The following is a 288358-nucleotide window of genomic DNA, read 5'->3' on the forward strand; positions in this document are numbered from 1 at the left end:
CACCTGGCAGTATGTGACTCCAATGACTGTTCGAGTTGACCTTACAGGACTGATTTCTGTGGAGCCTTTCTGTGGACCATGGCTAGACATATCCCCTAACCATGACATGCCCAAGTAGATGATTGACCATGACTGTAACTGCACCGTGTGCAGGCTGTGCCCATGACTAACAATATGGACCCCCTAAGTGACAGCAGTCGCCTTTGACGGAACCGAGGACAAGTTCCCACCTACTTTCCGACGCAGTTGAATAAATGCAGAGAAAGGATGTTACCCCCAACGACTGATGTGTTCAAGCTGGGCTGCTGGAATCTCCTTCCTCTCTGATGTAGGGCTGGCTCTCTTCCACAAAGATAGGTGTCACAGGTCAGACTGAATCATCCCCTAGGTCTTCTTGGCTTTCCACCTGATCTTCTGCCACGAATCATGCTGCAAGTTTTCACGGAGGTGCTAGCCGCCAGATGAGTGTGATTTTATTCCACCTCCCACTCCACTTTGGAACTTTCAGAATATTCAGTGACCTTTGGCCAATGGGGTCATGAACTTGATTCAAAGCATCCGATAGGATGACGCCGACACCTTTCACTGTTGCCATGCCTAGGAGGTGTAAAGTGGATGCCCTCTAGCACTGTTGGTAGTCAAGGGACCAGACGGTCTAATTGATACATCTTCAATACTAAAACCTCAGGCTTCTTGTAACTAGTTCTCCGAGAACCCTTGTGATCTCTTTGACCTTGGCTTCCACTGCTCTCTGTAGCCAACAGCTGCTGTCTGTTGTTTAATTTAGTTTGGCTAATTTTCTGTCAGGCCAGGTTTCTCTGGTTGTGCATCACTTTAGAATGTCCAGTTGTGGGTCTGTGGTCAATTGACCACAGCACATAGACTTGAACACGTAAAACATAGACTAATTCTTACTTACTGTAACTATGGGCTGAATTTTCCCAGAAATCAGCTTAGTGCTGCCTACTCACTCATTCGGGACACCCTTATTATCTTTCCCACACTAGACCAGTACTAATCGCTGTGCCAACCACTTTCAAACAACTTAATCACTCTCTTTGTTTCCTCGTTTCATTCTAAGAGAAAACAGAAAGTGTGGTGGGCCATTTGGCTGCACTCCTTGAATGAGGAGAAAATTTAGTGATGGCCAATGTGATGATGCCAAAACCTCCATGTCTTGGAAACCAAGGCAAAATCATTGTCCAATGCATTACCGCTCTCCCATTTTTGCTACTGAGCATTTCCTTTCAAATCCTTTAATGCTTCAGATTTCTGAAACTTTTTTTCCAATTATAAAATAGCCTATTTCTTTGTTCATCCTAACAAAGTGCCTGGCTTCACACTTTCCCACGTTGTATTCTATCTGCAACTTTTTTTCTCACTCTCCAAGCCTGTCCATGTCCTTCTGCAGCCTCCCTACTTCCTCAACACTACTTGTCTCTTCACCTATCTTTGTGTCATGTACAAAATTCACAACAATATCCTCTGTTCTTTGGTTTTGTCTGGATCATTAATATATAATGTGGATAGTTGTGGTCCCAACATTGGCTAGATGCCATCCTGAAAAATACCCTTCTTCCAGTCACGCGATCTTCTATCCAAGCAATTACCTGAGCCTGTTTGCTTCTCATTACCAGATTTACTGCATCCTTTTCTCACTTTTTTCATTTATTAACGTTTAACATCAAAATTCATCTTAGCTTCTTTTCATGGCTTCGGTGGACAAAGGATGTTTTGGGAGGCTACTGCAGCAGTGAAGGTGGTGTGGTCATATCTTATCCATTGCAGCCACGTCCTGGTGTGTCCTGTGCAGTGGTGGTCTGCTTCACCGGCTTTGACATCTTTGGCCGTGTGGTGAGCCTGGCTGGGGATACCAACCATTCAGCAGAGTGGTCTGCATCAACGATGGCATCGGCGATGAGGTGAGTCTTTGAGGCAGCTGCTGCGGTATCTTCAGTGGCACAGTGATCCGGCCCAGGATTCCAAAGGCGTGAGATTTTGCGGCTTCGACGTCAGCTTTCTGCAGCAGTGCAGAGCGCAGTTCCTGTGTTTTCCTCAATCTCGGGAACCCAGGTTCAGTGAATTGAATAAAAATGAACTTTGTCTTCACTGTTTTCTAATATATGATTTCTATTATTAACATAGGTGCCGGAGTATGGCAACAAACATTTTTCACTACATTTTTTGTAAAAATACAAGTGGCAATAAATTACTATTCTGTTCTATTCAGTACCTTGCCACTAATATCATGGGCTCTTATTTCACAGTGATTCCTGAAAGATGCTTCCACAACCTCCTCAGCTATCTCCTTCAGAACACTGTGGTGTAATCCATCTGCTCCGAGTGATTTACCGACCTTCAAGCCTTTCAGATTGCAGAGCACCTTTGCCTTAGTCATGACCACTACACTCACCTCTGCCCCGACTCTCTTGAAGTTCTGGTACTTTGCTGGTGTCTTCCACTGTGAAAGCCGATGCAAAATACCGACTCAAATTCTTTTACATTTCTTTGTTCCCCATTACTACATCTCCAACATCATTTTCCTGTGGCCCAATGTCTACTCTTGCTTCTTTTCTATCTTTTAGCTGTCTAAAAAAAATTTTGCAATCTTCTTTGATAACATTAGCTGGTTTACACTCACACTTCACCTCCTTCCCCCTTATTGCTTTCTTTGTCCTCCTCTGCTTTTTAAAGGATCTCAATTTCTCTGGCTTCCCACAGGCAGCACGGTGGCTCAGTGGTTAGCACTGCTACCTTACAGCACCAAGGACCTGGGTGATTGTCAGTGTAGAGTTTGCACCTTCTCCCTGTGTCTGTGTAGGTTTCCTCCGGGTGCTCCGGTTTCCCCCCACAGACCATAGATGTGCAGGCTAGGTGGATTGGCCATGCTAAGTTGCCCGTAGTGTTCAGGGATGTGCACATTTGGTGGGGTATAGGGGGCTGGATCTGGGTGGGATGCTCTGAGGGTTGGTAAGGACTTGTTGGGCCAAAGGGCCTGTTTTCAGACTGTCGGAATTCTATGATATGAATCTTCACCTCATTATAAGCTTTATCTTTTGGTTTTAGGCTGTTCCTGACTTCCGTTGTCAGCCATGGTTGCCTCATCCTCCCCTTAGAATGTTTCTTCTTCCATGGAATGAATTTCTGCTGAATTACATTGAGAAACATCTGCCATTGCTGCTCCACCATTATCCCTGCTAGGCTTCACCTCCAATCACCTCTGGTCAGCTCCTCCATCATGTCATTTTAGTTCCCTTTACTCAATTGTAATAACACTACATCTGAGTCCAGCTTCTCCCTCTCAAACTGCAGGCTGAATTCTGTCATGTTATCGTCACTGCTCCCTAGGCGTTCCTTCACCTTAAGCTCAGTCTCATTACACATCACCAAATCTGGAATTGCCTGTTCCCTCGTGGGCTCTAACGCAAGCTGTTTTCAAAAAAGTCTTGTAGACAAATTCCTTTTGATGAAATCTGCTCCCAAAATGATCTTCCCAATCCACCTGCATATTGAAATCCCCCATGATTATTTTAATAGTCCTTTCACACATTCTTTCTCTATCTCCTGACTGCTGCCTCTCCACATCCTGACTACAGCTAGGACGCCTGTATATAACTCCTATCAGGGTCTATTTTTCCCTTTGTCATTCCTCAACACTGCCCTCACAGATTCTACATCTTCTAAATTTAATTCATTTCTTGCTATCGACTTAGATTCCTTTCTTATTAACAAGGCAGCTGCATCCCCTCTGCCTATATGTCTCCTTTCAATAGGATATTTCGTTCCTAGCTCTGATCCTTTTTCAGCCACATCTCTGAGATATTCACTACTTCATACCTGCCAATTTCAATCAGTAATCTAGGCTCATTTACCTTGTTTTGTATCCTGTGTGCAGGTAAGTGCAACACCCTCGTTCCTGCATTGACTGCCCCCACCCCTCCTCATAGCCTCCTCCTTACCTGCTGAGCCTGATTGCTGATTGCTGATTTCTGACCCTTTCCACAGTCTCTGTCCTGTTACTTGTTCCGAAAACATTAGGAACACTCACTAAATCATCCCCCACTAATAATCCAGAGATTATCACCTTTCTGGCTCTACTTCTTTATTTAGCCCGTAGTTGCTTATATTTATTCAGCAGAACCTGTTTCCTCTTTCTACCTGTATGGTTGGCACCTACTTGAACCACAACAACTGGATCTGTCCCCTCCTGCCCCAAGTTCCTCTGTAGCCCAGATAAGTGTGTTATAGGAACTTGGAATGTGCTTGCAATATGGATGAATCTTTCCACACTGCAATACACTGGCAGCGCATCACAGCCAATGGTGGCAATGATTCCTGATGATGCACCATGTGGTCAAGGGTGCTTGGACTTTGTATTTTGAGTCCACACAGTAGGCTAACACTTTAAGGTTCAAACACAGCATGTAGTGCTCACGGATGTCTGTCACCTGTACTCTCTTGGTGTTCATATAATGTAGCCGCCCTTCGAAAGGCCTTATGTCATGCAAAAGTGAAGCCCCCTACCTCACACAATGAAAAGGTTAACACACCAAAGCTGGGTGTGGTGGCAGCCATTTTGGTACCGATGTGCACTCGTTATTTGCAGCACAATGGAAGGAAACAGCAGTCAGTCATGCTTCATATACGGAATCTCAGGCTCAGCCTGTTACTCCTTAGTGAATCCCCAAATACGCACATTCCCCCCTCGGTGACCAGGTGGTGAGAAGGTTGTTATGTTTGTAGTTGGGGTGTTGTCCCTTTAAGAGAGCTGGTCAGGTGATTCACAGGCTGGGGTTTAGTCTCGTACCAGTTGCGGAGGTGTGAGCATTTAAAGTAAAGGTGGTGGTGATGGGCTCCTTCCTGAATGATTTGAATCAGTGCATTTGGAAAGGTCCAACATTTTGTCCCAATAATGGTGAACAGTCAGGGTGGTGTGTAGCCATGAATCGGCTGTCCTTGTGTTTCTGGGAGCTGGTAGCTACCGGTTTGGAAGATGCTGTCAAAAGGGCCCAGGCAATAACGAATTGACACATGGTGTGCTTAAAACTATAACATTGCACAAGTAACTAAAAGTAACCTATTAAAAACATCTACCTGGAATAAATATTACTTGCAGGAACGGTTTTGAATCATTTCGGCTTTTTCTTTAAATTGCTTCGATCTCTTTGTACAATTAACAAATATTCTGGAAAAATGAGGTACATATCTTAAGGAGTTTGTTAAAACAGCTAGAAAATTAAACCTTGACATTTTTTTCCCCCATTTAGATAAAGGAAACTTGCAGGGCTTATTTTAAAGTGAAATGCAACCATTTGATACTGCTGTTCAGAAAAAAAGTAACTAATTTACCAGCGTGAAAGTTAAAATGGAAAAAAGATGGAGAATGATAGGAAGCTTTATAAAGTTAACGAAAACTCTTAACAAGGGACTAAGGAAAAGAAACATAAGCCAATAATAACATGATGTAGTTAACAAACTTGCACCTAATTTACAAACACAAGCAGCAAATCGACTGGGAAAAGGTAACAATCTATTATTTCTTGAAGAAGTTCTTAAGATTTTGGATCATTAAGTGTTTTTTTTGCTTCCTCAGTCTTGGCCACAAGACTTGGTTAAGAATGCAATGATGATTCCTGTTAACTATCAGCCAGTTAAAGTGAAACTTAATCATTTCATTGTATAACGTGGCATTTTGGCATGTTTCACTATGCAAATTAAGCATAGCTTTCTCCAGCAATCTGCCATGCTCTTTCTGTTCATAAGTAGAAAATTAACAATTTCTAGCCCTAATCATTTGATCTCTTTAGCTCAAATTTTAAAAAAAAATTTTAAATTAAGAATTATCTGTGAAACTCTTTGCAAGGACATAACCAGGACCAAAACTAATTAAATCAAAAGGTGGAGTAAATTAAGGAATAGTGTTTAATTAAGCTTTTAAATAGCCTTTAAATTGTTGGAAAAATGGAAAGATAGGAGTGAGAGAGGTTTCATAGCTTTGAGGTCATGGAAATGGAAGATTTGAAGCAGAAAATGGACACTAGCCCAGCTTGCTAACAGAAAGTGACTTTTCCTCCATGCAACATTGGGTATTATCTACTTGAAGCTGTCACCTTGCAGGCAAATGCTGAGCACCCACAACCTCACCAACAAAAACAATTTCAATTTCAAATTGCAATTATTTTTCTGACACCCCTTTAGGAGGTTTGGAGAGAGAGAGAGGATATGGTAACTTTTGGGAGGTAGAGGGATGATCAGGAAAGGGGGCAATAGGTTGGGAAGAGAGATAAACAATGAGGGAGTGGGGAACAGGCCGAGCAAGGTCCAGCAGAGGCCTTCATTCTGACAGTCATTCTTCTGAAGATTTTATTTTAGGCCTCCCCGTTGAAACTAGCCCCCAATGTTACTCTCAAGGGCAGCTCATGAGACTTAATGTTTGAAACGTACTCAACCCCCAGTGGTTCCTTGTGTCTGAGATAATGGGAACTGCCGATGCTGGAGAATTCCAAGATAATAAAATGTGAGGCTGGATGAACACAGCAGGCCAAGCAGCATCTCAGGAGCACAAAAGCTGACGTTTCGGGCCTGGACCCTTCATCGGAGAGGGGGATGGGGGGAGGGAACTGGAATAAATAGGGGGAGGCGGACCGAAGATGGAGAGTAAAGAAGATAGGTGGAGAGAGTGTAGGTGGGGAGGTAGGGAGGGGATAGGTCAGTCCAGGGAAGACGGACAGGTCAAGGAGGTGGGATGAGGTTAGTAGGTAGCTGGGGGTGCGGCTTGGGGTGGGAGGAAGGGATGGGTGAGAGGAAGAACCGGTTAGGGAGGCAGAGACAGGTTGGACTGGTTTTGGGATGCAGTGGGTGGGGGGGAAGAGCTGGGCTGGTTGTGTGGTGCAGTGGGGGGAGGGGACGAACTGGGCTGGTTTAGGGATGCAGTTGGGGAAGGGGAGATTTTGAAGCTGGTGAAGTCCACATTGATACCATATGGCTGCAGGGTTCCCAGGCGGAATATGAGTTGCTGTTCCTGCAACCTTCGGGTGGCATCATTGTGGCACTGCAGGAGGCCCATGATGGACATGTCATCTAGAGAATGGGAGGGGGAGTGGAAATGGTTTGCGACTGGGAGGTGCAGTTGTTTGTTGCGAACTGAGCGGAGGTGTTCTGCAAAGCGGTCCCCAAGCCTCCGCTTGGTTTCCCCAATGTAGAGGAAGCTGCACCGGGTACAGTGGATGCAGTATACCACATTGGCAGATGTGCAGGTGAACCTCTGCTTAATGTGGAATGTCATCTTGGGGCCTGGGATGGGGGTGAGGGAGGAGGTGTGGGGACAAGTGTAGCATTTCCTGCGGTTGCAGGGGAAGGTGCCGGGTGTGGTGGGGTTGGAGGGCAGTGTGGAGCGAACAAGGGAGTCACGGAGAGTGGTCTCATGTCTGTTGGCTTATGAAAGTACCTACATGGTTTGGTCTCACTGATACTGTCAGCAATAGTTAGTGTCAAGTACATCATATGCTCATATGTGTGAAACAGCAAAATATTCGACATCAAAGTCTTTTTGATGAAGCTGATTGAATCATTATGCATTGAATTTGAAGACCTGATCCCGTAATAGCTAATGATGTACTTAGTGATCAGTGCAGAGACTGAACTTTCTATCATTGAGATACATGTGTCAATGTCCGTGTATTGATGGAGGCTAGTGCTTTCTCCTCTCAACTAGAGTATTTAAGTTCAGGTTACGACAATGGGTGTGAAGTTAACTGGTTGATCGTTTTTGTTGTACTGTGAGAGTACAGCTGCAGTTATATTTCCTGATGTACCTGTTGTGAAATGTTCAAGAACAGGAGTAGATGATATTTTTGCCTTGGAGTGTTTTCTGTTGATTGTGTATCTTTGAGTAAGTAGCTTCAAAGAGGCTCCGTGATCTCTGATACTTTGAAAAGAATATGTGATAAGACTTGGTACTAAGGAATGATGGCAATAATTTCATATTCGACCGAGTCAGAATTGTATGAATGACTTTGATGTTATTCTATGTAGACATTACTCCAGCTGGTCTGATTCTGTACTCTGTAAAGGCGATCTTGGGTGTCACAAATGAACATTTGTCCTTGGTGAGCATCAAATTGTGTTGTTTGAGTTTAGTAAACATCAGAAACAACTGCTGATCACATTCTGCTTTTACTGTTCAATGGATATCATCACAGAGATTGAGCAACATTTTAACATTTGACAAGTCTAAAGAAATATTCTTATGTAATGTTCCAGGTACTGAACTTCGTCCAATGGACAATCTGCTCAACTGAAACATACCTTAGTGAATAATAGAAGCTGTCGGTATCAGCTTTGCTCAGCTTGAATACTTACAATCCTTACAGTATAGAAACAAACCACACCAACCCTCTGAAGGTCATCCCACCCATTAAGAAGTTAAGGATGGAATATCTTTTCTGCAGTTTAGCATATTAGTCACCCACTAAACAGTGTTTAGTCATGTTGAGTTTTGTTTGTTTGTTACAGTAAAACACTTAAAACTTGAAATCTTTTGTGTGATCCTTTGTCCCAGTTTCTGAGGGTCCAAAGTTTCTGTGGGAATCAAATTAAATATAGTTGATTTTTTTTGCTGATTTAATATCAGCCAGTAGTCTTTTAAATATTGAAAACAATAGTGCTGTTTCCTGGGTCATAAACACCTCCATTGATACATTTGCCTGTATGTGTAATGGTTAAAGGATATGGTGCTTGTAATGGAATTCATATCTCATTCAGAAGGCATGTAAATAGAAAAAGGAACCATTATGTACAGTGTCACGGAGCACATGACTACATCACATCAGTGTCAAAAATGGAAAGAATTTAAAATACAAATAAAAGCCACAAAAATGCATGAGAAGCAGCAGAGGGCAGATGGTCCTGAAGAGTGCCCATCGACTCCAGGCTGCTGGAAACTCTTGTGCCTGGCTGCCATCTAGGGGGGACTGGCCAAGCTTTTCTTACTGGAGATCTCAGACTGTACCTCTGTTAGTGTGGGAGGGAACCAATTTATTCTGTCTTTTTTAATTTCAAAGATATGGTTTGTTTCTACAGATAGAACTCCCTTCTCTACTTCTGGAAGCAAAGATACACCATTACATTTGGTTTGCTAATCTTCAGAGTTACATTGTGTTGCTAACTAGGGTGTGGGAACTGGCTATTTTGGTTTCTGGTCTTGGGAATTAGATTTATTTTTAGATTTTCTGAGGCTTATAGTGGATTCCCAATGGCATATTTCAATAGAAACAGGCACACAATTTATTTCAGTAAGCTGTTGGTGATTTTTATCAATACCAACATATTCAAAAGAGCAGTATTGTCAATGGGGATAAAAATAGCCAAAAAGGATATTTATAATTGATTCATCAAGTTGACATCAATGTAAGCAATGAGGTTACAAAGTACATTCCTGACCCTGCTGACATTGTTCCATTACATATGTACAAAAACATCACCCTGAGATTCCACATTACTCACTTTAGTGAATGCCCATGATTTTGAGCTGGTATTGCTCCATTAACTGGGCAAACTACTGGAGGAGTTGAGAACCATTGCAGAAATTTCTGGTGCAAACAAAAGTCAAGCACATAACTTTGCAAACAGACAGAATGTTCACCTAAATCTCAAAATACAAACGGTATTTAACTGAAGTTTGATAGACCTCTCATTCCTACTAGTCATTGTCACAACTGAAACAACTGTGTGAAAATGGCACATCATGAAGTTCATCCAGAAAAGGTTTACTCTGGGCTAAAACAATCAATTTAATTTGTGATATCTCTAAACAAGTGTAAGATTTTGATGTATTAAGATGAAATTCTAAGATGTAAAACTGACATTTCTGGGTGTTGTTGCAATCACCGTTTGTCAACCAATCCAGGCCTGAAATGAAGATGGCCATGGCATCACTAGGGTTATGTAAAAATAGTGCTATTTTTCAAGTTGCTAATAGTATGTCACAATGTTTCTTCTTCTGGTCCTTCCGTGTAGTGATTGGAACTAGGTGGTGATCGTGAGATCCTTGTTTGGCGTTGTTAGGCCATTCAGCCCTTTGAGACTGCACCACCATTCTATATGATCATGGCTGCTCATGCAATCTCAGTATCTCACTCCCACTTTCTCTCCATACCCCTTTGACCCCTTCAGCTGCAAGGGCCATGTCCACCTCCGTCTTGAATATATGGGGGTGGCACGGTGGCTTAGTGGTTAGCACTGCAGCCTCATAGCACCAGGGACCCGGGTTCAATTCCAGCCTCGGGTGACTGTCTGTACAGAGTTTGCACATTGTCTCTGTGTCTGTGTGGGTTTCCACCGGGTGCTCCGGTTTCCTCCCACAGTCTAAAGATGTGCAGGTTAGGTGGATTGGCCATGCTAAATTGCCCATAGTGTTCAGGGGTGTGTGGGTTATATGGGGATAAGTTTGGGTGGGATGCTTCAAAGAGCGGTGCAGACTTGTTGGGCTGAAGGGCCTGTTTCCACACTGTAGGGAATCTAAAAAACCTGGAAAAATCAGGGGCCCCTGGCTTACAGGCTTAAGAGGGATTCAGAATATCCTCACTTCAGGAAATGTCTCTGAGGTAGCTAGCCATAGCCAGTGTACTGTGCACATATAAAGGATGGGTGATTTGGTGATGGGATACCAGCTTCTGTGTAGCTATTTAATTCCCTCAAATGGGAGATCAGAGGAACTTGCAGTGAATTTCTTGCCATGAATCATTTTCCACTAATGACACAACATTTAATTTGTGTACTTTTTAAGTTGGGCTATATATGGCAGCTGTTAATCCATTGGCCCCAAGTAGAGATGTACCTTGCTGTGAATGACAAGAAGATGATAGAATGATAGAAGATGTGAGAGTTGATATGACATTTCCTGAAACAGCAATTTATGAAGATACTCTGTGAAATCTACAATAAGAGAAACGATGGTGGATGCACTGTAAGTTGATAAAAGTCATTATTAGACAATACAGAATATTTCAAAGTAGGAAACAAAATGGGTAAAGACCAGTAGCTGGACTATCTAACTGGAAACATATATAACTAAAATGTTATGATTCTGTTAGGAGTAGAATTCTGTTCCAATAAAACACATCATAAACAATAAACTCCCAATCCACGGTCTTCTTTCAAATTTAGGCATTAGTATGGGAGATGGGCAGTGCAATCAAATCCTGTAAGACAGAAGAAAAAGTATACGCTGTCAGCAGTCACACATGGGAGAGTTCCTTTCGCACATTGACTCTTCAAATATAGGGGGTGAAACAAAAAGCTTTGTTACAAAGAATTTATCAGAAAGCCGATATTAACTTGCCAAGAAATGTCCTATAACTAATCCTGTTGAGATGATAAACCTTGAAAAGAAACATACAGGTGAGCCCGGTCAAATATAATGGCGCTCTTTGATGTTGTATTTGATTACCTATTCAACCTTTTCTAATGCAGTTCAAGTACATTAGATTTGAGATTGCAAGTGGGTTACAACACCTTCAGAATGGTGATTCAGTGAGAACACAGATTTAGAAATAAGCTCTTAACCAAGGTTACAGAGACAATTGCATTCCTGCTGACATTATTTATTCCATCTTGTCCTTCAATGTAAAATACAACAAAAGAATCATAATTTGATGGATGGAAATTTTTAACAACTGGTTGTCTCTTTAAGGATTAATACATTGTTAGTAATGCTGATGGTTCAGAGATTGAAGAGAAAATACTGTGTACATGTATTCGTACAAAGAACTCAGACTGGCAAGGTGTTCTATGAAGTTCTGAACAAACAAATTAAAAATTCCATCAGCCATGCTCCTGGTTTTGCGAAAAAATATGATTCATAGGAACTCCAAACCCAACATAGAGACGCGGTAAGATGCTCTATTCAGAGCCCCTCTGCTTGCCAGTTCCTTTTCCTTTCTTTTTCTTTCTCTATCCCTCTCCCCCTTGTAGTATTCCCCACTTACCAGTCACCACTAGCCTCCCCACACACAATCTTTAACCATATATCCCTGAAAGTTGTCCCCCAAGTTGATAGGGTTGTTAAGAAGGCGTATGGTGTGTTTGGTTTTATTGGTAGTGAGATTGAGTTTCGGAGCCATAAGGTCATATTGCAGCTGTACTGAACTCTGGCGCAGCCACACTTGGAGTATTGCATACAGTTCTGGTCACTGCATTATAGGAAGGATGTGGAAACATTGGAAAGGGTGCAGAGGGGATTTACCAGGATGTTGCCTGGTATGGAGGGAAAGTCTTATGAGGAAAGGCTGAGGGACTTGAGGCTGTTTTTGTTAGAGAGAAGAAGGTTAAGAGGTGACTTAATAGAGACGTACCAGATGATCAGAGGATTAAATAGGGTGGACAGTAAGATCCTTTTTCCTCGGATGGTGATGGCTAGCACGAGGGGATATAGCTTTAAACTGAAGCGTGATAGATATAGGACAGATGTCAGAGGTAGGTTCTTTACTCACAGAGCAGTAAGGGTGTGGAATGCTCTGCCTGCAGCAGTAGTAGACTCGCCAACTTTAAGGGCATTTAAATGGCCATTGGATAAACATATGGATGATAATGGAATAGTGTAGGCTGGGTGAGCTTCAGTTTGGTTTCACAGGTCGACACAACATCAATGGCCGAAGGGCCTGTACTGCGCTGTAATGTTCAATGTTCTATGTCCCGGAGCAGCAGAGGAGCCACACCCTGAAACATCATGGGGCTGTGCCCTGGAGTGATGGGTGACCAAGAGAGCTCTTCAACAGGGGGCAGCTTCAATGGACTCCAGAGCAGTGGCAGCATTTTCAGAGTTAGTGGCTGAGTCATTTTGTCAACCTGTGAGGCAAGGAGCGGGGATCTCATTTTCCACATGGAATAGGTCCCCAGCAGCATCATGGTGTGAACTGGTGTAACCCAGAACAACAGATTCTCAGTGGCACAGCGTGGTCTGGAAATTCCGAGGCAGGATTCTGGCTGTGGTATAGCAGTGAAGTAGGAAAGTTGGACTCCCTTGAAATTATCCTTCTTTACTTTGTTCTGTGAACGCTGCTTATGTATGAGCGATGGTGCACACTTTTCACTGCATTTTATTTCAAACATACATGACAACAAAGTATATTCAAATTCATTTCATTTCATCTGTAGGTGGCATACGGAGCACACAGGGTTATGCCACTGCCAAGCAATAGACACAGATACCCTCTAAACAGTGACAGTCCTGAGGGATTGAGTGAAGTCAGGTAAACCCACCCATTCCCCTTCCCCAGAGCTGTCAGCATTTCCCCAGTTAAACCTAGAGCCACACCCTCTCTCTCTCTCTTGCCCATCATGAGAAACTTCTCAGCTGAATGGCCAGCGCCCCTTTATAAGTTTTGCCCACTTCCATCCTTTGCCTCTGTTTCTGGCTTTTGCCCCTGCTCCTGATCCTTGCCCCTGCTTCTGTTTTTTTTCCTCTTTCCCCAGCCTTTGCCACCACACCCAACCTCTGCCATTACTTACCTTGACCCTGCTCCCTGCCTTTCCTTCACTCCCAGCCTCTTTTCTGACCTTTGCACCCTCTTCTGTTGTTTTTGCCCCCAACTCCAAGGCTTTGTAACTGGTCTTAGTGTTTGCCACCACTCCAGCCTTTGCTGGTACTCCCAGAACTTTAGCCTCAGTGTTGTTGTCTGTGTGTCTGAATACGTGAAACAGGAGAAGAGGCAGGCCATTCGACTCTTACGTCTACTCCCCCCATTCATGGCTGACTTCACAGAATCACAGAAATCATAGAATTCCCACTGTATGGAAACAGGCCATTCAGCCCAATAAATCCCCTCTGAAGAGCATCCCACCTGACTCATTCCCTTACCCCTGTATTTCCCCGTGTCTAATCAACCTAACCTAAACATCTCTGGACACAAGGGACAATTTAGCATAGACTTTTTAATGTTTCATCTACTGCTGATAATCCTTGATTCCCTGCCTAACAAGAACCTATATGTCTCATGTATCATACAGTTATAGAGATACACAGCATTGAAACAGACCCTACAGTCCAACTGGTCCATTTCGGCCAGATATCCTGAATAAACCTTGTCCCATTTGCCAGCATTTGGCCCATATCCCTCTAAACCTTTCTTGTTCATATACCCATCTAGATGCCTTTGAAATGTTCTAATCGAGCTTAAACTCCAATAGACTGCACTCATCACATTCTGCCAATTAGAAAGGATACATTTATGTATACTCAATGTTTTCCCTGAGCTAGCCAATCTTCTATCCATGCTGATATATGACCTTTCACATCATGAACTCTTATTTTGCTCAAAAAAACTTTGATATCGTTGCTTATTAAATGCCTCTGGAAATCCAACTACAATACGTCAACCAGCTCCATATTATTTACAGTGCATGTTCCTCCTCCAAATATGTTTAAAAAGTGGCTAAATGAGATGTCCCCTGTGAACAAAACATGTTGACTCTTCCCAAACACCTTGAGACCTTTTAAATGTGCAGATATAATCTTTTTGGTAATCCTTCTCCATGACAGGTACCACACTAAATGAATAAAAGATTTCTGTTTCCTGCCTTCTTCCCTTCTTGAATAGAGGATTTACTTTTCCTACCTATCAGTCTCGATGGAATCATAGAAATTTTGGTAAGTTAAACGCAACAGCTCGTGAGCAATCTGTTTTAAGATCACAGGGCTTTTTGATTCAGTGACTTGACAACCCACAACTTCAACAGTTTGGTCATTACTGTTTTCCTACCTTTATAAATTCCACTAAGTTCCTCTATCCTTTGTGCTTCCTGATTTTCGGCTATTACTGGATTTTGCTTTGCAACCTATAATGAAAACAAAAGTAGAATATCTGTTCTAGCTCTGTTTCTGTCTCTAAAACTCAATGAGTATCCCAGCACTTTCTGTTTCTCTTGCAACCTGAGAGTATTGGGAATGTTCTTCCCTGTTGTGCTGTGAATCAGTTTTCTTCTTCCTCAGATAATGTTGCATGAACTCTGCGCATACTGCTCCAAGTAGAAGGCTTTTTCTTTCAGATGTCCAGAACTATTCATCTCACACAAACATATGTCCCCTGCTAACATTTACAGCAGTTAAGAATGTATTTAGCATTGGCTACATGCAACAATCATGCAAATGGCAGGCAATTATTTCACAATGTTCGCAATTATTTTCGAGATAATGAAAGCTAGTTCCTTCAGTTGTTATGACTCAAATAGTAGTTTTCCTGGAATAGGCCAGAAGCACATTAAAGGATTCAGATCAGTTTGGATTACTAACAATGTTGTAAACAGCTTTAGGGAGATCAAAGAAAGCTTAAAAACTATGCAATGTCTTCAGAAAAGAAAAGGACAATGAAATCTCTGCAGAGAATGAGGGATGCAAAGATACTAATAAAAGCCATAAAACCGGACCATGAGAAAACATAGCCAGAAAGTAGGCCAGAACACTGAAGCTTTCTTCATCTGGAATAAACAAAATACGAAAAGAAGGATGCTTCTCATTTAAATATGACTTTGGGAAGTATCCAAATATAAAGAATTGCTCAAGTTACATTTCTGAGTCATTTACAGCACAGACGTTACATCATTTGGCCCATCAAGTCCATGCCAGCTCCATCCAGAGCAATTCAGTCAGTTCATTCAGTCCTTGAACCTTTGCAAGCTTAGTTCATAGAACATAGAACCAGTACAGCACAGAACAGGCCCTTCAGCCCACGATGTTGCGCAGACCATTGATCTTCATATATGCACCCTCAAATTTCTGTGACCATATGCATGTCCAGCAGTCTCTTAAATGTCCCCAATGACCTTGCTTCCACAACTGCTGCTGGCAACGCATTTCATGCTCTCACAACTCTCTGTGTAAAGAACCCGCCTCTGACATCCCCTCTATACTTTCCTCCAACCAGCTTAAAACTATGACCCCTCGTGTTAGCCTTTTCTGCCCTAGGAAATAGTCTCTGGCTATCAACTCTATCTATGCGTCTCATTATCTTATATACCTCAATTAGGTCCCCTCTCCTCCTCCTTTTCGCCAATGAAGTTCAAGTTCAAGAGGGTCAGATGTTATTGAGGATAGCTGGGAATGTTAAGTTGAGGCCATGAGGCCACATTATATCAGACATGATCTTATTGAATGGAGCAGAAAGTTTAAGCCCTATTTCTTCACCTAATCAATTTGTTTTCTATATTTTCATACCCATCTAATTTCCTTTCAAAATCAACTTCCATTGTTTCAACTTCCATTGACATTGTGGGCAGCAAATTCTAGATTATTCTCACTTGCTACATAAAAAAAAATCTTCTTCATGTTTCCACACCTCTTGTCCAAAACCTTTTTTACTTACATCCTTAATCCTTACAGCATCAACAAATAGGAATAACCTTTCCTTGTCTAATTTACACAAACCTGCCACATTATTACATATCATATATTTCATTGTATCTCTCCTCAATTACCTTTGCCCCAAGAGAGCATCTTCAGCTTCTCCATCTAGCCTAGTAGCTAAAATTCCCCAAATGCAGAGCCATTCTGACATTTCTCCTCTCCATGCTCTCAAGGACCCAACATCCTTCATAAAGTGTGGGCGACCTGAACTGGAGTTGATTGTGTCTAATCAGAGCTTCATGCAGGTTCAGCATAACCTGCCTGCTTTTGTATTCACTGCCTCTATTCATGAAGCCAAAAATCCCAAATTCCCAAATTGCCAATTTCTCACTCAATACATCCTGTCACCCTCAAGGATCTATGCACATGAACAACCAGATCCCTCTGTTCTGAACGCTCTACAGCCATTTTATTAACAGTCTTAATAAAAGAATTCGACGAGGATGGAGGTGGGAAGGGGGCAGATATAGCACTGAATAGAAAAGAAAAGAATAGTCTTTATTGTCAAGTTTACTGAATGACTGCAGTGAAAAGTGTACATGTCGCCAACTTCATTTGTAACAAGATTTATGACAGAATTGCAGAAAAGAGTTTGGTACAGGAGACCACACTGGCACTGAGCTTCCAGGTGGTACTGGGCCCTGGTGGTGGACCACACCAGGCCACATGCCACGTTGGGAGGCCACTGCAGGAAGCCGGCAGGTCACCAGACAACACCAGGAAGTCCCCGTGCCGTGCCAGGCTAGAGGATGCTACGGGAGGCCACAAGGTAGCCACACCACACCACAAGGCCATTGCCAGATTCTGGGAGGATGTGACACCATGGCCAGGAGGTCACCACGCCAACACCAGGGCGCCACTGAACCAGGCCGGGAGTTGTCGCCGAAGCCCAGGGTTTATTGCTCCTGGCCAGAAGTCGCAGGAGGGTGCCAGAGGCTGGGGATCATCACACCTCACCAGATACCAGGAGTCATCGTCAAAGGCTGGGAGTCAAAGGGAAGAAAAGAAAAAGCAGAAGATGAAGAACAAAGAAACACCAGGAGGAAGAAAATAGAAGAGAAAGAAAAAAGGAAGAAGAGACTTCTACTCCACCACCATCTTGCAACTCTGTTGCCAGAATGCCAGAATTGGGGTCACAAGTTTAAAAGTGCATGGAGACTGATGAAACTAGGATCACAATATTTTGGAAAGGATAATGAGCCCTGACACTTCCATCTCTTAACCGTCTTCTGCCTATGGTTCCGAGGGAATTGACTCAATGTATGCCATTTTTGGGCATTTTTTTGTAAAATCAAGGAAAATCCTACAATACTAGAAATTCAGAAAGTAAAGAGGCTTGGGATTCAGGGAAATTTGGCTGTCTGGGTACAAAACTGGCTATTCAATAGAGGACAGAGGGTGATAATAGATGGAAAGTATTCAGCCTGGAGCTCGGTGTCCAATAGGGTTCCGCAGGGATCTGTTCTGGGACCTTTGCTCTTTGTGATCTTTATAAGTGACTTGGATGAGGAAGTGGAAGGGTGGATTAGTAAGTTTTCTGATGACAAAAAGGCTGGTGGAGTTGTGGGCAGCGTGGAGGGCTGTTGTAGGCTGCAACAGGACATTGACAGGATGCAGAGCTGGGCAAAGGAGCAACAGGTAGAATTCAACCCAGAAAAGTGTGAAGTGATTCATTTTGGAAGGTCAAATTTGAATGCAGAATATAGGGTTAATGGCAGGATTTTCGGCAGTGTGGACTAACAGAGGGATCTTGGGGTGCACATCCATAGTCTTCCTCTCTGATGAAGGGTCTAGGCCCGAAACGTCAGCTTTTGTGCTCCTGAGATGCTGCTTGGCCTGCTGTGTTCATCCAGCCTCACATTTTGTTATCTTGGAATTCTCCAGCATCTGCAGTTCCCATTATCTCTGAAGGCATGTAATGTGTTGGTTTTCATTGGCAGGGGAATTGAGTTTAATAGCCATGATGTTATGCTGCAGCTCCATAAAACCCTGGTTAGACCATATTTGGAATATTGTATTCAATTCTGGTCACCTCATTAGAGGAAGAATGTGGAAGCTTTAGAGATGGTGCAGAGGAGATTTACCAGGATGCTGCCTGGACTGGAGGGCAGGTCTTATGAGGAAAGGTTGAGGGAGCTAGGGCTTTTTTCATTGGAGTGTAGAAGGAATGAGAGGTGACTTGATAGAGGTATACAAGATGATGCGATTCGTGGATACTCAGATTTTTTTTCCCCGGGTAGAAACTAATACTACAAGGGGACATAATTTTAAGGTGATTAGAGGAAAGTATTGGCTAGATGTCAGAGGTAGGTTCTTGACACAGAGAGTGGTGGGCGTGTGGAATGTCCTGCCAGCAGTGGTAGTGGAGTCAGATACTTTAGAGACTTTTAAGTGACTCTTGAATAGGCACGTGGAGGATAGTAAAATGTAGGGTATGCAGGGTAGTTTGATTTTAGTAGGATAATAGGTTGTCACAACATTGTGGGCCAAAGGGCCTGTACTGTGCTGTACTGTTCTATTTTCTAATGGGCTTAACAACACGAGACAGAGAGTGGTGGTAGACGGTTGCTTTTCAGACTGGAGGCCTGTTACTAGTGGTGCTCCACAGGGATCAGTTCTGTGTCCTCTTTCATTTATCATTTATGTTAATGATTTGGATGAGAACATTGAAGGCACGATTAGTAAGTTTGCAGATAGCATCAAAACTGGTGGCATAGTAGACAATAAAGAAGGTTTTTTAAGATTACAAAGAGACCTTGATCAAATGGGTCAAAGGGCTGAAAAATGACAGATGGAGTTCAGTCTAGATAATGTGAGGTATTGCATTCTGGTACAACAAACAAGGGTAGGGCTTGTACAATAATAGTAGGGCTTTGGGTAGTGTTGTAGAACACAAGGTCCTGGGGGTGGAGGTATATAATTCTTCGAAGTTTGTGTCATATGTCGTTAAAAGTATGATTAAAAGGCATTTAGTATGCTTGCCTTCATTGCCCAGCCCTTTAAGTATAGGAGTTGGGAAGTCATGTCGAGGTTGTATAGGACATTGGTGAGGCCTCCTCTGGAATACTGCGTCCTGTTAAAGGAAGGATATTGTTCAGCTGGAGAGGTTTTAGAAGAGATTTACCAGGATGTTGCCAGGCATAGAAAGTTTGAGTTATGAAGAGAAGCTGGATAGACTTGGACTTTTTTCACTAGACTAGGAGGTTGAGAGGCGACCTGATAGAAGTTTATAAAATAATGAGAGATATAGGTAGAGTAAATGTTAGTTCTCTTTTCCCAAGGATGAGAAATTTCAAAGCTGGGGCATTGTTTTAAGGTGAGAGGAGAGAGATTTAAAAAAGACATGGGGCAAATATTTTACACACAGGGTGGAAGTGGTGGATATGGGTACAGTTACAAAGTTTAAAAGACATTTGGATCAGTACATGAATAGGAAAGGTTTGGAGCAAAATGGGCCAGGAGCAGGCAGGTGGGACTAGTTTAGTTTGGAATAATGTTTGGCATGGACTAGTTGGATGAAAGGATCTGTTTTGGGCTATGACTCTATGACTTATTTTCACATTTGCAAAGTTCTTGAAGATATCATGACAGTTTATTTAGGGAAGCTCCTAAAAGTCATGAGCTATTCAAATGGTTGGCTTGGTTTTAGCAGTTGGTGATCATATTTGCCTAATTTATTGTATTTTTCAAAGGGGTCAGAGGCGGCTGTATTAACATGGCTGAGGATTGGTTAATGGAAGGAAGCAAAGAGTTTGGATGTTCTTGCAGCAAGTATCTCTGACATTGCAAAAATAGCATGGTGGCCAAAAATCTCAAGTTGTTTCCCCAAACATGTCAGCTACCATTTTCCTTGAGGCTGGTATGGTGAAGAGTCACATTTCATACGTGTACATTTCACAGAGGGAGTTGTGTGAGATTGGTGTTGTGAGTATCTGAAACATAAGGTGTACAAACTAGATCTGATAGACGCAGGCTTGAATCTTGTGAATTGATTGGATAAGCAGAGTTTCCTTTTGGAAAGCTAAGGGGCCCTGCTGTACACAGGTGTCTCGACACCTGTGAGGCAGGCTTCCCACTCAGTCCAACTCTATACCCAGCATCCTCTGCTTTCAGTCCAGAGTTACCCAAACTGATTTTCATCACTGAGGATAAAAACTTGCAACCTTCAAAGAATTTGCTTCCAGTCAGGTTTGCAATGTCCTCCCTTTGCAGTTCTGATCCTAGAATAAATGGAACATTCCTGGCTTGGTAGATTGCAAATAGCAGGATACTCAATAGATCAAGGATCAATACTTGAGCCTCAGCTATGTACAACCAGTTTAAGTGACTCAAATGTGGAACTTGGTGTCATGTCTCCAGGTTTACCAATAGTACAAATTAGATGGGAAAATAAATAGAGGAAGATATGAAAATGCAACAGCAGGATGGAGACAGGTTAGATGAGTGGACAGGAAAATGGCAGTTTGGATATAATGTGGCAAGGTGTGAAGGTGCCTACTTTTGGAAGAAAACCCTTTTAAGGAATCAAACAGTGAGAGACTGGGAAACATATGTATTTGGAGGGACTTGGGTGTTTTAACAAATGGATCACAAAAATGTTATCATGAAAGTAGAGTAAAACAATGAGGCAAGTGAATGGAATGTTAGTTTTTGTCACAAAGGGATTGGAAATGAGACGAATGGAGTCCTACTAAAATTCTTCAGAATTTTAGTGAGGCCATGTCTGGTATACTGTGTACAGTTTTGGTCTCTTTAACTAAGGAAGGAAGCATTTACTCCAGAGCAAGTATGACAAAGATTCATTGAACTGGTGCCTGGGCTGAGAGTCTTGCTCTGTGAAGAAAGATTGAGTAGACTGGAACTACATTTCCTGGATTTTAGAAAAGTGAGAAAAGGGTGACCTAATTGAAACATAAGATTCTTAAGGGACTTAAAATTGTAGATTTTGAGAAAATCATACCCAATTGTCATTTGGTAGTATGGAACTAGAATATTGCTAAAAAAAGGTATGTTTTATCAAAGCCTTTCTTCTTGCACTCGTCAGAGCAACATGCATGAAATACTAAAGTACAGCAGAAACACTTACGCTGCATGAGAGGAGAATGCTACTTATTTTGCAAGTTTAAGCTGATTGATAAAGGCATTGCTTTGGTGAAACACTAGCTAATAATGACTGACAGTTAACTGATAAGGTTTATTTGAATTTTAACCCAGATAGTTTTTTTGCAGATTCGACAAGGTATTGTCCTGATAAATGAACGAGAAAACGGTTGTTGCCAATTTGGATTTATTGAAACAGTGCAGTGTGTGAACATGTTCTCATGGTCGATAAAGAACAGCTGATCTGTCTGTGAATTTATACAGAGATAATGGCAACTGCAGCTGCTGGAGAATCCAAGAAAACAAAGTGTGAAGCTGGCTGAACACAGCAGGCCAAGCAGCATCTCAGGAGCACAAAAGCTGACATTTCGGGCCGAGACCCCTCATCAGAGAGGGGGCTGGGGAGTAGGTTCTGAAATAAATAGGGAGAGAGGGGAAGGCGGACCGAAGATGGATAGAGGAGAAGATAGGTGGAGAGGAGAGTATAGGTGGGGAGGGCATAGGTCAGCCCAGGGAGGACAGACAGGTCAAGGAGGCGGGATGAACCTCATCCCGCTTCCTGACCTGTCCGTCCTCCCCGGACTGACCTATCCCCTCCCTACCTCCCCACCTATACTCTCCTCTCCACCTATCTTCTCCTCTATCCATCTTCGGTCCGCCTCCCCCTCTATTTCAGAAACCTCTTCCCATCCCCCTCTCTGATGAGGGGTCTAGGCCTGAAATGTCAGCTTTTGTGCTCCTGAGATGCTGCTTGGCCTGCTGTGTTCATCCAGCTTCACACTTTGTTATTGTGAATTTATATTAGTGGTTTTACACACAAACATCTTTAGATATCCATAGTGGTATCTGGGATGTCTGTGCACTTGTGGAATGTCACCTGCTGGGTACTACATTTGTGCAAGCATCAAGAATGCTGAGTATGTATGGCAGAATCATTCAGGTTATCACAACGGTTAAGGTGTTACTTGGAACACAATCAAACACATGTTCAGCAGCAGAAAGGAAATTGTTCCTTTCCCCACCTCAACACCCATATTATTCAAATGGATCCCCAACTATATGCAAATTTGTAGGTTGGTTGCTGATTGACTTATAGCAGTTAAAACCATAAAATCAAGGAATGGTTCCTGCACAGAAAAGGACTAATCTGCCTATCGTGTGCATTCCAGCTCTTTGCAAGAGCAATTTAGCTAATCCCAAAGCCATGCTCTTCCCCATAGTTCAGTCACTTATTCAGTTCCCTATTAAAAGCAATGAGCACAGCTGCCTACACCACACTCTCAAGCTATACACTTCAGGTGCTAACCACATACTGTATGGAAAAGTTTGTCTTTATTGCATCTCTGGCACTTTTGTCATTCACCTTCGAACAGTGTCGCCTGATTCTTGATCCTTCTAATCTACTTTCTCCATATCTGTTTTGTCTTTATCCCTCACAATTTTGATCACCTCTATCAAACCTTCCTTCAATCTCCCTATTGTAAGGAGTTCAACCCCGCTTTCTTCAAATTGACACAGCTGAAATCCTTATTTCTGCAGTAAGTTGGGTAAATCTGCATCCTCTCACAAATATTCACAACCTTCTAAAGTGTGAAGCGCAGGATCTGACAAAATAGCCCAGATCAGAATAAATATATATTTTATGAAGATTCATTATAAATTCCTTGCTTTTGTACTCCAAGCTTCTGTGGCCTATTTAACTATTTTCTCAACCTCTCCATCACATAGAATCTACATTTCCACACCTCTCTCTTTAGAATATGAACCTTTTACTTAATATTGCCTCTTATTTTCCTTACAAAATATAGCAAACATTCTAGGAAAGTTGTGGATGCAGAGGAGATTTATCAGGATGCTGCCTGGACTGGAGGGCAGGTCTTATGAGGAAAGGTTGAGGGAGATAAGACTTTTTTCATTGGAGCAAAGAACATGAGACGTGACTTGATAAAGGTGTACAAAATGATGAGAGCCATAGATAGAGTGGATAGCCAGAGACTTTTTCCCAGGGTAGAAATGACGATTGAGAGGAGGTATAATTTTAAGGTGATTGGAGGAAGGTATAGGGGAGATGTCAGAGGTAGGTTCTTTACACAGAGCGTGGTGGGTGTGTGGAATGTGCTGCCGGCAGTGGTAGTGGAGTCAGCTACATTAGGGACATTTAAGTGACTCTTGGGTAGGCACATGGAGGATAGTAAAATGTAGGGTATGCAGGGTAGTTTGATCTTAGAGTAGGACAGTAGGTTGGCACAACATTGTGGGCCGAAGGGCCTGTACTGTGCTGTACTGTTCTATGTCCACTCACTCCACCAGCGTATTCATAGGAGCAGGATGAGGCCATTCAGCCCCATGAGCCTGTTCCACTATTCAGTAAGTTATGGCTGAGCTGTGGCCTAATTCCATGTACTGCCTTGGATCCATATCCCTTGGTACCCTTGCTTAGTAAAAAAAAAATTTCAGGTATCAATTTAACATTGAAATAGCATCAACCACTGTTTGAGAAATCGAGTTCCAAAGCTCCACAACTCTTTATGTGTAGAAGTGCTTTCTAACATCTCTAAACTGGCCCTAATTCTGACACTGTGCTCCCTGCTTCTACAATCTTTCTTTCACTGTTAGTACCCTGAAGACCTTATTTAGGTCACCCTTAACCTTCAGAATTCTAGAGTATAAGGAGGGCTCAATTTGTTTAACCTATCCTCATAACTGAACCCCTGAAGTCCAGGTATCATCCTTGTAAACCTGGGTTGAACACCCAACAAGGCCAAAACATCCTTCCTAAAGTCTTTTCCCAGATCTGCTCACAGTATTCTAAGTGAGGTCAAACTACGGTTTTTTACAACTGCAGCATAACGTCGACAACGCTATACTCCAGCCCTTCAGGTAAGAAGACCAGCACTCCATTAAATTCTTGGCTATTTTCTGCTCCTGTACATGGCATTTTAAAGAACTATGCATCTGAACCCCAAATCCTGTTGGCTATCCACTGTATTTAACTTTGTGCCTTCTTCAACATATCCTGATCAATCCTTTTTTTTCTGAAATGGATGACTTCACACTTGCTTATTTAAAAAAAAAAGTTGTTTCATCTGGGTCAGCAGTGAAATGTATTTGAGTGTGCCAGAAGCAGCGCACATAAATACTGCAGACAAAAGAATTTCTGCACACATTGCACCTTTTTCAATGATACGGTCATAGACCCAAAAAACTATGCTGCAAGCCCATGGCAGTGCCCTGACCAATCAGAATCTATTTCCTGTCCTGAGAATTAAGATTGACAACCAACTGTTCTTGCTACATTGCCATGCTAATTATGGCCACAGGAATTAGTATCCTCTTCTCATTCTGTATAAATTGGTGTTCCCTTTTTAAAGTGCAATTCTTGCATCCCAACTTGTATTAATACAAGCCAAAAAGCTTCAACGTCTATCCTCCTCCTAGCAATGTATAAGTTCTTTCATCCCTAGTACTTACTCACAGAGACACTAGATCATCCTCATTAAGAGTGCAATGTACCATGCTGGTTTTCATATTCCAAAAATGATTAAGATGGGAGGAGGAACATGAGGGGAATAAGCACTCACATGCACTTAAGGACCTGTTTCAGTGATGTAAAAATAACCATCACATCTCTTGACTCTTCTACTTTCCATGTTTTGTCCAATAATTGTGCAACATCTAGTATCAGATAAGCAGAAATATTTTTCAATTAATTGTTCAATACTATAAACTTTGTTAGCGCTGTTATAGTTTGACTTCCCCTACATACTGGATTCCTTGACATCTCATTGATCTACATCCCAAAGGCAATTGATTTGATATTTAATATAAAGTATGACCAAGTGTGGAGGATTTTAGCCACGAGTTGCACGCTTTGCGTCCTGAATGGAGGCTTGTGTGGCAGACCATGCTAAAAGGGGCGGCACGGTGGTTCAGTGGTTAGCACAGCTGCCTCACAGCACCAGGGACTCGCGTTCAATTTCACCCTCGGGTGACTGTGTGGAGGTTGCACATTCTCCCCATGTCTGCGTGGGTTTCCTCCGGGTGCTCCGGTTTCCTCCCACAGTCCAAAGGTGTGCAGGCTAGGTGGATTGGCCATGCTAAATTGCCCGTAGTTTTCAGTGACTTGTACGTTAAGGGGATAGGTTTGAGTGGGATGCTCTGAGGGTCACTGTGGATTTGTTTGGCCGAAGGACCTGTTTCCACACTGTATGGATTCTGTGATTTGTTTGACAGACATCCACGGTTTCTAAAGCTATTACACTGAGTCGTTTCGGTACTGACTGTTTGAATTTCAACTGTCTCATTCAGTGGTACTTGTTCCAGAGATATGTTCTAATTTTAAAGATTTTTGGTTGACGGTTGATGTGGTGAAGACCTAATTCATCATTCTTAATTCTCCTTTAAAAGGATTAAACAAGAAGTGGAAATATGTTTATGCAGCAGTACATATTATTATCGTTTTGTGTTGGTTTGTGGGAGGCTTAAGTTGACCATTGCATTTTTTCAGTAAAAGGAGCCTTTCTTCATTGTTAGAAATGGCTTTGTTGCTGTCAGCAGTGGCTAGGGTGGAGGGAATCAGCTGTCCCTATTGTGGTCTTACAGAGAGTCAGATGGACTGCAGTCAATTCACCGAATTAGGGAAATGCCATTTCTGCATGTGAGTATTTGTTTCTATATGTGGAAATGATTGCATTTCTCCAGTCATTTATTTTGCAACATTCCATAATCTCACCAAAGAGGCCTTGACAAGCTTTGCCAAAGTCCCTAGTTGTTAGGACAGTTAAACTACAGCCAAACAACAAATGTATGGAAACCGATTGTTGTTAAGTATAAAGAAACAATTTTTAAAACAAAAGGCTTTGTAGTAAGAGGTACAGCAACCTTCTCCCGTACAGGAATAGTTCGTTGTGGTACCTGTGAGTTGGAAAATTAACTTTTAACCCTGATACCCCAGGTTCTTGGTTCCTTGAAAGAGGATTCGCAGGTAGACAGAATAACGAAGAAGGCATTTGGTTTGTTTGCCTTTATTGGGCCGTGCATTGAGCAGGAGAGTTGGGAGGTCATGTTGCAGCTGTATAGGACATTGATTAGGCCACTTTTGGAATACTGCATTCAAATCTGGTCTCCCTGCAATAGGAAAGAGGTTGTAAAATCTGAAAGCGTTCAGAAAAGATCTACAAGGATGTTGCCAGGATTGAAGGGATCGAGCTATAGGGAGAAGCTGAATAGGCTGGGGCTATTTTCCCTGGAGACTCAGAGACTGAGGGGTGGCCTTACACAAGTTTGTAAAATCATGAGGGAGATGGATAGGGTGAATAATCAAGGTCTTTTCCCCAGGGTAGGGAAGTCCAAAATTAGAGAACATAGGTTTAAGATGAGAGGGGAAATAGATAAAAGGGACTTAAAGGGCAATCTTTTCACTCAGAGGATGGTGGGTAAATGAAACAAGCTGTTAGAAGAAGTGGTGGAGATCGGTACAACTACATCAGTTAAAATGTGTATTGGATGTATCTATGAATTGGAAGGGTTCAGAGGGATATGGGCCAAATGCTGCCAAATGGAACTGTATTAATTTAGGATATCTGGTCAGCATGGACAAGTTGGACCAAAGGCTCTGCTTCTGTGCTGTACATCTCTATGATTCTATGACCAGCAGTTCTATCGAATGAGACATTTTACTTGGAAGAGACTTGTAGCGGTCAAAAGGTTAGAATTAAAAGCAGGCCATTTGGCTCAATGGATTTATGCCAGTGCTTATACACCGCACAGATCTGCCACCACCTTACATCTTCACATCATATAAGGATATCATTTTATTCCTTTCATAAGTTTACAAGTTCATAAGAAATTGGGGCAGAATTAGGCCATTTGGCTCATCGAGCCTGCTCGACCATCCAATCATGGCTGATATGTTCTGCACTCCCGTTTTCCTGTCCTCTCTCAATAAATATTCAACTTATTACCAATTAAAAATCTGTCTAACTCTTCCTTAAATTTACTCATTGTCCAAGCATCCACCGCACTTTGGGGTAGCAAAATCCACATATCTTCACTCTCTACGAATTTCACTCTCATCTACTTATCTAGCTTTCCCTTCAACACATTTTTAATTACTCATTACATCAGGATAAATTAAGGTTCAAAGTAATCATCATTTAACCGAATAGACATAACGTGCGGACAACTTCCTTGCCTGAAGAAAAAATAAGTTGTCATTGTGACTTCCTCATTGAAAGCTTAAATTCCCAGATTTAGGTACTTAAATATTAGTTGGCGTGAAATCATTTGTATGATTGCTAACACTGAAGTAGATGTTAGTTATAGAGGCCATTTTCATGTCAACATCAACTTGACTAGGTGAGTGGAGACCGGATGAATCTTTTAACATTTATATTCACTGCTTTAGCACCTTTGGCACAAATTCCATCAATAACAGTTGCCAATCATCCTCTCTTTCCATGACACCTTGCCCTTTGCAGTTCCTTCTGTTCAATCTAAAAGTCTTATTTCCTATTGCCTTGATAGATGTCAGATGAATTGTGAGCATTGCTTAATCTAAATTTTGATTACTTACAGCTTAAACTATGTTTTATATAACTTATTGGGTTTTTAGAAAATTAACATGATAGATTATGGGCCATTGGGCACTATCACAGTATAGTTAGTAATGAGCTAATAGCAGCTTTAAATTCCGTAGTTCATTGGTTCCAGTGGTAAAAAAACAAGCAATATGTTAAGAGATAACAAAGTGTGGAGCTGGATGAACACAGCAGGAAAAGGTCTGCTGTTTTCATCCAGCTCCATTCTTTGTTATCTCAGATTCTCCAGCATCTGCAGTTCCCAACATCTCTGAAGCAAAATGTTAATCTGGTTACCGATTCGTGGAATGCAAAGCTGGTCACCAACTCACAGAATGTAAAGCTCTATTGATAGAACATAGAACATATAACATAGAACATAGAACATAGAACATTACAGCACAGCACAGGCCCTTCGGCCCTCGATGTTGTGCCGACCTGTCATACCGATCTCAAGCCCATCTAACCTACACTATTCCATCTACGTCCATATGCTTGTCCAATGGCGACTTAAATGTACCTAAAGTTGGCGAATCTACTACCGTTGCAGGCAAAGCATTCCATTCCCTTACTACTCTCTGAGTAAAGAAACTACCTCTGACATCTGTCCTATATCTTTCACCCCTCAATTTAAAGCTACGCCCCCTCGTGCTTGCCGTCACCATCCTAGGAAAAAGGCTCTCCCTATCCACCCTATCTGACCCTCTGATTATTTTATATGTTTCAATTAAGTCACCTCTCAACCTTCTTCTCTCTAATGAAAACAGCCTCAAGTCCCTCAGCCTTTCCTCGTAAGACCTTCCCTCCTTACCAGGCAACATCCTAGTAAATCTCCTCTGCACCCTTTCCAAAGCTTCCACATACTTCTTGTAATGCGGTGACCAGAACTGTACACAATACTCCAAGTGCGGCCGCACCAGAGTTTTGTACAGCTTCACCATAACCTCTTGGTTCCGGAACTCGATCCCTCTATTAATAAAAGCTAAAACACTGTATGCCTTCTTAATAGCCCTGTCAACCTGGGTGGCAACTTTCAAGGATCTGTGTACATGGACACCGAAAATGATATGCAGAATTTCATTATTTTTTGTTTTCTCACAGATTGACAGCATTACTGAAATGAATGAAAGAAATGCGAATTCTGGACATATGAAACAAACATAAACGGAAATTGCTAGCAAAGCCCAACAGGTCTGTTCTGAAGCAGAGTCGCTGGCTTCGAAACATTACCTCTGTTTTTTTCTCCACAGATGCTGCCAGGCTTGTTGCAGTTCTCGTGCAATTTCTGTTTTTGTTTTCTAACGTCACTGGCTAGATCAGCATTTGGTGCCCATCCCTGCTTTCCCTTGAAAAGGAGGTGGTGAGCGACCTTCTTGAACTGAGGCACTTCTTGAGTTGTAGGGACACCCACAAGGCTAATGAGAGAGAAGTTTGAGAATTTTGGCCAAGTGACACTGGAGGAACAACAACATGTTTCCAGTTTGGTTGGTGACTTACTTGGAATGCAGTTTGCAAGTGGTGGTGTTCCCATATATTTACTTCCCTTGTCCTTTGAAATGTTAGGCGTTACAGATTTGGAAGAGAATGGCAAAGGTACTTCTGGGTTCCTACAGTGCATCTTATAGATGGTACATGCTGCTGCTACTGGGCATTATTGACAGAGGATGAAAATGCTTAACGTAGTGGATGTGGTGCCAATTATCTAGACTGACTTGTTCTGGCTGGTGTAAAGCTTCTTGAGCTGCGCATATTCAGGCAGTTGGAGAGTATTCTATCACACTCCCAACTTGGGCGTTATATGTAGTGAACACACTTTGAAAAATCAGGAGGCAAGTTATCTGCTGCACACCTCTCTTGGAACCACAGAATTTATGTGGTTGGTCATTTTAGTTTCTGATCAATGATAACAATGGCAATGATGGATGATGGGATCGAAGGTTAGGATCTCCGTAATTGTTATGCTGGTCTGATAACTCATCTGGTTAAAGGAAAATGCATTACCGAGGATAGGAGATTCTCCCAAATTCTATCACTGGCCTGCATTAAGTTAGTTTATACCAACCACAGTCACAGGACGAACAGTGGACATCCATCCCCTTCAGTCCATTCCACCATTCAGTTCGATCATGGCTCTTCTAGATTTGACATTCTTTTACCTGCTTTGGTTCCTTAGCTATTAATGCATTTGTTGAACAAATATATATTAGTTTTAAATTTCCATTTGATGCCTCATCCCCATTCCCAAATTCAATAGCTTTATCGGGGAAGAGAGTTCCAGATTTCAACTCCACATTGTGTGAAGATGAGCTTCCTAACATCACTCTTGAATGCTTTGGTTGAATTTTAAGCAACTAAAGTATTTGCATAATAGGAAGTGAAGTAATGATTCACATCAACAAAGATAGTATGAGTTGAATTGGAGTGTTTGTGAGTATTTTTGCATGTGAAAGGTGACAGAAAGTTATGTTTAACCAATGTATTAGAGTTCTTTGAGGAAGTATTATGTGCAATGGATAAAATGGAGCCAATAGATGTGCTGCACTTATCTGGAAGGCATTTGATTAAATACCACATCAAATTTATAGCAGAATATAAAAATGCATGATGTAAGGGCTAACATATACACATCAATAGAAGTTTGGCTGGCTAACATGAATGACAGAGTAGGCACAAATGGGTCACTTTCAAATGGACAGGACATAATGATTGACACAGGGATTTGTTCTGGGCTTCATTTGTTTACAATTTCAATGAATAACTTGGATGGAACCCAAGGCATGGTTGTTAAATTTTCTGATGACACGAGAGTAAGTTGTGAAGAGGACATAAAGAGTCTGCAAAAGAATATTGTTAAGTTAAGAGGGTGGGCAAAAATCTGGGCAAAGGAGTATAATATGGCAAAGTGTGAAATTGCCCACTTGGCTGAAAGAATAAAAGGGAAGCATATGACCTAAATGGTGAGAAATCACATAGCTCTGAGGTGCTCAGGCATCTGGATATCTTTGTATTTGAATCACAAAGGATTAATATGTAGATAAAGCAATTAATTAAGAAAATGAGTAGAATGTTATCATTTATTGCAAGGGGAACACATGCACAAGCAGGTTCAGGAATAGCTTCTCTCTGGCCATTATCAGTCTGCTGAATGGACTCTACCCTCAAATAATGTAACCTGCAATGGAACCTTTACTCCTCTATGTCTTTTTGATCGGTGCATCCTTGCTTATTGTGATCTACCTGTACCAATTGTAAACGAATCTTCTCACTGTATTTCAGGACACATGACAATAAAATCAATCAAATCAAATCAGGTGTTTCCTCTTATGGATGAATCTAGAACTACTGGTCACTGTAATAAGAGGTTGCCCAATTAAGCCAGAGATGAGGAGACATTCCTTCTGTCAGAGCTTTGTGAGTCTTTGGAACTCTTCCTCAAAACGTGGTCGAAAATATGCCTTTGAATATCATTCAGACGGAGGTTGCTAGCTTTTTGATAAAAGGAGTAGAAAGTTCTTGAGATAAGTAAGAATGTGGATTTGAGGTTAAAGTCAGACCAGACATGATTTTGTTGAATGGCAGGACAGACTCAAGGAGCTGAGTGAGCTACTTCTACATCTAATTTGTATGTTCATATGAGTGTCAAGAGGAGAAGGTTAGACACTCTCATTGGAGACGGTGATTGTCTGGCTTTTGCATGGCACAAACGTTACAGTTAATGGTGAAAGATTTAGGGAATGTAAAGCTGCTTAATGATTCTTGGGACATCAATCTGGTTACCAATTCATGGAATGTAAATATTCTTACCAATTGATAGAATATAAAGCTGATTAACAATCTTCAGAATGTTACTTTGGTTAACATCTTATGGAATATAAGCTGGTTTCACTTTCACTCACTTAGCTGCTGCACAAACCAAATTTTGTCTTCAAGATGTTTCCGATACCTTGTGACAGTGAGCTTTGTTTTACAGTATAGAATTACTAATTGAGTTGGCAAGAGTAATTTACTCGATGATGCAACCTCCTTTTGCTTTGAATGTAAATGATCCTCGGTAATGTATCTGATGACGTGGAATGAGAGCCTTTGCTTTATTACCTCTGAACATGATTAAATTCCTTCTCCAGGCCAGGATATCCATCTGCTCAGCTCACAGTAAAAACATCAGCAACACTGGATCAAGTAGGATCCCAAGCTCAACATATTTCAGACTCTTTTCAGAGGTGATAGTCTTTGTGGTATACTATCAGGCAGTTGACCATATCTGGGTCATAGAATAGTCAATGCAATTGCAAACTAAGAGGGAACCAAATGGTAAATAATGAAGGCATTGAAATGATCTTGAGCCACTGTCAGATTGTTGTAAATCGATCCTGAATTACAATGCTTTCTGTTGTTTCCATAAGACATAGGAGCAGAGATTAGGCCGTTTAGCCCACTGAATCTGCTCTGCCATTAAATTATGGCTGACAGGTTTCTCAACCCATTCTCCCATTTTCGCCCTATACTCCTTGATCCCCTTGATAATCAAGGAAAGACCATAAGACATAGGTTTCTTGCTGTAAAACACTTTGCAACAGTCCATCAGCCCATATTTTTAATAAATACTCATTCTTTATCTTCAGCTCAGTTTGGCAAACCGTTCAGATGTAGCAATCATTTTAGTGTGAGAACTGAGAATGAAAATGAAAGAAATGTGAAATACAAAATTATGCATGAAAAGATTTAGTACTTCATGAGTGCTATGAAATATCTGTAATATTTTGAATGGCACCTGATCACAAAACAAGAAAAATAACAACATTTTTCTTATTGTCATAAAAAAGGATCAGAACCACATCTAGTGGAAAGGCCTGTTTAACCAATGTAGAGGAAGCTACACCGGGTGCAATGGATACAATATAGCACATTGGCAGATGTGCAGGTGAACATCTGCTTGATATGGAAGGTCATCTTGAGGCCTGGGATGGGGGTGAGGGAGGAGGTGTGGGGGCAAGTGTAGCACTTCCTGCGGTTGCAGGGGAAGGTGCCGGGTGTGGTGGGGTTGGAGGGGAGTGTGAAGCGGACAAGGGAGTCGCGGAGAGAGTGGTCTCTCCGGAAGGCAGACAAGGGTGGGGATGGAAAAATAGCTTGGGTGGTGGGGTCGGATTGTAGATGGCAGAAGTGTCGGATGATGATACGTTGTATCTGGAGGTTGGTGGGAAGGTATGTGAGAACGAGGGGCATCCTCTGGGGGCGGTTGTGGTGGGGGCGGGGTGTGAGGGATGTGTTGCAGGAAATACGGTCAAGGGCGTTCTCGACCACTGCGGGCGGAAAGTTGCGGTCCTTGAAGAACTTGGACATCTGGGATGTGCGGGAGTGGAATGCCTCATCCTGGGAGCAGATGCGGCAGAGGCGGAGAAATTGGGAATTGGGGATGGAATTTTTGCAGGAGGGTGGGTGGGAGGAGGTGTATTCTAGGTAGCTGTGGGAGTCAGTGGGCTTGAAATGGACATCAGTTTCTAGCTGGTTACCTGAGATGGAGACTGAGAGGTCCAGTAAGGTGAGGGATGTGTTGGAGATGGCCCAGGTGAACTTGAGGCTGGGGTGGAAGGTGTTGGTAAAGTGGATGAACTGTTCGAGCTCCTCTGTGGAGCAAGAGGCGGGGCCAATACAGTCATCAATGTAACGGAGGAAGAGGTGGGGTTTGAGGCCTGTGTAGGTGCGGAAGAGGGACTGCCCCACATAACCTACAAAGAGGCAGGCATAGCTGGGGCCCATGCGGATACCTATGGCCACCCCCTTTGTCTATAGGAAGTGGGAGGAATCGAAAGAGAAGTCGCTGAGGGTAAGGACGAGTTCAGCTAGGCGGATGAGGGTGTCGGTGGAGGGGCTTTGGTCGGGCCTGCGGGACAGGAAGAAGTGAAAGGCCTTGAGGCCATCTGCATGAGGAATACAGGTGTATAGGGACTGGATGTCCATGGTGAAAATGAGGTGTTGGGGGCCAGGGAATTGGAAGTCCTGGAGGAGGTGGAGGGCGTGGGTGTTGTCACGGACGTAGGTAGGGAGTTCCTGGACCAAAGGGGAGAAAATGGAGTCCAGATAGGTGGAGGTTAAAATGGGTTGCTGAGTTCGGTGGGGCAGGAACAGGCTGAGACAATGGGTCAACCAGGGCAGGCAGGTTTGTGGATTTTGGAAAGGAGATGGAAACGGGCTGTGCGGGGTTAGGGAACAATGAGGTTGGAGGCTGTGGGTGGGAGGTCCCCTGAAGTGATAAGGTCATGGATGGTTTTGGAGTTGATGGTTTGGTGTTTGGGGGTGTGGTCATGATCAAGGGGGCGGTAGGAGGAGGTGTCGGAGAGTTGGCGTTTGGCCACGGCGATGTAGAGGCCAGTGCGCCATACTACCACTGTGCCACCCTTGTCTGCGGGTTTGATGGTGAGGTTGGGGTTGGAGTGGAGGGAGCGGAGGGCTGCCCGTTCTGCAGGGGAGAGGTTGGAGTGGGTGAGAGGGGTGGAGAGGTTGAGGCGATTGATGTCTCGACGGCAGTTGGAGATGAAGAGGTCAAGGGAGGGTAGGAGGCCTGGGGGTGGTGTCCAGGAAGAGGACTTGTATTGGAGGCGGGCGAAGGGGTCAGTGGAGGGAGGGTTAGGCTCCCGGTTAAAGCAGTAAGCGTGGAGGCGAAGGCGGCGGAAAAACTGCTCGATGTCCAAACGTGACTGGTACATTGTTATTGGAGTCTCCAGTGTATGTCAAGAAGCATTTGAGGGTTGGTATTGTTAGCGTCACCTTTATTGTCATCGCACAGCCTTATGGGTAGAGGAGGTTTAGATTCTCATGGAGCATGTCATATAGAAAAGCAAACAATTTCTTGAGGAACCTTTGTTTGTACACAAAAGGCTCCTATGGAAATGCACTAAATGTCTTCCTTTCACTGCAGTTGAGGCAAGAGTAGTATGGAAATCAATTCAGCTTCTTGCCAAGGTGTATCATGCGATGCAACTGCTGTTTCTACTCTTCCTTTGGGCAATGCAAAATAATCAGAAGGAGGAGAATGCCCACCGAAGACAATTGTTATTGACTATTCGAGATTGAGGACTGATAGAGGGGATCAAATACAACCTTGTATCAGATTCTTGAAAGGCAAGGGATAGAAAGTTTATCGGAGTGGTTGGGAGTGTAGAATAATCAGATCAGGCATGATCTTACTGAATGGTTAAAAGGAAGTAAAATCATGATAATAATACGTACATTTAATGCATGGGTTCAAATCCTACCATGGCAATTTGGTGAAACTTGAATGTAGTTAAAAAATCCTGCATTTGAAGTCTAGTTTCACTGCTGGTTTTCATGAAGTTATCATCGATGGTCATAAAACCCATCTGGTTCATTGATGTCCTTCAGCAAAGGAAAGTCAATCATCCTTATTAAGTCTCGCCACAAAGTGACTCCAGACTCACAGCAATGTGATTAACTCCAAACCGGCTCCTGCAATGCCCTAGCAGCTATTCAGTTCAGTGGTAATGAGGGATGGGCAACAAATGTTATCCTTACCAGGAAGGCCTGCGTTCCATTAAAAAAAATAAAAATGGTGACACCAACACAAGGTGAAACATATCAAGGTGTCAGAGCATTTTTGTTTAAATGTCTCTAAGCCACATAAGGAAATATTAAGACAGAAAAAAAAGGGATTGGGCAAAGAAGTAGGTTTGGCTGATGTCTTCAAGGAGGATAGAGAGGTAAAACTATACAGAAAATGTTCCACAGCCTACAACCTCAGCAACAGAATACACAGTCAAGTGTACAGAATGTTTCCCAGTATTGTAGCTGGTCTGGAGGGTCTTAGTTATGAGGAAAGGTTAGATAAACTTGGATTTGGTTTTCACTGGAAAGATAGAGGCTGACGGGGTTGCCTGATAGAGATCTACAAAATTATGAAAGGCACAGATAGGGTGGGTAGTCAGAAATAACACAGTGTGAAGCTGGAGGAACACAACAGGCCAGGCAGCAATGGAGGAGCATGAAAGTTGATGTTTCAGGTCCAGCCTGCTGTGTTCCTCCAGCTCCACACTGTGTGTGACTCACTGACTCCAGCATCTGCAGTTCTTATGATCTCTGAGTGGATAGTCAGAGGGTTTTTTTTTAAATTTCCCCAGTGTGGAAAGGTCAATCATAAGAGGGCACAGGTTCAAGGTGAGCGTGAGAAATTGTGGGGCCAGTTTTTCAGAGGGTGGTGGGAGCCTGGAATGCACTGCCAGTGGAGGTGGTGGAAGCAGACATGTTAGCATATTTAAGGCATACCTTGATAGACACATGAACAGGAGGCAAACAGAGGGATACATACCATACATGGGCAATATGTAACAAATCTAAAAAGGTGCAGGCTTGATGGGTTGAAGGTCCTGTTCCTGTGCTGTATTATATTGCATTGTATTGTAGAAGTGAATTGAATAACTAGTAATGTGGCAGGTGGATTTTGAAGCTGAGAAATGTTGAATCTAAATGGTGGAGCAATTTCTTTTGGGAATGTCCATCAGGCCAGAATTAGCAGATATTTTGAAGGGCAGGAGGAGGCTGCAGAGATGGAAAGGTGGCCAGCCCATGGAGGGATTTGGAAACAAGATAAGAACATTAAAATCAAAACTGAACCATTGTTGCTTCACTGGGAGCCAATGACTGAGGAAATGTCAGTTAAGAAATATGTCAGCACCAGAGGTTTGAATTAGGATGGGCAATGAATCCTGGCCTAGCGAATAAAGCCCACATCCTGTAAAAGGATATAAAAATCACAAATCAAAAAATAAGCCAGACGCAAGGAATTGTCAAACACATGTATAACCTAGACTATAGGGGAAAGAAAAAGAATTAAAAACATCTGATACAAATTCGAAAATCAGGAGTTTTCTCACTTCATAATTAATGAAATTGTACCAAAATATATCTGTTATATTTTCATAGAAACGTCAGCCTTCCTGCTCCTCTGATGCTGCTTGGCCTGCTGTGTTCATCCAGCTCTCCACCTTGTTATCTATGTTATATTTTCAATACCTTTTCCCACCAAACCCAGATTAGAATCCAGTAGAGGAATGTTCTAACAATGGGTAGTTTGAGGATATTTAGTTTCCATTACAGTAATTAAAAGCTTCAATTTCCACCGAAATATTTAAGGAGTTGAATTGAGAAAATTGCTTCCTCTCAGTATTGTATTTCCCTGATCAAAGTTTAGCCATTTGGTCAGACTCTAATCTGTCATGTAATCGCAAATCGTGTAACTTTGCACTGGGATCATTGTAGTCTCACGTAGCTAGGTAAACCCACCTAATTTAAATAAAAGCAACATCTGATCTGAAAGGGTATCAGTGATAATGGGAACTGCAGATGTTGGAGAATCCAAGATAACAAAGTGTGTAGCTGGATGAACACAGCAGGCCAAGCAGCATCTCAGGAGCACAAAAGCTGACATTTCGGGTCAAGACCCTTCATCAGAGAGGGGGATGGGGAGAGGGAACTGGAATAAATAGGGAGAGAGGGGGAGGCGGACCGAAGATGGAGAGAAAACAAGATAGGTAGAGAGGAGAGTATAGGTGGGGAGGTAGGGAGGTGACAGGTCAGTCCAGGGAAGACGGACAGGTCAAGGAGGCGGGATGAAGTGGTAGGTAAGAAATGGAGGTGTGGCTTGAGGTGGGAGGAAAGGATGGGTGAGAGGAAGAACAGGTTAGGGAAGCAGAGACAGGCTGGGTTGGTTTTGGGATGCAGTGGGGGGAGGGGTCGAGCTGGGCTGGTTTTGTGATGCAGTGGGGGGAGGGGACGAGCTGGGCTGGTTTTGGAATGCAGTGGGGGAAGGGGAAATTTTGAAGCTTGTGAAATCCACATTTATACCATTGGGCTGCCGGGTTCCCAAGTTGCCAAGGCACCTCACAGTCACCCACAACACATCCCTCACACCCTGCCCCCACCACAACCACCCCAAGAGGATCCCCCTCGTTCTCACATACCACCCCACCAACCTCCGGATACAACGTATCATCATCCGACACTTCCGCCATCTACAATCCGACCCCACCACCCAAGCCATTTTTCCAACCCCACCCTTGTCTGCCTTCCGGAGAGACCACTCTCTCCGCGACTCACTTGTCTGCTCCACACTCCCCTCCAACCCCACCACACCCGGCACCTTCACCTGCAAATGCAGGAAGTGCTACACTTGCCCCCACACCTCCTCCTTTACCCCCATCCCAGGCCCCAAGATGACCTTCCACATTAAGCAGATGTTCACCTGCACATCTGCCAATGTGGTATACTGTGTCCACTGTACCCAGTGTGGCTTCCTCTACATTGGGGAAACCAAGTGGACGCTTGGGGACCGCTTTGCAGAACAACTTCTCTCGGTTCGCAATAAACAACTGCACCTCCCAGTCGCAAACCATTTTAACTCATCCTCCCATTCCTCAGATGACATGTCCATCATGGGCCTCCTGCAGTGGCATAATGATGCCACCCGAAGGTTGCAGGAACAGCAACTCATATTCTGCTTGGGAACCCTGCAGCCCAATGGTATCAATGTGGATAACAAAGTGTGGAGCTGGATGAACACAGCAGGCCAAGCAGCATCTCAGGAGCACAAAAGCTGACGTTTTGGGCCTAGACCCTTCATCAGAGAGGGGGATGGGGTGACGGAACTGGAATAAATAGGGAGAGAGGGCGAGGCGGACCGAAGATGGAGAGAAAAGAAGATAGGTATAGAGGAACGTATAGGTGGGGAGGTAGGGAGTGGATAGGTCAGTTCAGGGAAGACAGACAGGTCAAGGAGGTAGGATGAGGTTAGTAGGTTGGAAATGGAGGTGCGGCTTGGGGTGGGAGGAAGGGATGGGTGAGAGGAAGAACAGGTTAGGGAAGCAGAGACAGGCTGGGCTCGCTTTGGGATGCGGTGGGGAAAGGGGAGATTTTGAAGCTGGTGAAGTCCACATTGATACCATTGGGCTGCAGGGTTCCCAAGCGGAATATGAGTTGCTGTTCCTGCAACCTTCAGGTGGCATCATTGTGGCACTGCAGGAGGCCCAAAATGGACATGTCCTCTGAGGAATGGGAGCGGGAGTTGAAATGGTACGCGACTGGGAGGTGCAGTTGTTTATTGCGAACCGAGCAGATGTGTTCTGCAAAGCGGTCCCCAAGCCTCCGCATGGTATCCCCAATGTAGAGGAAGCTACACTAGGTACAATGGATACAATATACCACATTGGCAGATGTGCTTGATGTTGGAGTGGAAGGTGTTGGTAAAGTGGATGAACTGTTCGAGCTCCTCTGGGGAGCAAGAGGCAGCGCCGATACAGTCATCAATGTAATGGAGGAAGAGGTGGGGTTTGGGGCCTGTTTAGGTGCGGAAGAGGGACTGTTCCACGTAACCCACAAAGAGGCATGCATAGCTTGGGCCCATGCAGGTACCCATGGCCACCCCCTTTGTCTGTAGGAAGTGCGAGGAATCGAAAGAGAAGTTGTTGAGGGTGAGGACAAGTTCGGCGAAGTGGATGAGGGTGTCGGTGGAGGGGGATTTGGCGGGCCTGCGGGACAGGAAGAAGCCGAGGGCCTTGAGGCCATCTGCATGAGGAATACAGGTGTATAGGGACTGGATGACCATGGTGAAAATGAGGTGTTGGGGGCCAGGGAATTGGAAGCCCTGGAGGAGGTGGAGGGCGTGGGTGTTGTCACGGATGTAGATAGGGAGTTCCTGGACCAAAGGGTAGAAAATGGAGTCCAGATAGGTGGAGATGGGTTCGGTGGGGCAGGAACAGGCTGAGACAATGGGTCGGCCAGGGCAGGCAGGTTTGTGGATTTTGGGAAGGAGATAAAAACGGGCCGTGCGGTTTTGTGCGGTTTTGTGGAACAGTGAGGTTGGAGGCTGTGGGTGGAAGGTCCCCTGAGGTGATGAGGTCATGGATAATGCTGGAGATGATGGTTTGGTGCTCGAGGGGTGTGGTCATGATCAAGGGGGCGGTAGGAGGAGGTGTCGGAGAGTTGGCGTCCGGCCTCGGCGATCTAGCCCCAAATGCCCCTGGGATCACCCCGAAGTCTCTATGACCAATTGTTTTGACTGTGGAGAAAGCTCCCTCTACCCCATTTGTGGAACAAGGATGTTCATTGTGGGTGCCACTGGTGCGTACAATGTTGTCCATTTATCCATCATGGCCAACACTGAACATTGGAGATGTGTTTCCATTGGCTGGTTGTTCTTTGGAAAATCATTGGCTTCCAAAACAGTTCTTTTCTGAGATGGAACTGGCCTGCTAGGGGCTTTCTGCACAGATGAAGGTGTAACCTCCTTGCTCTGAATTGCTGGAGCTGATTGGATTCCTGGCAGAGTGGTGGTGGCAGACAGGGCACCTGCGCATTGTCCTAAGGTGAGAATCCCTGGCTGCTTGGTATCGCTGCTCCTCCCTATCAGTGTGCAATGGCACCTCATCAACCTATGAGAGAATAGAGAGCGGGAGAGGGTGCAGAACAAATGCCCCAAATCCCTCTTAACCAGTGAATGAATGTATCGACAGTCTGAATGATGAAGTGAGGGCCCCAGCATACACTGATTGTCCTACAGGATTGACTTCCCACAGCAGCTACCAGGCATCCATGTGCTCACTGGCTCACTAGGCCCAAAATGTCAGCTTTTGTGCTCCTAAGATGCTGCTTGGCCTGCTGTGTTCAACCAGCTCTACACTTTGTTATCTCGGATTCTCCAGCATCTGCAGTTCCCATTATCAATGCTGTTCTGAGCGTCAGGGGGCCTCAGTTGTAACTTCCCACAGGAGCCATGTGCTTGGGTCAACACTCGGCAGAAAGAGAGGGGTTCTCAAGCGGTGCTACAGACAGATCTGGGGATGTGGCAGCTCCTTTTTCCCTTCCAGATTGGGAGTGGGAGTGGGATCCAGAAGCTGCATTGAGGAACATAAAAAATTGTCAGTCAGAAGCCATTATCGTTGCCCAAAGTGTTATGTTATTTCACATGCAATTTGGAAAATTTCTTTCTCAATGTGCCTAATATCCAATACCTAAATTAGACTGGTGGAGGGGTAGGATGCTCAACCGCAGGGAGGCAAGTGCAAGGCTGGAATGAGATACAGTAACCAGAAATAGCAAGTTGAAGAGACAGGTCAGGCTCAAACATGACAGGGAGTGAGGAATGCCTGTTGGATTAAATTGCATCAATTTCAATGCAAGACAGCTGGCAGGTAAGGCCAGTGAACTCCGGGTGTGGATAGGTAAGTGGGACTGGGATATTATAGCAACTACAGAAACATGACTAAGGGATGGATAGAACTGGCAGCTTAATGTGCTGATGGACATTGGTGAGATAGAGGTGGGGGAAAGAGGGAAGGGGGAATTGCATTTTTGATTAAGGGGCGTATCACAGCAGTAGTCAGAGATGAAATAACTGAGGGATCATCCAGTGAGGCTTTGAGGGTGGAACTAAGAAACAAGAAGGGGATTGTGATGTTCTTGGGGATGTACTATAGGCCTCCAAATAATCAACAGGAATTTTAGGAACAGATAAGAAGAGGGATTGGAAAGACTTGCAGGAGAAATAGGGTTGTCATAGTGGAGAGTTTTAATTTCCTTACATAGACTGCGACTGCCAGAGTGTTAAGGGCTCAGATGAGGTGGAATTTGTTAAATGTGTTCAGGGAAGTTTCCTCAAGCAGTATGTAGAGGGATCTACTCAGGAAGGGACAAACATGACCTAGGCTTGGGAAATAGGGCAGTGAAGGTGACTGAAGTGACAGTAGTGAGCACTTTGGGACCAGTGACCATAGTTCTATTAATTTTAAAATAGTTATGAAGAGGGACAAAACTGATCCACAGGTTCAAGTTCTAAATTGGGGCAAGGTGAATTTTGATGGAATCAGACAGGAGCTTATAGAGTTTGATTAGAATAGCTTGCTGACAAAGAAACCTTTGGCAAGTGGGTGGCCTTTTAATGTGTGATAGTGACAGTTCAAGGTTTGTATGTTCCTGTGAGGGTGAAGGGCAAAGTTGGCCGGGAGCGATGGATGACAAAAGATATTAAGGCTTTGACCAGGAAAATGGAGGCATGCTCAGTGATGGCAGCTGGACCAAGGCAATCTATGGAGGTATATAGGCGATACAGGAGTTTACTGAAGGAGGAAATCATGAGGGTGAAAAGGGGGCACGAAACAGCTTTGGCTGAGAAAATTAGGGTGAATCCAAAGAGACTAATAAGTATATTAAAGGAAAAAGAATAACTAGAGCGAGAATAGGATCCATCCAGGACCAAAGTGGACATGTATGTGTGGAAATGCAAGAGATGGGCGAAGACCTCAATGAATATGTCTCCTCTGTGTTTACTATGGAGAAAGGCATGAGGATTTGGGAACTTGGGTAAGTTAGTGGCAATATCTCAGGGACAGCCCATATCACAGTCAAGGAAGTGTTGGAAGTATTAGAATGTATGAAGGTGGATAAATCTCCTGGACCTGACCAGATAAATCCAAGAACATTGCAAGCAGCGAGAGAAGAAATTGCAGGGGCCCTGGCTGATATTTGCATCATCGTTAGCCATGGGTGAGGTCCCAAAAGACTGGAGGATAGTGAATGTTGTGCCCTTATTCAAGAAGGGCTGCAAAGAAAATCCTGGGAATTATACATCAGTAAGATTAAAATCTGAAGTAGCTAAGTTACTTGAGAAGATTCTGAGGGATAACATATATATGTATTTAGAAAGACAGGGTTTGATTAGGAGTAGTCAGCATGGTTTTGTGCATGGGAGATCAAGCCTCACAAATTTGTTACAGTTCTTTGATGAAGTGACCAGGAAAGTTGATGAGGGCAAGGTGGTAGATGTAGTCTATATGGATTTCAGTAAGGTTCCTCATGGTAGGCTGCTCTGGAAGTTTAGATCACATAGAATCCAGGGAGAGCTGGCAAATTGGATACACAATTGGTTTGATGGTAGGAAGCACAGGATGATAGTAGAAGGGTGCTTGTCAGACTGGAGGCCTGCGACAAGTGGTGTGCCTCAGCGGTCAGCGTTGGGCCCATTGCTGTTTGTTATCTATATCAATGATTTGTATGGAAATCTACAAGGCATGATTAGTAAGTTTGCAAAAAGCACTGAAATAGATGGTATCATGGTCGCTGCGGAAGGTTATCAGACATTTGCCGCAGGATCTTGATCAGCTGGGTGAAGTGTGCCTAGAAATGGCAAATGGAGTTTAATATAGTTAAGTGTGAGGTGTTGCATTTTGGAAAGTCAAATTATGGTAGGAGTTTCATAGTGAATGGTTGGGCTTAAGGAGTGTAGTGGAACACAGGGACCTTGGAATGCAGGGGCACAGTTCTCTAAAAGTGGAGTCACAGTTAGACAGAGCAGTGAAGAAGACGTTTGGCACACCGACCTTCATCAGTCAGGGTGTAGAGTTTTGAACTTGAGAAGTTATGATGCAGTTGTACATGATGTTGCTGAGGCCGCACTTGGAGTATTGTGTTCCGTTTTGGTCACCTTGATATAGGAAGCATGTTATTAAACTGGAAAGAGTGCAGCAGAAATTTACAAGGATGTTGCCAGGTCTCATGGGACTGAGTGAAAGGGAGAGGTTGGACAAGTTAGGACCTTTTTCTTTAGAGCATAGGAGACTGAGGAAGGGGGATCTTATAGAAGCGTATAAGATCTTGAGAGGCATGGATAGGGCGAGGCATCAGTTTAAGGTAACAGGGGAAAGAATAAAAGGGAACCTGAAGGGCAACCTCTTTTACACAGAGGGTGGTATGCATATGGACTGAGCTGCCAGTGGAAGTGGTTGAGGGGGGTATATTAACAACATTTAAAAGGTATTTGGACGAATACATGGATAGATAAGGTTTAGAAGGAAATGAACTAAGTGCAGGGAAACAGAGTTAATGTGGATGGACGTTTTGGTCATCATGGAGTTGCCTGGGATGAAGGGCCTGTGTCCATGCTGTAGGGCTCTATGACTCTCACCCCTGTTACCCGGGCGCAATCTGCTTGTTCTTCTGCCAGCTTAGTGACCCTCTCCTCAAAGTGCACCTTAAATCATGGATGTAACCCTGTTGTGGGCACATTAGCACTTACAGAACAAGGAACAGGAATTCGCTTCATCACTATTTTGACAGAAAGTCATACCCCAAGAACTGGAATTGTTATGTCAGATGGCGCAAATCCTTTAAATCATTCTGTGCAAAAAAAAACCCTGAGGTTTTCAAAGCTCTAGGCTGAATAATAAGAATTTGCTTACTCAGGAATAAAGGAATTGACTTTACACCATCTGGCAGTGTAATAATTTATTTAAAGATTTGTTTCATTCTTTTTAGCCTACCTGTAAAATAACATCACACAGCAGTTCAAAGGACTATATTTTGCCCTAAAGCAATTGCATTTAGCTCTCATCTTAGAACCTCTACTGTTCACTTGACTCACAATGCATTGGGTGCAGAAGTCTAGTGAAAAAGCAAATATATGGTTCAAATAGCAGGAGAGAATAAAAGACAGAAGCTAAACTTCAGAAACACCAGCAGTGTGTCTCATCTCATACAAAGCTGACAAGTTGACATTTCTTATGCTTCATTTAAGAGGGCGGGCTGGGAAGTCTTGGAGGAGGAGCACAAACTCCCCCCCACCACAAACTCCACCACACAACCCCCGCCCTGTGAAATACTAGAGTCAATTTAAAAACTTCAAACAGTTACACACTAGCTGTTGTGTTAACACCAATCCTTTTGTTGCAATTTGTGCGCTGAAACAAGCTCTTGAGTTACGGTGAGTTTATTTAACTGTAGCAAGCTGGTGAGGTGCAGTTTATTGAGGTTGTTAACTGCAGACACCAACCTGCTGCCAAGTAGTATCTGCTATGACATTAATGGAATCCAGATTGAGAAGCTAGGCTGCTGTGTTCTCCCTCAACTACTGCACTGCAGGGTGAGTATGTTTCTACTTTTCTCCTGTTAAAAGGGGGAAAACAAAAGTATTTTAAAATGGCTAGGAATTCCTCTACAGATTCAAGATTATTAAATCGTGTGGTCGATTTGTAAAATAACCTTGGACAGACTCCAGATTTTTTGTACAGCCTTATAATTGAATGAAGTTAAAAGATATAATGAATGAAAAACTATGATAACATTGAATGCTACTGACGAAGAAGTACAGCATTCAATTCCGATTAGTTAATCGCATGACAGATCTGTGATTTTGCCTTGCTTAACAGTGTCTTCAAAGAAGGTGAGCAGAACATGTTAAGCAGGAGGCTGTCATTCCTCTCAAAGATAAATTTAAAGGAGACATGTGCTAAAGAATGCTGTGAAATTACTTTGAACCATTTGCTCTATATACACATTGCTACTTCCTGAATGACTCTCTACTTTCCTTCTGAAGATATGACTCGAAGAAATTGTTGAGGATTTTTTTCCCACTAAGTGCTGTAGATTAATGGCCTATAAGGTTCATTTGCACACCTGACAGTAATGACATTAAAGGAATTCTCATTTCAAATTGCTTCAATCATAATCCTCAATTGTATTTATTCTTTAGAGCACTCCATGGGCATACAAACCGCATGAGACATAGCAAAGCCCTTTGGAATTTCATTCATTATTGTCACAAGGCATAGCTTTCATCTGATTTAATGTGCCATCCAAAAAATTGTGCAAACAGGTGAGGATTTTCAATAGAAGAAAAATCTAATGGCTTTACAACTTTTTTCTGTTTGACAGTAAAATAAATCCAATTTGGAACATCACAATTAATGTTCATGTGTAAGTTGTCATTGAAACGGTAGCTGGCCTGTTAATTGTCTTTTAAGAAGGGAAGCAGTTTTGGCAAACGGAGAGAGTTATAATTGGAAAGCAATCACATTAAAAACATATTTTTCTTATTGCATTTGATAATCTTATTCATCCTCCTATTTTTTATGTAAATGGATTCGATTAAGATTTGCAATACAGTCAGCATATCCCTGGTCATTCACCTTTAGTCACCACATGATCAGCACATGAATATTGCTGAATATACTCAAGATATTTAGCACAATGTTTTATGCTTCAATGTTATAGAAAGAGTGCTGCATGAATTAAACGTAATTGCCATCAACATTAATTTATATTGTGTAGCTAACTACGATGGAAATCTACAATTTGTTTTAGATCTATGAAGCATAGTAACCTTACTACGTATATTTTAAAACAGTTACTCAAAATGAAACAATGTATTAGTTCATGGATAGCTTTTTTCAAAAGATTTGGACTCATATCACTTATCAAATAATGTGTTCAAGTGACTTATCATTAATAATTGAAAGTCCTTCTTTGGTATATGAACATTGATGTGAATTTGTTTAAAGTTGTGCCAATTTGAAGCTTGAATTAGTTCAGGATAATGCACTTCAAACCACATCTGGTTACATTGATGCTTGTAATTTAGCACCTCTGTGACTATTATACAAAAGAAACAGTTAAGGTAAAAGTTTTCTTCTTCATGTGCTTGTGCATGCCGTCCCTTCTTTATGATGGCAGCAGTTTATTTAATTTCACAGTTTTTAGACTGAACAATTTCAGAGGTCCCACTAAGAGCATTTAGTTTTTAAGAGTTCCTTCAGCTGTTAAATGGTCACTTGGTACAACCCACATGAAAGGTAGTCATGCACTAAATGCCTTCACATCAGCCAGCATTAGGCCATGCTTGATCTATTCTTTGTGAAATTGACTTAATTGATGAATTTATTTACACCCTGATCATTTCTTCCACGATTCTTAAAGCATGAGTCACTGATTTAGATGAAATAACAGATTTTAGAAGTGGCGTTTGAATGTGTATAATTTTTAATTAGGTTTGTACTGCTCAGGGAATTAGGATTTTTAAGCACCTTTGCCTTTTTCATACTTCATTGCATCACTAAGTAATATTGTGCTGTATATTAAAACGTTCTGATTTTAGTTCTGCCTCCTGATACCCAATCCTTACAGAATGCATTTTCACAAAGGAGGTAAATGATCGGTTAAAATAGATTTGGTAGTTTGGAGGAGGTGTATCATTTAGTAATCTAGTAATCTTATCCAGCTCAAATTAAAGTTCATGTATTTAATGGATTATATATTACCCAACACCCATAACACAGAACAACACACTGGACCAGATCTTCCACAAAGCAACAATTTTGTGGATGGATTGCTGCTCTGACTACATTTCTGCTGTTGGACGCAGCTCTGTATCCTGGCTGAGATGCTTGAGTCAGGTTTTTCCAGAAATGTGAACAGTACAGTCTCACAAAATCCCCCTCAGGGGTCTTGGCAGGGTAGATACAGAAAAGTTGTTTCCCGTTGTGCGAGTTTAGAACCAGCAGGTTCTCTGAGTGAGGAGTCATCTATTTACAACAGTGATGAGGAGGATTTCTTTTCCCTCTCAGACAGGAGTCAATCTGCTGCATTAAGCACTGCTTAAGGCTGTCAGGACCGTATCATTCAGTACATTCAAGGGTGAGAAAGATTTTTAATCAGTCATGAAATCAAAGGTTATAGTAAAAAGGCAGGAAAGTGGAGCCGAGCCTTACCAGATCAGCCATGATTTCATTGAATGGAAAAATAGAGTTGATGGACCAAAGTTTATGTTTCTGCACCTACAGCTTATAGCCTTATGATCCATCAAATCGCTGTAGAGTCAGGGGAAGAGTGGGCAGGTCCCAATTTTATGCCATGAACCGACATTCTGTAAGGTTTTAAATGTCATTGTGGATCTTAGAGCATAGATGAATCAGTGAGTGAATAAACATGTAGTTTGGCAGGATTGGTAGGTGGGTGATAATACCACTAGGTTGTTGCCTGCTAATTGCGTGGGTATTCGGTTGTAATGGGAAAGAGAGAAAAGTAAAGGCATTTTGTACATTATATCGCTTGTAAGCATAATTACGTTTTAAGCTCACTTGTGTGTTTCCTTTCATTATGATTCTAGGTGATATTTACAAAGATGTCCATGTAAGTACATTGCATTTCACTCCCTCTCAGACCCCTGGATGCCGGCCTATGAATAAACCATTCATCTTGTCACATCCTCAGTAGCGGCGTCATGAGTATTATGCCACATGCAGGAGTGAAAGTTTGGACTTACGTTTTGAATTTGAGGCCAGGGAATACATCTGCCAACCTTTCAGGCAGTGTGCATCCTATTATCATTGTTTTGAGGTTGCTGTTATGTGAGTTTTATAATTTCTCACCAGAGATTGGTTCAATCCATAGATTGGTTTATTTTGAAACAGTAAACCGCATTACAAGTTATGAAGCAGATATTATAGCAAATCAACTGATTTCTGTCTGTGTAGATCAAACACCTCAAACACACTACCGCCAGGCAGAGTTATTACAACATTGTATACACATAACACATGATGGGTCCTCAAAGGTGACATTCTTACAAGTAGGATGGACAAATGACATACAACAGCTGCTGCCTCTGCTGATCTGGCCATGGCTGTGACTGTCCTGGGGCCACCCTCTGTCAGCTTTTGCCCATTGTACATAGTGCATAGTGTGGCGGGGTAGATAGAAATGGAAACAGAAGTCCACTTGTCTTTCTTAAATGAGAATTGTTTTGCTACCAACAAATGAGTGAATCAGTGAGTTCTCATGCTGCTCATTTCATTAAAAACACGCATTCCAATGGTTGCATTTCAGCTTCAGCATGTTCACCAAAAATGAAACCCAAAAGAAAGTGTAATATTTTTATGTGGTTTCTGTCCTAGCACTGTTTCATTCACACTGCAATTATTAGTGCTGTGTAGAGGATAGTACAGACGCATGTATTGCATATTTACAGACATACCTTTATTACATTATTTGTGCCTCAGGTAATTTATACTGATTAAAGACCTAATATATGTGTTGCAATTCAGACTTTGGGGCTGGTGCTGATAAGTAGACTTTGAAGGTAGATTAAGAGCTGGGTGGATAACACTCAAAGTTAATGCTGGATTGTAGAGTGAAGTAAACGGAACATAGACAGTGGAAGATGACTGTTGAAGAAGAGCAATACACTATTATTTAAAATGATTCAATTTTCGTTGATTGAATAATTAGAGATGTCCTTAAAATTAACACAGGTTGAGAATAGAAGGTAAGGATTAGAAAGAAATGAAAACAAGTACTGAAATAAAAGCATTGGTAAATGCCTGTGAGAATAATGAAAAGGCAGTTGGGTTACTTGTTGTGGAAGAGGTAATTGAGGTTTATGAAAGACAGAGTTTGATTAACAGTTTTTTTATGGAGTTGAATGAGACTGAAGTGGTCTGGAATATAGATTGTACTTGCCTCTGTTTATCAGTTTATGATATCCCCACTGAATCCAATTTTAAGCTCCAGACAAGGGCAGCAAATCTGTTATACCAAAGAATTTAATGGCTGCAACAAATTGCAGTCCAGAAGGGAAGTGTGACAGCAGGCGCAATGCTTTGGTTGCTTCAAAAACAAAATGCCATGGGCTTAGAATGATGAATATTACCAAGATTTGTGATATGATTTTCATGTTAGAATGCATAATAGCAAAATGTAGAGAGGGAGCTTTTTTTAGTTCATAAACAAGCAATTGTCTTGGTGGAATAATATTAGGGTCTTATTTGATGCTGCTTGCATTTCTCCACGGTTCACTCTCAAATCTGATTAATGAAATAATCTGAGAAACCAGTTACCTGCAATGTTCATAGGTCTTGAGGAGAGCATGAAAAGTAGAATTCTGCATCTATTTGCAGCTAGGGTGCAGTATTCGCTGAATTTGTGCTTTGCCTCATCAACTGATGAAGACATCAATTTTACATTAAGATGGCACTTAATCTGTCTTAGTCTCAGCTACAGTCTGCACACATGAATTTAAACAAGAGCATTTGGCCAGCCCGATAATAATTGTCTCAACAAACTCAACACAGAACAGGGACTGAATTTAAAATTGTTGTAGGCCATGACTCAATATTACATTTTGATAGGGTTACAGGAATAGGAGCAGTCCATTCAGCCTGTTGAGCCTGTTTCATTACTTAATTTCATTACGGCTAACGATCAACCTCAATACCATTTTTCTCCATAACCCTTGATCTCATTAGTCTCCTGAAAATGATCAATTTCTGTCTTGAACTTGTTTCAGTGATTGAGATTGCACAGCCCTCTGGGGTAGACACTTGAAAAGATTCACCATCTTTGAGTCAAAACCCACTCCTTTTCTCAGTTTTAAATAACCTACTCTTGTCCAGTGACTATGTTCCCTAATTTTAGACTCACTACCAGGGGAAAACATCTTATCTGCATCCATCATGTGATACCCTAGAAAGATTCTGCAAGTTTCAGTGATATCACTCCTTATTTGTCAATTTCAAAGGAATGAAGATTCAGTTTCCTCAACATATCTTCATAAAATAATTTGGCCATCCAAGGATTAATCTGGTGAACATCAATAGTATTCCCTCTCTGGTAATCATATCATTCCTTAAATAAAGGGACAAAAACCCTATTTCATACTTCAGATGCTGCCTCATCAAGGCAACATGACATTTATATTCAACATGACATTTATACTCCTGTACTCAGATTCCCTTTGTGGTGAAGACTACTGTAAAATTGCCTCCTAAGTACTTGTTGTACCTGCATGTTAATTTAGTGACTCATGAACCAGGCCAGACAGGTCCCTTTCAACACATTCACTTCTTAAGCTCAGCTTTACCAGATGAACCATAGAGAAAACTCATCAATTTTATTTTCTGGTTCAGCAAAAAGTTTTATTCATAAGTCCATCTATTAAAAAAAGACATCTCAAATATATTCTCAATACATTGTACGCCTTGGTTAGAAAGTCTTTGTTAAAGTGAGGTTGATCTGGCCCAAAATCTACATCAGGAGTACATGGAAGAATAAACTCTTTTTTTAAAATAAAACCATTCATGGGACATGGATGTCACTGGCCAGGCCAGCATTTATTACCCATCCCTAGTTGCCCAGAAGGCTGTTGAAGGTCAACCATATTGGATCTGGAGTCACATGTAGGCCAGACCAGGTAAGGATGGCAGACTTCCTTCTCTGAAGGAAATTAGTGTTTCTTCAGCAATTGGCAACAATTTCATTGTAATCATTAGACTCTTTTAAACACAGAATTTTTTTGATCTCCAAGGGAATTACTGAGTTAGCTTGAACTTCTGATGGGCAACTCCAATTCTCTCTGCGACCATCCCAATAGTATTCAACTCTGCGTTGGGGCCACAGGCCTTGATTAACTCCGACATACTTACCTGGGTAGTTACCAAGGAAATGTTAGACAGAATATTACTAGTCTAATTCCTGGGTACCAGAAATAACTCCCCCCAGTCACTTACTGAATTACTCCCTGAATTGTTTCTTGACTCTCAATTGCCCTCCTGATCAATGTTCCTACTCTAAGCCTGCTCCAAATGGTTGGCCTGTTCATGCATTGACTTCTGATTCCAGAAGCCACTCCCACATGATCTCGGAAATCCATGTAGTGGGAAGAAAATTGCAGGCAACATAGGCCATGACCTGACTATGTCCCAACCACCTGACTACCTCCTAAAATCCAAATATGGCCCAGTAATCATAACAACAGCATTTTCATGAAGAGCAGGAGAGGAAGAATAACAGCTTTATGGAGAGTGTGTGACAGAGCAGGGACAGCAGCTTTATGGAGAGTGTGTGAGAGAGCAGGGCCGGCAGTTTTATGGAGAGTGTGTGAGTGAGCTGGGAAAACAGCCTTATGCAGAGTGTGTGAGAGAGCAGGGACAGCAGTTGTATGTAGAGTGTGTGAGAGAGCTGGGATAGCAGTTTTAAGGAGAGTGTGTGAGAAGCTGGGATAGCAGCCTTATGTAGAGTGTGTGAGAGAGCAGGGACAGCAGTTGTATGAAGGGACCAAAGAAAGCACAAAAAAAAGCCCCTTATAGAGTACAAGATCTTTGACATTTGGAGGGAATGGCAGGCACAGGAGGGCCTGGAAAAGATACATGGCAGGGAAAAGCCAGAATAAAATAATGACCAACGCCATCATAGGAATGTCAAAAGTTAATTGGTTGGCAGAGCAGAGAAAAAGGGCATGTAAATTTCTTTAAATCAGCAAAAAATATAAGCTTGTACATTTTTACTTTGCATGGTAAAAGTCTGTTTTACTTGTAAGAAATACACATTAAGGATGGCCAGGCAGCTGATGTGTTGTGATCACAGAATGTGGTAGTTTTCTGAATGCCAGTGTCATTCAGGAAAATCACCCTGTGCCTTCAACTCAAGAAGCTTGGGCTCAGGATCACACTGAACTTGAAGCAAAGCTACATACAGTGTAACATGTCAGGAAGGACTGAAGTTACTTTGTCTAGGGGGTAGTCACATCACTAAGGATAGGGTTATCTGATTTTTTTTCGATTAGATTCCCTCCAGTGTGGAAACAGGCCCTTTGGCCCAACAAGTCCACACCACCCCTTGCAGCATCCAAACCAGACCCATCCCCCTATAACCCACACACCCCTGAACACTATGGGCAATTTAGCATGGCTGGTCCACCTAGCCTGCACATCTTTGAACTGTGGGAGGAAACCAGAGCACCTGGAGGAAACCCACGCAGACACCGGGAGAATGTGCAAACTCCGCACAGACAGTCGCCTGAGGCTGGAATTGAACCCGGGTCCCTGGTGCTGTGGGGCTGCAGTGCTAACCATTGAGCCACCGTGCCACCCAATGATTTGCTCAATGATTGGGGAATTCTCGAATGCTAGCAAGGCATGGGTAGGGATCAAGGAGACAGGAAGGTAGGAGCCTCAGCCCTAGCAATTGTTCAATAGGTTTGATGTTGTTTTGTACTGTTTAAATGGGAGCAGAGCAGGACTGGATGGTGTTCAATGATGATGATCTAACTGATAAATAGGTGGATAGGATAATGAAGAAAGCCTTTGGTATGTTCGCCTTTATTGGTCAGTGCATTGCATATAGGAGTTGGCAGGACTTACTGCAGCTGTACAGGACATTAGTTAGGCCACTTTTGGAGTACTGCATCCAATGTTGGTCTCCCTGCTGTAGGAAGAGTGTTGTGAAACTTGAAAGGATTCAGAACAGATTTATAAGGATGCTGCCAGGGTTGGAGGATTTGGGCTATAGGGAGCAGCTGAATAGGCTGGGCCTATTTCCCCTGGAGTTTTGGAGACTGAGGGGTAGAAAGGTTTATAGAATCATGAGGGGTATGCATAGGGTAAATAGATAAAGTCTTCCCCTGTGTAGGGGAGTTTAAAACTGCAGGGCAAAGGTTTAGAGTGAGAGTGGAAAGATTTAAAGGGGACCAAGGCAGCAGAGCTAAACACTGAGCTACCATGCCACCCAAGCATGTTGGACTATAACCCGGTGTCCTGTGATTTCTGACTTTACCCACCCCCGTCCAACACTGTCACCTCCACATCTTGGCCAAGCCACACAGTGAATTCCTCTACCCAGAATACCTTGTGCGCTTGCCATCCTCAGACTTCCACCAAATGTTGTTCAACATGGAGGAGTATGGATTCATCAGTTGAGAAAGTGTGGAATGGAAAGTTTTATCTGTAAGAAATTTCCTTGCCCATGTTTGACCTGATGATATGAGATCTCATGTGCTCCAGAGGTAATGTTGAAGACCACCATGATAACTCCCTTCCAAATGTATAACACTGCACTGCCGCCTTCGATGGGTCATTCCTGCCAAAGGCACAAGATATATCCAAGGGATACTAATGGTGACCTCCGTGACATTGTCTGTAAGGGATGATTCTGTGATCACAACTATAAGGCTGTTGTTTGATTCATCTATGAGACAGCTCTCCCAATTCAGTTGCTGTTTCTAGCGATTTAGCTAATGCCAAATGGTCCATTCAGATTCATTCTTTTTATCAGACATTGTAGCAGTTTGATACAACAGAATGGTTTGCTCCACCATTGCTATGCACCACTGCAGAATGCCCGCATAGCTGTGGATCTGAAACAACGATGAGGCCTGTAAATTTCCTACCCTCAAATACATTAGTGCACCAGGTGGGTTTTTGCAACAAGCCACAATGTTTACATGGCCCCTATTTATAATTCCAGATGTATTAATTGGATAAGTTTCACCATTTGCCATGAAAGTTTTAAAATCCCCACAACATTAGCCTGTGTCTCTTGATTTCTAGCCCAGTGACAAGACAGATTTGCCACAGCCTTTCATTACCACAACTAAAATAGCTATGATCTTATTGAATTTTGGAGGAGGTTTGAAGGGCTAAATGACATATTCCTGCTCATAAATCTTAGAATCTTATGTACTCCACTAACCTGATCTAACTATTGCGCCCAAACAGGCTAACTCCCCGACACCCAACTAACTCCTCCAACCAAGCCTGGTTACTACCTGCCCTCAAATATCCATCCTGCCCAGGCCTGACTGAATCCCAACCTCACTATATATTTCCACACAACCCAATTACCCTAGACCCACTGACCCACCTCACCCCTGAAACCTACCTATACCTACCCACCTTTCAACCTGTCCCCCACTCACATACCACTTTAACCACTTATCACTTGGCTGATAATCCAGAGATTCAAGTAATGTTCTGGCGACCGAGGCCTGAGTGTCCTGCTGGGCCTAGCAGACACTACCCTTTCCATGGAAGCAGTCAGGTGCTTCTGTGCCAGAGCAACAAGAGGAGACAGAACTTTGAAGAACACCTGCAACCTGCATTCTGGTCTATTCATGGCATCTAGCTTCACTGCTTGATGTTCCCCTGTTTGCCTTTGCTTCTCCATTAGGTCCCTTATGGCTGAATTCTGAGCCTTAGCATCTACATTGAGGTTGGGCAGGGACCTGAATCTAACTGTGACCCTGAACCTAATGGAGAACATTCACTCATTCAGGTAAATGTCTCTGTGCTGGTGCACAAATGAATACCACTACATGAATGCTCTGACCCTAGAATCTCATCTTCAATCACTGTGAGACTGTAAAACATAGGAGCAGAAGTATGCCATTCAGCCCATAGAGCCTGGTCTACCATTCAAGGGAATTTAAAAAGCCTTTTCCACAAGTGTCTTTTTGAAGCAGAATCAAGCCACAAAGATTGATCTGTTAGGTCATACCGATTGTAAAACAATTGTAAGGATTTAAAGCTCTAGCTGCTTCAGAAATATATCTTGGATCATAGATCACGATGGCTGAAATAGACTGCGCCTCTTACACTGCAGAGTGCAACCATTATCCTTGAATGAAAGCAAAATACTGCATGTGCTGGAAACAGACATAGAGAAACTCAGCAAGCCTGGCAGTATCTGTGGAGAGAGAAACAGAATTAATGTTTCAAGTGCAATATGACTCTTCTTCAGAGTTACGAAAAGCCATAATATAATGTTGCAGGTACCCTAACGGAGAGCCAGAGTGCTCTTCTGTGTTGCATCAGCTGCACACTTGTACTGGTGCCTTTTAAGTAACAACTTCATGACATTAATGCAAAGGCAATGATTTTGTCTTTCACACCGAGAAGTTGACAGCTAAACAGGCTGAACACTGACCCCCTCAGCAGCCAGCCCCCACCTCCCCTCTCCACCGAACCCCCTACCCCATCCAAAGAGCAAGGGTCACTCACTTGCCCTCTCACTGCCCAATTCCTTCTAGAAGATTCTGCCTTGCCCAAACCTTTTTTTAATTCCTTTGTGGTAAAGATTTTTGGCAGCATGAATGTGCAAAATTTAGGAAGACACTCCCCTTCCCCAAGCTTTCTCACTCATTCTCTCTGAGTGACTGAAGCCATGGATCCTGCTATGATATCACTATGGGGCAAGGTAAGGAGGCAAGCCCCGAGAATTCAGGAACTACTTCACCCGCACAGAGACTGAACGAGGTGCAGGTATTAACAGTGATTTACATTTACACAAGGCCATTTGCTACATCACACAAAAAACAATTGTTTGAAGTAACCTAAAATTTTGTATTGTGGTGATTTGCAGAAATAGCATCAAAGGCCTTAGACCAATAGGGTACGAATGTCTACACCTATTTCCATAAAATCATCTGACCCTGTCTTGTCTCAGTTCACCCACTACTAAAAACTCGCTAATAACTTCCTCATCTCTACGTTTGAGTACTTTAATGTATTCCCAGTCAACGTCCCACATTCTAACTTTAATCATCCAAGCCTCTGCTAAATGTGTCTTTACCCCCACAAAGTTCCATTCACCCTTCACCCTGTGCTCACTGATTTGCATTAACTCACAATTAACCAAAAGATCAATTTTCAAATTTTCATCTCTGTTTTCATGGATCTGGTCCTCTCTAGGAGCAAATTACTGCAGATGTTGGAATCTATATTGAAAGCAACAAATGCTGGTGATCACAGTGGGTCAGACAGCATCCATGGATAGGGAGCATCCTTACATTTCGAGTCCAGATGACTCTTCAGCTACAATCTCCGCCACTCCACAACCACTGAAATACAAGCACTCTTCTAATTCTGGTCTCTTGAACATCCAGATCTTAGTCTTTCCAGCATTGGTATTGTCCAATTGCCAAGTCCATCTGACATCACTGACTAAGGCAGAATTTATTACCTGGGGCTGCAATTAAGGAATCAGCTGCATTGCTGTGGGTTTGGAGTCACCTGTGGGCTAGACCAGGTAAGGATAGAGGAATTGCTTCACTGAAGTGTGTAAGGGGAATTTCCTCTGCTTGTATTTTGTTCCTTAAGATTTCCCTTAAAACTTCAATCAAGGCTTTGCTCATCTGCTCTAACATGGATTAGTGTTAAATTCTTCTTTATAATACTCTTTGAAACACAATGGGATGATTTAGTATACTGAAAGTACAGTATAAATGCACATTTTTTTTACTAGAAATGAGTAAGGCATCACAAGGCGATGAAGTATCATTTTCATTCATGCATTGCCAATTTTCCAGAGGTTTCTGCCTGGTCATTTTAATCTTTAAACTTGCAACATTTCCCAACACTGACGAAAAACAACTTTCCCAACTTGTGAATCATTTCCGGCTGCATGAGATTGTGGCTGTGGTCATTAAGCAAATGTCAAACCATTGTCAAGTGTCCTGCTTTTTGTATGGAGCATAAGGGTGATCCCTTTGTAGAAAATTTGAAAGCTAGCCCCATGGCTCATATCAAATGAAGAGAAGTTTATGACATTAAATTCTGAAGGTGCTTTTGCTTCATTCTAGTTATGAGAGAGAGTTGGAAATAGAAATACAACTCTAGTTCTGAGGAAGGGTCACTTAACCCAAAACATTAACTGTGATTTCTCTTCACAGACGCCACCAGACCTGCTGAGCTTTTCCAGCAATTTCTGTTTTTGTTTCTGATTTACAGCATCCATACTTCTTTCGATTTTTATTGAGACAGACTTGGATACCAGTTTCTTTAAACAATTGTAACTGTCATTCGTCCATCTTTAAATCTTTATTTGCTTAGTAGCTTTAAAGTGGAATGGGAAGTTTAGCCTGGCGTTACAGATTTTGGATTGTCTTCCTAACATGAGATCTAGTTCACTGATGGTGCCTGTGTACCAGAACAAAGAAAGGCCTGCCAGTTAAGTTGCAGTTGCCAATCTAGTCAACCAGTTTTAAACTGATGAATTGTGTGTCAAAATTTCACCTGTGGATGCTCCCACTAGCAAGTTATTATCAAGAAGATTTCTTTTGCCTCCAATCAGTTTGTACATTGTTAATATTGTGGAGAGATTTCCTACAGTCAATTGTGCGAGTGAAATCTTAATCTGCTTTTAAAGTGTGCATCTAAATTTGATTAGCTTCAGAGAAATCTTATCACCACCTTATGTGTTACTAACTGTAGTAATCAGAGGAAGTCTTCCACAATAGACCTCCACAAGACATCAGAGGCAACAGTTCCTATCTTTTGTGGTTTCAGCAAACCAATAAGGATGAAGCCAATAACAGAAGATCAGATAACAATCAATATCAATTGTAACAAGTTATACACTGTTTTTAAATGACTATTTTATGATTTTTTTTGAATAGCAAGAATCACATAATCTATAAGCATGAGATCCTTTCCATTGGGCTGGTTATTATTATTGAATGTCATGCACTACTGTGGAATGAAAACCAGCCCTCCTAGTCTGTGGCCTCACAATTCTGTTGTATAATGGAAACCTCCCATGTTACCACAATAAATAAGAATGCAGGACAGTGAATAAGATGATGATTTTTCATGAAGTTCAATTATTTCGTCTTCTACGGTGTTACAGTCACAAAACTGGAATAAACTTTAGTGTGATCCTACAAAGTTTTTTTCTTAACCTATAATTGTTTACATACATTCACCTCCTTACACATTATCCTGACATCTGTTGGCATTGCTAATCATCTTTTATTTGCATCTAATCTAATAATGTCCAAACGCCCAGTAACGATGGGGAAATAATGGTATCTGCCTTCTCATTAGTATGTTCATCTCTCATAGCAATGTTGAGGCTTTACCTTCTATAAGGCTTGAGAAAATTATCGGCTCCTCGTGTACTCATTCTGACAAATGCCATATTTAATTTGAGTTCAGAATCAAAAAGTGTGAAGCACGGTCAGACTTCCGTTGTTGGGTATGAGACATTAGAAAGAACTAATATCCTACTAAAGGCGATGTCATGGTTTTCATTATCACTTAAAGTTAATCCAAAACAGTTCTACCTCCGGCTGCCTGTCAGACACCATGAGACACCTTGTACGCTAAACCACATGAATACAATGACTTAGAAAGGTCAACATCCTCAGTTCAGGCATTGAAGTGCCTGCTTTACAACCGGATGCTTGTAGGGTTTGAATACAAGAATAATTTGTCTATTCCTTTTCTCTGCTACTGCAAGCAGCTCTGCACGTTACTTTTATTGGCCTGTAGTTGGTCTGCTAAATTATCCTCCTGCTGATAGTAAGTTACTCTCCCTTACGTTCAGCCTTAACATGCTTATATCTACTTCTCACGAAAGTTCTCCTGATCTGGTTCATGGTAGTTTTACCAGAAGTAACTGTTCACAGAAAATAAATGTTATGAAAAAGTAAGATCGGCAACTTCTCATCACACCAGATTCATTCCCAATTAGCTGATTGTGTAGCAGTGTTGATAGAAGGTAGATAGAGGTCCACTTGTTTTGACTTTGTTTTTACACTAACTGTAATGGTGAAAGTGTCAGCATTAGTATCGTTACTGTGAAAATGGCTGTAACTCTTAGGGTAAAATGAAAACACTGAAGCTGCTGTCCGTGATTAAATTCATTCCGTTGATTTCATGGTTGAAATTCCCTCACCCAACAAACAATTAAAAGTAACCAAATTGACAAGAAATGTTATAATCCTTACAATAACAACCCTTGAACATTTTACATTTTTTGACTAAGGCACTAGTGAGATTTTAACCAAACACTAATTTTACAATTACTAATGTAAAATCTTTCTAAGTCTGAAAACTAACTTTAATTTTGTGAAATGTCAAATTTCTCCATAATAAATGAAAAATATTTTTAATACTTTTTAAGCGTTTATTCATATTTCAATTTCTAGCTTAATCCCTTGTGAATGCTGCAATCAATTATTTCACTCCCTGTAAAATTTATTTCAGGATGAAGAAAATTAGTGAATTCTACTTCCTGTTTTGCTCTCAATGGGTGTACTTCAATGTGATTGGTTCATTAACACATTTAGTAGAATCACTATTACTGGCACTTTGACTTGGCATCAGATTTAAATTAATGTCAGGGCAAGTGAAACCCACACTCGAGATTGCATAGGACCTGCTTTGAGTCTGGAAGTGGGGAATATTGCTCTGCCGTTGACCACAAAATACAGCTCTTTGACTCTGTGTTCAAAATATTGTAAGGAACTGTTAGAGGGGTAATTCAGAAATACAAGGACAATCAGATGGTAGTCATCCATATTTTTTTCTTCCTTATACACTCCCATACAGCCAGTTACAGAATTCTGTCAGGCGATTCTATGAAATGCCTGACTTTTCAACTGCAACACCGTTTATATTTTAGAGAAGCCTAAGGAGCACAGGACAAACGCCAAAAGACAAGATAAATTGTTTGACCAAATCATTTATAAATTGTTTTAATCTGTTACTCTGCAACCATCGCATGTTCAAGCGTGCAGAATAAGATGGAAGAAAGAAATTCTTGCTGATTTTTAAATTAGAGTTGAAGTTTACAAATGGCCTTTAAACTGCATCCTCCTATCATATGCAATAACAAAGTTTTACTTGCTCATGACTTGTGCAGTAGTTAGATTTTCTGCCCAGCAAAAGCCAACACACTCACATCTGTTCAGCAATACAGTATACATTAAATGGCATTAAAACCATGGCTCTTGTCAACACAGCCTATTATCTGACATCATGAACAATGCACTGTGGAAATGTTAACTCACCTATGTTAGTTGATATCTCATGATATCACTCATAATTACTTCAGACAAAGTGTGAACTTCCCTTTACAGATTGTGGGAGTGTATCTTACTCTGTCCTTTCTCCCTTCTGCTTCAGAGGTGGTAAGTATGACGTGGACTAGTGAAGAAAAGAGATAAAAGCAGTTATAGATTTCTGAAGAAGGTCCAGACCTGAAAAGTCAGCTTTCCTGCACCTCTGATACTGCATGGCCTGTTGTGTTCATCCAGCTCTGCGCCTTGTTGTTACAGATTGCATTTGATGTTGGGATTGCAGAGTTATCATGCCTCTCAGTGATTCCTTTTCAATCCCTTCCTCAATCAAATATGTTTTTCACTTGTTTCCATTGTGCATTTGAGAATGCTTTATTTCTCCATTGCATCTTCCCTCTAGTCATCCACCAATTCAATTCAGTTATAAGCCCTGCTCCTCTTTTGAGCACCACTCAACTTTTCTGTCACCCATCCACACCTTCCCATTGTTACTCAGCTTATCCATAAATTTTGTTCAAAGCCCTCTACCCTCTCTTATCCCCACCCAAGAATGGCTGAAAAGAGGCAAGAAGCTGCCAGAACGTCCTATTTTTCTTGCCTTGTGTCATTTCTTATACATTTTCTTGAAACAGGCATACTTTGAAAGTACTAACTTGCTTATATTGAAATAAAAACAAGTAGAATGCAGAAAGACACACACACGCAAACACTTAAGTGCGCACACACAAACACACACATACATGTGCACACACACGTGCACACACACACAAACACACACACACGTGCACAAACACACACGTGCACAAACACACATGCCCATATACATGCGCGCGTGTGCGCGCACACACACACACACACACACACACACACACACACACACACACACACACACACACGTTTCGTGTAAAGCCAGGCCAATCACTGAGTGGTATCATTTTCAAATTGTTAGAATAACATGAATTCTCTCTTTCCCATCAGCTTTTCTTCCTCCACTTTGTTGATTCATGTTCTAAAATTTAAAGGATACAAATCAGTAGTTTCAAGACATGAGTGATCAGAACTCATGATCAATCTTCTCTCAAACATAATCTCTTCACCTAAGAAAAAATTGATTTTACCTCAAGGTTCTTCAAATGGAGTCATAATCATAGAGTCACTCAGCCCTGCAGCAGGGAGACAGGCCCTTTGGCCCAAAGTTTCCTTGTTCACCAAAATGTCCATCCACACTAACCCCACTTCCCTGCATTTGGCCTATATCCTTCTAAAGCTTACCTATCCATGTGTTTGTCCAAATGCCTTTTAAATGTTGTTAAACCTGCCTCAACCACTTCCGCTGGCAGCTCATTCCATATGTGTATCATCCTCTGTGTAAAAAAAAATTGCCATTTAGATTTCCATGTATTCTTTCCCCTCTTACCTTAAACTGGTGCCCTGTAGTCCTTGATTCCACAACCATGGGAAAAAGACTGAGTGTATTCACCCTAACTATGCCTCTCATGATCTTATACACTTTTACAAGATCCCCCCTCAGTCTCCTATGCTCTAAAGAAAAAATGCCCTAGCTTGTCCAACCACTCCCTATAACTCAGTCTCTTCAGTCCTGGCAACATCCTTGTAAATTTCTTCTGCACTCTTTCCAGTTTAATAACATCCTTCCTTTGGCAAGGTGACCAAAACGGAACACAATACTCCAAGTGCAGCCTCGCCAATGTCCTGTACAACTGCATCATAATTTCCCAACTTCAATACTCAATACCCTGACTGATGAAGGCCAGAGCACTAGGTCTGGGCACATGTATTTAAATCCTTATAATGTCAAATTAAGTCCACATGCTGACATCATCTCTCAAACCTTAATGTTTCACTGGGTTTGAAGGCAAATTTACATAACTTTGGGAACAAAAACAGAAGTTAATGGAAAATCTCAACAGGTCGGGAAGCATCGGTGAAGAAAAATCACAGTTAACATTTCAGGTCAGGTGACCCTTCCTCAGAACTGACGGTACCTAGGAAAATGTCAGTTTATATGCAGGAGATAGGGTGGGGGAGCGGTAAGGAGTATACAATAAGTGGGGGATACTGCTCAAAGAGAGAGAAAACAGTTGGACAGACAAAGGAGTTGATCAACATCTGGCCTGGAGGGTGAATAGCTGTCAATGGAGAATGTTAAGTAGTGTGTATTGGCAGGCTATGTGGTAACAAGGCCTGGTGTATGGGGTATGGGGTGAGGTCATGGGAGAGGTTAGGCCCTAAAATTATTGGACTCAATATTGAGTGCAGAGGGCTGTAGGGTCCCCAAGCGGAAAATGAGGAGTTATTTATCCAGCTTGCGTTGAGCTTCGCTGGAACACTGTAGCAAACCAGAGACAAAGATGTTGGCCAGGGAGCAGGGCGGTGCGTAAAAGTGGCAGGTAACTGGAGGCTCAGCGGTTTTTTTTTGCAGTGTGAAGGAAGAGTAGACCAGGGTGTCTGGGAGGGAACGATCCCTGCAGAAAGCTGGGAGGACAAGGGAGGAGTCTTCCTTCACTCACAACATACCCCACAGCCCCATGGCACCTTCCCCTGCAACCATCTGCTCATAATCTGTAATATCTGCTCATTTACCTTCACCATCCCCAGTATCCAAAGCCCCAATCATACCTTTACCTGTATTTCTCACAATCTAGACTTCTACATATGCTGCTCACAATGTGGTCTCCTCTATATTGGAGAAACAAAATGTAGACTGGGTGTCCTCTTTGCAGAATATCTACATTCTGCTCGCAAAAAAAGACCCTGAGCTCCCTGTTGCCTGCCACTTCAACACAACACCCTTCTCCCTGGCCAACATCTCTGTGCCAGGCTTGCTGCACTGTTCCAGGAAAGCTCAACATAAACTGGAAGAACAACATATTGCTTTCTGCTTGGGGACCCTGCAGCCCTCCAGGCTCAATATCAAGCTCAATAAGTTTAGGGCCTGAACTCCCATGTCCTACTCCCCTATCTCACACACCAGGCCTTGTACTCACAGAGCCTGCCATTACATACCATCTATTGTTAGTCATTAACAGTCTCCATTAACACCTATTTCCCCTCCCAGCCAGATTGTTATCAACTCCTTGTCTATCCAACTGTTCTTCTCTCTCTTTGGGCTATATCCCCACCTATCCTTTACTCCTTTCCCCATCCCTATTTTCTGCATATAAACTGACGTTTTGCTAGCTACCATCAGTTCTGAGGACCTGAAACGTTAACTCTGATTTTTCTTCACAGATGCTGCCAGACCTACTGAGCCTTTCCAGCAACTTATGTTTTCGTTCCTGAAATTACAGCATCCGCAGTTCTTTCAATTTTTATAAAACATTGGTTAGACTACAGATGGAGTACTTAAGCATTTCTGGTCACCACACTACAGGAAGGGTATGATCGTGCTGGAGACAGTGTGAAGGAGATTCACCTGGGTGAATAATATCTATTACAAACCCACGACTCCCACAGCTACCTGGACTATACGTCCTCACACCCCAATTCCTGTGAAGACTCCATCCCATTCTCTCAGTTCCTCCCCCTCTGTCGCATATGTTCAGATGAGGCCAACTTCGATAAGAGAGCCTCCGAAATGTCCACATTCATCCTCAACCAAGGATTCCGCAGCTCCATTGTCAACAGGATCCTCAATTGGGTCCAACCCATCTACTGCACTTCTGATGTCACCCCTCCTCTTCCCTCCCACAACAGCGATAGTGTTCCCCATATCCTCACCTACCATCCCAACAGCATCTACATCCAGAAGATCATCAGATGCCATTTCTGCGCAAGATGCCACCACCAGACACATATTCCTCCCCCACTCCCTTGTCCATCTTCTGCAGGGACTGTTCCCTCTGGGACACCCTGGTTCACACTTCCTTCACCCCACCACCTTCCTACAGCTCTACGGTACCTTCCTCTATAACTGGCGAAGGTGCAACACCTGCCCATTTACCTCCTCCCTCCCCAGTATCCAAGGGCACAAACATACCTTCCAGGTGAAGCAATACTTCACCTGCACTTCCCAGAATCTAGTCTACTGCATTCGCTGCTCACAATGTGGTCTCCTCTACACTGGGGAAACAAAGCGTAGACTTGGCAACTGCTTTGCAGAACATCTACATTCTGCGCGCAAAAAAGACCCTGAACTACCTGTTGCCTTGCCATTTCAATGCACTACCTTGCTCCCTGGCCAACAGCTGTGTCTCTGGCTTACTGCAGTGTTCCAGTAAAGCCCAACACAAGCTTGAGGAATAACAGTATCAGAAATAATGGGAACTGCAGATGCTGGAGAATCCGGGATAACAAAGTGTAGAGCTAGATGAACACAGCAGGCCAAGCAGCATCTTAGGAGCACAAAAGTTAATGTTTCTAGGCCCGAAATGTCAGCTTTTGTGCTCCTAAGATGCTGTTTGGCTTGCTGTGTTCATCCAGTTCCACACTTTGTTATTACGCTGGAGGAATAGCACCTCATTTTCCGCTTGGGGACCCTGCAGCCTTCTGGACTCAATATCGAGTTCAATAATTTTAGGACCTAAACTCTCCCATGTCCCAGCCCCTACACCACACACGAGGCTTTGACACCACGTAGCCTGCCATTACACAACCCCTGTTGTTAGCCACTAACAGTCCCCATTAACAACTATTCACCCTCCCAGCCTGATCGTTCACAGCTGTCTTTCTCTGTCTTTGGCCTCTATCCTATTGTTTACTCCCTATCCCACCCACATCCCTATATTTTGCATATACACTGATGTTTTCCCAGCCACCATCGGTTCTGAGGAAGGGTCACGGGGCCAGAAACGTTAACTCTATTTTCTCCTCCACAGATGCTGCCAGACCTGCTGAGCTTTTCCAGCAAATGTGTTTTTGTTTCACCTGGGTGATGCCTGGGTTGAAAAGACATTTATCATGAGGAGAGACTGGATAATAACTTTAGAAATACACCATGTCAGTGCAGGCTTGATGGGCTGAAGGGCCCGTTCCTGTGCTATACTCTTCTTTGTTCTACAAGTATCTAAGGTGTCTTGAATGATGCTGAACATTGTCCATGGACAAAGAAATCATGAGATTACCCAAAGGCAGACATGTCTAAGACCAGAGGACATAAGTTTAGGGTGAGGAGTAAGTGCTCTGAGGAAACATTTTTTCAACCAGGGTGTGGTAAAAATATGGAATGTGTTGCCTGAAAGGATAGTGGAGGCAAGTACCCAAGCAATTTTTAAGAAGTATCTGGATAAGTACTTAAAATGCAAAGCGATAAAAGAGTATGAATCAAGTGTATGTAAATGGGATTAGTATGGTTTGTCGGTCAGTATAGACATAGTGGACGGAGAAACTGTTTCTATACTGTATGACTTAATGACTCCATGACCCATATAGGCATCAAGTAAGGTAAGGATATAAAATAAAAGCAAAGTATTATGGATGTTGGCGACCTTACCTTTAATTTGTGCGTATCTGTGTTGCATCATTATTTCTTCTCATATTTAATAGCAAACAACTCACTCTTTGTGAACTCAAAAAAGCTGATTAAATTGACTCCTATTTAAACATAAATTCATTTGGCCTGGGACAAGGTTTTTGACAATGGATGGGATGCTCAAGCTGGTTTCAAGGAGCAGGTGAATCAAGAAGGGGCGTGAGTTCCCTGCTCATCATCTGAAATGTTGACAGTGTTGGGTCTTCCAACTGGAACTGTAACAACTTGAGGAAATTCACCTGAGGTGTGGAAAAAACAATTGCCCGACACCAGTTTTCCAAGAAAAAACTTTCCAGCTTACCCAAATGGCTTGTGGTTGCCATGTCACTGGTAAAATAGCACATGGACAAGATGAGGCACTTCACTTGCCACTTCAGGGTCATGAGCCCTAAGATTCTATGGGCTGCCTCTGACCATTAAGTTGGATAAAGTTTGGTGGTGGACAGGAAGTCACCTGGCAGGCTCCACACCGTGTTTCATAGCTCCCCATCTACAACCCATCACCATCAGACTGATAGGGAGAGGGTCATAAAATCTATCCCAAGGCCATTCCTAATGATGCAATTTCATCAGGTTTTCACTGAAATTTAATGCAATAACAACATAACTAAAATTTCTATTGGTGCTCATCTTGATTTAAATGGAGAAAACATTGTCACTCTTGTGGTAGTAACCATAATTTGTGCCTTGTATATCCTTCTGTTTTGTCATTCTGTTGTCATTTTTACAGACGATTTCTCTTCTAATTGTTACCTTAAAATTGTTACCTTAAAATGTTGTAGATCCTTTGTTTCATCACCCCTTCCTTCCCACAACCTTTGCACTTTTAATCATTTGTTCACGTAATTCTCTTTAGAGTAGGTACTTGTAAGCAGACAGATTCAGAGACAACAAAACTGTTGCTTGGGCAGTGAAACTAAGTTAGTTTTTTGTATCTCATTTGGTCATCTGCTAAGTCAGCTGTTTTGATCACTGAAGCAGATGAAAGCACCTAGCTAGAATTTTTAAACCAAGAAATGAGTCATTCTTCACAGGGTGAAATCCAAATCCAGTTTTATTATGTTGTCAATACACTGCAGAGATTCACTTCAGCTTGTTAACATGATAGCAGACAGATGAGGTGAAATATAAAGTACTGGTCTATGAAAGCCAAGTGAAGAGAAATTGAACAGAGCTCTCAAGTTACTCTGTTGAGTTTCAAGCCACAACCGGAGACCCAGCCAATGGCCAAAGTGATGCAAGTTCCATTTGGCTAAACTGAACACTTTGACATGGTATCCAACTACCAGTACAAAAGAGTAGATTTGCTGCTTCTTTTGTGGACTCTCAGCACAATGAACAAAGGCTTCTTAAAAAAAACGCAAAAAAGGTGCATAATAGTGAAGGAAGAGAATGTGCAGTCAGTAAGAGCACAAAGCCTTTTGAAAGCATGAATCACAGTACACATCATGCATTGTAGAGAGATTCCTTTGGTGAAATATTATAAAACAGACATTCTTAGACAGTCTCTGAGTTACTGAGACTGCAGCTATTTCCTTTTCTTGAAATTATTCTCAAGTACTTGTGCCTTCAATTCAGCTCGTCAATTTGGTAAGTTCCCTGGGGGGATAGCATGTAAACGAAAGTTTCGTACTGTTATGAACTACAGCAATGCATTAGGAAATTTGATTTGCTTGTGTTACTTCTGAAAACTGCAACGATTTTCTTTTTTACAAAGCTGTAGGCCAAGCGTGTTTTGTATGTGGGCTAACCATCAGAGTTTTGTAAAGCTTTCGAAATATACTGCCTTTTCGCAATTTTAAATAGTGCTAATTCTGCATTAAAATCTAAAGTAAATAAAATTTCATTGTTCATTTCAAGAACACCGTGAATTAAGAAATGTTTTGGAGTATTGTCTATTTTACTAATAATACTTTATAATAAGCATAAGAAATATGTTGTAGATTAATGTTACTAAGGTTCAGTAAAACCAATATATAGGAATAGTAAAAGGGTTCCCACAAGTTAACAGCCCCAAAAACATTTTTAATACAATAGAAGGCTCAAAGTGGTTCAGAGGCAAAAATAGCCAGACAGCAAGATGTGTTAAGGGTAGTAATTGAAGATGATAACAAAGAAGTGAATTTGAGACTTTTGAATAAAGGAATAGAATTTCCAAGGGAAATGGGTTTAAAGACTATTGCAGAATGTAAGCATAAGAGAGCTAAAGGTTTTCAGGACAAAAGTGAAGGCCAGAGATCAAAGAATAGACAGGTACACATTGCAACCTAAGGATGAGGGGATTTGCAAAGGTGGAGGCGCATCACACTCTGCAGGAACTCACAGACAAGAAATAAGATATTAATATGCTTGAGGGATGGGGACCCAACAATGAATTGGTAAAGGCAATGATTCTATAGGAGCTACATTTTGTGTGGAATAGGATATGCCCAATGGAAGCAAGTTGACCATAGCAAGCCAACAGGGAAAACCTTGTTAGAAGGCAATTTTCTATGTTCAAAGACAATTTTGGACTCTAACTCAATGCCCCAAGGCACAATGATCTGAAATTGTGCAGGGTACAAGAAATACCTTAATACAACAATTATATTATCTTTGAATAATATCATAAGCATTTTATTTGCTATGATTTAAATATGAAAGAGCTAGCTTTAACAGCAGAAACCAACTGAGATAGTTCACAAAAAAACATTTTAATTGATATTGTTCATGAAGAAATAACATGTGATGTAAACTAATAAAAGGGAGCTGTGTTTTATTTGAAAGACTGATATAGCACTCAGCCTCACCAGCTCATTGTAGCTCCAAGTGAGGGGCAGCTAATGGAGCAATTTCTTTTCAATGTAAGTTATAGAAAGCAGTTCTAAGCTTCAGCATTTTATGTACAGCAGGAACTAAGGCCTGTTGTGTGCCATAGATTTCCCCATAGTATATGGATTGAATCTTAAATAATAAGGCAGAAATCCCACATCTGAAAAGAGATGTTAGGTCTGTTCAGCCAATGAAAGTAGAGCAGCACACATCTGCTCAGCTAGGCCTATAAATGCCTGAAGAACAAACTCGGGTCATTCTAGTAAAGCTGCAAAGGGGACTTTAAAAATGCTATTAAAACCCTCAGGAAGTCGTCTATGAGCATTTTTGAAACCTTTATGAGAACCTCAAAGGAACTCACACCAGCTTTCAGCTGATGACAGTTTCTTTAAAGCTAACAAATTTATGATGGGTGCATTTCCTGGGATTGCTAGATGTCACATTTGGCTCCACCTTGTATTCTAGCCTCCTCCTTCTCTCCACCTCCCATTACAATCCCCAGTAAATGATCCAACTCATCTCTATTCTCCCGATAAATAGGGAATTTAAGGCCCAAAATATTCTATTGCTGCCGTCATTGGTTTATGATCACAACTGAGTAAATTTCTTTTTAACTTTATGTAGAGGGACTGTATGGAACTTGCCCTTTATGCAAATATACAATATGCGTACTTTTATAATTGCATTAAAGTATGAATAGGGGGAACATTCCCTTTTTGCTTATGTTATTACGAATAAAACTCAAATGTCCAGCAACAGATACAACTATTCATGCGGAGGTCCTCTCCCCCCTATTCAGAAGTTCTCTCATGCCTTTTTCCCTTTTTCAACAATTTCTACTTTACCCATTCAATTGATAACCATCCTGTGCTGTGAGGTGAATCTTTGGGCCCCACGCTTCACAATCCTTCCAGCTCTCATTTTTTTTTTACTCACACATCGTATGTGGGCCTCGCTGGCAGACCAGCATTTATTGTTAATTACCAAATAACTTTGAGAAGGTGGTGGTGAGCTGTCTTCTTGAAATGCTGCAGACCACGTGCAGTCGGAAGACCCACAATGTCCTTAGGGAGAGAATTCCAGGATTTTGACCCAACGACAGTTAAGTGACAATGATATATTTCCAAAGTTAGGATGGGTCAGAGACTTGGAGGGGCATTTGGAGGTGGTGGTTTTCGTATTTGCCTGCTGCCCGTGTCTTTCAAGATGGCAGTGGCTGTATCTGGAAGGTGTTGTCTGAGGATTTATGGTGAATTTCTGCAGTGCATTCTATAGTTAGCACACACTGCTGCTACTGAAAGTCAGTGGTGGAGGGAGTGGATGTTTGTGGATGTAATGCCAATCAAGCGGGCTCTTTGTCCTGGATGGTGTCAAGCTTCTTGAGTATTGTTGTGTCTGCACTTCACCCAGGCAAGTCGGGAGTATTCCATCACACTCCTGACTTGTGCCTTGCAGATGGTGGACAGGATTAGGGAAGTCAGGAACAGAGTTACTCATCACAGTATTCCAAGCTTCTGACTTGCTGTTGTAGACACTGTGTTTATGTGGCAAGTCCGGTTAAGTCAATACTATCCCCAATTATGTTGATCATGGTGATTCAGTGATGATGACACATTTAATGTCAAGGGGTAATGGTTAGATTGGCTCTTACTGGAGGTGGTCATTCCCTAGTATTTGTGTGGCACAAATGTTACTTGTCAGCCCAAGCCTGGATATTATCTGGAACTTGTTGCATTTGAACATGGATTGCTTCAGTATCTGAGGAGTGGTGACTGTCGCTAACTATTATGCAACCATCAGCAAACATTCCCAATTAAGGTCATAGAGGTGTACAGCTTGGAAACAGATCCTTGGGTTAAATTCGTCCATGTCAACCAGATATCCTAAATTAGTCTAGACCCATTTTCCTGCATTTGACCAATCACCTTCTAAACCCTTCCTATTCATATACCCATCCAGATGCCTTTTAAATGTTGTAATTGTACCAGCCTCCACCACTTCCTCTGGCTGCCCATTCCATACACTCACTATCCTCTCCTTGAAAATCTTACCCCTTAAGTCTCTTTTAAATCTTTCCCCTCTCACCTTAAACCTAGTCCCTCAAGTTTTGGACTTCCCTACCCTGGGGAAAAGATCTTGGCTATTCATCCTATCCATGCCCCTCATGATTTTATAAACTTCTCTCAGGTCACCCCTCAGCCTCCGACACTCCTAGAACAATAGCCCAGCCTTTTCAGATTCTCCATATAGCTCAAATCTTCCAACATCAGCAACATTCTGGTTGTCCTAGAGTTGAGATGATTTACCTCCAGCCATCCACAACTATCTTCCTATGTGCCAGATATGATTCCAACCAGTGAAGAATTTTCCCCAATACCCAATGCATCCAGTTTTGCCAGAGCTGTTTGATGCCACTCTCAGTTGAATGTAACCTTGAAGTTAACAGCAGTCACACTCACCTCATCTCTGGAATGCAGCTCTTTTGTCTATGTTTGAGCCCAGGCTGTAATGAGGTCAGGAGCTAAGTAGCCCAGGCAGAACCCAAACTGGATGTAACTGCATAGGTTATAGCTGAGCAGGTGCTGATTGATAGCACCATAGGTGGAACCTTCCATCACTGTACTGATGATTGAGAGTAGACTGATGGGGAAGTAATTGGTAGGGTTGGATTTGTACAGGACATATCTGCGCAATATTGCACATTGTCAGGTCGATGTCAGTGTAGTAACTGACCTAGAAAGGGAGTGACACGTTCTGGGGCGCAAGTCTTCAGTACTGTTGCAGGAATGTTGTCAGGCCCCGTAGCCTTTGCAGTAGGCAGTGTCTCCAACCATTTTTTGATATCATGTGGAATGAATCGAATTGGCTGAAGTCTAGTATTCTAGTATCTTCAATGCTGAGGACCACTAGAGGAGACCGAGTTGGATCATCCACTCGGTGCTTCTGGCTGAAGATTGCTGCAAATGCTTCAGCCTTACCTTGTGCACTGATGTGCTGGGCTTTTCCATCATTGAGGATGTAGATATTTGTGAAGCCTCGTCCTCCAGTTCGTTGTTTAATTGTCCACCACCATTCACGACTGGATGTGGCAGAGCTTAGATCTGATCCATTGGTTGTGGGGTCGCTTAACTCTGTCTGCCACTTGCTGTGAATGCTGTTTGGTATGTATGTAAGTTGCCTTGTTTGATAACTTCAGCTGGTTAACCACTCTTTCTTAGGTATGCCTGATGCTGTTCCTGGAATGCACTCCTGCATTCTCCATTGAACCAGGGTTGATCCCCTGGATTAATGGGAATGATTAAGTGATGTATGTGCTTTATCCTTTATCCATGTCCTTTAGAGCCCAACCAGCTTGATCAGTAGGACTGCAGCAGAGCCACTCTTGGTGGTGTACATCAAAATCGCCCACCCAGAGTATATTTTGTATCCTTGCCACCCTCAGTGTTTCCTCAAAGAGAAAGTTCAACATGGAAAAGTGCTGATTTATCAGCTGAGCAAGGGCAGTACTTGGTAATCGGCATAAGGTTTCCTTATTCATGTTTAACGTGATGCCATGAGACTTCACAGGGTCCGGAGTCAATGTTGAGATCATGCAGGGCAACTCCCTCCTGACTGTAAACCACTGTGCTACCACCTCTGCTGGTTGTGTGCAGCTGTTGGGATAGGATGAGTCCAGGGATGCTGATGATGGTGTATTAGACATTGTCTGTTAGGCATGATTCCATGAGTATGACTATGTGATGCTGTTGAACCTCCCAATTTTGGTTTCATTTCTTGGTGGCTTTCTAACAATTGCTACTACTGTATGGCTTGCTAGGCTATTTCAGAGGGCAGTTAAGATCCAATAACATTCCTTGGGTCTGGAGTCACAAGTAGGCTAGCCCAGGACATTAGTAAACCAGTGGGATTTTTCCTGACAGGAGATATGGTCTTCAGTAGATTCTTAATTCCAGATATTTTTGTTGAATTCAACTTCCATCATCTGCCATAGCAGGATTCGAACCCAAGCCTTGGAACTTTAGTTTAGTTTCTGGAATAATAGTCCAGCAATAATGCCACTGGGTCACCGCCTCCCCCTTCAGTGAACAGCAAATACAGCTGTTGCATTTGAGCCATTTGATGTGACCATGGCCAATCACCCACTTCAGTCCCAGTTCCCATTTTCTCCCCATACCCTTTGATCCCCTTAGCCCTAAGAACTATATCTAACTCCTTCCTAAAAACATTCAATGCTTTAGCTTCAAGGACTTTTCATAGCAGAGACTTCAACAGGCCCATTAATGTCTGGATGAAGAAATTTCTCCTCATCTCAGTCCAAATTGGTCTATACGGCATCCTTAGACTCTAACTCCTGGCTTAGGAGATGTGTTTATGTTCATAGAATCACAATCTTGGAATTCCAAAGATCACAGAAAATGTCAATCCCAGTTGTCCAGACGCGTCGTGGCATCAGTGGTGTCATAGTTGAGCAGCAGTAGTAGGGAGACTGAGCGGTTTAGGTTTATATTCTGGAGTTTCAATGAATGAGAAGAGAGCTCATTGAGGTATGTAAAGTGTGAAGGAGATTAACAAAGTATACACGAGAGGATGGTTCCTCTTGTGAGGAAACCTGGAACAAGGGATCATAGTTTTAGGATGAAGGGTGGTACATCTAAAATAGAGATATGCAGAAATTACCTTTCTGAAAGAGTCCTTAATTTGTGAAATATACTACCTCAGAGTGTAATGGATGCTGAGACATTGAATAAAATTAAGGAGGAGATAGACAGATTTTTAATTTGTAATTTGTTGAAGGGTTGTGGAGAGCCAAGAGGAAAGTGAAGTTGAGGCCGAGATTAAATCAACCATCACCATATCAAACAGTAAAACAGGCTCCAGGTGCTGAATTGCCTGCTCCTGCTGCAAGTTCTAATGTAATCCAGCAGCTCTGGTTAAAGGTCCAGGAACATCAGTTCAAATCCCTCCACAGCAACTGGTAGAACGCATATTCAATTAATAAACCTAGAATATAAAGCTAGTCTCAATAATGGAATCATCAGTTGCTATTTTAAAAAATCTGGCCCACTAATGTCTTCAAGGGAAGAAATTTGATAACCTCATCCCATCTGGACAACGTGTGTCTCCAGACCCATAATAATGTGGTTGATACTTACACATTCTGTGAAATGGCTTAATAAGCTTCTCAAGTTAAGGGAGACTATGACAGGGCAACAACTGTTGACCAGCTAACAGCACCTATCCCGATTAAAAAAAACTGAAGTCTGCAATCAGAGTATTACCCTAAAAATGCCACCTCCATCCCATGATCTTCGACCCCTATCAGCCAGGTATGTTTGGCGCATCATCAAAAGAGATTCAGGCTGGCATTTGGAAGCAAAAACATTGGATTTACAGATTCCTTAAAACCTGATTCACCCTCCCATATTTCAGTGACCTTTTAGGGCATCCTATGGGCTTCCATCTCTACAAGTCCACACATTAGAGCCACACACCCACTTTGTCATGTTAGAATAAGATGCATCACAACCAAAAATATTTTCTGAAAACAGATGCCAGCTGTCTTTTTAATTTGTTGCAAGTTCAACCCAGCTGCATCACAGCATAACCATTGTTAATATCCATGCGGTCATCAATGTTCATTCTTCTGCCAGGAGATTTCCTGCCGGGGTTTACTATTCTTGCCAGTTTTGCTCTATCCTCGCACATCCACTGTAGTTTGTCTACTTTGTGGTATCTGGCACCCAACTACACTTTTAAGTCGATCACACTTTCCAACATCCTCCACATTATCGTCTATAAGCGATCTCTGTAGCACCTCTACTCTGAACAAATGGTCAAAATACTAACATTTTTTCCTGGATGTTACATTCTGTTATCACAGTTTTAAGTCTCTCTTCATTTTTCACACTTCTTGGGCCTCCATTTGTTTCCAGAGATCTGTGCTCAGTGTCCAGGTTTCTGAGTTTACAGGGAAGTTGATAGAACATGAGTTTTTACCTCAATATAAATTTGGATTTTCTTGGTGGTAATGCTTCCTTCATCCTCATCAAACTGTCTTGGCTCTCACTAATTCTTATTCTTCCTACTGCAACAATATTAATACTTTCTCAAGAACATTGTAGAAAAGAATCACCAAAGCATTATTTTCTATAGAAATGCAAGAGCAATGTCTTCGCTCAAGTGTTCACAAAACAAGGAGGAGTTGAGCCAATTAACAAAGATCTATTTAAAGGAAAACTAGACAAACATGAGGAAGTAGGAACGGAGTTTACGCTGACAGGTTGAGATGATGTATAGTGGGAGGATGCTTAAATGGAGCATAAATACTGCATTGGTATGGCCTGTTTCTGTGTTGTAGCCGTCAGCCAATGTAATTTAAATGATGTGGAGGGGTTACGCTCCGAAAGCTTGTGATTTCCAATAATCCTGGCGGACTATAACCTGGAGTTGTGTGACTTCGGAAAGTGATTTAAAACATCATCAATCTCTTGACATTTATTATTCAACATGTACTGGAAAGTGCCTCAAGAATAACTAGCCAATAGCTTCCGATATATCTTAAGATTTCAGCGGTCATATATTTAAGACAGAAAACTGAGTGAGAAGGTGAAACAGATCTTTCAAAGAGCTAAGCTGTCCAGATGTCTGATGTCATGAGCCTCTGCCAAATTTAAAATTGAAAAAAAATTGAAAAATCAAACACAATGACAAATTGTAAGTCAGATCTTTTGTGATTTTTAAGTACCATTTTGTAAGTATGCTATCAATAACTTTACTTATGAACTCCAGACCTCAGGATAAATGTTTGATAAAAAGGAACTTTTTTTTACCGCCTATGTAGTAATATAAATGGAATCCATGTTTCATGATAACTGGGTCTGAACATTTACCACAAAAAAGGTGTACAATAATATTTGGGCAGGTTTTCCTTTTTTGGACATGGACAGCTGTTTTGAGAGCCTGACAGAAAAATCTGCTGAAATGGAACAGAGAACTGTAATATTGTCCGCCCAAGTTTCCAGCCTATTTCTCCTGGCCTCACAAGAAAAGTTAAAAGAAAATTTAAAATCTTTCCACCCACACCATCCTTCAAAAGCATCATTCCATCTGATCTCTTTAATCAATTTCAGTCACCTCCCCAATCCCTTCAACCAACCCCTGTTCAGTATCGTTTTTCTTTGACGTGTTTAGCAATGTTTAATTTTCTTAAAGCACCAATATAATTACATGTTATTATGCTTAGTCAGGCTGAACTCAGGTGAACAGTCTCTGTTCAATCCTGAACTTATCTTTAGTTCTACATCTGGATATTCGCCAAGATCTTGATCTCGCTCACAAAAGGCATTGGCCATCGTATCCCCTACGTCTCCTACTCCATTACTGAAACCCTCGTCCACGTCTATAACGCCTCAAGCCCACCCAGCCTAGATTTATCCCATACTCTCTCCACCATTTGGGGTCGGTGTTCTGCCCAATGTTGCACACGTGCATGACCTTTTACTGCGCGCTACTGCTCCCTCTTTGTGTGTGCATTGATTTGCAAATGTACATGTCTAAAATTTATGCCCTAATTTTATCATATTGTGCTATCATAACCAGGCTTAGGTCCCACCTTCCATCCACTGCATGTCCCTCATCCTCACTCACTGTTACTGCCCAAAGCTTCAGGGAATATACCCTTGGATCTGGAATTCTCTTCCTTAACCTCACCCCATTGAAATCTCTGCCTTCTTCTTCAAAAGCTGTTCTCAAATTATGCCTCTTTGATCATGCCTTCTGTTACCATCATCTTCTCACTTATCTCATTCTTAACCATTTATATTGTAAACTGATTCAGGACGGGCGTTGGCTTAAAGTAAGCAGTTGTGATTCTCAGGCTTAGATTGCATCCAGAGTGTTGTATAATTTAGCTGCAGCAAGTGAAGGGTGTACCTAGCATATAACAAGTAATTACTGCTGTCCTTTCCAAATGCATTTTCTTCTGTTGTATTTGCCACTTACTCTACTTCAATATGCTGTGATATACAGCAAAGAATTGAGCAAGTGACAATATGATTACAACTCTTTATGTAGGAAACTGTTTTAATAGATGGCTATTGGAGTAATTTGAAAAGATTCTGAACTTCCACCATCCAGAAAAGCACTTTACATTTCCTCACATCCATCGCAGACTTCAGATCTACTAGACATAGCATGAAGACCTAACATGGTTTGGAAATATTAGAGAAAGATCTTAGGGGACTTGACAGGACAAATGTGAAAGGTTGTTTCCCATATGGGAGAGCCTATGACCAGATAGCATTGAATTGAGATAACACGGTGTGAAGTTGGATGAACACAGCAGGCCAAGCAGCATCAGAGGAGCAGGAAAGCTTGACATTTTGGGTCAGGACCCTTCTTCAGAAAATGAAGAAGGGCCCCGACCCGAAACATCAAGCTTTCCTGCTCCTCTGATGCTGCTTGGCCTGCTTTGTTCATCCAGCTTCACACCGTGTTATCTCAGATTCTCCAGCATCAGCAGTTCCTACTCGCTCTGTCGCATTGAATTGAATTAGGTTTCTAGATGCATGTGCTCACGTGAGTACAGTGAAAAGTTTACAAGTCACCACTTATGGTGTCATTTTGGTATAAAAGTACCTAAGTACAGAGCCTTAGGTACAAAGCAGAAAAATGTGGTAAACAAAGTTAAAAAGTTAAACATCCCAGCTCTTTTTACTAAAAAGTGGAAAAACGAAGAAACACAGCCGACAGTCCAATACCAGCATCCATAAGTGACTAGCCATGCTGAGCTCACACCACTCACAAGGCCTGAACTTTCCCCATTCTGGGATCAACCTCACCCCCACCGCTGCCTGGGCTCCCTGCTCTCACCGCCTTGCAGCCGTCTGTTCTCCGGTTCTCACCACCAGCCACTCCAGGCTGCCTGCTCCTGTACTCCTGCTAGATTCCTGCTATGGTACTGCTCTGGGCCCCCAACCACTTCCGAGCTCTGGACCTCAAAGATGTTGTGATGCCACCGACCTCCTCAGTTCTGCCCGCCACACCAGCTTCCCCACGGCTGACCACTAAAGCTTCCAGCTGCTGCCATTGTCGCTGCCGTCTCCAACAACTGTGCTTCCTCCAAAACATAAGCACAGACAAGAAAAACAAAAATATGAGAAAAAGAAACAATGTAACAAGCAAGAAAAGAAAAAAGAAAAGTAGCTGGAGCAGATGATCTCTGGCTCAGGAGCCATCCTCTGCTGCCATATTTATTTCACAATCGCAGAATAAGAACATTGCACATTTAAGATAGAAATAAGGAAGAATTTCTTCTCTCAGAGGTTTGTGAATCTGTGGAATTCCTCGCCACAGAGCGCTGAGTCTTTCGATATATTGAAGGCTGAGACAGACAGATTTCTAAGCAGTCAATGAATCAAGGGTTATAGGGGACAGTTAGCAAAGTGAAATTGAGAATTGTCATTTCAGTCATAGCCTCATTAAATGTTGGAGCAATACAATGGGCTGAATGGCTTACTTTTTCTCCTCTGACTTAGGGTCTTATCAATCCCCCGTCTGTTTCACACCAGACTGGGCAGAGGTCATATTATCATTGGGAGGAGAATTTGTTGAGAAAGAAGAGGGCAGAAATGGGATATGAGAAAATAAAGAAGTTTTGTCTTCAGTTATTTTTCTGCATAAAGAAATTTTTCTTATTAAAAAATAATCCAAATGGGCAAATTTGTAGGACGAGGCATTATAAAGCATAAAGCAATACATCCAGAAGGAAAACATATACATTTATGTGTAAAGCTGCACACAAACTGAGCTCCACGTCTCGAGTTTATTTAGCACAGGAGTCAACATGGAAGAACTATGGGAAAAGAGGAAAAGAATGTCTTGACAGATCACAATTCCATTTAAACACTTGGAGTTATCTGATTTTATAAGGGAGGTGCATGTAAAACAGGCTTAAAATAAGCTTTAAAATTGTCCTTTGGTGGAAGGAGGCAAAGTCTGTGATTGGGATAGTGCAGTCAGTTACTAGAAACTCTCATTGAATAGTGACAACAGGCTCTTCCTTCTCTTACTTGAGGCACGGGGTGAAGCAAAAGAGATCAAAAGCAAGAAATAAAAATAAATTGAAATTATAGGGGAAGCTAAAGATTAAAAAAAATTTACCTATCTCTAGTAAATGTTTGGGCTACTGAATGTGACCGAAAGCTCATTTAATGCCAATATGGAGAATTTCAAATCAAGCCTCTTCTTTCAAGCATGACCTTTAGCAACTGTGTGCTGTTTCCAAAAGACAACAATGTAGGGAATCTCCAATGTTTATTTAGAAATAGGTTTTTTTATAAATGTCAAGATTTTAGAGTAGAATTAGATCCCATTAAATTAATAAGTAATTTGTTGGGCTGCTATATAAGTGGTGATTTAAAATGGAATATTAAGGCTCTATGGTTGGATCCATTTTGATTGGATAAAGTATGTGTTTCCCAGGATGTGGTATGTAAAGAAACAAAAAAGGCAATTGAAACAAAACAGTGTTTTCATTTGTTAACTTTAATTACTTGTGTTGTAAGTTAATCAGAACATCTGGACCTGGCATGGGCTGTACATGAGAAACTTCAATCCAATTAATTAGCTTGATGCTTTGTACTTCATGAATTTACTATCAGTTTTATGAAAGTCTTATTGTTGAGCAAGTGCAGAAACATTTAACATTGGCATTTTGCAACGTTTTGGAGTTAGGCAATAAACAATTTTCAGCCCTTAAAAATCCATTATTCACCACTTGTGGATTGCAAAATCACTATTTTATATATGCCATCCAGAAAAGGAACATGCAGATACCTTTTACCATCAAATTTGAAAATATCCAGTTTTAAATATAGTCTCTACTCAGCATCATGTAATCTTAGGGTTTGACAGTGACACCAGGTCTAAACTTCTACCCGCTCAGGACTGAAGTGAAACTTTAGCAACAAGAACAGAAATTGTTGGAAAAGCTCAGCAGGTCTGACAGCATCCGTGGAGAGAAATCAGAGTTAACCTTTTGGGTCCAGTGACGCTGTTCTGAGAAAGGGTCACTGCACCCAAAACTTTAACTCTGATTTCCCTCTACAGATGTTGTCAGACCTGCTGAGCTTTTACAGCAATTTCTGATTTTGTTTCTGATTTATGGTATCTGCCAGTCTTTTGGTTTTTATGAACCTTTGTCAAAGTGGTAGCAGTTCTGTTGTTGAATCAGAAGATGCAATGTTATTGCTGCTGACAAACCCGATGAGTGGACAGTGAAACTCAAGCAGGCTCTGAATTTCTGAGCTAGCATCCAGTGGGATACGTCAACATTCCAGTGGATTATGGCTGCCTTCATCCATTCTTCTGGTTATGGAGAGCTGAGAAGTAGAATAATTGAAGACTGATAATCAACTTGTGAATCCTCCCACTACTGCATACTATTTTTCTTGTGAATAGATGACAACAACAGCTTGGAAAAATAAAGAGCATTTCCTTGGCTCTAAAATGTCAATATTTTCATCCAAAGGCTGCTGCCATAAACAAATACAATGATGACACAAGAAAGTTTTAGTTTATAACAGTGACTGGGGTAGTTTTATTTACACCACCACAACTCACATAAAAGAGGGCCTGGCACATTTCAGTGAAGTTTACGAAATTGAAATAAAATTACAAGTTCATACTCAGAAGGTAAATGCTGAGGCACTTAAATTACCAGCTTAGAAAAAAGTAGGCGCTATTTTCTAACTTCTAATCCAAATCCATTAACCCCACTGTAAAAGAATATTTTTGCTCTTGAGCTTGCTAGCTGTTGTTTTAGCATAAAACTGAAGATATCAATCTTCCAAGTACATTAGACTGAAAGCATTTGTCTCATAAGGAAAAATCAGAAAGGCTTTTTTAGGGTTATTAGAGTGTATTTCACAATCGCTGAACAACAGTTTTATAACCTTCTGAGTTATTCAAACAAACTTCTGTTATGTCCTTCATTACGCACCCTGTACGCATTCCATAAAATGGAAATATTTACATTCGGGGCGTGCAAATCATGCTATTACTAATAACTAGAGAAGCTGCCAGAATTGCTTCAGGTAAGTGTGAATGAAAAGCTTTGAACTTTACTATAATTATGTTACAGCTGTGATGTATGCACAGCTGTGCAGGCTTCAAGGTACCTGGAGATGAGATGAAGATCAAAAGCTAAACTCTGCGGTATGACTAAGCTGAAAATATATGTACGCCACAGCAATAGCAGTGAGTGTCCCACTGGAGTGGAACTCATGACCAGAAGGGAGAGTTGTTGCACCATTGTCAGTGGAAAGAGTTTATACCTCAAGTTGAATTCATTAAGCTGCACTGCAGAGCAAAGCTTATACTATAATTGGAGCTTCAGTGAAATCTACCTTTGTGAGGAATACATAGGAGCAACAGGACATAAACTTAATATAACTTAATCATTCTTAAATGCCAAGGAAACAATTGTTTGATTTTCAATGACGTTGGAGGAGCATAAAGAGATTTTTTTTAAAATCATGTCTATGGTACATTTGCTGTTTGTATCATATCAATTTGACATTAAAATGTACTCTGCCGGCAACCGGGCTACACTAGGAAATGATTCTTGCATACTCAATCACTTTGCTGTGACTGATTGCCTTACTGAGTGCTCAAGGTGAAAAATGTCTGGAAGTTTACAGAGAGTTAATTTCAATCAGTGCAGTTCAGTATTATTGTCTCAGCTCTGATAGCAGAGTGACAAATTCAGAGGCCTCTCTGCTGGAGATTTTAGACCCCTCTTTTGTCATTTATGACAGCCTTTCTTACCAAAGGGTTCGTGGGCACCTCTGCCCTGAATTGAAGCTACCTTTCCTATTCAATCTCAGTACAAACAATAAAAGATCTGAGTCTTACCAGATCATTGGCAGATTTTTTTTCATACTTCAAAAAAAAATGCAGAGGCTGAGGATAGAATTATGCTTGAATTATTAAATATCAAATAAACTGAATGTTCATTGTAATGGTTATTGAGACGTAGTCAGATACAAAATTGTAGTCCCTTTTATAAAAAGATAAATTCAAACCCAACTTTTAATTTGAAACTTTGCATTAAGGACAATCCTTTTCTCAAATAGGACGAACAAACAATTAATAATGGAGTCTATTAAGGTCTGATTGTTGAAACTAAGAGGGAGGTAGAATTTCAGTCCTTTGAAGTATGAATCAGGCCTCATTACAGAGATATAATCTACATTCATACATTTATGTTAGTGACTTGAATCTATTGGGAGAGATTGAATTCCGTTACATAGTGCATCCTTACTCTGCAACTTTTCTCAGGCTTTCTCAAGTTAATCCAATAGGTGACCCAATAACACAATTGCTGCAGGACAATGACAGATGCTACACTGCAATAGTACTACACCGGCTGTGATTGAAAGACAAAGGAGAAAAAAGTCGAGCATTTTTAAATGAGTCATAAATTTGTCTGGTAACCTATTATACAGATAACATCACAAAGTGCCCTGGAATATGTTTTCTACATATTTTGCAATTTGTTACAGAAATACAAAATATTTTATTGTGATCAAAAAATCATTTGTAATGATATAAAATACATGAGCTTTGTAGAGAAATGGAACTCAGAGAATGATTCATGTTAGTAATTACAAACTGTTTATAGAGGCTTCTTTAATCCTGTGAGCATAAGAAGCTCTTAAATTGTCTGAAACCTTACATGGTTAAAAAAAGAAATAAAATCTGTGACTAGAAGTGTGAACACTTTGTTTCTTCTAGAGAAGAAAAGAGCAGATGATTCATTAAACTAGGACCTCCTTTAAGCTGGCAAAGGTTAAAAAAGAAACTAATTGTGTCTTTCTGCTCTTCCTGACCAGTATATAATCTGGTTTGCAGGACTCTGCAGACTGGTCTCCTTCACATGTGCAGGAACAGTCAGAAAGCAGAAAGCTCCAGGTGGCTCTCAAGTACTTCGCTGCCAAAAAAGCCCACGCTGGAAAGCAAGTCCAAAGGGGCTCCCTAGAGGGAGTTGGGTTTAGCCCGGAAGAGAGTGAGATTAGTAAAGCATGACTATACAACCCATGCTGGTGGCCGGCTTTCAGAGGAAAGAGGAACAGTAACGGCAATTAGCAAGACTAAAAGCTCCAGAAGGCTTACAATCAGTGATCTGCATAGTTCCCTCAGAAGGAATTTTCTACCAGTGCATGGTTTCAGATGTCCACTGCTGCCTGATCCATTACAGGCCGTCCACTGCGGTAAGCACATCCCACCTCAGAGTGGTAATCACTGACATTTTTCACCAGGTTTTGACCTGTTTACTGCAAGCTGAATAACTTCTGTCTCTTCAAAGCCACCAGCTTCCTTTGAGCTGTCAGGTATCTGCAACAGATTCAAACCTTTGCGTGTCGCAGCCAAGAGAAAGTGGGATCACTGCAGTACATCATACACCTTTGTGGAGTTATGTTATCAAACGGTTTTCGGAAAAGGACATTGACAAAAAAAATCTTTATGTGACCTAACAAAGACTATATACTGAAGAAATATCCGAGGAGCTCAGTAATTGTGCAAACGTGGAAGGTGGCAAAAGAGATCCCACACAGGAGATGATTCATCACCTGAGCTATGGATGTTGATGAACTTCATTCGAAGGATAACAGAGGTCAGACAGAGAAGACCAGCCACAGACTCTCGACCTACCACATAAGTGTCCTTGGCTTTCCAGTATGTTTCTTTTTATGAGATTATTTCTAGCGCCAAGAGCTTCAGTACAATGTGGAAATGGATACTGACAAAGGGTGCCTCAGCCTTTACATACCTGGCTTATGTCCTTCTCCTCTTCCTCATCTGTTCTTCGTCTGTTGCTTGCAATGACATCAGCAGAGATATGTTGTCTCCAAATATTACAAAGTCTTCATCCAGCCTGGGAAGGCATGTGCGCAGCTACAAATACCTGGAAGGAGACGTGCGGTGGAGGAAGCTGTTCTCTTTCACCAAATACTTTCTCAAGATCGACAGGAATGGCAAGGTCGGTGGAACAAAGAAGGAAAACTGCCCTTTCAGTGAGTATAGAATGCTCATTCAGTTCTTTTTTTCCAGATGTTAGGAAATAAAATATTTACTGTAGTTTCATTTTTAAAAATTAAAACAGCTGATTTTTTTTTAGCAATAACACATTGTTTCATTAACGCAGACTTTTTGCATGCTTTGTGAGGGAGATTTAAAGCATGATAAATTGCCTGCTGTTAGCGGTTCTCATGTATTTGCTGGAATGATTTTCTTTGATAGCAGTTAATATTATCCAAGTAATCTCAAATCTGCTGTCATAGCTTTAAGCCAGCTATTGAATGTCATTGAAGCCATGTTATATTAAGTTAAGAACACTGAGTCTTCTGCAAGTTTATAAGAAGTGCCTGGTTCTGTTTTTGATTTCTTTTCCCGCATGTTGCTTTAAGTGGTGGTAAAGTTAAGGCACCACCACAGCTATTTGTCTTCTCCAATGCCTTCTTTCTGGTAACTCAATACTATTCCATGTCTGCAATGTCAGTAACATATGTGGCATGTTGTGGTCCTTTGTGGTATGCACTAATTTTACAAATTCTCGTCATATTCCTCTGGAATTTTAAGCTTCTAAACACTATGTTTAGCAAAATGTATCCCAAAACAAATGCAGTACATTTGATTTTATTTGGAGAATAAATCCTTTCAAAATTGTCAGGCTTTATTTCTGCGAGGCCTGATATTAAACAATGAAGATTTTGTTTACAGTCTCAAATGCTTTAAAAACATGAAAGAAAATGCAGCATTTAGTTAGTTAAATAGAACATTTCTTTTCAACATTACATCTGACATTATCAGAGTCAGTGCTTTGGCAACTTGCCGCTGCTTTGTAAGAGTGACATTTACCATGAGACCAGATTAGATTAATTGTGGTCTCTTTGGCCCCATCTGCCCATATTTATTGTTTCATAGCATCCAAAATGCACGAGTCTTGTTTCTGTGTTCTGGAATCTTTAAGTACACAATCATAAATAAAGGAGTAGAAAAAATGTCCGATGATTTATTAATGAAACTGAATTTGCGAACTGTCTTCAGTTCGCATAGAATATAGAGCAACAAAATTCTGAAAAAAAAAATAGTTAAAATTGAAATAGGATCTGAACAGAATAGATCACTTTTACTCATAAATGAATTGGACCTTGCCTTATCAGAAATAAATATAAAAAATAAAAGACATAACACATATCTTTAAACTAAGAATTACTTCTCGGCAATAAACAATTACTCTGATTTAAGCAAATTGCAAGGTTATTAAGTATCTTTACCTGTCCCTGTTGTACAAACAACAGGAGTATATTAAGACTAGAATATGTGAAAAGGCCATTCAGTCTATCCAGCCCATTTCAGTTTGCCAATATGCTGTAAATATGCCACTGACAGGCTATTTTATTTGTTTTTTGTAACAGCAATAAGTCTGTCTCCTTCCACTCCCTAATCAGAAATGTGTCTATTTCTTTTGTCAGTGATTCAGCAGACCCAACATTCGTCACACTTGATGGCAATTTGCTCCATTAATTTATGACTCTTGAGTCTGAATAAGCTACCTCTTCAATCATATTTAGTTTGTGGTTTCCTAAGCTTGTAATCATACACTTATAATCAGAGGCCCCTGGGGTATATAAAAGATAGTGCAATTAAAATTAATATCAGTTTTCAGTTGATGGGCATCGCTTTCATTGTAAATTAAACAAGAATGTCAGAATGGAAAATAGATGCATTTGTGATTAAAGTTGTTGAATTCAACTTGAATCTGCTGTACTTCAAGGGTTGAGTTGACAAGAGTGGAAGATTTTCTGTAAAGTTACAATGAGGTGTTTGGAAAATGTTCCTTTTTTTATTCTTTAGTCTGTGTGCATAGATGGTTGGTCATCCATAGAAAGTGGCTGTGAGCTGCATGCTCAAATTATTGTAATCCATGTGGTGAAGGTTCACCCACAATGCTGTTAGGGAGGGAGTTCCAGTATTTTGGCCAGTGACACTAAAGGAACAATGACAAATTTACAAGTCAGGACACTGAGTGGCTTGAAAGGGAACTTATAGGCAGTAGTTCAGGCAGCAGCAGACATCTGCCGCCCTCGTCCTTCCAGATGTAGGTGATTGTGGGTTTGGAGGTTCTGTTAAAGGAGCCTTTTTGAATTTCTGCAGACCAACTTGTAGGTGGTAAAAATGACTACTACCAAGCATCAGTGATGGTGGGAGTCAATATTGTGTGCCAATCAAATGGATAGTGTCAAGCTTCTTAAGTGTTTTTGGAGCAGCACTCATCCAGACAAGTGAGGAGTATTCCATCACACGACTGACTTGTGCCTTATAGATGATGGACAGGCTTTAGGGAATCAGGAGATGAGTTATTCACTACAGAATGTCTAGCCTCTGATTTGCTCTTATATCCATAGAATTTATATGTGGCCCTGTTCAGTTTCTAGCTAATGGTAATGCCCAGGTTGTTGGTAGGGCAGATTCAGTGATGGCAACGTCATTGAATGTCAAGAGCTGATTGTTAGATCATCTCTTGTTATAGATTCTTATCATTGTCAGGCAGTTGTATGATGCACATGTTACTTGCTCCTTGTCAACCTAAGCCCAGAAGTGGTCCAGATATTGTTGCATTTGGATGTGTACTGCTTCAGTATCTGAGGAGTCACAACAGGTCATGAATACTTTGCAATCATCAGCAAACATTCCCATTTCTGATCTTATCATAGAGGGGAGGTCATTGATGAAGCAGAGGAAGATGGTTAGATCAAGGACAATATCCTGTACAACTCCTATACAGATGTCTTAGAGCCTGTTCTGAAGAAGGGCCACTGGACCCAGAACATTGACTCTGCTTCCTTTCCACAGATGCTGTCAGACCTGCTGAGCTTCTTCAGCAATTTCCGTTTTCATTTCAGATTTCCAGCATCTGCCGCTTATTGTCAATTTTTGCTGTTTTTTTCCTCTCTAAAGCTTCCTATGTTTGCATTTTAACTTTAATTATTTTATATCAAACTGCTGATGTCCTGGGAAACTTCAGACATAAGCTTAGAATATTGATTGGATTTTATTTCAATTGGTAGACCATAACAATTAGAAAACTGAGTTAACATTTTGGCTACAATCCTAATTGTAATTTTCTGTAAAGGAACAGCTTCTGGAACTCAGGATTCACAATCCATAATTGTAAAGATACATTAATGCCCTTCTTCAACTTTTATTAATTGTCCAACACAATCCACTAACATTTGATGACATTTTTAAAAATCTCACATGGGTATCAAAAGAGCTGGTTTAGTTACATGTTATGGTTTTTATACTACATGACCTGTATGCACTGAGTTCTTATGAAGAAAATATCTGGTTATTGAAACAGTTTTATCCAAAAACCTAGGAACAGGAGTGTGCCATTTAGCCCATTGAAGCTGTTCCACTTTTTAATAAGACCATGTCTGATCAAACACTTTAATGCATTTTACCACAAATGTCAAGATAACTCCTTACATCATTTATATTCAAAAGTTTATTGAAATCTCCTTTCATGTTTTTAAATTATGCACCCATCCCACCTGGTTCCAGACTGCCCAACCAAGGCAAACGCCTTACCTGCATTTATTTTGTCTATCCCTTTAAGTAAATCTCAATGAGATCACCTCTCATTCTTTGAAACTGTAGAGAATTGTTTTCCCACATGCTCTTCAAAGGACCATTCCACCATACCGGAAATATGCCTGGTGAGCCTTCATTACACTCCTTCTGTGGTAGTCATTCCTAAGATAAGGGAGATCAAAACTGCATGCACTACTTCAGGTGTGGTCTAACCAAACCCGTATACAATTGAAGCAACGCTTCTCAAATCCTCTTGCAATAAAGGCTAGCATTCCATTAGTCTTCCTAATAGCTCATTACACCTGCATAATAGCCTTCAGTGATTTATTGACAAGGACACCCAAATCCCTTTGCATATCTACACTTTCTACATTCTTACCATTGAATAAATACTGTGTACATCTAGTTTTCTTACCAGATCCACTAACCTCACTACTTTCACATTACGTTCTATCCACAATGTTCTTGCCCAGTCACTAAGCTGATCCAAATTCTTTAGAAAAGTTGACAAACAGTCTCTACTTCATCCCCAGGTCTTAGAGAGTGTCTCTACCACCTCATCAGAACTCCATTTCTAATATAATAGCACTCCAGATCTCTTCAGCCTTAGCTTCAGTGTATGCTGACTGTGCTATAGCACCTGGAATTCAGGATCTGCTTTCTAGCATCAATACATAACCACACATCATAACCTTTTTTTTAATTGTCCTCATTCTTCAAAAGAAGAATACTGCTTGCGGTATTTGTGTGACCTCTGGTAATGGATTTTGTCTAGCTATTGCCCTGGCCTCAATCCACATGATGCAAAAACACCTTGTTCCATCATGTTAAATTTACTTGGATTTCCATGAGTATAAGTGAGCTGAAATGTTTACTTCACCAAATCATTCCCAGGAGTAAACCAGCTCTGTCCATGGGTAATTGCTTAACAACCCCGTCTACCACTGGTCCAGAAACAGATCACACTCCAACTGGACTTCATGCAGTGGGATATACTCTCCATCTATTCCTTTAATAGAGTCATAGAGCTATAAACCACAGAAACAGGCCCTTCAGTCCAACTTGTCCATGTCAACCAGATATCCTAAACCGATCTAGTCCCATTTTCCAGCATTTGGCCCATATCCCTCTAAACCCTTTGTCTTCAAGTACATGTCCACACGCCTTTTCACTGTTGTAATTGAACCTGCCTCACAATATCCTTGTGGCAGCTCATTCCACATACGCACCACTCTCTATGTGAAAATGATAGTTCTCAGGTCCCTTTTAAGCCTCTCCTCTCGCCTTAAACCTATGCCCACTAGTGTTGGGCTCCCTACCCTGGGAAAAAGACTTTGTCTATTTGCCATGTCCATGCCCCTCATGATTTTATAAACCTCTATGAGGACAGCCCTCAGCATCCAACATTCCAGGGAAAATAGCCCCAGCCTATTCAGCCTCTCCCTTTCACTCAAACCCCCCAACCCCGTCAATATACTTATAAATCTTTTTTGAACTATTTCAAATTTAACAACACTTTTATATATTGTTTCTCATTGATCTCTCTGGAAAAAAACGAAACCCTTCTCGAATAAAAGAGTTTAAGTAGCAGCTAAATCCCTGAATTCATAATTTTGGCTTCATCATTTGAAGAAGAAGGAGTTATCATCCCCTTAGACAAAAATCCTTTATGTATTTATCCTATCTGTTTCCCTTGCACTCAAAACAGTGTTGACCTCGGGTCTCTTGGTTGTAGTTTCAACTACAGTTTGATCCGTGGCATTTCCATTTTGAGCTCCCCATGTGGACTCCATTCATATGAACACCAATAAGTTCCATTGGCTTCATTCAGAACTTCCAGCATTCTGAATGGATATGTCTTACTTTGTTACAAACAAAAACACTTAAGTCTTTGATTTTTATCTCCAGCCTCAGTATCTTCCTTTCGGATCTAAGGAGAAAATTTTATGGCTTTTCCAGCTATCCCCTATTAGGAAGTTGTATCCAACAAATTAATGAGGTAAGGGAAGATATGTCCACTGGCCTTGATGGCATGCATCATAGTATCTTAAAAGAAATAACTACAGAGATAGTGTGGTTTTCAAAACTACACTAATTTGTAGTTTTTCAAAAAAGTGCTGATTCTGTAGAAATTACCAGAGGATTAGAAAGCTGCACATGTGACATCCCTAATTCAAAAAAGGAGGAAGGCAATAACTGGGAAACTATAGTCCAATTAGCTGAACATCTAATGTTGGTAAAGTATTGGAATCAATTATTAAGGAAGTAATAGCAGTATATTTGGAAAATCTTAATTAAGCCAAGCAGAGTCAGCATATTTCATGAAAGGGAAATCATGTCTGACTAATTTATTTGGGTTTTTCAAGGAATCCTCAACCAGAGTAGATAGAGGAGACTCAGTAGATGTGTTATATCTGGACTCCTAGGAGGCATTCAACAATATACCTCACTAAAGCTTATTTCATAAAATGACAGCCCTTGGTGTTGGAGGCATGGACAGAGAATTGGCTAATGGGCCAGAAACAACACGAGGGGATGAGGCATTCTTTTTCAGGTTTGTGACCGGTAATCAATGGGATTCCACAAGCGTCACTGTTGCTATCACAATTGATTACCATGTATATTAATGATTTCGAGGAAGGAAGCAGATGGCCTGTTGCCAAATTTGCTGATGTCTCTAAAATAGGTTGAAATGCAGATTGTGAGCGGGATACAAATAGAATACAGAGAGTTATTCAAAGCGAAAGTAAAATAACAATAATTTGGTAAATGGAGTATTATGCGGGAAAATGTAAAGCTGTTCATTTTGGAAGGGAGAACAAAAGAACAGAGTATTATTTAAATGGAGAAAAACTGGAGAAAGCTGCAATACAAATGGATATATAGGATACTTGTACACGAAACACAGAAAGTTAGTGCACAACTACAGCAGGTAATCAGGAAAGCTAATGGAATTTTGGGCCTTGTTTCAAGAGGAATTAAAGTATAAGAGTAGGGAAGTCTTATTGCAACTGCACCAGGTGCTGGTGTGACCACATCTGGAGAACTCTGAGCCATTTTGGTTCCCTTTCTTAAAAGGAAGAGTTTCATTTCATTGGACGCAATTCAGCGAAGGCTCACAAGTATGATCTCTGTTATGGAAGGCTTATAACATTGGCACTCTATTCATTGAAGTTCAGAAAAATGAAAGGTAATCTTACTGAAACATATAGGACTTCTAAGGGGCTTGACAGGATAAATACTGAGAGAATGTTTGCCCTCATGGGAGAGCCTAGGACCAGAGGGCATCGACTCAGAATAATGGAGCGTCAATTTAAGACCGATATGAGGAGGAATTTCTTCTCTCCAAGAGCTGAGAGCCTTTTGAACTTCTTGCCATGGAGACCTGTGAGGACAGAGTCCTCATGTATATTTAAGGTTGAGATAGATAGATTCTTAATGAGTAGGGAAATCATGGGTTATAGGGAAAGAACAGGAAAGTGGATGTGAGGAATACCGGATCACTCATGTTCCTATTAAATAGTAGAACAAACTTGAGGGGCCAAATGGCCTGCATCTGTTCCTGCTTCTTATGGTCTTATGGCCCTACCCTAGCTACTTGCTTGCCTTTCATTCTCCCTCTCGCTTTCCTATATAATTTATGAGGGTGCCAAAAATATTAGTTTTATGTATTAGCCCATAAATATTAATGATTACTACTTTCTTTCTAGCAGTTGCAACCCTTTGATCTTCAAATGTGTTCTTATTACATAAGTTAGTGCATTTTTTAATTGTTCTAAAAGAATGATCTCTCTGAGGGCTTCACACTTGTTTTCAGCTTCTAATGCTTATATCCAACTGTCACGATTACATTGCCTAACCTTTCCAAAGTAGGGTTGCTTTAAATTCCAAAGCCTTTGCCTTTATGCATGAGACACTAACTCATATGAACCAAGTGTAGTTATGTTTACATCATCATATTCCCTTGAAACCTCCACTGACAGTGAAGCATACATTTCCTGTGCTTTACCTTTCAACTTACTCTACAGGACCAAAATCCAGTTTTCGTTCATCTAATTCATTTGTCTTGCTATTTTCTTAAAAGGCATGAAGATTGCCTCCACTTTCTTTTCCTCAAATTTTTGTAAGTCAGCACAACTTAAACATTTCCTTTATGGACAAACTTTCTCCCTGTCAGATTGTACATCAATTTCTGATGGCTCTTTTTCAAACTGCTACATTACCAGCTTAAATTCCCTACCTCCCTTCTTGTGTTCCTTTACAATTCTAAACCTATTTTCCTAAACTCTGAAATTGCCTCTCTCTTCACTTTAGAATTCCATCTCCAGCTCAAGTCACTTTAATTCTACTCATATTCAAACTGTTTCACCTGGAATAGTATGTACAACTTTTCTGATGAAGGGTCTAGGCCTGAAACGTCAGCTTTTGTGCCCCTAAGATGCTGCTTGGCCTGCTGTGTTCATCCAGCCCCACACTTTGTTATCCTGGGTTCTCCAGCATCTACAGAGTCCCAGTTCCCATTATCTCTGTTTCACCTGGAAGTCAGTATTGTCTGATTTCAATGTTTCACAACCTGGAGTACAATGTCTCCCCTAATGTCATGCTCATCCTTCAATTAAGTTTGCATTTCTCACTTTTGTACACAATTCCTACTCCCAACTTTACGTGCCAATGAATTAACTTGGGCTTCTGTAATCACATTGAGTTTCATCAGGGTCAGTTCTGCCACCTGCAGGAAGTCATTTGTAGCTTCTACTGCCATTTCTTTCCGAAAATATAAAACCCGATGTTTTCTTCAATCCTTTATCTCGTACGTAGTAACACAACTAAATCCTTGTTGTCTCTGTTTCAAATAATAGAAACCAAGAGCTCTCAATCTTTTGTCATGACCCATTTAGGAAAGTCAATGATACTCAAGCCCCATAACTCACAAGGTTATCACGCAAATTAAAGACATTTTCAAAGTACCTAAAGTCCCTCCAAGTTTCCTGCCTGGTGAAATCAGGTTATCGAAAAAAAAAACTTTCTGTACTTGAGAGTAATCTACTGGTTATTACAAAGCAATTAAACCTAAACATGGGCAAAACAAAACTGTAAAATACTTATCAGACTACTAACTGAAATTCTAATTCCTTTCTTAAGCACATCCCAAATGGCACAGGCAAACAAATACACATGGATGTTACGGACTGGTGCATTAAAGTGTTGAGCAAACATAGTTCAATAGTACAAGTCAACTGGATTCAACAAGGCATCCTTTTTATTTCCTAAGTCGTTCTGATCTTTGAATTGCTTAGGCTTTCCAGTTTCTTTCATTTCTTTACTGCAGACTTAAGGCTTTCAGACACTGTTTGAAAGTACAGAAAAATGGTGGGAAAGAATATCAACATCTGCCTTTCTTTGTTTTATTTTAGCTTTCTTTCAGATTTTGGTTACTTCTTTGCAGACAGGATGAGAGAGAGAGAGACAAAGAGGGAGGGTGAGAGACCCTTTCTATGTTGCAACTTGGAGGCTTCTGCCTCTGTATTGCTCACACACTTTCTGACCATAAGATGATCAGATTGCTGTTTCATGCTGATACTCCCAGTCACCACAACTCATACAGACTGCATGAACCAATCAGAAATCCATCTCTGCAGGAAGTCTGATCTACAAGCATACCTCTGACGTCGTGACATCTTAGACACCTGCTTGAATAAAGTAGCACTATAAACACAGCTCACAATGAGATCCAGTAATTTGTTACTAGAGGTCCAGCAACTCCTTTGACAGTCCTTGGTTTAGAGCAGTCCTTTTCCCGTGTTGGTTCACGGTCCAAATTAAAATTAAAGATGTGACCTTTACAATCTCTAGTAACCACATAGAGCAAATTAACAAAAATGATGGGTATAGAATGATGTGTGATAGACTTGAACAGCAGCTACCGAATTATTTTCTTGCAAATTTAGTGTCATTGAGTCATTTTCTTCAAACCGAGCAGTTATAAGGAATAAAGTTTGTTGCCCTAATGGAATCTCTCCAAGTTGATGTCATACTAAAATTTCCAACCTAACACCTTGCTATCATTTTTCAAAATGGAACTAAGGACTTGGGGCTACTTTTATTCACAAATGAGCAAAGATGAGTGTTTTTTTCAGTGTAATTGTCTTAAACAACTTAAGTAAAAATACTTCTAGTTTAATTATAATACTAAGAAACATAACAGTTAGGGAAAGTTTTAATTAGACTCAATTGGAATTGCAATTTTTGTAGCTTTGTGTACATACTGAAGATCAGTCAGCCAGACAGTCCGAGTTCCTGTGACAACGTACACTTTCACATGTATGTTGCAGTCTGGAGCTGTGGTTGAAGCTCCAATTTTCTTCCTTCTAATGATTGACCAGAAATCTCTCTCACTTGCACTGTCTGCCATTGATAATCAACTATTTTAATTACATTAACAACATAATTTCCTGGGCCATCGATTCCTAAAATGAAACTTGGATCAAACCTTTTGGTATTAAGGCAGGTGCACTAGCCATTGGACTTCAAGGACATAATTTCTTTTATGTATGTACGTATATAGTGAGAAAACCTAAAAGTGTAATTTCTCTTCCAGCAAATCGCAGTGACCTCAAAATTTGACTATGCAGTACTGTGTTAGTCCCAGACGTTGCCTCAAACACTTCTGTTACTACCCATGACAAAATGTTATCTCTCTGAAAAAGTCTCGGCAGATATTACAAGTATGTATCTGAAGGATGCAGAATGGACAGACTGTGGCTTCAACCAGTGTCTAACACAAAGTTGATGCAAAACGTTGCCATTTTTGAATCTGCCACTCGTGTTAATATCCTCTCTGAAAAACATATAACAGCAGGAAGGGTCTCATAACAGTGCTGTTTCAAGTGATCAGAAGCATTTTGTTGCTTCAGTAAGTGCTTCAGTAAGTTGGCTCCCACTGGTGAAGTCTGCAGTGAGTGATGCTGTACTTGGGGAGTGCATTGGTTTTGACTGCAAAGGCTCTGGTCAGAACACTGACTGTCAACCACGACAACCTTTGGGTTGCAATGTGAAAGGGAGATGGTACAGAGGCAGAAGTAAGAAGACGAGTAGGGTCTGCTTAAGCCAAGAGAAGTGTGTGCATCATCTGAGGCTAATTAATTTTGCAATCTCTTCCAAACAGGGAAAGTACAGCACTGTCAGTGGCTGTGAGTGAGCATGAATATCTTTGCATCATGATAGTTTCTGGCTGGACCAATGAATATATCTAACCTCTCCAGCAAATGTTTCAATTGCTGCAAGAAGGACATTTAATAGAGCAGCACAGACAGGCCAGAGCATGCACAATATTTTACTGGAATAATGTGCAGGGTACTATCAATCACACAAGCTTGGCTTTGTGTGCCCTAGATCTGAATGTTCAAATGTGCTGCAGCTGGAAAGGTTACCACTCAGTGGGAGTGTGAACATACTGAGTGTGTCATGCAATGAATGGCCAGTCTTCTGGTGCTACTATTCTTTGCTATTCCGCTGTTTCTACAATTTTTTAACCACCATGTCAAACCGGAGGTGGTGACTGCCACTTGATAAAGGTTATCCACTTTAAGGCAAAATATTGCAGGTGCTGGAAATCTGAATCAACCAGAGAATGCTGAAGAAACTCAGCAGGTCTGGCAGCGGCTGTGGAGAAAGAAACAATGTGAACTTTTTAAGCCCAGTGTAATGCTTCTTCAGAACTATCCACTTCCCACCTGGACCACAATTCCTCATGTCCAGTGAATCCAGTGAACTCAGTTGTAAAGAAGGGTCAGTGGACTCGAAACATTAATTCTGCTTTCTCTCCACAGATGCTGCCGAACTTTCTGAATTTCTCCAGCAAATCTTGTTTATACACATACTGCTTTTGTATCTATGACAACCATTCTCTGGTTCGTTTCTCAGGGCAATGTTTTCACCAATCACAGTCAACCTGCCCAGTTTAAAATGTAAACAAATTTGTCAGTCATCACTAACTGGTAAATTGTGATGGAGTGCAGAATTTTAAAAAAAGCAGTTCACCACTACCTTTGCAATGATAGTTAGGGATGAGCTATAAATATAGGCCTAGCAAACATGCCCACTGTTCATGTACAAATTAGAAAAACACAGATTCGTTGGCCTTGTGAACTCATCTGAGGTCATTTATCTATTCCTGCACCACATCCATATCCAAGGAATGAGACTATTGTTACTTCTTGGCTACCTTTTCACATTGTTTTCTTTATATCTCCTTGAAGGACCTCCTGGATCCCTGTGGATAGCTGAATTCTCACTTTCTGTGCAAATAGATCACCAATGCAGCATCAGAGAGCCTGGCGATATGGAGGAAAGTCATTAACACAGTTTTTGTGGCTTTTCCATTCAACTGTTATTGGAGCAAAGTTCCAAAAACAGAAATTGCTGGGAAAACTCAGCAGGACTGGCAGCATCTGTGGAGAAAAAGCAAAGTTAATATTTTGGGTCGAGTGAGCCTTCTTCATAAAGTGCAAACAGAGTTAGTTACATGTACACAAGTTGATGGACTCTTCCCAGTTCTGAAATTATAGGTCAGGCAGGAAATTTAGATATGAGAGTGTCAGGTCAATGATCTAATGTGGCCTCCTCCGCAGATGATCTTACCAGTTACAGTGTTGGTCAATTGGAATAAATAAACATTGAACCATTAGATTTTCCCAGAAATGGACAGGTTTCCTAAGAAGGCCAAAGTCCAGCAGGTACAGGGGTCAGCGGGTTACAGCTGCAGTTTGAGGCCATCCTATGGAGGACTTTCCCCTTCACAGGATTGGGTCGACTAAGGCCATTGATCTATATCTGATTGTGTATACCTGTTCACTGATCTATAGAACATGCTTGGTTGCTTAAGCCTCTGGGTAGAGCTGGAAAAGTGAACTTACTGACAACGAATGGGAGGGAAAAGCTTTGAGCAAAGAAAGTGATCTATCAAAGATAATAAGTGTCAAAACTTCTGGAAGTTTCCAAACCTGAAACATAAACTTTAATGAAATGATGGCCCACCATATCAACAACATTCAGGGGGAAGTTGCTAAGAAATTGTGGAACCTGTCTTGATTGTGTTTGTGCTCTGATGTGCGCTGCCTCATATTCAACCCAAGTCTGTACTGATATCTACCACATGTTACCTCTTGGTGTTAGAAATAAGTTGTACATGGCTTGTAGATTGTATTAAATTTGAATAGTGAACTTTATTGTTGTTTGTTCAAAATTGTGGAACGTTGTCATCTTATTCTCTGAGTAAGCCCCCGAAAGCTCACACTTTGTCTATTTGACAAATAAGGTTCTGGCCCTTAGCCAGATTGTCATGTAACTTTGACAGTCTGCCCTGGGATTGTAACATTGATTAGTAATCAGCTCCAGGTGATTAATAAATATACAGTGCTTATGTTATGATCATTTTGTTTTCAACACAAATGTCAAAACACTTCAGCTACAAAGAGTGCCTTGGCATTCAAGTCCCAAGAAGCCCCAGGCAACTGAAGTGAAAATGAAATAAATACCTTCTGCATCTGCTGTGCAAGTATTATCATAAAGAACAGATAAACTGTAGTGATTTGCAGGCAGCAATCTGATCAAACATCTCTCTAACAGGTTTTAATACCGCTACAGTCCTCGGATAATGCTGTTACCCAGGTACACTATCAAATACCACAATATTGCTAATGAACGGATTAGATTCAACTGTAATCATATACTATATAAGGCTCACAGCATGATAACAGGGCTGAAGAAAGCCTTTTAGTCTGTCAAGCCCATTCTTGTTCTCAAGAACAATTTACCTAGTTTTACAACCTCACCCTTTCTGCAAAAGCCCATCAACTTTTTTTTATTCAAGGTACATATCTGACTCCATTTTGAAAGCCACAATTGATTCTGACTCCAGTTCACTCTCAGGCAATGTACACCAGGTTATGATTACTCATTGCACTAAAAAAAACACCTTTAGTTCTTGAATACTTCATTTCAAATTCAGAAATATGAATTAAAAATGATCAGGTATGAAAAATGAAATTTTTGTGGCTAACTCGCTTAAACCCCATCATCTCATGAAAGTAAAATACTACCAATGCCCCTGGCTATATTCAGATACAACCATCAACAAGCTTAAAAGGATAAGGCTACAAAATTGGATAATCCCCTGTGAACTCTGGTCAGGAAAATGGCCGCAGTGTGCAGCCTGTTCTGTTGACTGGCTGTATACCTCTGGTGTGCAATATTGAAATAACCTTTTAAAGCAAGCTTGCAGCTCATAAAAAGGATCCTGTTTCTTGGGTGGATCAGGTGTGGGAAGTCTCTTTTATAGTGAGTTTGATCTAGATCAATAATGGATTTAAATGGCAGAGAGCCAGTTCTAGGGTTTTCTGACATTAAACTGGAAGGACTGAGGGAGGTGGAGAGTTGGAGATATCATAGGGAACCTGCTAACGTGCTTAGGCAAATTTGGGAAGGTAGTGGCTTTAGTGACTATGAATGCAGTTACTGAAACCTCACTCTCATAAATAATGAAGCGGTGGTCCAGGACATGGCTGACCTTACAATCTTGTTGGCCTAGACATTGAATTCCACAGAATCACTGAGGGCAACAGGAATTAGCCTGTCACCAAATTAATGTGGCTGCAAGTCTTGATGAACAATCCAACATATCTTGGTTTCCCAAGAATTCTTCGGCTACCTCTGGTATTGCCTACCTGGCATCTGGAGGTAGTTTGTTCTCACTTTGTTGTTGCTTTGGTGCACTGGTACCTGTCTTTGCTAAATCTGGTTGAGCTTTCCCCTCTGTTTCTGCCTGCTTTTGGACCTAAGAAAAACAAGAACTCTCTTATTGTGCATTCTCTCCTCCAATATGTTCTATGTAACTCTTGAGGCTGCAGGAAGGTTGGGTGAATGAGATGCTTGGTTTTTGTAGTGATTGCAATGTGTTAAAGTTTGTCCATGGCTCTTCCCCTTTGAACAGTTGACTGGAGAATCCCTCTAATTGGCTAATTGTGCATTACATTAACTCTACCCACCTACACCCAACCCAATCTCAGTTAGTTGCATGCGAACGTGTTTAATGATATCCTTCAATATGGTGTTTATGACTTTTGAGTTCCTGAGCCTTCCTCCCTCATCTTGTCATCTTCAGACATGCCCTTATCATTCTTGGCCCACTCTTCAACAACTTGCGAACCCCACCTTGCCCTGTGACGCCTGAACCTCCGCTGCTTTACCCTGCATGCATCACGATTATCCTTGACATTTCATCTTCCCTTCCCTGCCCTCCCACCACTTTGACCCTCCTAAAGACCCACTCTGGACCTGAAACAGTATCATCGTCAATGTTTTCCTCCCCTCCAGTGACCCACCCCATGAGATCTTTTAATATCTAATGCCTGACATTGGGTTGCCTCCCTGATCAAATCTACCTCCTCCCTCTGAGTGTAATTATTTCCTCAGTTGACCCACAGGACATGAACATTAACAGCAACATCAACTCTGCTCTTTAGCCCACTTACCAATCTTGTTTGGAGCTATTCTACATCCTTTGCAGAATTATGGCCTCCAGGATGCAGACCATACTTACTTCCACATCTGCCAGCAGACTAACATCACCCGCTGTCCTTTTGCCTTTCTCTTCTCCACCCCTCACTGCACCTTTCCATATCCCATTTCCCTCCTCACATTTAAATTAGAAAGGCAACTGCTCACCTTAAAACGTAAGGACCAACCGATGCACACCATCTTAAAAAACTGTAAGCAGGTTCTAGGATATTCTTGTTCAGAGCTAAAATCACCCTGGCTTCGGATCTTACTAAAACCTGTTTCACACTAATTAGTATTCATGGCATTGTGCAAATGCTTTAAAACTAGGAACTTGACAAAGGTGTGCTTGAGGCTCGACGCAACACTGTGTTTCAACTCGCCTTTGCAAAATCAAAATTCCATGTACCACTTAATTCACAGAATCATGGAATTGTTACTGCTCAGAGGGAGGCCATTTGGTCAATCGTACCTGTGCCAGTTCTATTACCTCATCAACTCAGGCCACACTCCATGTTTCCCTTGGGTTCTCATAAAAACCCCATTGTTCCTCATTGAGGCTCAGGCAGGGAAGGTAGAAAGAGTGCACAAAAGATTTACTCGGACGCAAGCCGGATTGGAAAGCTTGAGTTATAAGGAGAGACTGGATAGGTTGGAGACTTTTTTCAGTGGAGCATAGGAAGCTAAGGGCTGACCTTACAGAGGTCCATAAAATCATGAGAGCACAGATAAGGTAGATAGCAAACAGCTTTTCCCCATGGTGGAGAAATCTAAAACTAGAGGACAAAGGTTTAAGATGAGAGGGGAGAGATACAAAAGGATCCAGCAGGGTAACTTTTTCACACAGAGGGTGGTGACAGTCTGGAACGGGCTGCCAGAGGCAGTGATTGAGGTGAGTACAATTTTGTCATTTAATAAACATTTGGACAGGACCATGGTTGGGATAGTCATGGAGGGATATGGACCAAAAGCAATTGTGAAAACTGGACAGCATAGACAAGTTGGACTGAAGGGCCTATTTCCAATGCTGCAAATCTTTATTATTCCATAATGAACTTAAGCATTAGAGATTATGGCCACCTGCTGAGAATCCTGCTCAATGTATGCTCAGCTTTGCAGGTTGTCCAGCCAGCACTGGCTGAAGCCTTAAGGTCCAAAGTAGACGCATTGGCATCAAATCTATTCCATCTGGTTTTGCACAGATCTGACTATTCTCTATACTTCTACTGAACACTCCCCACAGCTCTGCAGCACCAAAAGATGGACACTACAGTTTGAAGTGTGGCATAAATCTTCTATAAAAAAACAGTAGCAGTACATCAAAACACTGTTCTTTCATACACTGTAACATTATTAACATAAGAAAGATGATTCTATGGTCAAAAATGTTGCTATAAAATTTGTATTGACCCCAGGATGGAAACATACAATTCTGTTTAAAATGCTTCGGTAATACTTAGGTGGCTTTTTTTCAATGCCAAAGAATTAATACTTATCTAATTTCAAGAAATCATCTGTGATTAATACCATTTTTGTAAAGTCTTGCCTAGTCAATGTCATCTTAGGAATCGATTCCTTTAATGTTATTTTAAATTACAAGTTTCCTTCCAATATTAGCATCACCATTTTATATTCCAGCTATGTAAACAAACATATATACCAGATTTATGAACATGTGGGGAACTGTATATTTTACTGCCTGTCTAAGCTGTGTAGTTTTGAACTTTCACCTCATCACCTCTTCAGCCTTCCCATGCTCTATCCTTTCATAGTTTTAACCTGTCATTGTGATTTACATTGTTTTAATTTATTGTATATTTACAGTAATGACAGCTAAGCTGTAGTGAAATCAAAGGGCTCAGGAAATATAACAGTCTTGTAAATGAGTTCAGCACTAGAAAATTGTGCCATAACATTTCAACTCATTCCCAACCTTCAGCTATTTTATATAACCTAAAGCCAGGCTGTTTTAACGCAGAAAAAGCATGTATGATTTATCCATGTGCATTTTATGTTGTAACTTTTACATCAAGTGGCAGGAAGAAAGGTGAAGCAAACATTGCAAAGAAAACTGCAGTGATCAATCATTTATCAAAATATGAATGATTCTCTTTCTCAATCACTTTATATGATTTATATTGTTTATATGTCATATTGTTGAGTACTGCTCACTATCACAAATAACAGGATAGCATAAGGGTCTGCAAAGGATTCCCTCAACTTTTTACAGTTTGTATCAATGACTTAGATGAGAGGAGTGAAGGCATGGCAGCTATATTTGCAAATGACACAAGAAAGGTAGGAGAAACGTCCAGACCCGAAACGTCAGCCTTCCTGCTCCTCTGATGATGCTTGGCCTGCTGTGTTCATCCAGCTCGACACCTGGTCAGCTCAGGCAGAAAAATATGTTGTGAAGAGGTCATAAAGAGTTTGCAGACTGATTGAATGGAAAAAAAATCTAGCAGCTGAAGTATAACATGAGAAAATGTGCAATTGTTCACTCTGGTGGGAAGAATAAAAAAAAGAGTATTACCTCTAACGAAGAATTTAATGCAGAAATCTGAGGTGCAGAAGGATCTTAGTGTTCTACTCCATGACTCACAAAAAGTTAGTATTCAGGCAAAGCAAGCAATTAAGAAGGCTAATAGAATGCTAGTGTTTGCTGCAAGAGGAATTAAGTACGAAAATAAGAACTTTATACTTTAATCATGTAGAACATAATTGAAACCACATCTTAAATGCTATGTATAGTTTTGACCTACTTATTCTGGAAAGGAAATGAATGCTTTGCAGCATGTTTTCTAGGTTGAAACCAAGAATGAGCAGGTTATCTCATGAGACAAGGTTGCTTGGAAAGATGACGGGTGGCATGATTAAAGTATATAAGATCCTGAAAAATCTTGACAAGGTGAATGTGAAAATTATGCTTACTCTTGAGGGTGAGTCTGGAAATATTTAAAAATTAGGGCAATATTTATAAATTAAGGGTCAGACTTTTAGGACAGAAATCAGATTTTGTTTTATCTCCCAGAAGGTTAAGTGATTGTGAAACTCTACCTCAGAAGGCTGCAAATGGAAAACATTGATTTTTTTTGAGATGAAGGCCGATGGATTCTTGTTAAAGAAACCAAAGCTAATTGTATCAGAGATAATGGGAACTGCAGATGCTGGAGAATCCAAAATAATAAAGTGTGAAGCTGGATGAACACAGCAGGCCAAGCAGCATCTCAGGAACACAAAAGCTGACGTTTCGGGCTCTCTGATGAAGGGTCTAGGCCCGAAACGTCAGCTTTTGTGCTCCTGAGATGCTGCTTGGCCTGCTGTGTTTATCCAGCTTCACACTTTATTATCAAAGCTAATTGCGTTGGGTGAAAAGATTGGTTTTTGAAATGTAAACAGATCAGCCATGATCTTAACGAATGGAGAAACAGATTATAGATGCCAAACTGAAATCTGCCACTTTCCACCCTGTTTTACTGCATTTATCCCCATGCTGCTGCATTTACCCCTTTATTGGCACATGGTGTCCTATACTGCCATACTATCTACAGCTGTGTCTGGATGAGTCCAACTCCAAAAACAAAAGTAGTTGACACTATCCAGGACAAACTAGCCTTGTTTGACTTGCACACCATCCATCAGCTTCAACTTTCACTCTCCCTACCACTCATGTACAGTAGGAGCAGTGGATGCTATTTTTTAAAATACACTCATCAAGTCCCCTGAGACATTAACTTCAAAAGTAGCTTCTACCACCTTCAAGGACAAGATCAACAGATGTATGGGAATGCCACCACCTTTAATTTCTGAGCTATATGCCATTCTGACATGATATTGGAATGCCTGTCCTACATTTTTGCTGATTCAACATGCTGCAACTCTGTTCCTTATTTCACTGTGTACACCAACACCAGCTGGATGTTGTATGAGTTGCTGCGCATAATGAATATTACTTACCACACACTGTTTAAGTGGAGGGACCTACAAAGCATTCTTGGTCCAGTGTAGTAGAGGAAAAGTACTTGGCAGTCTAACCAACAGAGTCTCTTACAGTTAACAAGATATATTTTGCTGCATATTAGCAACTCATTACAGGTTACATTGATATGATATACATTAGATACAGGGATTTTGAAATATTAGGTGTCACTCCTTAAAGACCCAAAACTGTTCTGTCAATATCCATATGACATCACCGTTGTGGCTAGTACTTATGGCACTCCTCGGTGTTAACTTTGCAGACCCTTTCAAACCATATAAACCATTTGACCCATGCTTTTTCTTTCCTTTCACTGCTAATATATTTTTATATATTTAAGTACATTAACCAGAGCCACATCTTACCCCAAGTTTCTAACGTGACAGACTCAGATCATTTGAGGGATTCACTATTCTTCCTGAACATAATCACCCCAGAATTGGAAGACTAGTCGTATACTGGGTAGAAGCCTTTGATTCTGTCTTTGACAGTCTGAGGTCTGTTGGTCCCTTTCAGCTGGAGAATTTTTAATCTGTAGGATTTGCCTTGAAGTGGATGGCTTCCCTGCTGAACTGTTTATTCCTTACAGTATCCTGAACCACTGTAAATTGGGCATCCCTTCTCAATGCTGGTTTCTGTGGAGTTGCATGCAGTACGTCTTCAATCTGTACCCACAGATTTTTTTTTATTCTTAGTCTATCAGCAGCAGGTTTGTGTTGAATCATAAATCATTTATTTTAATGAATTGTGTTGGACTCTTTCATTCACCCTCAGCAATTGCTGCTCAGGATAAAGTTTGGTACCCCACCCTCATGTTCTGGAGACTACGGGGCTGACCTGGTCTAGTGTGGTCAAGGAAACCACTTCCTGGCCTAACAATGTGGGACTCTGATTCTCTGATGATTGTACAACATTCAGCACCATTCGTGATTCTTCAGATACTGAAACATTCCATGTTGTTGCACAATTAAGTCTCAACAAAATCCAGACTCAAATTGATTAGTGGCAAGTAAAATTTGCGCTACCTAAGCGGCAGGGAATGACCATCTCCAATAAGAGAGGAATGTACCTCTTGTGCCTTGATAGTAAATGAATTTAACATAGCTGAATCTCTCACTACCAACATCCTGGGGGTTACACTAGACCAAAAAATAGATTAGACCAGCAGCATAAATATTTGGGCTACAAAAGCAAGTCAGACATTGGGAATTTTGTCTCAAGTAACTCACCTCCTGACTCCCCAAAATCCGTGCACCATTTACAAGGCACAAAACAGGGGTGAGTGGGATTCATCCATTTGGGATGGATGGGTGCTTCTCCGACAGTGATCAAGAAACTCAACAACTGAGACAAAACATCATTTGGCACCCAAGCATAACCTTCAGCAGTAATATGCTTCACCACCGATGGCAGAAGTGTGTACTATGCACAAAATATGCTCCTTTGACAAACCAAAGCTTCTCGGAAAGCGCCTTCCAAACACACAACAACTACCATCTGGAAGAACAAGGGAAGCTGACTTGCACCACATGCAAGTTTTCCCTCCAAGTTTCACATCATCCTGGCTCGAAAATGTACCACCATTCCTTCAATGTCACTGACTAAATAGAAAGAAGAACATAGAACATAGAACAGTACAGCACAGTACAGGCCTTTTTACCCACAATGTTGTGCCGAACTTTTACCCTAAACCTAAGGACTATCTAACCTTCACTCCTACCTTATATTATCATCCATACGTTTGTCTAATAGCTGCTTAAATGCCCCTAATGAGGCCAACTCCACTACCCTCTCTGGCAAAGCATTCCATGCCCCTACCATTCTCTGAATAAAGAACCTACCTCTGACGCCTCCCCTATATCTACCTCCACTCACTTTAAAACTATGCCCCCTCGTAATAGCTACCTCCACCCTAGGAAAAAATCTCTGGCTGTCCACTCTATCTATACCTCTGATCAGTTTGTACACCTCGTGGAACTCACTTCTTAACAAACACTGGGTGTTCTTTCATGCCAAGGATTGCAACAGTTCAAAAAGACACCTCACCACCACACGCTCCTGGGTAAATAGGGCTGGACAATTAATGTTTAGCTGATACTGCGACTCCCACATCAGATCTCCCCACTTTGAGATGCTAAGGTATTTTGCCACAAGACCATACAACATCCTCTGGTGTGTGCTGCTAGTGACACTCCTCAGTGCTAATCCTTTTATAGATCTACACAGCAATAACCTGCAGCAGCTCACATAGCTAGCTCATCACTGGCTAAGCAGGGATGGATAATTAATGCTGACCTAGCCAGAGAGGCCCTCATCCAATGAAATACTCTTTTTAGATAACATGGGAATTTGGGAACTGTATTTATAACCATGTTCTGTGTCATAACTGGTATAATTTCTGAGAAATAGCATCATTTTCTTTTGATAAAAATGTCTGAAAGACAACAACTGTTGATCACAAATTGCTAGTCATTGGAAATCCGTTTCAGAAGGGAAATGCCCCTTTATTTTAAACTAATTTGATATGTTGTAGGCATCTACTTTCAAGAGAGCAAGTTTTCTAATGCCACAGCAAGAGCATCATTCTGATGAAAGTATGAATTAATTCAATGACCCGATAATGAATATTCAGACTGAATCTGGGAGACGGTTCATTTTCTTTATGTTCCAGACTTTCATGGGAACAGAGGACATCAGAACAGGAATACACCATTCAGCCACTTGATCCTTGTCCGCTACTCAATGAGCTCATGACTGATTTGGGACCCAGCTCCATTTACCTGCCTTGGGCCCATATCCCTTGATAGAGTTCCTTAATAAAAATCTGTCTATCTCAGAGATAAATTTAACAATCAAATTAGCATCAACCGCCATTTGAGGAAGAGGATGCCAAAATAAACTCAGTCTCACCAGTTACTGTGACTATAGAACTGCTAAGCTTGCAGAGATCACGAATAACAGAGATAACAAGGTATAGAGCTGGATGAACACAGCAGTCTAAGCAGCATCGAAGGAGCAGGAAGGCTGATGTTTCAGGCCTCGACCCTTCTTCAGAAATTTCTTCATTTTTTCATTTCTTCATTTATCCAGCGCTACACCTTATTATCTCAGATGCTCCAGCATCTGCAGTTCCTACTATCTCAGGGATCATGAATAGCCTGCTTACTCCCTCCGTTTTAATTTCTCCAGATGTTTTTTACGATTCATCAGGATTAAAATATTTTTTGTAAAATGCAGATTCCAAAGCACATTTTTCAAAAATAATTAGTTTAAATGCTTACTCCTGTTTAGCTATATACTTGTTCCTTTCACTGTGTTCTATTCATTGCAAATGGAGGTTAACACTGTCGGGTCAACGTGTGAAATCGTAGCCCATTCATAGTTTTGACGACCCCCATGTTAACCTGGCATTTTCTTTATGAAGAAGGCCCAGTTTTCACAGATCATATGTCACAAGCCACTAAAAGTGTCAGAATCCCACAACAGACTTGTAGTAGCTCGTTCGTTTCTCCTGTCCATTAAGGAAACTGGCTGACCCTCTAAAATCTAATGGGTGGCAGACATGACCAATGCCAGTACTGAGAGAGCTGACCCTTAAAATAACCCCGTTCTTTTTCTGCAGGGTTATGTTTCTCAAAATTCAAAATACATGCACTGGCTAACAACACAAGTACTCAAGTAGATCAGTCACATCAAATGTCTAAACTCCCACTGATGGTTTCATTACCGAAATTTGACCGGTCAAACGTGGGAATGTGTAAAATTCTCATAGTTGTATTTGTGGAATGTTGTACAAAAGGTGTTCAGTTTGCGGATGGAGGGAAAATCAGCACCTTCTTCCTAATTAGCTTAAAATTATTGGTCCCTTGAACTGGTTGTGGTGCAGCATTGACTGTAGCTATGGTGAGCTTTATTGCTCAAGATCTTCTGTTCTCTCAGCTGCTGGAATATATAGACAGGGTAAATGCAGGAAGCATGTCCCTGATGACTGGGGAGTCCAGGGCCGGAGCTCACAGTTTAAGTATATGGGGTATGCCATTTAGGAATGAGATAAGGACTTCTTTTCTCATCCAGGGAGTGGTGAGTCTGTGGAATTCTCTGCCGCAGAGGCCAAAACACTGAATGTTTGCAGGAAAGAGTCAATTTTTTTGTAAGGGCTAAAAGGTATGGGGTAAAAGTGGGAATAGTGTACGATTTGGAAGCTCAGCCATGGTCATATTGAGTGGTAGAGCAGACACGAAGAACTGAGTGGCCTGCTCCCATTCACCATGTATTTTTTTCCATTGTTCATTCACGGGATGATGGTGTCACTGGCCAGGTAGTATTTATTACCCATCCTTAATTGCCCAGAGATCAGTCGAGAGTCAACCACATTGCTGTGGGTCTGGTGTCACATGTAGGCCAGACCAGGTGATGATGGTAGTTTCCTTCCCTAAGGGACATTAGTGAACCAGATGGGTTTATCGCCCCCAACAATTCGCAATCATCATTAGGTTCTTAATTCCAGATATTTTATTGAATTCAAATTCCAGCATCTGCTGTGGCAGGATTTGAATCTGGGCCCCCAAAACATTATCTGGGTCTCTGGATTAATAGTCCAGCAATAATAGCGCTTGGCCATTGCCTCCCCTGTTACTATTGCTCTATGTGAATTTGCATTTGGCTTAAAAAGAGTTTAAAAATTACAGCATTTTGAATTGAAGATTCTATTGATGTCAGTAGATAAAACTATTTTTCAAAACTTATGTAGCAATCTTTATTTCAACTGCAAAACAACAAAGTGTAAATTTTGTGGCTGCTAAAGAAAAAATTCTGCATTTGTAGGTGAAATATAAGCACAGAGATCAAGAACCTGGAACTGTCTTTTATGGGAAATCATGGTAAATATTGACTGATGGAATGAACTAAGGCTTGCATAGGATTTATGCATTATCAAGTCACATAGAAGTTCTGCAGTTTAGTGGTAAACCCATTTATCTATGTCATATCTCAGTGGGCTGTCTCAAGTTCTAAATGCAGCTTGCATGCAGTTATGGAAGATTATGAACATAATGCATCCCATTGAAAGCTGGCTATTGATGACAGAAAATAGAGTTAAATGAATAATTGTATTGATATTTTGCATGTTATAGCTCTTTAACTATCTCACATAACTATATAATATAATTATATAGTTAATCACATATCATTAAAATTGTCATCAAAACTCTATTGCAGGCCCTGAAAAGTGATGTATAACCAACATATTATTTCAGAACATTCAGACAAAATAGCATCAAGTACATTCAAAACTTAACAATAGAACATTCCTAGCCTCTGGGAAATGAATAAAGCGCAATTGCATTATGCAAAATTAGCACTAAATAAAGTAACATCTTCATTGGAAATGCTGTTGCTCCTTATTTTAACAGTGCTATTTTAAAACAAAATGTCAATGCCCAGTAATGTAAATGATGATAATAAAATGTGAGGCTGGATGAACACAGCAGGCCAAGCAGCATCTCAGGAGCACAAAAGCTGACCTTTCGGGCCTAGACCCTTCATCAGAGAGGGGGATGGGGTGAGGGTTCTGGAATAAATAGGGAGAGAGGGGGAGGCGGACCGAAGATGGAGAGAAAAGAAGATAGGTGGAGAGAGTATAGGTGGGGAGGTAGGGAGGGGATAGGTCAGTCCAGGCAAGACGGACAGGTCAAGGAGGTGGGATGAGGTTAGTAGGTAGATGGGGGTGCAGCTTGGGGTGGGAGGAAGGGATGGGTGAGAGGAAGAACAGGTTAGGGAGGCAGAGACAGGCTGGGCTGGTTTTGGGATGCAGTGGGTGGAGGGGAAGAGCTGGGCTGGTTTAGGGATGCGGTGGGGGAAGGGGAGATTTTGAAACTGGTGAAGTCCACATTGATACCATTAGGCTGCAGGGTTCCCAGGCGGAATATGAGTTGCTGTTCCTGCAACCTTCAGGTGGCATCATTGTGGCACTGCAGGAGGCGCATGATGGACATGTCATCTAAAGAATGGGAGGGGGAGTGGAAATGGTTTGCGACTGGGAGGTGCAGTTGTTTGTTGCGAACTGAGCGGAGGTGTTCTGCAAAGCGGTCCCCGGAGGGTCCCAGTTGCAAACCATTTCCACTCCCCCTCCCATTCTTTATTCCAGAACCCTCACCCCATCCCCCTCTCTGATGAAGGGTCTAGGCCCGAAACGTCAGCTTTTGTGCTCCTGAGATGCTGCTTGGCCTGCTGTGTTCATCCAGCCTCACATTTTATTATCTTGGATTCTCCAACATCTGCAGTTCCCATTATCTCTGATGTAAATGATGATGTCGCTTTTTTGCAGTAAACACTATCGCTGGTATGATATAGTTGAGTGCTTCCCTATATGTTAGCCTATGTAACATATGTCACAAAAACTAGGCTCTCGTTGAGACAGAGATCTTGAAGTTTATTGACACCACTGACTGCATGCGTAGCTGTAAGTCTTCAGACATAGACATAGTCTCACTACAGCAATGATACAGTAACTGCAAACCAGTTATTACTATTATTATTGTTGCCTCTGATCTTCCTGAAGATAGAGGCAAGAAGAATACCTTTGTACTGGAACAGCATATTGTGGTGTAATCTAACAGTCTTTAAAAAACACACTGTTTATCTGGTCTTAGATGTATGCAATAATACAACACAAGACAAAGAAAACTGATGTTTTCCCAGCCACCATCAGTTCTGAGGAAGGGTCACCGGACCCGAAACATTAACTCTGTTTTCTCCTTCACAGATGCTCCCAGACTTGCTGATCTTTTCCAGCAACTTTGTTTTTGTACAAAGCAAAGAAGGTTTACTTGAATGTACGAGAGATAATGGGAACTGCAGATGCTGGAGAGTCTGAGATAACAAAGTGTGGAGCTGGATGAACACAGCGGGCCAAGCAGCATCTTAGGAGTACATGCTGCTTGGCCTTGGCCTGCTGTGTTCATCCAGTTCCACACTTTGTTATTTGAATTTATGAATTGTTACAGATGTCACAAACCACAATTTGACCCTCAGAATGCATACACCCAGGGCTTTCACTATTCCCGGACAAGTACTCTTTTCCAGTTTTGGACACAAGATATTGGGTTGGTTTAATTCAGTTGGCTCAATAATTGTTCTGCTATGTAGCATCGGACCATCAGCTCGGGTTCAAATCGTGCACTACCCGAGGTTATCATGAAAGATTCTCCGCCTCAATCTCTCTCTTCACCTGAGGCATACTGACGCTTAGGTTAAGCCACCATCTGTAATCCCTCTCAAATGAGAGAACAGCCCAATGATCTGGTTTCACATTTATTTTGGAGGGAAATTGGTTAGCTCAGTTGACTGGACAGCCAGTTTCTGATACATACTGATGCCAATAAGCATAGGTTCAATTCCCACACAGGTTAAGGTTACCATAAGGGACTCTCCTTCTCAATCTCACCCCTTGTTTGAGGCATGGTGACCCTCAGGTGAAGCCTTCATCAGTTGTCTCTCGGCAATGACATAGCAGCCCTAATGTCCAATAGGACTATGGCAACTTTACCCCTTTTAGCGACAGTACGATGAATATGTGGGCAAGAAGATACCTGCTACGATTTACATTGATGCAATGCTTTATCATATTGATTTGTTTCAATGTGTGAACATGGATTTAATCCCTTTGGAAGTGCGGAGACTTATTACATGTGAAAATCTGCAGTACCAAAATTGGTATCAACTAACCTTTAAAATGATCAGCTTTGCATCAAGTAGTGGCAATATAACTATGTGAAAGTAAGTAGCTTACTTTGACAAAATAAGGTAGAAAATATAAAATAGAACTTTAGTCCAGAATATAAATATAGATAGAGTCATAGAGCCGTAGAATCATACAGGACAGAAACAGTCCAACTCATCCATGCTGACCAGACACCCCAATCTGACCTCGTCTCATTTGCCAGCCCTTTTTTAAAAATTTATTCTTTCATGGGAAGAGTATGCCACTGGCTGGGCAGCATTCATTATCCATCCCTAATTGCCCAGAGGGCATTTCAGAGTCAACCGCATTGCTCCGTGGGTCTAGAGTCACATTGCAAAAAACAGTAGTCAAAACTGTCAAAAACAACAATCAAGAGGACCTGTCAAAAGTGTCGCGCAGACGCGTTCAGAGTACTTGTCAAAAACAGTTACCAAATAGAGCTGTCAAGGCTTTTAAAACTGGTGGCCTTTTAAATTTTTTAAACAAAGACCAGGAGTGTTTAAAAAAAAACTGGCTTTTTGGTGAGTAGGCAAAAATCTGGTAGATGGAGTACGGTGGGGGAAAATGTAAAATTGTTCGTTTGGGCAGGATAACTAAAGAAAACAGAGTGTTCCTTAAAAAGTAAGTTAATGCAGAATTATGAGGCTCAGAGATATTTAGGTGTTCTACTGTCTGAGTCACTGAAAGTTAGTATGCAGGAATGGCAAGTAATCAAGAAAGCTACTGGAATACAATCCTTTATTATGAGTAAAGTAAAGACAATGCTTCAGTTATACAAAGCATTGGTGATACTATGTCAGAATACTGTGTATAGTTTTGGTCTCTTTATTGAAGGATGGAGATGCTTTGATGGTAGTACAGAGAACGTTTTCTAAACTTTTATCTGGAATGAGCAGAGTATCCTATGAGGAAATGTACAGACTGGGCTTGTTCCATTGAAGGCCAGAAGAGTGATGGATGGCTTGAATGATGGGAAAGATTTTTCTACCATGGGTGAGTTCAGAACCATGAAGCGTTGTTTAAAAATTAATTGTTACCTTTCAGGACAGTGATGAAAAGAATTCTTTCTTTTCTGAGAGTGTTGTGCAACTTGAAAACTATTTGCCTCAGAAGGTGGTGGAGGCCAGACCTTAAACATTTTAAGGCAGAGGTAGATAGATTATTGTTAGACAAGGGAATAAAGGGTTATCACGACTAGACGGATATGTGGAATTTTTTCTATTCAGTAACAAGATGAGGGTGTCACTGGGTAGGCAGCATTTACTGCCCATCCCTAATTGCCCAGATGGAAGTTCAGATTCAACACTTTGCTGTGGTTCTGGAGTCACATGTAGGTCAGACCAGGTAAGGATGGCAGTTTCCTTCCCTAGAAGGCATTACTGAGCCAGAAGGTTTTTCCAACAATCAACAATGTCACCATTAGATTCTTAATTCCAGATTTTTAAAATTGAATTTAAATTCCAAATCTGCCATGGTGGAATTCAAATCTGTGTCCCCAGAACATTATCTAGGTCTCTGGATTAACATTAGCAGTTGAAACACAAACAGATCAGATTTGATTTTATTGAATGATGGAGCAGACTCAAAAGTTGAAAGGGCTTGCTTCTGATCCTTTTTGCATGTTCATATGTGATGGTAGATGTGGAGGTATATATAAGCCCGCAAACTAATGAGCTGTCTACCTCATTGGAACCATCAAACCTATCAAAATCAATTGTCAAAACTGTCAAAAACAACAATCAAGAGGACCTGTCAAAAGTGTCAAGCAGACCCATTCAGAGTACTTGTCAAAAACAATTACCAAATAGAGCTGTCAAGGCTTTTAAAACTGGTGGCCTTTTAAATTTTTGAAACAAAGACCAGGAGTATTTAAAAAAATTACTTGCTGTTTGACTTCTTATTGACATTAGCCTGAGGGCTTCTATGATTGAATTAATGCTGCATGTTTGATTTCACAAAAATGCATTATCACAGTTGGGTGCCTGCCATTTCACAATGTGATGGATAACTATATGGCTCCGGGCTCTTTAAAGTGGGACTATAAATAAATTACAATATTTCATGCTATAAAGTATTGTGAACTTGAATTAAATGTTTACTGTCATAAGACATTATATAGAAGTTTACAAGATTGTGAATGGCGTGCATTGAGTGGAAAATATGAGGCTTTTTCTAGGGTGGAGGGGTCAATTACTCAGGGACACAGATTCAAGGTGCAAGGGAGGGCATGTTTAAAAGAGGTGTGTGAGGCAAGCTTTCCACACAAAGGGTGGTGAGTGCCTGGAACGCGTTGCCAGAGGTGGCGCTGGATGCAGACACAAAAGCAGCATTCAAGAAGCACCTGGGCAAATACATGAATAGGAAGGAGTAGAGGCATACAGTTCCTGTAAATGAAGATAGTTTTAGTATGGAAGGGCAAAATGTGTCATCGCAGCCTGGAGGGCTGAAAGGTCTGTTCTTGTTCTGTTTTGTTCTTTGTAGCTGAAGGAATGTAAATTCAGGAAATGAGTTTTTATGAGAGATAATGGGAACTGCAGATGCTGGAGATTCCAAGATAATAAAATGTGAGGCTGGATGAACACAGCAGGCCAAACAGCATCTCAGGAGCACAAAAGCTGACGTTTCGGGCCTAGACCCTTCATCAGAGAGGGGGATGGGGGGAGGGAACTGGAATAAATAGGGAGAGAGGGGGAGGCGGACCGAAGATGGAGAGTAAAGAAGATAGGTGGAGAGGGTGTAGGTGGGGAGGTAGGGAGGGGATAGGTCAGTCCAGGGAAGACGGACAGGTCAAGGAGGTGGGATGAGGTTAGTAGGTAGCTGGGGGTGCGGCTTGGGGTGGGAGGAAGGGATGGGTGAGAGGAAGAACCGGTTAGGGAGGCAGAGACAGGTTGGACTGGTTTTGGGATGCAGTGGGTGGGGGGGAAGAGCTGGGCTGGTTGTGTGGTGCAGTGGGGGGAGGGGATGAACTGGGCTGGTTTAGGGATGCAGTGGGGGAAGGGGAGATTTTGAAACTGGTGAAGTCCACATTGATACCATATGGCTGCAGGGTTCCCAGGCGGAATATGAGTTGCTGTTCCTGCAACCTTCGGGTGGCATCATTGTGGCAGTGCAGGAGGCCCATGATGGACATGTCATCAAGAGAATGGGAGGGGGAGTGGAAATGGTTTGCGACTGGGAGGTGCAGTTGTTTGTTGCGAACTGAGCGGAGGTGTTCTGCAAAGCGGTCCCCAAGCCACCGCTTGGTTTCCCCAATGTAGAGAAAGCCGCACCGGGTACAGTGGATACAGTATACCACATTACGCCCTTGACCGCGTCTCCCGCATTTCCCGCGACACATCCCTCACACCCCGCCCCCGCCACAACCGCCCCAAGAGGATCCCCCTCGTTCTCACACACCACCCTACCAACCTCCGGATACAACGCATTATCCTCCGACACTTCCGCCATTTACAATCCGACCCCACCACCCAAGACATTTTTCCATCCCCACCCCTGTCTGCTTTCCGGAGAGACCACTCTCTCCGTGACTCCCTTGTTCGCTCCACACTGCCCTCCAACCCCACCACACCCGGCACCTTCCCCTGCAACCGCAGGAAATGCTACACTTGTCCCCACACCTCCTCCCTCACCCCCATCCCAGGCCCCAAGATGACATTCCACATTAAGCAGAGGTTCACCTGCACATCTGCCAATGTGGTATACTGTATCCACTGTACCCGGTGCGGCTTTCTCTACATTGGGGAAACCAAGCGGAGGCTTGGGGACCGCTTTGCAGAACACCTCCGCTCAGTTCGCAACAAACAACTGCATCTCCCAGTCGCAAACCATTTCCACTCCCCCTCCCATTCTCTTGATGACATGTCCATCATGGGCCTCCTGCACTGCCACAATGATGCCACCCGAAGGTTGCAGGAACAGCAACTCATATTCCGCCTGGGAACCCTGCAGCCATATGGTATCAATGTGGACTTCACCAGTTTCAAAATCTCCCCTTCCCCCACTGCATCCCTAAACCAGCCCAGTTCATCCCCTCCCCCCACTGCACCACACAACCAGCCCAGCTCTTCCCCCCCACCCACTGCATCCCAAAACCAGTCCAACCTGTCTCTGCCTCCCTAACCGGTTCTTCCTCTCACCCATCCCTTCCTCCCACCCCAAGCCGCACCCCCAGCTACCTACTAACCTCATCCCACCTCCTTGACCTGTCCGTCTTCCCTGGACTGACCTATCCCCTCCCTACCTCCCCACCTACACCCTCTCCACCTATCTTCTTTACTCTCCATCTTCGGTCCGCCTCCCCCTCTCTCCCTATTTATTCCAGTTCCCTCCCCCCATCCCCCTCTCTGATGAAGGGTCTAGGCCCGAAACGTCAGCTTTTGTGCTCCTGAGATGCTGTTTGGCCTGCTGTGTTCATCCAGCCTCACATTTTATTATCAATGAGTTTTTATGAATTAGTTTGTTTATTTAAATGTAGTGGAGAGTGCAATAGATATTAGAAGCTGAGTTAATAGAACATTGTTTCATCTTATCACTGCATGAGTCATGTTGCCAATCCATGGTGATACTGGATGAGTTGATTTGGCAAGTATAAGGGCAAAGGGTACTAAGTGGGAAGATTGGCTTGACATGTGTTGGCACTAAACTGGCATAGGAGCTATGCTATAAGATATCTAGCAATATTTGAGTTTCTGTTTGAAACGAGAATAAGATCCTATTGCCTTTGTTATTTCATCTTTTCTTGAAAAGTTACAACTTTGGGGTATACAAATTTGGTGTACAACTTTTGAATGTAATTCTCTTGGGTCAACCAGAACGTTGTATTCTCTATAGATTCCTAATTATCAAATTGCTTCTTGACAATGACGGATCACGTTCTTTTTTGTTCAATGGCTCAGAATTTAATGAATAATGTTTTACTTCCTTCCTCCTCTGATATTGTGGTATTTCTATAATTTGTGTCAGGCTAGATGTGTCACAACCCTGCAGGATTAGTGTGATGATTGTGAGCATGTAATGCAGCCAGCATAGCTCAGCAGGAATTCTGTTGCCTCTTACAGACACCAAGGGATTTTACAGGCAGGTAAAAAGATAAGAGTAGCTCATGTGAGCAGCTAACACTTTGTGGATGAGGTTGGGAAATTAATAGTGGAAAACAAGGAAATAGCAGAGACTTAGAGTGAATTTTTGAAATTGTCTTCACAGTAGAAAACAAACAAAAAGGATATAAACAAGGGACAATAGGAAGGAAGGAACTTAAAACAATTGCTGCCGCGAGAGGAAAAGTATTTGAAAATTCATAGAACTTAAGCCTATCAAGTCTCCTGAATCTAATGGTCTGAATCTTAGTATCTTAAAGGAAAGAAGGGAAGATGTAATCCAAAATGTATTGGTCAGCTGTAATCCATTATTAAGAAAGTAATAGCAAGACACATAGCAAATGTACATGGTTCAAATAGTGGGTCTCCTATTTAGATATCTACGAGGATGAATTTTTTTCTCTGAGTTTGTTCATCTTTGGAATTCTCCACCCCAGAAAGCAATGGAGGGTGGATCACTGAATATCTTCAAAGTTGAATGACTTTTGATCCACAAGAGTTGCAGGTAGACCGGGTATTGAAGAAAGCATTTGGCACACTTGCCTGCATTGGTCAGTGCATTGAGTATAGGAGTTGGAATGTCATGTTGCGACTGCACAGGAGATTGGTGAGGCCACTTTTAGAATACTGAATTCAGTTCACATCTCCCTGCTATAGGAAAAATGGTAAACTTGAGAGGGCGCAGAAAAGATCCACAAGGATATTGCTGGGATTGGAGGGTTTGAGCTACAGGAAGAGGCTGAATAGCCTGGAGCTATTTTCCTGGAGCATCGGAGGTTGAGAGGTGACCTTATAGAGGTTTATAAAATCATGAGGGACGTGTATAGGGTAAATAGACATGGTCTGTTTCCCAGGGTAGGGGAATCCAAAACTAAATAGAATAGGTGTAAGGTAAGAGAGGAAATATTTAAAAGGGACCTAAGGGGCAACCTTTTCACACAGAGGATAAATGCGTGTATGGAACAAGCTGCCAGAGAAAATGGTAGAGGCTGGTGCAATTACAACATTTAAAAGCATCTGGATGGGTAAATGAATAGGAAGGATTTAGACAGATATGGGCCAAATGCTGGTAAATGGGACTAGGATATCTGATCGGCAGTGATGAGTTGAACCAAAAGGTCTGTTTCCATGCTATATAACTCGATGACTCTATGACTCTAAGAGAGTCAAAGATCATTGGGAGCAGACAGAACAGTTGAGCTGAGATTGTAATCAGGTCAGCCATAGCCGTACTGAAGTGGGTATGATGGGCTGAAGGGCCTCTTCCTGCATCTAATTTTGCAATTTCTTGTGTTCATTCTCCCATTTCCTAATGCATTTGGAACATATTTCATTAAATATTTGAGATCTTAAATTCTAGGTTTTCTGTGAAAATGGTGAAATAAAGATTGAGTTCAATAAAATTATGAGAATAATATTCTGCTTAAAGTTAAATATTGGTTAAATTAAATAAACACCATTAAAGGTAAATTACATTCTAACAGCTGTTCTCAATAAGTGATGGAAAATCCTTGACTGTAAGCTTTATAAGCAACTAATTACTAGATTAAACTACCCCTTAATGGTTAACAAAGGTCTATCAATCCCAGGCATAAAATTAAAATCATAGGACCCCTACAGTGTGGAAACAGGCCCTTCAGCCCAACAAGTCCACACTAACCCTCAGAGCATCCCTCCTAGACCAATCCCCTATAACCCACCTAATCTACACATCTTTAAGCACTACGGGCAATTTGGCATGGCCAATCCACCTATCCTGCACATCTTTGGACTGTGGGAGGAAACCCACACAGACACAGGGAGAATATACAAATGCCACACACAGTCACCTGAGGCTGGAATTGAACCTGGGTCCCTGGTGCTGTGAGCCACCAGGCCACCCTCAAAAGCTAGCATTAACATCCACTTAGGGGAGACAATTCCAATTTCTAACACACTTCTCAAAGTGTGGGATCTTTGAGAACTTCTTTTATTTACAAAAAATCAAAATGCTTGATCCTGCATTTGCTCAATTGCCATTGAAATGGCATCCAAGACAAGGCAAAAAGACCAATTTGTGACCTGTACCAGATAATGTTACTTTCATCTGGTTTTCATCAGCAACTACTTAATTAAATGTTTTAATCTTGTTTTTGACTGTGTTGGTAATGCGTCTCTTATGTTGTATGGAAAACATGGCTTGTTGACAAACTCACACGAACAAGACCAAGTTTAATTATGCTTGAATGGCATCAATTTTATCTGCCTTAAACAGAATTGAAACTTTAGGAATGTTGGGAAATTATTCAAATGTTTTGACTTTTATAAATATTTTGAACTCCGCAGCCTGGCTTTCTTTTTAACCTTTCATTAAACCAAACAATCGGGTTTAAAATGGCAATTAAATCAAGATTAATCAGAGAAAGAAAGGAAGGAACAGCCCAATGACTTAACATGCTTTGGTACAAATGTGCAGTTCCATGTATTTGGGGTTCGGAATTGATCTCCATTAAAAGATTTTTTTTTCTCTTTCGTTGGTGAAAATGTATGGAGCGCCATCAATGTAGGATAAGGGAAAAATAATTTCATTTATGTCAATGTGATCTAATATTGAGTAAACAGCTCTGAGATGGGGATTTGAAACAACCTCGTAACACTGGTAAGAGCTCTCTTTCGATCAGTCTACCTGTTTCCTGCCAGTTAATCTTGAGTGCCATTGGCAGGGTCTCCTGGGTCATAATTGTGTGGCTTAGACAAGGGCAGAAAAGGAAAACGGTAGAAGAACGTCATACTAAATGTAAACTTAAGCAGATTTAACATGTTTATAAATCAAATATTGGACACTTAGAAAATGAATTCATTGTGGAGTCAAAGGTCACTTCACTGAGCCCAGTAGCTACAAAACCCAGGCATTTTCAAAATGCTAAACAAGAGGGAACTATTAGTTGTAAGTTATTAAAAATAGTTGGGTTCAGTTCAACTACAGAAGTTATGAAAGGAAGCTGTGGGATTGTGGAAATTCTCCAAAGGAGCTGTAGCAATGGACAACTTACTAGGTGACTGCAGTGTTTCCAAGTTACATGTCAAAAGTTACCAGAATTAGACAAGTCATTACACCATAAAGGGATCATTAGTGCAGCAGTCCCAATTTGTGTTAAGCAATCAACATGATGTTGACAGCTGTACTTGCAACAACATGTAGAGCAGGCAGTTTCAAACATTCCCAAGGCAAATCTATGCCCTCACAGGTAATTTCATTCTTTTTCAATGTTAGTAAACAAGTGTGTAGTTTTCTGGGCTTTATCAGTGCTCCATGCTTTACCTTGCATTCCATCTAATTCCATTCATTTCCTTTTGAGTTTCAAGCACCCTAGTAAGATCATGTCCAAGCTACCATGATACCAAAGTAGATACCTATAATGACAATGATTGTACTTCATTCCACAGAAGCTTCATTCAAAATATCAATTTAGCTAACTATGTAATCTTGCCAAGCCCAGGACACCGTCTCTTTAGAGATACACTTAAACGTTGAAATGATAATCGGGTAGGGGAAACTGAATGTTTTACGAAAAGAATTTGTAAGAGTGTAAGTCCTCATTCTTAGGATTTATACATTTTCCTAGAATGTGCTTTTCCCACCCTTTCTGTAATTTCAAGGATTTGAAATGTAATCAGTATGACCAGCATGGTTTTCCTATACAATGTAAAATTTATTTTATTATATAGTAACAATGGTTTCCAAACTGTGAAGCTACTGTAGTGGCCGGCAATGCTAAACTCAAAACAACCAAGTACAAATCAGTATTACAGATGGAACCTTTCTGATCCCATAGAGACAGGCAAGGTCACAGAGCTGAAGTGATCACTCTGTTTTATCCCCACACAGATGCATCCTGACCTACTGAGTACTCTCAACAATTTTCTGTTTCTATTTCAGATGACCAGCATCTGCTATATTTTCCTTTTATAATGTGGACATGAGGACAAGGTCAGAGATTTGCATTGGGTTAGCTGCCCATCAGATTCCTGCCTCCCAGGATGTTAGTGACAGACAAGTTAACATTGGCAGTGACTGCTCACCGTCGAGCTCTCTGCAGATTCTGAAGGAATTCACTGTTGTCATTTTAATTGGATGACAGAAATGGACACTGCCAAATAGGATTGATAATGGGAACTGCAGGTGCTGGAGAATCCAAGATAACAAAGTGTGGAGCTGGATGAACACAGCAGGCCAAGCAGCATCTTAGGAGCACAAAAGCTGACGTTTTAGGCCTAGACCCTTCATCAGAGAGGGGGATGAGGTGAGGGTTCTGGAATAAATAGGGAGAGGGGGGAGGCGGACCGAAGATGGAGAGAAAAGAAGATAGGTGGAGAGGAGAGTGGAGGTGACGAGGTAGGGAGGGGATAGATCAGTCCAGGGAAGACAGACAGGCCAAAGAGGTGGGATGAGGTTAGTAGGTAGGAAATGGAGGTACAGCTTGGGGTGGGAGGAAGGGATGGGTGAGAGGAAGAAGAGGTTAGGGAGGCAGAGACAGACTGGGCTGGTTTTGGGATGCAGTGGGGGGAGGGGAAGAGCTGGGCTGGTTGTGTGGTACAGTGGGGGGAGGGCGCGAACTGGGCTGGTTTTGGGATGCGGTGGGGAAAGGGGAGATTTTGAAGCTGGTGAAGTCCACATTGATACCATTGGGCTGCAGCGTTCCCAAGCGGAATATGAGTTGCTGTTCCTGCAACCTTTGGGTGGCATCATTGTGGCACTGCAGGAGGCCCATGATGGACATGTCATCTAAAGAATGGGAGGGGGAGTGGAAATGGTTCGCGACTGGGAGGTGCAGTTGTTTATTGCAAACCAAGCGAAGGTGTTCTGCAAAGCGGTCCCCAAGCCTCCGCTTGGTTTCCCCAATGTAGAGGAAGCCACACCGGGTACAATGGATACAGTATACCACATTGGCAGATGTGCAGGTGAACCTCTGCTTAATATGGAAAGTTATCTTGGGGCCTGGGATAGGGGTGAGGGAGGAGGTGTGGGGGCAAGTGGAGCACTTCCTGCGGTTGCAGGGGAAGATGCCGGGTGTGGTGGGGTTGGAGGGCAGTGTGGAGCGAACAAGGGTGTCATGGAGAGAGTGGTCTCTCGGGAAAGCAGACAGGGGTGGGGATGGTAAAATGTCTTGGGTGGTGGGGTCGGATTGTAGATGGCGGAAGTGTCGGAGGATGATGTGTTGTATCCGGAGGTTGGTTGGGTGGTGTGTGAGAACGAGGGGGATCCTCTGGGGGCGGTTGTGGCGGGAGCGGGGTGTGAGGGATGTGTTGCAGGAAATGTGGGAGATGCGGTCAAGGGCGTTCTCGACCACTGTGGGGGGAAAGTTGCGGTCCTTGAAGAACTTGGACATCTGGGATGTGCGGGAGTGGAATGCCTCATCATGGGAGCAGATGCGGCGGAGGCGGAGGAATTGGGAATAGGGGATGGAATTTTTGCAGGAGGGTGGGTGGGATGAGGTGTATGCTAGGTAGCTGTGGGAGTCGGTGGGCTTGAAATGGACATCAGTTACAAGCTGGTTGCCTGAGATGGAGACTGAGAGGTCCAGGAAGGTGAAGGATGTGCTGGAGATGGCCCAGGTGAACTGAAGGTTGGGGTGGAAGGTGTTGGTGAAGTGGATGAACTGTTCGAGCTCCCCTGGGGAGCAAGAGGTGGTGCTGATACAGTCATCAATGTAACGGAGGAAGAGGTGGGGTTTGAGGCCTGTGTAGGTGCGGAAGAGGGACTGTTCCACGTAAGCTACAAAGAGTCAGGCATAGCTGGGGCCCCTGCAGGTGCCCATGGCCACCCCCTACAAAGAGGCAGGCATAGCTGGGGCCCATGCGGGTGCCCAAAAAATAGGAGGTTGCCTTTGGAAAATTGAACCAGAGAACACACTGCATTTCTCATCCACCCAATTCTAGCCAGAGAGTCACTTGTATGTCTTGTCTTCCTGCTTCTTTACTTCAGGCATTCCACAAGGCTTGATCCTTAGCCCACTGCTGTTACTCAACTACATGCTGCCTTGTGACAACATTAACCAATGTATAACATTAGTTTCATGAAAATGCACAAACCACTCAGATCTACCTCACCACCACCTTCACTTCAATTCTTCCCTGTTGCTAAATTATTAGATTCTGTCTCTGATATCCAGGACTGGAGGAGCATAAATTTCCTCCAATTAAATATTGAGAAAACGTAAGCATTGTTACCAATTCCGGCATTTCCCAAGACTATCCATCTGTCCAATCTGTCTACCTGTCAACAGTCTGAAATCACAATCTTGTCAGTTCACAGCCTTGGTGTCATATTTGAAATGGCAATGAGTTTCAAATTTCATATTTGTACTGGTTCTAAGAATGCCTACTTCCAGCTCCATAACATCCCCTCGAATATCCCCTGCCTTGGGTCATCTAATGCTGAAATCCCAATCTATGCTTTTATTAGCTCCAAGAGTCCCCCATTATTTTACGCTCTGCAATGGATTCTCATTCACTACCCTTCATAAACATGACATCATTACAAAAAGTGCTACCTATATCTAAACTTGCACACAAGCACTATTCCCTATGACCTTGTGCTCACTGACCTACAATGTTTTAATAGTCTAGCAACTCGTTGATTTTAAAATTCCTCCATTCAAAGTCGACTAGCTCAGAGATAGTAAAAACTGCCGATGCTGGAATCAGAGATAACGCAGTGTGGAGCTGGAGGAACACAGCAGGCCAGGCAGCATCTGAGTAGCAGGAAAGCTGATGTTTCTAGTCGGGACCCTTCTTCAGATTAGTTCAGTTGGTTGTATGTTGAACTGTTTTAGACAGAGAGTGACACTAACAGTATGCATTCAGTTCCTGGGTACTGGCTAAGGTTACTATGAAGGCTGTGCCTTCTCATACTCATTCCTCACTTGATTCATGGGGCCTTCAAGTTAAACCCATCAGTATCATCTAGTTTTGGGCTTCCCTACCCTGGAAGAAAGGACCTTGGCTATTCACCCTATCCATGCCCCTCATATTTTTATAAACCTCTATAAGGTGTTATGGACCAGACCAAACCCTCTCAAAATATATTAAGAAGGTAGTCTAGACCCTAACCTTTCCTTTTATTTTGAAAGCAAGTGTAAGACCTTGTGTTTCAGATGCAGTTTGATTGGTCAAACTACCAGGCTGAAAACAAAACACATTTGAATTAATACAGTAGAATTAAAACTACTAGTTAACTGTTCAATACAGTAACATACCTTAAACACATGTTTGTCAAAGGCAAATTCAGTAAGATAGATTGTCTCACATGCAATCTAGCATCAGGAAGAGAACCCTGCCTTTTAGCTGACAATGAGAGAGGAATAAGAGCTTCCACATCCAGTATCAAGAACCCAGCAATTGCTACTGAAGGCTAAAGCTAAAGAAAATCCTGGTTCTATGGGAGCTCGACCCCCATCCATCAGGTTACTATTTTGTTCCAACTTTAACAAAAAACCCAAGGCTTCACAAGCTGTTTATTTTATTGGCTTTGAAACAGACTGCTCGTCACCTCTGTCTCAACCTCTGTTCAGCAAAACAGAACTACAACTCTTAAAGCCATAGCACCATCACAAATGTCACCCCTCAGCCTCCAATGTTCCAGGGAGAAAAGCCTCAGCCTATTCAGCCTATCCATATAACTCAAACACTCCAGTCCCAGCAACATCATTGTAAGTCTTCTCTGAACCCTCTCAAATTTAACAACATCCTTCCTATAGAATGATGACTAGTATTATCTGCAGTACCCTAAAGGTGGCCTCGGCAATGTCCTGTACAGCTGCTGCATAACATTCCCGATTCCTATACTCAATGTTCTGACCAATGAAAGCAAGTGGGCCAAACACGTTCTTGATTTGATTTGATTTATTTTTGTCACATGTACCTAAGCACAGTGAAAAGATTTGATTTGCTGCAGTACAGGAAGATCATAACATACAAGAACATAGAGATCATAGGGTAATTGAAAAAGCAACAAATATAAAGTTAAAGTTGCATGGGAGGTATACAAAGGCAAGATCAACATTAGATTTGAAATTTGAGAAGTCCATTCAACTGTCTAATAACAACGGGGAAGAAGCTGTTCTTGAACCTGTTGATACATGTGTTTAAGCTTTTGTACCTTCAGCCTGACTGAAGTTCAGTTCTGTTTTCAGTTCTGGTCACCTCATTATGGGAAAGATGTGGATGCTTAAGAGATGGTGCAGAAGAGATTTACCAGGATGCTGCCTGGACTGTAGGGCAGGTCTTATGAGGAAAGGTTGAGGGAGCAAGGGCTTTTTACATTGGAGCGAAGAAGGATGAGAGGCGACTTAATAGAGGTGTACAAGATGATGAGAGGCATAGACAGAGTGGATAGTCAGAGACATTTTCCCAGAGTGGAAATGACTGTTATGAGGGGGCATAATTTTAAGGTGATTGGAGGAAGTTATGGGGAGATGTCAGAGGTAGGTTCTTCACACAGACAGTGGTGAGCGTGTGGAATGTGCTGCCGGCAGTGGTAGTGGAGTTAGCTACTTTACAAACTTTTAAGTGACTTTTGGATAGGCACATGGATGATTGTATAATGTAGAGTATGCAGGGTAGTTTGATCTTAGTAGGATAATAGGTCGGCATAACATCGTGGGCCGAAGGGCCTGTACTGTGTTCTATGTTCTGATGGAAGATGTAGGAATAGATAATAACCAGGGTGGGAGGGGTCTCTGATAATGTTGGCTGCTTTTCCATGGCAACAAGAAGTATGGGTAGAATCAATGGATGGGAGGTTGGCTTGCGTGATTGTCTGGGCTGTGCTCACGACTTTCTGTAGTTTCTTATGGTCCTGGGCAGAGCAGCTGTTGTGCCAACCCATGATGCACCCAAATAGAAAGCTTTCTATAGTGCACCTGTAAAAGTTCATGAGAATCCTAATGGACTGTTGAATTTCCTGAACCTTTAGGGGAAGAAGGGGTGTTGTTGTGCCTTCTTAACGATCGCATCAACATAGGAGGCCCAGGACAGATTGTTGGTTATTGTCACTCCCAGGAACATGACGCTTTCAACCCTCTCCAGCTCAGCTCCATTGCTGTAGATAGGGACGTGTCCTCCTCCCTTCTTCCTGAAGTCAACGACCAGCTCTTCAAGTTTTGCTGACATTGAAGGAGAGATTATTATCTTTGCGCCATGGCACCAAGTATTCTATCTCCTTCCTGTTCTCTGTCTCGTCATTTTTTGATATCTTGCCTACAGCAGTGGTGTTGTCAGTGAACTTGTAGACGGCATTCAGATGAAAATTGGCCACACAATCGTGAATGTTCAGGTAGCACACCAGGGGGCTGACTACGCATCCTTACAAGGCTCTGGCATTGAGAATTATCATGGACAATGTGTTTCTTTCTTCACTAATTGCAGTCTGAGTCAGGAATCTGAGGATCCAATTGTAGAGGGTAGAGCTGAGACCTTGGCCTCAGAGTTTGAAGATTAGTTTCATTAGGATTATGGTGTCATAGGAGGAGCTGTAGTCGATAAGTAGAAGCTTGATACAGCCTTCTTCAGCACCCTGTCTGCCTGTGACTTCACTATCAAGGAGCTGAGCACCTGCACCCCTAGGTCTCTTTGCTCAGCAGCACAGGCCCCTGCCATTAACATGGACAATGCAAAGTAAAGTCTATCATTCTTATAGGTACGCGCGAGAAACTATGGTGTTTATGTGCAGAGGTTATTATTAGCTATATAGTCAGACTGAATTAGTTAGGCATTAAGAAACTGGCACAGATAAAACTGCAAAGGCTAGTTAGAGATAATGGGAACTGCAGATGCTGGAGAATTCCAAGATAATAAAATGTAAGGCTGGATGAACACAGCAGGCCAAGCAGCATCTCAGGAGCACAAAAGCTGACGTTTCGGGCTTAGAATGCTTTGTCAGACAGCTTGTGACATTAATAGCATGGGTGGAGCCAATGTAACATGAATATTAACCCCTTCAGAACCATTAGCCTATACAACAAGCACCAGAGAAGGTTCTGACTGCGATGAAGTTTCCAAGTTTGTTTTGGGATATATAAGATACAGATCAATGCTTACTGCCTGACCCGAGTGTCCTTCAGTTAATCATATTATTCATTTTCTTCCTTGAAACTGCACAAAGAAATGAAAGCTTCTAGTTGGTCTTTTCAAATTTTAGCTGGTTTTCCTGCATCTATATCAATTGCTGTATCGTTTCACATTGAAAAATCTCATGGTTTAGAGATTAATTAATTCACAAATGATACATCGGTCTCTTTATGTGGAATTCCTCAAGACGACAGCTTCTCTGATTTCTTTTCCCTAAAGGCAGGATTTATCTGACAGCTGTATCTATAGCTGTAAGATTCTTGTACACTTACTGGTTAAGCAAACTATAATGTTGTATGGACAGGATGTTGTTTACACAGTAATCATTCACCTTGGAGTTTTTCTTGATGTCATCCAAATTTATTGGCACTTTATTAATTAGTCTTCCTCCAAGCGCAAATCAGAGACTTTAGCTGTTGTGTAACCCACAAACACAAATAATTGGTGCTGACAAGCCAACATTTTTCTACAAGTAGATATGTAGCAAGGACATTGACACATACCACACTTGTGAGGCCAACAGCCAAAACCCTTCTTGTTTATCAGCTTCCATAGTTATTCTACTAATGCAGCTACTTCTAGCACAATTATTCGAGCAATTAAAAATCTTGCCTGGGATATTCTCAGAAGTAAGCAGGTTCTCAAATTGGAAACAGATGTGGGGTCAAAGGCCACAATTTCTGGAGGTGGTCACTTTTTCGGCCATTTCCAGACCAGTTGCCAATTCCAAATGACGGCGGGTTTCTGTACTGTCAGGCCCACAAGCGGGCCAGTGACTGAGAATCCTGAGCAGCACCATCTGGTGATGGCAGTGGGTGCTCAGCAGGTAGCCATTGCCATTGTCACTCTGGGCTTTGGAGCCCCAGGCTTCGACTGCTCCCCACGGGGAAGCCCTTGAGATCCCCCATTGCAGTAGGGTGCCTTCTGCACTACAGCTAGTCCCCAGCTGATTAAACTAGTTACTTCCGTTGGGCCCGTTATGAGGTAGAAATTGAGGCTTATCTGTTTATGGCTCATTATTTTTATTTCAAAGAAAATAAACATGAGGAGAAATGCAATACTTTGAATGACAGACTCCAAAACTTTTCATTTACTTGTTTACTTTCAGTTCTACAGTATAGTATTATCTCATCAAAAAAGTGCTCACTCAAGTAGAGGGCACAAAGGGTTAAATAGCTTGTTTGGATGTTTCACTCAGCAGATTAAATTATGCATTTTTCCTGAGTGCAATTGAATTTCCATCATTCTGGTAAGGCCTTTAAGCAGTTGGAGAATTTTGTTTTCCGTCCATTTAAAATTGGGACACACTCACTCATGAAAATGTGGTTGTTAAGCATTTTGCGAAACAGGGGAGGATTGACTGCCACGAGGGTTCATAGTTTTAAGGTGTTAGGAGGGAGGTATAGAGGAGACGTCAGAGGGAGGTTCTTCACCCAGAGAGTTGTGAGCGTATGGAATAGTTTGCCAGTGGTAGTCGTGGAAGCAGAGTCATTAGTGACATTTAAGCGACTGCTGGACATGCACATGGACAGCAGTGAATTGAGGGGAATGTAGGTTAGGTTATTTTATTTTTGGATTAGGATTATTCCATGGCACAACATCATGGGCCGAAGGGCCTGTACTGTGCTGTACTTTTCTATGTTCTATGTTCTATGAACCAAGCATCACATTTGCCTCAAAGCAAAAGAAAACTAACTGAGATACTGAAACTCGGAATTAAAAACAGAAAATGCCGGAATCTCTCATTTTCAGCGACGATAGGGCAAATGTTAACAGGGGAAAGTTGAACCTAAACATAGCGGGAGTCTAAAAGGATAGGGTGCAATGCTGATATTTTACCCCATTCAGAGCCATCCTCTATCCAAATAAAGATTCTGTAACGTTGGTCTGTTATTCCAGCCCCACTCCAGTCCTGAGTATTAGAGATAATAGGAACTGCAGATGCTGGAGAATCCGAAATAATAAAGTGTAGATTTGGATGAACACAACAGGCCAAGCAGCATCTTAGGAGAACAAAAGCTGACGTTTCGGGCCTAGACCCTTCACCATAAAAGTTTTTCTGATGAAGGATCTAGGCCCAAAACGTCAGCTTTTGTGCTCCTGAGACGCTGCTTGGCCTGCTGTGTTCATCCAGCTCCACAGTTTGTTATTTCTAGTCCTGCGTATTGACCTGTCTTGTAGGTTACAATGAACCCAATATGTTTGGCACAGTTTGCTCTCGCCAACTGTGGGCAACGTCCCACGTGTGTTCATTCAGGAATGCTCATATGCAAGGTTCCAAACACAATACATCAGCGCAAAGAATTTATGCACAATAACTTGTGCAGATGCAGGACAGAGTGTGCACAGGGAAGAGCACATGAGTTCGAAATTGGGCTTGGCAGTTTTGGGGGGGATAGGTCACCAGAGGGGAGACTGGGAAGTCCATAAATGTGAAGCTGCAAAAGCACAGCAGGTCAGACAGCATCCAAGGAGCAGGAAAGTCATTGTTTCAGCTCGGATGCTGCCTGAACTGCTCTGCTTTTCCAGCTCCACATTTATTGACACTAGCTTCCAGCATCTGCAGTCCTCACTCTCTCCAAGACTGGGGAGTTCCCAGGAACAAGGAGACAAGTGAGCCCAGAAACTGGGAACTGGGGGACGACAAGTCTGGTCAGGAGGCCTGCTCCATGTCTGCCTCCCTTTCCATGTGCTCGCCCGGTTCCACCACTCCATCCATTTCTCTTCTTCTGTCCTTCCAGTTCTCCTCCACCACTCCCCTTGATTCCCCTCCCCTGCCCCTCCAGATATCTTACCCCATGCCCTCTGGCTCTCTTCCCCCACCCCTCTAGTTTCTTTCCTTTCTCTTCTTGTTCTCTTACGCAGCCCCCTCCGGCTCTCCCCCAAGTCGCAAAGCTGTGCTCCGGGGTCCTGATTTCATCCTCCCTCAGGCAGTGCCCCCTTCCCCAAACCCCCCAACAAAAACAGCGTGCATACTCATGATTAACAGCTGTGCATAGTGTACCTGCACTGGTGTAGGCAAATACAGCTGCTGGTTTCGGGTCAATTCACTTACATTTGAACATGCAATAAACAGCCACATCAGCTTTAACGGTTCTAGAATATTCTCCCTGAAAGAGTGGTGGTAGCAGATTTAAAATTAATATTCGTATGGGAAGTTCATAAACAATTTGAGATAACAAGGTGTAGAGCTGGATGAACACAACAGGCCAAGCAGCATCAGCCTTCCTGCTCCTCTGATGCTGTGTTCATCCAGCTCTACACCTTGTTATCTCCGATTCTCCAGCATCTGCAGTCCCTACGATCCCTTCATAAACATTTTACTGGGCTGTGAGAAAAAAACTTTGGAATGGGCCTAACTGAATAATTTTATAAAATGGTGGTAGAGACACAAAGGGCTGAATATTCATCTCGATATGATATCCTTCCTTCCACGAGGTCGAACTGAAGCACGTTTCCTTCGAACATCATCTGTTTTTCAGAGCGGTTAAAGCTCTGCTGCTAGTGCAAGAGGAGCATAATCATGGCCTCACTTTGTATTTATGGGATGTCTGCCATGCAGCACATCTTTGGCATTCCAAAAACACTGAACTCAAACTAATCATTTGCATTACGATTTGCTGAGGGCCACAGAGGAGTATTTAAAGTTTAAAAGATTGAAGTGATGGATAGCTTTTTGGAAAACTTCCACGGAGCACATCAGTAGAGTTTTAGCATTAATTGAGCTTGCTGAGCCTGAACCACAGGGATTGCTTAAGTAAGGATAATGCACAGCTGCAGAAACCTTGCTACAACCTGAGACAGCCACACAACCACTACTGTAGATGGCATTTGGGTCTGCCCATGAAAAATGAAGTGGAGATTATCAGGCACCACTGCAATGATAAGGAAACTGGTGGTCTTAATGTGGGGATTGGAGGCAGCACGCTGGGGTGTAGAGGGCATAACAATTGTGAAAGGGGCAATGGAACACATAAAAGGTGGAGATAATAAAGCAGGGGATGTAAAACGTTCACGAGGCAGCAGGGTGATCGATTGTCCACATCACCCTAGCCTCGCTGATAATGCACTGTTATATCAGGTATGATCGCAGAGTATGCTTGGGGTTCAGGGTGTAAAGTGTAGAGATGAATAGTTAAATAAATGAATTGGATGGGAACAATGAGGAAAATCGAACCCAATAGGGTTGACAGAAAAGACAGCCCGGAAGGGAATATGTAGATTGGGGGATCAGATGAACTAAGAGGCTGAGCCTAAGACTCACTGTGTGAAGCACAATCACCGTTATCTTCCATCGTCACAAATAACAAATATGCATTGGAGATGAAGATGGCAGTCACCACACCAGGAGCGGGCATAATAAGTGCATCATTCTGTGAGGTAGGTGATTTCACTACAGTACAATGTGAAGCCTTTCAAAGGACAATAGCATTAAACAAACACCTGCACAGTACAAGTGAAAGTCACCCATGCATGACAAAATGGTCTACATGAACCCTACACATTGACCTATTGTGTGAATGCAAATCCTGGCCCCAAGTACCTAGACCACGCCTAATACAGATTCCACTATAGTCTACAGGAGACAAAGTGGGAAACAAGTCGTAAATAAAGGGTAGAATTAATACCATGTTAAAAATACATTCACCGTGGCTATAATGGAAGGCAGCACAGCATTGGACTATGTTTCTTACTTGGTTTCTGGGTCATAAGAGTTTTGGTACCACCACATGAACAGTGATTGTCTTCACCAGCAATGTCCAGGATACTTTCCACAAGGGGCTGAGGGGATATGTACCCTAAGCACTCTACCATCCACCCTGCCCCTCTTGCAGGCCATTTTCTCCAAGAGTGAAAGAAAGTTTGGAGTTCAATGAGGTGAGAGTGGGTAGATTTTTAAAAATTTTTAATTCATTGGTGGAATGTGGGTATCACTGGCTGGCCAGTGTTTCTTGCCCGTCCCTAGTTGCCCTTGAGAAGATGTTGGTGAGCTGCCTTTTTGAAACGCTGCTGTCCTCCTGCTGTGGGTTGACCCACAATGCTATTAGGAACTCCCTCCCTTAGTGCAAGTTGGATGCACTAGCAGTGACAGAGTAAGCACAAGGTTGTAGAGAAAAGATGATGACAGTTATACCCAAGGATCAGAAAAGACCATTGACCATCTTGCAACATTACCTCATGTTCATTCTGACCATCGACTCTAAACTGAGCCTGCAGCAAACTCGGACTGGGCTGGGAAAATATGGTACTGGAGTCTCCTGTGTCAGTTCTGAAAGAAGACACAATCCCATTGACCAGAACCTCGAAGCCCCTGTCACCAAACTGCATCGTCAGTTACCAGCCATCTCCAGGAACCATGCAGGGCAGCTCCTGACAAACAGGCACCAGGAATCCTGGGAAATTCCCGGCCAATCATGCTTATGAAAAGAAACTTCTACCTCTACCAAGACAGAAGTCAGAACCAGTGGGGCACCATAAAGGCCTGATGTATAGTTATTGAGCTGAGCTACAGAGAACAGCATGAGAAATCTCACTAGATGTCATAGAGAAAAACCTCCATGGCCATCACCAAAATTGTCGCTTAGTCAATTGCTGGTAAAATTCAGCCCTATGTAACCATTATTGTCTGAAGACAGTGTGAACTGAGAATGCCGCAAAGCACTTTACAGCAAATGATAATGAATGTACTGTTGTCAAGTCTGTATATGACACAAAAATAGTTGGGAAGCCAAATGCTGAGGATGGCGCAAAAAGTCTGCAGAGGAATATGTTGACCCATTAAGCAAGTGGGCAAAAAACCTGGCAGATGGAAGATAATGTTAGAAAGTATGAGGATATGCACTTTGACAGGAAGAATAGAAGAGTTGAATATTATTTGATTGGAGAAGACTGCAGAAAAGTACAGTACAGAGGGATATGGGAGTCCCTATGCATAATCATAAAACGCTAGCATCCAAGTTTAGTGGGTAGTAGGGAAGACAAATAGAATGTTGGCCTTTTTATCAAAGGGAATTGTGTATAAAAGTAGAGAGGTCTTGCTAGAAATGTACAAAGCACTACTAAGATGACAGCTGGAATACTGTGAACAGTTTTGGGGCTCTTATCAAGGAGAGGTATACTGGCATGGGAGGCAATACAGAGAAGAGACACTGGGTTATTCCCAAGTCTGGTGAGTCATTTATATGAGGAGAAGTTGACTGGGTTGAGCCTGTACACTTTGGAGTTTAGAAGAATGTGTGGAGAATATATTGAAATGTATAGTTCATGATTCTAAGGGGGCTTAACAGGGTGGATGTAGAGAGATTGTTCCCACTGTGGAAGATGCTCAGACCAAATCTCAGAATGATCTCAGGATAAGGAGTCACCTATTTAAGACAGAGATGAGGAGGTTTTCTTTTCTCACAATGGGTGTTGAAACATTATCACAGAATGTGGTCAAAGCTCACGTTGTTAGGTATGTCCAAGGCTGAGACATACAGATATATCAATAAAGGAATCAGGATTTAGGGGTTAAAGCAAGAAATTGGAACTAAGGATTATCAGACCAGACACGGTCTCATTGAACGGCAGTAATGGACTAAATGGTCTACTTCTGCTCCACTTATTAGCATCACAATATATGACTTCTCTACATACCCTGCAGCAATTGCTACCTGTAAACATTCTCACTGAATGACTTGGATTGGATATGAATGAGAGTACCAGGAAATGAACACACAACATAGAACTGTATAGAACATGATGTTGTGCCGAATATGACGGCAAATTAAACTAAAAGAGTTAAACTAATGTAGAGGGCTGTTGTAGGCTGCAGCGGGACATTGACAGGATGCAGAGATGGGCTGAGAGGTGGCAGATGGAGTTCAACCTGGATAAATGCGAGGTGATGCATTTTGGAAGGTCGAATTTGAAAGCTGAGTACAGGATTAAGGATAGGATTCTTGGCAGCGTGGAGGAACAGAGGGATCTTGGTGTGCAGATACATAGATCCCTTAAAATGGCCACCCAAGTGGACAGGGTTGTTAAGAAAGCATATGGTGTTTTGGCTTTCATTAACAGGGGGATTGAGTTTAAGAGTCGTGAGATCTTGTTGCAGCTCTATAAAACTTTGGTTAGACCGCACTTGGAATACTGCGTCCAGTTCTGGGCGCCCTATTATAGGAAAGATGTGGATGCTTTGGAGAGGGTTCAGAGGAGGTTTACCAGGATGCTGCCTGGACTGGAGGGCTTATCTTATGAAGAGAGGTTGACTGAGCTCGGTCTCTTTTCATTGGAGAAAAGGAGGAGGAGAGGGGACCTAATTGAGGTATACAAGATAATGAGAGGCATAGATAGAGTCGATAGCCAGAGACTATTTCCCAGGGCAGAAATGGCTAGCACGAGGGGTCATAGTTTTAAGCTGGTTGGTGGAAAGTATAGAGGGGATGTCAGAGGCAGGTTCTTTACGCAGAGAGTTGTGAGAGCATGGAATGCGTTGCCAGCAGCAGTTGTGGAAGCAAGGTCATTGGGGTCATTTAAGAGACTGCTGGACATGCATATGGTCACAGAAATTTGAGGGTGCATCCATGAGGATCAATGGTCGGCACAACATTGTGGGCTGAAGGGCCTGTTCTGTGCTGTACTGTTCTATGTTCTATGTTCTATGTTAATCCCATCCACCTGCCCTTGGTCCATACCCCTCCATTCCATGCATATTCACGTGCTTACCTAAAAGTCTCTTAAACACTCTTCTTGCATCTGCCTCCACCACCACACCTGGCAGCACGTTCCAGACTCCTACCACTCTCTGTGTAACTAATTTGCCCCTCACATCTCCTTTGAACATTCCCCCACCCCCACCTTAAATACATGCTCCTTAGTTTTAGACGTATGTACAAGGAAATGAATGCATATCCTGGGAATGCAATTTGGAGCTAAAACAGCTCTCAGAAGAGTAAAAATAAAACTGGGCACAAGGGAGTGGAGATCTGTGGTCATGCTCTTTTTATGTTTCAAAGCTGTTCAGTGTGGCAGCAGCAAAATGCTGCAATATTGAGACAACTTGCTAAACCCTTGCAATATTTTCAAAAATAAAACTGCCATATGAAAAAATTCTCATAAGTTTAACTGTAATTACAAACAACATTAAGATTGATTTAAGTGACTAATATTCATTTAGTATCAGAGCCACCCACCAAATTCTATTTTACCCACATTATTATCAGACTGTCCATTTCTACCGCTGTCATGTAAATGATTATACTCTGTTGCACTTTGAATTAAATAACTGTTTACGTATTGAATCATATGTGTCCATGCTTTAAAGGCTGGGGAAAGAAATTTGCTTTCATATCATACTTATACCACAATGATATGGTTTCACTCTCATTTTGGAATAAGTTGTGAGGAAGGATTAATATACTGCGGGATGTAACAGTTTGAGAAGATGAAGCCTGAACGACATAGATCAAACATACAAGAGAATCAGCTTTAATGAATGTTATCAGAGATTTTAAAGATGGGTTCCTCTCAGTACTATCTGACTTACACATGTTAAACATTAAAGCTAATGTTCTGCAGAACCATTTGGATCTTCAGTTTTTTTTTAAAAATGGTGATATGTCTGAAGGGCAAATGGCTTAATTTCAAATCCCAAAGTAAGAAACTAAAACCCAGTACAATCCATCTGATACTTGTTCAGTCGTTAAGTTTTTTCCAAGTCTTCATTCAACTTAATAAATCATTAGCAAACATGTGCAAGAAAACTGTAAAATCAGAAGTCTCCTCAGCATTCACACACAGCTTTCAGGAGTGTTGTGCCGTTCTTCGAAGCTAAACTTTGAAGTTTAGCTTAACAAAACTTAACAAGTCAGGCTTGACATCATAAAAGGTTACGAATTTTTTTCTGAAGAAGGGTCTCGACCCGAAACATCAAACTTTCCTGCTCCTCTGATGCTGCTTGGCCTGAGGTGTTCATCGAGCTTCACACCGTGTTATCTCGGATTCTCCAGCATCGGCAGTTCCTACTATCTCTGTCACTTATGAATTATTATGTTTGAACTAACTTCCTTTCCCTTCTCCGCTTTGTTAGCTTTTGAGCAAGTAACGCCAGATCAGGATGATTTGATGTCAACAGTGAGGTGTCCCCACACCTCACACCCACCTCAAGTAGCAGAAACTGAGTGGGGCAAATGTTAAACTGAAGTGTAAGGCTTATCCGCTGGGCACTGCAATCTTTTCAATCATAAGTTTGATTTTCAGGCATTGTGGAGGCCTGTCCAAAACCAGAAGATTTACCCTTTAAATCATAGCCCAACCTCAGGGGATCTCTCTCCCACTGCAAACCCTCCTCCCAATGAATTCAGTCTTTCTTCACGTTTGCAAAAGTAGTAACTGCTCCAGGTAAATTGATTTATTTCCATTAAAGTCCAGGTTGAGACTTCTTCTCTGTTTCTAGAGAGTGCAGGCTTCCCATGCTGAACTATACTACTTCCTAATACACCGATTGGCTCTAACCATCCATCCCTGCAGTTACTTTTAGTGTAGCTGAAGGCCTTCAACATGCTTACTTTCAGTTGCTAGTCTGATGCTTCATATTACATCCTAAGTAATGGAGACAATCAGCAAAATGTTAATATAGTCGCCATGCACAAACAGTCCTGCATTACTCATGATAAAAACTAACTGTTTCTTCGAGGTAGTGCACTCATCTCTAAGTTTGAAGATCGTGGTTTCAAGTACTCTCCTGAGATTTGAACACAAAATCTATGCCAACTGTCTTACCAAGAGAGTGTCACACTGTCAAATGTGCCACCTTTTAAATAAGATGTTAAACTGAAAACATATCTCCCAATTTGAAGAGCTCTTCAATATCTTGTATATCCCATTCAGAAGAGTTTGGACACTCTCCCTCCTTCCTGGTTAGTGGATATTTCTAAACTGATGCCATTTAAGCAGAGAGCCTGGTCGTTATCATATTGCCGTTATTAGGACTTTAATATATGCAAGTTGTTTCTGATAATACAACAGTGTGTAAATATTGGAATATTTGCTGGATCATTTGACAGTTATGAAAGTTTTTTTCAGAAGTCAAGTCTTCTGTTCACCTATAACAAATTAATTCTGGCCCAGCAATTTTTATTTTGATCAATTTTTTCCCCTTATTTTTATTGATTGTTCCCCATTGTGCTTGCATTCTCATCTTCACTATCATTTATAGAATCGGAGGCCAACTGTTTCTTCCTTATTTCGATGGTACCTTCTCTCACTTGTCACAATAAGACACACCGTCTCTTAGTAATTATTTTACCTCTGACATGTTTGTAAGAACCTTTAACATTTCCTTTAATTTTATCAGTAATTATTCTAAAATTTATTTTAGGTCTCCTAATCTCCCTTTTCACCTTCTCCCACTACACTGTTTATATACTTCACCATCATTTTAAATATTTCCTTCAGGTTTAGTTTAGTTTAAGTGAGTCAATTTATCCACAATGCTTGATTTACGTCTTTTACTCCAAAAGGAATACATTTGTTTTCTATCGGTCTTGAATTTCTTTACCTGGCCTACATTTTACCCCCATTAATGCTGGCCTGGTCTCCTTTTACCTTGCTCAACATTAACATTTTGCTCCAATCCACCACCTTCATCTTTATCTTGTATTCTTGTATTCAATCTAATGATGCCCCGTGTACACTTCCCAAATGTTATCTCAGCAGTTATTCACTCAACTTCATTTTCCAGATTTTAAGGTAGGTTGTGCTTTTTCCTTGGTTAGCACTAAAAACGGTCACTGATCCACGAAGCAATCCTAAAATAAATGAACTTGACTAGATAAAATTGGAAATGGAAATCACTGGTAATATTATGATTTGTAACTGTGTAATAAACAGAAACAGATCGATGTAATAGTGGGCAGTGATTTATCAAAGGTAATAAAGACAGGGTCAAACCATCTGGAGCTGAACTTTCATGTAGCAGGCAGGAATGCATACTAATGATTCATATAGTTAATGTATTACATGTGTTTTAGTGAGGGAAGATTGTGTTATCAAGATCAGGCAGTAGCTGAGCCAGTAGCACTGGATTTTATCCATTACAAGTTCAGTATAAAATCTCCAGCTGCTTTACAGCTTTCTAACAGGGTGTTGTGCCATGCAATATCTGTTTGGGTTTTGGACCATATAACCATGCACTCGGTTGATACATTAAATGTTATTTACTGTATGTCCTGTTCAATCAAATAGTTGATACACCTGCTCATTTACCCAATAGGAGTTGATCACATACTTCTAAAAATTCTTGAGTAAGTGCATCCCCATTAATTACTTTGTATGGATACAGAATGATTTTAAAGAACATCGAACAGTAGAGCACAGGAACAAGCCATTTGACCTACCAAGTCTGTGCTGGCCATGATAAAATTCTAAACTAATCCCACCTGCCTGCAAAAGGTCTGTGTCCCTCCACTCCCTGTCTGTTTATGTGTCTAAATGCCTCAGAAGCTTTGTTATCATATTTGCTCCTACCACTTCCCCCGGTAGCACATTCCAGGCACCGATCATGCTCTGTGTTAAAAAAAACTTACCTCAGACATCTCCTTTCAACTTCCACCCTCTCAACTCAAACCTACAACCCCTAGTATCTGATATTTACACTTCAGGAGAAAGATTCTGACTGTCCACCCTTTACGCGCCTTTCATAATGTAATTTACTTCCATCAGGTCACACCCTCAGCCTCAAACGCTCAAGCAAAAACAATCCAAGTTTGTCCAACCTCTCATTATAACCAATATACTCCAACCCAGGCAACATCCTGGTAAACCTCTTTTGCACTTTTTTCAAAGCATCCACATCCTTCCTGTTGTTTAGTAACCAGAACTGCACACAATCCTACAAGCATGGCCAGACTGAAGTTTTATATGGTGAGTAGTTAAAAACCAGAGGCCTTTATTATGAACAGGGTCCCATGCTTTTGTAACATCCACAAACTGAGAGGAAGAGATATTTCTAAAAATGATTTATGTAAAGTACATGATTACTTTCTTCTCAAAGATGACAGAAGCACAATAACACTTCGTTGGGAAACGCCTGCATTTTATCGTACACAATATTCCTTTAAAACCAAAATGTGGTGAGGAATATTCTGAAAGAAGCCTCATTTTTTCACGATTATGACATTGTTAAATTGCAACAAAATACCCATGTGGCCTGAAGTTACCGTGGGATAAATAGTTCAAAACAAAAGGATAAATAGAAAACTAATTGCAGTGGGGTTGCATCATTGAATGCTATCTGTTTGGCAGTTCAGAATACAAGAAGAATTTACGCAAAAAGAAATCCAGCAAGTTTTAATCTGAATGGAGCTGTTTGAAGTCATCAGACTGGTGTTGTAGCAGATCTCTGAGAATGGAGCATTATCCACCTGGAAAGAGCACAGAGCTAAAGGCATGTAGGACAAGGGGTTGCAATTGGACAAGATCTATTGTGTGGCAATGCAATAGTCTCTTGGAGCAAAGACTGCACTTGGTCATGACAAGAACCTGCACTTGGAGTATGTTCATCTGAGGGGGTTGTTGTGGTACAGCTATCCATGGCTTTGGCTGACTATGAAATTCTCTTACTCTTATGATCTACGATAAGTCTATTAAAAGAATTTAACCAATCTGTTTAGTCATTTTATAACACACTTTCCATTGACATAAACTTGAACCTGGTACTTGTGGCCCAGAAGTAGGAATGCTTAAAAGTGCTCCACAAGGCTTCATACAAGATCCATTATTATTTCAAAATCAATTAATGCGGAGCTGGAAAAGGACAGCAGGTCGGATACCATCCGAGTAGCAGGCAAGTCAACATTTCAGACAGACACCCTTTGTCAGGGCTGGGGAGGGAGAGGGAAGCCAAGAAATAAGTTGAGGGAGAGGGAATGCTGAGGGGAAGGTAAGTGGGTTGGAGATTGGTGCATGCAGATAGAGTGTCAGTGGGAATGGTGGAGCAGGTAGGTGAGTAGGAAGATGGACAGGTTGGAGCTAGATAGATTTCAAAGCTGGCCATTGGGCCGTAAGCTCCCAAGTTGAAATAGCAGGCTTTGTTCCTCCATTGTACGTTTGGCCTCGCTCTGACAGTGGAGGAGGCCAAGAATGGACATGTCACCATGGGAGTGAGAGGGGGAGTTAAAGTGGATGGCAACTGGAAAGTTGGGTTGGTTGGTGCATGCAGAGTGCAGACGCCTGCATTTTGTCGTACACAATGTTCCTTTAAAACCAAAATGTGGTGAGGAATATTCTGAAAGAAGTCTCATTTGTTCATGATTATGACATCATTAAATTGCAACAAAATACCCATGTGTCCTGAATCTGCGTATGGTTTCCCCGATATACAGGAGACCACATCAGGAGCAATAAGTACAGTAGATGAGGTGAGACGAAGTGCAGGTGAATCTCTGCCAGATTTGGAAGGGTTGTTTGGTGCCTTGGATGGAGGTGAGAGGGAAGGTGTAGGGGCAGGTGTAACACTTCCTGCGTTTGCAGGGAAAGGTACCAGGTATGGTGGAGGGGTTGGTGGGGAGTGTGGCACTGACGAGGAATTCATGGAGTGAATGGTCCCTGTGGAAAGCGGATAGGGTGGGGAGGGAAATATCTTTTGGTGGTGGGACAGAAATGTTGGATGATGATGTGTTGCAATCAGAGGTTGGTGGGGTGATATGTGAGGACTAAGAGGACTGTATCCTTATTGTTGTTGGGGGGAGAGGGTTTGAGGGCAGAAGCACAGAAATGGGGGAGATGTGGTTGAGGGCATCCTTAAAGTAGGAGGATATCTGGGAAGTCCTCGAGTAGAACGCTCCATCCTGGGGGCAGATGCGGTGGATGCAGAGGAATTGCGAGCATGGGATAGAATTTTTGCAGGAGTGTCTCTCAACCTCCAATCCTGTCCATCTTCCTATTCACTAAACACTCCACCCTTCCTCCGGCCAATAACCCTCCACCTGCATCCAATTATCTCCATTTCACCTACCTTCCCCCAAGCCTCACCCCCTCCCTCTATTTATTTCTGGGCTTCCCTCCCCATCCCCAGTCCTGACAAAGGGTTTGAGCCCTAACAATGGCCTTCCAGCTCCTCAGGTGCTGTCTGGCCAGCTGTGCTTCTCCAGCTCCACATTTATTGACTCTAGCTTCCAGCATTTGCAGTCTTTACTGTCTTCATTATTTTCAAAGCGTTATTAGATCCCACCAGACTGTTTAAAGGAATAGAAAAAAAAGCCTAATGACTGTCATGACCCGAACTACAGACCCTGGAAGATGTGTGTCATCTCAGCGGTAACAGTATCTGAAGATGCTGGATGAAACATTGCTGTTGTGATTTAAGAGCCAAAATAATTGAGTGGGAAGTGAGAGACCCAACGTAGTGGAGGTCGTCTGTGAAATTGCAAGTGGTCCCATGTTTATGCTGAAAGTACTGCAAGTGATTGTAACAATCTGAGGGGCACATTTGTTTATCAACTAGTTAAAGTGAAATTTACCATTTTGACATAATTATATTTAATGGTGTTGATTTTAAAGCACGGTAAATGTTTTGTAAAGTGAAATCCTGTCCATCGGTTTCCTTTCTGATGCCTTTGGTGGTAATCCTTTCTTTTAAAAGTTATCGTTCACAATGGAGGGCAGGGTTGTGACATAAAATAAAAGTGTCTGAAGAGTTTGTAATTTATAGCTTGACTTTTACTGCACCACCTTTACTCCCAAACAGTTAGGCGCTTGTTTAATGTAATAAAATCACTCGCTTTCTTAATGGATAGTCCGTATTAATGATCAGTACAGTGCACGTGAACAGTTTCAATTTCAAAGAAAACACTCTTTAAAGCTGTGTCCAGCCCAAAGTCTGACTGTTACTAAGTGTCCTGATCTCAAGTGCGTAAAGAGTTTGCGTGCCACATTTCTCCTACTTTGCACCTTCCCATGTACCATCTTATATGGTTCTTTATGGTACTTAAAAAACTTGGAAACTTAGGCAGCCAGTAGGTAACGTAAATCCAAAAGTACTGCAGACACTGTAAATCAGAAACAAAAACAGAGACTGCTGGAAAAGCTCAACAGGTCTGGCAGCATCTGTGGAGAGAAATCAGACTTAATGTTTCGGGTCCAGTGACCCTTCTTCAGAAACATCCGTTAACCTGGTTTCTCTTCACAGATGCTGTCAGGCCTGCTGAGTTTTTCCAGCAATTTTGTTTTTGGAGTCAATAGGTTGTGTCTATTATTATGCCTCTCCTTGTTATTTTACTAACCTCTCTCGATCTTGTTTTTTTTCGTGTCCGGACATTAACTGTGATCCAGTCACAGCTGCACAATATTCAGCAAAGAGTATTGCTTTGATTATTTTGGATTGCATGCTCTGTGAGCCCAAGGATGATGCCAAGCAATCACATTAGGCCCTGCCTACATCATTTCAATGTCTTGTTTTCTAGTGGTGTTAAAAAATCTGGTGGGTAACAATGCCAATGTCACGCCAGCTCAGTGTACGTGCATACCAGATCAAAGTATTGTAGTATGAGATCAAGTCCTAGGTGGTGAGTTTCCTTGCCAGTTTTACACATTATTCTATATCAGAAGGTTTGCACGAACAATGAAAACTACATTATAATTTATACCAGTCTTTATCTTTAGTCTATGTATTTGAGAATATTTTATTTGGGGTTTACTGTAATTTTAATCTCATTTATAAGTGAAAAAAGGTAGGAATTTATATTAACCTTTATAAGCTCCTCAGCAATTTGCAATAAATGGCTAATTTTCTAAAAATACAGACATCCTTGTCATTTGGGCTGTGACTAAGCCCACGTTGTAAATTAAGAACCAGAACAACCTGGTACCAACTCCTTTCAAATAGTAAACTGGATACCTTCAGATGGACTAACATCAGTGTCTCATAATAACATCCCTACCACAAGGCATAAGTCACCAGGCAGCATTCCCTCAGCACTGCTTTGTTTTATTGTGAATTGGGATGATTTGCTTAAATCTGTGATGGTGCTTAAAAATCACGGCCATAATTTTCTGCACCCAAGATGTAGTGGGAGATGCTGAAATAATTGGGCAAGCTGGCACAAATAAAATGAAACTCACCCATCTCATCACCTCATTAAAGATGTCCATGGGCAACCTTCTCAACTATCACTAACTAAGGGTTCTGAACGGTCACTTCACGGCTACTTAAGGGCTTCAATCAGTCATTTCCTCGATCGCATGTGTCCCCAGTGAATAAGAAAAATGACTAGTTTACCAACTGGGAAACAATGATGAATGGCCTGCCGGGCAGGGGTGTGGCTTCCAATTGTCCCAATCTGGAGACAGTTGAGGATAGGTAGGAGACAATGGGGTAGCCTCTGTAAAGCACACTCGGACACCCTTGACACCTCTCTCCCTCCAACCCCAATTCTGAAAGAAATTGATAAAAAATACTTCCCTTCTCACTACTGGATCTCCCAAGGAACAGGCCAGGACCAGCAGCTTCTGGTCCTCCAGTCCATTCATTTTACAACTGGACAGATTTTCTCAGTGGGGGTGGTATGTTATCATGTAACATATCTGCACCAATGCTTCAGGGGAAAAAAAAGTTACATTTTGCCCCATAATTTGCTGTCTCAAAGTCACAGATAAGCTCCTCAGCAGCTTGCAATGCATGGCTAATTTCCTACTGTCAAAGTTAACATTGAGACTATGAACAAAGCTGAATGGAAGGGTGAGGATGTATGAGACAAACCTAAGATATTGTTAAATTTCTAACCAGTTAGAAGATTTTAATTGATTATTATGCATATCTAAATCCCCGATTTCCTTTGAAGCCACTGTCCTAAGAGAACTAGGCATTTTATCAGTATAAAGAAGAGGTGATATTTTAGGTCAGAAAATGTGCGTAGGTGTGAGACCTCGTTTAGAATCTATGTTTTGGTTTGGAGTCAGACTGGTTTTATTTCTAAAGTAAGAATTTATGAAACACCACATTTTTGACTCTCCGTAAATTGTGTGCTTTTCGAACATAATAGAATGTATCTCCAAATACGTGTGTGTGTGTGTGTGTGTGTGGGAGAGAGAGAGAGTAAGCAAGCACTGCAGCAAGCCTGAGACAGAGATGTTGCCAGGTAACACAGTGGTGCGTTGTAGTGACAGGCAACTGGAAGCTCGGAGACTTTTTTATGGAGAAAACATAGGCATTCTGCAAAGCAGTTGCCCAGTCTGCTCTTCATTTCCCTAATGTAAAAGAGTCCACAATGTGAGCAGCGAAGACAGCAGGCTAGGTTGAGTGAACTGCCGGTAAAGTGTTGCTTCACCTGGAAGATGTATTTGGGGCCTTGGATGGTGAGGAGGAGGAAATAAATGGGCAAAGTGTTACACCTTCTGCAATTACAGGGGTAGGTGCTGTGGGGCGATGGATAGGTGTTGAGAGTGTCTTTCCCTCACTTTAGGCTGTATCTCCACCTATCATTTACTCGTCCTCCCCAACTATCTTCTACATAAAAACCATGCTTTTCCTAGCTACCATCAGTACTCAAGAGGGGAGACCGGACCTGAAATGTTAACTCTGATTCCTCTCCATAGATGATGCCAGACCTGCTGAGATTTTCGAGCAACTTCTATTTTTGTTTTAGATTTCCAGCGTCTGCCAGTTCTTTTGGTTTTTTCAATTGTTGTGTTCATCTGGCAACACAGAAGGCAAAAGCATTCTTTAATCCAAACTTGCACTGACTCAAGAAGAAATTGACATTTTTAGTGAAGAGAATCAAATCATTGAAAACCCTAAGATTAGTTTTAGATTTTCATTTCTGCAATAAAATATCCAATTATTTTATTAACTTTGTTGTAACAGGTCAGTTTCAATATCAAAGTAAACGCTGAAAACACTTCTCAATGGAAGCAGAAATCAAATGAAATAGAAAATGAGCTTTTATTAAAATACAATACAATACAACACAGCACAGAAACAGCCCTTTAATCCAATGAGTCTGCACTGATTCGTAGCCCTTATTTAGACCCACTATTTATTGCTCACATGCAGCTAGCATCCCTCTGTTCACCTCCCATTCATGTGTCTATCAAGATACTCCTTAAACATTGCCATTGTGCCTGCTTCTACCATCTCCAATGGCAGTGCATTCCAGAAATATGATTTCAAATAATCTGATTCTTAAGATCTATTGTTTGTGAGTTACAGTTTGGTAAAACTGCTACAAAGCAAAGTTAAATCCTTTTCAAATTCATTAAAAGTGGCTTGTGGTCATGATTTGCAGAAAATGAAATGCTTCCTGTGTGAGTGTTTGAACACATGTTTGCTATTTGACTCTCTATGTGGGTAAAGCTAGCATTGGCTACAAAAGGCCTTAATGAGGTGCAGGAGTTAAACATTTAATATTTAGGTTCTTGTTTGAAATTGACCAATATGTATGTAACTGAATTAAAATCTAAAAAGAAATCTATTGTCACCTTAAATACCAACTAACAATAATATGGTGATTTACTTAGCATTTTTAGCGCAAGGTATATGCCAATTTAAGCAACACCATCAGGGAGAGTCATGCACTGTTAGATAACTGCCAACTCCTCATTTTGGAGTTCATAGTGCACCAAGAGGAGCATGACTGCTGTCCCCAGGGTCTCTTGGATCTCCCTAGTCCCAACCTCCCCAATCACACTGGAAGCCTAAATCTCCAGCTGTCTGCAGGGCCCATCTTTCGTCGACTGCTGGAGCTCATTTCCCCATCGATTCTAAGTGTGACTTCCTGCCACTAAATGTTGTGTCAGCCAGCCAGATTTGAAAACAGCCAGACTACAATGTACAAGAGTTCATCTTTTAAAGCTTTCATTGGATTCCCACAGCTCTCATAACGCATCTTCCACACTCATGAAGTGGCCTAAACTCCTCCAGATTACCTTGGGGACTCTTCCCTAACTGCAAGAACTTCTACTTCCATCAATGCACACGCACCTCTGGAGTAGGTGAGACTTGAATCCGGACCTCCTCGCTCAGAGGTAGAGACACCAACACTTTGTCACAAGAGCTGTTAGTGGCTAGTGCATGGGGTCAAGAATTCCCCAGTGAGATCTGGCTGCAGATACTCCCTTGGTAGCCAAGCTTAGGATGTGCAGAAGAAATGCAATCAAATCTACCTGACCACAAGAGCTGCCATAAACCAAAAAATATTGTGATGATAATGCAGTCAGGATACCAAGATAGGTTAAACATACCCCTCAGGATGCGAAAACAACAGTATTGAGTTGTACTTTGTTCAAAACTACAAAGCAACAAGAACTGAAACTCTTCAGTGGAAGACCAGCATGGGTAGGAGGAGGAGGAAGAAAGGGAATAAAGTGACTAGGGTGTCAGTCACTATTCCCTGGATATCCTAAATCTTGCAGTTAAATTGAATCAGTGTACATAGCTAGCAGCCAAATTTTGAGCATACCTGACGCCTCTGTCCCCAGTATGAAGCAGCCCTACAATCAGGAAAATATTTCTGTTACAGACACCATTCATTCATCTTGAACTTTTGTCAAATCATTTATCATACACGAGAAAGCCCTAACAGGCAAAAATGGACAATACAGGGAGTGGTACCAATAATTTTACCAAAAAACAGGGCAGAAATTTCAAAATCAAACATTCTCCGAAACACACATGCAATTGCAATCCTTTCTTCTCTCGCTGCTACAATGTGGCTTCCACAGAATTAGTGACAGGCTGCTCAAAGCCCTGTTGTTGTGTAGTGTTGTGTGCATTTTGGAACCTCAGAGTCACTCATAGTTGTTCAATGTTACTCTCAGTGACAGAAGGTTAGATCCACTGCTACTAACTAATAAATCTCAAGGAGGAATATATGCATGTATGTAAATAAACAATGGGGCCAAAAACTGTCATATTAATGTTGAACTACTGCATGTGGTTCTTTGAAAATTCCACCTGCCCCATGAATTCAATCAATTGCACAATAATCTGGGATGCATTCCATCAAATGTCAAACTGGACGAAACAGTGGAAGTTGTCTATGAAAAAATGGTTGCATCTTCTCCAGATGTAACTGGAAATCTCCCCTTTAGTTTACCAAGATGGATTTTTCCTTTTCCATTGTAGTAGCTCTTTGATATGTGATTTTCAATGAATGAGCAATGTAGCCACAACTAATTTTGAAATGGACAATAAAATTTAAATTGATTTGAATTGAATTGAAGCAAATATTCCCATATCCACCATGCTAGTGACTGTTTAAATATTTCAAAGATATGAGTCAATTTACCATCAGTTTTGGGGAAATTGCCGGAACTTGTCATCGGAGACAGGGTGACTGAGCACATGGGAAGTATAAGCTGATTCAAGAATATCAGCATGTATCAGCATTGCAAAGCAGAGGTCACGTCTAACTCACCCAGTCCCACACCACCCTTGGTGTAAGTAGAAAAAGGTAGTAATACTTCCTTCCCTGATGCCCATATCTCAAGAACAACATTTAAAACAAAAGACAACATATAAAAAGAAAATATTAGGATGTTCAAATTGTAGTTGTATGTATGAATGGCCAGTTAAAATTCGAGGCCCAAGCTTTGATAGAACCTAAGAGATAATAGGAACTGCAGATGCTGGAGAATCCAAGATAACAAGGTGTGGAGCTGAATGTACACAGCAGTCCAAGCAGCATCTCAGGAGCAAGAAAGCTGATGTTTAGGGCCTAGAGCTTTTTGTTTTTCTGATGAAGGGTCTCGGCCCGAAATGTCAACTTTCCTGCTCTGAAGATACTGCTTGGCCTGCTGTGTTCATCCAACTCTACACCTTGTTATCTCTTGATAGAACCTAAGTTTCTTTTATATACTTTTAACATGTTTCAAGTTTGGAATCCTTTTAGAATATCAATGTTAGTGTATTTGTTTTCAATAAATGTAGTTATAGCAAAAAACTAATAGCAGATATGAAGACAAATAAAATTGTTAACAACAAAAATCCTTTGGCTAATAAATCACAATGTAAGTATAAATATATTCCTTTTTGAAATAGAACTAGCAGCATATAACTTATTTCTTCTGTCCTATTGGTAACACATTGTTGGAAATAGCCACTGTTGATATCAAATGAAAATACAAGTAGGCTCAGTTATTATAGTTGCAGTGCAATATTGAATTAGCACTTGCTGACTGTAGGTTGACACATTAAGCCTTGCCATTTCAGTCAGGTACTGATGGACTACAGTGCTGATGGAATCATATCCTATCAAACAACCTTCAAGTGGGGAAGGGAAGTAAATAGAATATACCAGAGATAATGGGAACTGCAGATGCTGGAGAATTCCAAGATCCAGCCTCACATTTTATTAAATAGAATATACCAGCCAGGTTGTGTCCATTAATGCCTTCCCTATTATTGTACATTTTCTAACCAAAGAAGTGCATTTGATTAAAATTAACTTCAGAAATAAGCATATCCATGTTCAACAACAGTCAAAATTCCACCTAATGATTGCATGGGATGACAAAGAAATTGGAAAAGTATAGGGTTGTAGGTGAGACTGCAAAGTTAATTAAGTCTTTCATTGACACTTGAGAGTGTGATGCCTTAATAATAAAAGCAGCCACTACAGGGTAGAGTTCATTGAAAAGAAATCATCTCCCATCCCCCTTTGTAACAAAAGCCCAGTGCAGAAACCAGCAGAGAATAGATCAAAGGTGCTAGTCACTACCATTACCAGTAAATGCAAACTCAACATAAAATGCTATCTTTAAAGAGAACCTCCTCCATTTATTACAGAACAAACTGTGAAGTAATTGAAAAGGCATGTCAATCAGAAGTTCAAATCTGAGAACCAACTTGCGGCTATTACTCAGTTCCCAGCCACCTGAACACAAATTTAAAGAGTAGGCTTGGGGGGGGTGGGGACGGGGGGATTGGAGTGGGGGTGGGGGGGCTGGGTGGGTGGTGGCATTGTGGAAAATGTATGTGGTTGGACTTGCTTTCAATTGGTAACTGGTTTGTCAGAAGGACGCCTGAAATTATGAGCAAATATATTTCATTTTTATTCACCTCATTGCTGTTTGTGGAACCTTGCTATACCTGAAACTGGTTGTGCATTTTCCTGTATGATAGAATTGGTTGTGTTTTACAAAGTGCCTTTGGATATTTATGTATTTGATAAGGTGCATACATATTGTTTGTAAGTCATCTTGATTATGGAGTCCTTGTTAATGTTTCCATTTTTATGGCGCTGAGGTTGCCATCACCAATGCCAGTTAAACATTCAAACATAAACGATGTTATGTTTGTCTTTAAATAAAGCACCAACCATACATAGATAATAAAATGTGAGGCTGGATGAACACAGCAGGCCAAGCAGCATCTCAGGAGCACAAAAGCTGACGTTTCGGGCCTAGACCCTTCATCAGACCATACATAGGTAACAAGTTATAGAGCTGAATGAACACGGCAGGCCAAGTAGCATTGGAGGAGCAGGAAGGCTGACATTGCGGGCCCAGACGCTTCTTCGTAACCAATTTGCATTATTTTTCAAATGGTTCTTGTCTTCAATCAAAAGAAAAGTTTTTGTTCTCTCTGTGCCAAATTGAATTCGGCTGCAACCTCAGAGTTCTCCCTGCCATTCCTCAGGATTGGCTCGTTGGAAAGATGTATTGAAATTTCTGAAGATTTTACAAGCATTGGTTTTACAAGGTGAAATAAAAAATCCTAAAAACTGCCAGGGAGTAAAGTTGCATAAAAATTTAGCTTGATGACAAATGACTGCCAAAATAAAGTAATGGTCTAATTTAAAATACTTGTTCACAAAGACTGATCTTTGAAGGGAAACCAAACCACTATGCATTAATGTCATGTTCTGGCATCAGATAGAGGAAACAACATTTGGAGCATGGCCACAATTTCCTGATTTGTGCTCCCTGCAGGCACTGTTTTACCCTGGGAACAGACATTTAAAAAATTAATCTTCAAGAACCCAGGACATAAGCAATGAGTTGGTACTCTGTTGGGGACAGCATATAGCTTCTATCTCCTGCATTCTGCCTTTGCCTTTTGCTAGATGTCATACGGCTGTCTGGGAGCTGTGTTAAGCAAAAGTTATTCTTCATCTCAGGAAGCTGATAAGAAAACGGTAGTACACGAGATCTACACATTGCTTGAACCATCCAATGCACTTCATCATAGGTGTTGGCACAAAGGAAACTGGGAGCCCATGCACAACTGTCCGTTTGACTCAATCACAATGAAGAATGAACTCATATTCTTCAGATGTCACAAATCACTTCACAACTAAGTGATTATTTTTGAAGAGTGGTCATTATTGATTTTTACAAAAATGCAGCAAATAGCTTATCAGCAGAAAACTGGATAAATCACAAAACGATGTGTTGAATGGCCTGCTTCTTTTCTGTAGAGGCTCTAATTTACTCTTATTCTCTCTCTATAGCTGCTGCCAGGCTTACTGAGTTTCTCCAGCAGTTTCTGGTCCCCAACATCTGCGTTTTTTGATGGAATGAAATATGGCAATGTTGCTTTAAAGTTAGAGATGGTGGGAACTGCAGATGCTGGAGAATCCAAGATGGCGGGGTGTGGAGCTGGATGAGCACGGCGGGCCAGGCAGCATCTTAGGGGCACGGAGGCTGGTGTTTTGGGCCTGGACCCTTCGTCAGAAGTGGCGATGGGGAGAGGGTTCTGAAATAGGTGGGGAGGGTGAGGGAGGCGGGCCGGGGATGGATAGGGAATAAGATAGGTGGAGAGTGTGGGTGGGGGGGTGGGGAGGGGATGGATCGGTCTGGGGAGGATGGACAGGTCAAGGGGGCGGGATCCCATCCTCCCTGGACTGACCTATCTCCTCCCTATGTCCCCACCTATATTCTCCTCTCCATCTATCTTCTCCTCTATCCATCTTCGGTCTGCCTTCCCCTCTCTCCCTATTTATTTCAGAACCCTCTCTCCATCCCCCTTTTCCGAAGTGTCTAGGCCCGAAACGTCAGCTTTTGTGCTCCTGAGATGCTGCTTGGCCTGCTGTGTTGATCCAGCTTCACACTTTATTATCTTGGATTCTCCAAAATCTGCAGTTCCCATTATCACTGGATAAATGACATTTCATTTTATCTGTTTTGATGGTGTTGGTTGAGGAATGAAAGTTGGTAAGATGATAAAAGAATTCTCTCCTTTCTCTTTCTAACACTGCCATTGGATTCTTTATGTACACCTGAACAGACAGATATTTTATAATTTTAACATTGCTTTTGAAGAACAGCACCTCTGACAATGAGGCAGTTCCTCATTACTATACCAGTTTGTCAGTTCAGAGACTTTAATTCTGGAATAGGGCTTTGAACTTACAACCTTCATCTCAGAGATGAGGATGCTTGCTGTACTCCAAGCTGATATTGACCAACACCCATGTATATTCAGTACTCACTCCCAAAAATTCTTACAGCACATATGTAATGCTCGAGCTGCAAAGTGGCCCTTTGAAATGACGGGGATAGTACAACAACATTTGCTGCATATATATACTCCACCATCAGAAAGTCAAGCGCAGGAGGTGCATGGAACATCTTCTAGTCACACCCCTTCCTTACTTAGCCGTATGTCACTGCTCTTAAGAACTGTGGATGCTGTAAGTCAGGAACAAAAACAAAGTTGCTGGAAAAGCTCAGCAGGTCTGGCAGCATCTGTGGAGGAGAAAACAGAGTTAATGTTTCAGGTCTGGTGACCCTTCCTCAGAACTGATGGTGGCTGGGAAAATGTCAGTTTATATGCAGGAAATAGGGAGGTGGGTGGGGTAGGGAGTAAACGATAGGATAGAGCCGAATGAGAGAGAAAGACAGTTGGACAGACAAAGGAGTTGCTAACGATCAGGCTGGGAGGGTGAATAGTTGTTAATGGGGATTGTTAGTGGCTAACAACAGGGGTTGTATAGTGGCAGGCTGTGTGGTAACAGGGCCTGGTGTGTGGGGTGGGGAGCTGGGATAAAGGAGAGTTTAGGCCCTAAAATTATTGAACTCAATATTGAGTCCAGAGGGCTGTAGGGTCTCCAAGCAGAAAATGAGGTGTTGTTCCTCCAGATTGCGCTGGTCTTCACTGGAACACTGTAGCAAGCCAGAGACTGAGACATCGGCCAGGGAGCAATGTGTTGGACTGAAGTGGCAGGCAACAGGTAGTTTAGGGTTTTTTTTGCGAGCAGAACATAGATGTTTTGCGAAGCGGTCACCAAGTCTATGCTTCGTTTCCACAATGTAGAGGAGACCACATTGTTGCTTCACCTGGAAGGTATGTTTTGGCTCTTGGCTACTGACCAGGCAACATCTATTGTCCATCCCTCATTGTCCAGAGAACAGTTCAGAGTCAACTACATTGCTGTGGATCTGGAGTCACATGTAAGCCAGACGATGGCAGTTTCTTTTCCTAAAGGACATTAGTGAATCAGATGGGTTTTTCCGACAATTGATAATGGCCATCATTAGATTCTTAATTCCAGATATTTTATTAAGCCCAAATTCCACAATCTGCTGTGCTGGGATTCGAACCCAGGACCCCAGAATGTTATCTGGGCCTCTGAATTAACAGTCCAGCAAAAATAACCACTCGGCTAACAGCTCATCAAAGGTTCACAAAGTTATCCTTGCTACATTTAACAAGTATACTCTGAGTTTCAAAAGGACAGATTTTATCTTAATTGTTTCAATTACTTGCCTGAAGGTGGGTGTGGCCCACTGTGCCATCACGGGTATAATAAAAAATCAAGTCCCAAATGTACTCCAACCAGAACATAGATAGAACTCCATGCTATTGGCACTAAACTGATCCACGTTGGCTGCCCAATCAAGGAGTCCACTTTGCTCAGGCAATAAGTATACTTACATGCATGTTATAACCTGCAGTTAAGAATAGTAATAGTAGAAGGGGAGGCAATGACCTATTAATCCAGAGACCAAGATAACATTCTGGGGACCCGTGTTCAAATCCTGCCATGTCAGATGGTGGAGAGAGATAATGGGAACTGCAGATGCTGGAGAACCCAAGACAACGAAGTGTGGAGCTGGATGAACACAGCAGGCCAAGCAGCATCTTGGGAGCACAAAAGCTGACGTTTCAGGCCTAGACCCTTCATCAGACAGTTTTGTGGAATTTGAATTCAGTAAAATATCTGGAATTAAGAATCTAATGATGACCGTGAATCTACTGTCCGAAAAACCCACCCAGAATCAATAATATCTTTTCGGGAAGGAAACTGCCATCCTTATCTGGACTGGTCTACATGTGACTCCAGACCCACAGCAATGTATTTGACTCTGAGCTGCCATCTGGGCTATTCGGGATGAGCAATAAATGCTACCTAGCCAGTGACATCCTCATCCTTTTAATGAATAAAGGGAAAAAAAGAGAAGCTCCATCAAATGATAATGAAGTGTGGAGCTGGATGAACACAGCAGGCCAAGCAGCATCCTAGGAGCACAAAATCTGATGTTTCGGGTCTGGACCCTTCATCTGGCTGACTATCAAATGGCTGACCATGAATTTTTCCTACTCTAACACCTGCCATTGATACATAATGGAAGGATTTGCAAATTCATACTGTCCCTGTTTGGTGACATTATGAACACTGTTTCGTTGGCCATTAAACCCTGGAGTGGGACTTGAACTTCAAGCTTCTGGCAGAGAGGCAGGATGCTACCTGTTGCCCCACTAGAATTCCTTTCAACTAAATAATCAAATAAATGTGAACATGTCAGATTTCTTCACAAGGATACAATGGGCCTTCGGTGATGCACTTTCTTTCTAAGTTCCTATGTTGATTACAGGGAACGTTATTATCAAAATTACTGGCCTGCTCTCAAAATTAACAGATATTAACAGTTGCGTTGTCCTACCTACAAAGCCAAAAAGAAATAATTTAGGTATACAGCATTCAATCATATCGTTCTATATGTATTAAAAGTCAACACATGGTTTTTTCCGTTATGGCATGACAGATCTCAGACTTTGCATCAATAAAAACACAAATGACAAAATTATTCAATATGTTTTATGTCAAAACTGTCAATGAACATACATGGCATTTGCACCTATCCCAGTTTAGGTAGCAATGCCGTCTTCGTCACTTCTCCTGCACTGGCGCAACATGTTTTCCTTAAGACTGCATCTCTGATCGCTTGCCATTGCTCATCTAAAGGTCATATCCCAGCATAATCTTTGTTCTGAGGATGCACAGGGTTGAATAACTGCCAACTCCAACTTCCCCTCCAAGTCAGTCACCATGCTGACTTAGAAATATATTGCTGTTGCTTCACTGTCTCTCGGTCAAAATCCTGGAATTCCCTCCCTAATGGCATTGTGGGTCAACCTACAGCAGGAGGACTGCAGAGGTTCAAGAAGGAAGCTCACCAACACCTTCTCAACGGCAACTAGGGATAGGAAAGAAATGTTGGCCAGCCAGCAATGCCCACATCCAACAAATGTAAAGATAAAAAACTCCACCAATGCACACTCCACCAATTAACAGTTTGAACAGTAAAAGCTTGTCCTCAATCTCTAAGAATTAAGAACCTTGCCTGGAGTTAATTTGCATCCTTCAGGATGCTGGTATGCCCTGTGTCATCAGGCAAACCTGCTTCCAGTCAATTTATTCAATCCCATTGAGGTCAAGGAAGTGGAAATTTGCACCATAGAGAATCCCCATCCTTAGCGGCATTTCTATCATGGATGTGATATTACTTGTTGGTAGTCAAGGATTCCCTTTCGCACAAAGTTTTCGGAAGCTCCTCAGTGATTCAGGGAAATCCTGGTCCCAACAAAACCAAGGGTCACCCCAGTTGGATGTTGCCAATGTCATATCAGGAATTCACCTGAAAGACCAAACAAATTCAGACCCATTGTCCTTAAGTATGGGACCATCTTTCTTTTGCATATTGACTTAACTCCAACTTTACTTTCCGACCATTATCCCTGACGCTACAAGCAATACAGGCAAAACCAAAACCATCGTTCTGTTTCCCAATGGAAATCCTGTGCTTTAGAACCTGATGTGATCCTGAAACTTGTTTCTGGATTTCTGCTGAATTGTGAAACAATTGCTCCATTCTTAGATCTACGAATCCCTCAGAGCCCCACTCTACCTCTCTGAGCAAACCATTTGTGTGGTTTCTTTGTTCCCATCCCTCTTTCACTTTGGCTATTTTGTCTCAAAAATCTGGAATTTTCTCTTAAATTGATCTCTGCCCATCATAAAAATATCTTTAAAGATAAATTCCTCAACATGTCTTCAGCTACCTCCCCAAATGTTTCTTCTGTACCCACACAGGGCTGACAAACCAAGCATTAAATTGTAACAAGGGCATTAAATAAATGAAGGTAATAAATTTTTCCCCTGAACCAGTTTTGATCATCTGGATGCATTTCTCAGATGTTTTCCCAAAAAGTGGCCTGACTTTTAATTTTTGCCTTTTTATGATGATCTTACAGTTTCCGTGGTAGTGGAGAGTATGTGTATTGTGTTACACAAGATATCACAATAATATGAGACAATTAATAGACCAGAGAAATGGATTTCTCCTTCATTATTCATGTAATTTTACGTTAATTATTCAGGTCGACGTAAAGCATCAGAGTAAGTCACGTAGAAATTGTGCCCATTTTGAACGGAGACAGAAAAGACTGTCATTCTCTAGAGAACTTTGAACATAATAATCTCCATTAATTTAAAACTTGGGCGCTGGATTGCCAAAATAGATGATCAAGCTCTTGTATTTTTACAGCATATTGCCCTCAGACAGAAAGAGTTAATGTTTCAGGTCAATGTTCAAAAGTCATCAACCTGAAGCTTCGGACTGAATTCTACTGGTCTTCCAAGCTGAGTCATTCGAAAGACTCGGAAAATGATCAGGCAAGGCACAAAGTCACCTTCCTGCCGACATTTTATCATTGGTTGGAAAGCTGGAGAACAGCCATCCCACCCAGAGGTGAAGTGAGTCACACAACGGCTAATTACAGCTTCTTCATGTCACTGTCTTTATTTTATCAAAGACAAGTGAGCTCTTGACTATGTGGAACCTCTCCCCTCAGATCCATGGCTGCCCTCCGTGGCATGCTCTGACTCACAGACAAGGCCCAAAGACGGGAGTTGGGTATGGGGGCAGGGTGGGTAGACCTTCTACCCAGAGTAACCCTTTAGTACCGCTCCCATCAACACTGGGATAAACATAGTTGGCCCTGATGACCAGTTATGAGGGAGACCTGCTCCCTTGGTGTCCTCTTTGCTAGGCGCATTCCCAGCAATGGCCATTGCTCCCAGTGAAGCTGCTGAGCTACTAGCCCTACTATTGGGTGGGTCAAGGATCTCCCTTCTTGCAAAGGGGTGTGCACACATCCTTTAAAGGGATGGGCACCACGATGATAACTAATTACTTGCTGAATTGCTGAAAAGTGTGCAAATCTTAAAAACTGCTTAGTTAGCATTGTCCCCATATATCAGGCCCATCATCAGGGTCCCCTATTAGGCAAACTAAATTCTGCCTATTAACTAGGTTTTCTTTAATCTCCGTGGATGTTACCTGACCTGCTGTGTATTTCCAGCATCGCCTGTTTTCATATTAGGGACAGTGGCCAACAGATCAGAGTAATACTTTTTTTTAAACTAAATGTTGATGTTCCTGTGTTTGCCATCCTAGTATTGCCACTTTGCTTTCCTCGTTGGAATGCTTCTGTTCAATTGCCCATTAAGAGGTACATATCAGAGTGTTGGCAATATCCTGGGCTGATAATAGTGGCTAAAGTGGATGCAACAATCAAAACTGACTCATTTAATTCACTTTGTAGCGCTGCCCCTTGATAAACCTTGTCACACTACCACACTGTCCTGCACTCGAAGTTACTTCCTGGTGGTAAACACTGGTGTAATCACTGGTGGTCCACAGAATGGTTATTAAACTCCTGATTAAAGAACTGAAGGGAATAAACAGTAGAAATTTCTTTACAACCGATTTTCTTCTAATTGTGGGTGAGGAGTTAAGACTAACCGCAAATTATCCTTATCTGCATTGGCATTTAAAAAATAAATGGAAATTTGGAACAGTGGCTGGAAAATTCACAGATGCACCTCTCATAACTGTGTTCAGAAACTTGTTTCAGCTGCTGGAAACAATTATCCCCTGAACACCCTGCCTGTACCAGAAACCATATTTTGACATATGAACCGTACTGCATTTTCCAAAGACGTAGGAACAGTTTAAAAGAGAAGCAAATTATTCAAATGCACTCAATATGAATTATTTCAATCAAATTGATTTAAGTTTGCTTAAAAGAGCACAATCAATACTATTGCCAAATTTGAAAGAATGGTGCTGACCATGGTAAAGTAGACGTTTGGGTTAATCTTTACTAGTAATTGTTTTACTCCTGTTGGCATCATTAATGAGGAATATGGGGTGTCATTTTGCAACCTACTCCTGCACACAATTAAAGGAACACTGCCTTCAAACAATTAATTGGGAAGAACAGTCATAAATTTAAAAGTGTGAGGTGATTCATTTTGGAAGGACAAACTTGAAAGCAGAGTACAGGGTTAACAGAAAGATTCTTGGCAGTGTGGAGGAGCAGAGGGATCTCGGGGTTCATGTTCAAACAGTTCCCTCAAAGCTGCTACCCGGGTGGATAGAGTTGTTAAGAAGGCGTATGGTGTGTTAGCTTTCATTAGTAGAGGGATCGAGTTGAAGTGCCGTGAAGTTATGCTCCAGCTGTACAAAAGCCTGGTTCGGCCACATCTGGAGTATTGTGTCCAGTTCTGATTGCTCCATTACAGGAAAGATGTGGAGGCGTTGGAAAAGGTGCAGACGAGATTTATCAGGATGTTGCGTGGAATGGTGGGAAGGTCTTATGAGGAAAGGCTGAGAGAGCTACGGTTTTTCTCTTTAGAATAACGGTGAATGAGAGGTGACTTGACAGAGGTGTATAAAATGATCAGCGGTTTAGATAAAGTGGACTGCCAGAGGCTTTTTCCTATGGTGGAGGTAGCTATTACGAGGGGGCATAGTTTTAAAGTGAGTGGAGGTAGATATAGGGGAGACGTCAGAGGTAGGTTCTTTACTCAGAGAGTGGTAGGTGGGTGTAGTGCACTGCCGGAGAGGGTAGTGGCGTCGTTCTCATTACGGGCATTTAAGCGGCTATTAGATAGGCATATGGATGATCGTATAAGGTAGCGGTGGAGGTTAGATAGACCTTAGGATTAGGGTAAAAGTTTGGTACGACATTGTGGGCCAAATGGGCCTGTGCTGTGCTGTACTGTTCTATATTCTATGTTCTAAATTTATGATAGAGAGTGAAGTGCTTCTGAAGGCCTCCTAAAAGTGTTGTTTGCCTAGTGCAGAGCTCTACATGGTTGAATTTTGGACGCAAGAAGCCCTACTTCGGAGATAGAGGTTGGTCACAGACTTCAAAGAAGAGGGTTGTGAGAAAGGAACAGTGAATCTGTGTGGGGCCTCAGATGTACACCTTGGCTCCAAGGAGCAAAGGAGAGAGTGGACAGACTACCAGACTCATGGCTAAACGTTGTTTCGCATAGGCAGGAAATTGCTACATTAACATCTAACAGTGATGTTAAGGAGTGAGTTCCAGAAATTTGACACAAAGATAGAGAAGGAATGTTGACTTCTGAGTCAGGATGTTGTGTTGCAAGGAGAGGAACACGTCTGTGATGGTGTTCTCATGCATCTGCAATCTTTGCTCTTCAAGGACCAGAACTTGGAGATGAAAGTTACTGTCAAATAGAACATAGGTGTGATGCTGCCAACATCTTATTAGATAGGACATATTTCTGCTCCCGTGCATTGGTGCTAAAGGGATTGAATGTTAAAGGTGTATAGGTGCCCAAGAGGCAAGTTGCTTTTTCCTGGATGGTGTCAAGCATCTTGAGTGTTGTTGGAGCTGCATCCATCCAGGGAAATGGGGAGTAGTCCATCATTTGTTTTGTAAAAATTGGACAGGCTCTGGAGGGTCAAGAGGTGAGCTACTCCCTGCAGAATTCTTTGCCTGTTACCTGCTCCTGCAGGCCACAGATTTTAATACGGCTGATCCTGTTCAATTTCTGATTAGAGTCACTTGCAGCATTCTGATACTGGGGGAGTCAGCGGTGATGATACTATTGAATGTTATGAGTGGGTGGTTAGATTCTCTGTTATTGGTGATAGTTATTGCCTGGCACTTCTTTGGTTTGAATGATTCTTGCTCCTTATCATGCCAAGCCTGGATGTTGTCTAGCAAATAGTTTGCCCTTTGATTGTCATTGAAATGAGCTTTTCTCGGGCTCATTGAAGTTACTGTGGGTGGTGATGTCCAAGGGCAGCCACCCTTACTTCCCCTCTGGACTTCAGGTCATTTGTCTATGTTTGGACCAAGTCTGTAATGAAGTCAAGAGCTGAATGCCCTGCCAGAACCCAAACCACACAGCAATCAGCATGTAATTAATCAGCAAGTGCCACTTGATAGCATTACCAGTAACATCTCCCTTCACTTTACTGATGATTGAGAGTAGTCTGAGTGGGATGTGTCTTGCTTTTTGAGAACACAACGTACTTGAACAATTTTCCTCATTGCTGAGTAGGTTCCAGGGTTGTAGCTGGACTGGAACAGTTTGACAGGGGTGCAGTTAATTGTGAAAATAATACACCTGTATATTCCCATCTAAGTCACTCACTGTACTAACTTGGAAGTATATCGTCATTCCTTCCATTTCACTGGGTCAAAAGCCTGGAATTCCTTCCCTCATATTATCATAGGTCTACCTACAGCAGGTGGACTGCAGCGTTTCAAGAAGATAGCTCACCTCTACCTTCTCAAGGACAGCTAGGGATGGCTGATAAATCTTGGCCCATTTGCCCATGTCTCATGAGTGAATATACACTTAAGAAAATGTTCTCACACATTATAAAACCTATTTGGTGATTATGTAAGTCAACTGCCCCATATCCACGTGCAGCCCAGTATTAAATTTTGTCTTATAATACTCTTGTGATGTTCTTGAGATGCTTTGGTAAGTTAAACATGTTATGTAAAGATCATCAGTTGTTTCTTATTGTGACATGTTAACATGTGAGATCTAAGATTTATAAACCATTTTTTCTATCAGCTCTGATTTGTATATATTGGCTAACTTATTTTGAACCAACGATCACTCTGTATTTAGGAAACACTCTCTTTATTCTTTACTATATAACCACAAGTGCATGGTTCCTGAGCTTCTTTCATACTTCACCTTCAGCTGTTCTTCAAAGAATTTAGTCACAACAAAGCAGCAGCTAGTTGTTTCTTAACGAGAGGAACAATGTAATTGCTGAACGTTGATAATAATTAATAAGCTGCTTCTGGTCAGCTTTGCAAGTTCCCTGTTCAAAAAGATAATGGAGGGAAACAGGAAAGCTTTGTGTTTGATTTCAAAGGTATATGGGACTTTGTTACAATAGAGTTGTATTATGTGCTTTTTAGCTCCTTGCACAGTCAGACAAGATAAAAAGAAATAGGGGAAAAGAAAACTTGTCGATAGTTTAAAAACCACATCAAAGCTGTGGTAATTCGGAGACAGGACAAATGCCTTTTTTTAAAAAGTTGTGAAGTATATCTGATTTTCCAATCTGTAACATCAGAAACGATGTATCATTTCTGAGCTAAAAGAGGTCAGGATAGTCAGAGATGAGTTTTGTGTGAAATCATGAGGCACTGTGGACTTCTCATGCTATCCTTTTGCGTCATAAGGACTGCATACTTTGATCGTAAAGGATTTAAAAATCTCCCAATGCATCCTGTCATCTAATTCCACCTTCCTTCTCTTCTATACTTATGTTCTTGAACCTGAGGGATGGGAGAAGGAGGCTATTAATTTACATCTCAAAAGATAGTGGGAAACCTGATATGCTTTGAAACGCAGAAGCCCTGCAAAATAACTCGTCCCTGTCTCTCTTAGCATCTCTGATGCTGCCACAGCAAAAAACTATGAATATATTATTAGGCAGCTACTGCATGTTATTTTGTAAATATAATTAGGTTTCCTTTTTGATAAATGTTGCAATGAAAACTCCCAGAAATTGCGGTCACCTAACAGGGGTATCTGATGTGTAAATATTCTTTCAGTTAAACGCAAAAATGCATTTTGTCAACAAACAGGGGAGGTGGAGATCTCAGTGTCCTTGTGTATAAATACACGAAGTGATTTCTCAGGCCTCAATTTTAATATGCTAAGACTGTGCAGAACCGACCTACTCTAATGAAAATGCATGTACAAAGGATTTTTTTTATGAATGAAGTATATTTCTGGAATTAAAAGAAAGATTCTGCCGATACAGCAACGTGCCCACTACACAGCAGCTTTGGGTAACTTGAAGCAGCTACTTTGGGAACAATAGTTCCACTCCTCACGAAGCCGGAGCTTCCGGATTTTTTCTCCATTGTCAGCAGATAGGGACAATGCACACCACCCCTTCCCGCCGGGGTGGGGGTGAGGTGAGCAGGACAGCCACCTTTGCCCTGTAAAGGTGCAGCGATTTGTCCAGACACACGGGGATGCAAAACCTGGCCCAGCAACAGGACCTGGTTCAACTGTTTAAACTTACACAGGGTAAAAGACACTATGCAATGTGTCTCCACCTTGGCTTACCTGGCCAACATCAAAGTGGACCTCCTATTTCTACAGGAGTGTGGGACCCCACACTCCAGCAGCTGCAGGAAATGGTCAAGTTCAGGGGTCACACGCCGTCAGTTTGGTTATGGCCAGGGTAACGATTGCTGTTTCTCTGGCCTGGGCATTCTACTGCGAGGAAGCAACTTCACCATCTCCAAGGTTAAGGAAGTAGTGGGTGTGTACCTGCTTGTTGCTGACATACAGAATTAAGGTGCACACCCCGAAGGCAAAGAGTGAGCAGTTGGCCATCCTGCAGCAGCTCATTAGGCCCGAAATGTCAGCTTTCCTGCTCCTAAGATGCTGCTTGGCCTGCTGTGTTCATCCAGCTCTGCACCTTGTTATCTTGGATTCTCCAGCATCTGCAGTTCCTATTATCTGAGGACAGATTAACTGAGAGTTCTCGGAATATGGTTCGGAGGGGCCAGTGTCAAAAGTTGGTAGGAAAGTAAAACCAGTGCGAGGCTGAAACTGGGATTTTGGGAGCACCCTCACTCTCCATCGCAGGTAAAAATCTGGTCACCAGGTATGAGGCACTCTCTCAGTTGTTATACATGGTGCAGGTCTGGGCAGCACAGTGGCTCAGTGGCCAGGGACCCGGGTTCGATTCCAGCCTCGGGTGACTGCCTGTGTGGAGTTTGCACATTCTCCCCGTGTCTGCATGGGTTTCCTCCGGGTGCTCCAGTTTCCTCCCACAGTCCAAAGATGTGCAGGCTAGGTGGATCGGCCATGCTAAATTGCCCATAGTGTTCAGGGGTGTGTGGGTTATAGGGGGATGGGTCTGGGTGAGATGCTTCAAGGAGCTGTGTGGGCTTGTTGGGCCAAAGGTCCTGTTTCCACACTGAAGGGAATCTAATCTAATCTAATCAAGGTCTGGCGCATTCTCCAAACCTGCAATGTTGCAGCAACCCAAGCCATTTTCCACTTCATCTGGTGGCCAAAGATGGATTGGGTTCCCAGGGACGTCATAAACAAAGCCCTGGATTAGTTGGGGAAAAACATTCCCAAAGCAGCCCTCATCCTGTTGACCACCTTTGTGTGTGGCTGCATCAAGCTGTGCGTAGACCATTGGTACACAAACATGAAAGTGTCACTACATACTCAGGTTTTACCTGTCCCTTGTGTTGCAAAAGATGGGACTGGCTTGAGTTCCTCAGAACACTCCAAGTAGTTGGACCGTTCCATTTCACCTGCCCTTCATGGAGAAATTTGCAAAAGAAAGCACACTTGACCACACATCCACAGGGAAGTAGCCAACACTTAGCGTCCTTGAGACCCTTCAGGAAAAGGACTGGATTGATCCTGTAAGGTGCTTCCCTGAGCCGACTGCCAAATTTCATTCCAAAGAGGAAGAAAGATCAGTCCATTCCAAAGAGAAAGAAAGATCTTAAGGGGAGGCAGGGGCAGCCGTGGCTGATGAGGGAATGTTAAGGATTGTATAAAGATAAAAGAGAAGAAGTATAACATTGCAAAGGTGAGTGGGAAGCCGGAGGACCGGGAAACTTTTAAAGAGCAACAGAAGATAACTAAAAAGGCAATACACTGAGAAAAAATGAGGCACAAAGGAAAACTGGCCAAAAATATAAAGGAGGATAGTAAAAGCTTTTTTAAGTATGTGAAAAGAAAAAAAATGGTTAAGACTAAAATTGGGCCCTTGAAGTCAGAAACGGGTGAATTTATTATGGGGAACAAGGAAATGGCAGAAGAGTTGAATAGGTACTTTGGATCTGTCTTCACTAGGGAAGACACAAGCAATCTCCCAGATGCAATAGTGGCTGAAGGACCCAGGGTAATGGACGAACTGAAGGGAATTTATATTAGGCAGGAAATGGTGTTGGATAGACTGTTAGGTCTGAAGGCTGATAAGTCCCCGGGACCTGATGGTCTGCATCCCAGGGTACTTAAGGAGGTGGCTCTAGAAATCGTGGCCGCATTTGTAATCATTTTCCAATGTTCAATAGATTCAGGATCTGTTCCTGTGGATTGGAGGCTGGCTAATGTTGCCCCACTTTTCAAGAAAGGAGGGAGATAGAAAACAGGGAATTATAGACTGGTTAGCCTAACATCAGTGGTGGAAAAGATGCTGGAGTCAATTATAAAAGATGAAATTACGACTCATTTGGATATCAGTAACAGGATAGGTCAAAGTCAGCAAGGATTTATGAAGGGGAAATCATGCTTGGCTAATCTTCTGGAATTTGTTGAGAATGTATCTATGAGGTTAGACAAGGGAGAACCAGAGGATGTAGTGTACCTGGACTTTCAGAAAGCCTTTGATAAAGTCCCACATAGGAGATTGGTGAGCAAAATTAGGGCACATGGTACTGGGGGCAAAATACTGACTTGAATTGAAAATTGGCTGGCTGACAGGAAGCAAAGAGTAGAGATAAACGGGTCCCTTTTGAAATGGCAGGCAGTGAACAGTGGGGTACCACAAGGTTCGGAGTTGGGACCGCAGCTGTTTACAATATACATTAATGATCTAGACGAAGGCATTAAAAGTAATATTAGCAAATTTGCTGATGCCACAAAGCTGGGTGGCAGTGAAATGTGAGGAGGATGTAATGAGAATACAGAGTGTTTTGGACTGGCTAGGTGAGTGGACGGATGCATGGCAGATGCAGTTTAATGTGGATAAATGTGTGGTTATCCATTTTGGTGGCAAGAACAGGAAGGCAGATTAGTATCTAAATGGATCCAAGTGAGGTAAAGGGGAAGTACAACAAGATCTAGGTGTTCTTGTACATGAGTCAATGAAAGCAAGCATGCAGGTACAGCAGGCAGTGAAGAAAGCTAATGGCATGCTGGCCTTCATAACAAGAGGAATTGAGTGTAGGAGCAAAGAGGTCCTTCTGCAGCTGTACAGGGCCCTGGTGAGATCGCACCTGGAGTATTGTGTGCAGTTTTGGTCTCCCAATTTGAGGAAGGACATTCTTGCCATTGAGGGAGTGCAGCGTAGGTTCACAAGGTCAATTCCTGGAATGGCGGGACTATCATATGTTGAAAGATTGGAGCGACTGGGCTTGTGTACGCTTGAGTTTAGAAGGATGAGAGGGGATCTGATTGAGACGCATAAGATTATTAAGGGATTGGACACTCTGGAGGCAGGAAGCATGTTTCCACTGATGGGTGAGTCCAGAACCAGAGGACACAGTTTAAAAATAAGGGGTAGGCCATTTAAAACAGAGTTGAGGAAAAATTTATTCACCCAGAGAATGGTGGATATATGGAATGCTCTCCCCAGAAGGCAGTGGAGGCCAAGTCTCTGGATAGTTTCAGGAAAGAGATGGATAGAGCTCTTAAAGATAGTGGAACCAAGGGTTATGGGGATAAGACAGGAACAGGATACTGATTGTGGATGATCAGCCATGATCATAAGGAATGGTGGTGCTGGCTCAAAGGGCCAAATGGCCTACTCCAGCACCTATTGCCTATTGTCTAAAGTGATTTGGCAGAATGCCTCATTGCCAGAGCTTACCAAGAAGCAACAAGATGTCACTTAGACGGTGGTGAGAAGTCAGACCCTTCATCCACGCATCGTTTCTGTGCAGCACCACAACACTGTCCTCAAAGCAGCTGTGAAGGTGAAGAGACTGTCGTGCATCTCCTTCTGGAGTGTGCCTTTGCAATGAAGTTCTGGAGAGAGATGTGGTGGCTTTGGCCGAGATTCATCCCAAGCAGCTCCTGTGATCTACAGGCTGTTCCTCAGGATGCACTCCATGCCAAACACCAATGGTGCCTAGAGAACAATCAACTCAGTGAAAGACACTCTTTGGTCTGCTCAAAACTTGTTGGTCTTCTAGTGTAAAGAGTTGATTTCGACTGAGTGTTGCAGACTGGCACATTCGTGGGTGCAGGACTACTCGTTGAGTATTAGTTCACCCCAGTTCTCACTGATGACTAGAAAAGCCAGACTGGAGAAGTGATAAAGATGTTGAAGAGACCCCTATTTATGTTACTCATGAACTGAATGTGTTCAACATTGCTGTTCAAGAGAAAAGCGGGAATATGTATGTAATGATACAAGGTTATTTGTTTTATTTGTTACAATGGAGGAGCACTGATTCATCGGACAACAGCATATGTGGAAATCAGCAGCAGGTTTCCTTGTCCATGTTTGACGTGGTGCCATGAAACTTCATAGTATCTGTCGTCAATATTGGGCATTTCCAGGGAAACTCCCTCACAACTGCATAAATTTGTGAATGCCTCCCTCACAACTGCATAAATTTGTGAATGACAATTCATGTTTTACAAACTGTCGGCTTTTTTTGAGGATGTTACAAATAAAATTGATAAAGGAAAATTGATGAATGAGACGTACTTAGATTCTCAGTAGGCTTTTGCTAAAGCCCCCTCAGGAGATTAGTGAGTAAAATGAATGTACACGGTATGGGAGATAATGTACCAGTATGGATTACGAATTGGAAAACAGACAGAAAACAGAGAATACCAAAAAAAAAGGCTATTCTCAAACTGGCAGGGTATGATTAGCGGGTTACCATAAGATCAGTTTCTGGACTCTAGTGGTTCATTTTATATCAGTGACTTGCTGTGAGAAGTGAAAGTAATTTTTCAGGTTTGCAGACAACACATAGCTAGGTGGGAATGTAAGGTTTGAGGAAAGTGCAAAGTCATTTCAAGAGAATTTGAACAGACTTAGTAAGTGGGCAAAAGCATGGCATAAGGAATTTCATGTGGTAAAATATGAGATTATCTATTTTGGTAGGAGAAACAAAAGTGCAGAATATTTTGCATCTGATAAGAGATTAGAAAGAGTAGATGTAGAAAAAGACTTGAGTATCGTCATCAATGATTCAGTGAATGCAAACATGCAGATGCAATAGGCAATTCGGAACGGTAATTGGTGCATTAGCCTTTACCTCAAAAGGATTTAAGTACAGGAATGGTGAAGCCTTGCTTGAATTATATAGGACTTTGGTTAAACCCCACCTAGAGCACCATGTACAGGTTTGGCGTCTTTATCTCAGGAAGGCTACCATTAACACTGGGATGGGGTGGTGGGATGGCGGGCGGTACACGTTGGAGACACTAAAGATTCACCAGACTTGACCCCAGGCTGGAGGGATTATCCTGTAAAGAGACTTTTGAAAAGTGGACCTATACGTCTAGAATTTTAAAGAATTAGTGGTGATCTCATAGAAACCTGTGAGATAAATGAAATGATAAACAGGGTAGATACAATTAAGATGTTTTCATTGGTTGGTGGGCCTAGAACCAGGGCACACAACTTTAAACGAGAAGAGAAACCATTTAGGACTGAGATAAGGAGAAAATTTTAAGGCAAGGGGTCATGAATCTTTTAAAGTCTCTACCCCAGGACATAACAACAGATTTCTAAATACCAATGGTGTAAAATGATATGGGGGTAGTGTTGGGAAAAGGCATTGAAGCGGATGATCAACCATGACGTTATTGAATGGTGTGGTGGGTCGGGGTGGGTGGGGTTGCGGGGGGAGGTGTTGCGGGGTGGTGTTGGTGGTGGTGAGGCTTGACAAGCCAGAGGCTTATCCCTGCTATTATGTGTCCATGTTCCTACATTTTGTAACTTGTCATTTCAAATGATGGTGGATGAAATTTTTCTTATGAAAAAGGCAATGTATGAAGAAATATATTTTTACACTGTATACTTTGACTTGTCATAATCATGTGTCGTCTGTTGTAACTTGTCTTCAATTAAAAAGTAGTCAACATTAAAACAAGTGGCTCGAAATAAAGGGGTTGCCTTACAAGGAAAGGTTGAGCAAGTTGGGCCTAGAATTACTGGAGTTTAGAAGTGACATGATCTTATTGAAGTAGGGAAGAATCTGAGAGGGCTTGACATTATTGACACTGGGAGGATATGTCCTTTAATGGGATAATTTAGAAGTAGGAGGCATAGTTTAAAACTCCCATTGGAGTCTCCCAATTAATGTACAAACCAGAAGGAATTTATTTTCTGAGAGGGCCATATTCCTTTTCTATAGGGCAGTGGAACTGGACCATTAGTTTTTTTTCATTCAAGAATGTGGGCTTCACTGGTTGGCCCAGTATTCATGGCCCATGGCTTGACGATCTTGAAAAGGTGGTGGTGAGTTGCCCTCTGAAACAATGCAGTCCACTTCATGTAGGCATTAGGGAAGGATTTCATGGACTTTGATCCATAGACTGTGACAGAATGGTGATATATTTCCAAGTTAGGATGGTGAGTGGCTTGAAGGGGAATTTGCAGATGGTGGCGTTCATATGTACCTGTTGCCTTTGCCCTTCTAGATGGATGTGGTTTAGAAGGGATTTTCTAAGAAACCTCGGTGAATTTCTCCAGTGCATTTTGTGGATAGTACACACTGCTGCTCCTGAGCTTTGGTGGTGGAGGGAGTCCAAATTTATGGATGCAGTGCCAATCAAGTGGGCTGCTTTGATCTGACTAGTGTCAAGCTTCTTGAATGTTTTCAGACCAGCATTCATCCAATCTAGTTGGAGTATTCCATCACACTCCCGACTTAAGCCTCGTAGATGGTGGATAGGCTTTGGGAAGACAGGAGGTAAGTTACTTGCTGCAGAATTCCTGGCCTTAAACCTGCTTTTGTAGTTGTTGTATTTATATCGGTAGTCCAGAACTGTTTCTGCTCAATTGTTAATAATGGGGGATACATTGTTGGTACTACCATTGAATCTCAAGGGCTACAATTAAATTCAATCTTGTTGGAGATAGCCATTTTCTGGCACTTGTATGATGTGTCTGTTATCAATTGAAGACTGTTTCAGCAAGATTTTTGATGTTCAAGGGAGCTATAGGTTATGGGGAACAGGCAGTAAAGTGGACTCAAGACCACAATAAGATCAACTATTATCTTATTGAATGGAGCAATGTATCAAATAGCTGAATGGCCAACACAGCTCCTTTTTCTTGTGATTGTAATGTGATCTTATGATCTAGCTCTCCTGATGTTGTAATAATGCCATAACTATACTAAAATCATGTCAAGTAATGTCTCTTTCATTTTGTATAATTCTGAAAAGTCTTTACAAAACTGGCATTCCTCATAGATAGTCTCCAGGTCTTTTCTTTGTACTTCCTAAATTTAGTGTTTCTAAAGCAAAAAAGAAATGCAATCTGCAAAGCCAATGATTACGGTAAGTACATTGGATAATGCTAAAGTAAACTTGGTCCAGTAATCTGAACAAACTGTTGAAAGTCTGATTGTACAACATGATTCATTTATTCATTTGTGGGATAGACGTATCACTGGCTGCCCAGCATTTATTGCCTATACCCAGTTGCCCTTGAGAAGGTAGTGATGACCTGCCTTCTTGAACCATTGCAATCTACCTGTTGTAGATTGGTCCACATCCCCATCCCCATCCATGCTAAATCCACACCACATCATAACCTCTTTGCCACCCTGTGCTTCTCTTGCAGGCTCAAATACCTCATGCCCCACCTAAAGCGACCTCTGGCCCTCGACAGGAAAAGGATGTCTTGTTGTAATTACACAGGGCATTGCTGAAACCATACCTGAATATTGTGAGCAGATTTGGTCTCCTTATCTGAGGAAGGATGTTTTTGCAACAGAGAGAATGCAGCAAAAGTTTATCAAACTGATTCCTGGGAAGGCTGGACTGATTGAGTTGGTTTGGATTGTATTCATTGAAGTTTAGAAGATTAGTGGATGGGGGAGTCTCATAGAATAAATTCTATCAGGACTAGACAGGTTAGATGCAGGAAATATGTTCCTGATGGTGAGGGAGTCAATGGACAATGCGTATAAAGCTTTCAGGTCTGAGGTGAGGAGAAATTTCTTTACCAGAGGGTGGTGAGCCTGTGGAATTCCACAGAAAATGATTGAGATTTAAAAAAACGTGTTTTGAAGAAGGACGGTGATATAGCTTTTAAAGCTAAAGGGATCAAGAGATGTGGAGGAGGGCAGAATTAGTGTATTGAACTCCGTTATCATCCATGATCATTGAGAGGTTGAAGGTCCTGCTGTTGCTCCTATCTTTTGTCTCTAAGTTTTCCCAGCCCTATGTCCCATTGTACCTATTATGTCAACCTATGGCTCTGTTGCATTCAAATTAGTCCTTTACAGCTCCTACACCAACTTCATGCCAACTCATGCCAACACATATCCATATCCATCACCCTTTACCTATCTCTCCATGGCAACTTACCTAGCATTCACCATAGGCAAACACCAAGGACCATGCTGACATGAAATAATGCATCCATTGAAAAGTTATTATTTTAATAAAAACATTCAGTGATTAAAAAGAATTGAAATTCTTCCAACTAATCCCTTGTAAGAGCAAACATTTGTATCCTAAGTTGTTTTATAAGTTTGGCAGGTCTTTTACAACTCCTTCACAGTTTCCAATGAATTTATACACTTTTTAGATGTGTTTCACAATCGCAAAGGGTATGTGGTCCCACATCAAGCCCACATAACCATTTCCCCCCCACCCCCGTCACTCCAGTGGCACCTTCAAAAATGTTTCCCCTAATCTTTCTTCTTCCTGCACAGTCCTCTGAAGTCTGTGCGAAGTGTTGGCTTATGGAAGTGGAGGTCTTGCAGCATCATGAAATCAGTGTGTTCAGGGCTTCCCAGCCACGGTCACACAACTTAAGAGACAAACTTACACCTATTGTGTCTCGGAACTGTAACCACAAGGTTATCTCACTTCTCTGAAAGGTTATCCAAAATAAATTCATAGAATCAGATCCTCTGTGACTTGGTCTACTCTATGCTCATGTCCTAGTCAGTAATGTTATCAAGATCTGATTTAATTTGAGACAGCGAGCTGACTATTTAAATGGAGCTTCTGATCCTTGGGTGTTTCCAGCACCTTTGCCATGATGGCGGGGCTTTGTATAATGGTGAAAATCTAAGCTCAGTTTTCATAAGCAATTTTTAACAGACAGGTGAATTTGGACCTATGGAACTAGTTGGAAGAAAACCTTAGAATTTGAGCATTTATTGAAAGGTTGGCTTTCTTTTATGTTTCAGGGAAGAGATCAGCAATGATCTGAAGCTCAGTTTCTGAGTGCATGCACCAACAATTGGCATTTGCATATTGGGGCTCAATGACTGAGGTTGGAGGAAGTTTAGCTTTGAATTGAGGGCAGTGTATGTTGATCAGTTTCCCACCTTCCTGTAAATTATTTCTGTAGCTGTGTGTAATTTGCTGGAGGTTAGTTACAGTGTTGAATTGAAGAGGTTGGGAGAGGTGGGGTCTGTGGTTGTTTTAGCATTGAGGGTTACAGCTTGATTATCATGGTGGTGTAGACAGGTGAGAAATTTCCAGATGTCTGCATTTTTATCTCTATTTTAATTGTAGGTTCTTGCCCTTGTAAAGCGGACAAAATCATGTTTTCCCTCACTATGCCAAATCCACATCTGCCAAATTTTTGTCCACTAACTTAACCTATCTATATTCCTTCATAGACTCTTACTGCCTTTTAACAACTTGTCTACCTATCTTGGTGCCATTTGCAAATGCAGCCACCATACCTTTAATCCCTTCATCCAACTTGTAAAGATAGACTGTAACTGGTTGAGGCACCAGCACTTACCCTGGTAGTATTCCACTCATACAGCCTGTCAGCTCAATAAAGACCCATTAATTCCTAATTCTCTGCTTCCTGGTGGCTCCTCAGTCTGTTATCCATGTAATACATTATCAACATGACAAGGATTTATTTTAATGACAAATTTTGATATGACACCTAACTAAATGCCTTATGGAAATCCAAACATGCCACATCAACAGTTTTCCCGTTATCCATCTTATTGTTGCTTCCTCAAATGATTGTAATACCTTAGTTAGTATACAATATAATTTATACAATATTTCATAAAGCATAAATCTTAGATATTCATTCCAAGTGTGTTTTGAATAATACCTAATCTTGTGGATTAATTGACATCTGAACATTGAAATGGCTGCAAATTGGGTGATGGGTGTGTGAATGGGACCTGGTGTCCTTGTGCACCAGTCGCTGAAAGTAAGCATGTAGGAGTGGCGGCGGTAAAGAAGGCAAATGGTATATTGAACTTCATTGCAAGAGGTTTTAAGACAGGAGCAGCGATGTGTTGTTGCAGTTATATGGGGCATTGGTGAGACTACACCTGGAATATTGTCTGCACTTTTGCTCTCCTTTTCTGAGGAATGATGCTCTTGCTCACAAAGAAACACAGCAAAGGTTAACAAGGCTGATTCCAGGGGAGGCGGGTCTGATGAATGAGGAGATTGACTAGGTTAGGATTGTTCTCACTAGCGTTCAGACTAATGAGGGGAGATCTCGTAGAGACATATAAATTTCTAACAGGACTGGACAGGGTAGATGCAGGGAGGATGGTCCCGATCGTGAGTGTGTCCAGAACCAGGGGTCACAGTATGAGGATTCGGGGTAGGTGATTTAGGACAGGGATGAGGAGACACTTCTTAACCCAAAGAGTAGTGAGCCGGTGGAATTCATTACCACAAGAAGCAATTGATGTCAAAGTATAGAATGTATTTAAGATGCAACTTGATAGAGCACTTGGGGTGAATGGGATCAAAGGTTATGTGGAGAAAGCAGGATTTGGCTATTGATTTGGATGATCAACCATGATAGTGATAAGGCATCTCTGGCTAAATCAGTATTCATTGTTCAGCCCTAGTTGTCCTTAAGAAGTGCTGGTAAGTTGACTTCTTGAACCTCTGTAGCCCACAACACCATTAGGGAGGGCCTAGGTCAATGCCAAAGGGTCCATCCAGTTTAATTACTTTTTTGAGACTGGCTGGTGATTAACACAACTGAGTGGATTGCTAGGTTATTTCCGAGGGCAGTTAAGAGTCAACCACATTGCTGTAGGCGTGGAGTCACATGTAGGTCAGAGCAGGTAAAAATAGCAGTTTCCTTTCTTAAATGATATTAGTAAACCAGATGTTTTAACAGCATCATTAGACTCTTAATTCCCAATTTTTATTCAGTTTATATTCCATGACATGGGGTATTCGAATTAGGTTCCCAGGTCTTTACCCGGATTTCTGGATTAATAGTCTTGTCATAATACCATCATCTCCCCAGCTGTAATTTAACCAGAAATCTATTGAGGTTCATTCTTGATTCAGAAATGTTGCCATAAAACTGGAGGAGGGTAGAATCAGAGCAAAAATGAAGCAGGATAAATGCTGGTCTCAAAGTTTAGAGCAGCCACCGTCCTGTTCCTCCCAGGCAAACAACTTTAAACAGACTAAACGGACATCAGACAGGAAATGAAAAATTAATGGGGGAGCCATATGGCATGGTCAAACATATGCTTTTTTTTGGAGATTTTAAAAGGAGAGAAGGTGTAGAAATTATATAGCTCAGTCCAATGACCTGTTACACCCATTATTTCATTCTGTGGGTTTAATTAGAATTATTGTCGTGACAGCTTTGAGCTGCAGAAGCCTAGGTTTCTTTATGTGAATGTTTGATCATTGCACAAAGTAAAAAAGTACACAAGAAAGGAGTTCAAAATAAAGAAAAAACAAATTAAATATCCTAATAAAGCAATAAATTTCTCTAAAAAGTCTCAGAGGATATGAAGTACAAAGTACAGAAGTAAGGTAGTAGCGGACTCATCCTCAGTCTTTTGTGTAATCCTCATGAATTATTGCCACTTTTGACCTAACCATCTGCTTGGTTGAGTTTTATTGCACTATTTTTCCATGTAAGGGTGTAAAGGAGGATACAAATGTAACTAAGTACTAATATATGGTGGTAATTAAGGGCAGCGTAGTCTATTTTACTGCTTTCTTTCCATTAATGCACCAAGCCTTGCTCCTGCCGAACATTACACTCATCTGCCCTTAATTTAGCTAGTGCATGTCTTTAATTTACCAAGCTTATTGCTTATGTAAGTGAAGTGAAAGGAATAACTGCTTATAATAACTAGCTTGCTGTCTGAACTCAGTGAGTGTAAAGTCAAGTTTAATTATAATATAGAGTCCAAAGTCTTGACCCCAACTCCCACTTCTCATGGGGAATAACACAATGCACATGTTGTGACAGGAAGCAGCTGTCTCAATGGTAGTTGCTTGCCCTATGTGAGCTTTATAAGGAGTTGTAAAACACCTTGTCAGAAAGTTCAATGACCAACTGTAGTCACAGAGGTGCTAGTTCAGAAGGTGCCTACTGGATTGAACCAGAATATAGAAAATCGAAAAAAATGATTGTTACAATCAGGCTTCTCAGCTCACTGAATTGATCAAAATTATCTCCATCAATTTAGATTATGGTGAGGGGATCCTTGCTCAACGACCCATGAAAAGCATGTGACCCAATGGATGCATTCATTGGGTAAAAACTAAGGATTATAAAATTATCCAATTACCACATCACCTTGTCAATCATATAACTCAATAATATGTTTCACATGTTACTGATATTGCTTATTATATAGGGTTTAGGGCTCGATTTGATCATTTTCATGTAGCATAAAAGGCCCAATATTTTGACAGACACAGCACAGTTATCCCTTAGACAACACAAAGACACTTTTGCCTTGAATTTTGTAACTGGATACAGAGTCAAAAATCAGCTCCGCGATCCACAGAACAGGTGTCCCAATACCTCAGGAACTTAAATGTTTGATTGTAAACTGAGAATTCTGTAAATAGTACTTTCCCAGAATAATCTTTAATTACCTTTTTGAGTCAATGAAGATAATCAGTTAGCCTGAGGCTAATGCCTCAGCCTTGCCTTCCAGCTTAACATCATTTTAAAATTCAAAATTGAAGCACATAGACCCTAATGGAAAAAATGGGCTTTTTGTTTCCAGGAGCAATTTCAATGTTCTGGGGCCTGATTCTCCACTCACACACACAAGAAAAGTTAATTGGTCCAATTTAATAGATCTTAATTTTCTCCTTTTTTGAGCTGTACATATTTCTGTGTGTTCCATTTACTGAAAATCTGATTACAGGGAGATTTTGGACTTGACCTTTACACTTCACACAGTCAATTAGCTTACACTACAGATTTCCACTTGAGTCCTGGCTGCTAAGTAAAAATAACAGAGGATTCCTGCAGTCTGTGGAATAGAAAAGTGAGGGATTTAAAATGCCAAAAATATCATTGTGGATAGATTTTAAGGAGCTGATTCCATGTTTCAATATGAGCAGCTGTGACCAGATATCCAGCCTACAATCCAGATGAAATATGACACCTTTCTGAGAGCCCAGTACTGGGAATTAAGTAAGATCAGTGTTGACTTATGAGCCCTAAACCTATTTTTATACTCAGAAGTATGAAATCAACGTATAAATATTATACTGTTGAATGTTGAAGGAAAATAGATTTTGCAAGGAGAGCTGACATATGGAAACCCTCCATATTTTATACTGTCCAAGCATCTATACACCCATGCTTCACATTCACTTCATTTTCTATAGAAAATCAACAGGAGTTTAAGGTCTAGGTCGGAAACATCTGCCTTCCTGCTCCTATGACGCTGCTTGGCCTGCTGTGTTCATCCAGCTCTACACCTTGTTATCTAAGAGTTTAAACTACCCACAATACCATGATGTCAAGCCATAAAGAAACCCCATTTAAGACCTTCTGCAGATTTCCAGTTCTATCAGGTAGCCTGTTGGTTTAGTAAGCAGTAAACACGTTGCATCAAGTCACAGATTATAGCATACTTAGATGTTAAGGTAAATGGATTTGCAGCACTTACACTGTAATCAGGCTACAGATCCCTCTTCTGACTAATAACCAACATGCTGGTATTTTACAGTAATGGTGGAATATTTGTTCGGGTCATTTTATTCAAATATTGCATAATAATTTGTTGTTCGCTTGTACTCTTGCATAACTTTTGAGATAATCCATAAATACTCCATTATTTTCTAAAATATAAAAGCTGCCTCATTTAGACCCATTAATTTTCTTATTAATTATTTTGTTTCATTAATTTATTGTTAATAGTCTTTATTTTATTTATTAAAATTTCTTTTCCATATATTATGAAGTTTTGTGAGAGTTGAATTAAAAGTACTAGAAATCAGGTTGTTACTTGTGCTGGGTGTATAGCCGTTTGACAGTTCTGACTTGTTTGAATACAATATTTTGAATCATTTTGCTTACACTAAATTGAATATATACAGGACTAATCATGTTAAATGGCGCAAATAAATTGTGAATTTAATATAATAAGTCAAAATGATCAAAAAAGGAGCTTAGATCCAAACATGAAATGAACAAACAGGCAATAACAATGTTGTTGATCGAATATAAATAAATCAATTGATAAAAGCCAACATTGTGTGCCTAAGGATAAGTTCCAGTGCAAGAAAACGAGCATATGTATAATTGCAACAATACTTGTGCAATTACTTTATTTTCATATTTGCCATATCTGTAATCATTCCAAGATAAATCATTTTTTGGCTTTGACTGAATGACAGTACACTCCAAAATGCTAAATACAGAACCAAATAAAATTTCCAAAATCACATGTCGTTTTGGAGTAAAATGCTTCCATACATAACGACCATAATTGTCATAATAACAGTGCTCTTAAGCCTTCAGATTTTTGTGCTATCTAGTTTATTTAAAATTTTACTCATTCACAGGATGTTGGTGTTATTGGCAAGATCTGCTGCCTTTGTCCATCCAGAATTCAGAAGGTGCTGTTGAGGAGGCATTGTTGAGTCGCTGCAGTATATCTTATAAACAGAGTGAAATGGTGGTGGAAAGAGAGCGTATATAATTTGTCCTGAATGGTGTGAAGCTTCTACACAGTATGATGGAATCGCTACAGTGTGGAAGCAGGCCATTCGGCCCATCGCATTCACACTGACCCTCTGACCAGCATCCAACACAGAATCACCCCATCCTATTCCTGTAACCCTACATTCTCCATGACCAACCCACCTAACCTACACATCCCTAGACACTACGGGCAATTTAGCATGGTTGATCCACCTAACCTGCACATCTTTGAGCTTTGGGAGGAAACTCAAGCACCCGGAGCAAACCCATGCATACACGGGGAGAACGTACAAACTCCAAACAGATAGTTGACCAAGAGTGGAATCAAACCTGGGTCCCTGGTCCTGTGAGGCAGTAGTGCTAACCACTCAGCCACCATACTGCTCCTTGAATGATGTTGGGCTGCACTCATCCACATAAGTGGAGAGTATTCTATCAGACTCCTAATTGTGCCTTGGAGATGGTGGGCAAGCATTGGAAAGACAGGAAGTGTCACTGAAAAGTTTTCAGCCTCTTCAATTATACTCACTGTATTTTTATGGCTGGGGCAGTGGCAAACCCTGGGATGTTGCTACTGGAGATTCAACGACAATATTACCATTGAACATCAAGTGGTTATAATCTATAGTTGGAGATGGTTATGGCCTGATTGATGCCAGGTAAAAGTGCCTGCTGTGCAGCAAATTCTGCAGATCAGGCCCACACTGCTGTTGCTGGAATGTTGTCAGGCCCCTCAGCCATTACTTGATATCATATGGAATAATTCAAATTGGCTAAAAATGACATCTGTGATTCTGGAGGTGGCCAGAGCAGGTTAAAATGGATCTTTCATTCAGCACTTCTGACTGAAAAATGTTGTAAATCTTCATCCTCATACTTTGAGCTGGTGTGCTGGGATCTGCCGGTGATGATGATGGGGATATTTGAAGAGTTTTCACCATTTACTTATCTATTTCCATTCATAACTGAATGTGAGAGGACTTGAGTTTAGATCTGATCCATTGCTCATGGGGTGGGAAGGCAATGGCCTCCCGATATTATCACTGGGCTGTTAATCTAGAGACCCAAATAATGTTCTGGGGCCTAGGTTCAAATCCCTCCAGGGCAGATGGTGGACTTTGAATTCAATAAATATCTGGAATTAAGAATCTAACAATGATCATGAACCCATTGGTTGATTGTCGGCAAAAACCTAGCTGGTTCATTAATGTCCTTTAGGAAAGGAAACCTCTGGCCTACATGATGTTCTAGACACACAGCAATGTGGTTGACTCTATACTGCCCTCTGGGCAATTAGGGATGGGCAGTAAATGCTGCTTAGCTAGTGATGCCCTTGTCCTGTGAATGAATAAAGGATGGCTTATCTCTATCTATTGCATGCAGCTTCTTCTGTTTAGCACATTTGATGAAAATTCACCAGGTCAACGTCACATTTTTAATTATATCTTGAGCTGCTCCTGACATGTCTTCTTGCACTCTGCTTTGAATCAGGGCTAATCCCGTGGCTTAATGATAATGGTAGAGCGGGGATTATGAATAATAGTGAACAAATAAACAACAAATAGGCGGTATAAGATCCACAAATATCCCCATCATCAACATCAGGCAAGCCCAGCACATCAGTAGGGGTTATGTGAGTCATAATGTAATAGATTATGATTGAACATAATGCTGTTGGCTGCTGCTTCTGATGCCCAACAGCACATCTTGGGATGCCCAGTTTTGAGCAGCTTGATCTGTTTTAAGTATATCCCATTTGGTACAATGCCTGTGCCACAGAACACAATTAATTGTGTCCTCAAAGTGAAGATGGGACTTCATTACAAAGACTGGGCAGTATCACTGGCTCTTTGACACTATCATGGACAGGTACTTCTGCAACAGGAAGCTTTGTAAAGATGAGGTCAGGTACAAGTATTCCTTATTCTTCCTGTTATGCTGCAAACCAAGGAGGACAAAAAGTACAATCTGTATGACTGAGAGCAAGTGATCTGAACAAAACTTCAAAGTAAGGACCTCGTGCCACAGGACTTTGTGTGGACTTTACCAACTTTAATCCAACTGTAGAACACTCCAAGCATTTCTACTAACTCAGTAGGAATCAACCAGCAATAAACCTAAAAGTAGCTTAAGTTGATCGGGGAGGAAATGGCCTAGTGGTATTGTTGCTAGATTGTTAAACCAGAGATCCAGCTAGTTATTGAGATCCAAGTTCAAATCATTGTAGATGGGGTCATTTACATTAATAAAAATCTGCAATGAAGAGTCAAACAGTGACCATGAAACTAATGTCAATTGTCAGGAAAAACCCATTTAATTCACTAATGTCCTTTAGGGAAGGAAACTGGTCTAGCCTACATGTGACCCCTAACCCCACAGCAATGTGGTTGACTCTTAACTGGCCTCTGGGCAAATAGAGATGGACAATAAATGCTAGCCCAACCTACATCTTGTGAATGAATAAAAATAAATATTCCTTGAGAACAGATTTGGGTGTGGATTCGTGGGGGAGCAGGTGGTCAATACAATCAGAATATTGTCCTGACTCCCTCTATCACCAAAGCCTGAACAGGGTAAAGCATCACCATTATTCACGGCATCATGCTAGCCTAAAAATTATAGAATCGTAGAATCCCTACGGTGTGGAAGCAAGCTGTTCAACCCATCTGATCCACTCCAATTTTCCAAACACTATCCAACACAGACACAAACCCCTCCACCACCCTATCTCTGTACCCTGCATTTCCCATGGCTGGTTCTTCTAGCCTGCACATCTCTGGAAGATACCAAAAACTGCAGATGGCTAGAGTCAGAGTTAACGCAGTGTGGAGATGGAGGAATGCAGCAGTTTAGCCAGCATCAGAGGAGTAGGAAAGTAGATGTTTCAGGTCGAAACCCTTCCTCAGAACCCCCAACCCAAAACATTGACTTTCCTACTCCTCATGATGATGTCTGAACTGCTGGGTTCCTCCAGCTCCACACAGCACATCCCTGGACTGTGGGAGGAAACCAGAGTACCTGGAGGAAACCCACACAGACACAAGGAGTGATGCATCTGCAGGCATGTTCACTTGCTTTGCTATTTTGAAGATGAAACATCATGTCAAGGTTGATATTACCTAATCTCCTTCATGGAATCCCAACAGCAGCAATGATGCAGTTGCTCAGTCCTTTCCTGTCTGAACGTGTCCATTATCTAATTATTCTTCATATTACAATCTCTCCATACCTGCAAGCATTTTAAATATAGTATATAGATGTTACTTTCTTGCACGCAAATTTGAGATTGAAAATGTTTAAATTGCCACCAAAGAAATGTTATTTGTGACAGAAACTGCTGAAATGCAGCTATAGCATCTTTCTACTCACATTGGAAGAACTTTTGCAGTGTGCATGATGGTTCTTTTTGAGGGTTTGACTTTTTTCAAATAGCTGGACTCATTTTTATTCATTGGTGATATTTTGCTCACAGGAATATAGTAAGTTATTTTGAATATTCCTGTTGATTTGATTTGATTTAATTTATTACTGCCACGGGTACTGAGGTACAGTGAAAAGTGCTGTCTTACATGCTTTACAGACAGATCGTACGATACAAGTGCATCAGGGTAACAGAACAGAGTACAGTGTTACAGCTGCTGAGAAGGTGCAGAGAGAAAAAAAAATTAAAGAGGTCCATTCAAAAGACTGCTAACAACAGAGAAGAAGCTGTTCTTGAATCTGTTTGTCCATGTATACAAACATCTGTATCATCTGCTTGATGGAAGAGGGTGGAAGAGAGCATATCTGGGGTGAGAGGGGTCTTTGATTATTATGGCTGTTTTCCCGACGCAATGGGAAGTATAGATGAAGTCAATGGAAGGAAGCCTCGTTTGCTTGATGGACTAGGATGGGTTCATGACTTGCTGTGATTTCTTTCAGTCATGGGAAAGACAGTTGCCATACCATGCTGTGATGCATCTAGATAGGATGCAATAGAAAAACTATGGAGGGCTCACCCACAGTACAAAACTGCAATTCCACTGGCAGTGTGTGTGGATCCACAAGGGAGGGATTTTCATACTAGTTCCCTTTCAACATTATCAGCTTTACTCTTACTCTCTTACCTCCTCTTACATCCTAAAGAAGAAAAGTTTTGTCACATTTCTGCAAAGATTTTTAAGCTTTGAGTTAGTTTCTCAGAGGTATGAGGAAGGTGAGCAATACATAGAATCTGTCATCGAGGTGACCAAATTATACCATCTTGAACCAGGCAAAGTGCTTTTGGATGTCAACTTGGAGTAGGCAGCTCATGAGCTCTATTTAAATGAGACCTTGCTGTTAACCTGAAATACGTCTCCGGCTGCAGCTCCTGATCTTGTCTGCCTACACATTCCATCATCCAATACTCAGGAGTAAAATTTCACCTTGACGTTGCAGATCCCCTATTCCAGTGTTGCCCAAAAGGTAAACTTCATGAGCATTTTGAGTTCATGCTTTTTTGGGAATTTATTGCTGGTTGCATGTACTTGTCATCTTGTGAAGTGATAGTGAACCTCAACAAAAATGTTGGCAAATCTCCCTTTCAAAATACATATACAGTCAAACTAAGTGGCTTTAATTATAACAACAAATAGAAAATTTTTCTGCTTGAAATAAAACTGCAATTGTCATGCATGTAAAATAAAATGAAATTAAAAACAGCTCAAGTATATAAGTTAGAACAAGTAAATTCCTGTAGTAATGTAAATAGCATGCACTCTGTACTTATCTCTGTAGAATGTGTAGTCGATAAACAGGAGGTTGGAAGAACGCAGCAAGCCAGGCAGCGTGGCACCTTGGATTCCAGCATCTGCAGTTCTTTTGTCTGTAGAATGTGTGCCTTATGGAGGGCAAAGATAAACCATTAACTAAAACTGTTATTACCCACTCAATGTCTTTCCTCATGATTTCAACTGAAAGTTTACTATTTGCTTACAGTTGATTGGAATTCCTGGAAACTATGAATACATGAATAAAGAAAATCACATTGTCATTGTAGAATTTAGTTTGAGTGCTATCTGCATCTAATTTATCAGCAGATAAGTAAATCAGAAGGTAAAGTACAGCAAACGGTTCACTGAATATTTACCAAAACGCAGTAAACCAATCCATTAAATAGCCAATGAGCAAGTGGATTTGTGGAATCCGAGAAAGAAGCTTTTTTTAATTTCATTTTGTGTTTAATGAACGCTATTTTAAGTGGGCATTTTGTGATGCAAATGACGCAGTGCTGTTATCTAAATATGTCCCCAAATTCATAATCAGAAGTCAAATGTGTTGGGTGTTTCTATTCTCCTAGCGCAAAAGCAAATTCTTTAAAAATGAAACATTTAAATTCATTCAAATTTGCATGGATTTTGTTACTATGTATCTATTAAACCAATTAGGAAAGTGGAGGAGCAGTGCTTCGCACCATTGCAGTTTCCACCAGAGTTGGGATGGGGCTTCAAATTATGTCCACCTCTCAGTGTCTGTAAATGCTGGAGTGACCAGTCATGTTGTACTAGAATGCAGACTTGGGTTTTCTTAAAACTGTTATTGGTTATAATGCCAAGGAATTAATGGGGGTAATTCTTACCTTGTTATCAAACCAATTACATCTAATAAAAACAGAACAAAAGCGGAAAAGAAAGTTCACGGGACACGTGATTATTCGATATTCAGGAGGCCCTCAATGTTGGTGTCCAGGGTTCCTCAGTGGAGCCATGATAAACATGTGCCAATATCATCAGTTGCTTTTAGTTGGTAACCTTTAAGCCGTTCTCACATTGCTAGGCCCTGGCCTGCACCCACAATGTACAGGTGGTACAAGTTCAGCTGGCACCTCAGCTACTCCCTGGTAAAATGCTGAAAGTTTTGGGGAAATATTTGGTTTAAATTATGTAGTTTTGATTTGCTGCTCTACTGATTACACAGCCTAGTGAAATCTCAAGGGACAACGGGTCTTGCACTTTTTTCTTAATGGAATCCTTCTGGCATGACCAACTATACTGGGCAAGGTCACTGCAGCCTGAACTCCCTTGCCTCAGGGTCCTTTCAGATTGTCGCAGGGAATATCTGTAACTCCAGTCAATCTGCAGTTCATGTTTGTATTAAACCGGTGACTGATGCCATGCTTCTAAAAGCGAGCATTCTATTATATTCCACAATCCGAAGAAGCAAGCTCGAGCTCTCGGCTTTGCTGATTACAGAATTCCCCACAAGTAGGCCCTCAAAGTCTACAGCAATGTTACACTTTCAGGTTTCATTATACAGCCCACTGCCTTCATGAATCAGTGTAAGGAACGTGAGGGAGCTGTAGTCGAGGATATGTGTGATATGTTGAATGGATGTCAGTCTAATTGTTACCCAGAACTTATACTTGATTTTTAAACTACAACTACCTATGTAGTTAACTGCAACTGCGCAATCTGAATTCCCAGATTTAATTGGATACTGTGGGAGAGTACCAGGCGAAGGAGAGTTGCCCGGCAACATCATTAATTGCCAGGGCAATCCCCTGGGAGTCTGTAATGATGGGGATTCCACAGGGTCCTGTTGAATAATGCTGCAGGGACAATGACCTCGTTGTCATAAACCAGGGGACTGTTATCTGTAATATTCATAGTGAAATGGAGCTGAGTGCTTCATCCATCAATGGCCATTTGGTCTCTTGGATAATGGCAGCACTCATGCTGTTGCACTTAGCAGAAAGAAGCAGGTGAAGACTGACATCATCCCCCCATGCATAGTTCAGACTTGGCATCATCATTTTGTTCAAATTCATCTCACCGACTCAGTCAGAAAAGTTTAGATTGAGCAGATGACCTTCTGATAGCCATCTCAGCGAGAACTTTTGCCCTAGCAGAACACATGCTTTCAGTAGACTTGAGGACTAATATAACCTGTGGCAGCTTTGTCCAAATCTTCAGGAAACACTTGCCTCTGCATTGCGTTTGAACTCCCAACATGCAAAGAGCCCCTTGTGTGCTCCCTACTGTACAACTGAACACGCAATTTTCAAAATTACCTTGGAGTGGTTCTGGATTGTAGTTTATCAAGCCATCAACATCTGAAGAAAACTCAAGCCAAGATAAAGACCAGACTCAATTCAATCAATTTAATCCACAATTTAGCTGGAACCAGCTGGGCAGCAGATGTTCACACCCCGCGGACAGCAGTCACCTTGGCCCTTGTTTGTTCAGTAGCACAGCAGTGTGAGCAGGAAGTATACATACAAATCTTGAGGCCATGGAACTGAATCACAGGAGGGCTGCAACCAACAGCGACACTCTGCCTCCCTGTCCTTGTTCAAATCTTGTCACTATGCAGCAAAAGAGAAACATCGATAATCAGAGAGCCAGCCAACTCGAATCTGCTTATTAATGAAACAGCCCAAAATCTCATAATCTCCATACTCCTCTAGTGTAACCTCAAATGATGAAGGACGTGGTAAATAAACGTTTAACTCCTTTATTGCTATTCGTTCATAATTATTTAATTTGTGCACTAAAGATGCCTTGCCATATGTACTTAATATTTGATCAAAATGCCTGCTCATCATATCAACAGTGCCTCTGTTGTACACTTACGTTGAACATAGAACATAGAACGAGACAACACAGGAACAGGCCCTTTGGCCCACGATGTTTGTACCAGCCATTCTAAACTAATCCCATCTGTTTGCACATGGCCTGTACTCCACTATTCTCTACCTGTTCATGTGTCTGTCTAAATGCCTTTTAAACATTGTTATTGTATCATTCAATCTAATGTGAAACTGTGCTGAACAGGTATGAAATTTATTAAAAATTGAAACCTTACTAAGAATATTGATATATCAGTGTATCATAATCAGTACAGATTTAATGGACATATCATATTGTCATATATCCATAGTGTCTGCTGCTTGATCTTTCCATCATTTACATTCTGTTTTGATTTGCTTCATCAGAACATTAGAACATCAAATTTAACATTGAGTTCTGGTTAATTGGGATGTCGCAGTTACTCCAGTTGTATCATTTCTACTAAGGTGTATGGAAATTCTCATCAAAGTGTAAAAAGCTAGATTGACATTGTCCTGTTGGTCAGAGAATCAATATTTGACTGAAGCAATGGTGGGTGTTATTTTATGCTCAGCTTATGTTGTCAGTAGTTCATGCTGTAATTCTAGAGTCCAGCCTGAATCCTGCCTGCTGGGATAAATTGATCAAGGCTCATAACTCAGTACATTTTACTTGAATAATATACCAATGATAACTTCTAAAGGTCAGCATCCTACACACTTCAATTTCAATCAATACTAATAAAAGCCGTTATTGTCATCAACACTTGAACAACACTCATTCAAATAATCACCCACGGCAGTATATTCCCATCTGTGAAGATCATCCCTACCTGTAGTTAATCTAGCAAATTTTAACCTGTTCCCAAATATTTTTTCATATGGTGCAAAAACTATACCCGTGGCAATAATTGACCACCAATCTTGAACTTTCTGTCAATATCAGATCTTGGGGTCATCAATGGACCATTAATAGATAATGGTATTTCAAAAGGGAATATTTTAGGTTTATAAGCATAGCATGATTGATGAACAGGTTTTATGCTCTGAAGCCGATTTAGAATTAACATCTCCAAGGTGTCTGGATATCAGCCCAGACATAATGGAACCGCAAGCATTTGCTTATAAGCATTAAGTACAGTTTGATCACAGGGGTTCAATGGTCAAGATGGCCTCATAATTCTATACAAACAAATACCATTGTACCTTTTACTTACTTCAGCTATCTCTTGGTTAGCATATTCATGAAGTCACTCAATAACTGTGCCTCTATTTGAACAGTTTCACTTCAGTTCCCAGTTAGCTTTTTCAAAAAACATAATCATTTCAAATGATTATTGATGATTTTCCATTTACAAACCGCCATGCATAGCAGGTGCTTGACTTTTGACGATGGCTCCCACTGAGGATCGGCTATAGCTGATGTCACCAAACATTTGCACAGATGAGTCTCATTCTCACAGTACTGATAAGCTGCTCATATAGGTATCTTGCAGATTGGTAATGGGAAGGGGACATGACTGTCAGGAAATTCAACTGCTTCACCTTGGTTTCCAAGTGGAAAAGGATCTTTGCTAAAGATGGGGCAGGAACGATGAGGGTAGAGTATTGTAGAAAGTTATGCAATAGACTGGAGGCCTTTTATGAAGTCACAGCAGGAGATATCATTCTCTTGCAGCCTCTCCAAACCTGAATTCTGGTTTTTCTGAACTTCCAACTGTGATCTCTTTAATTTTTTAACTGGTATCCACATTGTTCCAGCCGGGGCCCTGGCCAGCTGCTTCTTTTGTTATTAGACGAATTGTTGATCAGAAGACTACAATAAATAGGATCAGAAGTAGGCCATTCAGCCCAGTGAGATCATGTTTGGTTGCAGCAGCAAGAGTTTTCTCTTTGCAAATTTAATTCTCTATTGATTCATCGTTGCAGATCAACCACTATACTTGTGACACCCTCTTTTAAATCATCCCCCTTTACTGCAGTCTAACAGTGAGACATAGAAATTCATATCACATTGTGAGGAAATTAAGTCTGATTGTGAGAAATTGAGTTTACAGGGGAGCAGTTAATGTTGCCCAAACTTCATTTCCATAACACTTTGAATTACTATTCTTTCCTAAATAACACACATGCAGTTTGAGAAACATGTCATTTTTGTAGTGTATATTTAATATTTTTTACAAATTGGTGGCATTTAGTCTATATTCTCTTAAATACCCCTGCTTTGGTCTTGAAAGTAATAATATTATTTTGTTTTGTTTCAGGTATACTGAAAATTACGTCTGTGGAAGTTGGGGTTGTGGCTATTAAAGCAATTAACAGCAATTATTATTTGGCCATGAACAAGAGAGGAAAGATCTATGGCTCAGTAAGTACTATTTAAAAGCATTTCAATTATAGTGTCGTTAAAAAGAAATTATAATGATTAATGACTTAATTATCTGCAGGTTATAATGTGGTCAGCAATTGAATTAGTTACTAATAGGCCAAAGCTTTAGTCACTGAACATATCAACTGTCAGATTATACTGAGTTGCTTCAGTTGATTAGATTAGATTTAATTGAACCTAATTGTTGATGAATTACTGCATTAACTTAATTCCTCTTAAGAACGCTGTAGTATTTTTCTTCTCGTCCAATTCATCTCCTCATCTATTCTTAAATTACCAGCTTACATCCTGGTACAAATCTACACAAGAGAACTGCAGATGCTGTAAATCAGGGACAAAAGCAGAAGTTGCTGGAAAAGCTCAGCAGGTCTGGCAGCATCTGAGAAGATAAAATCAGATTTAGTGTTTCGGTGATACTTCCTCAGAACGCAAGTTCCTCAGTTTCTGAGGGGTCACCAGACCTGAAACATTAACTCTGATTTTCTCTTCACAGATACTGTCAGGCCTGCGGAGCTTTTCCAGCAACGTTTGTTTTCATACATCTCTACAATTACCGTGTGGCTCCACCTGGTAACTCACACTCATCTAAAGACACATTTTTCCCAGAAGGCTTTTCAACAGTGACAGTGTCAAAGTTCAGCCAAATCTTCTTCCAACTCATATGCTTTCATTCAATTCAACAAACAGGTACACAAACCATAGCTGATTCACCCTTCTGCCTAATCTAGAGGGATTAAGGCCAATTATGACTCTTGAAATGCCATCCAGCTGAATAAGGATTTTAGGGGTCTTCTGTGGCACATTGGAAGCATCCCTGCCCCTCAGCAAGAAGATCCAGGTTCAAGTTCTATCTGCTCCAGAGGTGTGTCATAGCGGGTCTGAACAGGCTGATTAAAAATAATTAAGTGGAGGATCACAGATATGCCATTGCTCAAAATTGAGCCCAAATTATTGTTCCAAATGTGTGGTAGATATTCAAAATAAAAGCAGCTTTTGAAGGGATACCTTCAAATCTGTTTCCACTGTTTGCTGAGAAGAAGCTTCAGCTAAAGTTCCAAATAAGTATAAAATAAAGGTAAAATATTGAGGATGCTGAAAATTTGAAGTGAAAGCTATAAATATTGGAAACTTTCAGAAACTGACAGCAGGTGTAAAGACAGAAATGTCTTTTTATGTCAATGAAGTTCATCAAACTGAAAGGTTTAAACTGTTTCTTTTTTCAGAGATGCTGCCTGATCTGCTGAGTGCTTGCAGCATTTTCTGTTTCTGTTTTAGAACTTACTAAAGGTGTTTGGTAGAAAGAAAAATTTTGAGATATTTACAAAGGCAAGGAAATGGTCAAAAACTATAAAAGGTTGGAATTTTGAGAAATCTGGGAAATGATTTTGGGAATCTTTACAAAGCAAAATAGTGGGAGCATGTTAGCAGCTTGAAAACCAGCCAGGAAGCTCACGGCCCACCCAAAATTGATTATGGAATCATTATCATTGTCCATGTGAGTACCAAGACTTTTCACCTTCAGCTCCTATTTTGTTCAGAAGAGACTTTGGAATAGGTAGCAAGATGGTGGGAGGTGGGAAGTCACCATCACAAGGACTATTGAGTAAAAGGAGCCCTCCCAATACTCTTTTGGCTCCATGTGAAGTTTTCTGAATTGACTATTCTCTTAAAGCTTGCCTTCACCTGGCAGAAAATGAAGAAATCTCAGCAGGGCTGGCCTGACCACTTACCACCCATTTACGTGAGCTGATCCATGGAAGGATGTTAGACGCCTGGGTGATGGACATTAGCAATCTAATACCCATTATAAGATGCTGCCAGGGACATTTGGAAAATAGCGCTACCTTAGTTGTGATTGGATATATCTCAACAATTCCTCAACAATGTCACTTTTGGAAACAAGGTCCATTTTATAGCATAGAAATTGAAATGAAGGCCTCCAATGGTAGAGAAGAGGGGCCATGAAATCAGCAACCATCCGGCATTACAGGAATGGAGAAAGCTGGCCAGTATGTATAGCTTCAGATGGTTTCTTGGGTAGACTAGAAGAGGAGTTAGAATTAAACCTGAAAATATTTCAAAGGGGGAGTGCGGAATCAGAATCAGAAATGAGGCACTAAGCTTGATGGGTTTATGGGAATGGAGGGGATGGAGATCCATGCAAAAAGCCGGCAGCCAAACTCTTGTTCAGATACCTAAAGTGCAAAATCCTTCCTCAAAATTCATGGGCAATGTTTGTCATAGTAAATGACTTAAATATAAGATGAATATACAGGTACTTATAAACAAGATCAACATACAATTAGCGTGAAAATTAAAATCTGTTCTAGCAAAGTGGAATTCAACAGGTCCGTGGAACTGGGATAGTTTTGACACTGTAACAAATGGTAATACAAGTATTCTAATTATTGTTTGTAGATCTGTGCAACAGATTTGTTTTCACCATCCAGGGACTCCCTGCTATTCAGTGATAGACATGAATTGGATGGATTGTTCTGTCCGTGATAGTTTCTCTGATTCCTATACACATGAAATGATATTGTTGTATCTTGAGAATAGTTACACTCTATTGCATGTAAATAAGCCTCTCAGGGGAATAGTTGCAAAGATAACTTCCAGCAATGAATAAGCAATCTGATAACAATTTATTCACAACGCCAAATTGAAAAAAAATAATGTGGAGCACAACCTCTAGTACCAACTGAATTTTGTTTTATTTTGTTTTCATTTAATTTTCTATCATATAATTTCATTGCATGGTGTCTCAGTGGTTAGCACTGCTGCCTCACAGAACCAGGGGCTTAGGTTCAAATCCATCCTTGGACAACTGTCTGTGCTGAGTTTGCATATTCTCCTATGTCCATGTGGATTTCTTCAGGGTTCTGCAGTTTCCTCTCACCGTCCGAAGATGTGCAGGTTAGGTGGGCTATCCAAGGGAAATGTGGGTTATGGGGATAAGGTTGGTGGGTGACTCTGAGTGGGATACTCTTTGGAGAGGTGGTATGGACAGAGTGGGTCGAATGGCATGCTTCCGCACTGAAGTGTTTCTATAACTTTATTTATAAATAAATAATAAAATCTACTGTTCGAAGCATACAAATATAGGGAATCAGGACAAGTGAAGGCTTTCAAAATATGTTTTTAAAATACCTACCTCAAAATTGTCGAGGCAACCTTATGTCAAAAGCGGTTCTTGAGCTAAATGTCATATTGCACCAAAACATCTTCTACCAAGACATCCACTCAGTAATATCTGTATAAATATTTATCATTTACTTAATACTGTATTTCATCATAGGAGACGCTATCAAAGTTGGAATGGAAATAGGAGGCAAAGTGATAGAAATACGTAATGTTTACTTCGAACCAAGCTTGAGTTTTTAAGAATGGAGTGAGGTGAAATATTCGATTGTTTTGGAGTCCCAGGTAACCAGGTGATAGGGGAGGACAGGAAGCCATGAATCTTGATTTCAGTACATTCATAATGCAAAGAATGGAAGAGCATGAGAAGACCACCTGAATAGGGATAGTCAGTGGGAGAATAGGATAAATTCAAACAAGTTGCTCTTGTTTCCAATAGTTTTTGGCCTGGCCCAGGTCCACATTGGAATACCTCAACTCCACAAAGCACAGTGATTAACCACTAATGTGACAAACTTGCAACCAGTATAATATTGACATGGTCTAGGCACATGGAAGGATGGAATGTAATGAAGCCTGTCAAAGCAGGAATTACAGTAGGAGGAGCAATAGAATTACATGGCAGCTGATGAGTCAGAATCCCAACTGATGAAGGAATATAACAATAGCAGGAAGGCATTGCTGAACCTGCATGTGTGAATGGGAAACCAATTAAAATTGTTAAGGAGACAGTTAAGGCATACCCAGAACACTTACAATTGCATCTCTTGGGATTTTTCTGGGATCATAGGTCTTAAGATTCTTAATCAGTGAAAGCTGGTGATATTGAAGCAATGTGGCCTTTTGCAGGTGACCAGAAGGAGTTCACAAAGTTATGGTCTGAGAAGCATTGATCGGATAGTATGGGGACAATTGAGTTGAGTAGATATGGAATGAATAGTATGAGGGTCTGGGTGACCAGCCAGTGACAGGGTTAGTGGTCATGCTGCTGAATGCATGGGTGGTAGAAGACCAACACTGAGGGTGGCACTCACTGGCATGAGAAGCATCATTGTCAAGGAGGCATGAGCAGCTTAAAAGGCCATCCTAGATACCTAATTGGTCAGACACTGCATGTCACTTCTCCTTACTGAGCACATGATCATAGTCAACCTCTTCACATCAACTTCAAAAGTTTGCCAAGCTCTGGGTCCACGGCCCATTGCCTACCCTAAACATTGCTGATGAACTTCTGACCCACTACTTGGCAGCAGAGGACAATTTGTGTTTGAGCAAGTAAGTAGTTAATGTTCTTTTAATCAGAGGAATGTCATAAATACATTAACAATTTATTAATTCAATTCACAATAAAGACATTTATTAATTTTGAAACTCTAGACCAAGACTTCACAACAATTGAAAACTTTAATGATAATCAGAATCATGATCACAATTGGCAGAATATTAAGCATGAATGGGCAATTCTACAAGTTTAATGTATGCAACATTGTCTAAATTTTCTTTTACAGAAAGATTTCAATAATGACTGCAAACTGAAAGAAAGAATAGAAGAGAATGGTTACAACACCTATGCTTCCATGAAGTGGAAGCACAATGAACGACAAATGTTTGTAGCTTTAAATGGAAAAGGGTCTCCACGGAGAGGGCACAAAACAAGACGGAAACATCCTTCAGCCCATTTTCTACCAATCGTGGTGAGGCAGGATATCTCTCTAATATCGGAATAGAATCAGTGAAGACATGCTTTCACAGTAACGAGTGCTGGTATTAATTCAACACTGCATTTCATTCCAAGCATGGCAACACTCTATTAGATATGGAAGTCCTAATGATGAACATTAGCAGCGCTCAGGCAGTAAACTCGCAGACATCTGCTTGTAAAACTTCGAACAAGCCTTTGATATTCAAATTATTTTTATGGCATAAGGAGTTCCCATACCAGTAAAGATTGAAGCAGTTGGAGAGAATACAGCTGGCAATGGCAAAATATCTTGTGATGTATCCTGATGCATGAGACGCAATGCAGTTGTACAATGTTGTATGATCTTTGTGAGAAGATGTTATTTATGGAGTACTAACCCATATCAAATACGTTATGTTCATTCAAGCCTGATTATCAAATGAGGGGCTAAACATGCAAATGTTTATCTGGAAGCACTTTGGGTCAGACACAAAGCAAATATTTTCTATAACTAAACTTCACAACAATAGACAGGCTCGAAAAGTATATATAAATGCACGAAATGTAAAGCTGCTCTAACAAAATGAGTCTTTAGTTGCTCTTCAAATGATTAATTCTAAATATAATTTTTAAAGCATGCTTATATTGCAGAAACAGCAAGACTCCACAAAGTAAATTATTGTAAAGTTAGCTTGGTACTGATCCTTAATTGAAAATTATCTTGAAAATAAATGCTTATGTTTGTCATTAAAGTAGTAATAATTTCACAGCACAGCTATTTAATTTTCTGAAAATGGCCACAACTATTTTGTTGAAGAATAGATTCATTTTGGTAGAGCAAGTCAAAAGTAGTAACTGTATCCATCCCTTTCTCATTGTAACACACTATGTAAATTGCATTAAGACTCTTTGGCAGTGTGAGTAGGTAAGTACAAGTAGTCGTCAAATGTATTTTGTTCTAAATACTTGTAAAAGATATTTCTATTAAGATGAATATTGATGCTGCATTCCCTTCATACTTTGTTATTGTAAAGTGGTTTGTTTATTTTTGTTGTTTGGGAATAGTATATTTTGGTACAAAGGAGAGTTTTTGACAAGTCAGACAGTAGATAGGTTCTAGAATTTAACCCTTTGTTGCTGGTGTCCCATGATAATCTAACTTGTGTCCTCCCAGGCAATTCTAGCGAGTGTGTCAGATGTTTAATCTGTTGTTTGCTTGAATTGCTCTACAAAATATTGTTTCCCACTATGTGCCATAGAAAACATCATTTGATCACCTTCCCAGTTCCTTTGATAAAGTTATTGTGTCATACACATAGGACAATACATCTTAGCTAGACTTAGTATTTCTGTTCAAAGAATTGAAACTTGAACAGAATTGTTACCCAATTTTTTACCTTCCATGTGGGAACTGGTTTTATTTTCTTTGCAGTCTTCTCCTCTTTTCCTTACAGATTACACAGAGAACATGGTTCTGCAGGAATTGCCAATGCTTCAACATATCCCCTGAGTAATATATCTGGGCCTAAATTCTTGGTTGTTGGGTTAGTCATTATGCAGTAATCATCACAGACAAATATCATTTGCTTTTGACCAACAATTTCATTCGCATATTTTCTGATTAGATCACCGGATTGCCATTGAGAAAATTGATGAAATTTTATTATCTGCATTCTAGGAATGTACAAGCCAGTTTGATAACCTTCATTGGTTCCAGCAAGAGATATCCTAATTTCGTGCATATCATTGTAGTTAACCTAAATACTTCTTTGCTTGTTTTGCCTCACCATCAAATCATATTTGTGCACCGGCTGACTAGGGCCTCAGGGCAGCTCATAAACTCTTAGATGTTTATAGCACAGAAGCAGGCCAGTCGGCCCATTGTGGCTGCACCAGTCAATAAAGGCCTGACTACACAAATTGCATTTTCCAGCTTTTGGCCCACAACCCTGGAGGTTTTAGAAACTCAAGTGAATACCGCCATAGACGTCACTGAGTATACTTAAGAGAGAGATAGATAGGTTCTTGATTGCTAAGGGGATCAAAGGTTATGGTGAGAAGGTGGGAAAATGGGGTTGAGAAACTTATCAGCCATGATAGAATGGCTGAGCAGACTCAATGGGCCGAATGTCTAATTTCTGCTGCTATGCCTTTAAGCCTTATGGTCTTATAAAGTAAATACTGCTTAAATATAATGAGAATTCTTGATCGTAGACCCAAATAATTAATATGCATCACAACCATGAAGGTCCCTGCAGGACCTCACTAGAAGCTGGCATCCAGTCAAGGAATCATCCCTCTACTGTCACCCTCTGCTTCCTGCCTCTTAAGCTAATCTAATGTTCCACTCTGCTTTGGATCTCATATCCCTTACTTTCCTGACTAGTCTGCCATAAAGGACCTTATTAAAACCTTGCCAAAGTCCATATAGAGCACATTAAATGCAACATTCTAATCAACAGTTTTAGTTAGCTCCTCAAAAAATTCAATCAGATTTGTTAAAAACAATTCTTCCTGATCAAATCCAAGCTGGCCATCCCTGATTTAACCCTTTCTTTCCAAGTGCAGAGCTATATTGCTGCTCAGAATTCTTTCTAACAACCGCACCACTTTTGAGGTTGGATTGACTGGCCTGAGTTTCCTGATCTATCCCTACCTTCTTTCCTTTCAAATAATGGGGTAATGTTAGTAGTCCTCCAGTCCTCTGGCATCACCTCAGTTGCCAGAGATTTGGGATTCACTGCCAGGACCCATGGCATCTCCTTCCTTGTCTCCATCAAAAGCATGGATACATCTCAACTGGGCCTTCAGATTCATTCACTTTTAAGGCTGCTATAAACCTCCTAGAAGTTCCTCTCACTCTCTGTTAATTTCTTCCAATGTTTCACAGTTGTCCAGTGTGATGTCAATATTTATGTTCTCCTTTTCCATTGTGAAGACCAATGCATAGGATTCATTGAGGACTGATCTTCTGCGTCCACACATGTGTTACCTCTATCATCTTCACTGGGCCCTGTTCTTTCCCTGTTATTCTCTTGCTCTGTCTATTGAAAAAAAAAAGTCCTCTTTGGGTTTTTATTTATGCAACTCACCAACGTTTTCTTATGAACTGAGATAATGGGAACTGCAGATGCTGGAGAATCCAACATAACAAAGTGTGGGACTGGATGGACACAGAAGCTGCTTGGCCTGCTGTGCCCATCCAGCCCCACACTTTGTTTTCTCATAAACTCCTCATTTTCCTAATTTTTCTACTAATGTAATATGAAATATTAAGAGTAACACAATTATGGCATGTTTTCATGCCTCTGATATCTGACATTTGCATTTTGTGCGCTGTGATGGAATTCCTTTTGTAGAGATCAACTGAACAAGTTCTTGGAATTAGATCAGATTGAATGGCATTTTTACAACTTCGATTGCCCAGCATATAATTTGAACCACATTTTGGGAATTTGGGCAATAGCTTCTCCAAATTTTCCACCCATTCATTTCAGAGAAGGGAAGAACACAGGGAAATGTGTGCTGAATTCCTACTATACAGTCCCATTGTGCAAGCATCCTGGTCAGAAGAATGATCACATAAATGAAGAATTTTCACATAGAAACATTGCTTTCTTCTTCCTGTGGAAATTCCTTACAAGATCTAGTTCAAAAATTATAACCTTGGAAGGGTAATAGTCCACTGAAAAATAAAGGAACCAAATCTACATAATTTCCTGTCCGTTATTCCAACATGATGATTTTTATTGGTTGTAACTGTACATTTAAAAGAGCTGTTAAAGAGAAACTGGCCTAAGATCTTACCCATCTATGAACACAACAGCGAAATCTTACTAAATGCTCCACCAAAATCAAATTGGCAATGCGAGTGAAGAGATGTCTTTTCAGATTAATACAGCAGCCATTTATGCTTTGTTATGATAAAGTGGATATGTTATGTTTTTGCTTTGGAAATCATCATTTTGGATTTTTACTTTTGAAAATAGACCCAAAAGAATTGAAAATTCAGGCCTCCTTGTAATGATTGAGTGAATGGTTACCAGATAAATCCATTATAATATAAAAAGTATCTGTGTTGATCTGACACTCAATAAAGAGACCTGAAACTTACATTTGTCCATATTTTCAACAGTAGATCCTGTCGGACTCTACTCAGAGAAATGCACATTAAGAATTATGTGAGGTTTGGTTTTGTTGAAGACAAATAATAGAGCAGCTTCTTCTTAACAGCTATCTTTAAGTGTTTGCAATAATGCAGTTACAACATTCATTAAAATAAATGATTATCCTGCATGTTGGGAGAGCTATGTGAATGAACAACATCAAACATAAATTCTGAAGCATAAAATTTTGATATTAAGATTTTACATTTTTGAATGTGTTTATCACCTTTTAAAAAGAGACTTTTTTCTTTTTTAATTGCAATGTAATGATATAATGTTAAGGAAACAGATTATGTCACATTCCAAATGACAAATGTAAAATATTTGCTGACACACACTGCTTTTTTGGCAAATGAGCCAGGAAGATTCAATTGATATATAAATGTTTTCTGGAACTGAATTTAAAAGAAAAGGAGAAAAGGCAACTCATTAATAAACATAAAGTATCTAGTGGTCTTTCTAAGAATTCTGAAAACACACGATACATGTGGCTCACAGATTTGTGTATTGACCACAATTGGAAACTGAGCCAGCAACCACTGCAGCGTGGAGGGAGTGTCTAAACCACTACACTACCAGATCACAACAATTCTATTATATACTTTTAAGGTTCATTTCTATCTTTCTTCCTTTCCCTTTAATTGTCATCATGCCCTTTCATCATTGCAGCAGAATCCTTTAGGCTAATCGTAGGCAGAAGGTTACCATAAACAATAGGCTACAGTGGAGCACTATTTATTTATTTAATTATTTAGTCAGAGGAAAGGCTGATCTGAAATCAGTTTTAATAGTCATAGAGTTATTTTGTTCTTTGATAAAATAATGAAAATAAAGACAATATTGTACGTTGAGCATTCCTATCACTGATTTCCTTGTTCACATTTGTACTGTAGAAGATTTTATAACAGAAACTATTCAACTTGTGCGACATTCATAGCTTTTTTCAGACTGCATGACGGGGAGTTTGTTGGTATGCCACTCTTTTTCAACAATATTGTGGTAGTGTCAGGAAAACGTAAGTTTTATGTGACAAAAAACACATCCATAATCAGACATGATTTCCTCTCAGATAACAAAGTGTGGAGCTGGATGAACACAGCAGGCCAAGCGGCATCTCAGGAGCACAAAAGCTGACGTTTTGGGCCTAGACCCTTCATCAGAGAGGGGGATGGGGAGAGGAAACTGGAATAAATAGGGAGAGAGGGGGAGGCGGACCGAAGATGGAGAGAAAAGAAGATAGGTAGAGAGGAGAGTATAGGTGAGGAGGTAGGGAGGGGATAGGTCAGTCCAGGGAAGACTGACAGGTCAAGTAGGCGGGATGAGGTGGTAGGTGGCAAATGGAGGTGCGGCTTGAGGTGGGAGGAAGGGATGGGTGAGAGGAAGAACAGGTTAGGGAGGCAGAGACAGACTGGGCTGGTTTTGGGATGCAGTGGGGGGAGGGGAAGAACTGGGCTGGTTTTGGGATGCAGTGGGGGAAGGGGAGATTTTGAAGCTTGTGAAGTCGACATTGACACCATTGGGCTGCAGGGTTCCCAAGCGGAATATGAGTTGCTGTTCTTGCAACCTTCGGGTGGCATCATTGTGGCACTGCAGGAGGCCCATTATGGACAAGTCATCTGAGGAATCGGAGGGGGAGTTAAAATGGTTTGCGACTGGGAGGTGCAGTTGTTTGTTGCGAACGAGCGGAGGTGTTCTGCAAAGCGGTCCCCAAGCATCCACTTGGTTTCCCCAATGTAGAGGAAGCCACACCGGGTACAATGGATACAATATACCACATTGGCAGATGTGCAGGTGAACATCTGCTTGATATGGAAGGTCATCTTGGGGCCTGGGATAGGGGTGAGGGAGGAGGTATGGCGGCAGGTATAGCACTTCCTGCAGTTACAGGGGAAGGTGCCGGGTGTGGTGGGGTTGGAGGGCAGTGTGGAGCGGACAAGGGAGTCACGGAGAGAGTGGTCTCTCCGGAAAGCAGACAGGGGTGGGGATGGAAAAATAGCTTGGGTGGTGGGGTCGGATTTTAGATGGCGGAAGTGTCGGAGGATGATGCGTTGTATCCGGAGGTTGGTGTGGTGGTATGTGAGAATGAGGGGGATCCTCTTAGGGCGGTTGTGGTGGGGGCGGGGTGTGAGGGATGTGTTGCGGGAAATGCGGGAGACGCAGTCAAGGGCGTTCTCGACCACTGTGGGGGGAAAGTTGCGGTCCTTGACGAACTTGGACATCTGGGATGTGCGGGAGTGGAATGCCTCATCCTGGGAGCAGATGCGCCAGAGGCAGAGGAATTTGGAATAGGGGATGGAATTTTTGCAGGAGGGTGGGTGGGAGGAGGTGTATTCTAGGTAGCTATGGGAGTCAGTGGGCTTGAAATGGACATCAGTGTCTAGCTGGTTACCTGAGATGGAGACTGAGAGGTCCAGGAAGGTGAGGGATGTGTTGGAGATGGCCCAGGTGAACTGAAGGTTGGAGTGGAAGGTGTTGGTAAAGTGGATGAACTGTTCGAGCTCCTCTGGGAAGCAAGAGGCGGCGCCGATACAGTCATCAATGTAACGGAGGAAGAGGTGGGGTTTGGGGCCTGTGTAGGTGCGGAAGAGGGACTGTTCCACGTAACCTACGTTATCTACTATCTCAATTTATTTACACACTGGTGTATCATGGAGTCCTGTGAAAAGCTTTTTGAAGCCATTACATTGTATGAATTTCCCAAGATCCAACAACAGAATGTTATCCACAGAACATCGTAATTCTTTTTAGCTATCAAATGTACAAGCTGTTAATCATTTCACTTCTCCAGGTTGCAGCAGAAATGACTCAAATGATGATCTCTTGAATCCTTTAATAAATTAATATTTTCCCAGGGTATGAATTTAACAAAGAGCTACTTCACTGTTTTGATGACCCGTCTCTCAGGGGATATTTCTCAGTTTATTACACTTGCAGATGAGATTTCCCAAAGCATTAATCTCTCAGAGGAAGAGGTTTTGATTGGCTCCTCTTCTTTATTCACCCACTCCTTGAATAGCCACAATGAAATGGATTGGAAAAGGATTTATTTTCTTATGGCTATCTTTTTCCCAAATCAAATGAATTTATGTTTTAATTTAACCAGGGAAGAGGGAGGGTTAATACAGGACTGAAGCTGTTATAGCTGAATGCACACAATATAAAGAATAAAGTAAATGAGTTTATGGCATAGATCGAAATTGGCATGCTTGAGGTGGTGGACGTCACAGAGACGTGGCTGCAAGGGTAACAGAATTGGGAACTGAATATCCAAGGATGTACATCCTATCGAAAAGATAGGCAGTTGGGCTGAGAGGGTTGGGTTGCATTATTTGCAAGAAACTAAATTAAATCAATAGGAAGAAACAAAGTAGGGTCAGATGGTGTAGGATCTGTGTGGGTAGAATTGATGAGCCGCAAAAGAAAAAAAAACATAGCTGGAGTTGTATACAGTTGTTGAGACAGCAGTCAGGAGCTGGGCGCAGGATGCACCAGGAGATAGAAACGGTGTATAAGAAAGGCAAAGTCACAGTGATCATAGGGTATTTCAATAAGCAGGTGGACTGGGAAAATCATGTTGGCAGTGGATTGCAAGAAAAAGAGTTGTGGAATGTCTACGAGATGACTTTTTGGAGCAACTTGTGGTGGAGCCCACAAGGGATCAGGCAATGCTGGATCTAACCCCACTACGAAGGATATATTTCCCTTCCCAATCTTATCTGCCTTCCGGAGGGACCACTCTCTCCACGACTCCCTCGTCCGCTCCACACTCCCCACTAGCCCGACCAGCCCCGGCACCTTTCCCTGTAACCGCAGGAGGTGCTACACCTGTCCCTACACCTCTCTCCTCACCTCCATCCCAGGCCCCAAGAAAACCTTACACATCAAACAGATGTTCACCTGCACATGTGCTAATGCGGTATGTTGTATCCACTTTTCCCGATGTGGCCTCCTCTACATCAGGGAAAGCAAGCGGAGATTTGCAGACCACTCTGTGGAATACCTACGCTCTGTTCACAACAAACGACAACACCTCCCACCATGAACCACTTCAACTCACCCTCCAATTCCTTAGACAACATGTCCAGCCTGTGCCTCCTCCAGTGCCACACCGATGCCACCCGGAAACTGGAGGAACAGCACCTCATATTCCGCCTTGGAAACACACAACTCAATGGTCTCATTGTGGACTTTACCAGCTTCAAAATCTCCCCACCCCTGACCTCATCACAAAACCAGCACCCCACCACCCACCCAACCCTGCCTCCTTGGCCTGCCCGTCTTCTCTCCTATCTATCAGCCCCTACCTCCTCATTGACTAAGCCCCATCCCCACTTCCGACCTAAATTCACCTTTACTCGCTTCAGCCCCGCCTCCTTGATTTGTCCACCTTCTGCCTTCTATCGCTGTGCTCCTCTCTATTTATTTCAGAGCCCCCTTCCCCTCCCCCATTTCAGAAGAAACTAGTCAGTAATATAAAGAAGACGCAAAATGTCAGCTTTCTTGGTCCTCTGATGCAGCCTGGCCTGCTGTGTTCCTCAAGCTCCACACCTTGTTATCTCAGACTCCAGCATCGGCAGTTCCTGCTATCTCATACTGGATTTAGTGTTGTGCAATGAGGCAGACTTGATAAGGGAGCTTAAGGTGAAGGAACCCTTAGGAGCCAATGATTGTAAGATGATAGAATTTACTCTGCAATTTGAGAGGGAGAAGAGATAACAGTATTACAGCTAAATAAAGGTGCCCACTGAGGTATGAAGGAGGATCTGGGCAGAATTGACTGGAAGAGAAGCCTAGCAGGAAAGACAGTGGAACAGCAATGGCAGGAGTTTCTGTGAATAATTCAGGAGAAACAGCAAAAATTCATCCCTAGGAAAAAGAAGCATGGCACAGGGAGGATGAGATGACCATGGCTGACTAAGGAAGTCAGAGATTGCATAAAAGCAAAAAAGAAAGCATAGAAGAGGGCAAAGGGCAGTGGGAAACCAGAGGACTGGGAAGCTTACAAAGACCAACAGAGGGTAACAAAAAATGAAATAAGTGGGGAGAAGATTAAATATGAGTTTAAACTGGCCAGTAATATAAATGAAGACTGTAAGAGCTTCTTTAAATATATAAAGGGCAAAAGAGAGGTAAAAGTGGACATTGGATCACTGGAAAATGACGGTGGAGAGGTGATAGTGGGGAGCAAGGAAATAGCTGAGGAAGTGAATAATTACTTCGCTTCAGTCTTCACAATGGAAATCACGAGTAATCTCCAAAAATTCAAGAGAGTCGGGGGCAGAGCTGAGTATGGTGGCCATCACCATGGAAAGGGTACTAGTTAAACTGATTGGCCTGAAGGTGGATAAATCACCTGGACCAAATGGACGACACCTCAGATTTCTAAAGGAGATAGCTGAAGAGATAGTGGAAGCATTAGTGGTGATCTTTCAGGAATCGCTAGAGTCAGCGAGGGTTTCAGAGAATTGGAAAATCGCTAACATGACATCGCTGTTTAAAAAGGGAGTAAGGCAAAAGACAGAAAATTACAGGCCAATTAGCCTCACCTCAGTCATGGGTAAGATTTTGGAGTCCATTGTAAGGGATGAGATTTTTGAATATTTGGAAGTGTATGGTAAAGTAGGGTAAAGCCAGCATGGTTTCATCAAGGGGAGGTCATGCCTGACAAATCTGTTGAAATCCTTTGAGAAAGTCACGAGCAGGGTAGACCAAGGACAGCCAATGGATGTTATGTACCTGGACTTCAAAAAGGCCTTTGACAAGGTGCTCCACAGGAGGCTGTTGAGTAAGATAAGGGCCCATGGCGTTAGAGGCAAGGTGCTAGCATGGATAGAAGATTGGCTGTCTGGCAGAAAGCAGAGAGTGGGGATAAAAGGGTCTTTCTCAGAATGGTATCTGGTGACAAGTGGTGCTCCTCAAGGATCAGTGGTGGGACCACAACTTTTCACTTTGTACTTTGTAATGATCTAGATGAAGGAACTGTGGGCATTCTGGCTAAGTTTACAGACAATACAGCAATAAGCGGAGGGACAGGTAGTATTGAGGTGGCAGCGAGGCTGCAGAAGGATTTGAACAGGTTAGGAGAGTGGACAAAGAAGTGGCAGATGGTGTACAATGTGGGGAAGTGTAAGGTCATGCACTTTGGTAAGAAGAATAAAAGCATGGACTATTTTCTAAATGGGGAGAAAATTCAGAAGTCTGAAGTGCAAGTTCTATTCCAAGATTCTCTAAACTTGCAGGTTGAGTCAGTAGTCAGGAAGGCAAATGTAATGTTGGCATTTATTTTGAGGGGACTGGAATATAAAAGCAGGGATGTACTGCTGAGGATTTATAAATCTCTGGTCAGGCCAAATTTGGAGTATCGCATGCAGTTCTGCAGCCCCATATCTCAGGAAGGATGTACTGGCCCTGGAGTGGGCTCGCGATAATGGCCCCAGGAATGAAAAGCATAAAATGAGGAACCTTTGAGAACTCTGCAATTGTACTCATTGAATTTAGAAGGAGGAGGGGTGATCTAATTGAAACTTTCAGAATCCTGAATGGCCTGGACAAAATGGATGTTGGGAAAATGCTTCCATTGGTAGTAGAGACAAGAATGCGAGGGCACAGCCTTAGAGCAAAGGGAAGACCTTTCAGAGATAAGGAGAAACTTCTTCAGCCAGAGAGTGGTGAATCTATGGAATTCACTGCCTGTGGATGCCAGGTCAGTGAGTACATTTAAGACTGAGAGATAAGTTCTTGATTATCAAGGGGATCAAGTGTTACGGGGAGAAAGCAGGGTTGAGGAACTTCTTAGCCATGATTGAAAAGCAGCGCAAACTCAATGGACCAAATGGCCTAATTTTGCTCTTATGTTCTTTTGCTCTTATGGTCTTAACCAGACTTACTTGAGACAAAAAATGAGTGAGATTATTACCTCCTAAACATAAGAAATAAAAGCACATCAGACTTATAGATTAGAAATCAGAAGTTAATCAAAAGAAAAGATGCAAGTTAGAAAAAATATACAGGGTCGTATCTGGGTTTTTTGTGAAGAGTGGATAGTCGAATGTTCTGATATTACTTTGGATAGTACCGGTAGCATTGATGTTAAGAGACTAGCAGTTCATTCTGAGTCTCTTGACTATGCAGATTGATTGAACTTTTTTTGTCCTGGTTCCTTTCAACAGTGTCTGACTGACAGCACTCAGACTAAGAGAGATTTTTTATTTTTGCCTTTGCCTGTATTGCAGGGTGCTTGATGGTTATTCACAAGGTGTGACCTTTACAGCACACTATTTCTGACATTAGGATGCTGTGCCACTAACAGACACAGAACAGGGATTGCAGTTAGTTTTTGACCCTGTTTTTGTACATTTCTAGTAGGGTAAAAAGAAATCTACAGGAGGCAGTCTCTTGCTAAGACGGTCTGGCAAGTAGTCAGCCTTTCATTGTGTCTTCATTTTTGGTCCTTCTGATTAAAGTATTGGGGAGGCAATGGTCTAGTGTTATTATCGGTGGACTGTTAATCCAGAGACCCAGATAATGTCCTGGGGACCCGTGTTCAAATGTCTGCCATGGTAACTGGTGCAATTTGAATTCAGTGAATATCTGGAACTAAGATTCTAATGATGACCGTGAATCCATTGCCAATTGTCGGGGGGCAAAAAAAATCTGGTTCACTAATGTCCTTTAGGAGGAAAATAGCCATCCTTATGGGGACTGGCTTACATGTGACTTCAGACCCAAAGCAATGTAGTTGACTCTTAACTGCCTTCTGGGCAGTTAGGGATGGGCAATAAATGCTGCCTGGCTAGTGATGCCTTCATTCCATGAATGTATATATAAAAATAAATCCTTGACTCAGTAGAAGTGTGGCATCCCAGGTTTCTGGTAGGCAGTCGTTGAATTTACATCTGCTTTCACCTTTTGGCTGTAGCAGTTCTCTTCTCAAACTAAAATGCATTAAAATTAGAAGTGCAACATGTCTACAAGTATTTTGGGGTTCTGATCTATCCACACCAAAGTTAGCTTGTCCTGTAGTTCAGTGGCAATGGGACAAACTGTTATCTATTTGTCCTTTTTCAGTGGCGCTGTTGCAGTCTTTTTGCACTTTCCCCAAATTTGGGGTCTTAATCAGATAATTTACGTTCTTCAGCTTCTTGGCACCCAAGAGGCCACTGAAATGAACTCTTAAGCATTAACCTAAACTCAGAAAGAGCACTAACACGTGCACTAACTCCTGGCTGAAAGGTTTCCTGGCCTTGGCATGTTTATCTGCCAGTTGTTTGATCACAGTATTTTCAGGTTTTCTTCGACCACTTCACAGGTTTCATCAAATAAATGGAGCTGAAAGACATAAACCTTAAAAAACAGTCCAATGTTACATTGTCTTACATGGTAACTTCCTCCTTCAGTTCGAAAAAAAACTTCTCCTTGATGAGCTTCAGATGCCCTTGTACTTAGAGTCAGAGAGTAATACAGTATGGAAACAGGCCCTTCAGTCCAAACTGGTCCATGCTGACCATGGTGCCAACTCAACTAATTCCAATTACCCACACTGGGTCCATATTCCACAAAACCCTTTCCCAAAACCCTTGGATCCAACTGCAGTCTCCGTTTCCTCATTTTCACTGTAGTAACATTCAGGGACTGCTTTTGCCTTGGTGTCAGCGTTAGCAAGCTGAGCTATTGTTTTTAACAAACTTTTAGATTTATGGGCTGCCAAAAGAATCCTTTTGCTGTCTTTTTGGGCTGTTTAAGTCTCTCACAAAAGGTATGAATAAGCGGACTGGAAAATTTTCTGGCAGTTTTGTGACCTCAGACTTCACTGGCTGAGCTCATCTGGCCATGGACCACATTCCCGCACAGTAAGGGAAATCTCAGGTGTTGACATTCAATGTTCCTGACCTCTCAGAGACCACTGGAGATACCATCTTTGATCCTGTCAGGTCATTGTCATGGAACATATCGATCATATCCACAGGCACACTGGAGATAATTCCGACAACTCCAAATCCTACTACAAAGCCACAGCTCAGATGCAGCCGCTAAGGAGGGAGAGCATGCACCCTCCTTCTATCCCTTTACCAGTACAATGGCACTTACTAAATTCTCTGATGGGAAGGTCTTTCTCAAGTAATAGAATTTGACTGATGCTGGTTCTTTCAATGATATTCGAGACTTGTTTGCTTCATTATGGGAAACTGTAACCCAACTTCCTTTTAAATACAAAGTCCCGGTAACCTTCTCAGATTTGTTTAACCTATCCACAGTCTCAGAATTGTCTTTACAAGGGTTCACAGCTGTAGTCAGAGTCAACAGGCAACGCAGATAAAGGAAAAGCAGTTGTTGTAATGTATTTGGATGTTCAGAAGGTGTTTAGTAAGTACCACACATTAGGCTACTTTATGTTAACAGCCAATGGTGTTGGAGGTAGCATGTTGGCATGGATAAAGATTGGCTAACCTGTAGAAGACTGAGAGTTGTGAAAAGGTGGCTTACAACTAGTGGTGTGCTACAGGGATCAGCACTGGGACCACAATTATTTTCAATATACATTTATAACCTGGATGAGGAAAGTGAGTGTACAATAGTCAAATTTACTATAGTCAACAGGTAGGAAGACAAGTGAAGAGAAGTGAAACAAAGATTTGCAAAGGGAAATGGACCGGTTAAGCGAGTAGCCAAAACCTGACAAATGGAATACAATGGGGGATTGTGAGAATAATGGACTTTGGCAGGAAGAATAGGAAAGCTTAATATTATTTAAATGAAGAAAGATTTCAGAAAGCTATGGCACAAGGGTTTGGAAGTCTTTGCCCATGCATCACAAAAAGCTAGTCCACAAGTTCAGTGGGAATAAAGAATGCAAATGAGATGTTGGCCTTTGTTTCAAAGAGAATAGAGTATAAAAGTAGACAGGCTTTGCTAAAACTATAGAAGGCGTGAGTAAGAACACAGGTGGAATACGGTGAAAGACAGCTTTGTACTCCAAATGTAAGAAAAGACATCCTGACGTTGGAGGCAGCCCAGAGAAGCTTCACCAGGCTTGTAATCAAATGAAGGGACAGTCTACTGAATGAAGGCTGAGTAGGTTCGGCTTGTACTCATTGAAATCTAGAAAAATGAGAGGGAATCTTCTTGAAACATATAAGCTTTGTAGGTAACTTAGATTAGATACAGAAAGGTTATTTCCCTTGTGGGACGGTCTAGGACTGCAGGGCATAATCTCAGAATAAGGGGCCATATCTTTAAGACAGAAATGAAGTGAAATTTCTTATCTCAGATGGTAGTGAGTCTACAGAATTCTTTACTGCAAAGGGCTGTTTGAACTGGGTTATTAAATATAAGAATGCAAGAGAAAACGTGGGATTGACTGCCTTGACCTCAAGGCAGCATTTGACTGCAAGTGACATCAGGAGTCCGAGCAAAACTGAAGTCAATGAAAATCAGGGAAAAAAGAATTTTCTATTGGTTGAAGTCATACCTGGTGCAAAGGAAGATGTTGGAAGTAGTCATCTCAGCTCCAGGACATACTTGCTTGAATTCCTCAGGGTAGTGTCCAAAGCTAAACCATTTTCATCTGTTCCATCAATGACCTTTCCTTCAACATAAGGGCAAAAGAAGGGATGTTCGTGATGATTGCATAATGTTCAACACCATTGATGACTTCTCAAATACTGAAGCAGTCGACACACAGATGCAGCAAGGTCTGGGCAATATTCAGGCTTGGAGTGACAAGTGGCAGATAACATTTGCGCCACACATACTCCAGACAATCACCATTTCTAATAAGAGACAGTCTAATCACTGCTCCTTGACATTCAATGTCATTACCATCATTGAATGCCCCACTATCAACATTTTGGATTATACCAACCTCTAGAAATTCAACTTGACTAGCCATATACATAAAATGTAGCCATATAAATAAAATGGCTATAAGAGCAAGTCAGAGGCTAGGCATGCCTAATCGAGTAACTCACTTCCTAACTCCCCAAAGCCTGTCCACCATGGGATATTCCCCAATTGCCTCGATGGGTGCAACTCCAACAACACTCAAGAAGCTTGACACCATCTAAGACAAAGCAGCTCACTTCATTGGCACTACATCCACAAACATTCACCGCCCTCCACCACCAGCACTTATGAGCAGTAATGTGTGCTATCTACAAGATGCACTGCAGAAATTCACCTTAGACAGCACCTTCTAAACTCAGGACCACTACTATCTAATAGTAGACTCAACGGTTTAACTGGTCTGTTGTGCTTATATGTCTAATTTGTCTATGGTTTTATAGCTTTCATCTGATCTTCTATGCTGTCTGACTGACTCGCATTCCCAGCAGGGGAAAAATGTGCCCTCATAAATCTAACTGATATTTCCTGTAGAATCTAACAGTTTGCTCAAACTTGCTCTATCCTTCAACAGTTAAAGTAAACAGGCTTTGAAGCCTAGTTTTTCATCTTAACACAACTTTTTTTGTCCTGCAAGGGGTTCAGAGCATTACTCTTTTCCTATGGTGCTCAGTTTCTTATCAAGTTTCCCACATATTTCCTTTTCCACATGGATGGGAGTGATTGGGAATTAGCAGCCAGTGTGGTTGCCTGTGTGGATATAGTCACTCTCCGGTCTTCTAGGTGTATTCCTATTTGGTTTGGATAGAGTTTGTAAACACTGCAAGGGGAGTTTTTCACAAGGCTTTCATTTGTGGCTTCTGTTTTTAATGCTCATACCAGCTGCTCAAAAGCAAGCTGCTTAAAACACTTAAATCCCAGTTATGTATAGTCAGGCAGTTTCAAAGCCAGGTGGGAGGGTGAGCTGTGCAAAAGATGCAGTGATGCTTCAGAATGATTTGGAACAGTTGAACAAGAGGGAAAATGCATGGCAGGTGCAGCATAATGTTGATAAATGTGAAGATTTTCACTCAGATTGCGAAAACAAGACAGTAAGTTTTTATGTGAATGGTGTTAGATTTGGAAAAAGTAAGGTGCAATGGGATCTGGATGCCTTGGTACACCAGCTGCTGAAAGCAAGCATGCAAGTGCAGTCGGCTGTGAAGAAGGCAAGTGGGGTGTTGGCCTTTATGGCAAGTCCAGGAACAGGATGTCTAACTGCAATTTTACAGGGCCTTGGTGAAAGCACACTTGGAGTACCATGTGCAGTTTTGGTCTCCACGTTTGCGGAAGGATGTTCTTCTATGGAGGGAATGTAAAGAAGGTTTCTCAGATTGATCCTGGAATGATAAGACTGACGTATGAAGAGACTTTGATTCAGTTAGGACTATATTTACAGGAGCTTGGATGAATAGGGAAGGATTTCCCAGAAAATGTTTTCCCACATAAAATTCCCACAGGACTAGACAAGGTAAATACAGGAAGGAGGTTCCTGATGACCACGGAGTCCAGAACTAGAGGACACTGTCTAAAGATATGCGGTAGGTCAATTTGGACTGAGATAAAGGGAAATTTCTTCACCCACAGAATAGTGAGTATCAAGGTTAAATTATTGAATGTTTTCAAAAAGAAGTTAGGTAAAGTTCTTCTAGCTAAAGAGATATCAGGAGAAACCGGGAACCATTTTTTGAATCAAATGTTTATATCAGATGATACAGCAGGCTTGAAGGGCTGACCAGCCTACTCCTGCTCCCATTTTCTATGTTTCTAGGTTTCCTGTGGGTATGAAATTTTTGACAGTTTGCCTCCAGCATGATCCATTACACAATTACAATGGCTGTTTGCGCAATAGCTCAGGACTGCTGTCTCTTAGCGCCAGGGACCCAGGTTTGATTCCACCTGCGGGTAACTGTCTGTGTGGAGTTTGCAAGCTCCCCCCGTGTCTGCGTGGGTTTCTTCCGGGTGGTCCGGTTTCCTCGCACAGTCCAAAGATGTGCAGGCTAGGTGAATGGGCCATGCTAAATTGCCCGTAGTGTTCAGCAATGTGTAGATTAGGGTGATAGTTCTGGGTGGGATGCTCTGAGGGTCAGTGTTGACTTGTTGGGCCGAAGGGCCTGTTTCCACATTGTAGGGATTCTATGAAAATTAGTGGAACATTCCTTCAGCAAGAGGGAGTAAATGACATGAGTTTTCCCTAAAAACTTACTCTGCACTTATGAGGATTGATGTTGAGCTGGGCTGACCATAGTGCTGCACTAATTACTCGATAGAGATAAAGAAGTCTTCTACATTTACCTGATCAAAAATAGGAAATAAATGTGACACCCGATAAATCATTAAGCAAAGAGAGACTGATGGACTGAGAGCTTGGTTGAGGGAGGGAAAAGACTGACAGCTTAACATTCTGGAGTTTTAATGTTTCAGGCAAGATAAAGGGGGATTTAAAAGAGATGGGGGAGTTGTGTTATTATTAGGGAGAATATCACAGCTATACTGATCATTGGTGGACTCATCCAGCAAGGCCAAATGGGTAGAGCTCAGGAACACGAAGGGTACAATCACTTTGATGGAGTTGAACTACAGGGTTCCCAACAGCCCACAGGAAATAGTGGAGCAGATATGTGGACAGATTATGGGAAACTAAAAACAATGTTGCTGTGGTGATTTTTATTATGGAATCACCTCAGTGTGGAAAGAGGCCATTTGGCACCAACCTTACCATCCTGTCCCCATAACTAACCCACCTAGCTTGCACATCCCTGGGCATTACATGGCAATTTATAATAGCTAATCCACATAACCTGCACATAGAGTCATAGAATTATACAGCATGGAAACAAACCTTTTGGTCCAACTTATCTGCACTGACCAGATATCCTAAACTGATCTAGTCCCATTTACCAGCATTTGGCCTATACCCTCTAAACCCTTACCATGTACCCATTCAGATGCCTTTTAAATGTTGTAATTGTACCCACTTCCACCATTTCCTCTGGCAGCTCGCTCCATATGTGCATCACCCTCTGTGTGAAAATGATACCCCTTAGGTCCCTTTTAAATCTTGCCCCTCTCACCTTCAACTTATGTCCTCTAGTTCTGGAATCCCCTACTCTGGGAAAAAGACCTTGGCCGTTCACCCTGTCCATGCCCCTCATGAATTTATAAACCTCTATAAGGTTACCCTTCAGCATCTGATGCTCCAGGGAATAAAGCCCCAGACAACTCAACCTCTCCCTATTGCTCACACCCTCTAATCCCTGTAACATTCCCGTAAATCTTTTCTGAACACTTTCAACTTTAATGACATCCTTCCTACAGCAGGGAGACCAGACCTGAACACAATATTGTAAAAGTGGCCTCATCAATGTCCCGTACAGCTGCAAACTGACATCCCAGCTCCTGTACTACACACTGACCGATGAAGGCAAGGATGCCAAAATTCTCTTCACGATCCTGTCTACCTGCAACTATACTTTCAAGGAACTATGTACCTGCAACCCAGGTCTTTTTGTTCGGCAACACCCCTCAAGAGCCCTACCATTAACTGTATAAGTCTTGCCCTTGTTTACCTTAACAAAATGCGACACTTGGCATCTATCTAAATTAAACTCTATCTGCCATTCTTCGGCCCATTGACTCATCTGATCAAGATCCTGTTGCACTGTGAGAAAACCTTCTTCACTGTCCACTACACCACCTATTTTGAATTTATCTGCAAACTTAGTAGCCATCCCTCCTATATTCACGTCCTAATCATTTATACAAAGCAGTGGACCCATCACCAATCCTTGTGGCACACTGCTGGTCACAGGCCTCCAGTCCAAAAAGCAACCCACTACCGCCACCCTCTTTCTCCTACATTCAAGCCAATTTTGCATCCAATTGGCTAGCTCCCCTTGGATTTCATGTGATCTAACCTCACTATTCAGCCTGCTATGCTCTTTGGACCATGCAAGGAAACAGAATGCCCAGCAGAAATACACACAGATCCAGGAAGAGCAGGCAAACTCCATGGCTGGAACTGAACCTAGATCCTAGGTGTTGTGAGGCAGCAGTGCTAACCACTGAGCCACCATACCCCCCATACCCCCCACGGCATTCCCTTACATTGGCTGGAACTCCCTTAGCACATGGGACCTGGATGGAGTGGACTTTGGTAGGTGTGTCCAAGACAGTTTTTTGAAACAACATGGAAATCATCCAACTAGGGAAGGAACCATACTAAGACCTGGTATTAGAGAATGAGCCTGGCTAGGTGATGGAAGCTTCAGTGGGAGACCATTTCGGGAACACTGACCATAATTCTGTAAGTTTTAAGTTACTTATAGATACGAATAAGACTAGTCCTCATGTGAAGGCACTGGACTGGGAAAGGCTAATTACCACAATATTAGGCAAGGACAGGGTAATATAGATTCAGGGTACCTGGTTGAGTGTAAATCCACATGTGGCATGTGGGAATCTTTTAAAGGCCAATTGATAGGAGTTCAGCACCAGCATATTCCTGTGAAAATGAAGGATAAGGATGGTAAGAACATAGAACATAGAACATTACAACACAGTACAGGCCCTTCGGTCCTCGATGTTGTGCCGACCTGTCATACCGATCTGAAGCCCATCTAACCTACATATTCCATGTACGTCCATATGCTTATCCAATGACGACTTAAATGTACCTAAAGTTGGCGAATCTACTACCGTTGCAGGCAAAGCGTTCCATTCCCTTACTACTCTCTGAGTAAAGAAACTACCTCTGACATCTGTCCTATATCTTTCACCCCCCAATTTAAAGCTATGCCCCCTCGTGCTCGCCGTCACCATCCTAGGAAAATGGTTCTCCCTATCCACCCTATCTAACCATCTGATTATTTTATATGTTTCAGGAACCATAAGACCATAAGACCATAAGACATAGGAGTTTAAGTAAGGCCATTCGGCCCATCAAGTCCACTCCGCCATTTAAATCATGGCTGATGGGCATTTCAACACCACTTCCCTGCACTCTCCCCGTAGCTCTTGATTCCTTCTGAGATCAAGAATTTGTCGATCTCTGCCTTGAACCTTGGGTGGCAAGAGAAATTGAGAGTTTAGACAAAAAGAAACAGAAGGCATACGTGAGGTTTAAGAGACTGAAGACAAACAAAATCCTTAAAGGATACAAAGATAGTAGGCAAGAACTTAAACAAGGAATTAGTCAGGAATCATATAAGGATCAAAAACATAGCTGGGGAAAGACTAGGTCTACTCAAAGACAAAGGAGGGATTTTATCCATAGAGCTGGAGGAAGTGGGTGAGGTCCTTAATAAATACTTTGCATTGGTATTCACAAAAAGTAAGGGCATGGTGGATGGTGAATCCTGAGAGGGTAAGGCATGTCAATATTTTGAAAAAGGAGGTATTGAGTGGTCTGAAAATCATTAAGATAGACAAGTCCCCAGGACCTGATCGGATCTATCCTGGAATACTGAGGGAGGTAAGTCAGGAAATTTCTGGGGCCTTATATGAAATCTTTGTCTCCTCTTTAGTCACAGGAGAGGTTCCAGAGGACTGGGAAATGGCCAACATTGTTTAAGAAGGGCAACAAAGATAATGCAGGAAATTAGTGATTGGTGAACCTTATGTCAGTGATCGGGAAATTATTGAATTGAATTCAATTTATTTCACATGCATCCAAATGGGTAAAGTAAAAAAATTTATAAGTCACCACTTACATGCCATGTTAGGTGCAAAGGTAACTACATACAACTTCTTCAGTTCCAGATTAGTTACAGTATGACAATGTTACCAACACATGGCACCATCTTAGGTACAGAGTACCTGGGTACAAACTTTAGTTAAAGAATCAAAAAGTGAAGAAAAAATGTTACATCACAGATATAGATAGTTTTACCATGGGAATTGACTATGAGGAGAGATTGGACAAATTTGTTTTTTATTCCCCTCGACTTCAGAGGATGAGGGGAAATCTGATAGAAATTTACAAAACTATGTGACACATGAATAGAATGAATAGCCAGAGTGTTTTTCCAAGAGTAGAAATGTCAATTACTAAGCAAATTGGGCAGTTGGGCAGAGTAATTGTTAAGTGGAAGGCAGGAACATAAAATGTGTGGCTCCTTTAGACATTTGTGCTTTGCCGGTACTTAGAAATGTTTTTTAAAAATGTATGTCTGTGAGCAGCAGCTGACGTTGCCGATACAGAGATCCTCAAAACGTCAAACAAGTGTTATCAAAAAAGCCTTACAGGTGACAGGCAAAACGGCAGGCTTGTTTTAAAAACCAAAAGAACTACAGATGCTGTAAATTAGGAACAAAAACAAAGTTGCTGGAAAAGCTCAGCAGATCTGGCAGCATCGGTGAAGGAGAAAACAGAGTTAACGTTTTGGGTCCGGTGACCCTTCCTCAGAGTTCTTCCTCAGGGTTCTGAGGAAGGGTCTCCGGTCCCAAAACATCAGTCTTGTTTTGATGTTGTGACTAATTTGACTTTGACCAATTAATTTGAATGAAGCACCTAGATGCAGAAAGCCAACTGGATTGAAATCTTATGGTGTTGACAACCTGAAACCAATCTTATAATAAGAATTTGATTATATCATTATGGGTATATAAGACGAGGGCATTTGGAAAACCAGAGCCCACTGCCATCTGAAAGAAAGAGATATCTGCCACCTGGCAGAGTTAGCATCATTCAGCTCTCAGAGAAAGCCCATCTAATTAATCAAATATACCACAGTACTTTAGAGCTCAAAGTCCTCATTGAAGAAATTAGAGATAAAACATCCCTGACAGCAGGATTAGCAGAAGAAAGGCATTTGTGAAGAGAATGGAGATGACAGAATCTTCCAGAAGACAATCTGTGTGAAATTGGAGAGATTAAGTTATAATTAATTGCTTCTTATTAATTGGGTTTATGCTAGTGGGACTTGCGTTTATTTAAACAGCTTTCCAGTAGAATTTTGTTGAATTAGGGTGTAGTTAGCAGTTGAAGGGGGAATTGCCAGTTTGTTAGTAATTTTGTTAGTTTGTTCATTGTTGGATTAAATAAATAAATTGTTTGTTTTGAGGTTGCTCAGCTCGCCGAGCTGGTATGTTGTTCTGCAGACGTTTCGTTACCGTGCTTGGTAACATCCTTAGTGCAGCCTCTGATGAAGCATCAGTGTGTTTTCCCAGGTAATGAAATGTGAGGCTGGATGAACACAGCAGGCCCAGCAGAATCTCAGGAGCACAAAAGTTGACGTTTCGGTCCTAGACCCTTCATCCCGAAGGGCCCGAAACTTCAGCCTTTGTGCTCCTGAGATGCTGCTGGGCCTGCTGTGTTCATCCTGCCTCACATTTCATTATCTTGGATTCTCCAGCATCTGCAGTTCCCATTATCAGTGTGTTTTCCCGCCTGGTTTTTAAACTCTGGGGTCCGTTGCGATGGATTGCCTCACTCCCAGGTTTCCTCCGTAGTGGAATGTATATGGGGTCGAGTTCAATGTGTTTATTAATGGCATGTTTCCTGGAGTGCCATACTTCCAGGGATTCTTGTGCCTGTCTCTGCCTAGCCTGTCCCAGGATCTTGGTGTTGTCTCAGTCAAAGTCATGGTTCTCTTTGTCCATGTGGATTGAGATGAGTGAGTATTGGTCGTGTCTTATTGTAGCCAGTTGGTGTTCATGTAATCTTGTTGTTAGTTTCCTTCCTGTTTGTCGGATGTCGTGTTTCTCACAGTCTCTGCAGAGGATCTTGTAGATGACATTGGTCCTGTCCATGGCGGAGAATGGGTCTTTAGTTTGGGTGAGCACTTGTCGTAGGTTTGATGTGGGTTTGTGTGCCACTCTGATGCCCAGCTGTCATAGAAGTCTTGTGGTGAGTTCTGACATGATCCTGATGTAGGGTAGTGTGATCAGTGTTTTGGGGCGTGTAGAATCTTTCTGATGCTGTTCCTGTGGGCATCTCCTGACCCAGTACTTTGGATATCCATTATCCCTGACCACTTGGAAGAGGTATTCCTCCTCCTCTTGGCATAGTTATATGTTGCTGCAGTGTGTTGTTGCCATTTTAAATAGTGTTCACACGCAGCTTCGTTTGTGTGTGCTGGGATGGTTACTATTGAAGTTCAATACCTGGTCAATGTGTGTGGGGCTTTTCGGTGTACTTTTGTTTGCAGTTCCCCATTTGTCTTGCGCTCTACCATGATGCCCAGGAATGGGAGTTATTTGTTCTTCTCCTCCTCTCTGGTGAATTTTATTCCAGTGAGGGTGTTGTTTATGAGTTTGTGTGTCTCTTCTAATTTGGCCTGTTTAATAATGACAAAGGTATCGTCTACGTAGCGTATCAATAGTTTGTACATACATTAGAGGCTGCACTGAGGATGTTGACAAGCATGGTAACGAAACGTCTGCGGAACAACAAACCAGCTCAGCGAGCCAACCAACCTCAACACCCACAACCCGAGCTACAGATCTACTCCAAAACCTTAGAAATTGTTTCTTGTTACTTGTAAAGTGGAGATCAGGATTTCCTTTCTTTTAATCACTCCTTTAATAGATTACGAGGGTTAAGTCAAGCTTCTCTGCGTGTTTTGTGGGTAATTGTTCGAGGGGACCCAATACTCCCAACATTAACGGAGGCTCAGTGGTTAGCAGTGCTGCCTCACAGTGCCAGGGACCCAGGTTTGACTCCACGCTCGGGTGACTGTCTGTGTGAAGTTTTCACATTTGCCCCATGTCCGCATGCTCCGGTTTCCTCCCACAGTCCACAGATGTGCAGGCTAGGTGGATTGGCCATGCTAAATTGCCCGTAGTGCTCAGAGATGTGTATATTAGGTGGGTTTTAGGGGATGGGTCTGGTTGGGATGCTGTAAGGTTCAGTGTGGACTTTTTGGGCTGAAGGGCCTGTTTCCACACTGTAGGGATTCTAAGACAACAGACTGGGGCTGGTGTTTCAGCTTAATTAGCAGAGTGATTTGGCCATTTCCCTATTGTAACATAGGGTCATAGGTTTAAGGAAAAAGGGAGACAGTTTAAACAAGATGAGTGAGGCAAGCTTTTTACACAAAGGATGGTGAGTGCATGGAATATGTTACCTGAGGAAATGGTGGATGTAGATACAATAGCAAGTTTTAAGAGGCATCTTGACAGATACACGAATAGGTAGGGAATAGCGGGATACAGACCATGTAGGGGCAAAAGGTTTTTAGTTTAGAAAGGCAACATGGGTCAGCACAGTCTTGGTGGGCTGAAGGGTCTGTTCCCATGCTGTCTTGTTCTTTGTTCTTTGATTATAATTGCTGGGTTAATAAGAATATTTGAAAGAAACATATCATGAAAATAATACACTTATATTCATCTGAAGGGTAGCAATCTACTCCACCTTGGTTGCACAGTTCTATTTTCTGGAGTGATTATTCCAAATTATTATCAAGCATCCAAACATCTTCCAACTCAGCCGTTTTTACTACATTGGTGCAAAAAGAACATGATTCATTAATCTCACGGGATGTAACATAATCTCAGTTTTATCCTGCTATCAAGGAGGAAAACTCCCATAGGTATGTCATTTTGTGGAAAAGGCAGATGTAAAATGGGGGATATGACATGCAATTAAAAAATTCATCTATTACTGAAAATACCATTCATACAGTTCCAAATGGGAACGTATGCTTCACTGTATTCAGCTAACATATCCCAACTGTAGAAAGGCCAGTTGGCTTGCCCAGTTTTTGGGGAACCAAACCATTTATGTCATTTGGATCAGAATAGGGAGCATCATGTCCCATTTCACAACATGACATTTAAACAAGGGGACATAGATCTCATTAAAAATGTCACTCATGTGTAACGCCATAATATTTAACTGGAGTCAAATTTTATGGTTTTTAATAAACATTTACTATAAGCAACATTCCTTTCAGTTTTTATTTTTAAGATATGAAATAATTATTGATTGTGGGTAACTTTGCTCTGTTTGATGAAGTGGTGAGTTTCTGAAACTGAGAATATTTGACTTGTTTACCAATTTATTGTGGCCATTGTGGGCCATTGCTCATGTGTGAGAATAGTCAGCCACTGCTAACAGTATATTCAAACATGGAAGTTGAGGGAAAACAACTCAAATGATGCCCAATATATCCTTCCTCAATATGGATTCACCCAGACTTTCCAGTGGAAATCTCTGAATCCCAAACAGGAGTGCAAAATTTGGTTATTTAGTCAGATCCCTAGCTGAGCGCACCAAGGTCAACTGGAGCACAAGAGCACCAAACCTCAACCTTCACTGAAAATAACTCATGCAACACAAACCAAGGATTGAATCTGAAAATTTCCTGGTCCATGTGGCCAACAGGGAACCATGAAACATAGAGTGAGTCAAGAGCCAAGCTAGGATTTCAGGTTTATTTGTTCTCATACCAGATTCTAAAGATTTGTGCCTCTAACTGAGAGGCCGGAAATAGAGATTGTTATCTGTTGAAAAATTAAATAAAATATTTGATACAGCGCTGCCAAAACTTTCTGCCAATGGTTAACTAAGAAGGGGCATCTCTTTGCAATTTGTGTCGCGTCAACGTTTAAAAACAAAAATTCCAGAAAATCTTTGCACGCTTTCAGTCATTTTTTCGCATGGACTATTTGTAGTATAACAACAATCAAATACTTTGAATCCTCGACATGTTCCAGTGCCATTTTCTTTCATAAAATGGATTAGAAACCAATGGATGCACAAAAAAACCCTTTGTGTTGTGGTGGAATGTACAGCTGTGTGAAAAATTAGATAGATAGCCTGCTCCGACACTGCAAATTTACAGATTTCTTTTTAAAGCTTGTCACTTTGCCTAAGCATTAAAAGTGTTGCAGTGATATTGTTTTACAATTTGAAATCATGTTTTGCTTTTTAAATTCTAGAAAATAGAGGTTAATGGTCAACCATCATACAATATTTACAAAATTAGTATCAATAACTCATAGTTTGTACGAAGTCCTTGAGCTATACACTGTTAGCAGCAACTGAGTAATGTGTCTTTGAAACATGTTAAAAAACCCCCACAAGTTTTATAGCATATTGTCCTGATTGTTTTCTAGATATTCTATTTCTGTTATATTGTTTTACACCCCAATAACTTAGGTTGCCAACAACGGTAAGTGCGACACGACTCACAACACCAAGGTGGTCAGTGGGACTTTTACCTCCAGCAATACTGAGTGAGTTAATGCTCAGTAACACAGATGGCAGCTTGATCTCACCCCCACCTCCCTTCTGCCCAATTCCAAACTGGAGGAGGAGGAATATGCTACATAGAGACTACAGCATCTCCCAGCAGTGAGGTAGCAAAATTAGATGGACCCTGGCAGAATGAATTTAGAAGACAGTACTTTAGCAGGCTAAACAATCTTTATCAGGCCCAGGCCCAATAAGCCAAGCCAAACCAGGCAAGGTAAAGAAAGAAATGAGAACAGAAAATGCAGGACAAACTCAGCTGGTCTGCAGGTATCTATGGAGAGTGAGCAGAATTAACATTTTGTGTCTCCATTATGGCCCCCATGGCAGCTATTGATTTTCCCAGGCTGACCTTTACTCATTCCGTTGTCTGTCCAACTTTTTCTTTCTCTGTCTGGGGTCTATCTCCCCCTACGACTTATTCCCCACCACCCACTTCCTCCACCCCATCTTCTGCATATGTATCAACCTTTCCCTAGTTACACTCAATTCTGATGGAGGGTCACTCGACCAGCACCATTAACTCTGCTTTATTTCCATAAATGCTGCCAGACTTGCTGAGTTTTTCCAGCAATTCCCATTTTTCTTTCTGATTTCCAGTATCGCCAGTTCTTTTACTTTGTTTAAGACAAAGAAAGAGAGGAACATCAATGGGAACAAATGTGTTTCCACAAAATTCCTAAAAAAAAGGTAGGTAAGAAAGTTGTCAGAATTTAGAAACCGATAGGTATATATTGGCGACATAGGGGAGACTCTGCTTTGTTCCTGAAGAAAGTGAGTCTTTCTTCGTTATTGAGCTTACAATAAGAAAAGCATTGTCCGTATTGAGCTGAGAAGCAACATCCCAAAAATAATTGTAAATCAGGAAATGAAAGGGTGGGGGAGCTCAAAAAAAATTAGACTAGCAAAGTGGCACTGAGCAAACTGTTGCCCAGAGCCACGTCCTGATCAATTTCATCATATGATTCATCGTGGCAAGTGAGATAGTTCTTGGATTGGTTTTAATTTTCCAAAATTCTCTGGATTTTGAAAAGGTTCCATGAGTTTGAAACACAGCAAATGTAACTCCTTCGCTCAAAAAGGGAGGGAGACAGAAGGCAGGAGAAGAACAGGATTGTTTCAGCTGTAGTTATTTCAACTGACGTTTCATTTGATTTAATAAGAGAACAAAATTTGCTAAGAAAAACACTTCTGACCACAAGTCCATCAGGATTATCTTCAACTCTGTGCTGGAAAATGAGAGGGTCGATCCTGACAGGTTGTTCCCTGAGCTGATTGTCAAAGTGATTTGGCGAAATGCCTCAAATTCTGAGAACTGTCAGAAGTCCAAATGTTTTGTTTGGTGTTTGTGGATGTGGTGCCAGTCAAGCGGGCTGCTTTGACCTGGATGGTGTTGAGCTTCTTGAGTGTTAGAACATAGAACATAGAACATAGAAAAGTACAGCACAGTACAGGCCCTTCGGCCCACGATGTTGTGCCGTGGAATAACATGTCGGAGCTGCATCTATCCAGGAAAATGGGAATCCATCACACTCCTGACATGTGCCTTGTAGATGGTAGACAGGCCCCGGGGAATCAGGGGGTGAGTTACATGTGGCAGTATTCCTAGCGTCTCACCTGCTCTTGTAGCCACTCTGTTTATGTAGTGTGTCCCCTTAAGTTTCTGGTCAAAGATAAGCCCGGGGACATTAGTAGTGGGTGTGAACTCATTATTCCAGTTCCTCAATTAAGTAAAATGCTTCCAACTGAGAGTGGGGTGTTTGCTACCAAAGAATTTTTTTTTGTATTCTACCATTACAACAAGTTTCTTTACATCAAGAGAATAGTTTTAAAGTACAGATTTTTTTTAATATGGTTGCGATTTGTTAAAAATTATTTGTCATGATTGTCCTAGCAGAAGAAGTTTCAAAGCAATTTCAGTGGTCAGAATTGTTCACAAATATAACCTAGAAATTAGTTCTGCAAAACATTAAAAGTTATTAAGAAGGGTTGTCTAATAAAGTTGCTTGTGGTATGGTGTGACAGTATGTCCAGTGCATGAACAGCAAACTCCCACCCCTTTGGTCTTGCCCTTTTCCTCAGAGGAAAAATATGTGAGCTTGGAGAATCATGTGGCAATTTGTGCGGATTTGTTTAGCTGCATGGCATTTTTGTAAAACAACAAACAAAAACAACTAAAATGAAACAAAGAGCTGCAAATGCTGAAAATCTGAAACAAAAACAGAAAGTTCTGGTGAAACTCTAGGCATCTAGTGGCAGGATCTGTGCAGAGAAAACATAGTTAATGCTTTGAGTTGTGACGATGCTGCCACTTTAAGAATGTTATTTTCCGTTGCGTTTTGTTGAAGAGAGGTTGTAAAGGCAGAGGTACTCAACTGGCTACTAAAAATGGCTTAAATAAATAATTCATGAGGGCTTTAGGTTTTTTTAAATGGTTGGAACAATGGAATGGGAATGGCCAGCTCTCACAGACCAGGACTTTTAGTTTTTTTTAGCTGTAGCAGTCGGAAGCTGTTTGCAGTCCCAGAAGAGTGGGAGCTTCAGTAAATGATTCCTTGCCGCTACTTTCTCTGAAATTTCTCTTGATGCTGTTTCCTCCTGGATTAAAGAACTGCAGCTGAATTTACCTTTTTGCCAAGAGGTACATTTATGGGATTTTACCATGTAAAAACAGTTAATTAGTAATAAGGACTGTATCTAGAATTTCCAATAGTTGTTTTTATAAATTCCTCTTTCTTTAGTTCGTGTTTTAACTATAGTGTTTAAATAAATTGTGTTTTTCTTAACGTCAGGTAGTTTCGCCACTCATATCACATGTGGAACACTGCACTTCTCAGTTACCTTTAATATAGCAAAAATATTAAAATCTAGTCTACCTTCTTAAAATATTTTGAGGAGGTCTGGTCTGACCCATAGCAGAGTCTAGTGACCCTTCTTCAGAACTGTTACTAGCTAAGAAAAGGTGGTATTTATGCTGATGACAGGCGGTGAGGGGTTAAGGAGCAGGTGGACAGGTAAAGACAGAGCCCTCAGAGGGAGAGAGAGAGAGAGAGAAAGGGATGGCGAACAGTAAGCCAGGGAAGGGGAAAAACTAAGACTAGCAACCATAAGTAGGTGATAATGGGTTAGCTGTTGGCGAGATCATTCATCATCTCTTCTGTCATCTCCAGCGGGATGCCATCATCAGACACATACTTATCTCCTGTCTGCTCCATGTCAGCCTTCTGCAGGGACTGTTACATCTGGGGCACCATGGTCCACACTTCTTCCACTCTTCACTCCACTCCCAATACTTCTCCATTCTCCAAAGGCACTTTCCCATGAAATTGGAGAAGGTGCAACACTTGCTCGTTTGTCTTCCCATTCCTCACTATCAAAGGCTCCAGACACACCTTCGATGTGAATCAGCGATATACCCACAGTTCACTCAAACTAGTCGACTGTATTTGCTGCTCACAGTGTATTTTCCTCTGCTCTGGGAAAATGAATTGCAGACTGGGTGACCGCTTCACAGAGCACCTACATCCTATCCACTAAAAAGACCCTGAACTTCCAGTGGCCTGCCACTTCAACACACCACCGGGTTCCCAGGCCACCATCTCTGTCTCAGGACTACAGCAGTGCTCCAGCAAAGCCCAGCTCAAGCTGGAAGGATTTCATTTTCTGCTGGGCGATCTTGCAGGTGTCAGACTCAAGATTGAGTTCAATAATTGTACGGCCTGAACACTTCCTTCCATGTCCTTTACCCACTCCCATTCTGAGGCCCTGTCGTGAAATGGGTTGCTTTCAGCACAGTTTACCTATTTTCATCTATCCACTATTCCTATTATTAGCTTTTCTCTTTCCCTGCCTGTCTATTAACCACCCCTTCGTCTGCCTACTTGTCTTTGTCTCTCTATCTGGGCTCTGTCTCCACCAAGCCATTCACTCCGTTCCCCTCTACCTCCTGTGACCCTGTTCCTGGGCTTTAATTTATCAAACCTTGCAAACTTTGAGCCAAAAAAAGGAAGCAAAAAGTACTGTTTGTCCTCTGCGCTGAATTCCCACGCTGCCTCCAAATTTGCTGAACTATGTATTCACTCAGGCTGTGTCTCACTTTGGACAATGGTGCAAAGCTTTTTTTAATTACTTATTTGACATCACGAACCAATTGGCTAGCCAACTGAGCAAATAAGGTCTTATGTACTGTGCCATACATTTAATTAATCACTCATCACAGAGGCTGCTAGCATGGATATAAAAGGTATCATGCTAGACAATCTCATGGGGCCCTGAACAATATGAGCTGTGGTGAGAAACCTGAAAATGTTCCATGAGAAGTTGGGCAAGATGTCAGGAGAAACTTGTGCATTTTCAAACAGAGTTCTAGGACTGAAACACGTGCTGGGGAACTGAGAGATGCTGGTTGATGAGGATTTTGCTTTTGTTGCCCACATGAGCTGCAAAACTCACCTCATTAATGCACAGCTTCCTATTCAGCCAGTGGCCATGAGGAGAGTAAACGTTGAGATTTCCCAACATGGCAGTCAGAGAGTAGGTAGCACAAAGGCCATGTAGAACCCAGAGGGGCGGGAGCTGGGGTGGGTGAGAACAGGTGAGGGTAGATGTTGTATGTAATACTGAGAGGCGTAGAGCATTGGTGAGAGTTGGATGCCATAGCAAAGATGGAGTGAGTGTGGTGCAACAGATAGCAGATGGTGACACTTTCCCTGGTTGTACAGGGATTGACCAAGGTTGAGAGCTCAATGACGACGTGCAATCAGGCCTAGCTGGCAGGATTTGATGGCATTAGCCTCCACTGTCAGTCCTACAGGACAACGACTTCCCTGCTCTGCGACATCAGGATCTCCAGTGCCCTGTCCACAAAGTGGGGCACTAACTCCACCCTATCTGCCACATCCCAGGCAAATGTCACTAACCGTGCAGCGCAGCTCAGATTGGCAGCATTTGTCCAAGTGTCTTCTAAAGGTGGCACGGGTGCCAGGGATGCTGGTCTATTCCACAATATCAGAGCAGCAACAAGTTCTTCTGGTTACACTGAATGCTGGAATCCAGTAAGCATCAAGCAAGAGGGGCGCCACAGTTTCCTGTGATGTTCGGGATAATAGCACAAACATACCACGTCTTTCAGAGAGGGAAACTCTCAGCAAAATTAATACTTTCCAAAATATACCCAAGATTCGGTCCATTGTGCGGACCCTGATAGGGACTGACCAGTAGGGGCTATGATGGGTTTTGCAGCAGAACCATGCAAAAAGTTCTCTGAGACCTATCTTGATATCAGGAACATCTCGCTGCATCTTTATGTATTTGCCGAGCAGTTAAGTGAGTTCCTCACAAGGCAGCAGTGAGTTGTCAATTAGCAGGGTCATGGCATAAGTACCTTATTAATGCCACAGCTCATCCCCTTAATATTCAGCTTCCTACCAAATGTACTGTACAAGCTACACATCTGAAGTCTAAAGATGGAAGTCAGTGTAGATTTCTGGTGACTTCAGCGCACCACTGGCTGTGAGCAGCCACGATGCTGCTGAGCACCAAACAGCATCTTAGGGCATAGTCCACAGTTACATGTACCCTGGTCAACAGACATTATGTTTGACATCATGCCTTGATCCTCATGGGTCCTCTCTTATCCACATGCATGATACTTAGCAAGTACAGGCCTGTATTACAGCACACACCAGCCACTAGCATTGAAAGGCTGCTGAAAGGATGCTTTGCGCAGAGGGACTGGCACTGAGCTCAAAGGTTGGACCAAGTAGCATCTCAAGGCTGCTCACTCACTGAGCACCTACCAGCATGCTCACAACATCCTTCCCTTGTCTCGCCATGCCATATCAGGCTGTGCTATGCCTTGCCTCTGATCATATTGTCACTTCTGCCAGAACTAGAAGCTGTCAGTCTTTCCTGTTGTTTTGCACTGACACATAGACCAGCTGCTTATTATGCTTGTCAATGGGGATCTGTCAGAGGAGGCCTGAGAACACCATCTTTATGATCAATGTACTGAGATGTCAGATCTAATATTCACAGATTGCGCCACCTGCCTGTGTGGTAAACCCATTGCATGTTTATTCAACTAAATGTTCTGGGAATGTTGCATGGTAAAATGGGCTAGAATCAGATAAGAAACAAAAAAGAAAAAAATGGGGATGGCTCATTGGTCTAGGGGTATGATTCTCGCTTAGGGTGCTATGTAGTGTTGACATGCAAGAGGTCCTGTGTTCAGCTCGTGGACAAGCCCAGGTTTCTGGCTTTGTTAGGTGGCACAGTGGCTCAGTGGTTAACACTGCTGCCTCACATCGCCAGGGACCTGGGTTCAATTCCACCCTTGGGCGACTGTCTGTGTGGAGTTTGCACATTCTCCCTGTGCCTGCATGGGTTTCCTCCAGGTGCTGTGGTTTCCTCCCACAGCCCAAAGATGTGCAGACTTGGTGCATTGGCCATGCTAAATTGCCCAGAGGGTTCAGGGATGTGTAGATGGGGAACAGGGAAAAGGGTAATGGGTCTGAATAGGGTGCTCTGAGAGTCGGTGTGGACATGTTGCGCTCTAGGGATCCTATGAATTCTATGGTCTATGAAGAAGTGCACCTTGATCGTGGAATAGGTAACAAATAATGATGAAGGAGCAGTGCTCTGAAATCTTGTGATTTCAAATTTGGACTATAACCTGGTGTCATGTGACTTCTGACATTGTCCTCCCCAGTCCAACGTCGGCACCTCCACATCATGGCAGCCTCTGATTATTGGCAGCTTCTGGTGATCTGACATGCCAGTGTTAAAGTACCCAGTAGAGCCACAGAGATATACAGCACAGAAACAGACCCTTCTGACCAACTCATCCAGGCCAACCAGATATCCTAAACAAATCTCATCCCATTTAACAGCATTTGGCCCATATCCCCTTAAACCCTTCTTATTCATGCACACATTCAGATGCCTTTCAAATGTTGTAATTGTTCCAGCCTGCCACCACTTTGCCTGGCAGTTCATTCCACATGGGCACCACCATCTGCGGGAAAAAGGTGCCCTTTAGGTGCCTTTTAAATCCTACCCCTCTCACCTTAAACCTATGTCCTCTAGTTTTGGATCCCTCCACCCCGAAGAAAAGGCATCATCTATTTACCCTATTCGTTCCCCTCACAATTTTATAAATCGCTATCTTGTCACCCCTCAGCTCCTGACGCTCCAGGGGCCCCAGCCTATTCAGCCTCTCCCTTTACTCAAAGTCTCCAACCTTAGCAATATCCTTGTAAATTGTTCCTGAACCCTTTCAAGTTTCAAAACATCTTTCCTATTACAGGGAGACCAGAACGGCACGCAGTATTCCAAAGGTGGCCAAGCCAATGTCCTATACAGCTGCAACATGACCTCTCAACGCTTACGCTGAATGCACTGATCATTAGAAGTGAGAGATATACAGCAAGAGGTATATACACCTTCTTCACTATCCTCTCTACCTGCTACTCCACTTTCAAAGAACAAAGAGTAAGTAACTCACTATTCCCTGCTCATCAAATGCATTAGCTCACTGGTGAAGGGCAACGTGTCAGTCTCCATCTCACCTATGCACTTAGTCAAAACAATGGAAAAAATCCCAGCCGTGATAGTTTGATTGCTGTCTTACGCAAGAAACTTATGTCTGGAAGACTAATTAATTCAAAGACTTAGTCTTAACTTCTCCTTAAAAACCCCCCCAAAATAGTAAGGACATGTACTCCCCTCCTCCACTCATTCATTGAATTAAATAAACAGCCAACAAAACAACTCAGAAGAACAAAACAACATTGACAACAAAATGTTTTGGTCTACAACATTGCTTCATTCTAACTCTTTGATTTTAAACAACTGTCTCCACATCTGTTGGTTATTATTTGTACCCATTGCACAGTAGTTGTTCAATAATGAAGTACCAATTATAACTGGTTCACCATCATAAAGACTTGCGCAAATGCTGAAAAATACCATTTGTGCATTTTTCAAATATTAAAAATCATGGTGGTGATTTTGAAAATAATAATGTACATAATTTTAATTCATTAATTTATGACATACCAAAACAAGGACCACTTGGTTCAACAATTTATTTCATCTCAAGGCGGATTTGAATTTAATTACTGCTTTATTTATATTTGCAAGTCCAGTGGTCACTGGAGGGACCAACTGTGGGATAATCATGCCTGGGCAGTTAAGAGTCAACCACATTGCTGTGGTCTGGAGTCACATGTAGGCCAGACTAGGTAAGGATGGCAGTTTCTTTCCCTAAAGGGCATTAGTGAACCATGTGCGTTTTTCCAACAATCGATTCATGGTCATCATTAGATTTTTAATTCCAGATATTTATTGAATTCCAATCCCACCATCTGTTCTGGCAGGATTTGAACCCGGATCCCCAGAACATTATATGGGTCTTTGGCTTAATAGTCCGACGGTAATACTTATGGGCCACTTCCTCTAACAAAACAATCATGAAGGAATAGTGATACAGTTCAAAGTGTTGTTGGAGGCAAGTGGTTGGATTCTCTTTTACTGGAAATGATTATTAGAGTCAGAGAGTCATTGACAAATACAGCACTGAAACAGACCCTTGGTCCAACTCGCCCATGTTGGCCAGATATCTTTAGCACATCTAGTCCCATTTGCCAGCATTTGATCCGTATCCCTCTAAACCTTCCCTGTTTAAATACCCATCCAGATGCCTTTTAAAAGTTGCAGTTGTACCAGCTTCCACCTCATTCCATACATGTCTCACCCTCGGCATGAAAAAGTTGCCTCTCAGATCCCTTTTAAATTTTTTCCATCCCACCGTAAACCTATGCCTTCTGGTTTTGGACTCCCCCACCCTGGGGAAAAGACCTTGTCTATTTACCCAATCCATGCTCCTCATGATTTTATAAAACTCTACATTCCTCAGCCTCTGACACTCCAGGAAGAATAGCCTCTGCCTCCCCCGATAGCTCAAACCCTCCATCCCTGGCAACATCCTTGTAAATCTTTCCTGAACCCTTTGTGCCCCTGAGATGCTGCTTGGCCTGCTGTGTTCATCCAGCTTCACACTTTATTATCTTGGATTCTCCAGCATCTGCAGTTCCCATTATCTCTGATCACAAGTTTCACAACATCCTTCCTAAAGCAGGGAGACCAGAATTGCTTGCATTATTCCAATAGTAGCCTAATAAATATCCTGTACGGCTGCAATATGACCTCTCAACTTCTAACCTCAATGTGCGGACCAATGAAGGCAAGCAGATCACTATCGTATCAACCTACAACTCCACTTTCAAGGAACTATGAGCCTGCACTCCAAGGTCTCTTTGTTCAGCAACTCCCCGGTTGTATAACACTTGTGTGTTGTGAATGTAACTTGCTTCTTATCAAGTCCTGGTCTGTAGCATGTGGGCACAGAGTGTTTTTGTATCTGAGGGGTCATGAGTGGTGATGAGCATTGTGAAAATCCCCAGTTCTGACCTTATGATGGAGGGAAAGTCATCAATAAAGCAGCTGAAAATGGTTGTGCCTAGGGTATGACCTTAGGGAACTCCTGCAGAGGTATCCTCGGAAAGCTCCATGATTGACCTCCAATAACTGTAATCATCTTTCTTTGCACTCAGTCAAACACAGTCTTGTTGTCAAGGCCTGTCACATTCACCTCACTGCTGGAACTCAGCTCTTTTGCTCAAGTTTAGACCGACAGTAGCATGAAGTCAGGAGCCAAGTGGCCTTCGGTGGAAACCTAACTGGATTTGTCCTGCTTTTTGTGCAAAAGAGATGCCTGGGCAATTTTCACTTTGCCAGGTAAATCCCAGTGTTGTCACTAGGGCAGATCTCAGCTAGTTCTGGGACACATGTCTGCAATACTAGTACAGGAATGTTGCCTGACCCATAGGTTTTGCAGGTTCCAGTATCTTGAACAGTTTTTGATATCACATGGAGTAAATTTAATTGATTGAGAACTAGCATTATCTAATTGTTAGTGGGGTCCTCAACAGGAGTCTGAGATGGATCAATGACTAGGCACCTCAGGCTAAAGATGCTTCAGCCTTGAAGTTTACACATGTTCTGGATTCTCTCATCACTAAGGATGGAGACACGTGGGGAGTCTCCATTTCCTGTTAGTTGTTCCATTCATGATTGGATATAGAAGGATTGCAGAGCTCAGACCTAATTTATTAGTTCTAGCAATTATAACTTCACCAAATTGGCAACTCAACCTTCAGTAGGTTTAGTGCTACTCTAGGTATACACTCCTGCAAACTTGAAGAGTTTGGTTTCCATATTTATTCTACTCTTTAAAAATGTCTGTATAAAAATCTGTATTACAGAGCAGTACCTTCTCTGAATATTTTTTAAAACTTGTTGTTGTTTGTCTCCTCTTGTTCCTATCCTTATTGCTGTTTCAAAAGTCGCAGGCTTATGCCAATAGAGATAATAGGAACTGCAGATGCAGGAGAATCCGAGATAACAAGGTATAGAGCTGGATGAACACAACAGGCCAAGCAGCACCTTAGGAGCAGAAAAGCTGACGTTTCGGGCCTAGACCCTTCATCAGAAAACATCTGATTTTTCTGATGAAGGGTCTCGGCCCGAAATGTCAGCTTTCCTGCTCCTAAGATGCTGCTTGGGCTGCTGTGTTCATCCAGCTCCACACTTTTTTTTTATCTCAGCCTTTGCCAATAGGTGCCTTCATGCTAAAAATGACAGTAATAATGCCACATGTACATTTTCTTGTTTTGCCCATTTTCCAAGGAACAAGATAATGGAATCGCCTGAAGTTGGACACAAGTAAGACCTTTTTCAGGTTGAAAATAGTTGTTTTCAATGCTTTCGCTGTATTTTGTTCTACGATCACGTTCATAAATTAGAGCTGTCCTTCATCAAATTGTCGTTTTTTTTTCAAATCAGGTCAGCAGCGGCTTCAATTGTTTTGGTGAAGGGAGCAAGAATATTCTCAAGGACTTCTTACATGTGTACAGATTGTAGCACTTTATGCTTGCCTGTTTACTTCAGCACTGAATTCAGGTAAATGACAAGGAATACATTAGGAAAAGAACTACTCATTGTTGTCACCGGTGCTGTCATCTTTTCAAGCAATAGTACTAACTTCCATAAACACGCTTATCTATCAGTGGCCATGAGCATTAATGTGTTTTCTTGGTCAAACATCACTGCCTACGTGATATGGTCTAAGGGCTGCTCTATATGTTAACTCACATAATGTCACGAGGATAATTGAAGAAGTTCAGACTGTTCTCCTTGGTGAGAGAAGGCTGAGAGGAGACTTGATAGAGGTTTACAAAATCATGAGGAGGCTGGATAGTGTACAAAGTGAGAAACTGTTCCTACATATTAAAGAAAAACGAATCAAAGGGCAAGGATGGAAAGTGATGATGTCAGAAAGAAGTCTTTTTCCCACAGTGAGTAGTTATAGTATGGAATGCAGTGGCTGGAAATGTATGGAGGAAGGTTCAACTGAGATATTTAAGAGGGCATCAGGCAAGTATTTATATCAAAATAGTGTGCAGGAAAATGGGGATAAGATGGAAGATTGGTGCTAGATTGACACTCTATTAGAGCTAGTGCAGGCACGATGAGCCAATGACCTCCTTTTGCACCCTAACAATTCTGTGATTCTGTGGCATACCATAAAGATCAGGATCCCCATGAGACAGAGCCTTGAGAAACTATTAAAAGACTACTATAAGCATTAACAACTTACATTGTTGTAGCATCAGAGACTGCTGCATAGTCTGGGTTCTGTCCGTACTGATGTTACTGTTAGTTTAGATACTGTCAGATTACATACACATAAGAGACTGAGCAACACACTACATCAATTTCTACAAATTGTGAGAGTGACTACTGGCATGGTGCGTACCTTTACACCGCAATGTCACATGTGGTAATGTAACATAACTGCCACAGAGGTGAACTACCTGTCTGGTCCTGGGCACAATACAACAGCTTTTGAGACTAGCTACATATTCTGCAGCCCAGGGAGACAGATAATCAGGGAAGTGGCAAGTTGAAAACCCTTAAGAGTCCATTAGTTGACAACGTGAGGGCTTTATTTGCTGTCAAGTCAAGAAAGTCACCTATTTACCATTTCACCTGGTAATTAATTGTACACGTGACAAGAAGGGAACAAGTTTCTCTTGAGGGCAAATGGACCTGATTGCATCCCCTTCTCACTCCCCTCCCTCCACCTTCGGGAAGGGAAAAAATCCACCCTAAGTTTCTCCCATGTCCTTTCACAGGCGGTTTGTTGCTGTTTTCAATTATGATGTGTTTGTGCCAAATTTTGCTTCTTGTCTGGATACAAATTAAACTTTTGTGTATCATGTGTCGTGTTTCAAATTTTCAGCATAATCTAGTGTGTGAGACAAATGAGTGACAACAGCAGCAATAAAAATGATTCATTGTTACCAGGAACATAGTAACCAGTAACATAACCACAGGCTAGACATAAACCAATGCACATAAACTACAGAACAAAAGGCTTACCTGTAAAACGAAATTACAGAAAGTATTATGGCAAATAAATGCTCAGCACATAAACTACAGAACAAAAGGCTTACCTGTAAAACGAAATTACAGAAAGTATTATGGCAAATAAATGCTCAGCACATAAACTACAGAACAAAAGGCTTACCTGTAAAACGAAATTACAGAAAGTATTATGGCAAATAAATGCTCAGCACATAAACTACAGAACAAAAGGCTTACCTGTAAAACGAAATTACAGAAAGTATTATGGCAAATAAATGCTCAGCACATAAACTACAGAACAAAAGGCTTACCTGTAAAACGAAATTACAGAAAGTATTATGGCAAATAAATGCTCAGCACATAAACTACAGAACAAAAGGCTTACCTGTAAAACGAAATTACAGAAAGTATTATGGCAAATAAATGCTCAGCACATAAACTACAGAACAAAAGGCTTACCTGTAAAACGAAATTACAGAAAGTATTATGGCAAATAAATGCTCAGCACATAAACTACAGAACAAAAGGCTTACCTGTAAAACGAAATTACAGAAAGTATTATGGCAAATAAATGCTCAGCACATAAACTACAGAACAAAAGGCTTACCTGTAAAACGAAATTACAGAAAGTATTATGGCAAATAAATGCTCAGCACATAAACTACAGAACAAAAGGCTTACCTGTAAAACGAAATTACAGAAAGTATTATGGCAAATAAATGCTCAGCACATAAACTACAGAACAAAAGGCTTACCTGTAAAACGAAATTACAGAAAGTATTATGGCAAATAAATGCTCAGCACATAAACTACAGAACAAAAGGCTTACCTGTAAAACGAAATTACAGAAAGTATTATGGCAAATAAATGCTCAGCACATAAACTGATTGTTTACCACTCCAGTTGCCACAAAACCATCAGCACTGCCACTAATAGAACTTTTAAATAAAGATACAAATAAACAGGATCCAGACTCTTGCATTGTGTTTATTACAAAGTGAAACATAAAGGTTACTAATGTCATTTTGGGAAAAAAAATCTCTCAATGGCTTCAGTTTCTTTTAACACATGGTTATGTTTTATATTGGAGATCTTACAATCCTTTGCATAGCAGGCCATCCCCATTGACAGATTTCAAATACATCGCTTTGTCCTTTCTCTTGATGTGGTCACAGAGAGTTTTCCAAAATTCTTTCATAGGGTATGAAAATCACAATCTAGGCTGGCATTAACTATCCATCTTCAATTACCCTACAAAAGGTGGTGGTGACCCTCCTTCTTGAACTGCTGCAGTCCATGTGGTATGGGTGAAGTCCCCGCTGCTGTTAAGAAGGATGTTCCAGGATTTTGACTAAGTAACACAGAAGGAACAGCAATACATTTCCACCTTACGATATTGTGCTGTTTGGAAGGAGTCTTGCAGGTAGTGAGGTCACCATGAATCTTCTACCTTGGTCTTCGTAAGTGTTCAATGTGATGGGTTTGGAAGGTATGTCTAAGGAGCTTTGGTAAGCTCTGCAGAGCATCGTGCAAGCACACATTGTTGACACTGTTCACCAGTGATGAAGGTAGTGACCACCCAAGATGATGGAAGGGTAACCAATCATGCTGGCTGTTTTGTTCTGAATTGTGTCAAAAACATTGAGCTCTATTGGAGCTGTACAATCCAAGCAATTGGAGAACAGCCTATCACTTTTTCTTTAATCTTTCACAACTCTCAATTCCAACATTTGTTGCCTGCCCCTAACTGCCCTTGAACTGAATGGTTTGCTAAACCATTTCAAAAGACTATTAAGAGCTACTTACATTAACGTGGGTCTGGAGTTACATACAGGCCAAGCCTGGTATGGAAGGGAGATTCCCTTCCCTAAAAAGCATTCATGGACCAAAGGGGATCTTGATGATAACTTCATGATTCCAATACTTAATACAAACTTAATTCATTAGTAGGTGATAAATGCTACAAGCTGCCTTGAGCTCATGTCCTCAGAACTTTAGTCTGGGACTCTAACTTACTAGTCTGTCATCTCTCGACTGGATTGCACTTTGTAAATGGAGGGGGTTCAGGAAGTGATTTAATCATTACAGAATTCCCAAATTCTGTCCTTTTTTTTCGCCACAGTATTTATATGAGTCATAGAATCATACAGCACTAGTCCAACTCACTTCCAGGCCAATGGTAAACTCCTGAGATATTGATGTGGGGAATTTAGTGATGGTGATGTCAATAAAGATTAAGGGGAAATGGTTAGATGCTTTTTGTAGAACAAGGTAATTGCATCAAACTTGCTTGATATGAATGCAACTTGTCACCTACCTGTCCAAGCATGTATAGTGCTCAACCATTGCTGAATTTGCATGGAAAGTGTCAGTTTCTGAGGGTTTATGGATGGAGCTGAAATTGAGTAATCATCAGAGAAGCCTCCCCTTCTAATCTTTTGATGCAGGGAAGTTTATTGAAGAAACAGCTGGGATATTTATGCCCAGGACACAATCCGAAGAATTGCTACACAGATGTGTTGCTACTGAAATAATTGACCAGCAATAAGTTCAACTTTGTTCCCTATTGCTAAACATGAGTCTAAGCAATGGAGAAATTTCCCCCACGGTTGACCCTTGACTCCTGTTTTGTGAAAGTTTCTTGTTGCAGCCTGCCTTAAAGTTAAGGGCAGTCATCTCTTGACATTTCCTTTTCATTCTTGTTTGGACCAAAGCCACAATGAACTCAATAGCTGAGTTGATGCTTGCAGTATCCAGATCCCTCAGCCATGTCTTCATATCACTTGGAGTGAATTAAATTGGGTGATCTGGCATCTGAGCTGTTGGCTCCTCAGGAGAAAACCAAGATGGATCACTTCTCTTGGTCTCTCTTAACTTCCTCTGCATTCAGGAATTTACTCATCAGCCTTACAGTGAACCTGGCCATCCTCCTACTAAAAACATACACCCTGAAGGCAAATCCCTGTTGCACGTGCAAGACAAGCATCTTTAGTGTGTACTAATTGCCTGGCATGAAAATATTTATATTTCACCTCATTGTTAAATGGTTTGCTTTCTCTTTTTCATCATAACTGCTGTATTATAATTTAGTACGTTTTTAAATCTTGATAAATATACTTTAATTTGAAAATTCAACCTTTGATATTGCTGATTTCCAAATCTATTCTGTGCAAAACTGGTTAGAAATATGGAATTATTATTTCCATTTTGAAGAAAACAGAACTAATGGTATATGTGAATGCCTGACCAAAAATGATGTGGGATGGTTTTTTCAGAGCATTCCAACTGTTGCATAACATGCTTTCAAAGTATTGATAGAAACATAACAGAATAAATAATATCTTTGTCTGACTGGTGACATATTTAAAGCCATCATCTCCCCCTCCCCCTTTCCTGATGAAGGGTCTAGGCCTGAAATGTCAGATTTTGTGCTCCTAAGATGCTGCTTGGCCTGCTGTGTTCATCCAGCTCCACACTTTGTTATCAATCATCGCTGTAGGCTTTGGGACATTTGTTACCAGTGGATAACTAGCTTCTACCCAATCAGCATAGAGTCAGATTCTTTGTCACTGGATACATGGATACATATAACATAGGACAAGCATGTCCAGTAAGAGTAACAGGAGCTGAAGCTTGAAACCCAGCTAGACTTTTGCTTAACTAATGACGGTCTATGAGGATGGCGATATGAAATCTGCACAGGCCACCCATCCACATAAGTACATTATAAGTATATCCACATTATCAGCTGCCTTCAGTGGCTATCTAAGAGGGGAGTGGTTGCTGGGTTACTCAGTCACATGCTTTCAGTCTTTGTCTGTACTTCAGGTTCACTTGTCCATCATTTTTCCTGCCTCTTCTCTCCTGTCAGTCTCAGGGAAGATATTGGTATGGGATGCCTTTCCAGGGGTTCTGAAAATCTTTGACTCCCTATTTCAGTGTTTCTCTTTAATTGACATTTCCCTTTAATTTTTTTTTATTCATCCAGCATTTGTAGCCCATCTCTAGTTCCCTTGAGAAGATGGGGGTGAAATGCCCTCTTGAACTGCCACAGTCCTTGTGCTGTAGGGACACTCACGTGCCATTTGGAAAGGAATTCTGGGACTTTGACCCAGGAGCACCGAAGGAAGAATGCTATATTTCCAAGTCAGGAAGGCAAGTGTTTTGGAGGGGAATATACAGCTGTTAGAGCTCCCCTATATCTACTGCCCTGGTCCTTCTAAATGATAGTAGCCATGAGTTTGGAAGATGCTGTCTAAGGAAATTTGGTGAATTTTGACATTTTGTAGATGGTGATTTTGTGCATTTATAGTGGAGAGAGTGGCTTCTAACTGAAATTATTTGTTTCCATCAATAATATGTTGCTTGCACACATTGAAACCTGCATCAGAAACTAACCTGTTAAAATTGCATTAAAGAAGGATATTTTTATTATGAGCTACCCAAAATTTCCCATTAACCATTCCAGTCATGTCTTATAGCTAGCTCTCACCTCTGAGTCAGAAGATTGCAGAATAAAGTCACATTCTGAAATTTAAGCTCATAATCTGGTCTGGCACTGAGGATGTACTACAGCAATGTTGGAAATGCCATATTTCAGATAAAACATTAAACCAAGAGTCAACCTGCCCGACAGCTGGGTATAAAAGCTTCCGTGGCATCACTTGGTCAACATTTCTACCTGAACAAACATGTAAAACAAATGATGTAGCTATTTATTTTGTTATTTGTTTAAGCTTGCTGTGCTTTTGTTTTTGCTGCATCATTTACATTTGTCACCAATACTTTAAGAAGTGCCTCATTGGCTGGAAGTTATTTTATGGCATCCTGAGGTCATGAACGACACTATAATAATTCAAGGGTTTTTATCCTGCAAACTAAATTGTACTAATACCTGAAAATCCAAGGTTTTATACCCCTCAAAGAAACATAGAAAGAGAAGAAAGGAGCAGAAGTAGACCTTTCCTCCCCTCAAGCCTGCTGTGCTATTCATGGCTAATCATCAAGCTCAATACCCTAATCCTACCCTCCCATTCTTCTGAATGCATTCTGTAATAATTAACTTTGAATTGATGAAAATATTTTAATAACAATAACTATATTGATATGAAAAATACTGAGAATTCCAGAAATGTGAAACACACACAGAGAATGCTGAAGGAATTCAACAGGTCTGGCAACATCCTTGGGCAAAGAAAATGTTAATGTCTTGAGTCAGTATGACTCTTCTTCAGAACTCTGAAGAAACTCTGTTGACTTTTTCGAGCATTTTCTGTGTTTGAACCATGTTTATCTCATGCATTGGCCTATGGCTCAAGACACTTCTTAACAATGTTAGAAAGCAAAATTAGACACTAAGCTCCATTAATAGATATTACGGCAGATAGCCAAAATCTTGCTCAAAGAAGTAGATTTTAAGGGCCCTCTTGAATGTAGAAAGAGTGGTAGACTTGGAAAGACTGAAGGATGGAATACTCAAGCTTTGGAATTAAACAGTTGAAGATATGATCATCAATTGAAAGAGCCATTGAAATTATGACCCTTAATATAAGGATGTTCTTCACAAAGTTCACATATTTTTGATTCTGGAATTTGTTTCCTTCTTATTTTTTTTGTCAGAGCTAGTGCACATGCGGTAAGGAGACACATGTCTAAGCACGTGTTGAAATCCATTGAAATCAATGAAAGTGATTGTTTCTGTAATAGATAACTGATTTGCAAGTCCAATTTTAATGTAAGAAATCAAGCTGAAAATATGTCTTCTTTTCAGGAAAAAGCAGTCTACTTTTTTCAGAGATTTTGAAATAGCCTATTCATCTTTTTATAATTTTGACCTTGCCCAAGTGGATTTCAAACTGCCCTGTTGATCTGAATTACAATTTTTTGAAGTATTCCACAAAGGTTATCAATGCATCTTATGTTCTGAATACCTGACTTCTTATGTTCAAAGGAAACTATCAAGTTAACACCTGCTGAGTCAGGCTGAAATATATATTTGAAAATACAAATGGAAGCGTTGTATTGGGTAAATGGCTGATAGAGGAGAGAGTGAGATACTAAAGATTTGTGATATTGAACAAATGAAGCTGTTTCTGTTAATTAACCACCAAGTGTTTCCATCAGTAGCAATGGGATGTGAAGAAGTTAACATGGTTCTGCAATGCGCTTCAATGTAAATAACATGGTTGTATGTTGAATATTAAACAAAGAAAGATGCTTTCTTACTTTTTACAGAATATAGTTCTGTAAAAATAAGCTTGAATTGAGGTTATGTAAAAGCACCTTACGTTATTTTGAAAAAAACGCAGCAAAACATTGCTATCAATGCTACATGCTTGAGTATATCACCAAAAACATGTCACTTACTACAGGGATTTCTTTTGCATGGGAAAAGACCTAGGTGCAATACTGGAACTACTGAAAGAGAAATAAAATATTTTATACTTTCTAAAAGGTTATCTCAAATTCTACTGTACCATATTATGTGATTTCTGACAAATTTGCTAAGACACAATCTCTGTTCTCCTGCCAACAGCAAGTTTAAACCACTTCCTAAAGATTAGTCTAACTCTTGCATTCTTTCCCGAGGGGTTTCAGTCTCTCATCATGTGAGATTCAAAAGGCATTCATTTCTGACTGTAATACTGAGCTGTGTGTGGCTCTCTATGCAGTGCACACTATTTTACCAATGACTTGCAGGGCAATTTTTCAGTCTGAAGGTACCATCTGGACATTATCAGCCATTAAGCTGCTAACAACACATAAACCATTTAATTAGTTTTGAAGTTCCTATCAGGCTGAGTTCCAAGATGTTAATTCTGGAATGGCTCCGTAGTGGATTTTAGATCAGACTCAATTGCCCATCCAATGACTTCTTCCTAGAAACTGCAGCAACTCAGCAACAAATTAAAAATCTCATCAACATTTATCTTTTAGGCATTGTGCACATCACAAAACTGAAACTGAGATTGTGTAAAGGATAAGTAATCATTCCCCTGTGGTGAATTTTATCTCATCCATCAAAGAAGAACAAACTGATAGCTCAAACTGCAACATTTGCCTCATTGTGTCTGGTCCAATCAGTAGAGGTCACTTTATCCAGGGCATTCATAAGTTGAACTGGAAATGGTGAGACGTCAAGTTGGTTATGGGTTTGAGAAGTTTGTAGTGATAGTTTTAATGGATATGCTGATGCAATAACACGGTCATCAGCTCCACCTCATTGTTCTTGTATGCAGTCAATCTCATTGCCATTGAGATCATTGGCAAGCAAGGTGTTGATGAAACTTCAGACTTTCAGTCAGTCTTCAAAATTTATTTTAGTCCGAAGAATTTTCTTATTGAGTGATTTTGGTGCCTAACAGCCTTGACGAAGTCTACTAAAGATTTACCTGGTGTCACTAATTCAAGTGTTGAGTTGTGAGCTCTTCTGAATGCCCTGATTCTCCACTGTAATAACTCTGTGATTCTGTTACCATGATGTCAGTCCTGTGCTGGAAGATTGGAGCTCAGAGCTTACTACTCTCTGCTTTGCCATCATGCGTGTGTTGTTAATAATCATTCCTTTTCATGAAATGGAAGTCTGGCCTGAACTTTGAGTAAAGATCAGAAGAACTCAGGCTGATTTCAGTACATGTATTTGAAAGGGATGAAGTAATTGTAGCTGCCCTTTCAGGAGAACTGTCCTCCCAGATTTCTCGAGGTTCCAACCTAACACAGAAAAAGAAGGTAGAAATCAACGAAACAGTAACACTCTGGGTTCATCTATGGGTCAGGGATTGGAAGATGCTGCACAGCTCCCAGTTGCTTCTCAAAATAAGACACTAACGTAAAAATTCAGAGCAGCCATGGCCTTAAAGGCCATTGGGATGGGATGTCCACTGAGTCCTCATGAGAAGTAATGCTGTTCCAGGGGATGGCAAAGTATGGTGGCACAGTCTAGGAAACCCTGAATCAGTAACTGCACTGCCTTTCAGAGAGTTGAAGAAAATGATAGCAAGACTGGTAGATGCAGAATATCCTCTTTCTGCTCCACCTTCTTTCTGGACCTTCTCTTGCTGTGTCTCCCTTTGGAGGCAGCTGTTGGTGCTTACTGATCTCACTGGGCTTGCTGACAAAGTAGTAATAGCATCTCATGGAGTCATAGAGTCATAGAGATGTACAGCACGGAAACAGATCCTTCGGCCCAACCTGTCCATGCCGACAAGATATCCAAAGTAAATCTAGTCGCATCTGACAGCATTTGGCCCATATACCCCAAAACCCTTCCTATTCATATACCCATCCAGATGCCTTTTAAATGTTGTAATTGTCTCAGCCTTAACCAGTTCCTCTGGCAGATCATTCTATGCACAGATCACCCTCAGTGTGAAAGTGTTGCCTCTTCAGTCCCTTCATATCTTTCACCTGTCACCTTAAACCTACGTCCTTTAGTTTTAGAATCACCCACATTGGGGAAATGACCTTATCTATTTACCCTGTCCATGACCCTCATGATTTTAAAAGCCTCTATAAAGTCACCCCTCGGCCTCTGATGATCCAGAGAAAATAGCCCCAGTTTATTCACACTCTCCCGCTAGCTCAAACCCTCCAACCCTGGCAGCATCCTTGCAAATCTTTTCTGAACCTTTTCAAATTTCACAACATCCTCCTGTAGCAGGGAGACCAGGATTGCATGCTGCATTCCAATATTGGCCTAATCAGTGTCCTGTAGAGTTGTAACATGTCCTCCCAACTCCTGTACTTAATTCACTGGCCAATAAAGACCTTCTACATTGTTCTCTGTATTTGCACCAATCCAACAAGGACACCAGCCATGTGAGCTTCACTGAGATGTGCGAGCAGAGAATTGGTGGGGAATGTCAGAAAGACAACATAATTTTATGGAAGAAACTCCTGAGCTCTCACATCCCCTTCATGTTATGTTCTTGCACAGTCTAACATGGAGGCTTCCCAAGTCATGCCTCGATATTGAGCTCGGAGCTTTAGACACAGCGAAACAGAAAATAAAACGAGCAGGCCATTCAGCTCTCATCACCCAATTGAACATTGCTTAACAAAAGATTCCATGCCACATTGGGAAAGTTTAATTCTGCTATAATAGGACAATCCCAAAGAAAAGCTCCCTCCAACATCACAGACCTTATACCTATGCTCTTACAGTTTACTGTGAGGATGTGGAAGACACAAAGTGTTGTCTTCCAGTGCTACCTATAGAATGTGGCAGGGCTCTTGTGGCACAGAGGAAGGAGGCAAGGTTCAAATTCCACATTTATGAAATATGTTTGTGAGAGGGAAATCTCAAGTACTACTTGTAAGTGTCATTGCCTGTTTACATTTACTTAGCTGAGATGACAAGGAGGCAATGAGTGAACACAATGCAATGCCCATGATTGCTTGCAGACATAATTCTTAAGTGCAGTCCTGGTCAATGAATGACCTGCTGATGAAGAGCAAGTTGGATGGCATTGCTGAATCACTACATTCATGATTACTGCAATTACATTTAGCAAGGCTTCAAATTCCAAATGTTTTATTATATCCTTAAGCAAGGAAAAGGAAGTTCATTCTGATCACTCTGTGTGTTGGATAAGTCATTTTCTGCCAGCTATTGCCTTTTTGACTTAACGTAGATCCACATTTGACACATGAATATTCCCTCATCTTTCATATTCTCTTCTGTGTTGCTGTCCCCATGGTTGCAACAATCTTTCAGCCTCTCTTGTTTCTAATGAGTTCATTTATTTAACTGCTAGTGTTAACTTCCCGTCCCCCAAACCAGAGCCCATAACTTTGGAAATTCATATGCCCTTGTTGGCTCGACACACTCTTCATCAAAAAGTCAAAGTGACTATGACCAGTGTAAAATCTCCCTTCTGGAGCCCCCATTCCCCTCCTATTTACTACGAGGTCCACGCTACTATCTCCAGCTACCCTCCCACCCCATCGCCGTCATCATTTCCTCTATGGCCCTGTGCAATGCAGCCCTTCCTAAAATCTGTGTTGCCAGCCTCCCCCAGAACTTCATGGATTTCCCCCTGAAAAATATTCTGACCATTATTAATCAAAATATCAGGTTATCACTGGACTGTTAATACAGACACCCAGGTAATGTTCTGGGGACACAGGTTCAATCCCCACCATGTCAGATGTTGGAAGTTGAAATCAATACGTATCTGGAATTAAGACTCTTAATGAATATGAGGAATCCATTGTCAATTGTCAGGAAAACTGCATCAGGTTCTCTAATGCCCTTTAGGGAAGGAAATTGCCACCCTTACCTGGACTGGCCTACATGTGAGTACAATTCCACAGCAATGTGGAACCAGCAATAAATGCTGGCCTAGCCAGTGACACCTTAATCCTGTGAATGAATTTTTTAAAGATTGGCCATGGCCCACTCCCCTCCTGATAGACATGGCAGGAACAGCCCTGTCTGACTACAGCCCAGTCCTAGACTGTCTCCACAGGACCCTGGCTGTCCTGCTTATAATTTCCATGTAGGTTGCATTTGACCGACAGGACTGACCTGTCCCAGACTCCCAGATGGTAAGGCACAGAATCTCAAATTCCTTAAGGACCAAGTGCCTGACTGACAGTGGCCCATCTGAAGTGAATAAGTTCTTTACTGATTGTGGGGCATCCCCTGTTTGACTTTTGTCCTGCTTCACCTCATTAAGGATTGTGCCTTTTGGCTTTCACACATGGCCATTTGCTTGAAGCACATGCTGGGACCCACTGCACACTCATAGCACCTTGACAATTCAGTAGCAACCTGCAGAATTTCCTGCCCACAGGGAATTAAGAGATGCTTGAATAAACAAATGAGATGCAAAGAAAGTAATAGCTCTCGGTTTCTTTGCCTGACCTTTTAGCACCTCCACTCTCACCCACCATCAATGGCTGTGTTTTCAGTGCAGGATACTATTGTTAAATCTCCTCACCTTCACTTCCTGGTTTAAAATCTCTGCTGTGACTAAACATATTATCTGCCTCCAAAACCTTGTCTTCATTGGCACAGTGGCTACTTTTCATTTATGCCTGTAAGATCTGTCTTAAGATTGATACATAAATGCAACTATTGGTTGTTTTGGTCCACCTCCTTTCACATTTCCTTTAATTTTCTCATAGGCCTTTAGTACGAAACCTTATCAAATGCCTTTAAAAGTTAATTTCCACAACATTCACAGTATTTCCACTCAGAACTCCAATCCTTGGAGTCACTCTATACTGTTGTTGTAGAGTTGCCAGATAGTAACCCAATTCAGGACACCCACAGGGCTTTGCTACAATTTGCGAAATGAATGGTAACACCACAGGAGCAGATCCAGTTGAGGCAAATTCAAATTACAGCATTAAATTTGCTAGGTATGATTATTTGCCTGTTCACGGTCTCCACTAAAATAAGGAAGCATTCTCCATAAATTGTGCAATTAGTTTGGCACAGTGGCTCAGTGGTTAGCACTGCTACCTCATAGCGTCAGGGATCTGGGATCAATTCCACCCTCAAGGGGACTGTCTGTGTGGAATTTGCACATTCTGTGTGGGTTTCCATTTGGTGTTCTAGTTTCCTCCGTAAATCCAAAGTTATGCAAGTTGGGTGGATTAGCCATGGGAAATGCAGGGTTTTAGGGAAAGGATGGAGGGGGAAGTGTTTGGCTTGGAGGGATCAAATGGAACTGAACGGATGACTACTATTCCTATTTTATTATGATACAAGAGGATATTAAATTAGAATGTATAGCTACAAGGTCCTCTCTGGGTAAATTTTACAAGTCCTTGACAAAACATTGTGGTGAGTTTGCCTCAAGCAAGGCAAGTGTTTTACCTGCTGTGATAATCCTAATGTTATTTCCCTTAACGTAAGAAATTGGGCATTGATCTCACTGTACTGAAAAATCCAAGAGACATTCATTACAGCTAGTTATATACAAGCATCACATTCATCAGTCATGTAAGTGTCTGAATTAATGTCAAACTATTACGTTACAACAGAGGAGCATGCTTTCAGTTGAGTGCCATGCTTCAAATTATCCCGGATAGGATGGAGTATGAATTATATATGCTCACATGTCACATGCTATGATACTATGTTGATATAATCAGCATGTCAATTTTACACTTAATCAAACAGGTAATACAGGCTTTTTAAGATTCAAACTTCAAACTTCAATGCTTTACAAATCTAATAACTCCTCCTGATCCCATTGACCATATATCCATCTGGTGAAGTACACACTGTTCACTGTTGCACTTTTTTAACAGCTTGGTTGTCTTGCTGCTCGTGGTTATCACTCAGCATCACATCACAACATCACTGTCAAAGTGCCCTGCCTCACTGTCTTTGTGCATGATTAATTGCCTCTGCTCTACCTTTTATTCCTTTGCAATGTAACACTATAATCAGAAATGAATTCATAGACTCTGGCCCAGTGGCATATTTTAGAAACTAATGCTGATATCAACAAATTCTAACACACACTACCCACTGGACAGTTTTGCTAGTTGCTTGCTCACCTTTTAGCTCTACCATTCTCCTTTATCTTTGAAGAAGATTGTCCTGTGTTGCAGAACAGTTAGAAAGTTTATTACTGAGACAAGGTTGATCACACTTTCCTTCTGAGCATGATATGCAGGGCATGCTGTTCCCTTTTCTATATATATTACATGAAAATGCAGCAATGCAATGGACAAATTTTGCTTTGTAGCGTGACATTCAATTATGATACATGCCATATATACTGCCAGGCCTTTTGAACGTGGCTAGTTGGATGATGAATTGATATGGATTACTCCATACTTAGTACACATCTTGAAATGATTTGCTAGTATAGTGCAGTCATCTGATCCAGGGCACTGAATAAACTGAAAATAGCAATCATTGTGTCAACAATAGTTGCAATCAATGTATTGCTCAGGCATCGAACAATAAGAAATTTAGAGAGGTAATCCATCACAAAGATACAATCTTCTCAGCCCTCTGCATACTGTTTCCATTTTCATCCAAGCAGTGGCTGGAATATGGTGTGTATGTAAAGGCTTCCTCCTTCCTTTGTCTGATAAGAGGTTACAATTGGATATAGACGAGTTTAGTGAGTGGCCAAAACGTAGGTGAAGTACCAGGTTAAAAAATGTGAAGTTTTTCACTTTGGCACAAAGAATGAAAAAGTGAAGTATTATTTAAATGGAAAATGATTGCAGAATTTTAAAGTGCAAAGAGATGGAGGTGTTCTAGTGAATGAATCACAAAAGTTGTGATGCAGTTACAGCTCATAATCAAGAAAGCTAATGGGAAAGAAATTGATCGTAAAAGGAAGGATGTTATGCTTTAGCTGTACTAGCTAAGGATGGATCACCCGACATAAAATGTTAACTCTGATTTTTCTTCACAGTTGCTGCCAGACTTGCTGAACTTTTCCCAAAACTTCTGATTTTGTTTACAAGAGCGAAGATGACATGATTGAAGTGTTCAAGATCTTGAATGGTCTGATAAGGTGACTGTTGAAGGAAGTTTCCTTCCTAAGGAAATTAGGGATTGCCATTTTTGGACAGAGGTGAGGAAAATCTCCTTCTCTCAGACAGAATAGTGTGACTTTGCAACTCTCTGCATCAGAATGTATTGGACATGGGTCCACTACATACATTTGTCATGCACGCACACATACATGATTAATTGAATATCCTGATTCATTCCTGCCAGTATACACACTTACATGCTAGCCATCTTGTGCATTCAGTACCCATGATTCTGGTGTAATGTGGACATGATCTCTTGGTGCAATGCTTTCGGTATTAGAACTTATTTTCCCGTGAGTGACTTGTGATGTACCAAGTTTGACTCTGCCTGGGCAAAATTAACAAATCTTCTCAGTTCCTTCTTTAACACTGTCAGACCAACCCTGGATAATGGTAAACACCAAAAGAACTGCGGACGCTGTAAATCCGGAACAAAAACAGGTCTGCGATCTGACGGCATCTGTGAAGAAAAAGTGAGAGACAACGTTTCGGGTCTGGTGAACCTTCTTTAGAACTAGTTAATATAGAACTACTGGATAATGGTAGTTTGTAGCTCTTGTATTCGCTGCTTTGGCAGCTGCTAAGTGTACCTATTCACACTGGCTCTGGCCAAAGTGTAACAGATCAACTTTGAGGTTGTCTTCAACTTCCCTGGTCTAGAGCAGTAATGTGCAGATCAAGACTGGGTTGGGCATCCTTCTCAGCATGTCAGACATATTGTTTTCTGGTTGATCTTCAATGATTTGTTCAAATATCTTCCATCACGATCTTAGAAGCTTTTCTTAATGGCCACGGCTGTAGCATGCTGTGAGTTTGTCTCAAACAAGTTGTATTATCTGATGTGGTAATGTTTATACCCTCTCCTATAAAAGAAGAAATTGGGAGTGAAAATTATGGCACTGAAGCATCCAACATTGTTGCAATTATGTTACGTAAGCATTACATTCTTGAGATACTTCAGTACCTGGGTTAATATGTAGCTACAAAAGCAGAAATTGCTGGAAAAGCTCAGAAGCCCAGGCAGCATCTGTGGAAAGAAATCACAGTTAATATTTTGGGTTGAGCAACCCTGCCTCAGAACAGGAAGAGTCTGAGGAAGGCTTCCTCGACCTGAAACGTTAACTCTGATTTCTCCCCACAGAAGCTGCCAGACCTGCTGAACTTTTCCAGCAATTTCTAGTTTTGTTTTTGATTTACAGTATCTGCAGTTCTATTATGTTATGACAGGGGATTTTGTTTCCAGTAGCGTACCATACTTCAAGTGGTTCGACGTAAGATGGAGCAGGAGGTTTTTATGCCCTCATGCATTGATACAGCAATGAGGTCATAAGCATTGTATTGTAAAGGCATCCTGTCATGCAGACCATGAGATACAACACAATATGCGTGGCTCAATCTTGAGATTAAAAGACATACTGCTTTATACAAAGACTTTTTCCTGTTACTTTAGTACAGAAGCAGGGATCGATTGTATGGGGCCTTGCTAAGACCACACATGACATATTATGTGCGATTTTGATTTCTTTATTTGTGGAAGGATGTTCTGGCTGCGAAAGGTGAGCAACAAAGGTTTACCACACTGCTTGCTGGGATGGTAGGACTGAAATATGAGAGAGAGGTTAGGACTGAGAGAATGAAGGGGATCTCATAGAATGAGGAGGATCTCATAGATATCTATAAAACTCTAACAGTATAGGCCAGGATAAAAGCAAGAAATATATTCCTGATGACCAGGCAGTCCAGAGGCAGGAGTCACAATCTAAAGACTGAATTGTGGAGAAGTTTCTTTACACAGAGAGTAGTGAGCCTGTGACATTCAATCCTAATTAGAAGAAGAGATTGTTGGAAGGTGGTAGTTCATGAAGGCTGGCCGTCTTACCTGGCCCAATATTTGATATAGAGAGGTCCCAGCCAAGCTCTATTATCAAATATATTGCTTGGAGAAAGATGCCTGTGGTCTTTCCTGGACAATAGCTCATTAATACAAAAATTGTTGGGTGGCCTAAATAAAGGTGCAGCTAGGTTAATACCCTGGAAAAGAAACAACCACAAAGATATCAAGCAACCTGTAATCAACCCATCTGGAGGCTCAATGTAGACAGCAGGACAAGCACGTGCAATCCAAGTAGCCCAGTCCCCTCTTTGAATACCATGTATCTCTCCTAATGCAGTGGTTGCCAACCAGAACTGGACTCTTCCATCATATCAGGTCCTACAACTCTGTAGTGTAAGGAAGCTATTCTCAGTCTCAAGGGGCTACCAAAGAAGAACCTGGAAAAAAACTTTATTTCAAACAATTGAGAAGCGACAATGCACAACTCAGTGGCTCAATCAATGGCAATGTGTGACTCATAACCAAGTTTTACGTTGAGTTATAATTAAAGAAATCTTATCAATTTCTCATAGGAATGCCAGAGCGATTCAAAGAGTCATGGAGGTGAGCCAAGCATTGTCAGGGGGATGAATGTTGATGTAGCCCAGCTCTTTTTGCATAAATCATGACCTCTGTTGGCTGACCAGAGAATGATGTTAGAAGTGACTATGGGCATGTCCATTGCTGAGAGCATCCCAGCCTTCTAGTTGGGAGATGCAAACACATCAGTGAGTAGCACCTTTGGAAAAAACATTTGGACTGCAGTAAATTGCATTACTTTGTAAATGCTGTGCAACTAGAGGAGATTAGCTGAAATAAAATTGGCTAGTTATTAAAATGAAATAAAGGTTCCCAGTTTTTTTTAAAATATTCTGTATTTGCCATTGCAGTCCAAATGGCTTTAAAACATTATTGCTTTGGCATGAGTGTTTAAGAGCAAAAGTTTCAACTCTGCTCGGCAATATGAAAGTTTCTAAAAGTTACAGCAAAGGAAGTTTATTTGGAAGCTTGAGGAACGGAAGAATGTGTTCCTTTGATTCAATATATGTTTTCATCCATTTTTTTGAAATTTAGAAGCTTTTATGAGCCACCAATTTGTCATTTGCACCTCTTACTGCTGCAGAGTTCTACTTTTTGTGCAATTATTTGCCAGATACAAACATAAATCAGATTTTATTAAGTTCATTGTATGATCTAAGGGATTTGAAAATACTCTACAGAACATTATCCAAGCATGATTTCATAATACCATAAGGAATTTGGCTTTTTTAACTATTACTTAGTTTTCTTTTGGTTTTAGATCAATTTGGATTATTTTGAATGTTATGTAAATTCTGTTCTTCTTACCACAAGAAAGTCCACACAAATATAGCTCTATACTTTGGTTTAATATTTTTTCCTTGGTGAGTGAATTAAGCTTTGATAGAGAATAACATTAGTCATATCCTGTTGTGCTTCTATTCAGGCAAACTAAACTTTGTCAATACTTAAACCTGAATTTAATTGGTAAATGTGCAATGCTTTCTTTGAGAATCACAAGTATACCACTAGCATTTTGCAATTAGTGTTTTAACTTAGGTGCTGTTTGTATGATGGCGTGGTGTGAGCATGATCCCAGGTTTCCACTGTAACTTTAGACCTCGATAAACAAAAATCCTGGAAAATGTTGCCCAAATCCTGCAGCTCAATCTTCCTCACTAAATTGGTGAAAGCATGAACTGATAATGTTACAGAAAAACCAACCAGTTGGAATAGTAGGCTATAGACCAGGTGCAGGTAAATGGGATGCCTGTATAGTGTTTGTTGGTCAGCACGGATATGGTGGACCAAAGGTCCTGTTCCTATATTGTATGACCCTGTGACCTGAATGATCAGGACAAACACTTATGTATTCTTTGCAGATTGAAGGATTGAAATTTAATAAAAGCAGGAACTGATAAGGAAATGTAAATTCGACTACTGAGCCTCAAGTTAAATCTGGCTCAGAAGGCAAAATAAGGGATGAGAAAGAACGATACAGTTAAAAGAATGAGTAAAAGAGCATAAAAATATCAATGAAATAGTATCCACCAGATCAGATGGGACCCACACCTGATTGACAAGGGTTAATAGGGAGGTTGCTAAGGATTTTAACTATTAAGATAGGGGCAGATATCTGTAATAAATAAAGGATGCCGAATACAAAAGAACAGGGCAGGAGTGCACAGGAAAGAATAAATTAGGAGAGGATAGTGAAGATAATGGAATAACTAGAATTAGATAGGAGTCCAAAACGATGGGTACATATAGGCTGAGATGAAATCCTATTAAATATTAGTTTTAACATCTATAAAGCAATACACACAGTGTCTGTGATAAAACATTAAAAAAGAAGAAATCAGACATATTAGGGATTACTGCGAAATTATTACAGGAGGTTCCCGATTTATAATTATCTGACTTATGAATGCTTATATATATGATCCTATACAGGGGTGTGTTAATATGAATTTTAAAGATCCAACATAAGAATGTTTCTTCATATTCACAAATGGTTATTTCATAATGGCCTGCATTGTGTTCTGACTTGCAAACAAATCGACTGAATGAACTCAAGATTGAAACCCACTGGCAACCCAGGGAATGCCTGTATAGAAAAGTTAGAAATTACTTAGTGCAGGATATAATATATTCAGCAAACTAGAGAGTTGTAATGGAGAGATGAAATAATATTATCAGCTATATTATACCGGCAGTAGGAAAAGGAACACAGACTTCAAGAAGACAAAAATGGAATCCATACAGAAACAGATGAAAGATAATAAACAATTAAACATCCAAATAGATGTAGTCTACAGGCCACTTAACAGCTGAAGGGCATCCATTCACGGGATGAGGGCATCGCTGGCCATGCAGCAACTGCCCATCCCTAATTGCCCAGAGGGCAGTTAAGAGCCAATCACATTGCAGTGGGTTTGGAGTCACATGTGGGCCAGACCAGGTAAGGATGGCAGTTTCAATCCGTAAAGGACATTAATGAACCAGATGGGTTATTCTGACAATCAACAATAGATTCATAGGCATCATTAGCTTCTTAATTCCAGATTTTATTTTTATTAAACTCAAATTCCGCCATCTGCCATGCTGGGATTCAAACACAAGTTCCCAGAACAATGTCTGGGTCTCTGGATTAACAGTTCTGTGATAATGCCACTCGACCATCACCTCCCCTACTGAGAGAGAAATAGGCAGAAAAACTAGTGAATTGTGAAAAAATAAAATCATAGAAAACTTAACGTATGAATATAAATTAGGCAGGAGAGGTAGGAAAAGGGGTTATGACAATAAAATTCCTCTAAGCAAGACATCTTTCTCACCCAATATGCACAAAATGCAACTAGTGAAGATTAATGGAGCTCGTAATAGGGAATGAACCATAGCACTTAACAGTATTAAAAATGGAGACTATTGAGACAGTAGTGATCATAATGTAATAGAATATAACATGAAGACAGATAAGAATGTAATTATGTTGAACACTGGTTTAATAGATTGGAAAAATACTAACTTTGAGGGGCTGAGACCAGAATTTGGGAACATAAAACGGGCAAGATATTGGCAAGCAATGATATAGAACAAGTAAGGGGAACATTTAAAATGATGTTCAACAAAGTATAAATTCCACAAGAAAAACATCAAGTACTCAAGGGACTCAATGGATTAATAAAGACATAGGGGAGAAGTTGTGTTAGGAAGAAGGCATATGGATGTTTGGACAGAATATGGAGAGGTTATAATATCATAGAGCCATAGAAATGTACAGCATGGAAAGAGAACCTACAATCCAACTCGTCCATGCAGATCCGATATCCTAAATTAATCTAGTTCCATATGCCAGCACTTGGCTCATATCCTTCTAAACCCTTCCTATTCATATACTCACCTAGATGCCTTTTAAATGTTGTAATTGTACCAGCCTCCACCACTTCCTCTGGCAGCTCATTACATACACACACTACCCTCTGCATTAGATCCCCTTTTAAATCATTCCCCTCTCACCTTAAACATATGTCCTCTAATTTTTGACTCCTGTGGAAAAGATCATTGCTATTCACCCTATCCATGCCCCTCACAATTTTATAAACCTCTACAAAGCCACCCCTCAGCCTCTGACACCCCAGGAAAAATAGCTCCAGCCTAGTCACCCCCTCCCTGTAGCTCAAACCCTCCAACCCTGGTAACATCCTCATAAGCTTTTTCTGAACACTTTCAAGCTTCACAACATCTATAGTAGGGAGACAGCAGAAAAGTTAGAAAAAAAACACAATTAGGAGGGCAGAAAAAAAACTTTAAAATGAATTTATCAAGGAATATATAAAAAAAAATTCACAGGCATGTCAATCAAAATAAAAGAAAGGGCTGTAATAGGAATTGAACCATGAAAGGATAACAGGATAATATCGTAGGTAATAAAATAGAGGTGACAGGAATATTAAATCATTATATAGCTTTGGCTTTTTCCAGGGAAACAAAACTGGCAGATATGATATTGAATGATGTGATGAGATAAAAAGGTGAATGAATAAACTAAGCAAATTCAAAGATGGATAAAATCCTAAGTCTGAATTAATTACAACCACATTGTTTAATATGATCCTTGGGAAGAGAGAGTAGAGGCAAATTTAATAATTTGTTAGAGAATGGCGTAGTTCCAGCAGACTAGCATTTTGCAATACTATATTTAAGAGTGGCAAGGGTAGGAGAACATGCAGAGGGAATTGTACAGTAGTCAGCTTAACATCAGTGTATAAAAAACAATGGAATGCTTATTGAAAGAGAGAATCAAAGACATTAGGAGGTATTTGGGTATGGTAGCAGTGTTTAGATGGTATTTGGGAAGATTGGTAGGGTTTGGGTGGTATTTGATGAAGGTAGCAGTATTTAGGTAGTATTTGGTGAAGGTAGAAGTGTTTAGGTGGTATTTGGTTAGGGCATGAGAGCGATAGATGTCATATATATGTTAATATGAGTTGACGCTATTTGTGATGTTAAATTCAAGAAGACCATGATCTGATGGAAGAAAGTACAGTGAACCCCACTCTAAATTCTCCTATCGATAGTTTACTGGCTAAGAAATCTTTCTAATTTACACTGAGAGCTGTGGACAGTACTTGTACAGGGTGGCATTGGCAGTGCGCAGTCTGCATGGCATTTGTGAAGAATCTTAGGAGGTGCTGACAAAGGGCAGGAATGTGAAAAGTGATTCCCACCAGAACGCATTTGAGGACAACATCCGAAACAGTGATCAGAGCAGCTCACCGTTACCAGAGGCTGATAATACCTAGAAGAAGTGCACAGAATGATGGAACAAAACCTAACCTCTTCCTGCCACCACAGACCAAGTGGAGAACCCTGCTCAAACCATGCATTGCATCAGCTACTGCTTGAGCAGTTGGCCTCCAGCCTCAACCAGAAGGCCAACAAGGATCAAGTTAGCATCACAGTATATAATCAACAGCAGTGACTGAACCATTCTGATCAGACAGTGGAACAAAAAAAAACCACCAAGTTTGACACCTTATTAAGAGATTTGATTCTTATTTTAGTTTGTGGTGTAATCCTTTGATTGACTGAGTGAAGATTAATCAGCACAGCCAAGATCCAGGGGAGATTGTTAGCTCTCTCAAAAAATGACCGGTGCTGTTCCAGTGAGAATTACCAATCTGGAACATTGGGAGCTGAGCTGATAGATAACCACATAACTGTGGAGCTGCCAGATGAAACATTTTCAGAATTTTTGGAGTCCAGAGATGACCTTATGTTTGAAAACCCAGTGCTATTTACAAATTAGGCTGAACTTTGCAAGCCAAATCAGCTTTTTAATCTGAGAGGACATGGAGGCTTCCTGGGGGTAGGCTATTCATTCTAACTCATTCCAGTTCTCAAATTTGAAGGCTGTCATCATGCCAATAGAATGAAAGACACATTAGGAGGATATTGCAGTCATCCCCCATTGATACGTGCCTATATAGAAATCCAAAATCACTGTTTCACTACTAAGTCTGAATAGCCATTGATCCTGAGTATCACAAGTGAGGAAATTTAAGGTGGCTTGCTGAAGCAGCGGTAGAAAACTTTGAATGGACAAAAATGCAAAGCCAGACCTCTCCAGCCTGCAAAAATAGAAATTGCTGAAAAAGCTCAGCTGGTCTGGCAGCATCTGTGAAGAGGAATCAGAGTTAATGTTTCTGGCCTAGTGACCTTTCCATAGAGCTGATGGTAGCTAGGAAAATATTGGGTTTTATGCAGGAGATAGGGTGGGGGCAGAGAATAAAAAGTAAACAATAGATGGAGATGGAGCCCAAAGAGAGAGAAGAGCAGTTGGACAGACAAGGGAGTGTGTAGCAATCTGGCTAGGAGGGCGAATATCTGTTAATGGGGACTGTCAGTGGCTAACAACCTGCAACTGTCCAAAAAGTAGATACTGCAGAAGATTATACATTCTTCTGAGGAGAGTTTGCGGACAGACAAGACAACTCAGTCTGCAGATATCATCATTAATGGTAATGAAAATCTGACTATAAATTGTATCTGATTTGTTCATTCAAATTCTGGGTGCAAGAAGTACCACAATAGGATTATGAAGAGAGATGAAGATACATTTCACAATGATAAGAAGGAGATTGCTAATAACCTGTATTTCATTCCTGATCAGCATTGGCCTTCAGTAAGCTTGTGTAACTTTCAACCTTCTTTATTCACCATCCACAGTAGAGGTTGAACTTATGTCATTAATGCTCTGAATGAGTCTTTATGGAAGAAAACCCATCCTTTGGACCACAAGATGATTCTCGTTTCATTCTCAAGATCAAACTCAAAGTTGCTGGAAAATCTTAGCAGGTCTGGTGGCATCTGTGAAGGAGAAAACAGAGTTAGAATTTCCGGTCCGATGACCCTTCCTCAGGACTGATGGTGGCTGGGAAAACATCAGTTTATATGCAGAAAATAGGGAGGTGGGTGGGGCTGGGAGTAAACGATAGGATTGAGCCCAAAGAGAGAAAAATACGGTTGGACAGACAAAGGAATTGGTAATGATCAGGCTGGGAGGGTGAAAAGCTGTTAATGGGGACTGTTAGTGGTTAACAACAGGAGGGTGTAATGGCAGGCTATGTGATAACATAACATGTGTGTGGGGTGGAGAGCTGGGACATGGGAGAGTTTAGGCCCTAAAATTATTGAACTCAATATTGAGTCCGGAGGGCTGTAGGGTCCCTAAGTGGAAAATGAGCTGTTGTTCCTCCAGCTTACGTTGGGCTTTACTAGAACACTGTAGCAAGCCAGAAACAGAGACGTTGGCCAGGGAGCAAGGTGGTGTATTGAAGTGGCAGGCAACAGTTAGTTCAGGCTCTTTTCTGCAAGCAGAACATAAACGATCTACGAAGCGGACACCAAGCCTTTGCTTTGTTTCCCCAGTGTAAGGGAGACCACATTGTGAGCAGCGACTGCAGTAGACTAGATTCTGGAAAGTGCAGGTGAAGTTTTGCTTCACCTGGAAGGTATGTTTGGGCCCTTGGATACTGGGGAGGGAGGAGGTAAATGCACAGGTGTTACACCTTCACTATTTATAGGGGAAGATGCTGTAGAGCTGTTGGGGGGTGTTGGGTTTGAAGGAAGTGTGGACCAGGGTGTCCTGGAGGTAAAGGTTCCTGCGGAAGGCGGACAAGGGAGGGAATGAGTGTCTGGTGGTGACTTCTTGCTGCAAGTGGTAGATGTGACATCTGATGATCTTCTGGATATGGATGCTGTTGGGATGGTAGGTGAGGATAAGGGGAACCCTATCGCTGTTGCGGGTGGAAAGAGAAGGGATGAGGGCAGAAGTGGGGGAGATGGGTCAGTCCTGGCGAAGGGCTCTGTTGACAACGGAACTGGGGAATCCTCAGCTGAGGAAGAAGGTGGACATTTCGGAGGCTCTCTTGTCAAAGTTGGCCTCATCGGAACATATGCGATGGAGACGTAGGGACTGAGAGAATGGGATGGAGTCTTTACAGGAAGTGGGGTGTGGGGCTGTATAGCCAAGATAGCTGTGGGAGCCAGTGGGTTTGTAATAGATATTAGTGGTCAGTCTTTCCCCAGAAAAGGAAACAGAAATGTTGAGGAAGGAAAGGGGGGAGTCAGAGGTAGCCCAGGTGAAAGTGAGGGCAAGGTGGAAATTGGAGGCGAAATTGATGAAGTTTTCCAATTCCAGATGAGAGAGGGAAGCAGCACCGATGATATTGTGAATGTATTGGAGAAAGAGTTGTTGGTGGGGGCCGGAATAGGACTGGAACTAGGAATGTTCCACGTACCCCAATGAAGAGACAGGTATAACTAGGGCCCATGCAGGAACCCATGGCAACCCCTCTTACTTGAAGAAAATGAGAGGAGTTGAAAGAGAAGTTGTTGAGGGTGAGGACAAGCTCGGCCAAGTGGAAGAGGGTAGTGGTGGGTTGGGGATGGTTCAGGCCTTTGCTCCAGGAAGAAGCAGAGAGCCCTAAGACGTTCCTGGTGGGGAATGGATGTGTAAAAGGATTGCACATCCATGGTAAAGAGGAGGTGGCTGGAACCGGTAAACTGTAAGTTTTGAAACTGGCGCAATGCACCAGATGAATCATGGATGTATGTGGGTAGGGACTGGACCGGGGGAGTGAAGACTGAGTCAAGGTAGGAAGAAATGAGTTCTGTCGGGCATGAGCCGGCTGAAACAGTGGGTCTGCCCGGACAGCCCGGTTTGTGGATTTTTGGCAGGAGGTAGAAACGAGCTGTGTGGGATTGGGGGGCTATTAGCTTGGAAACAGAGTGGGGGAGATCACTGGATGAAATAAGATCAGTAAACGTAGTGGATACAAAGGCCTAATGTTCCATGGTGGGGTCACTGTCCAGGGGAAGGTAGGAGCAAGTATCTGAGAGCTAGTGCTCAGCCTCTGCAAGTTAGAGGTCAGTACGCCAGACTACAACAGCACCATCCTTATCGGCAGGCTTGATGCCAAAGTCAGGGTTAGATCTGAGTGCACGGAGTGCAGTCAGTTTGGAGCGAGATAAGTTGGATTTGTTGAGAGGAGCAGTGAAATTGAGGCGACTAATGTCACATCAACAGTTCTCAATGAAAAGATCGAGGGCAGGTAAAAGGCCAGAGGGAGGGGTCCAGGTGGAGAGAGAGTGTGCAGAGGGGTCTGTGGGACAGAGAGAGGATTCCTGTCCAAAGAAATGGGCCCGGAGGCAAAGGTGGCCGAAGAAGAGTTCAGCATTATGTTGTGCCCGATTCATTAAGGTGCGGGCGCAGAGGGATAAAGCTGAGGCCTTTGCTGAGTACAGAGCATTCAACATCAGAGAGCGGAAGGTTAAGAGGGATGGTGAATACTCGACAGGAAGTGGGGGTAGTTGGGGGAAGAGATAGAGCCAGAGGGAAGGCGAGGAGAGGAAGGTTCCTTAGGGCCATGGGTATTTTTGAGTTGTTGCATCTTGTGGGCCTTGATGCCTGAAAGGAAAAGAGAAAAGTTTCTTGTTAGCGAATGAGCCGGAGGATGAAGTGGAACTGAGGAGTGGTGCAGCCCTGCACCAGCACTTTGCGATGCTGTTGTTGAGAAATATTGAGAGTGTGCATGTGGCGCTGCATGGCACTGAGTGTGAATCTCAGGATGTGGCGAGAGCTGAAGTCCATGGCACGTTGAACATCACAGAGATATCTGTGATCCTGGGAGGATTCAAAACGTAAAGGATGAAAATTCAATTGGAATCCACGTGGCGTGAGTCTGAGCCGAAAGCAGTCACTGAGGAACGTGATGTGGCTGTGGAAACGAGTTTTAGTAAATATCTGGTCAAACACCAGGAGTGACAGTGAAATTAAAGTCGGTGGGCAGGAAAAGAGATTGGAACAGAAATCCTGTCGGAGAGAGGAACAGAACTTCTCCAAGGTGGGCATACCTGGAAGAGATGTGGCAGTGAGTTAAATACAAAATGAAAACCAAAAGAACTGCAGATGCTGTAAATCAGGAACAAAAACAAAGTTGCTGGAAAAGCTTAGCAGGTCTGGCAGCATCAATGAAGGAGAAAACAGAGTTAACATTTCGGGTCCGGTGACCCTTCCTCAGAACTGATGGTGGCTGGGAAAATATCAGTTTATATGCAGAAAATAGAGAGATGGGTGGGGTGGGCAGTAAACGATAGGATAGAGCCGAATGAGAGAGAAAAAGACAGTTGGACAGACAAAGGAGTTGCTAACCATCAGGCTGGGAGGATGAATAGTTGTTAGTCTACATTCCGCTCTCAAAAAAGACCCTGCACTGCCTGTTACCTGCCACTTCAAAGGACCACCCTGCTCCCTGGCCATCACCTCTGTGTCTAGCTTGCTGCAGTGTTCCAGTGAAGCCCAACCCAAGCTGGAGAAACAACACCTCCTTCACAGATGCTGCCAGACCTGCTGAGCTTTTCCAGCAACTTTGTTTTTGTTCCTGATTTACAGCATCCACAGTTCTTTCGGTTCTAGTTTCATTCTTGTTCAGGAAAAAAACTGGAAGAACCAGTAAAACGGCACAGCTAGGATGAAGGACGGACAGCAGAGGTAACATTGTGAACTTTAATTTTCTCTCATGGGAACAAGTGGAAGAGAATGTATCTGCCACTTATGTGGGTACAATCATGGAACAAGACATCCTGGATCTTACTATGTGTTTTAATGGCAATGCCTCTGATGCAGTCTATGTTGTCTCTTTTGAGGCGAATCAGCTTCTTGTTGATGAAGGTGACAAACAGGTGTGTTTATTTTCTCAATTCAATCAACATGCAACAACCACATCAACACTAACGGATCACCATGTAAAGTCTAAGCTTCCTTTCCATAAAGAAGCAGAGGTCAAACTATCAAGCTCCTGCAGCTCAGAAGTACATTAGAAAACCTAAAGCTGAGAATCAAATCAATCTTAATATTCAAATGAAGCAAGAATTAGTAATGTCTGACTATTAAAAGAGACTTTTGTGCTAGAATTCCAGCTATTAGCAGTCATGAAGCACTGTCAAGCAACTGAGAAGGATTCATGTCTTAATAATGGTGATAGAAAATCCAAATAAATTACTGGTAGAAATGACAGACCAGTTAGCCTAACATCAGTTGTGTAAAAATGCTAAAATACATGGGGTGGCATTAGCCAATTAGTATAATCACTCAACTATTAACCTGAGACCCAGGTACTGTTCTGGGCACCTGCGACTGAATCCCAACATGACAGACCCTTCTGAAGAAGGGTCCAGACCTGAAATGTCAGCTTTCCTGCTCCTCTGATGCTGCTTGGCCTGCTGTGTTCATCCAGCTCTGCGCGCTGTTATCTCTGATTCTCCAGCATCGGCAGCTTCTACCATCCCTCGTCAAAGATAGTAAAGTTTTCATTCAATAAAAATCTGGAATTAAGAGTCCAATTCCACCATAATAGGAAAAAGTCCCATCTGTTTTGTTAATATCATTTATGGAAGAAAATATCTGGCCTAGGTGTGACTTCAGACCCACAGCAATGTTCTCTGGGCAGTAAATGCTCACCTAGCCAAAGACACCCACATCCCATGAACAAATAAAAAACACCATTGCAAAAGATGTGATAACAGAACATTTAGAAAGAATTAGCAGAAGTGGACAGAATCAGAATGGGTTCATGAAAGACTAGTTGTGCTGAACAAATCCACTGGCGTTCGTTGAGAAAGTAACGATTAGGATAGATAAGGGCAAACCAATAGAAATGGTGTATTTTGGATTTTCAGAAAGCTTTTGAGAAGGTTCACGACAAGTTGTTAATGGGCAATGTTACAGCACATGGAATGAGGGCAATATATTGGCATGGATCAAGAATTGGCTAATAGACCAAAAATAATGAATGGGAATAAATGGGGCTTTTCCTGTTTGGCAGGCGGTGACTAGTGAGTGCTGCAAGGTTCAGTTCTTTGAGCCCCAGCTATTCATGACTTGTATATAAATGATCTTGATAAAGAAACCAAATGCAACCTTTTAAGTTTGCTGACAATGCTAAACTGAGCAGTGAGTTATGAATTGTGAGGAGAATGCAAAATGGCTTCAGGGTGTTTTAAATGAGTTGAATATGTGGGCAAACACACAGCAGTTACATTACTAATGTAATGGCTAAATGTGTAGTTATATACTTCAATGTGGAAAAATAAAAGGAAGAGTATGGTTTAAATGGTGACACATTGAAAAGTGTGATTGTACGAAGAGAATAAAGATAATAAAATGTGAGGCTGGATGAACACAGCAGGCCAAGCAGCATCCCAGGAGCACAAAAGCTGATGTTTCAGGCCTAGACCCTTCATCAGAGAGGGGGATGGGGAGAGGGAACTGGAATAAATAGGGAGAGAGGGGGAGGCGGACCGAAGATGGAGAGTAAAGAAGATAGGTGGAGAGAGTACAGGTGGGGAGGTAGGGAGGGGATAGGCCAGTCCAGGGAAGACGGACAGGTCAAGAAGGTGGGATGAGGTTAGTAGGTAGATGGGGGTGCGGCTTGGGGTGGGAGGAAGGGATGGGTGAGAGGAAGAACCGGTTAGGGAGGCAGAGACAGGTTGGACTGGTTTTGGGATGCAGTGGGTGGGGGGGTAGAGCTGGGCTGGTTGTGTGGTGCAGTGGGAGGAGGGGATGAACTGGGCTGGTTTTGGGATGCAGTTGGGGAAGGGGAGATTTTGAAACTGGTGAAGTCCACATTGATACCATTAGGCTGCAGGGTTCCCAGGCGGAATATGAGTTGCTGTTTCTGCAACCTTCGGGTGGCATCATTGTGGCACTGCAGGAGGCCCATGATGGACATGTCATCTAGAGAATGGGAGGGGGAGTGGAAATGGTTTGCGACTGGGAGGTGCAGTTGTTTGTTGCGAACTGAGCGGAGGTGTTCTGCAAAGCGGTCTCCAAGCCTCCGCTTGGTTTCCCCAATGTAAAGGAAGCCACACCGGGTACAGTGGATGCAGTATACCACATTGGTAGATGTGCAGGTGAACCTCTGCTTAATGTGGAATGTCATCTTGGGGCCTGGGATGGGGGTGAGGGAGGAGGTGTGGGGGCAAGTGTAACATTTCCTGCTGTTGCAGGGGAAGGTGCCTGGTGTGGTGGGGTTGGAGGGCAGTGTGGAGCGAACAAGGGAGTCACGGAGAGAGTGGTCTCTCCGGAAAGCAGACAGGGGTGGGGATGGAAAAATGTCTTGGGTGGTGGGGTCGGATTGTAAATGGCGGAAATGTCGGAGGATGATGCGTTGTATCCGGAGGTTTGTAGGGTAGTGTGTGAGAACGAGGGGGAACCTCTTTGGGCGGTTGTGGCGGGGGCGGGGTGTGGGTGATGTGTTGCAGGAAATACGAGAGACGCGGTCAAGGGCGTTCTCGATCACTGTGGGGGAAAAGTTGCGGTCCTTGAAGAACTTGGACATCTGGGATGTGCGGGAGTAGAATGTCTTATCGTGGGAGCAGATGCGGCGGAGGCGGAGGAATTGAGAATAGGGGATGGAATTTTTGCAGGAGGGTGGGTGGGAGGAGGCGTATTCTAGGTAGTTGTGGGAGTCGGTGGGCTTGAAATGGACATCAGTTACAAGCTGGTTGCCTGAGATGGAGACTGAGAGGTCCAGGAAAGTGAGGGATGTGCTGGAGATGGCCCAGGTGAACTGAAGGTTGGGGTGGAAGGTGTTGGTGAAGTGGATGAACATTCCCCCCACAGTGATCGAGAACGCCCTTGACCGCGTCTCCCGTATTTCCCGCAACATATCGCTCACACCCCGCCCCCGCCACAACCGCCCAAAGAGGATCCCCTCGTTCTCACACACTACCCTACCAACCTCCAGATACAACGCATCATCCTCCGACATTTCCGCCATTTACAATCCGACCCCACCACCCAAGACATTTTTTCATCCCCACCCCTGTCTGCTTTCCGGAGAGACCACTCTCTCCGTGACTCCCTTGTTCGCTCCACACTGCCCTCCAACCCCACCACACCCGGCACCTTCCCCTGCAACCGCAGGAAATGTTACGCTTGCCCCCACACCTCCTCCCTCACCCCTATCCCAGGCCCCAAGATGACATTCCACATTAAGCAGAGGTTCACCTGCACATCTGCCAATGTGGTATACTGCATCCACTGTACCCGGTGTGGCTTCCTCTACATTGGGGAAACTAAGCGGAGGCTTGGAGACCGCTTTGCAGAACACCTCCGCTCAGTTCGCAACAAACAACTGCACCTCCCAGTCGCAAACCATTTCCACTCCCCCTCCCAATCTTTAGATGACATGTCCATCATGGGCCTCCTGCAGTGCCACAATGATGCCACCCGAAGGTTGCAGAAACAGCAACTCATATTCCGCCTGGGAACCCTGCAGCCTAATGGTATCAATGTGGACTTCACCAGTTTCAAAATCTCCCCTTCCCCAACTGCATCCCTAAACCAGCCCAGTTCGTCCCCTCCCCCTACTGCACCACACAACCAGCCCAGCTCTTTCCCCCCACCCACTGCATCCCAAAACCAGCCCAACCTGTCTCTGCCTCCCTAACCGGTTCTTCCTCTCACCCATCCCTTCCTCCCACCCCAAGCCGCACCCCCATCTACCTACTAACCTCATCCCACCTCCTTGACCTGTCCATCTTCCCTGGACTGACCTATCCCCTCCCTACCTCCCCACCTATACTCTCTCCACCTATCTTCTTTACTCTCCTTCTTCGGTCCGCCTCCCCCTCTCTCCCTATTTATTCCAGTTCCCTCTCCCCATCCCCCTCTCTGATGAAGGGTCTAGGCCCGAAACGTCAGCTTTTGTGCTCCTGAGATGCTGCTTGGCCTGCTGTGTTCATCCAGCCTCACACTTTATTATCTTGGAATTCTCCAGCATCTGCAGTTCCCATTATCTCTTGTACGAAGAGATCTGGTTATTCTCGTATGCCAGTCAATGCAAATAGACTGGCAGGTGAGTGAGCAATTAGGAAGACAAATGGTATATTGTCCCTCATTGCAATTGGATTTGAAACGTCCCATTGCAGAGCCCAGCAGCCCCATCAAGGTGGTATCCCCATGGCAAACAGGGTGGCCAATAGAACCAGAGGCTCTGGACAGAAAATTCCAAATGATATATCCCCTCAGCTCTGAGTGGCTTACCAGCTTTGACCCTCACCAGTCATGCACTCCAAAGGTTCCTCCATGTTGAGGTACATCACACCATCTTTGATACCTGAGCAGCACCCACAATTCCCAGTGAAGCTGTTGTCATGCAAAGCTATGAGCTTCCCAATTATTCCAGGCCTCAGGAGATTGTCCACTGCCCTTAGTTGGATGAAGTCCTAGATGCTGCCTCTTGAAGCTCACAAATCAAAGGAGATAGGGCCCTATGTGGCCCACATGAGAGTATTTTCAAAGCCATCAAGATTCTGCTTTCTGTTTCTAAACTCTTATTGAGAATTTGAGGTCAGTTTAAAATGTCTGAATTGTAAAACAAAAACTGCTGGTAGTCGATAAAAGTAATCATGAAGTTGTCGGATGATCATAAAATAGCAACTGGTTTGTTAAGATAACAAAGTGTGAAGCTGGATGAACACAGCAGGCAAAGCAGCATCTCAGGAGCACAAAAGCTGACGTTTCGGGCCTAGACCCTTCATCGGAGAGGGGGATGGGGAGAGGATTCTGAAATAAATAGGGAGAGAGGGGGAGGAGGATCGAAGATGGATAGAGGAGAAGATAGGTGGAGAGGAGAGTATAGGTGGGCAGGTAGGGAGGGGATAGGTCAGTCCAGGGAGGGTGGACAGGTCAAGGAGGTGGGATGAGGTTGGTAGGTAGGAAATGGAGGTGCGGCTTGAGGTGGGAGGAGGGGATAGGTGAGAGGAAGAAGTGCTACACTTGCCCTCACACCTCCTCCCTCACCCCCATCCTAGGCCCCAAGATGACTTTCCATATTAAGCAGATGTTCACCTGCACATCTGCCAATGTGGTACATTGTATCCATTGTACCCGATGTGGCTTCCTCTACATTGGGGAAACCAAGCGGCGGCTTGGGAACCGCTTTGCAGAACACCTCCTCTCGGTTCGCTATAAACAACTGCACCTCCCAGTCGCGAACCATTTTAACTCCCCGTCCCATTCCTTAGATGGCATGTCCATAATGGGCCTCCTGCAGTGCCACAATGATGCCACCTGAAGGTTGCAAGAACAGCAACTCACATTGCGCTTGGGAACCCTGCAGCCCAATGGTATCAATGTTGACTTCACAAGCTTCAAAATCTCCCCTCCCCCACCGCATCCCAAAACCAGCCCAGCTCGTCCCCTCCCCCCACTGTATAATAAAACCAGCCCAGCTCGTCCCCGCCTCCCTGCCCTGTTCCTCCTCTCACCTATCCCTTCCTCCCACCTCAAGCCACACCTCCATTTCCCACCTACCAACCTCATCCCACCTCCTTGACCTGTCCGTCCTCCCCTGACTGACCTATCCCCTCCCCACCTCCCCACCCATACTCTCCTCTATCCATCTTCGGTCCGCCTCCCTCTCTCTCCCTACTTATTTCAGAACCCTATCTCCATCCCCATCTCTGATGAAGGGTCTAAGCCCGAAACGTCAGCTTTTGTGCTCCTGAGATGCTGCTTGGCCTGCTGTGTTCATCCAGCTCCACACTTTGTTATCTTGGATTCTCCGGCATCTGCAGTTCCCATTATCTCTTATCAACTGGTTTGTTAACATGTGTTAGGGAAGGAAACCTATTATACTTATACATTTTCACCAAAGATAACTTCAGTTTAAAAAGATCCTAACTAACCTTTAAGAGAGGACCTCATGGTATTATCACGAGACTACCAATCCAAAAATTCACCTAACATTATGGATACCAAACTTTGAATCCCACTGTGGCAGATGGTGCAATTTTAATTTAATAGTAACAATCTAGAATTAAGAATCTACTGACAACCCCATAAAGCCATCGTCAACCCATTGGGCTCACTGTCTTTCTGGGAAGGAAACTACCATCTTCACCTGGTCTGGCCTATATGTGATTGCAGACAGAGCGATATGGTTGACTCAACTAAAAAACAAAAGAACTGAGGATGCTGTAAATCAGGGTTCTGAGGAAGGGTCACCAGACCCAAAACGTTAACTCTGTTTTCTCCTCCACAGGTGCTGCCAGACCTGCTGAGCTTTTCCAGCAACTTTGTTTTTGTTGATTGACTCAACTTCCCTCTGAAATGGCTTAGACAGGCCACTCAGTTGTATCAGTCACTACAAGGTCTCAATGAATAACTTAGACTGGATAGCAATACAGTGGTTCAGAGGTTAGCACTGCTGCCTCAGAGCAGCAGGGACCTAGGTTCAATTTCAGCCTTGGGCAACTACCTGTGTTAAGTTTGTATATTTTTCTCATGTTTGTGTGGGTTTCCTTCAGGTGCTTCAATTTCGTCCCATAGTCCAAACATGTGCGAGTAGGTTGGATTGACATTGGGAAAATTGCCCATGGTGTCCAGAAGTATGTCGACTAGGTGGAAAAACTGTGATTACTGTGAATTTATGGGGATAGGTTGGAAGGCAGATTCATTGGGCCAAATAGCGTTGTTCCACACTGATTTACTTTTTATGATTTCTATGACTGCCTGGTATCAATCGAGGCACTGGAAAAGATAACGACAGAAGCTACACTGTCGAACCTGCATAGCCCTCCATACTAACATTTGGAGCTAGTGCCAAAATTGGGAGACCTGTCTCAGACTTGTCAAGCATCAGCCTGACAGAGTCATACTTATGGTCGCATACCTTGCAGATTATGTCCCAGATGCCACCATCACCATCCCTGGAAAAGTACTGACCTGCTGGCAGCATAGTGGTATACAATCAGGAGGAAGTTACTCTGAGAGTCCTCAGCATTGACTCAAGACCCCAGGAAGTCTCATGGCTTCAGGTAAAAAATGGGCAAGGACACCTCCTTTTCCTTCAGCTGACGTTGAGTTTGTATGTTCTCCTAATGTTTATGTGGGTACCCTCTTGGTGCACCACTTTCCTCCCAGACTCCAAAGATGTGCAGCTTGGTTAGATTGGCCATGGTAAAATTGCCTATAGTGGCCAGACAGTATTTAGAAGAATGGAGGGTGGTAAGGGTGCAAAAATGTACTCTGGGTGGGGAATTTCAGTGTCTAACCATGAAGCCATCATCAACCGATCGGGCTCACTGTCTTTCCATCAAGTGGCTTGGCAGCAATACTCCTGACCAAGCTGGTCGGGGCAGCAATACTCCTGACCAAGCTGGTCGGGTCCTAAAGGGCATTGCTGCTAGACTGGGTCTGTGGCAGGTGGTGAGCGAACAACATACTTGACCTCATCCTTACCAATTTGCCGGCTGCAGATGCATTTGCCAATGATAGTTTCCCTGAGAGTAACAAGAGTCCTTGTGGGGATGAAGTCCCACCTTCACATTGAGAATAAACTCCATTGTGTCATGTGGCACAATCCCCATGCTAAACAGGACAGACTTCGCACAGATCCAGCAACTCAAAAATAGGCATCCATACAGTGCTATGGGTTGTCAACAGCAGAAAAATTGTACTCCAGCACAGCCTGTAACCTGATGGCCTGGCATATCCCCCACTCAACCATTACCATCAAGCCAGGAGATCAACCCTAGTTCGAAGGACAGTGCAGGAGGGTATACCAGGAGCAGCACCCGGCATACCTGAAGATGTCAACTTGGTGAAGCCAACAAACAGGACTACTTGCATACCATGCAGCATAAGCAGCAAGTGGTAGACAGAGCTAAGTGATCCAACACCCACCCAATCAGCTCTAAGCTCTGCAATCCTGCCACATCCAGTTATGAATGGTGGTTGACAATTAAACAACTTGTTGAAGGAGGCTCCACAAATATCCCCATCCTCAACGATGGAAGAGCCCAGCACATCAGTGCAACAGATGAGCCTGAAGCATTCACAGCAATCTTCAGCCAGAAGTGCCAAGTGGATGATCCATCTCGGCCTCCTCCAGTGGTCCCCAGCATCACAGATATTAGTCTACAGCCAATTGATTCACTCCACGTGATATCAAGAACCAGCTGGAGCCACAACACAGTGCAAAAACTTTCGGCCTTGACAACATTCTGGTAACAGTACTGAAGACTTGTGCTCCAGAACTTCCCACTCCCCTAGCCAAACTGTTCCACTACAGTTACAACATTGGCATCTAACTGACAATTGGAAAAATTTCCCAGCTATGTCCTGTACACAAAAAAGGACAAAATCTCCCTGGGCCAGTTAACACCCATCAGTCTACCTTCAATCAGCAGTAGAGTGGTAGAAGGTGTCATCAGTGTGATAAAGCTGCAGTTCCACCAGGGCCACTCAGCTCCTGACCTCATTACAGCCTTGGTTCAAACATGGACATAAGAGCTGAATTCCACAGGTGAGGTGAGAGTTACAGCCCTTGATATCAAGATTGCATTCAACCAAACGTGGCATGAAGGAGCCCTAGCAAAACTGGAATCAATCAGGGGGCAAACTCTCTGGTGGTTGAATTCTTAGCTGACACATAGGAACATGATTGTGGTTGTTGGAGATCAATCATCTCAGCTGCAGGACATCTCTGCAGGAATTCCTCAAGGTAATGTCCAAAGCCCAACCATCTTCAGCTGCTTGATCAATGGCCTTCCTTCCATCGTAAGGTCAGAAGTGAAGATGTTGGCTGATGATTGCAGTATGTTCAACACTATTCACAACTCCTCAGATATTGAAGCAGTCCATGTTCAAATGCGGTGAGGTCTAGATAATATCCAAGCTCAGGCAGGCATGTGGCAAGTATCATTCACGTCACTCAAATGTCAGACAATGACCGTCTCTAATATAAGATGATCTAATTGCCACCTCCTGACTTTCAATAGAGTTACCACTGAACCCCCTGCTATGAACATACCAGAAGTAGCTATTAACCAGTCACTCAACTTCTCTCACCACATAAACACAATGGCTACAAGAGCAGGTCAGAAGCTAGGAATTCTGCTGCGAGTAACTCACCTCCTCATGAAATAACTCCACAGAGGCTGGCATCCTGTCACTAAGTCACCCTTTATTTACACATGAAATGCCCTTGTCACTGATCTAGCATCCTCGGAGCCAGCTCTCAGAGTGAAGAGGAGGTGTGACAATCCTATTCTTATCTGTCAGCCAGAGCTCCCCAATTGGACCAGATTAACAGCATCAATCAGGGAACTCATGTTCTATGAGGCCCACTTGGCTGATGTTGTTACAATTACTGCATTGATTTGCCAAAACTTGTCGACTATCTACACAGCACAAGTCAGGAATGTGATGGAATACTCCTCATTTGCCTGCATGGATAAAGCTCCAATAACACTCAAGGACATCTAGGACAAAGCAGCCGGCTTGATTGGCATTACATCCACAAGCACCCACTCCTTCCATTATCTGCAGCTCAGCGTGTGCCATCTGTAAGATACACTGCAGAAATTGACCAGAAATCCTCAGACAACACCCTCCAAGCCCACAAACACTCCCATCTAGAAGGGCAAAGGCAGCAGATACATGGGAACACCACTACCTGCAAGTGCCCCTCCAAGACATTGGCCCATCCTGTCTAAAATATCTGGTCAGCATGGACGAGTTGAAACAAAGGGCCTGTTTCCATGCTGTATATCTCTATGAATCAATAACTGCAAGACTTAGAAATATATCATCATTTCTTCATTGTTGTTAGGTAAAAATCCTGGAAAGCTCCCCCAAGGGCATTGTGGGTCAACCCATAGCACATGGACTGCAGTGGTTCAAGAAGGCAGCTCACCGCCATTTTCCCAAGAGCAACTAGGGTTGGGCAATAAATGCCAGCCAACCAGCATCGCCCACGTCCCATGAATGAATTTTAAAACACATTAACTGACCTTGGTCTGGCAAACCATTCAATGGAGTACAACTAAGGATGAGCAATTTTTGGTAGTCTTGCCATAAATGTCCAAATCCACAAAAATAAAGTGAAGAAAAATGAACTATGAACTGATCTCCTCAAATGAAGCATGAATTGATCGAGCTGAAAATATGATACTGGGAATATATCAAATTACCAAACAGTGGAAAGGAAATTTTATTTGAAATTTACAGACAAATTAGACAAGACCATATTGACTGAAAGAGATTTTAATTAAATTAAAATGTTTGTGGTGGAAAAGTGGTGTGTAATATGTCCAGCACATGTTACTAGAAGGAAGGAAGTACTGTTTGACCACATCCTAGGCAATAAAATGATAGAGGCAACAAAATAAAGTTAAATTTCAGAATATTGTCATTTATTTAGGGTCAGGGTAAAAATTGCAAAGGAAGAAGATCCATATTAAGATCCAGTCAGCACAAAGATAAATAACATTAACAGGGCTACTGGATCATGATTCAAGGATGTCAGGGACAATATGGGGACTCACCACCATGAACAATCAAAGACTTTGACAGTGGCTGTTCCGGTACTCCTTCATTGAGAGTGGAACCCCACTGGACCTCCTTCTCTGCAATACTTTGATCTGCAGACTTGATGGAAGTTTGGGTAATAGCATGTGTTTCAAAGTTTGTCATTCACCAAAATTATTTATCTCATCCCAGGCTTCAGAGAGGCTCGATGATAAGTGTTTAAGCATTTCCCTTCAGATTTTCCTACACTTTCAAAAGAACATAACCATTCTGAAGTTGATCCTTTTTATTAATGAGGACTTGTTTTCCCAGGAAAGGTTTCTTTAAATTTAAACTATGTCTCTTTCTCTCTGTCTCTCATAGAGTTTATTCCTCAGATGTAAGATCATTGTTTGTTAGTGACAGCAAAATATTTTTCAGAATTGACAATTTATAATGATCTTCGAGCTTCAACAAAAGATGGACATTTTCCCACTTTTAGCATAGCTTTTCCTTTTACCAATTTCTCCAGATCAATGACTGCCCCTACACAGAACTTATGGAAATGTTCTGTAAAGTTTTGTTTATCAGTTGCAAGTTCCTGCTTTGTTCTAATCACTGATTTGTGAACCGATAAACAACCTATGCTTCCTTGAAGCAATTGTGCTCGTTCACATTCTGTTAACTTATTATTCATTTGGGCTTCTGCCATTTGGTCACTTATGTTGGAGTGTGAAGTTTCACGGACTTTGTTTATTTTGTTGCCTTATACATTAGCCACTGCAAATATTTTATTTTTCTAAGAAACTGTTCCTTTTCAAACTCAGAGCTCACCAAGGCTGTGTGATTGGGAATTTCTGGGCTTTCAGATTCAGGAGTCTCTTTTTGGAAGCTAGATTTTTCCAATTCTTGCTTCATGATTAATATGCTCAACCTCTGTTTGATGTCCAGCTTTAAACCTTTCTCAGGTACTCCTCAACTGTCGGAGCTCTGTGTTTCGGTCTCTGTATCTTTCCTGGGAGAAAACCCAAGTAACTCCACAGCATGCTGATGACTCAGTTGTAGATTCAACTATCTGGCCTGTTAAAAGAGACTGTTGAATTAAAAGGCCAGCAATTCCTGATCACACTGACTTCAGCTGACATTTATGCAGATCAATTATCTCTGTTCAATATTAGCTTGATACAATTTGAATTTCAGCATCTCCTTCTTGCTGAATGTCTTTTGATAATCGCTTTTGTAATTGTTGAAACACTGCATTGTTTCTGAGGATTGAAGTTCTCTGGGCTTGCATCAATGTCCACATCCTGCAAATTCATAAAAATTGTAATTAGGGTACCTTTAAAACTATTTTTTTGGTATTTTCTGCATAGCATGCAATCTCATAGCAAGCTATTAGGAAGATGAATGGAATACTAGTCTTTATTGTGAAGAGGATTTGAGTGTGGGAGTAGTGAAGTCTTGCCTCAATTGAATAAGAAGTTAGTCAGGCCTCACTGGAGTAATGTGTGCAGTTTTGGTCCACTTTCCTGAGGATGGATGATATTGCCACAGAGGAAAAGCAACAATATTCACCAGACTTGCTCCCAGGATAGTGGGGCTGAGTTATAGGAGAGGTTGGACAAGCTAGGACTTTTTTCTTTAGAGCATAGGAGACTGGTGGGGGGGGGGGGGTAGCAGGGATCTTGTAGAAATGTATAAAATCATGAGAGGCATGGTAGGGTGAATGCACTCAGTCTTTTTCCTAGGGTTGGGAATCGAAGACTAGAAGACATCAATTTAAGGTGAGCGAGAAAAGAATACATGGGAACCGGGTGGGCAACTTTTTTAACACAGACGGTGGCACACATATACAATGAACTGACTGCAGAAGTGGTTGAGGCTGGACATTGAGTACAGGAATTGGGACTTCATAGTGATATTGCACAGGACATTGGTGAGGCAGTTTTAGAGTGATGTGAGCAGTTCTGGTTGCCCTGCTGAGGGATGGATTTAATTAAATTGGCAAAGGTTCAGAAAAGATTTACTAGGATGTTGCCAGGACTGGAGGGATTGAGTTATAGAGGGAGGCTGGATAGGCTGGGACAGTTTTCACTGGAATGTAGAGATTGGTGGGCTACCCTATAGAGGCTTATTGAGAGATAAGGATCATAGATAAGGTGAAGAGTAGAGGTCTTTTTCCTGGCCGGGGGTTGGGGGGGGGGGTGTGATGTGAAGTTCAAAACTAGGGGGCATATTTTTAAGGTGAGAGGAGAAAGATTGAAAAGATACTTGAGGGTCAACTTTTTCCACACAGAGGTTGGGTTTATATGTGGAATGAACTGCCAGAAAAAGTGACAGATGCAGGAGTAGTTACAACATTTAATAAAAATTTGGACAAGTACGTGAATAGGAAAGGTTCGCAGAGATACGGGCAAATGCAGGCAAATGGGACTTGTTTAGGTTTGGAAACTTGGTCAATGTGGATGGGTTGGACCAAGGGCAAAGGCAGAAATTGCTGGAAAAGCTCAGCAGTCCTGGCAGCATCTGTGAAGGAAAAAATCAGAGTTGAAGTTTCGGGCCTGGTGACCCCTCCTCAGAACTGACGGTAGTTGGGAAAACAAGGTGTAGAGCTGGATGAACACAGCAGGCCAAGCAGCATCAGAGGAGCAGGAAGGCTGACGTTTCGGGCCAAGACCCTTCTTCAGAAATGGTGGAGAGGAAGAGTGTTCTGAAATAAATAGGGAGAGACGGGGAGGCGGATGGAAAATGGATAGAGGTGAAGATAGGTGGAGAAGAGAAAAGTCGGTCAAAGAGGCAGGGATGGAGCCAGTAAAGGTGAGTGTAAGTGGGGAGTTAGGGAGGAAATAGGTCAGTCCAGGGAGGACGGACAGGTCAAGGGGGTGGGATGAGGTTAGTAGGTAGGAGATGGGGGTGTGGCTTGAGGTCGGAGGAAGGGATAGGTGGGAGGGAGGACAGCTTAGGGAGGTGGGGACGATCTGGGCTGGTTTTGGGATGCAGTGGGTGGAGGGGAGATTTTGAAGCTTGTGAAGTCCACATTGATACCATTGGGCTGCAGGGTTCCCAAGCAGAATATGAGTTGCTGTTCCTGCTACCTTCGGGTGGCATCGTCATGGCACTGTAGGAGGCCCAGGATAGACAAGTCATCTGAGGAATGGGAGGGGGAGTTGAAATGGTTCATGACTGGGACGTGCCATTGTTTGGTGCAAACTGAGCATAGGTGTTCTACAATGCGGTCCCCAAGCCTCTGCTTGGTTTGCCTGATGTGGAGGAGGCCACAACGGGAACAGCGGATGCAGTATACCACATTGGCAGATGTGCAGGTGAACATCTGCTTGATGTGGAAAGACTTTTTTGGCCTGGGTAAGGGGGGTGAGCAGGTGTAGCACTTCCTGCAGTTGCAGGGAAAAGTGCCGGGTGTGGCAGGGCTGGAGGGGAGTGTGGAGCGGACAAGGGAGTCACGGAGGGAGTGGTCTCTCTGGAAAGCAGACATGGGTGGGGAGGGAAAAATATCTTTGGTGGTGGGGTCAGATTTCAGATGGCAGAAGTGTTGGAGGATGATGCTTTGGATCCAGAGGTTGGTGGTGTGGTATGTGAGGATGAGGGGAATTCTGTTTTGTTGTTTTTTATTGTGGGGTGGGAGTGTGAGGAATGAGTTGCGGGAAATGCGGGAGACATGGTCGAGAGTGCTCTGAGGGGGGGGAAGTTGCGGTTTTTGAAAAACGAGGACATCTGAGATATACCGAAGTGGAATGCTTCATCCTGGGTGCAGATGCAGCGGAGGCGAAAGTTATCTACTTTCCAGAGGCACCACTCTCTCCGTGACTCCCTTGTCCGCTCCACACTACCCTCCAACCCCACCACACCCGGCACTTTTCCCTACAACTGCAGGAAGTGCTACATCTGCCCCTACACCTCCACACGCACCCCCATCCCAGACCCCAAGAAGACTTTCCACATCAAGCAGATGTTCATCTGCACATCTGCTAATGTGGTATACTGCATCCACTGTACCCGTTGTGGCCTCCTCTATGCTGGGGAAACCAAGCGGAGGCTTGGGGACCGCTTTGCAGAACACCTCTGCTCGGTTTGCACCAAACAAGTGCACCTCCCAGTCGCGAACCATCCCTGCCCCTTTGACCCATCTGTCTCCTCTCCACCTATCTTCTCACTAACCATCTTCTATCTGCTTCCCCCCTCTCCCTATTTATTTCAGAATCCCCTTCCCCTCCCCCATATCTGAAGAAGGGTCTAGGCCCAAAACATCACCGTTCCTGCTCCTCTGATGCTGCTTGGCCTGCTGTGTTCATCCAACTCTAGGCCTCGTATCTCAGATTCTCCAGCATCTGCAACTCCTATTATCTCAGATACAGAAATGTTGGCCAGGAAACAGGGTCGTGTGTTAAAGTGGCAGGTAACAGCTCATTCAGGGTCTTTTTTGTGAGCAGAATTTAAATGTTCTGCAAAGCATCCACCCAGTCTACACTTCATTTCCCCAATGTAGAGGGGATGACATTGTGAGCAGTGGATGCAGTTGACTAGATTCTGGGAAGTGCAGTTGAGTTGTTGCTTCACCTGGAAGGTATGTTTGGGCCCTTGGATACGGGGCAGGGAGGAAGTAAATAGGCAGGTGTTACACTTTTGCCGGTTGCAGAGGAAGGTGCCATCAGGCTGTCAGGGGTGTTGGAGTTGAAGGAAGTGGACCAGGGTGTCCCAGAGGGAACGGTCCATGCAGAAGGCTGACAAGGGAGGGGAATGTGTGTCTGCTGGTGACATCTTGCTGGAGGTGGTAGAAATGGCGTCCGATGATCTTCTGGACATGGATGCAGGTGGGATGATAGGTGAGGATGAGCGGAACCCTATCGCTGTTGCGGGACGGAAAAGAAGGGGTGAGGGCGGTCGTGTGGGAGGTGGGTTGGACCCTGTTGAGGGCCCTGTCGACAACGGTGCAGGGGAATGCTCAGTTGAGGAAGAAGGTGGACATTTCGGAGGATCCCTTTCCAAAGTTGTACACCTTTCCAACGAATTTGGAGGAACTGAGAGAATGGGATGGAATCTTTACAGGAGGCAGTGTGTTAGGATGTAGTATTCAGGTAGCTATGGGAGTCAGTGGGTTTATAGTGGATATTAGTGGCCAGTGTATCCCTAGAAATGGAAACAGAGATTTTGAGGAAGGGAGGGGAAGAATCTCAGATAGGTCATGATTTGGACCAATGCTCCAATACCATGACTCTATGGCAGACCTATGAAAAAAAGTATGGGAATATGGGCCTGTACTTTTTTAGAGTTTAAAAGGATGGTGTGATCTTATTGAAATATATAAAATACTTTAAGAGATAGACTTGGTAAACGCAGCCAACATTTTCCCCCTGGTTGGGAAGTATAGAACTAGGAGGATTTACTTTAAAAATACGGAGAATGCCATTTCAGTCCAAGTTAAGGAGAGTTTTTTACTCAGACAACAGCGAATTTTTGGAATTTTCGATCCCAGAATACTAGTGACTCTCAGCCTTTGAATATGTTTAAGGTAGAAATTTATAGATTACTGATTATCAGAAGCATACAGGGACATGGGAACAATGGAGGTAAAAGGCATCGAAGTGCATCATCAGCCAGGGTCATTTTAAATACCAGAGCTGGCTCAACAGGCTGAAGTGTATATTTATGTTGCCACATCCCTATATTCCTATGCTCCTATATTCCTAAATGCTTTATAATTTCTCATAAATAAGGACAGAAGGAAGGCGTGATAAAGGTCACCAGGTTGTTATCTTCCATTCAACTGACAACAAGGAACTAATTGCCAACTAATATCAATGCAGCGTTTGGAAAATAAAAGTTCTGTTCCCAAAATAAATGAAAACTTCCCTTCAAATAAAGGTGGTCAAAGCACTGCAATTATCCGGATGTTCTGAGCAGAAGTTCCATGCCCATCTGATTAAAGGAGCCACATGGGACTTTGACACAGTATAAACTATGACTCCCTAGAAATAGAATATATCAATAAGTGCTTAGGATCAGAGGGCTGTCTTCGACAGGAAATCGGCATTTTTAGTTGGAAGGTGAGCCAGAAGAGATGGAGGGAAGACCCAAGGAACAGTTTCTTAACAATTCAGCAGGAGACCAGGATGTTAACTTCACAGCCCTAATGAGATCCGCATACTTTGTGCTATTGTGTTATTCATCATCTGGCATCAGTGAACCATCCTCACTTGTCACAGGTTGAAAATTGTGTTAGAAAAAATCGAAAGAACTGCGGGTGCTTTAAATCAGGAACAAAAACAAAGTTGCTGAAAAAGGTCAGCAAGTCTGGCAGCTTCTGTGAAGTAAAAAACAGAGTTAACACTTCAGGTCCAGTGGCCCTTCCCCTGAACTGCAAACTTTGAAAATTGTGCTGTCCAGTTAACTAATGTATTGAACCTTCACTGTTGCTTTTGAAACAATTATAATAAATTATCTGAAAATTCCTTACAACTGGCCAACTGTCTATGTGAGATAACTGATCACAATCCCTCAAAATCTAACATTAAGATCAGGTCAGCGGTCAGCAAAGTAACATGATCTCTCATTATCATCATAGATCGTACGAAAGATCAGCTGAGAATAAGAAACAAAAGAGCAAAGAAATCTTTATTTACAAATCACAGATCATGAAGGTGGCAGTAAGAACAACAAAGGCCACAAAATGGACTGAAGGATCCTTTGTTTAGTATCTAAAATAAATACAAAAGCAAGGGGGAAAGGTGAACTTAGACAAAAGACCTCAGTTAGACTGCACTGGGAATTTTGAGCAAATATTAGTATTGTTTTTAACAGACATAAAATCAACAAAATTTTAGCAAAAATTCACAATGGTATGAACTTTATAGCAGCTTGAGAAGTTAAGGGTGCTCTAATTAGAACCAAGATTTAAAGCCAAGAAATAATGTTTTGGGGAGAAATGATGCCCTCTAGCCCTGAATTGCCCACTGATCACAGTGGACTTCAAGTAAAGCAATGGGCAGACACCATGTGCTCAGTGCAGGTACACCCCAACACAGACATAACCATGAGAGAGTGACAGGCACTCAGTTTTAACAGTCCTCTCCATGGCCAGCTGCCTGGACCTGTTAAAACTACATTGGCTATGTCTGGGAATAGACCAACGAGGAAATTCTCAGATCCATCAGCACCCTTCCGCAAAGGATGCCCAAGGTCTAACAGCATGGGGTGGAAGACCATCCAAAAATTAAGAAGCAGCTCCTTCAATTAACATGAGTGTTGTAATGTATCACACACCATGTATACATGAAATATGTAGGCAGCACAACATACAGGTGAATAAAAACTGAAAGAACTGCAGATGTTATAAATCAGGAACAAAAACGAAACTGACAGAAAAGCTCAGCAGGTCTGACAGCATCTGTGAAGAAGAATCAAAGTTAACATTTCAGGTCCAGTGACCCTCCCTCAGAACTCAGAAAGAAAGGATTTGCATGTATTTGGAGAAGCAATGATTGATTGTGGATGGTCAGCATAGCTTTGTGCGGGGGAAATCATGTCTCACAAAGTTGATTGAGGTTTTGAGTAAGTTACCAAAATGATAGATGAAGGCAGAGCAGTAGACATCATTTTCATGCGCCTGCGTAAAGCCTTTGATAAAGTTCTGCAGGGTAGACCGATTAGTAAAGTTAGATCATGAAGGATCCAGGGTGACCTTGCCAATTGGATACCGAATTAGCTTGACAGTAGGAAACAAAAGGTGGAGGGTTGATTTCTGGACTGTAGGCCTGTGACCAGCAGTGTTCCACAGGGATCAGTACTGGGCCCAATTTTGTTTGTCATTTATATAAATGATTTGGATGAGATTATAGAAGGCATGGTTAGTAAGTTTGTGGATGACACCAAAATTGGTGATATAGTGGACTGTGAAGATGGTTACTTAAGATTACAAAGAGAGCTTGATCAATTGGGTCAATGGACTGAGGAGTGGCAGATGGAGTTTAATTTGGATAAATGGGGGTATTGCATTTTGGTGAAACAAACAAGGGCAGGACTTATACAATTAATGTAAGTCCCTGAGAGACCTAAGGGGTCAAGTTCATAATTCTTTGAAATTTACATCACAGGTAGACAGGGTGGCTAGGGAGATGTTTAACATGCTTGCCTACATTGCTCAGCCCTTTGAGTATAGAGTTGGGATGTCATGTTGCTATACAGAATATTGGTAAGGTCTCTTCTGGAGTACTGCGTACATGGTTGCCCTATTAAGGGGAGGATATTATTAAGTTGGAGAAGATTCAGCAAAGATTTACCGGCATGTTGCTGGAAGTGGATGTTATGCATTATAAAAAATGGGCTGGGGCTTTTCGCACTAGAGCGTTGGAGGTTGAGGAGTGGCCTTATAGAGATTTGTAAAATCGTGACTAGCTTAGATAGCAAAGGTCCATTCTCTACGAAGAAAGGCTTAAAAAGGACCTGACAGGGTAACTTTTTACAGAGTGGTTAGTGTGTGGAATGGACTGTTAAGGGAAGTTGCAGGTACGACTACAGTGATAACATTTAAAAGCCGTTTAGATAGGTACATGAATAGGAACGGTTTGGAGGGATATGAGGCAAACACAGGCAAGTGGGATTAGTTTAGCTGGGAACATTCTTGCGGTGGACTAATTGGATCAAAGAGTCTGTTTCCATGCCATATGGCTCAATGACTGTAATTTTTCACTTTTTAGACACTTGCCTGATGCAGGCTGGGAAAATCTTCCCTGACTCAGCGGCAAACGCTTCCTCTGTTGGTGCTATTTTAGTCTCAGAACTATCAGCCCTCTGATGGGGTAATAACATCAGCTACCTGCCCAACACTCATAATTAGAGGTGGCCCCTGAAACAGGCAATTATGAGACTGTCTATGATTGGGAAAATCAATTGCTTTTAAGTGTGGCTCGGGGCCTGTTTTACGTCATGTTATTGATTTCCAGCACCAGTGGATATTTCGAGTCATTGTCCATGTATTTTCTACACATATCAAGTTGAAATAACCGACCAGAAACTCCAAGATTTATCCTGAGGTCAGTCATACTTAGGAATTCTGACTCTGAAAATCTGCACAGTTTTCCCAAACTCCTGTTGTAGCTGTAAAAGGAGATTGACAAAATCCCCAGAGACATACCAAACAGCCTATATTTTCTGACCACGTACGATCTTTACTTGGGAATTCCTTGTCTCTGCTGAAGAACCTGTAATTTTATAATACTGCTACTTCATAGCATATTTAGATAAAGTACTGGAAAATGATGGGTTTTCAATGCTTTTGTGTATGACTGCAAGTTTATGAACAGTTGGAATGAAATGTGTTTGGTTGCTGTTTTGGGCAGGACAGAATGCTTCCATCTCCATTCACCTCAAACACTGTCCTTCGTTACAACTGACTCCTGGGGTCATTTACTGACAGATCGTGAGGTATTTTTTATCTTCCGTATATGGAGCATTTTATTTCACTCCAACATGTTATGGAGTAAAGTTGATAACTCTGAAATCCAAATCACATACCTCAGCTCAGGGAATCTGACATATGTTGCTCTCCAATGTAACACAAGCCACTGGCACAAAAAAAAGTCAACCAACAACAGCTGGTCGAAAAACGAATTAAACTGCCCAAATAAACTTCAGCCAGTTTGTATTATAAGGAATACTACAAGTTGGACTGCGTTTCCAGGATGTAACATGTGTTGAGGTTCAGATGACATTGATAAACTACTCAGGCTCTGTTTTCCTGCTTTACAACACCATCTGGACCCTTCAAGTTGTTATACCCTTTTAACACGATTCTTTGTACAGATCAGGGTTATATTTTGGACATCATTATTTTGTTTTCTGTTTTATTGAGGAAAAATGATGATTTGGGAAGGAATAGTTCCTCGGTTGAGGAAAGATTTGACTTTATTAGGAAATATGTAAGAATAAAATTGTTTTATTAGTTCCCTCACAAATCACAAAACAGATATCATGAAAAAATACAATGACTTTTACTTAGATAATAAAATGTGAGGCTGGATGAACACAGCAGGCCAAGCAGCATCTCAGGAGCACAAAAGCTGACGTTTCGGGCCTAGACCCTTCGTCAGAGAAGGCCCGAAACGTCAGCTTTTGTGCTCCTGAGATGCTGCTTGGCCTGCTGTGTTCATCCAGCCTCACATTTTATTATCTTGGAATTCTCCAGCATCTGCAGTTCCCATTATCTCATGACTTTTACTTCCTTGGTTTCCTCCAGGATTTCCATGGAAACGCTGATTAATACCATGGCACTTTTCAACCATAGCTTTTTGTTATTCTACTCAATTTTCTTGGATGAATAGAAACAACAATTGACAGTTAGAACATAGAACATAGAACATAGAACAGTACAGCACAGAACAGGCCCTTCAGCCCACAATGTTGTGCCGACCATTGATCCTCATGTGTGCACCCTCAAATTTCTGTGACCATATGCATGTCCAGCAGTCTCTTAAATGTCCCCAATGACCTTGCTTCCACAACTGCTGCTGGCAACGCATTCCATGCTCTCACAACTCTCTGCGTAAAGAACCTGCCTCTGACATCCCCTCTATACTTTCCACCAACCAGCTTAAAACTATGACCCCTCGTGTTAGCCATTTCTGCCCTGGGAAATAGTCTCTGGCTATCAACTCTATCTATGCCTCTCATTATCTTGTATACCTCAATTAGGTCCCCTCTCCTCCTCCTTTTCTCCAATGAAAAGAGACCGAGCTCAGTCAACCTCTCTTCATAAGATAAGCCCTCCAGTCCAGGCAGCATCCTGGTAAACCTCCTCTGAACCCTCTCCAAAGCATCCACATCTTTCCTATAATAGGGCGCCCAGAACTGGACGCAGTATTCCAAGTGCGGTCTAACCAAAGTTTTATAGAGCTGCAACAAGATCTCACGACTCTTAAACTCAATCCCCCTGTTAATGAAAGCCAAAACACCATATGCTTTCTTAACAACCCTGTCCACTTGGGTGGCCATTTTAAGGGATCTATGTATCTGCACACCAAGATCTCTCTGTTCCTCCACGCTGCCAAGAATCCTATCCTTAATCCTGTACTCAGCTTTCAAATTCGACCTTCCAAAATGCATCACCTCGCATTTATCCAGGTTGAACTCCATCTGTCACCTCTCAGCCCATCTCTGCATCCTGTCAATGTCCCGCTGCAGCCTACAACAGCCCTCTACACTGTCAACGACACCTCCGACCTTTGTGTCGTTCTGTAGTACATCTCACATGGAAGGAGATGCAGGAACATTTGGAATGGTAATATGACAGTCAGTCACTTAAGGCTTCTTCCTAAAGTATGCATCATTAGATCAAAGCAATAAGAAGGCCAGAAGAAGAAAATGGAGAGCGATAAAAGGGAATTAACATAAATGTCTAGTGGAGGAGGATCAAAAAGGAGATGCGATGTTGAGGGGACTGGGCTGAGAGTCTTAATGAACAGGAGTAGAATGACTGGTGATAGTGGAAAGAGTGATCAAAGACAAGGAGAATCTAGGAAAGCAACAAAGGCTGTAATGTAAGATGACATTGAAGTAAGGTAAGGTATGCCAAGGGAGGGATTTAAAACAACTAATAGAATTTCGAAGTCAACTTGCTAGACCATGACAAACATTTTGATCATTGGGACTTGATGTTGAAATCAATTTCTTCAGCAAGAGCCTTTAGATCATTGAAAGATTCAGAAGGGTGGAGCAAGTGCCACAACAAGTGGATGGAGACTGAAGTCGTACCGTCTAGTATGAAAGGGGGTAATAAACCCGGCGTAAAAGAGGGAATGTCCTGGATGTGCTGCTTAATGCTAAAACAATTTTTGTTTGACAGCAAGAATCCTTTCCAGGATGAGTGTTTAGACAATAGTCTCAAGAGGAATTTTTGTTGATTTATTCTCCCACACTGAGATACTGAGATCACTTGTAGTGCCAATATTGAACTTGGTGAACTATGTAAGGATTATGGTAATGTCCCTGGTGTAGTAATCCAGAGAGCAGGCAAATGTGCTGAAGGCATGGACTCAGGTTACACCATGGCAGATGGTGAAACTTGAATTCAGTGAAAACTGAGTTGAATGGGTGACCATATTAAGGGCTGTTGTGGTGTAGTGATAGTATCCCCTATGTTTGAGCCAGGTGGCCTGTATTCGAGCCCTTCTTTCTCCAGCAGTGTATAATAACACTTCTAAATAGGTTTATTAGAAATATTAATTTTTTGATCTGCCTACCACTTGACCACTATGGTTCAGTACAGCATGAACGACCTTTTGCAAGCTTGGAGCAATTCAAATATCTCAGTCTTTTATGAAAAAGAAATGTAAAAGACTAAACAGAGATGCACAAGGCATAATATTGAGACAAAGCTCAGGTTGCTGGTGCTGTAAAGATACACAATCTAGAAATAACCTCCTATTCACCTCAGGAAAGAGACCGGTATTGGAGTCCAGTAAAAACAAAGGAGGATATAGTGGTCATTTATTTTGGGACAGAACCATATCTGCTGAGTTTCTTCTGAATTTAATCCAGGCCCAACATGACAATTATTCCCCTTGTGTTCCTAAGTACTATCTCAGCAATGCCTTGGAAATATCCTTTTGGGGTACTCCGGGAATTCTGTTCTTGCACAATAACGATGGCTATCTATGTAAGTTATGTCATTAGGAGATGAAATAGAATTTTCAGCATTGTAACCAGTGTGCGCCATCTCTACACCATCTAATTTTCACCAAATCTGTTGCTTTGCCTTAGCCGATTGCAAATGAAGAAACACAATAGATTCCTAAAACACATCTGGGCTGCCTCACTGCAGAAAGTACAACTGTAGCTTAAACAGATGATCATAGAATGACATACCACATTGCCCCTGTAAGGATAAAGTTCTCTGCCCTTTCTGTAATCAGCCAATTTGGTAAAATAAAAATATACTTCCTCTTGAGGACTCAGGCAGAATCCAGGCTAAATCCACCAAACGATATTATAACCTTCAACGATTGGCTAACTTCCTGTGTATTCTATAAGTAGCTGAACGCTTCATCAGTTATACACTGTAATGTCGCCTCTCCTGTATAGCAATCTATTGCTCAGAAATATCAAGTTAATAAAATGTGAGGCTGGATGAACACAGCAGGCCAAGCAGCATCTCAGGAGCACAAAAGCTTTTTTACGTTTCGGGCCTAGACCCTTCATCAGAGAGGGGGATGGGGAGAGGGAACTGGAATAAATAGGGAGAGAGGGGGAGGCGGACCGAAGATGGAGAGTAAAGAAGATAGGTGGAGAGAGTATAGGTGGGGAGGTAGGGAGGGGATAGGTCAGTCCAGGGAAGACGGACAGGTCAAGGAGGTGGGATGAGGTTAGTAGGTAGCTGGGGGTGCGGCTTGGGGTGGGAGGAAGGGATGGCTGAGAGGAAGAACCGGTTAGGGAGGCAGAGACAGGTTGGACTGGTTTTGGGATGCAGTGGGTGGGGGGGAAGAGCTGGGCTGGTTGTGTGGTGCAGTGGGGGCAGGGGACGAACTGGGCTGGTTTAGGGATGCAGTAGGGGAAGGGGAGATTTTGAAACTGGTGAAGTCCACATTGATACCATATGGCTGCAGGGTTCCCAGGCGGAATATGCGTTGCTGTTCCTGCAACCTTCGGGTGGCATCATTGTGGCAGTGCAGGAGGCCCATGATGGACATGTCATCTAGAGAATGGGAGGGGGATTGGAAATGGTTTGCGACTGGGAGGTGCAGTTGTTTGTTGCGAACTGAGCGGAGGTGTTCTGCAAAGCGGTCTCCAAGCCTCCGCTTGGTTTCCCCAATGTAGAGGAAGCCGCACCGGGTACAGTGGATGCAGTATATCACATTGGCAGATGTGCAGGTGAACCTCTGCTTAATATGGAATGTCATCTTGGGGCCTGGGATGGGGGTGAGGGAGGAGGTGTGGGGACAAGTGTCGCATTTCCTGCGGTTGCAGGGGAAGGTGCCGGGTGTGGTGGGGTTGGAGGGCAGTGTGGAGCGAACAAGGGAGTCACGGAGAGAGTGGTCTCTCCGGAAAGCAGACAGGGGTGGGGATGGAAAAATGTTTTGGGTGGTGGGGTCGGATTGTAAATGGCGGAAGTGTCGGAGGATGATGCGTTGTATCCGGAGGTTGGTAGGGTGGTGTGTGAGAACGAGGGGGATCCTCTTGGGGCGGTTGTGGCGGGGGCGGGGTGTGAGGGATGTGTTGCGGGAAATACGGGAGACGCGGTCAAGGGCATTCTCGATCACTGTGGGGGGAAAGTTGCGGTCCTTAAAGAACTTGGACATCTGAGATGTGCGGGAGTGGAATGTCTTATCGTGGGAGCAGATGAGGCGGAGGAATTGGGAATAGGGGATGGAATTTTTGCAGGAGGGTGGGTGGGAGGAGGTGTATTCTAGGTAGCTGTGGGAGTCGGTGGGCTTGAAATGGACATCAGTTACAAGCTGGTTTAGAAACATCAATTTGCTTGAAATCTTTTGGGGTGGACTCTCAATCTCACTGGCTTCATGTTAGTAAATTAGATTGATAGCAGATACAGTACTTGGAGAGGTAAAACAAATTTTATTCGTGTTTTATATTGTTTCATCATTGTTCTATGGTGCAGATAAATATTTATACCTATGGTGTTTTCTGCTTCATACACTTGTGGTTGAACATTCTAACATTATTATATAATCAAAAAATTGCAAAATCCAGAAATGACTTGATTGCAAGCATTCTGGGCTGGAGAGGTTATAGTGTGTTAAGCTTATCCAAGGGTAAGCTCATTTGGTTCTCTCTAAGGAGCTGTTCCATTTTAAGAAATTCTAAGGAAAACAAAGCAATGTTTCTTATATAACAAAACTGGAAATATTGCAAAGCAAAACAGCTATCCACTAATTTGACCCTGCCATCACTCTGGCCCAAATTCTGTGGAGAAAGTCATTATTACCCGAAATATCCAGCAAGTCATACGGTATCTGTGAAGAAAGAAACAGCATTAGCAGCTGAATGTTCAAATGCACGTGGGAGTGAGGTGGTTTACCTCCAGAATAATTTTCAAAATGATAATAGAAAGGGTAGGAGGGCTGGACTACTCACCTGCCTTCAATGAACACCTTACCTAGCTTATTGAGGAGCTTGTTACCAGGATAGAGAGGGATACAATGACATGTTCAAACCAGAGAAGGGGAAATTTTTTCTGATGAAGGGTCTAGGCCCAAAACATCAGCTTTTGTGCACCTAAGATGCTGCTTGGCCTGCTGTGTTCATCCAGCTCGACACTTTGTTATCTCACATTCTCCAGCATCTGCAGTTCCCATTATCTCCGATGGATAATGTTTATGCTAGAATTTCTTTTTAAGAGACTAGAATCCAAGGAGACTCCAAAGTACTTTCAGAAAGATTCATTTTTAATGAGTTTGCTATGAAAGGAGAGCTGACATTCACTGTTAGCTAGTTGATTGCTGAAGTGGGGAGCAGTGATTATGGCCTAGTTTGGTTTAGGCAGAGACACTAGTACCTGAAACATTGCTTCATGACTTCTGAGTCAAGGAGGAGGTATTGCTAAGATTCCCAAAGCTATTTGCTTGGATTAAGGGCCAGATCATCTGCGTTGGCAATCACCCAGGTGATGATAGAAAGTATATGGGTCACAGAGGTGTTGAAGCGGTTTGGAACTAAAGCACAGCTTCGGGATAGGGCATTGTTTAGAGTTCCAATCATTTAGGAGTGAGAGATGGCAACTTTCACATGGTGTGTGTCCTGCTTTAAATTAATGCCAACACTTCAAGATATGCAGCTGAGTTATTATTTTTCTCATAGTATAGAGAGAAGTCTTTGTGTTTACGACTTCAGCGTGTGAGGTATGCTAGGAGCTAAATTATACATTTCAGCAGGAACAACAAGGAAAGACAGCGTAAAATAACAGTAGAATTCTAAAGAGGCTGCAAAAGCAGATACATTTTTTACGGGGGTAGACTGGTGAATTTTCAATGACCCAGAGGTAACCTTATTGTACAATGCTTGATAGGAATTTGTTATAAATTCAATCTGGACTTCAAAAGACATTTTGATAAATCGTGAAAGAAGGAACAAAATGGCAAGAAAATGGCAAAGAGCAGGAGAGTGAACTTACTGGATTGGTGCTTGACCCAGTTGGCACAGTACTGAAGGGTCAATTGGTCTTTTGGGCTGTACGAAACTGTAGTTCTCTAACCTACTCTACTTCTGTCCTCTTCAATCAACAGTTGTTGCAATATACTTTTTCAAATGATATGTACAATATGAAAACAATAATCAGAGAATTCTATAAAAAGCTAGAAAGAAGGGAGTAAATGCCCATGAATTTGAAATACTGTGTGTATGGAGGATAAATCGCAGTATGGACTGGCTGAGTGAAATTGAGCAATTCTGTACTGTTGAATCAAAGTAAAAGACTTGAATCTAGCCTGCATTTTTTATTGTTCACATTTCTGCTAGCACATTATTTGCAGTTACAATTCCATTGTCACACTTTTTAATAAATTTGAGATTTAACATTTATGGTCCACCCTTTAGATGCCCAAGAAGATTAAAGTTTTCTTCCCCGAGGATATTAACGAACCAATTGAGCACGTTACAACGATGCAATATTTTTTAGGATAATTTCCTGGTACTAGGCCACATACTAACAGATGCATCAAGTACAAAATTTAAAGTGAACTGGTTGCTGGATCATTAGCTGAGTTCTACAAGCACTGCACTCCAATAATATTTTGTAAGTTACCTGAATTTACAGAGAAATGAGGATTGATGAGGGAATTAATTGAAAACTTTCAATAAAACATTAGTAAGGAGTTATAGAAAAGAGCAATCCTGCTCGACCAGTGAGGAGAAAAATTTAAAGGTTGAACATTTCCGATTCCCTCAACAATGTTTGAAATAATTTTCATTTGCCGGTTTTTGCAAGATGAAATTTTGAATAGTTCTTAACCCATAATGAAATTAAATCAAAGTTGTGCCATCAAATGAATTGAATTGAATTGAATTAACTCTGTTGCCACATGTACTCAAATGAGTGAAGTGATAAGTTTATAAGTCACCACATTACAGTGCCGTCTCAGGTACAAAAGTACCTCGGTACAGAGTCTCAAGAACAAATTTTTAGGCAAAAGCTAGAATAACCTGCACTATCTGGGTACTGTCAAATGAAAAATATATTTTAAAATGCATTTTTCCTACACCTATCATTGGATAAGCATATGGACGTACATGCAATCGTGTAGATTAGATGGGCTTGAGATCGGTATGACAGGTCGGCACAACATTGAGGGCCGAAGGGCCTGTACTATGCTGTAATGTTCTATGTTCTATATTCTATCTTGTTTTTATTTATTTGCTCAGAATAAAGGCATTTGGCTATAATGATAGAGGCAGAACACAAAAACAAGTAAGCCTTGCTGAATCTTAATAAAACAATATGTAGACACCCACTGCTGTATTGTGATCAATTCCATGCACCAACACTTTACGAAAGAAGTAAAGACCTAAGAGGGAATGCTGAGGAGATCTAATCTGGTAATTGGCAGAATGCTATCTGAGACAAAATATTTTAGTGACCTGGAGAGACAAAAGCCTGGGTTGTTGAACATAGGGCAGAGGAAACCGAAGGAAGATTTGAGAGAGATGTTCAAATTTATAAAGGACTTTGAAAGACGAGTGAAGAAAATCTGTTTCTGGAGGCACAGAGGAGTCATCCGCAGGATCTAGATTTTAAATAATTTGTAAAAGAACTAGAGTGGTACAAGACACTTTTTTGAAACTGGAATTGGGTTTTACTGCCTTTCTACCAGGTGTTCAGTTGGTAAAGGGGCGTTTCAAGCATGGCAGGTTGCTAGACCAACAATTTTTCATCTATCCCCAACCAGGTCACCACAAATAATAGCCTAGAAGGTGCCAAAATCCACCTTGCAAAATGAATAGACATTTAAGCTTGTTTGCAAGCCAGTTAACCCAAATATTGTGGTCATAAGGTATGGTCAGGCAGGCAGCAGCTGCAAACTCACATATCCAACCCAACCAGTTTAAAGGAAAGGGAGGTTTCCTCCAGACAGCATCCCGTGTACAACAAGGATGACCGCTTGCACCATGTTACCCACCTCTTTGTCATTATCATTTATCATAGCCGCCAAAACCCACCCATCTTACACACTCCCTTGTCTCACCTGGTGTCCAGGCTGCATCCTTGAAAGACTTTACATAACTAGGTGTGGCTAAAACTGGGGCAGTGGTTAACACCGCTTTCAGGCTGCCAATGCCTTCTGACATTCCTCTGTCCTCTGAAATTTTCAACTCTTCTTCAACAAATCCGTCAATGGAGCAACTGTGCTGCTAAAATTTGGCTCAAACTCTGATAAAAACCACTCAGTGCCAGGAATCCTTGTACTTTCCTCTGTCGATGGTATGGGAAACTCACCGATAACCTGTATTTTCACATCCCACGGAGCCATCTGTACAGGTTAACTAAAATAGCCCAGGAATGTGACTTGGGCTTTTGCAAACTCTCTCTTAGCCAGGTTTCTGTGTAAGCCCAACTCCTGAAACTGATTGAACAGTTCTGATAGATGCTCCAAATGTCCCTTCCATGTGTGAATAAAAAACACCAGATCAGCAATGTACACCACAACATTGATGTGAGAAATAACGCTTGTACAACACTGATGTCAGGCTATAACCATCCCCAATAAGACACAACCTAACCATCACCTCTTGGCTTTCAATAGTGTTGCCTTCACTGAATCCCCCATTATCAACACCCTTGGAGTTACCATTGACCAGAAACTCAACTAGACTCAATAAAAACTGAATTGCCGATGCTGTAAATCAAGAGCAAAAATAAAATTGCTGGAAAAGCTTAACAAGTCTGGCAGCATCTGTGAAGGAAAAAACAGAGTCACTGTTTCGGGTCCAGTGACCCTTTCTCAGTACCCCTTGCAAATTGAATTTGGCCCTTTTGTTTATTATTCATTTATGGCATTCACTGGTTAACCAGCGTTTATTACTCATCCCTGGTTGAGAAGTTAGTGGCGAGCTTCTTTCTTGAACCACTCATTTTTTCTTGAATCAACTCAGCTAGACTCACCACATAAACACAGTTGCTACAACAGCAACAAAGTGTGAAGCTGGATGCACACAGCAGGCCAAGCAGCATCTTAGGAGCACAAAAGCTGACGTTTCGGGTCTAGTTCTTCATCAGAGAGGCCTCTGATGAAGGGCCTAGACCCGAAACATCAGCTTTTGTGCTCCTAAGATGCTGCTTGGCCTGCTGTGTGCATCCAGCTTCACACTTTGTTATCTCGGATTCTCCAGCATCTGCAGTTCCCATTATCTCTCTCGTTACAAGAGCAGTTCAGAGGCCAGAATACTGCAGTGAGTAACTCACTCCCAAACTCCCCAAACCCTGTCCAGCACTGACAAGCCATAAGTCAGGAGTGTGTTGGAATACACTCCACTTGCTTAATGAGTGCAGTTCCAACAACTCTCAAGAAGCCTCTCATCGTCCAGGACAAAGCGGCCTGTTTGATTGATACTATTTTCACTCACTCCACTACCAGCTCACAGTAGCAGCAGTGTGTACCATCTATACTGCACTGCAGAAAGTCACCAAAGATCCTTAGATGATATATTCCAAACCCACGGCCGCCTCCAACTAGAAGGACAAGGGCAGCAGATACATGGGAATACTACCTCCTGCAAGATCATCTCCAAGCTACTTGCCATCCTGACTTGGAAGTATATTGTCAATTCTTTACTGTCACAGGCTCAAAAGTCAACCTATAAGGGCGTTGTGAGCCAATCTACAGCATGTGGGCTGCAGTGATTCAAGAAAGAAGCTCACCACAAACTTCTCAACCAGGGATGAGCAACAAATGCTAGCCAGCGATTCCTATAAGTGAATAATAAAGAAAAAGAGCTAAATTCAATTTGCACTCACTGTTAGCTGCTGAAATTGGATGTTGCCTTTCTGTGATTCATCCCTAAATCTGTCTATGCTGCAGCTTTGCGTATTCTTTCAATGTTCAAAAAAGTACAACTTTTCTATTCTTCCTGCCAAAGTGCATAACCTTGCGTTTTCCCAGCCTGCTTGGCCTGCCGTGTTCATACAGCTCTACGCCTTGTTATCTTGCATTTTCCTCCATTTTTTTCGATCTGCCAAGTTTTTGCCCTTTCCTTTAACTGTCTGTATCCCTCTGTGGCCTCTTTGTGTCATCCTCATTACTTGCCTTACCACCTGATTTTATGACATCTAGTACATTCAATCCATCATCCAAATAATTAATATATATTGTAATAATAGAAGCCCCAGTGCTGATTCCTGTAGCAATCCACTATTTAAAAGTTCCCATTCTAAAAAATGTCCATTTCATCTATGCTCTCTGTCTTCTACTAGTTAGCCAATCCTCTATCCATGCTGATATGCTACCCCCAATACTATAAGTTTATTTAGTAATCTTATGTGTGGTACCTTCTGAATGCATTTTGGAAATCCAATGTTCCATCTATTAGTTCCATTTTATCTATCTTTGTTTGTTACCTCCTGTTATAAATTTGTCAGGCATGGCTTCTCTTTCATGAAGTAATTCTAACTCTGCTTGATTTCATTATGCATTTCCAAATGTTCTGTTAGTAAATCCTTCACAACAGGCTCTAATATTTTTGAACATACAGTTAGCCATGTTTTTGTCACCTATCCTTTTTAAATGAAGGTGTTAAATCAGCAGTTTTACAATCCTCTGGTATTTTTCCAGAATGTACTGATTCATGGAAAATTACTATAAGTGCATCCGTTATCGCAGTAGTTAATTTTTTTTAAAATCCTAGAATGCAACATATCAGGTCCAGGCCAGAGGATTTATCCACCTCAATTATTTTCCCTCATACTTTTTTCGCTCATGATAGTTATTGTGTTTATTATCTCACCACCATTGCCTTCACCATCAATACTTTAGGCCCGTTCATTCTTCAGTATTTTTGAAATGTTATTCATTTCGTCTACTGTGAACACTGATGCTAAGTATGCATTTAATGCCACTCTAATTCCTCATTATTATTTTCCCCAATATTATTTCCTCAGTCTATTTCTTTAAGGGGCTTATGTTCATGTTCAGATAATGATCCACTTCATTTTGAATATCTTATTTGTCCACATCCTCATAGCCAGTGTATTCCAATCCCAGCTATTTGCTGAATGAACTTATTTTCCATCAATGCTTCTTCTGCTAATTTCCTTAAATCTGTGCCTTCTGGTTCTCAAATCAATGGGGACAGTTTTTCTCTATCTATTCTGTCCAGGCATTCGAAATTTTGAATTATCTGTAAAAAACCTTTACTCAAAGCTCTCTTCTCCAAGGAGAAAGTCTCTAGTCTTTCTACATAACTGATGTTCCTCATCCCTGGAGCCATATTGCAACAGTTTATATTGTCTCTCTGTGTTCTTTCTATCAAAATGAATCACTTCACAATCTAAACTAAATTTAATCTGATACTTGCCCACACATTCCACCAAATTATCCATGAATTTTTAGAGTTCTACGCTCCTCTTGATTCATGATAATTCCAAGTCTCGCATCATTCACAAGTCACAAAATAGTTGCAGACCAAGATTTAGGCCATTAAAACATAGCAGGAATAAAAGGCTTCAAAATAAACATTCACCTATCCCCAAAAGCAAGAATTCATTCTTATTTTTTGTTTCCTGTTATTCAGACAACTTTTTTTCCAAGATATTATTGCCCCATTATTCCATGAGCTCCAACTTTGACTCACAGATCACCTGAATGGCACTTTTGAAAATCCATAAATAAACCACTTCCACTGCATTACACTCATCAACTCTCTCCCTTACCTCAACTTTTCTACAAGATTCCGCATCTCAGAGTTTAGACTGGCCAATTTATAATTGATGGGCTTATTGTTGCATGCTTTTCTGATCAAAGACAAGAAGGTGTAACTCTCCAGTCCTCTGACACCACCCCTGACGCTAACAAAGATTAGGAAATTATGACCAGTGTCTATGGAGTACTTTCACTTCAATCAGTATCATTGGCTGTGCCTTACCCAGCCCCGGAGTCTTATCAACAGACAGGCTATCCTTTCACTTCTCCTTATCATATTAAAACTCTTCAAGTGTCTGAGTAAGCGTCTCTTTCATCACGATTGAAGTAGAGACTGCTTCCTTCTTAAAGACAGATGCAAAATATTAATTTACTGCCTCAACCACACCTTCTTCTTCCACGTGCAAATCTTATGATTCTGTGATTTTGTCGGCTACTCTTACCAATTTACTACTTCTATGCTATAAAAGACATTTGGGCTTAATTACATTTTAGCTAGCTTCCCCTTCTCATTCCTACTCTTAGCTTTGCTAGTTTGCTTTTTCAGTCTCCCTCTGAACCTTGTACAATTGTCTTGTATTTAATTGGGCTGTCCAACTGGCATTTGTCTGGCACTTATTGTTTGCTTCATCTTTATCATGATCTCTTTTGTCATCAAAAGGACTCTGGATTAAGTGAATTTGCCTTAATTGTACTTGAACTGTCTTCTTTACGTGCAGCCCAATTTAAGTTACAGAACTGTATAGTTACAGTATAGCTGTTAATCTTTGATCCTAATTCAACTGGGCCAGATCCATTCTTACCCCATGGACGTTGGCTTTCCCCCAGTTAATTATTCTTGCTCTGGATTGCTCCTTGTGCAGTTCCACAGCCAAGATAAAC

At 41.8% G+C, this 288358-nt stretch overlaps 1 protein-coding gene across 2 annotated transcripts; it reads left to right on the forward strand.

Moving 5' to 3' along the window:
* Window positions 1-44910: 44910 nt before the first annotated feature.
* fgf10a (fibroblast growth factor 10a) lies at window positions 44911-195057 on the forward strand. 2 transcript variants are annotated; one of them, XM_048537750.2, is made up of 4 exons: window positions 44911-44995; window positions 82679-83860; window positions 185155-185258; window positions 189929-195057. In XM_048537750.2, the coding sequence occupies exons 2-4, from the start codon at window positions 83572-83574 to the stop codon at window positions 190145-190147; spliced, it is 612 nt and encodes a 203-aa protein (XP_048393707.1). In that variant the 5' UTR covers window positions 44911-44995; window positions 82679-83571; the 3' UTR covers window positions 190148-195057. The 2 variants fall into 2 exon arrangements, with proteins under 2 accessions (XP_048393707.1, XP_059504588.1); XM_059648605.1 differs by lacking the exon at window positions 44911-44995 and adding an exon at window positions 67458-67562.
* The last annotated feature ends 93301 nt before the right edge of the window (window positions 195058-288358 follow it).

Source organism: Stegostoma tigrinum, chromosome 1, assembly GCF_030684315.1.
Source record: "Stegostoma tigrinum isolate sSteTig4 chromosome 1, sSteTig4.hap1, whole genome shotgun sequence".
NCBI lineage: Eukaryota > Metazoa > Chordata > Chondrichthyes > Orectolobiformes > Stegostomatidae > Stegostoma > Stegostoma tigrinum.

Excerpts from the sequence above, each read along its gene's own strand:
- fgf10a (XM_048537750.2), top strand. The coding sequence starts at position 83,572 with ATGTGGAAATGGATACTGACAAAGGGTGCCTCAGCCTTTACATACCTG. Across the intron at positions 83,861-185,154 it reads GAAGGAAAACTGCCCTTTCA|GTATACTGAAAATTACGTCT; the intron begins GTGAGTATAGAA and ends GTTTTGTTTCAG. Across the intron at positions 185,259-189,928 it reads GAGGAAAGATCTATGGCTCA|AAAGATTTCAATAATGACTG; the intron begins GTAAGTACTATT and ends TTTCTTTTACAG.